Source organism: Gymnogyps californianus, chromosome 12 (assembly GCF_018139145.2).
Source record: "Gymnogyps californianus isolate 813 chromosome 12, ASM1813914v2, whole genome shotgun sequence".
Taxonomy (NCBI): Eukaryota; Metazoa; Chordata; class Aves; order Accipitriformes; family Cathartidae; genus Gymnogyps; species Gymnogyps californianus.
The window spans coordinates 11,738,989-11,983,723 of NC_059482.1; the positions used below are offsets into that span (position 1 = coordinate 11,738,989).

Genomic DNA, 244,735 nt, shown 5'->3' on the forward strand with positions numbered 1-244,735 from the left:
GAGCAATCAAAAATATTGCTGAGACGAGACTGGCCACAAGAAGAGACAATGTGGTTTTACGGACTTAATAAAGACTGGGAGTCCTGGATCAGGACTTTCTCAATCTCCCCAAACCGGCACATAGCCTCGAGAAAGCCAACCCACCTCTCAGTGCTTCAGTCTGCCTCGCTGTAGCAGCAATGAGGCACTGGCTGCCTCCCCGGTAGCCTGGGAGAACCAAAGGATGTTGCTCTGGTTACCTGAACTCACAGCACTTCTTAGCCCGTATTTACCCTTGAAAATTGCTGCTTCTGTTGAAGATTACTTTAGAATGGAAACAGACCTTTGTGCAGACCCAAAGCATGTTTGTTTGTTTGTCTATCTATCAGTTTGTTTGTTTATCAGTTGATCTAATAAAAATATTACTGCTCCCCACCAATTTGGTCTATAAGGCATTTTAAGATCCTTGAATGGAGGAAGCAAACAAAACCATACAGTGTATTACCAGGCAGGTAGAGAAATAGCTAAGCACAAGACTTCATAAATATTATTGTGCATACAGCAGTTCCTGCATCTCCCTCTCTCCCTCCCTGATACACAGAGGTTTTATATTATTACTACAGGAAAAAAACCCTAGATAGTAGCCACACTCATATGAAAAGCACTCCCCTGTTTACAGTCCCCGAGAAACAATGCCATGAACTATGGGCCCAATGAGAATGCCACAAATACTTCCCTCTGAGCTGGCTGACAGAAAACAGTCAAAAGAACAGGGCTATAAATTGCTGCTTCATTATAAATCACTGCATTTGGCACACCTGTTCCAGCACACCTTGGGGCTGTTGCTGGACATAATATGCCTTTAATGTTTTTATTTTTTTAATATTGCAACCCGGATGGCAGCTGGCTTTGCACACGTGAGCATGGTCATATTGTCACATGTACCACAAGACCACAGAGCAGTCATGCTCTTCACTGTCAGACCCAAGGAGGTTTCTGAAAAACGTTCTTCAGTTGCCTGGTCTTACTGAGAGCACATGGCAAGGCTCCGGCACTGTGCTGTGTAACACGGCTGTAGAGCCGGCACACATCCAAACATCGCAGAGCGCGAGCAAAGCAAGTTCAGGACTGTCTGCCCCTGTCTGGAGAGATGTATTTTTTCAGCACAGCACAAGCACTTAGAATCAGGTCCTTTTCCAGTGTGAACACTGCCTATTTTGGTGCAAGATCAGTATGGGAAAATATATTTCAAATTTGGAGAGAGGAATTTTTCCCAGTTTACAAACTGTTCAATGTTTACAAAGTTTTAAATTGCAGCCAGTAACAGAGTGCAGATTCAGCAGCAGAGATTTGAGTAAGCCTTACAGTTGCTGGACTTCTTGAGTTATATCAGTGAAGCTAGCCTAGTATTTTGCAGAATGATTAATAGCCTGTGCTTGTGGGAATTTTACTAATTTTTGGTGAAGTTACTCAAGTAATTTAGAATAGGAATATCGTTTACTAGCCCTGGGAAGATTACATCTCTGGGTCATGTTCACGTGTGCTTTGGAAGGCTTAGAAGGGGACAGGGAGAAGGAATGGAAAGAACCACCTCCTCCTCTGGATCACAAATCACACCTGCTTGTACCTGAAAGACCATAAACTTGTCTGTTTGCAGAGTACTGGCATGTCGCCTGGGAACTTCCATTAAAAGATGTAGTTCTACTGCACTGCACCTCTCAGTGTCAAAGGTGGCATCTTTAGCATGCAAAGGAAAGCTTTAAGGTCCTGTCTGTGGTAAAAAGAAAAATCCCTGATTAATCTGACAGAAGATTCAGCGTTGCCTTCCTGTGGGGCTGTTGGGGTATTTTCTCCAGTGATGTTGCAGCGTGCTCTGGCTCCCAGCTTTTATGTTATTCCATTTTGTCTTATTGCACAAGCCTTGCTCTAGAATGAATGTATGAGTTCGTATTTTGGTGATGTGAAGCAATCTAGCCCTGACCTTGCCACGGTTCCTTACACACACATAAAGCATCCTCTGAAGCCAGGGAGAGTTTGCCTCTAAAAGCTAATGGCAGGACAGGTCACGTCCTTTACGTCCCAGGCAGGCAAGATCTGCCTGCGTGCCCATGACTCCCAGACCTTCCTAGCATCTTTCTGTCTGATGGGAGAATCATAACCTGGGCTCCCATGTACAGCTTTGTGGTGTGACTGGGCTCTGTAAATTCACGAAAATGAGTCCCCCCAGCACAACTAATGGGCACAGCTGTGAAACACAACCCTTCCTGAAGAACCCATTCCTGGCCCTGCCTCCTGCCGCCCCATGCCAAAGTAATGAACTAACCCCATTTACAATTGTTTTGCTTGACATATGGGTCCCAGATAGGGAGAAATAGCCAAAAGAAGGCAAATTTAACCCAATGTGGGAAAGTCCCTGCTGCACTGGGCGTGGGTATATACTGGTGAGCTTGGGTCTACAACAGGGAAAGGACAAAAAGCCAGAGAGGAGAAAAGCTGAGCTGAGAGGGAGGGGCAGAGGAAGATTTTGTGTGCGCCTGGGAAGGAAACAATGGGACAAGGGGAAGGAATTAAAAGAACCACATCCTTCTCTGCATCATAGCCCTGCAGTTTAAGTTACTCCCTCACACTGGACCAACCCATAGTGCCCTACTTCTAACATTGCTCCCCTGTGACTGCTGTGGTGAAGCTCCATCCCATTAGATGTGTCTCGACCAGGGACCATTAGGATAGCAATGCTCTTAGCACGTTAGATCAAGCCTCTGTCCTTCTTTCTGATGACATTTTGATGTGTGTCCCTCACTTGCTGGCCTATCCCAAGCCCCTACAATTAAGTTCCAGCCCCACAACCTCTGCTGAACATAAGCCAAAAGATGTTTCTCCCTTCCCTCCATCTCTGATCCCACAGCCAAGCCAACCCTGCCCCAGGCAGACTAGCTCTCTCCAAAGCTCCCCGCAAACCTTCAGTGAGGAGGTCCTTCCCACCCATCCCGCTTCCCTGCAATGCCTCTTGGGGAGGAGCTACACAAGGAAAGGACAAAAGCAAGATGTTTTTTCCTTGCACCGTCTTGCACCTATGTCCTCTCCTCTCATCTCTGGTTCCACTAAGTTTCTCAAGCTCATCGTCTCATTTGTGAATTGCTGCATGTCTCATTAATGACAATATTGGTGTTGTTCCATTATTGCTATATTCCATAATATTTGTAGTATTCATAGTATTCACCCTTGTGCACTCGTTATATGTTCAAAGCATTTACAACTATTTACTGCTTATTTCTCCCAAAAGCAGTGCAAGGGAAGTAGGGATGTCAGCACTAGCAGCCCCACTTAGCAGATGGACCAGTCAATACAGAGAGGATAAGAGTTATCAGCAGCAGCCTCAGCATGTGAGTGTCCAGCAGGAGGTCTTTTGGTCGGAACAACCCCGAAAGAGGTCTCCTCAATTTACTGTTCCCTTCAGATAAAAAACATGTCTGCAAGTGCCCTTTCAGTGGGTCACCTTAAGAGCTCTCAGCCATGTACAATAAGCAAAAATGGTTTAAAAAAAATGCATGTGTGTTTATAAACACACGCATATATGTATATACATATGCATGTATATATATATGTATATGCACATGTATATATGGATATACATGCCTATATATGGGTATACATACATATATACCCATGCAATGTATAATGTATATCTAAGGTAGAACTGCAAAGATATAATAACATAATGTATATTATATTGTAGATAGTCTATATATCATATACATTATATATTATAATATATATACATCCCTATGAGATACAATCAGGTTTCATTTTGCTTCAATAAGCCTTTGACTATGGTGAAGGTATCCATCTGAACATTTGAGGTTCCCTGTTTGGAGGGTGAACTACAAATGTCCAACTTCCCTGTCTCCAGAGAGCAGAGGAGATTCATCCCTTCCTCGTAGCACCTGTGAGAGCATTGGGTTGACATTCAGCAGGAGAAGCCTAAAACAACCTGAACACCACCATCCTCTCAGCTCTCTAAGTCCTACGGCTCTGAGGTCACACCGTAATAAATAGCACTACTACCTGGAGAGCTTCTGTTGCTGAGAACAAGGCAAGTACAAGGGGACAGGTTACACACTTGGAAGTGTACAGAGTCCTTCAGGATTTATTTGTTCACTCCAAAGAGAAAGTGAGTCATGAGAAACCTTAAGGTGGAGCACTCAAAACAAGGAGTGTATAAATGATTAGCAAGGGAAGGTCAGCACTAGTCCTTCAAGTCTGAGCATGTCCCATTGTCGATGGTACATAAATAATACTAGTTGGATGCCTGTGGTTGCAGGAGAACAGCTATCACACTTCTAGTCTCTGACACGTCTCTGACTCACGTAATATCATCAGTGAGGCTGATCTCAGTTTTCTTAAAAAAAGGTAGTTAAGGTTACAGGAGTAAAGTGGTAAAAAATGGAACTCAATCAACAGACCCAGTTTCAAGTCAAAGCTGCAAGCTTGACAAAAGCCAAGCTTCTTTTTTTAAAAGCAAACCAAAACCCCTTTACTACATGGAGAGCCACATGTGGGGATGGGAGATGGACCTGAATTCCGCTTGCACTCATGGAGGAATGAAATTAATCATTTTGTCAGATAAAATCCGATTGCAGAATCTTTATTAGCACACTGATGCAAACAAAAGAAAGTATGCTGCCTGTTTTCTTCAGATCACAGGTTGAGTTTAGAGCATTTGCAGATAGGAAAAAAAATCAGTTGACTTCTTCAGTAAACAGGAATGGCTAGTGATTCACTTGGAGGTATCTGACAAGAACATTGAGATTTTTTTTTTTTTCTAAGGTAAACTCTTCTACACTATTGATTTTAAAGAAAATATTCTGTGGATAACACACCTAAGTACACGAAATATGTTATCCTTAAATCCACTGATACTTGTGGCATTGCATGATGTAGCATCTAACTACTGAGTACAGCTGTCCAAAGGCCGTAGGTTCTGGTATTTTCAGCAATATCAACTGTATCAGCTACGGGGGAATCCAGGCCATTGTTGTAGTTTATTATGCAGCTGTGACTGCTCTTAGGCATCTCTGACACCACATCTCTTGTAGAGCTACTGAGTACCTTTGGCACTGGTACTAAGCTTTTCTTCAGACACTCTCCAGTATATTTCTTATCATGGATTGAAGTTGGACAGGTGAGCTGCATTATAGACATGGAGCAACTCCTGAATGGTGCAGAGCAACAGAAGCTTCTGTGGAGTGGGAAAGCATACAATCATATACCTTTATCTGGTCTTACGCTAAAACATACATAGGTCATTTCACAGACATCTGCATCAGAAAGGACAGGCTGCACAGCATTGGGTGAAAAAGCAATTTTTTCAGCATATTTCTATTTAGAAATTCAAGAGCACAGTCCTACCACAACCCAGCAGTTAGAAGGAATGCCAGGAAAAGCTATATATATACATACAACAGACAACATAGTCATCGGTCTGCCTTTTCTCAGGGAGCTTATCTTGTGCATTTGTCTTTCACCTACAGTCAGTCTAAGACACTTTGATCCCTACATCCAAGCAGACATCTGGCTGAAAAAAAAAGGAGCCAAGAGACCACAGAGATGTGAAGCCAAGGCCAAGTGTTCTCAGGGAACTGTGGGGGATGAGGTAGATGGGGCACCCTGGACTGCTGGATGGAGGGGACCAGCTAGAACAAGGGTATGCTGAGCATGAAAGTGCTTGTGATTCAATGGCTCCTGTCCCAGCTGGAATAGGGCAGGTGACAACTGGGTGATGCCACTACAAAACCTGAATGTTGACTGGTGCCATCCCTGCCCCTCCTTGCTCTCAGGCAGTAGGTGGCAGGAATGGTGATGCTCCTGCCCTCTGACTCTTGAGGCAGGAGGCAAGAAGGATGTAGTTCCCATGTGTTTGGGTAAGGATCCTATTTGGGCCCATTTTCATGTGTGCACGCTTTCCAGTCTCAGTGCCATCTGACTTACTAGCACTTCCTTTGCAGCCACCACTTTCTGTCTGGGATAATTCTCAGCTCCTCTGGTGACACTACAGTGCGAGCAGAGTGTGCCTTGCTGGTGATTTACTGAACTGTAGAATTAAAATGCAATTTTTAATTTTAATGAAGTTTAACACTGTGCAGAACTGTACAAAGTTCAATGAAATAATTTTGCCTTTTTTTCCTGTCTACATACATCTATAGCTATGTGTCTTGTCTCAAAGTAATATATTTGTGGATGTGGTCCGTACATCCCTTTGATTTGAGAATCTTAAAACATTTTACAAACAAACATTATCCGTGGAGTAGAGAATCCTTACTCTGAACCATTCTTACCCCTCAGGATAGCTGAGATGCAGGGGAGACATATCTTCTTCTGCACAGCAGTTATATTTTTCAGGACCCCAAAAAATCTGACACTGAACTGGCCAAGAAAAGAGATGAGCCTCTTGCTTTGGTAACTGGATGTCAACTTCCCGCCTGTCAGACAGCTTTAATTAACACTTGACCTTGTCTGGTTTGCAGATTTATTTATCTTTTTGTTTTCTGATCAACAAAAATAATAGAAAAGATCTTTGAAAAACAATAGAGAAGATATCTGAAAAATGCCAATCATTGCACAAACGGGTGAAATCGGGAGAGAGAATTTGCTTTGTTTGCGTATGTGGGGAGTGGCAGAAGGAAGCAGCACCACTGAATGACTGCGATATCATCTTCAAGTTATAAGATCCTTTTCTAAGCCATTTCAACAAATGTTATATGCTGAGTTTGCCTCATCCTTCTCTAGCTTCTGCAATCACGTGGGTACTCACTTGTGCAGCAATAGTTAGGGGAAGGAGCCAAAATATCATTGCCTTGTTTAGATAGCTGAACTTCTGAAAAGCATAAAACCTAACCTGATTTGTAAGCGCTGGCTGTGGACTAGGCCCACATATGTACATTTTGCCTAGAACAGTATTTTTCTTGTGCATTTCTACAGGCACAGTGAGTGCTGAGATCGTGGGCATGCAGTTTACTCATGTAGAAATAAAGTAATGAAATGCAGCCTCTTGCCTGTTTTCTTCTTTGGGAGGTGCTACAGAGGGCTGCTGTTTTCAAAGCAATTGTCAGTGAAATTGTGTCTGCATTCTTTTGTGTGAAACAAAAGAATGAGACAAGACACAATAAGAGTTAAAAACTAATCAGAGGTTTGGCAGACGCTTTAGATCACAGAAAAATGTCTTGATCCACATACATTTAAATGAATAAATAACCAACTTAACCACTTAAGCAGTGTTATCATTCTTTGTCAGTGTGATCCTCATGCTTATGCAAAGTGTATGAATGCTTTTATGCAGAGCAGACCTCTATGTCAGAGAGAAGATTAGTGACTCACAGTTTCTTGCAATGAACTATACTGAAAAAGGATGTTTAAACCTGTAAGCTCAGAATTGCTCTGCCTTCATCACACAGGCACATTGCTATGACACGGCTGACTGGGAGCACAAACAACTGCTCAGAGAAATTCATAACAAAAACCATATATTTATTCCTTTTAAAAGACAGGAGGAATAACCCCCAAAGCTGACCAAGCTATTTCCTTCTGTCCCCTTTGTTATTTTCTAGTATCTCTGGGCCTGAGTCAAAACCACAGCTGTCCACCCAAGCCTTCCCACTGGCTTCTGTGGGGCTTGGATGGGGCTTACTTGTTATCAAGCTTTGGTGCTGACCTTAGTCTGCCATCTCATCTCCCAGGCTCCCAGGAATAGAGAAGAGCAGACCCCAAACAACGTGAGGAAAGAATTCAGGTTAAAGCTGCCTGGGACAGGTTTCAATATGTGTTTTGAGATAACCAGTAGTGAGACACGGCTTCAAAATCCAAATAAAGGAGTGATGTCTCGGCATGATATCACAGCATGTATTTGAAAAGCACCAAACACCATAAAACTGGAGGCTTTAGGCAGTGCTGCTGATTTAATAATAAAAAAATTAAAAATAGAACTGTGATTGAATTTGAAATTTGACCATATTTCTTGTTCTCTCAACTTTGCTGATATACATTACTGCTCCATATTTTTCTGGGAAAATAGGAAATAAGGACAAACCTTGAAGGTGTAGCTTTCTGCCTGGACTTGCAGCGCTTTAGGCAGCTGTCTTCAAGTGGCCCAGGCATAAATCTTCTGTCATCCAGAATGGCACAGAGGGCATCACAGTCATTCCCGGCTTGCTAGCAGAGCCTCAGCAAACTATTGCCATGCATTTGGGTCCTGGCCCAGGACACATCCTCTAAACATTGCTCCTTGCAAACCAGCAGCCTTCTATTCTCCTGTCATCTGTGTTCCCTCCTATTCTGTACAAAAAATGTGAAGTGCAAGGAAGAAAAAGTCAACAAGTCTTCCATTTATCCAATAAGACCTTGCATATGAGATGGAATAGCAGATGGCACCCAGGACAACATCAAAACACAGCTCTGCTTAAATACAGTGGGTTTTGACTAAAGAAGTAAAACCAGGAACTAGTAAAAATTAGAGGAATAAGGTACAGTTTAATAACCCACAATAAACAGCTACTAACCATGTGGTAGTGCAGAGGTTTCCATAAACCCATGAACTTTGCGAGGCTGCTGGGAACATCCAGTGCTATCTTCTCAGGTGAGAGAGCAGGAGGAAAGAAGGGATACTCCTCAATTCACCCCTTTATTCACACCTAGGGAGGAAATGTCTTCTGCTGACAATAAACGACAGCAAACACAAGAAGCCATCCCTCTGTCACAACGCACAAACCTGCATTCATGAAGTAGGGTGCACCCAGCATAGAGCATCCCCAAACTTCTGCATTTTAGGAGGATCAACCATCCGCGTTGTGGACATGCTCTGCCTTTGGGATTTCTCTGCTGTTCCTGAAGGGCTGTGGCTGCTTCGGGGAAAGAGAAGAATTTTAAAAAATCACACTTTTAGGCTAGTGCATTATTATGGGTGACAATTTTCATCATCCTTTTTAAAGGGGCGGTTCAGTCGCCCTTTGAGGATTTGAGTGTATTTTATTTTTGCTGTTTGGACAAGACAGACTACAACCATAGATTTAAAAAATAAAGTTTGTCAATATCCCACTAGCTTTAAAAGAGAAGCTTTGGCATACAATTCTTCCCTTTGGGATTTTGATTTCTCAGATCTGAACCCCATGCAGCAGGGGAGCCATCATTTGGCAGTAATGCAAAGTGTGGCACGGTGACATTTTTGTTCACACAAATCCTTGCACACACAGAATTTTGCTGAAATGCAGGTAAAAGTTTAATGAAACTGTAGCTGGATAAACTAAGACTCTGAGAAATAAAGTCACTTGAAAGCGTAGCTCCATGAATGAAAAACTGGTATCAACGTCCAATTGCCATAAGGGGACCCAAGTATCACTGCAGGCCGGGAGTATGAACCCTGAGGGCTCAGCTCCTTGTTGTAACAGCGGTATGAATGTACTGGATGAGTTTTCAGTTTAAAGAGCAATAAACCTTTTGCCAATCAACCCCAAAATATACCTAACCACTGATTCCTCACGCCTGCATATTGATGACTAACCTGCTGTGTTTCTTATCCTCATCACATTCCTCTTTTGGCTGTTTTCTGTTTTGTTTAGTAAACTCAGATGCACTAAACAATGCTATAGGACTTTTCCTCTCCAATCTCAGTATCATTTAGTACTAAAACACTTCAGTGACACTTAATACTGTGACGAGAAATAATGCATTGACTGCAATGTATATTGCTTGTCGTCTTCTTCACTGCAACAATGAGTCATTATTCAGAGTATGTTTATGTAATATCATAAATACCAATCTCTGGTATTTATGCAGCACAGTATTTACTTGGGCAAGTTGCCACATGCACTAAAGAAGTAAACAAAGAGCCATTCTTTGGAGGGTTAAAAAAAGTCTTAAAATGAATCCAATTTTCCTTCATAAGGCACTCCTTGTTATTTTACCTAAAGTGGCTCTTTAAGATATACAGTATGATAAAACACAATTCCTAGGAGACGTAATTATGGTTCCTAAGAGACTGGTGAATAAACAATCAGGAATAGAGTGTTTGTTTTCCCTAGGTTTTTCTTAACTATTAATGGAAGGCATTTAAAAAAATAGGGAGGAATGTGTTGGGTTGATAAATGGTAAGAAAAGTTGAGGAGCGCACTTCACTGAACACACAGGGTCTCTACCTAAAAGCAGCAGTATTTTATTGGATTGCAAATAATCCTATTTTGCAAATGCATTTACGGTGAGTGTAAATACCACAGTGGACTCTTTGTTTGTTATATTTACTGTACTGTGTACATCGATGGCACAACGTGTGTTCTAAAGTAAAGAGCTTGCCTTGTCTCACATTACCTTTAAGCATTAACACAAACAACTTCCTTAGAATCAAGGTGACAAAATCTTCTGCATTGTACAAAATGTTCTGTCTGACACAAATTCTTAGGGAACTGCAAGGGGCCCTGTCCGGTACAGTGCTGAGCCATTGCAAATACTTTTCTAGCAAATCAGGGACACTGCAGTCAACCCTACACATGTGTGGGCACTGAAAACCTAGAAGACGGCTAAAGCTAAGCTGAATGAACAGCTGAAGGAAACCTTTTTGCAACCTGTGTATATCAGAATGCAATTGAATTGGGGGCAGTGTTCAGTAATATTGGTCCCCATAAAGCCATTCAAGTGATCCATCACCTAAAACCAGAGGCTCCCAAAGCCACTGGTCACCTCTCTACATCAGTTACCTCTTCTGTAAATCAGATTGATGAAACCAAGCTATTCATTCTATTTGATGGTGTGAATCTTCAACGTGCTGTCATCAGTAATATTTAAGCAAATGATGGACTTTGTAGGACCCTCACAGAAGCCCAGCTTCAGACCACAGGGCCCGGACATGCACCAGCACCTGTCACTGCAGGTTTTTAACCTCATGAATATAATGATCAGGTCTTATTAGTTTAGCAGAAACAAACGTAGACTTCACATTCCTCCTGTGGCAAGTAGGTGTCAGAGCAATAGACCACACTGCTGTAGTTAATATGCATTTATGATCTACTCATTTCCTTTAAAAAAAAAAGACAAGACAGCAAAAGTCATGATAAAGTCTATTTTGTACCAGATCTGAAGTAAATGCTGATGTCATTACAGGCAGAAAAGCACACAGCTCATGAGTTACTGCCTCAGTGATGGGAGATATTTTGTCTCTTTCTATCCTGCCCATACAGATTTGCAAAAATGGCTACAAGAAAAATATATGCACAGGATGAATCTGGTCAAGCTAGTACTTGTTCCTGTCTTAAGGATTTATTAGAGAAGTGAATAAACATGCTTGTTGTGGTAATTAACCCCATGTAAATCACAAATCCTGCCTTTATAGGGTTTTGTTTGTGCTGCTGTCATTAAGGGCCATTCAGCGTTTCCAAACTGCAGGCAGGCCCGAGGTAAAACCTCAGCAAATGAGGGGGGGAAGACGCACAAAACGGGGAACAAGTGCGCCCTGGCAGGGGAACCCCATCAGCAAGCCAGCCCCCTTGTCACTGGGTCACTTTCTTGAGAGTCCAGAGAAAGGAAAGACAGCAGCAATAAAAAACATTGAATCCTACAATCTTTGGGCAGTCTCAGCTTGGTAACTACGTTTCTGTAATCTAAACAGAAAGATTTACTTCCAACCTCTCCACTCCCAGGCTCTGTTTGTGTGAGGCCCGTTTCCCTTGCCCAGGCGAACAAGGGTTTGGCCAGCCCTGCGCTGCCCTGGTGTGTGTTGCATGCGTGTGGCGTGTGCGGGGCGCAGGGCCATCATCCCACACTGCAGGATGACGAGGAGCTAACCGTTCATGCAATGCTGGGTTGCCTGCTCCTCAGCCTCTGGATGGTCCCTTCCACAGTCTACTAAAATCTGCAGGAATCTTTTCACTGATTTCAATGGGCACTGGATCAGATTTAATATTTCCAAACCAGATGCCGGAACAGATGTATGGTGGCAGTGCTAGTTCAGCCCTTAGGAACAGTCCCTTATCTTCTCCTTTGGTTTGTAGGGCCCATCCTGCCCTGTTTTTTCTAGCAGTTAACACCATTAGTAATGGAAGTCTATGTCTAATAGGAAATGCCTTCTCTCCTGTAACAAAGCCCTCAAATTAATTAGCAGTCTGATGCCTTCGAAGAAAATCGGAATTGACACTATAATGCTGGCTGAGTGGATACATCAGTAACTTGCTAGACCTCTTGCTGACATCTGCTATATACAGCATGCAGATGATTAAGGCTAAATAATAGCAACAATGAAAGAGAGTTTCTACATACACACTTCTGATCACTTTGGTAAGGAGTGGTCCATCAAAGATGCCTTTCAGTTCAGGACACTTCTTACTAGAGGAAGTTTAATCAGTGAATACTCTGCAGCCACCCAGTTAGGAGCATGCTGGAGAATGAAAAATACAAGCTCTTCATAGGTCGATACTGCTTATGAGACAACTACACTTTTCCTCTCGTGCAATGAACCCATCTTGTCTTCTATCTGCACTGAAGAGAAAACGATCACCCAACAAAGACAGCACAACACAGCAAAACTGAAAACACATTTAGCAATTTGCATACCTTGCATGCCATAGAACACCCCCAAATCCTGGTGGAAATGTGCATAATGTGCCAGACATCTTGAACCCAGGAACTCCCCTCCCCATAATCCCTCGGGACCAAAAAGTTTCTGATTGTACTCCAGCTTCCCCATAAAAGCTTCATTGTTACTGCAGCCCAGCCTTTACCAGGAGTCATGGCATTGGGCCACAGCCTCCAGGGACACTCTCAAGCTGCACAAAACAAGTTTTTCCAAACAGTTTAAGTATTTCCCAGCCCAAACTCTCACATTCTAGTTGTTTGTGCAGGGACAGTAACCCACCAAGCCCTGCCTAAAATACTGGTTGTTTAAACTCCACAGAGACATTTTTTACTAACATTCCTTACTGCTGTAACCTCTTGACCACTTAAAACTACTATTAACGGGCAGGCTCCATATGCCTAATGTCAAGGAGTCATCCCTGCTGCAAAAAAGCAGCAATCAGACAATAGATACATAATTGCTGCTTCCTCTGGACCTCTACTTCAGCTAGCAATTTCTTAGTCTAACTGGCCTTTGTAGCAGTCCACGAGATACATGCAGCATCAACTGAGCAGCTCTTAGTTGCGATAATATTTTATGATCAAAACAGGAAAATTTGCTCAAGGGGAGTTGACTTGGTTCAGTGGCACTGGAGGAACTGTATCTCTTGGAGGGACCTAGGCCACCCTACGGGCAGGAGTACCAGGGTGCCAGCTCAGTGCTCAGCTCCCTCGCTTGGTGGCCAGAGCACCCCAGCCACAGGGGCAGGTTTCCATGGCCAAATTTTGGAGGGGATGTGTCCAAGTACCCGTGCAGAGATTTCGCCCTCTTTTCTAATCAAGCAGCACCACAGTGGGAAGAGGCCATTGCAAAATTGCTTATTGTACTTAAATTTCTACCCTGGGAGTTGGTGGGATCCTGGTGTTTGCGTCAAGGGCACAGACAGGCTGGGTGCAGGGATTTGACGGCGGCAGGTAGAAGCTGGGGACGAGGAACGTCACTGGGACACTCTGCAGCTGCCATGACAGTCTCTGAAGGTGTCTGTCTTGCACACTGTTTGTTTGCAAGGGGACACCACAGTCAAAAGCTCTATGATAGTGTCTCAGGCTCCCCTAGCCCCACCATAAAAAGCAAGAGTCTCCTCCTCTCCAGCAGGTTTCTGCCAGTCTCTTCAACATGCTTTATACGAACACCAATCCATCATAACCTCCCTGCTCGCAGCAAAGGGCTAGCAGCCTGAAATACACTGCCTTTGGGGATTTGATGAGAGTGGCTACTTTCTGCAGAGACAGCAGCAGCCTGCCCACCCGTCCCAGCCAGCCCCATGGGAGCCACTGAGCTGCATCTTCCTTCCCTGCAGGACAGCAGCTCCCCAGCTCCACTTAAACCGGAGCAGATCCCTCAATATCCCACACCATCTCCTCCATTCTAGTCTAATCAAGCTAATCATGGCACTCATTTGCTAAATTAGTACTAATTAATGAAAAGCTAATTAAAAAAAGGGCTGACTAATTCATGGCTTCTGTTCATAATGGACTTCTCTCTCAGCACTTCGGAGGCACTGGCATCTCTGTCCTGTGCTGAGAAGGTCAAAGCCATTCAAAGTCACAAGCACAGGTCACAGGGACACTCCAGCCACACTGCCTCAGCTTCCCCAAGCATCTCATGGGGGAAAAATAACACCAGTTTGAGTCACCACTTAGCGCCGTGGAGTGTTTGGTGTTTTTTAATACAGGGCCCTTCAGAAGGCGGCTTTTAGATGGCTTGCTCTGCAAAGATGATAAAACAAACAGAAATAGAGCTAGAGAGGAATTTCTGGAGTGCTCAGCACCAGCCCTGGCCTCTGCTGGGAGTCCAGGCAGGCCCTTAATGAGCTGCAGCAGGCTGGCGAGTGCCAAGTGGGCATAGCCCTTTTCCAGGTGTCTAAATACACACTGTTATTTGAGGAAATAAAAGGCTTTAAAATGTGCTCATTAATTCAGTCAGGGGTGCTTGTGTTTAAATGACCTTAGTCCATCCAACCTTTATCTCCCTGGACCTCGAGGGGCTTTGGGCAGGGATGTAGACACTGTGACCAGCCAGCTGCCCTCCCTGCATGCTACCAAGCTTTTCACTTTGTGGCAGTGCCCTCTCTGACCAGGCAGCTGCAGAAAGCAAGCATGCAGTGCAGTGTCATCTAATACCTTGGTAAGGCCCTTTGGCTCAGTTTGGTCTAATTTGCTAACACACACCATAATTACAGGGCTTGTGTTTAGGCATATCTCAAGAGTTCCTTGTACATGTAATAGGAGAGGATAATTCATCCAGAGCCCATCAGGGAAGACCAGCCCTAAACTGTCCAGGACCAAGCACAGAGCCCTTTGTACAGATGGGAAGAGCCCCAAAAGCCTTTGGAAATCTGGTGCAGATCAAACCTGACATCTGTCAAGATTCTGCTTTTGCACCTTGCCCTTGCCGCTTTGCAGCCTCACTGGTGACTGCTGATGAGGTGGGAGTAGAGATGCAGGCAAGCTCCCTCACAAGGGTGCCCAGTGCCACTCCAGTTTTCAGTGCAGCCCCTCTTCCTTGCCTTTCTCTGGCTAGGGACACCTTGGCAAGCTTGAAGGTGCCAACCTGGAAAGGACAGGCTCAGCCAGCCATGCTGGAGAGGGCTCCTGTGCGACTGTCCCCCGTCTGCCAGTGGGATGCACAACACAAAGAAGGAGACGCAGCTATTTACACAAGGCTTCTTGCCAGCATAGCTACGTGGCTTAGAGGTGCGCTACCCTTTTCTTTCCTGACCATTGTAGCTATGGCCGCAAAAATTTAAATGGAGACCAAGGCCAAGTGTGGGAGTTGATCCTTTGCCTTGTGCGTGCCTAATGGCAACATCTTGTGTTGTCTAATAAGCTCTATCTTGCATCTCTCATCGCACAGATTGAGCCTCGTAAAAGCTTATTGGATCTTGTATAAGCCCTTGGCCAGGTAATGTGCAGCCCTGCAGAGAGGGCAGCTTCTCCCAGCTATGACCCTGGCAGGGGCCAAGGTTTTGCTCTTCCTTCGGGACGTTTGCTGAAGTTCTGCACTGAAACACTGAAACCATCCTTGTTCCAGACTCAGTGATGGTCACTGCTTTTGAACACCAAGCAGAGCTTTTACATGCTTTGAGATGGCAGCAAACCAACAAAGAACAGTTGATACAATTAGCTGATGGAAAAATAAGTTCATGGCATTTTTTTGGCCTCTCTCACATTAATGCAAATATTCTATCAGGATTCCACTGAGTCCATTCCGCCAATGGATCTACGTCTGACAGAGCAGTGCTGTGGAGCTGCACCATGCAGTTACATGCTAGCAGGCTCCGAAGGTAAGGGAGGTCCTGTGCAAGGCTCTGAGGGCTCTGCACCCTGGGGGCTTGTTTTTGAACTGTAATAGTTTCTCTATGCAATACAATGAATTCCTGGACTTCAAGTGGGGCTGTTGTGTGGGGGCACAACGTGATGGTACAGCTCTGCAGTGGTTACAGTCTTTGGGGAAATGGGAGGGTAGCAGTGTTACCAGGAAGGTTGGTGCCTCTTTCCTGACACTTTTATGGAGTTTCTGACAATTGTTTAAGACATTTAATTTATAAATTTCTCAAGAGAGATTTTTACTTCCCAGAGGACTGAAACATTTTGAGCTCTCTACACTGAATTATTGGCTCCGGCTGAAGATGAAACCATGCAGCTGCCTGGACCATATTGTTTCCACGAGAGGATGGACATGGCTGTCAAGTGTGGGCCCTGTGGAGGCCTATCTGCACACAACCGACAAAAGATCATAGCCACAGCTCAGAGCCGGCAGGAGCCCTTCCACTGAAGTGCTGCAGTTACAATTGCTCTCACTAAAGCTACATTTGGCCTTTTATCTGACCTTCTTCAATCTTTTCCACAACCTCTGGCAGGTCTTCAGTGCATTCAGTTCTTTATATTAAAGCAATCAATCCCACATGCAACCAATTAGGTTTAGACATAGTTTGGTGACCATAATATTGTACAGACATTCTACCAAGTTTTCAACAAGAGAGGGTGGCTCTTACTTGTCACTTTCTAGTGGGGAGCATGCTGACTGCAGTTCAGAAATATCCTAAGGAGAAAAACATATTCCAGAATTACACTCTGAGCCCAAACGTCCCACTTGCAGACAACATGCTGGCTTTGTGTACATACAATAGGGACCCAAATGCTGCTCCTCCTCGTTGGGCACAGCATGTAGGGCAAGAATCTCACTAGACCTGTGCGACCAGGTTTGTCATCCAATAACCTCATCACCTGCCACTGTCATTGCCCGTGACACACACCAAATACATTTCGCTTATCAGAAGCAAAGAGGCAGCAGCACCCATGAAGTCTTTTAGTTCCATCCATTTTGTCCAGGCCCCTAAGGAGGGGTGGGAGGGCAGCCAGTACAGGTGGGTGTTTGGCTTCACTGCCTTTGCACTGAATACAGTGCAATCCTTATTGCTTCTCTCTCCCTTGCTGCTGTACTGATGCAATGCAGTATGGCCAATGTTTATTGTATTAGCTAAAGCTCCTCTTTGGGTAGCCTTCAGTTAGAGATACGTCCTCCATCTGTTTGTGGTGTCAAATAGCTCATACTTGGACATGGATGAAAAAAGAAAGTCCCTTCTGTTCAGATAACCCTGGAACAGCACAAGTCTTCCAAAATTCAGCAGAGGCATTGAAAGCATGTCACCACTGTCTCTTTTGAGCTCTGGGATGCAGGCTGTTGACACTGCTATTTGTTAGAGCGTCCTAGAGTCTGTTCACCATGGACTTTGTCCTGTTAGTGATGGAAACGGAGCACATTTCCTTGCGTGGGTCATTTCTTTTCAATGGAAGGAGCCAGTGTTGATGCTGATTGCTGGTTTGTTTGCTTGCTCCCCTGCCAGGGAGAGAATTTCTTGTGTCGGTGGGCTTGGTGGCAGCAAGAGCGACTTCAAGCCAACTCTCTCACACCTTGAGAGCTCTCTTCAGAAAGAGTGCTCTTTTCTTCCTGCTCACACCTTGCCAAGGAGAAAGAGGCATCTGTGCAGATCTTCTAGGTCTTGCCATAGCACAAACATGCAATAAGAAGCCCACAAGCAGCAGCATTATAGACCATGGTTCTGGCACTAGACTATTTGTAGAGTTTTTGCATTACAGCAAAAGGTCTGGATAACGTGGCAATAGGAACTCTAATGAACTTCAGATGGAAAATTATTCAATGGAGTAGCTTTCCTTCAAAAATGTCACTCTGTCACAATCAAAATGCTTTGTGAAACTATTATTTTTACCAACTTTTTTTTTTTAGGAAAAAAATGCCAACAATTTTTGGAAGAAAACATTCAGATTTTTTATTTTATATAATATATGCATTTTTAAAAGTTATAATGATCTAAATAAGCCAAAACTATTTATTTTTGTGGAATTTTCCTTTGTGGAGAATTTCAACATTTTGAGGTTTTGTTCTGAATTGGAATGAAAACAAATTTCAAAATCTCAAAATCGTCTGTGAAACACAATTTCCATTCTTTGGCCAGCTCAAGTTTCAGGCTAGAATGTGTATAATAGCTCCCCTGCAGGGAATCCCTTTAGGAAAAAATGTCTCTGAATGAATTTACTGGTGCAAACATATAGTTTTAAAGATTTGCCTATTTGTCCAAGCAGACATCTCGCCACTGAAAGCTCCTCCAAGTCACAAGAAGCCTCCACAAGTTCCTGAAAGACTTATTTCTGAAAGGCATTGCTAACTTTGTACGGTTGATGGTGGTCATTTCCTGGTATTGATATTAGTCATTCATTTACAGCTGCCACTTATTTGCCATAGACCACAGAATTGATACCATAACTACTTCATTGTCCAACTTTAGTTGGACTGCTTTTAATAGTTTAAACTAGAGATTATAAGCTTTATATTACATATTCAAGATAGGTGCTGTCTGTTCAGATTAAAATATTCAATAGAACAGAATTTATATTCTAGAATATTTAGATGGATTTAAATATTTACAGCCTTAGCAAATAATTCTGCCTCAAAAAAAAATCATATATTACAAACAAGATGACTTGCACTTTCGTGTGCAAAGAACAAAAACCTACCATAGGACAAATTAATTATTAGGGACACTGATTGAGACCTACTGTAAGTGCTGTTTTCAAGTGAGTTACTTTGGATTTACAGTGACATAAACAACATCATAGGCCAATCTTTTCACAGCATCTTTATATATCACAAAGGTATGAAGAAGTCTAATACTGAAATGAATTAACATAAATAGATTGTAAGTTAAACACACACTCTATTAAAGAAAACCCTGCATGCCATGGGGTTTTTGCTGCCTCTTTCTAGTTGTGTTTTACTGGAGGGGAGTTGGTGTGCACTGTGCTGATGTACTGTGGAGAGTGTCTCTGCTCCTCCAGAAAGCAAAGGCTTTGTGTCAAGGTGAAAGCTGAACTAAACACACACTCTGCAGTCAAAGTTTGTTTATAAATCCTGACTCTGCTGGGTCAGTTATGTGGCAGTTTCACTAAACAAACAAGTAAAAAGCAGGTCAATGTCCAAATACTGGAGTGCAGCTTATTTAAACTGCTTCAATAGTTGTTGGAGGAATAAAGCTGTAAGTGAAACAAACTGCCCCTGCAGTAAATAAAAGTGCATGAAACACAGTGGATCAGACTCATGCCCAGGTATGACTCTGAGCTGTCCTTGTCTTTCACTAAGATGCCTTCGCCCAACTATCTCAGCATAAAGCAGGAAGTTATTGAAAGCACATTTGGCACTTGACGCATTTGTTGCAGAATCAGCAACATAAATCTTTCAATTCACTGTTTTGAGTTGCTATATTGTAAGATGTGTGTTAAATCATCACAACAGGAATCACTTTCTGCAGGACTGGAGAGGGGAAAACAAACCAAAATTGCACGGTAAATCTATCAAGGAATGACACAGAGGAGCGCAGCCGGTTGAATCAGTACCGTATGTGTCCCTTTCCCATGCCTCAGCTTAGCAAGATATTTTCGGGAATCATTACCCTATTGAGTTAGCTGTTTACCTTGTATATACAAACCATCTCCTTTACTAGACTGCCCATGCATCTCATACCCCTTAATGCAGTTCTCTTTAGAAACCCTGTGAGGTGCAGAAGTGCCATTATGCCCCATTTTATACAGGCAACTGAAGCCTAAAGTTAGGAAGCTGCCAAAATATAGGCAGCTAAACACCAGCCCTGTCTCCAGCTGAGCCTTCCCCTTTGTATTTCCTTCTTGAAAGACTGAATGCTTGTCTGGGTCTGGAGAAGAACATTTCCACCCACTGGTCTTTCAATCTGCGTACCCCTTACTGAACATACGCATATAAAAATGAGCAATCCATCATCTGAGGCATATCAACATGTATCTATCAGTGCATAAATTTGTTATCAGCCCATATGATGTAATCACAGCCTTTTGACTTACTATCTCATCTTTCCTTCTATGCTAGAATGCATGTAAAAAAAATGCCCATCTGATTAGATACCTAATTTTAATGTTAAACAATCCCTATATAAATTTACTACCGCCTTGCCTTGTATTGTCCAAGAAACGTGTTAACCTGCTTCCTGCTTGGAGGCTGACTTTGCAAAGGCACTGCCAAGGCACCCCGTCACACTGCCACCAGGTAGCCGCACCAACGCCACAGCTCAGCTCAACAGCAACTCTTTCCCTCTTGGAAGGGGAGCTGTTAATGTTACTGCTGGAAGCAGAGAGGAAAGGGTCTAGCAGGGAGTCAGCTCCCTGCTGGGAAGGATCCGTTGGTAGTTCTCATATGCTTGATAGTAATTCACTTGTTTGATATCAGCAAATTCATCAACTGGAGTCTTGGTCACTTTCCTCAGTGTAAAATTTCAGTACAGCCATTTTAGAATCGTTCATTAATTTTTACTCACATATTAAGGCTCTTCTCTTTCCAGTATGCCTCTGCTCCTGTGTTTGGAAAAGTTCCCTTTAGACACTGTGATTGCTCTTTTACGTTTTTGCTCTCTGTTAGTATTTCTGAAGGGGACTGTCAGAAGCACTCTGTGTTGGTCTCGCTCTGCTCTGCCCATAGCATGGACGCCTTTGACAAGAGCAAACGTAAACCAGGGTTGTCTGCCTTTGAACACTCCAAACTGAAACAAAAATAAATATTTGCAAAATTAAAGCAACCTTACTCATGCAGATTTATTCTAAGGGAAGTGGGCAGAGGATTGGTCCCAGGAAGATCGCAATACAGGAATCCCTAGATTCCTAGACAAAACCTGTCTAAATGAGTTTGTGGTCAACACTTGAAACAAGCAATTGGCCCTCCCATCAGCTCTTACAACAGACCGATTATGGCAGAGGTCCATGCGGCTGGCACGGAGAGCTACTCCGTGGCTTCTGCTGGCAGTCTGACATGTGAAGGTGCGGTAATATATGAACTGTGCACCGCAAGATGGAAACCACTGCTTCTTTTGATTCTACCTGGAATACTTTTTTTTCTACTCAGCATGTAAACATGTGAGCAAACAGGGAGAATGGTTTAAAAAGCAGCAAGCATGATTAAAATGTTTAAAGGAGAAGAAGATATTGTTCGGCTGAGCAGAAGTGAGAGGGAGGCAACTATCCAACTTGGAGGGACAAGGGATTTGTTCAGGGAGCCACAGAAATATTTGTCTGGAAGCCATGGGAGAAAATGAAGAAAAGTATGCTTTATAATAAATATCAAGACAATCTTGTATCACTAAGATCTAGCAGGCTGGGAAATATTTCCTTCAGGGAAGCTCTGGACTTTAAAGTCTAACAGAAATTTTCTAATAGCTAAAGAATAAATACATGCACAGAGTAATTAAAATAGTACTAGATTCCCATGCAGAATGTATAAATGAAATAGCAATAGCACTTTTAGTGCAGCAAGTATTATACAGGACTAAAAACCTAGTGAGACAAACGTAAACTGCTGTCCCATAGTCAGCCAGCTAGTCTCTGATCTGCAGCCATGTCAGCAGGAAATAATGGGAGAAATTAAACGGGTCAGTATAAAACCAATAAGGAAGTAGAAGAAACACAAAATCTGTGACACAAAATCAATATGTTGATCACTTTTTGTTGTCCAGCTCCTTTTACAATGTGGAAATAGCCGGTTTGCAGTGCCACAGTGCAAGAAAAGCCTATTGCACGCTTTCTTGCACCTTTCTAAGCAGATGATCACAATTACAAATTCTACTTAACAATTAACAATTCTACTTTATTAGTAGTAGTAGCATCAGCATCAGTAATGGTTGTTGTGTTACAGTAGCCTTGAGAGTCACAAACTGTATGCCCTGGCCTGCTGCACATTGCACTCTACAAGCACATAGTAACAGATGGAAGAGTTTAAAACCTTGATCTTATTTGTTTGTAAAATTTTGATTTGAGTTAAAATTTGCTCTGTTCCAGAAAACATTTATTTGTGTGCTTTTCTTTACCACTGTGAGGAACGTGACTACTCACAATGTGGAAAGCAAAGCACATGCAGGACGAGAATCAGAAACAAGCAAGAAAGAGAGGGGAGATGGAGAATATTAGCATCCCTGAAGACTTTATTTGCCTTTGCCTCTTTGTAATGCGAAGCTTTATTTACTGCCAAGCCCCTCCACACTCAGAAAACATGGGTGAAGACCCAGAGCATGCTTAGATTGCCTTAAAGCTTCAGAGATTTAAAAATGGCAACACAGTTTGGCTTCTTGTTTTTTGGCATCTGGTTTCTGAGCCTTGCAGTGCAGTTGGATCGCATTTTCAGGCTTTTCCCTGCAACTGGAAGAATTAGAAATTTATTGTTTAAAAAAAATGAAAAGTGAGAGAGTCATGTGATCGTGTGCTTCCAGGAGCTGAAACTTGAAGAAAAAGCCCACCCCAGACTCACAATAAAATCATGAGAATTGAAAACACCAGACTTAAGAAGCTCATCCAAGCTTTCTGCTGTGCATATGGAAAACCAGGGTGTTGTCAGGACTAGTTAGCTAATGTCATAAAGCACTCAGAAGAACAACGTTAGTTATTATTTAGGAGGAAACCAAAGTGTAAAGTGTTTTACATATAAATGTGCCCTTTAGAAGAGCAACATTAAAAATACAAGATTGAGCTCTGGATTACTGAAGGGTAATAAAGAGCTTTTAAACATAGCCATAACTCATTCTGCATGAAAATGACTCAGCAGTGCCTTGACCAAGCTGGAAACAGGACCTCTGGAAGCGATTAGGAGTGGACTGTCTCCCATCATGCCTTCCCCAATAATCTGCTTGGGACGGTAGATGTGCAGAGCAGCCCAGTGAAAGGAGCTAACCCCAGAGCCAAGCAGGGAGACGGTGGCTCTGCACCTCTGCAATCAGCCTGCCTTTCACTCAGGAGCAGAGCAAAGGATGGTGGCAGTGGCTCTGCTGGCACTGACAGGTAATGCCTTGCAAAGAAGCAGGCTGTGCTGTGAAATACATGGTGTGGCCATCCTTGTGTCTGTATCACAGCGATTTCAGGGGTTTCAGACTAGCTGTAGCCTGGCTATGTGGACTGAACACCTCCACTAGCAGTCAGAGCCCATTTGGTGCACTCCTGGAGTGCCTCTGCCCGTTTGCTTTCAGGCAGAGCAATCCAGTTTGCACAGCTGAGACCACGCTGCAGTGCAAGCAGAACCAGGTGAGTGGGGACAACGGGGAGATTTCCTTCAAAAGTGACTCCTGAGCTGAATGCACCCACTGCCACAGGCTTGCCTGCAGCTCTGTGTGGTGGACGTAAGGAACATCAGCTCTGAGGGCAGAATTGAGCCCTCTGCAAAAAATATTTTGGGCCAAGTGTTTTTCAACTTTGTCCACTTGTGGGTTCATAAAAATATCACCAATGGGGGTGAGGATTCAGTGATAGCAAATGCAAGCCTGCTGACAAAAGGTTTGCTTTTCCTTTGCACCTTTTGCAGACTCTTCAGAAGTCCCTCCCTTCCCCAGAAATCCCCAGCTAAGAATCACTGGTTTCAGTCTTTTGGACTAGATCTGTGAGCAGCAGAGCTCTATTCAGTTTGGTGGCAGTAGAATAATTCACACATGTTGAAACATTCATTTCCTGGCTTTAGCTGCTTTAGAGCTGGACCTGTCTTACACACTACATAACTGCTTGGAACCCACTGGTCCATTCCCCCTTCAGATGCAATGTGAAGGGAGTGCTGTTACTTTGTTAGGAGAGAACTTAAAACAAACAAGCCGCCACCAACTGCAGTTCATGTATATGGTTATAATTTTAAATTGCAAACAGGAGGCTACTTGGCTTTGCATGGTAAGCATTGTCTGGCAGCGGATGGGCTCCTCTGATCTCCCTGAGCCTTGGATTGCTGCTGTGAGATTGTGTCACAACTAGTCATTAATTATTTCATCAAAAGCTTATTTTTCTCATTTCCTCATCATTATTTCCACCTAGTTTCTTATAAATTGAATCCAGTTATTGGCAAGGCTTGTTTCTCCCCTAAGTGGGGTCTGGGCTTTGCAGAGAAAAACATTGACCTCAGAAAAAATATACTGTTGATATACATAGTTCACGTGCATTTGTGTGCATACACTGAGCGAGAAATTACTGTGTATGTGTATAAACATTGCTCTGACCCTCCTTGTCCTCCCATTTACTCTGGAAGCAGATTCCCCTTCTTCCTACCTGTTAATAGACAGAAATATTGTCATTCTCACCATGGGAATGAATAAACAAGGAAAAGCAGAAAGGAAAAAGAAGGTGAGTGCAGCTATCAGGAGATTCTAACAGTACCTTCACCTCCTTGGGAGATACTTACTTTTAAAAAGTGCCACAGTATTCTTGGAAAAATGGAGACCCCTCCTGGTAACGCCAGCCCTGATAGACAAAACAGGATAGCACTACTTATGGGAGATAATTACAACCTCAAGAGAGTCGGGAATACCAAGCCATAGAAGTGGGCAAGGAGTGAGGCAGCCAAAAGGTCCAGAGAGGAGGCTCAGAAAGCTCTCCTGTCACCAGCTGCCAAGATGCTAGCAAAGAGAGAGGAACAAGGGGATCCACCAATCCCTCCATCCCCTCAGGGAACAAAAGCAGCCTCACAAGCACATTGTGGGTGACAGCCCGAAGCATGGAGGCTACCAGGCTGCAGTGGGCTGGAAGTGAGGGGAATGCCCCAGGAGAGGCTCCCCAGGCAGCCCCAGCAATCCAACAGCCCAGTACTAAACCAAAACAGCAACAAAATCTGTTAGACAGAAAGCTGCTGCTGCCACCCTTCCGTAGCCTCGAGCTGGAGCAGGCCGGCTTCAGGAGACAGGAACACTAGCAGCAATTTGCTGTACCTATGTAAGAGTCATCTTGGTGAAGAGGGCAGTTGTTTTTGGGAAACAGAGAGTCTTCTCCTCGCAATATGCTCAGCATGTCGTGTGCAAAGCAATGAGGAATATCAGCAAGATTCCTTCTATGCCTGACTCTGCAATGGCGCTGTGATAAGCACGGTTTGTCCTGCAGCTTGTGCTAAAGAACGCAAGACTTACCACAAGGACTCCAACTCTTTCACAACACAAGAGCACAAGAACATAACAGCAGCCACACTGGGCCAGGCCAAAGGTCCATCTAGCTCCTGTCTCCAACAGTGGGCAAAAGCAAAATGCCTGGGGAAAAGTATGAGCACAGGGTAAGCACATACAATATTTCCCCTGAGTGCTCTCCCAGCTGCCAACCATCCCCAGATTAGAAATTTCTGGAGCCAAGTATGTTTTTATGTACTTAGAGCCCTGTAAGCTGCCCTGGGTTGCATCCTTCAACAGTCCTTGTGCTTCCCCTAATCCTTGTGCTCTCTCAAGACTTATTCTTTCTGATTTCTTATTTATTTGCCCTCCAGATGCTCTTCACCCTCTTCATGCTGGATGTATGCCCCTCCATACCATTCATCTGAATTTTCTACCCTTAGTCTTACATGCTCCTCCTTTCTTCCCCATCCTTCAAACTTCACCACAACTGATGAAGAAGATGCCTAAAGCTCAAAGTCACATACTGGGACTGTCCATCACTTGAAAATTGACTCTTCCATGCTCAAAACTTTTTGGTCCCAGGATACACATATTGTCCCATGCTTCCTCACCCTCACCGGTCCATTCTGACCCTTCATTTTTGCGGTTCTCTGTCCAAGGCTGGTGCCCCTCTCTGAGGTTTACCTGTGCTCCCTCCAAAATCTCTGTGGATTATTGGAATTTCCCCAAAATTTTTTGGCTTATTTGTAGCAGAACTGTTGATGAGAAGTGATGGACCAATTTTCTGGTGCTGTCACCTTGTGTAACCAAGGTTAGGCCACGAAGTGTGTGACACTCCTGAATTAGGTGGATTAAATGTACATGAGATTTCTGCAAAGTGTGAAAAAGACAAAAGCCTTAGGTCTTTCTGGAAATCCCCACGCAATCTTTTTGGCTCCTGAGAAAGACCTATTAAACTGTCTGCAAGCCGTTATTGGCAAAGACCCCATTCCGAGGGGACGCTACATGTAGCAGCCCAGTCTTAGTAATTCAGAACTGACAGTGAGGAGACAAGTCCCTGAGATCTGCACCACGTGACTCATTCCCAGAAGCAGCAAGTAATTTTCAGTGCTACGACACTCAGGAGAGAAGTCCGTGTAAGAGATCACAGCTGTCCCTTTTGGGAAGGCGGTGTCCATACTTCATCCTGGACTTCCCCAGTGATGAATCACCTCTCCAAGAAAGCTGTTCCCATGAGCACAGTGGGTTCAAAGAACAGCTTTTGCACCCATGGTGATGAGTCAAGCCTCTGCTCTCTATGCTTTCTGTTGGATTGTCATCAACATTGACATGCAGAGCCCACTGCTGCTCTGCCTGGGGAAAAAAACTACTGGAGCTTCCTTACTAGGGCTACAAGCTTCGAAATGGCACTTTCCTTCTTCTGGGGAAGACGAACTAATCTGGTGAATCAAAGGAAGGCTGTTATTCCTCTCACCCCTCATTCCCGGTGGAAAGGGAGGAGGTCAGGGAAGGTCATATGATTTTTCTCACTCTCTCCTCACCAGTAATCAGTGAAGGATTGAACCTCATGGGCTCTGGGCAACTTTTTTCCCTATCCACATGCTCCACAGACCCTCATTATAAAGAGTTAATTTCTTGTCTGGCCTCTAATTCTGAAAGTTAAAGTCTGTTGCTCATAGAAATGGTACACTCTGGGCAGGGTTCTTGTAAGCACCTCCACATTCCCCTGTGCTGATACTAAGGTGTAGATACAATGTCTACATAGCTACAGGGAGCATGTTTTAATGCCCATCAGCCTCTCTCTGGCTTCTCACAACCAGTAAATATTTATCATTTCAAGTGGTGTTCTTGTGAGCTCCTGAGTGGTGCCCTGCCAGAAGATACCTTAATTTAGAAAAGCAAATAGTGAGGCAAGCTTTGTCTTGCTGCACATGCAAAGAAAAGAGAGGACGTAGAAAAGTGTGTAGCTTAACCCTTGGATGTTCATCACAACGCCTTGGCAGAGGAGCCATCACAGCACTTCCGGAGTGTCAAACCCCTGCCAAGCCAGCTATTGCTCGCCTCTGCAAACGGCACTGCGAGAATCTGTACATATTCTAACCCTGTGGCACACCATGACTTCAAAAGCCATCCCAAGCAGATGATCAGCTGCAAACTGGTCCAAAGCTGGAATTAGCTCCTCCACTAGAAGGAGCACACAAAGCACAGAGGAAAGCTATTATCAACATAAACAGTCTTATTTTGGCTTTGCCAGTTGTTGCCCATTTGTGTCTGGTGTGAAGTCATTGTCCTGCAACTAACAGCAGGCGCATGCATGCATGACATTATCAAAGCAGAAGGAGATGTTGTCATGCTCCACTGGAATTAGAAATCTTGCCAGGAAGAGGAAAGAATATTTTTAAATATGGTGTTGCTACATCCCCATGTCTCTACAGAGCAGGAAAATGTTTTAAGAATTCTTACTTAACATCTTTATCAGTGTATAAGCAAAATGAGATTATTTTATAGCTAAGGTTTATCTGTGTAAAAAGTTGGAATAAAAAAGGATACTTAAAACCCAGCTAATGTAAATACGTAAATCAGCCATTGGTTGGAAATGTTTCACTCAGTTCAGGGGAAAAATGTTATTACAGCATTACCCTCTGCCCACACTTTTCTTCTACCTATTCCTTTAAATCATTCATGTGTTTAAAATGATATTCAATATTTTTAATAGTTGCTATATAGAGACTGTGAGCTCTTAGGGGCAGGGACCACTTTTTTTTTTCCCCCAACATCTATCACAACAAGGTTGTATCCTAGCTAATAGCCAAGACATCTGTTCCCAAATAAATACTAATGCTACACCTCAGCATGTACTCTCTGATAGTTGTCAGGGCTGTAATTCACAACACACATCTCACTAAGAGATTTTCCTGCACAGCACTCCAAAGCCCTAACAAGCTTTGAGCAGACGACAAAACAGTGTGGCAAGCTGGCAGTGACAGCAAAAATGGACATTTTTGCAGCAAACCCAGAGATTTATACAATGTCTTCTAGAACAGCAATACATTATGGAAACACTACACATCTGCATAATTGCACTCTACATGATGCCATCTACTCTGTACAGCCCACTGTGCTGGAATATGTGCACTGATCACCTAAGGTACACTGGGTTCCATTTAAAACACATTAGTACTAATCATAGCATCTTCTCACACTTCCTATGCAAGAATAAACACCAGGAGGAATGCATTGCTCTGCCCTCCCCCCATGCACATGCGGAGACTATACAGCAGCATCGTGTACCACTCAGAGCAGACCAGAGACTCAGCATGACATGGGTTATCTCCTTATGGAGGTAACATCACTATACACAGCGCATGGATTTAATTTTCAACAATCTGGCTCGTTTAATGGTAATTAGACCAGCCTAGCTCAGATGAGCTGTCGTTACAGTGTCAATGCCACCAGCCTGTCTCAGAAGTCCCTTTGGTCACAGACCCTTTTCTCCAATTGCTCACCCTCCTGCTGTTTCCATCAAATGTACTTTGGACACTTCTGAGCTCCAGCTCGGAGCTCTCAGCTGCCACCCAAGAACAAACGTGACAGCAGTGGCAGAGCCTCTGCCGCATTTCAATCCCAAACCTCAACCACAGCAGGGGTATCAGCTGCAGGAGCCCATGGGTGCCCCGCACCCACAGCACACACCAACCTGTGAGGCTGAGCCATAGGCATCTCTGCAGCTTCTCTCAGTGTTGACACCACTCACTGAACTGAGCTCTGAGTTTTTCACATCAAAGAGCAACTGGGTCTCTCCTTCCCTCTTGCATGTGTGTCTTGTGGACTCTAACAGCAGCTGCATGTGTGATGGTGGGGAGTATAAGTGAGATATAAATTAATAAAAAGTTAGAGCTTTGCTAGGAAAGGCACACAGAAACCAGAAAGCTAAAGGGACCTCACAGTGCCAGTGCCATTTCTGAGATAGCTCATCTGAAAGCAAAAGGGGAATAATATATTTAAACTGAGGCAGAATTACACAATTAGGAGGGGCTGGGATACTACCTAGTTGACAGAGTCAGCAATAGAAAAGAGCCTTAGCCATGCATCAAGAGAGGAACCAGACACATTTTTGGAAATGGAGCAAACTGAGGCATAAAGCCACTGGCCAAGGTTAAATGAGCTGGAAAAGAAAGTGATTTATATGTCCTGGGCTGATAAGGGCAGGTCGTGCTGGACTTTCAGGGCAGACTTTCCCCATTTGTTAGTGTTCCTACTTTGCTTGCGTGTTCAGTTCATATTGATGAGATTAAATGTAATAGCTTTAGAAGTGTGAAGCCATGATTGCTTTGAAACTCTCAATCAATGGGATAAATCCAGATTGCCTTCCCTGAAGCCAGTAGAGAAAGGCTGGACTTAAATCAGTTTGGCAAAAAATCAGTATTCAGCCTTTGATAACATAACATAACATAACATAACATAACATAACATAGTACTGTTTAGCTTAAGCAAAGGTAGCAGATTTGAGCTCTTGAGAATACATTACTCATATCAGAGAAGGGGTATTCTTTCTTTCCCTACCAATAAATATTTTTCTGATGCAATATTCAGTGGCAACCAAAGTACCATATGGGCTGAAATGCAAGCTGAGGTTTTACAGCTCCCATTGGTTCAGCATCTCCGAAAAGTCAGTGCTCCGCATATGCACAATTTCAACAGGGAAATAAGGATGAGGCATTCTGGAGAGGAGACCAGCTCTTCCCTGGCTCACGTCTAAATGTGTCCATTTAAGCACATATATCATGTCCACCACCACCTACTACGTGGAAATTGAAATCCTTGAACCAAGGGGAGGGAGGAGGCGTGTGGGGGTTGTCTTCCCTCTAGACTTCGTAATGAGAATGAAAAGTTACGCCAGGCTTTCTCAGAAGCTAATCTGTGGCTTTCAGGCCAACATGGGTTGTTGCCAATGACAATTTGATTTCTGCATCAGCAGGTCACAGAGATCAGGTGGGGGCAGAGGGAGTGTGTGTATCAGCCCAATGAGACAATGCTGAGCTCTCTGACAAGGCTGAGCTCTCTGTCCACTGTCTCCTTCCCCTTTGGTTAGCATCTCCCTGTCCTGATTTTGGGGGTGTGGGGTGGAAGTAACCCTTTGAAAAACAAAACCCAGATGTACTCAAAGGCAGCTGCTGGCCACTCCTGGCTGGCAGCTGTGGTGCTTCCTGGACAGTCGGGGGATTCTGTAAAGCCAGGAGATGAAATGACTGTGTAACATGCAAGGTGTTTACTAAAGGCTAGATAGATGAGAGAGTGGCTGTGATACCTGTGCTAACAATACCGCGTCGATCTCCTCGCTGCTACTACAGGGCACAGCAGCTCAGGCACTGGCCTCTCACCTCCTGGATTACTGTCCTGATGTGCAGACTCTACAAAAGGTCTAAGGACGGAGGCCACAGCAGTAAAGGCCACTCAGCAGCCTGCCAGGGAGGTGGGTGCCATTGTGGTGCACTGCACTGGAGTGGCCGACCTTGCTTCAGGTGAGTGGCATGGGCTCACCACAAACACTGGCCTGGCTGAGAGTCCTCCCTGCTGGGTGGGCTGCTCTGCAAAACCAGATAAAATGGATGCGGGAGCTATTTTGTTAGAAGGCAGTGTCAGACAAGAGGCGCCGACTGATGCAAAATGTGGTGTAGGATGTTAAATCTGCATCCTGACTCTTGGAGTCAAAAAAGAGGAGAGAGGTGAGAGTTGCACAGGATGAATCTCGTATCCTCAGCCTGGGAGCCTGGCTATGCTGCAAGCATGCTGGGGCAGGAGGTCCAGCTATAGCTGCTGGTTAGCTCTGGGGCCACCCGAGGACATTTTGGCCATCAGACTTGCACAGCACCTTTCCCAGCCTCTCCCCAAAGCCTGAGAGAGTTTGGCATGATTTGTCCTGATTGGATTTTGGATCAAGCCCAGAAGGTATGAGGGTTTCAACAGAAGATGGTTGGGACCAAAGCTGCTCGAACAACCCTAAAGCCAAGCTGATAAAGAAACTTTTATGACACAGTCCCTATTTTATAAATGAAGCAAGAGATAAGAGGAGACAACAGATTAGAGAAGATAAACTCTCTACTGTCCTCCACGAGTCCCTGATACTGATCGTACCAATCTCCAACTAGCTTTAGCCCAAGGCACTCAGATCCTGCAGGGTTGTGGCCTAAGGTAAAGCGTCTGGGGAAACATCATGAATGGAATATAGAACTCCTGGTTGTGGCCACGATTCCCAAAGGATAAACACAACTTCCCTCCCAATGAAACACTGAGCAGATAATAACAGCCTTAAATAAAACTACTACAATAAAACACTGAAGTAAAACAGCTTGCAATCTGGGATTGTGACTGGAGTGAGGAAAGCGAGAACTTGCAGTGTCTTGAAGGCACACTGATAGGTAATGGTTGAAGAAATCTCAGAAGCAAAAATTGCTACCACCACCCCAGGTTTAGACTCTGATGCTAACGATGTAGTATTATAACTGCATTAGCCGAATCACATGACTGTAACATAAAGATCAGTTCAAGAAACAGCTTGTAATTAAGAGTGCATACTAACAGCAAACTGATCGATTCCTCTTATCTTCATGATCTTGACACATGCAGATGCTCCAGCTATGCAAGTTGTACACCGGCTGTACTCCCAGCTCGGGAGGTCTGTAGCACCTGACTGAAGAAATTCTGCATTTCCTGACTTGTTCTTAATTTTCATACAACTTGGAAGAAACACCTACGTATAATAAGGTACATTTCCCTCTCCATCTTAAAACAAAACCAACCAGAAACAGACACAAAGTGGCTTCTGGCCAGGACTTTCTTCAAAACATCTGCTCTGCAGCTCAGTCAGGCTCTGTGCCCTGTGAAACCAGATTTTAATGAAGAAGGAAAGGAAGAGGAAGCAAAATCACCTGTGGCTTTGCTTCTGAAGAACTGGATGGTTACATCAGGCTTGGTTTAGCCTGGCTTTGAGCACAGGTGTTAACTAAAGAAAATGTGTTGCTTTTCTAATCTGCAGCCTACAGATTTAGGGCAAGGAACGCATGGTCTGATAGGAAGGAGTCTATTGCAAGCAAGTCAAGTAAGCTCATGCAGTATAAAACTCTCTTTAAGTTGCTACATTTTGAATTTAAACACTATGCAGCATAAATGTGTTACTGGCTTTCATTGTTCCTACAGGTACAGCTGAGTCACATCGTAACCGATGTGAATTTGAAAATGTCAACAATTAGCTCATTTAAGATATTAACTGCCAAACAGTTCAGAAATTACTCTGAGTTTCACTAAATCTTAGCACTAAATCCTCTTATATAACCTAAAGAACAGATCTCTTTTTGTTTTTAAAATATACTCAGTGTTGTCTGCTTGGCTACCAGCTGCTACTATCTGCCTGCTGTGGTTGGTAACTGTAAATGTGGGGGGCCATTTTGAAACCAAAAGAGATTAAAGACAAGAAGAGGAAGTCCAACAACTTGAAGATGCTATCATCAATCCACAGCTGGCCAGGAACAGGAAGCAAGTGGAGATGGCATACATAACATACAGCCTCTATGGCAGAAAGACAAACAAAAATTAAAGGCTGTAGAAATGGTAGAGATTATTTCTCTATGGGCATCGTTATTGCTTCAGGCTGGTCATCTGTGAGTGAGGAGCACGCACTTAGAGCATGAGCTCTATCCCGGTGCAGACAAGGCACAGTTTGTCTTACAGCACAAATACTTTTATAGCTGGTTTAGAAAGGGAGCAGGGCAAAGCGCAGAATAAAGAATAATGATCTGCAAGGGAACTTGAGGATCAGACTTCATTCCCATGAATGTCAGAGCTTTGAACTGACCACAGTGGAAGGGTATTCAGGTCCTGAATGGTTGCATCGCTAGTTTAATTACAGCAGATGAAATGCAAAACAAGACATGGCTTCTCATATACAGCTTGCAGGGAAACATAACGTTATCATCACCTCAGGAGCCTGCGTGCAATGGAAAAGCTGCCATTAGGAGAAAGGCCATTGCAGGTCAAACATGAAAGAGCCAGATGTGGGAAGGCACAGCAGTCCCTGAGAACAGGCCTGGAAAGGCAGGCATGCTGGATACACTGAACCACAAGAGCAGCGGTTTCAGCAGAGCTGCTTCAGTCCCTCCCAGCACTCGGTCTGAGGTGAGGCCTCTGCTCAGGATTCACAGGAGCACGTTTGCTGGTGTATTGTGTCCACTCAGGGCGGCAGATGCGTGTGCTTTGGCTGTGGCCTCCCCTGCACCCGGACCACGGCGCCGTGGCAGTCAGCAGCATGGCACACCATCCCTGCTGCAGCTGCATGGAGAAAAGGAACCCACAAAGAGTCTACAATATTTTTCAACTCCTTGTGACCCCTGAAGGCCAGCATAAATGAGAACTCTCAAGCCTGGGAGGAGCAGAGCATTCAGGCTAGTGCTAGGCACAGGACAGGGAAAGGAAAGCATTACGCCCTGACTTGCAGCTGGTGGAGTTTGGCCAGCTCCAAGGATCTGACCCACAGCTCATTAAACACTTCACAGTGCAGTCTGAATCTCTTTTTATGTTTTGTTAATGCCATGAAGTAAATTGTACCTGTAATACATTTGCATGTGTAGCTTGCATCAGGTTGGATTAAGGTATAGAAAGCTTCTTAAGCACAAAAGTGCCCATTGTAAGAGTGCTGTCATTAATGACATTGTACTCATTTAGAGCAGAGTTCAGCCACAGCCTACCTAGCGTCACTGTAGAGAAATCAAAGTGGGCACATTCAGCCTAAGCGCTAATACTCAATATCTGCACCAGTGAGGTAATTATGATAATCCCTTAATTACTGGCACTGGGAGAGTTTGAGGAAAACCTGCCTGGCAAACAAGCTCACCCTATAAAAATAAAAGTTCACAGGCCTGAGAAAAGCTGAAAATATTGAAGTGAATGGTTATATCAGCACGAGTAAAAGATAATCAAAAGGGGAGACAAGTGAGAAGAAAAACTAAAATCCACATTTTACAGATTACTTTCTTGTCTTTGCTGCTTGCTTCCCATAGATAGCCCTTTCCAGCAGAAACACGGGATCCATCTCATGGACTTCATTGAGGTCTCTCAGTGCCCCAGCTCTTCTTCATCCCCGGCACCGCACCTCCTGGGAGAGCAAGAACATAGAAAAGCACAGGGAGGATACACCAAAACTCATGCTAGCTGAATCACAGCCCCTTGCTGTAACCACTAGATCCTACTGGTTTCTGCACAGCAAACTCACAGCAGGCAGCAGGCACTGTGCTGTCCCGACTGGCGTTAGGTGCTAACAGGAAGCCCAGAAAGACTAGATAAAAACCGAAAGGAAATGAACAGCACCAGATGCAATGAATTTCACCAAGGACTAGCCTGTGCCTGAGCAGCCTGCCTCAAGTGAGGGGCTGTGCGTGGCTCTGCTGCCTCAAAAGCAATGTGGGGTGAGTGCGGACTGTGAGTCACCGCTTGTTTCCTGTTCTCTCCCCCCTCTGTGGTGGAGCAACTTGCGCTGGCTGTGCCAGCTACCCTCGCTGGGGCACTCAGTCTCTCAGCCTGGCACCCCTGCTCTGGGCTGCAAAGGGGAAGGGAGCCATGTAGCGCTGGGGTACCGCCCTGTCACGGTGCGGGGGAGCTGCTCTGTGAGACTCACGTCACCCCTGCTTGGCTTGAGGAAGTCAGGGGTGCCCTGGGTGTCACATACAGCAAGTGGTGACGCTGGCCTGGAAGCACATGAGTCACAGTCCAGGCAAACTGCCAGGAACTGGCTTGGTCAGAGGAGAGGAAGGGTCTCAGATCCATCCCCAAGACATGAATCTGCTTGGAAAGATTTAAAAAATGGGGATTCTCCAACAATTTGGTGTCTCAGGACTCTGGAGTCCTTTGCTTGCATTAAAGTTTCCCTCTTTGATTCATAAAACAGATGGCCGCAGACTTTAACCCCAAGAGGACTTGGGTCTGTGTTCTCTTCATCAGAGCTCCAAATGTGACAATGGGGAACATACCATGCTGAACTGCATGGAAAACGAATGCTCGGCTCGGGCTCCGTGAATAGTGTATTCAGGACTGTTTGCTAATAACAAATCACAAATATAGCATAGCACACACTGTACTCAAACTACAAACCACTGCAAAATTACTAATGCAGATTTGTTAAAATAGAATAAAATAGGTCAAGCAAAGCACTGAACAAACTCTGCCATACCAATCTTCCCTTGACAGGACAGCGCTCATTCTTCACTTTCACAGTCTTTGGCTCTTTTCCGTTGCATGCACAACTTTCATCCTGGTTAATATCAACTCATCCAAAAATTCATAGGCAGTTCTGCCTTTGGTTTAATTACTAGAGGCATAGGCAAGACTGCATTGGGGTCCAAGCACATGTTTAATTGATGAGCTGAGAATTACACTACACTAGTTGGGAGACCTGTGCAATAATACCAGGGGATATGGTAAAGCTTTAGAGGAATATGAGTTTTACGAAGCAAAACCTAAGTATATACCACCACTACCATGGTACATACCATCAGTACAGATTTTCTGCTTCAAATGACCAGACCAGTTATAGTATACAGGGAGTCCGTTTCTCAGAGAGGAGGTACTGGGAGAGACAGAAATGAGCACAAACCTCGTAGAAACTTCTAGTATTAATTAAACCAAAAACTGAGTCTGGCATCCTTTGTGACTTATGCTCTGAGAGCAGAGTTGTATGCAATGTTTTGCTGCAAATTGCCTTGTTCTGTGATTGTAAAAATGAAAATAAACACTTGAAGAATTGTTCTCATATTCGCTCTTCCAACAGCAAATGTCAGGCCAAGTTTATCAGCTCTACTGACTTCAGTAAAGATACCCTTAGACTAAATTTGGCTTGCTGACCTTTGCGCCTCTTCAAATTTGGAGTAAATGTTATTAGTTGTGAAGACGACGGACTGAGCCAGACAGGGCAGGCACGTGCTGTGCAAGCTTCCCCACAAAAGTTCTGCTGATACAACACAATCTTGACCTGCAAAACCTCTGCTGGTCTTACAGTCTGCCTTTCTTAAAGAGAAACTGTTACTAATGTGACACTAGATCCAATTGTTCTGTGACAATGAGCACATGTCTCCTAGGAATTAGACCAAACATACTTCATGCGCGATCTAAAGCAGCCTTGAATTCTGCTGTGGGTCTAAAAGAAAATAAAACCTAATTAAATCTGAGGGGTAAAAAGCCCCCCCATCATTCCCACCAGAAGCTTGATTTTCAGGCTTCACCAAAGATGTCTCCAAATCTAGGCAAACCTACCAAAAATTGAGCAAGCCACACCTGGCTAACAGTTTTCTGTAATGCTCCAGTAAGCTGGCTAACAGTTTTCTGTAATGCTCCAGTAAGCTGGGGTAAAGGAGATAAGTGAAATGTTTTCATGAAGGCTCATTAAAAGTGTGCCTATCATGAAGGATGCGTGTTATCTTGCAGTGCAGAAAGACACCGACAAAATTGTTGGAATAGATTCTGCCACTTTTTGTGCCCTTGCTGTATTCTTGGTCTCTGACTCGCCCTCAAGCTTAATAATGGAGTGATTCTATATAATGAGTGGACTAGAGAATTGCATATATGTGTTTCGCTTAATTGCCCGTTGCATGCTGTGGTCGATCATGCAATAACAATGAATCCATTATAATTAAATCTGGGAATTATTAATTGATTCCATTTACACATACTGTTGTCTTCCATAGGAGCTGCAGGAATCTGTTGTCTTTAATGAAATTGCACTAGAAATCTTGGGGACTGTTTGAAGTCATGTAAGACAGAGATTTACCTGTGGTAGGTATTCCTAGTGAAGATTAGGTAATTAATTTTATGTATAAATAAAGGCTCAAATGCACATTGTATTCATTAGGCTTGTTTGGCTTTTTAATGTCAAAAATTAAGGACTTAACTTGTTTACTGCCTAACTATAGATCAGTTTGTGTGGAGATGTTTATAATGAAATTCAGCAGCAAGGGAGCAATATAAAAACCAAGGAACTGGAACCGATCTCAGGAATAGAAGTTCAGTATTGTCCTAATAATTATGCTGGCAGCTGTATTTGCATGAAACCATGCTTTTTCTGTAGTACTCAATTAAGGTTATTCAGCTGCCTTGATGTGTTTAGAAACAAAACCACTGGCATCCAAATAAGGCTAATAACAAAAATGCAATATGATGTTTCCCATTTCCAGCAAAGGGTAAGAGAACAGATGTTCCTTATGTTGCCATGTTTCACCAGCACAGGAGGGAGCTGAGAAAGTTTGCAATTCATAGTGACAGTGCCATTAAACTAATGTAGTGCAGAATGTGTGCGATGGAAGCATGCAGCTCTGAACAATCTGTTTGGGCACAGAGGAAAGGATGGGGAGAACTAGAATTGACCCTTCAGGTTAAAAAAGAAAAACAAACCAACAAAAAATTCCTCTGACCTCTCTTCCTATATTGCACAGAGCAATCAGCTATTAGATGTGACTGCTGATGGCATTCCAGGCTCCTTTTGTTGTCTGGACATCCAGCCTGTGTTATGGACATTCAGGATCCAAAGGGAAATGGTTGCTTTGCCCCGTTGCCCTTGGCTCACGCGTGGGAGTGTTGTGCACAGTGCTGCACAGGCAGGCTCTGCTCCTGCAGCTATGAGAGCAACGCCACTAAAGAGGGCAGTCAGCAGTGTCAAACAGCTACCTCGGGCCATGAAACGATCTCTTGATCTCTTGTAGACAACACATCTGCCGGTCTATGCCAGGACACGGCATTACCACAGTGCCAGATGGACCGACACAAGGTGGCAGTGCTCTCAAAATTGGCACAGCTTCTCCTCCGGGATCTTCCAGAGCCAGGGTGGCTGCTGGTGCTTGCCACCTTGGCATGGCACAGCCATGCCATGGCCACGGCATGGCTGGGTCCCTATGCCCACGTGTCCCCGTTGGTGCACAGGTGCACCACGAGGCCAGCTGGCAAGGCTGGTGGCTGGCACAAGGAAATGACAAATCTTCACTGGGATGCGACTGTTCCCTGGGCCTAAGGCTGCAGGGACGCCCGCAGGGACCCGACCAGTGGGGCAGGGGCTGGGGAACTGCGCAGGATGGGGAAGCAGCCTTTACTTTTCAAAAGTGTTTATTCCTCTCCAGAGACCTCCTAGTGGCAGATATTTGCAATGTCTGTCACACGCAGGGACACAAACAAAAGCCACAGAGCAAAGCACCCCTGATTTGGACCTTGCACGCAAGGCCCCCAGCCCCAGCACGGCGAAGCACAGCCTGCACGGGGAGGCTCTCGGTGGGCTCCACTGGTGGGACAGCTGTTTGGCTCCCTGTGGTGCTGGGGCCTCAGCACCACTGTGGACAAGAGGGGATGAAGCACAGTGGGACAACCAATCCTGAGCCCCAGGACTGCCTGCACTCCCCAGGGAACACCTAAGTCCTTTTGGAGCCATCCTCCAGCCCTCCCTGGGCAGCCTCCTGGTGACAGCTGAGCAGGGGGAGCCTCTCCCGCTGGAAATCCCCAGAATGAGCTGAGCAAACCATTGAACAAACATATTCCCCCAGGGAGACCTCCCCTCCTGAACTCGAGTCATCCTAATATCCCAGGGACCTAAACCCAAGAGCAAAATATTCTATGACACATGTTAGCACATTTTGGGGAGGGAGGAACAAGGAACCACAGACTGCATCCACTCCCTTCAAAGTCTCTGCCAGTGCTCGGTTAATAGTTCAGGCGTCGCCACTGGGGCAGGCTGGGCACTGGGGTGGGAAGGCTGCTGGAAGACACACAATATCAAGCAAAGGGTAGATCTCCAGTGAAGCAGATGAGATCAGGGCCACCAGCAGAGAAGGAGACGCACAGAAACCAGTGGCCGCCAAAGTAAAGCATCAAATGGATCCAATATTGGTTTTACTTTCTGTGCAAATTCCTCGGGAAGGCTGCGAGCACCCACGCTGCCTGAGAAAGCAGGTCGCACTCCAGCCTGCTACTGAGTGAGCTCCACCACCTCTGAGGGGTGCTGAGCACCTTCCCAACGACAGCAGATCCTCAGCACTTTGCAGGATCAGACCCTTTGACAGATGTGGAGTATTTTCACTGACCTTCCTCCAAAAGTGTTTTGCCTTGGCTCACAATGCCAAAGTAAATAAATAAATAGACTAACAAGCAGAAATGCCTTTACCGGACATTATTCTGGGCTGATTGGTTGTGAAACTTTACTCAAAACCCCAAAACCACAAAAACTGCCAGTTTTCCAAGCCCTGTGTTTTTCATAGCTCTCATAGCATTCTGAATAGTTTGCATTATTTCAAACATAGAATAAATATACATTTAAACTGGTTGGATTATTGACACAGCAAAAAAAAAAAAAAAGGGCACTTAACTCCTTGTTCTGTTCTGTTTCTTTTTCCCATGAAGTGAAATAAGAATTAACACCACTAAATTATGCCTTGGACTTTCACATCTACAGATGTAAATGCTGACAACAGCCAGAGTGCCTGCAAATGCATTCGTACAAAATTCATTGAATAGGTGTACTTTAAATTAAAAACAAATCAAAATTCACCGCTTGTGTCTCTGTGTCATTTACTCAGAGAATGTCTATCATAATGACCCCAGGCACTTGCACAGTTTTTTTCATTGTGTTATACACCACTTTCTCTAATGTTAGCACATCACCATACTTCAGCCAAGCTCAGTAAAACACTTTGGGCTGCAGTTACTCCTGTTTTATAAATGGAGCTGTATAAAGACAGGTAACTTGGCCAGAACTGTGCCTAAGTCAGTGGCAGTGGTAAGGAGTCTCGACCTTCAACTCTCTGCTCTTGTATTGTTCATGAATGGTATTTGGTGGCCATGGACTTGACTTCTAAGGCCAGAGGTCTGCGGTAACATCCGGACGGGGCATAGCTTTGTGTGAAGCACAAAGTGCTGATGCCCATGCCATGCCGCGGCACAATTGCTTGTCTGAGCCCATCCAGGCTGTGCATTCAACCCCTGTGCAGGGTCACTCACAGGTACAATGCCTTAGGGAAAAAAAGGCATGTTTGAGCTGCTGGTCCCCTATTGGAAAATCAGGCACAGAAAGCAGTTTCTCCATTATTCGTTCAGAAATGCTGTTGTACTTCATGTGGTCATAATTCCATAAACTCAACACACTGCCAAACAATCACAAAAGGCTACTCGAGGACAGGAGGACAGACATCTGGGAAGGCAAACCAGTCTGTTATATTTGGAGATCCTGCTCTAATGAGTAGTTATTCAAATGCAAATGTCTGGGTAGCTAAAGTGTCATATGTGATTAAATCTCTGCAACAAATTATGTTAATATTGTTACTTCAAGAACACAAATTAATTAAAAAGTTACAAAATGTAGGCATGGAAATCTTGTTGTCTAGAACCTGTATAGACAGTTTCCCTTTTCATACAATAGCTGGATTAATTACTGAAGTTGCAAGAAAACGAGAACCCTTGTCAAGTAAGGTATTAGAGACTTCAAGAGTCTTCACTGAATAACTCACTCTCAGTACTCTTTATGCACACAAGTGTGATATGAGGAGATATTCATAAAGGAACATGAACAGTATTGTGTCCATATTTCTTATACTAATTGTAACTTTGAGATTATTTAAATTAAAGGGTTTTGCTGGGGAAAAAAGGTCAGTTTAACTTTCAGCATTTGCTGTCTTTCTTAGTTAGCATTTGTGCTCTGGTTATAGGCAACATAAATTGATTGATTTTTTTTCAGTTTCATATTTGTTTCTGACCTGTTTCGTCCACTTGCCTAAACAATTCTCTTAAGAGATGGAAAGTCAACAGCATTTGGGCGGTTGCTTAAAATCAGGAATTTACTTTAGTGCTACCTGGATAGGGAAGTGCTTTCCTGAAATGGAGTCTTGGTCCAAGTTTCACTTCTAGTGAAAAAATGCTTTCTTTAAAGCAGTAATAATTGAACTGTGGAAAGAAAGTAAATGCAAACAACTTCAGTTAAGCTTCAGTTGCTGCTTTTTAAACAGCAACAAAAGAAAATCCCTTTCAGCTTCAGTTATACTCTGGGCCTAGAACTGTCCAAGTTTTCACACAAATGCCCATCCTTTCTCTGGGACAAGAAGAGGGGCTGCAAAGGGTCAGACACAACCCTGGCACATGGGCACTTCCATTGGGAACAGGCCCCAGAGATCCCAAGCAGTCTCACTGAAGCTAACAGCATTCTGCACAGGTGCCTCTTTCTAACTGTGTGGGACACGGACCTTAAATAGTCTTCTAAATCAAGTGAAACTGCAACAGACGGAGGAGCCAGGGCTGCTTTCCACTGAAGAGCCAAATGCCTTCAGGACTGCCTGGGTTTAATACAGAGCATGCAACCAAAAGTCTTTTATTTATTTCTTTGTTCTTCTGAGCTGAGGGAGGGATGCCATTTTTCTTTTTATGCTGCTGCAACATAGTCACCTACTAAAGTTATGGTTGTGCTCATTCCTGGAATTTGTAATGGACGGTAATTGTGCCTGTAATAGTAAAATTGCTCTCAGCTAGGCTTTAGCTTTGCTGTGATGCATTCCCTACTGTCACCCAAATCCTGGGATAATAATGAGGCTGAGCTGCTTTTATCACAGACAATAAAAACTGAATACACAGTATTGCCGAGAAACAAAGTAGAATACTTCCCGTTGGACTATCAAATGTAATAAATACGGGTTAATGAAAAAACAAAGCACTTGGTGATTAATTTGAACATTAATTAAACCCTGTATTAAGATACATCTACATAGTGCTGGAAATTAATGTTAGGTCCCTGCATCTCTCTGATTTCATTGAGAAATTACAGCAGTTCAACAGCTCTGGAAAACATCGCATGCTTTAAAAGAGATCTGCATTGCATTAGTAAGTGTCATGATGCTTTAAGTAAATCAGTTGCTCCAGAACCATCCCTGATTAAGTCTGGTGGCCCAGTGTTCACCAAATATGTAGAAGGCATACAGAGGCATTGTTCCTAAATATGTTTCAGTCCTTATTTCTAGAGATGAGATTATTCATTTCTGCATCTTTACAGCAAATTTACTGACACTAATCTCCATTTTAGCTGCAAAGCTTTTGGACCCAGTATTTGGGATGACCACAAAATGGAAGTCCGGCTAAGTCTAGGCTGCAAAATTGAGCTCTAATATCTTTCCTGATATGAGCTAATGGTATTTAATTGGGCTTTTGCATGAAGTGCAATACGAGTGTGGGCAAGCTAGAAGTTAACAGTATTTTTTAAAACATTTTGACATCTTCATCAAAGGCTGGGTGCAACCATCAGCACATGGTACTACAGCCTACAAATAGTAGGAAGTAATAATTCCCGAATGCTAATACATGCAAGCAGAATGGGCTGCTCAAAAGGTGGAATGCTGCCTACCTCAGTGGGATACTAACTTTAGCAATCATCCTCCCAGAAAAAATAACTAAAAATAAGATTTGACACTGCTTCTACCTGTGTTGGGCTTAGCAATTGCAAGGGGAACCCATACTGCCCTCCACCTCACCTGGAGTTAGTAGCACTCCTTATACTCTCACTGTAATATGTCAATGCTCTTCTTTCCCTAGGTCATTTTAAGAATGAATATGCCATCCATAATTCTCATCTAAGCCTATTACAATGGGCTATAATAGAAACAATGGTGAAATGGTTTTGAAATAATGATGAATTGGACAAGAGGCACACGAATGTGTGCTTCATCAGTGAGTGCCTTGTGGATGCTCTGTGTGTCTCTGAGGCGAATCTTACTCGTAGTCCATTATTATTCTTTTCAGCAGGAAGACCTTTTCTGCTAAGCCATGGTCCCTCTCACCCTGAGCCCCTATTCTTCTGTATTTTGTGGCAATTCCATTTCCCAGTCCTGTTCCCAGCCATTTTTACCCCACATTCAAAAATAGGAAGGATCCTGATATGGGTCTGCTGCTGTTACTTGGTGGCTATGTCAGAGCTTCCTATCATGGCGTGTCTCAACAGCAGAAAATATACATTGCAACAGCACAGAGCTGTGGCTTATGGCCAATCAACTGTTACGATTACACTACTGCACTGAGCTGCTTTTGCATTTCTTTGTGAGGAAACCTTTCAGAGGCCCTAAACTATGTTTCATAACCTTTTCTGGTTTTACATGTCAGACTCATCTTACTTGTATCTTCCCCTGCACAAGTTCCCCTTGGGAGTCTCTGGGAGATGCTGATGTGGGCAGCAGAAAAATGGGCCCTTCATTAATATGGACCATTCATCGAGTGCACGTTAAGGGAACAGTGTTCAGGACACTGATGGGACCTGGGTGCTCAATTTCTTTTCAACAGGGAATCGGTTCAAAGCCCTGTGAGAATGCCTGCCCAGTCTCACAGATTTCTTTACAGGGATTGTACAGCCAGAACATACAATCCAGCTTGGTTTGTGTCAACAGCAGGCTCCTTTTGGAAGCTAGTGGTTGAGTGCTAAGGTCCTGCCTTTGGCTTCTCAGGAACCCTAAAATAAGATAATCTATGTACAGTACTAAATAACTTATTTTAAAAGTGTGTGTGAAACTGTTCATAAGCAATTGAATCCTAATAGAATTACCTTCAAATACATCGATACTCTATCAGCAAAAATCCAGTAGTAACAGACTTCTAAAATGGAAAAAGCTGAGAAAAAGAATCAGCCTTGGTAAAGTAGGAAGAAATTGAAAAGTCATCTTTCACATAGGCCATATCTATTTACCATCTGGATATATTAAAAATCCCTTGTCATCTTCATTCACTCTTGCTATTACCAATGAGAAATTTGGTAACAGGATCTAAAATATGATGTCACGTAATGGATAGCACGTTACTATGGTACATACTGACGTAATGTCAACATGTCTATATTTTATAGCTGAAAAAAATGGGAGACAAATGTGGCCCTCACTTCTCCCCAAGCTCAGCACAGTGCTTGTCCTCACCAGCCCCACATCAACCAGGCATTGAGTAGCTATTCAAAAGTCCTCATTTGCAGTGCACGCTGTAGCCTATAATCATAGTAATCCTGTAAGGCAGTGCTCCATGGCTGCCAAAGACCAATTAAAAAACTGGAAATATTACTTTTTTTTCCCCTCCCCAAATCAAGCCCAAGGCAAAATGTGTTTCTTTGCCAGATACTTTCAGCTCTCTGTGGATTAGCTTCCCAGACGAGGGTAACCAGATGCTTTATACATGTGTCTAAACTGGCATTAAAGGTGTGGCCTCTGGTTTTCAGTTTTTCAACCTGTCAAATATCTTCCAAATTTTGGAGGCTACACACTGTTGACCACTGCTGAGCAGCAAGGGAAAAGCCTGTCAAGTACCCTTCAGGTCTTGTTTTCATTTGGGTCCCTTGTAGCTCTGGCTAGCACAGCTTGACAGGCTAACACAGCACCAGGGCAAAGAACTGGACCATGCTTGGGTGCTCCCTGCCACAGTGCTGGTGAAAATAGCCTTTGAGCTGAATTGATCTTCAGTCACAGTCACACAAAAGCAAGACAAATCCAACACCTCAATGCAAAGACTGTTGTCACAGTCATCCTCAAACACAGTGCCACACTGTGCTCTGAAATGCATTTCACTACAAAATAGCAGGGAAATTCAGTGCCCTGAAATGAAATATAGGCTGAGCTGTAAATGCTTCCTCTCTGCATTACACCACAACAGTAAAATGTCAGAAATATTTAGGAGCCACTGAGGCATATACATTATTTACACAAAGGGATACCCTCAGCAATACTGGGAGTTCCCTGCAAGCCAGGGACAAGGTAGAAGACGAAAGAGGTTGGAGTCTTATGAAAGAAAGCTCAAGGAGATAAGATGTCGTGAAATGTGTGGGCCAAAGCTGTGGGTAGGAAGTGGGGGCATACGATGTGATAGGGCAGCTGGCTTTGAGCAATGGTCTGATCCTGCTTTGAGCCACTGTTGCTGAGCGCGAGCCACACAGCAGTATGGTGTGCTTCGGTGCGTCCCGTGACAGAGTCCTGCAGACACCTCTGGCCTTTTGGACTAGCAACCAGGGCTCTCCTCGTCCACCGGGACTTTACTGCTCACTCCATTAGGACCTGGAAGGAGTTCATCCTACGGCTTTAGACTCCAGTTTCTTATTTGTTATTTATTATTGTTTTTATTATGGTAGCCTCAAACGTCCCAAACATACAAGGGTACCACAAGGTTCAACCTTGATGAAAAGCAGATGAGGAGCCAGACCCTGCCTCCAGTAATAAAATGCAGAAAGCTGATGCAGCAATGTAACAAGGCTTTTGTGTGGTTTCCTTCTCACTACCCCTGTCTCTTGCTTCCTAGGGGATGTAGGAGACAGAGTCCTGGTACTACTTTGCAATATTACTATTAAGGGGACCCATTTTCAAGGCAGCAGAAACCGAAGGCAGCTCCTGCCTTCTTTGGCCAGAGCCAGGTCCTAATAGCCCTGTCACATTCAGCGGTACCCTGTATTACCAACGGGTCCTGTGATGTCCACGGGGTTGCTGCTCACATGCATATAAAATAACAGGTATAAAGATCTGGCTTTAATCATCATTTAGCTGCAATTGTCTTGTTTGTGCCAGGTTTTAAACTTCACACTTCAGCCATTTTGGGGGGGAGGGAGATTTTTACCAGAGCTCTGTTCACAACAAGGTAGTTCAATTTACTCTGGGGAACGTGTAAAAAGTTCCTCTCCCACACACAGAAGTGGCTGAAGAGATCTTGCTCAACCATAGCACAGAAAGTGCTGTACCCCACTGCACAACAGAAGCCGAACTCAAGAAGTTTCAGCAAACAGAAGTACACAGTTCAGGAAATTAGGAGCCTGCTAAAAGCAAGGATTGTAATGGAAAATATTTTGCAACCCTAACTCTTGCTGTTTCTAGAGAGATAAGCAGAGGATAGCCAAATTGAAATCCAGCTAAAACATCTGGACTAATTCTTCTGCAAGACGTCCCATAGAATTTTTATTAAAAACACAGTCAGTGCCCTCAACAGCCCAATACAATATAAAAGTAATGCGGGGCTATTGATTCAAACCACCTACAGAACTAGTAGTACCACTTCCCCCAATGTTTACATTACACCAAGAGATTTCCCATTCAAATTCAGATCAGAGCCAGCCCTATTTAGCTGGTTAATTCTGGTGAGATCATATTGGAGGAGATCTGACTTAATGCTGATATTAATAACATATCAAACCCTCTTTTTTTTTTTTTTTTGGAACAGAGGCAGAGACTGTCCTAAGTAATAAATCTTTTTTAAACTACCAGTGTTAATAACATAAATACAGAAGTGACAAATACATTTGTAATTGCACAGCTAGTTTGTGGTATTGGCATAGCAGAAAATGTTTCAAGCCTATAATACTGTCAGTAAAAATTACTTTAGGTAACTACTTGGGATCAGTTACTTCCTCTAAAATTGGAAATTGCTGAAATTACTCCAATTACCAGAGCTCTCTGGGAACAGTATATACACATACCACTTGTCCTCTGGGCTGTTTGGGAATATTTTAACTAATAGCAAATTACGGACTATCCATAACTGGCTATCATTATTTCAGAGAGAGCTTTTCATCTAAATCTGATTAAAAGACCATTTTTGTTTCCCACGTTTAGAGAATACAGCAGATGTGGATCTGAATGCTGTTACGTTTGCTAATAGATGCAGGACACATGGTAGTGTGGTATTAATAAAGGTTTCGGCCAAGATTTTCAAAAATAGGAGCCTAATTTTAAGATTCCACCATCCATATTTAGTGTTGGAAATGAACAACCTTTTTTCACAGAGCTCCAGCAGCTTCTATTGAAATCAGTGGGTGTCAGAGCTTTTGGAAGTTGAACCACTAATTCAAGAATCCCAAGGGAGAACTAAGAGCCAAATTTTCATCTCCTCATATTTGAAAATCTGGGGATAAGATTCTGTGTGTAGCAAAATTCCCATTCACTTCAATGGAGCCAGGATTTTTCTCTGATCTGGAGCTGGTTTTGAGAAAACCAGGTTACCCTGAGAGACACAACCAGAAGCAAGTGACGCAGGTCATTCCAGCACAACAAAAGCATGAGGTAATCCCAGAGATGCCAGGAATTTTATAGAATAACTACTGCTATTTTAGATTTTTTTTTTTTTTACGGTTCTAACAGGCTTGTTAGTATATTTATTGCTTTTCATTTTCCTATGTTCTGAGCGTTCTTATAAACATGGAAGTAAAAGACAATTTTTACCTGTGGCAGGACATGCTTAGAATCAATACTGTGCATGTGATATAATGGGAAAATGCAGTATACTGCAGAGACTTCTCATAGCTCATCAGTTTCAAAGACTCTGTCATATCATGGGCCCTTTCAGGGACTGGGAATGCAGTTCATGTGGTCTCGGAGCGTAATCCATTTTTCTCTAATTACTATTACTGAATATCCCCCCAAATACCTTTCTAGAAAGCATTTCTGCAGCTACCACAGGCATGAAGAGGGGCTTCTCGACAGCAGAAGAGTAGGGGGAGGGAGATGCAAGACCCAAAGTTGGTCTCTGCCCTTTGCTCAGCCCCTCCTCTTTGTGCCCACGGGACACCTCTAAGATTCAGGTCTGCTTCCAGAGCTGCTGCTGGCAGCCGAGACTGCACTGCGATCAGGATATATTTTATACACATTATGTCCTTATGGATGTGAAACTCTGGTAGACTGGGGAAGATTCACTCCCTGCCTATGTCATCAAAAACAGAGTTACACCCAGTCAGGCCAGCAGCAAGCCCTTTGGCTCCAGCTGGGGTGAATCATGCCAGCGTGGAACCTGATTCTTCAAGGGAGATAACATTGTAGCTCGAATTTTTAATAAACAAGGCTGGGCTTGAGCTTCCTCTGGGTAAAACCACACAGGGCCTCTTTCAGTTTCAGGAGGTGAGAACCAAAACGATCCTCTGCCTCCAAACAAAAGCTCGCTTTTATCAATTTCCAGGATTTTCCTAATGCCAATGTTGTGGTTCTCATTTTTCCACAAAAACATTGCTAATAATGGAGGCATCTCTTGAAAAGTTCCAGGATTTATAGCAACTGGCAGCATGTTCAATACGTAATTGTTTTTTGGAACAATCATAATCTTATTAGTTGCCAGTCTCCCCCACCAAGATAAATTTAAAGGAAATCAATCTGCTGACACTTCCCTGATAATTCTGGCGATTCTAACCTTTAAATTTAGCAGTTGCACTGCGTGTATACCTTGAGGGTGTGAAACTCTAAGGCTTCCAGTTAAGAATTAAATAGTTAATTACTAGCAGTGAACAAAGACCATTCACTAGCATAAGCCTTGACTTTGTCCAATTAGTATTACAGGAAGATATTGAAGCAACTTTGTCAACAAGTTCAAGCAAAGATTTCATGGAATTATCTGGATGGGTAACAAACATCAGAACGTCATCAGTGGAGAGAGTCATTTTATACTGCTTCTAACAAGAAATATGTTGTATCCCTTGAACTTCTTCCCTGGGTCCTGTGGTGATAGCATGAGGTTTCAAATCATAAATTATCTGCACTTTGGGACTGGTCAAGGTTTTGAGTTATCTGGCTAAGTTTACAAAGCATCCCTGCTTAGTGTTAGCTGGATTTATTTCTTTTAGTGAAAATTCAACCGGTCTGGCTGGATATCAAATGCTGAATAACTATTTCTATTCTTGAAATTCTAATCTTTGGGAGAATAAAAACCTTGTAATCAAAAATCCTGTTTACCCAATAATGTCAGATTACTAATGATACTGTCAGCAATTGCTAATGGTGACAAACTATTATTTTGGCAGCGCCGTCATACACATCCAAACACAGATCTGCTATAAGCGGTGCAACCATTTGTCTGTGTACAAAATTTGGCCCACTGAATACACACGAGTGCATGAATTAAAAACACACGAGTGCATGGATTGAAAACACAAATATAAAGGTTAGATGTGACCAGAACAGTTGGAGGGGTTTGTTCTGCAGAACTAGTCATGCCCAAAGCTCATACCTTTATCTGCCATGCAACGCGTGCTCAGCGCACCATGGATTCTCATGTGCCGCACAGGCGCTATGCCAGACGTGGTCAGTTGAGTAAATAGGTGTGGGGCCTATGCAGCTAACCTGGAGAGTCAAGTCACATCTTGTAGGGGCATACTCTACAGATCACTTAAGAGATTTACAGGTGAGTCAAAATGAGGGTTAACCTCTCCCAAATGTCTAAATTCACAGCACTGAATGGCTACGTCCAACCCGGTCCGCAGAGATTTCACAGAATACTTTCCCGTGGTTACTGCTTAGTGCTATCTGGCCACTTTGTAACCTCTTTTCAGCTGTGCAATTATACAATGAATACACAACATCTGGTTTCTGTTATGTTTGAAACACGCCTCATCAGTGTTTGAATGAGAGGATATGCTGGTGAACAGCTCTGGAAGGACAGCTGATGCAGCAGCAGAGAGCATTGCCTTTCCACTGATAGCTCTGGCAGCATGTGAAGCATTCTAGCTGGAGCGATTGCGGTCATAATGGTATGCAGTTGGCATTTTCTGGTTGGAATTTATTGATATAACTCGCTAAACAGGAGACTATGTGAGAGTGCCCCCTCCTTACACTGGAATATTTCACAAGCAGGAAATATCACCTCCTCAGCCAACCTGGATCCACACTACTGCTGGAGAGCAGGAGATTGTGCAGCTAGCAGAGCTGATGGCACTTTGCAAAATGACCGAGGCTTGGTGGTGAGGAGAAAATGGCCTGATTTTGAATTATATTATCTTTTCTGAGCAGAGTTTGGCTCTTTTTTTTTTTTCCCCTAGCTAAATTAAAGCTACTGCTCCCTGTAAGACTCTGGGGTGAGATACTACAACAGCTGTTGAAACTACAAGACAACTGAAGAAAAACAGGTATAAAATATCCAGTAATACATTTGGGCTAGAAACAGAAGGAAAGCTTCTGGTCATGACAGGATGAGACCCAGAACAGGATTCTAGTAACAAAAGGGGGAAGAAAAAGCTCATCTCAGATGTGAGAAGGATTAGAAGATACAGTTGCCTGCAGAAGCTGGAAACTAGATTTGAAGAGTTTTCCCACCAATATATCCTACAGGAGATGGGAAACAGAGGCATTACCCAGACACAGCTCAGAAGGATGGTTCTAGCTCTCTGGCTGCCTGATTACAACTGCAGCTCTGAATCCCAGATCTGTGACTTTAGGGTGATGATCTGGAGTCTGAACTGGGCATTTATACACGTTCTTCACAGCCTAGGGATCAGAAGCCTTTAATAAGGTACCTGACTGGAAATACGGGCCCCTACATTGGTATGATACAACTCCATGTATCATCCACTGCTCATGGTGGTGCTACTAAACTGTGCCCTTCCCAGAGCTGCTCAGTCTTCAACCCATATCCATCAGCATGTCCATAGCTCATAAGCAGTAATATTGAAAATTATTTTTATCATCCTTTAGACAAAATAATTACTTTGCATTTATAGATTTTCTCTTTTCTTCCCCCAATAAAAAAAAATGCATTTTCTACAAAGACAGAAATTTTCCCACAACAGTTTAACTGAACAGCAGTTTTCCACTCGAAAACCATAGGCAGGCAATTTCTGAAGAAATGTTCTTAAATGACAGAAGAAATCCAACGTGGTTTTCGTACCTTGCTAAAAGAATCACAAACCCATCTTTTCTTTTTTCACCTTTTATTTACACAATTCAGCATTAGAACCTGGATTTTGAACACTTGAAAACTTAATTGAGTTTCCTCAGCAGAGATGAAATCACTGAAACACTCTGTTCATTGTATAAATAACGCTGGAGCAAATCAATCCTGAACTAAGCACCAGTAACTATTGTTAAGATTTAGGTAGATCTTTTACAAAGTGTCACACTTCAGGAATTAGTAGTTAAAAACACTGTTTATATTTCAAGACAAAATGCAGAGCAGGAATTAATCTCTATCCATATTCTTATCCATTTAAGTGAGTGATGACAGGTACTATATAAACATCAACATGTGTGATAAACTGAGTTGGTTTTAATTCAGTGATCTGACTGAAGCAGTAATTGTGCTGAAAGGTATTTTGAGAATCAGACAAATGCAGTCAGTTGCCTGACTGGAATAAGTCTTGCTTACCATTTGGTGACTACAGTTTGCTCCTGACCGACCACGTGTGCTATTTAGCGATGAGCACAAGCAGCTGTTTGAGCCATGCCACTCAGCCAAGGTCCAGGTGTCTGCTGCCCTAAGATACTGTAAACTATGACTCGTTACTCAAAGGAGCTTTGTTTCAGCAGATTGCACTGGCGTGGCAGCTAAATCCCACTTGTGAATGAAAACACTCACTAAGTTCCTCTTGTATCAGGTATTTTTCCCTCCGTTACTTGTCCCCTGCTAATTATAGAATTATCTGAAGGGCTTTCTAAGTGATAATAACTGTAAAACACAGTTCAGTGTTGCAATTACATTTCCTCTTTCTATCCTATGAGGCTAAAGATTAACTGATTTTATCCTAACATGCCAGTTTTTTTGATAACTTCATAATGTTTTCTAATCTCTGACTAACTTCCAACTGATGAGTTAACTACTGTAAAACAGGTAACACAAAATCATCTTGACAAACTACTTTTCAGCAAAAGCAGTGAGTGAGAAAGACAGGGAAACAGTATACAGAAACAACTCAGTTTTACTGCGTTTCATATGGATACCAGACTAAGTTCTGGACTAGTTTTGATTATAGGAATACTTCATGTAATTTTTCATGACTCCTAACATATTTCAATGTTTTAATATTTCAAAACTTCCATGCTAACATTTTTGGAATTAAATGTTTCATTTTCATTTGAAAACATTTTACCAAGGGGGAAAAAAGTTATATAAGAAATATTTTAAAATCTAAAGGGTCAATATCTAAATGAAACCCAAATGCTTTTTTCTTTGATAATTTGCAAAACATCCACATTTAGGTTGTCTCAGATTTGGGACACTTGCTTTCAGAATTTTGATATTTTCAGAATGAGAATATTGATTTCTGGGCAGGAAGTTAGCACCTGGATTTTAGGAGCCAATGACACACACAAGCCAACTGTGGGATGCTCTGCACACTCATTTCATCACTAAATTCTGTCTTTCAGACTCTTCCCAGTACCACTGAGCAGGCAGTACCCAATAAAGAGTATTTTCTTCTATTTTTCTTCCTTGGAACTGTTGAGGATCCAAGGAGGAAAACAGTTCTGCTACTGGCTGCTGCAGGGCCATTGATGGAGGAGCTCTGAGGCAGCTCCCTGTGCTGGGCTGTTCTGCAAGTCTACTGCTCTCCCAAAGAATCAGACCGACTGCATGTTGTACACACTTGCTCTGGGAACGTGCATTTTGGCCCAATTCTTCCCATGGATTTTGTCCCAATTCCAGGCAAATTAGACAGCCCCACTGTGCCTGCATTGATTACCCCATTGTTCTGCACAGCGGCAGTCAGTCTGATGCCTCAGGGAAACGTTAAAAATGTGGTACGAGTCCTGTAAGCTGTTCAGAGCATGAAAAGTAAATCTGACCTATTCCAAAAGAATTGGACTTAGTGCAAAGTAGCTGGTGCATGTGCATGTATTTCTGTCCTTAGATTATTTGGGTCCATCCTTTGCTGTGTGAGAGGTGGAGCAGGAATGCAGACCCAATGCACAAAGAGGGGAACTCTGGAGGATGCAGCTGAAATGGTATGTGGGTTCAATGAATTAATTCAGGCAACTATGGATGGTGGTGGCCAATTAAGTGAAAGGGAGGGCAGAAAACACTATCACAAGCCCTGTACTGAGAAGGAATATATATTCTCAGCAGACTAACAATAGCATTGCCTTGCACTGCAGCATCCTCGTTAATTCTGTCAGCCTGTCCCTGATAAAATGGGACCCAACATCCAAGAGTTACTTGTGCCTGTGTTTTGCAGTATTGACTAAACTAGCTTTGACAAACATTCATTAATCCCATAACTGCCTTCCGTGACAGATGAGAGCATGCCCTGATTTGACTTACATTTGCTGTTGAAGATCACACACTGACTCAGACACAAGTGGAATTCAGGAATCCTGCCTCTGTCTCCTGTGTTACCCACCCAGGACTCTAGCTGGCAACTGATTTCATCAATCATTTCAGTATTTAGGGGGTGCCAGTCATCAGACTGCAGGATCCAGGAGGCATAGTTACCTCGGTGCTTAAGAAAACGGGAAGAACTGCATTCCCTGCGCATGGCTGTGGGTAACTGTGCACACACATAGACTTTTTAAAGAAACTCCTCCTCAGACTACAACTTCAGTCCTAAACAAAGGAGAAAGCCAGCTCTCTACTGCACTGGGCATGGCTTGTTTCCTTGGTAAAATCTGTAGAGGTATTCCAGTAAGTTCATTTAGAGAGCATTCTGCATTTTCCAGACTTGCCGAATACTACTTAGCCCAGGCAGGAGCCATCACAGATAAAATGCACAGGGTGCAATTAAAGACTGTAATTTTATTCAGATACACTGGGGACTTGAAACAAAGTTACACAGGTAATCTTAATTATGGCATTTGCTATCTGCTCTGTGTTTGACCTTGTAACCTAAATAATTTTCTCTTAATATAATTTTGTGTGTGTGTGGTAGCACTACATGCACTCCTGAAAGTCTGTATAGCCTTCTTCATCTGCCACAGACTTTCTGTAAGTAACTGGCAAGTACTTGTATACAGCTAAATGAAGTCTCTCCAGTAGTCTGGATGAGGAATGTGTGTACTCTCAGGCCTGCGAATGTTCTCGGTGTTAGTCAATGCACTAAACTTTGGCCTCGAATGACACAACTTCTGCTAGTGGCTTGCTGGCATTTGTGTCTGTCTGCGTTTGACAGAAAGCCTGAAGTCCGGCTGTCTGTCTTTCTGTCCGTGCTCTGTTTTTATAAAGCTACCTACCACAGAGTCTCTAAGCACCTTCCAGGATAATTGAAATACACAGAAATTAAGATAATAGAGTACCTGAACATGCAAAATTCCCAAGTTCAATAGTGATTATGCCTGTGTCAGGATTGCAAGATGTGGTCATACATGTTGGTTATTAACAAGGGTCTTAATTTCTAGATTGCTCCAAATAGTCATGTTGATTTTCTAAACCCCAAGATTTAGCTATTTTGCACAATCAACACTTGATGACCTCCTGCAAGCAAAGATTTTATTTTCTGTCTACCCTCTGTGTTTGCAAAGTCTTAAGGATAAATTCCATCTTCCAGAATATGTAAAACAACTTTCTGTCACCTTAAAATAGACAGTGGTTCTGCCAGACAGATGTGAAAAACAGATTATCAGTTAGACATTGTGGGGCTATTACCAATGCATCATTGTTTTTAATTGATTAATCAGATAAGGAAGGTTAGGGATAGTTTTATAACAAATGGTAATTTTCTTCCTCTCTCATATGGGTATGCTATAGGAAGCAATAGACCACAGAAAATGGCTACCCCCTTTGATTTTACTGCAGATCTGGCCACAGGAAATGTTGCACATTTGGATCAAGCAGGATAAACAGCAAGGGCTTCCTCTTTTGTGAAATCATCTTTAAGCAGCACCCCTCCCCAGGAAAATAGGTTTTCCACTTTACATAATGTTGCAGCAGCAGTGGTTTGTTCCTAAGTTTTTTCTGGGTAGGTTATGAACTTTACGGCTCTGACCACAGATCAGTTATTTATCATAACAGGAAAGATGAGACCAAAGATATTTCCTAACCTTCTTCTTTGCAGATCAGAGAGAAGCAAGCCAACAAACATTAACGCTTCATATTCAACTGACAAAGATTATACAGAAATATTCGCTCCTCTCTTCTAATTATATTTGGTTGAATTCATCTGTAATTTTAAACAGCAAGGAGCAAATCGATATACATAGTTTCACTCACATCTCTTCTCCAGTGCAGTATGATCAGTCTCTCAAAAGTATGCAGGTACAAAAAGAACAATTTTGTTTAGAGACAAACTAAAGAAAGTGGTAGAGAAAAATCTCATTTCTAGAGAAGACTCCTCCATTTGATATCTATTACAGATGTTCCTATGTATCCTGGCAGCATGTTAAATACATGAAAAATGTCTTTGAAATATTGCTGGAGACAAAAAGCTTTTCCTCATCTGATGTATTTGCCCCTCAAGAATTGCCCCTCAGCATCAGGGAGCCTGAAAACACTGAACTCTAGTGGCAGATCTAGTATATTTTTTATGTTGCAGGAGAAAATTAATAACTGTATGAAAGTGTGTTCCTACTTTATAGTGCCATATGACAAGGCGCACATAGCTGGGATTGCTCAAGTTACTGTACCACAAACCTAAAGAGTAGAGTATTTCATACAGGACCAGATTGCAGCACTTAACCACAAGCCTGCAGCGTGCCGGTGCAGAGCTGCGCTGTTGGTGGGGGCGGGTGGGACAGATACTAACTTCTCCCAAACTAACCTACCGGGACCAAATTCAGAGCAGTCACCAACAAGCATGCTTACAAGTAAAATCTTTAAGAAGTGAGGGATTAGTCACAAGTACCTAAACCTTTACTCCTGCTACCCTGGAGCAGCGTTAAGTCCCTCTTCAAACACTCCTCCATATTGTCACGCACATCAACTACCCCAGTTCACCTTCACTCTGCGCTTGTCAGTGAAAGAGTCAGTTCCTGTTATGTTTGCCCTGTGTCTAGGTAGCATTTTGCTACCAGTCCTGGAGAATTTGGGGTCTTGCTCTCAACCCGCTCTTCCAGCCGGCACTGTGTTCAGGTGCCCTCAGCCTGTGTTTTAACAGATTGTTTCTGGCATGTTTCTCTAGGATGCTGGTCATCACAAAATTAATATAAAAGGGAAACTCTACTGCAGGCCTTCACAACTCAGGAGATTGCCTTGGGAAGATCTTTCCTACTCATCTTAGGTAAAGGAAATGTATTCAGGCAGGCACAGAGGGGAGGTGAATATCATTGGTTACATTACAGAAGACATGTCTGACCGAAAGCCTGTTTGAAGTCATGAGGCTCTAGCACCGGCTTCAGTAAACTTTGGATCAGATTCCAAATGAATTATTTTTGTTTCCTTTTGACATCAGTTGGACACTTCCTAGTTCACATGAGCCTGAACACCCAAACGGGACTCAGCAGGTTGGAACTGCAAACCATACAAAGAAATCCTGCAAGCCTGAATTTGTTGAGGCTTGCCTCAAACAGAATCGTGGGTGATCTACAGCTTATGGGGCGTAAACCACAGACTGCTGGCTGTAAAGCACATACTGCCATTTCTTCATCCCTGTGCATTAGCCAACACACATAAGAACAGAGATATTGAAACGCTACCTTGACTTTAACTCAATTCAACACAATGCCCAACTCAACAAAAGATTCCCAACTGTTGCCTTGCTGGAAACAACATCAAGAGAATATATGCAATTAGCACTTTAAAAAAAACTTTGAGTAGCTCCCAGCAGACTCACCAGTGTCTCTCAAGTAAGATTAACACTTCCAGACTGAGAAGTATGGTCTTTATGAGCCCACCACTAAACTTTGTGCCTTGTTCCTGCAGCCAAAGTTAGTCATAAAGGCTGTGGCCATCCTGCTGTGTTTAGAAAATCCTTTGTAATTAAAATAAATAGATAGACAGATAGGTGAGCAGCAATTAAATTTAAACTCATTTGTTCCTGAAATTACTGAATTTCCTATGAACGCAAGTCTGGCTGTTAGGCAAATATCTCAAATCTACTCAGTTTAATTCTTTAAAAGGAATTCTACTTTGTCTGGTAAAGAAAACTTGACTGCTGCCCTTTTTGAATCAAGACCCTTCTGTTTAAGCAGAAATGTCATTTATAATAAATACAGTATTGGTAGAAGAAAGACAAATCTATTGTCCGAGAAGAACAAGCTATTTAAATTCCACAATGATGGAGAAATTGAAGGGAAAGAGGTGGCTGAGGGGCTTTGTGAGTTGCACAATGCCTCAAGCACTGCAATGAGTCTAGAAAATAATAGTGATCTGCTTAGGGGTTGTGTCTGTTTCAAACAATGATGACAACTCTTCCAGTCTGATTTTAGTACTGTTGCTGTTATGGAAACTTTCCCTGTCCTCATCAGCTCGATTATGTGTCTCTACGACACTAATGAATCACAGCTGATACTTCCGGGGCTCAGCCTCTTTTGAAGGCATTTGCTTCCTTTGTAAGCTCTTTGGTCCAGTTTAAAATCTTATTTTTCAGAGGCTGAATGAATAGTATGAAGGGAGTTTTGAGGATTAATCGAGAAACACATGAAAACAGCAACAACTGTTACAGTACTGGTACTTCTACTACTGATATCTTTCCAAATAATGCCCTTAAATTTTTGAGGGGCACTCAGATGTAGATTAAAAAAAAAAAAAAAAAAAAAAAAATCAGATTCGTCTCTCTGATCTCTTGAGTACCTGTTGTCTGCTTTGCTGGGACTAAGCTCTACAGCATAGGGAATACTCTTACCTCTCCTGATGAAAATTTGCTACAGGTACTCATAAGGGCTCAGGGAAAGAAGTATTTCTTCTGGTGGTTTGGAGCACTCTTAGGCACTTGATCATTTAAATCACTTTTGCAAACAAGACTCACACTCCCAAGAATTAGATCCACAAAAGACCATTGTAATGCTGACTTTTAAGAGCTCAACCATGCAGCAGAACCTGCAACTCTGAGTACAGCTCCAAGTACAATGCCTCTAGAGACACAGACACCGAGGAAGGACAAGTGCTCAGGGAAACCAACCATCTAAATTAGCCTATAGCAAATGCCAAGAAGAAAGACATATCTTTGACCCTAATCATGTTGCATGCTTTCCTCCGGACTGCAAAGACACAGTGCCCACTACCCACATCCTTGCCCACGGGTTGGTACTGTAACACCAGCCCTTTCTCCCAAACCTGGCAGGGGCAGCATCTGTTTTTCCCTTCACTAGCTCAGTGGTTACAGCACTTGTCCGAGATGTGGGAGGCTGGAGTCACTTCCTTCCTCTGCCTGAAGGGAGTTGTCCCTGTGGGTGCACCCACCAGCCACTTCCCAGGTGACTGAGGGAGCCCGGGAGAGCCTGCTGTGAGCTCAGGAGCAAAGCTGGCGGTCTTGAGTGCGAGGTGTTGCACATGCTCCAGAAGAGATGCTGCCAGAGCCAGCACAGCCAGCTCGCTCTCCCCCTTTCCTCTGAGGTGTCCTTACAGCTGAGAGCTTCATAAGAAATGGCAGCATGCCTGTGCCAGGTAACACAGCAATACTGGGGGACTCGTTGCAGCTCTCACCTCTGCTAGCTAAAATAAGGATACTTATAGCTCCCAATACACCCTCCTGGCTGAAACAGCAGTGAGATGGTGGTGCGAAGGGTGGATCATGCACTACAGAGGGATGGGAAGGGATGGCAAAGCAAGGCAAGCAGTATGTACAGCAGAGGGGCAGCTCTGTGCAGTTCAAGCATGTGTAGTTTGACTGTAGCCCACTAATATACAACCGATTTCTGACTCTTAACGAGGGTGAAAATTCTCTTTCAGCATTTTTACAATTATTAGGTCTCCAGGAGTTTTTACTGGAAATCACTGACAAGCTCCTGTCACAAGTATAGATAACTCAGTGTTCAATGGCAGAGCTTGGCTGACAGTTCTATTACACTCCTGAGCCAAACAATCAACTGCATTTAAGGCCAGATGACTCTCCTGTTGTACATCCATATATGCTTTACAGTACAGCTGTAAACAATAGTGAAAGCCTCTACAGGAAATTAGATTTGCAGATTTCAGCTTTTAGAGGTTGGGCAAATTAATTTGACTATTTAGTGCTGATCTGTCACTGATGCATTTTGCATTACACATCCCAGGGACCTATCCAAAGCGAGACACACAATGTGAGATTCAAAGTCCCATTGTCACCCTAATTCTAATTTTACTCACTTTGAAACCTACTTCTAGCAAATCACCAAACATTCAGTTATGGTTTCCACGAGCTCTAATGCCAAGAAAATACACTTATCCACTAGCCTAATCATTCAATGCAATGACAGAAAGGGCACAAACAAGAACAAGAATTTCTTCCCAGTAGAACTATATGCTGTGAGCATTTTTATTGGTAGCACTCACCCACCAGATGAAGCTGTTCCCATAACTCAGTCTAAATAACTCCTTCCTTCTCAGCATTTTGGAATGTATTTTCCATTTCAATTAATTTCTTCTTATTTGAATTATAATGAGCTATGGGGTGCAACCCAGTGGCCTCTCCAAGGCATGCTGGCTGTCCAGCTTTGTTACTCCACGCAAAGGCCTTCCATTTTTTCTCTTAAGATTAGCTTGGATGGGCATGTAAAGGGAAAAAGCAACATATATGAGGATTGAAAGTAAAAATCAGACATGCTTTTTAAAATCTATTCTCATGCAATCTAAACGACCAGTGATGGCATGCATATAGCAGTAGTAGACATCCTGTCTTGTACTTTTATTTCGTATTCATCTACACACAAACTTGTACCAGGTCAGTTAATCCAGTGAAAGTTTCAATTTAAAAGCAGAATTTGTGCCTTAGCTAAGACCCATTCTGATTAGGCCCATTAGCTGATTTAGGCTAGCCCCAGAAGACTCTACTTCAAAAGATGCTGCAGGCAGCATTTTATACAAAATTAACAATAAAGTTACATTTCATTTCCAAATCAGTTTCAACTGAGAATTCTTTATTTTCTACTTATTTTCACAAAATTCCAGTATTTCCTAGATAAAGTAAGCTCCACATAACAGGAGTCTGTCTCCTTGCCTCTCTAAAAGCTAAATTGTAGATTGGCCATATGGCCTTTGCCACTCTAGAAAAATGACAGTGAAGATTTGAAGATTGTCTTGGGGCCAAAGTAGTCTTCTGCTAGACTCGGATTTACACTGACCACCTGCATCCCCAGGACATTACATAAGAAAGGCAAAAGAGTAAGACCCAATGGGGTTTTAGTTAGTGAACAGCAATTGAAGACCACTAAGCAGCAGGGACAGACCACTGGGTGAATATTGATCTCAGCGTAGTTAAATTGTATATTATTCGATATAGATTTTAATAAAGTACAATGTTTACAGCATGAGTGAGGTACTAATTGCTTCACAACAAAGAAATAAGCCAAACAAATAAGACACAGAATTTAATTCCATATTCTAAAACTGCGATTCAGATTTATCCTAAAGTGAAAGCCAGTCCACAGATCAGACTAAGAAACAGTAAAGAGAACAAAAGCCATCCAACAAAGGCACTAATAACAACCCACAGCACATAGGAAGAGATGTCATTTAGTGTTTAGGCACTTACAAAATAGTTTTCTAGCTTTAATAGTGAATTAGAGCAGTTTAACAAGCAAGTTCAGACCACAAAAAAAACCCAAATAGTGCAAAACTCTACTGGTGAACTGCTTCCCTAACCAAAGTGACTAAAAGTTACCTACTTTCTCATATAACCACTGACTTAAGTCTTTGAGAAGCAGCTCCAGGAGAATAAATATTTCCATTTAAAAAAAAAAATCAGTTTGTCTGAAAATGGATTGTCCATGGATCCTGAAAGACCTGTGGCATTTTGGATGCAGCGTTAAGAGATTAACGTTGAATTACCTCCTATCTAGGGAGAAAGGAAAACAAGGGCACTAGGAAAGATGCTGCAAAGAGAGAGGAAAAGAAAACTTGATAAACTTTGAAACTCTCTACAAGTGTAACTACTTCTTGCTAGAAAGGCTACTCTGCAGGACAGATGTTAACTGCACACTTGTTTAGAGACAAAGTAAAGTTTTTAAAATAAAAGAGCTAGAAGTTTGCATCACTTCTGAGGTAGCAATGTAACAGTGCTACTCTGGTGCTCCCCATACTACCGATTCAGCCAGTCCTGTAAGCTGGTCCCCATCAACTGTTGCTGGCATGATCACAGCATTATTTTTAGTGCAGCAGGCGGAAGGAAGACAGGCATGTAGCCAGCAGAAGAGGTCTGATGGAATGATTTAAGTTTTAAAATAAAGCAGTACATGCTGTTTTAAAAGCTGAAAGGGAGAACAGGGAAGATTTAAGAATGGTGGGAAAAGAAGAGAAAGAAAATTACTGCCCTTCTGTTGGTGTTCTTGGGAATACTTCACTTGTTCTATGTAACTAATGTGCAACCCAAGGTGTGGACTGAAGGAAAAGCTATTCTCACTCCATCAGTGAGATTGCATCATTGCCTTGAAAACAGACCAGAATTCCTTCCCAGGAAACATGCACTGGGATTTATTAATTCTCTCCCAAACTTAGATTATGATGAAGTTTACATGGGTTAAACTGGCAAGAACATAATTTCTCATCTTCGAGAGCACAGGAGAGCTGTAAAGTGGGGATTTGTATGGAAAATTCAGCTGTGGTGGAACATGTGAAATTGTGCATATCCACTATCCCTGCGAGGACTGAAAACAGTCAAAGATTGGCAGGCAGAGAAGACAAAGTAGAGCAAATTCACACCTTGTGTTGTCCCAAGAACTCCAGCATCGCACAGAGCAGCCTGTGGAAACGGCCGTATGGGAAGTTTGACTTCAACAAAGTGATGCCCGTATGAAAGAAGTGACACTCACATCCTCGGAGCTGTGTCAGGCTGCAGGTGCACTCCCAGAGTCATCCTGCCTCTTCCCCTCCTGTGCCAGAGACAGTCATAGTGCCTGTCCTCCTGGCCTTGGACCTACCCATGCACATGCTTTGCCGCAGCCTTTCACAGGCTGTGCAGGCTGCAAGGATCTGCAGAACCAGGGAGGCACTTGGTGCAACACCCTGTTACTGATGGGAAGAAAAATCCTCCACGTTTTTGCAGTGTTGCAGGTACGCAGATCATTTCAGACAGGAGCTGAGACACTTGTCTACTCCTTCACAGTGCCATATACAGGGTTTTTATTTTCTTCTCTTTAGCTTGCTTGGGCCAGGGTCAGCCAAAGTACAGCCTGCAGCTGCTCCCTTCTTTGATTATTGATGAGGATTAAGATTTATTTTTTATATACAGCTCTGTAGGTGTGTAAGACATTTCACACAAATATACAAGGACAGGGCTCTGAAGAGTTTATACAGCCCAAACAAGTCGCAGCACAGCTAGTGAAGACACACATACGATTAAAGGCTTATTGATGTAAGCTCCATATGTATCTTATTAGGTGGACAAAATGTAGGTTGCTTTGTGTGGCCTTTTTCTGAAGGCAAAGGGTCATTTTTATGCGTGATGCTTTAACCTTTTGTTATACCAATCTGCTGTTTCAAAGCCTAGCTCACAGGACTCCCATATCCAAGCTTGGTGAGGTGATTTGCTTCAAAAATAGCTTGTGAAAAGGTTTAATTCAGATTAGCACTCGGGAAATAAACACTGGGTAAAGGGCAGAAGATGGCCCATTGCTCTTGCTCCAGAACAAAGCCTGTGTTTCTCCAGCTTTGCCTACAGGACTTAGTAACTAGCTGCAAGGATGTGGGACTACTTTCCCAAGCTTTCTAAGCCCTTTATTCTCACAGGAGTAGTCCCAGGGGTTGGGCAAAGGGAACGATAGAATTTGCCCCAAACCACAGAGAAATAGTGCCCTTGTACTTAAAAAAGAAAAGAAAAAAAAAAAGCTGTAGTGTGCTTTCTTCTGTTGTGTTACCTCTCTGCTGCTAGCACCTCATTTAGGGTTACAGCTACATCCCAGCGCCTTTCTGTGGCTCACAGTGGGTATCCACAGTCACCCCATTTCTCACTATGTTTCTTCCCTTCTATTCCCAGTGACTAGGGTCTAGAGCCAGAGGCAGCCTCACACTATGCATCCTCACCATCCTCCATGCACCTGAACATGGGAAAACCTTCTGTAAACTTTTAAATAAGTTTTTGCTGAGCTGGTTTCCTAACATCCACTTGTCTATTTTACTGCCTGTGCCTCACCGTGACACAGCATCTGAACCAAAACGTGAATAAAGGGATCGTTCTCTTCATGCTTTAACAATGTGAACAAGTTTTAAATGGCAATGTTTTGTCCAGTTCTTATGTAAGCCAATTGTAATATTCTTTGAGTAGCTGTGTGTTGAAATGCGGTAAGATCAGCATGTTATACAGCTATTCAAACACATACACTGACAGACGTCCTGAAGAGGGATGTCAGAGCACCACAGCTCTGATTTCAGCAGCACCACATAGGTGCTGCATGGCAGATAACTGAGGCTCATATTTATGATTCTCCCCTAGCTTAGGGGGCTCAGGCTAAGAGATACAAAGCCCTGTTTTCAGAGTTGGTAGGCAATACTAGCTGGGAACAAAGCTCTGGAAAACAAGCTTAACATGTTCTATGTGTCCTCACAGACACTAAGAAGGAGTTGTCGCTTTCTAAAACTCTACCCTGAACTGTCCCCAGTATGTACCAGTACATACCCCAGTATGTAAAAGGAGGACAACAAGTTTAAGCCTCTAATATGCATTTCAAAGGGGACTTTAAGGGGCTTTGGGGATGAGCATGCTGTCAAAGCAAAATTTATGCTGAAGATGAAAAAAACATGTAAGGTTCAATAATGACCACTTCTGCTGATCACTGGAGCATGATTGCAGCTGACTGCAAGAAGACTTGAATGATGGAGACTAATACAAACCCTCATCGAGATAATCCTCAGGACTCCGAGTGAGATGTGCCAAGGCCAGAGGCTAACAATAAGCAGAAGAATCAACACAGGAATATTGAGAACTAACTTGGCGTACTTGAGACCCATTGAACAAGCAATGCTTACCATCAAAGACCTCTAACATTACTGAAGAAATTTATTTGGAACTGGTTATCCAAGGGGTCCCAGATTTGACAATACAGCATAGCAATATTTTAAGCCAACATGAAGCAATATGTATCCAAGGGGATAGCTGTATCTAAAGAGTACAACTGGCAAGACTGGACTTACGGCCTTCCACAGAGCTATCGCTGCAAGATATGCAGTGGTGTCCATGATGTTTCAGCAAAACACTTCCTGACTCCTGGAGCCTTCAAGTCAGCAATATTTACTGGAAAGGATGCAAAAACGGATGCCTTGAGTAGAAGCAAATCTACAAACCAGCCTTTCGGCTAGTGAAAAAGGGCACTGATTAATGAGCTGGCATACACACGCAAACTTTTTATTCCATCAACTTTACAGGTTGGCTAAAAGCCCCTAAAATTTTGCAAATCGTGATTGCTCCCAGGGGACTATCTCTGTCTGGTTAGTTTATTTGTTTGTATGTACATTCGGTAACTAAGGTCAAAAGTTTTATAGCAGCAACTGTCTCTGAACTTACTTGGCTTTGATTTTTCAGCTACGGCACTGAGACTTTTATGCAATATTGTTAATAATAGAAATGCACTTTGTTTTAGTTTTAACTAACTATAAATTTGCCTGATGCAGTATTTCATGTGCATGGGTAAAAGGTAATTGTTATAGCCTTATAAAATCTAAAGATTAATTAATCTAAATCTAAGATTACCTTTAATTACATAGATTTCACTGGTGCTGCAGAGGATTCAATGATGTCAGAAATCATCTGCAATAATGGTTTAGCCATGAGATTAGGCTAAATACCTATTACTTGATGTCAAGTCACAGTGGTGCAAACATACTCTACAACCTTTAGAAATGACTGCCTAGACCTGAGCTGAATAAGTATTACAGTACCACAGCGGAGTTTGCACAAAGACTGATTCCAAGCTGCAAAATTCACATCACTAAATTTGATCAGTGCAAGTACTGTCCAACCCAGCATCCATCCCTGTATTTACAAATTCAAAGCCATTCTTATTCCACCCAATTTCAAGCCCCCTACATGGCATTTGAGACAACTTGCACAGGAGTTCTGTTCATGTAAGTTTTAAAGAAACATCCAATCACGACATTTCAGCCTCCTTTGATTTTCTAAAGCAAGTGCTTTTAAGCCAATAAAATGATTTGAAATTATCATTCACTTTAGACTTAGTACACATACACAGGGCAAATATTGCCTATGAAATCCAGGAACAGAGATGATGCCATCTGTTTAGGTGACCCTTCCTTTACAAATACTCAATAGAAGCAGCAAAAGTCTGACAAGTGTCCACTTGGTCTTTTGTGGCAAATGTTCACAAATAACCCTAAGAAATAACATCTGCAGAAAGTGGAAGTTTCATGAACAGAAAAATAGCTAAACTCACTGTGCAAGTGATTTGCAGTTAACAATATTGCAGACTTACTGATGTGTAGCTTTATTTAAAATTTCCATTGATAAGCTGAGAGGGAGGAAAGCAGTCTTAAACACTGAAGAAAACAGACGTTTTCACCTTTTATATAAACTGCAAAAAGAAGCAACACCACAAGCATCTACAACAAAGGGCCCCTCTGGGCACGATGCCATCATCATCACTGCTTTCCATTATCAGCATACATTTACAAGAATTATGATGTTCAGGTTCCATTTTGAACTCCCGTTCATCAGAGTATATAAACTTGTCCTTTTTCATTTTCTTCAAACTGAAATTTGGCAGAGGAGTGCTGGTGGGTGGGGAGGTTTTTGGAAAGATTATTATTATTTTTAAAATTTGGTCTTTTCAAACTGTTCTAAATACAGCAGTGGGGAATATGCCCTGAGGAGCAATGCTGTTGCATGTCTCTCAAGGGAGGTGTATTGACAATTAGATATTGTCAGTCTCTTATTCAGTGCAAGAGGAAGACAAGCATTTGTGTTTCAGGCTAACTCATGGAAGGCCTCTGGCCCAGCAGAAATGATGAGTTCAGGGTGATGCTGTGGGGCCAGGAGGCCGGGAAGCTGTCCATCAAGGGTTCCCAAGGGTGGTCTGTAGTGCTCTTGCAACACACAGAGCTTTTGTATGTGGCCTGAACAGGATCTAGGGGTTGTAGCTGTCCTCCACAGAACCAGCTGATTGTCAAGGCTGTAGCAGCAACCGTAAGGTCTCCTCCAGCAGCTCTGGGATGGGGTGAATGTCTGGGCACTTGGGATCTGTCAGCCATTGAAAGCCTGGACTAGCCTGCCTCTCTGGAGCAGTCAGGCATTTTGGCAAGTCTCACAGCTGTGTATTTCAGACCCCTGGCTATTTCTCCAACCCTTCCCATTACTCCACAGGACAGCAAGAATCCTCTGCAAGAGCTGGCCCAGGAGTGCAATATTTCCAGAATCAAGATGAATTTCTGCTTTCAAGAGCAGCAGAAGCAGTGCATAGCCCGACTCACGGTGTTAGAGTTGAGCACAGATGGGGATAGCAAATTCCGACTCCAACCAGGGGACAAAGTGATTGACAGACTCTGTCTCTAGAAGATGCGCTCCAGAGGGAATATCAGAAGTTAAATCTGAGAGATGAAGAAGGGGATAAGGAGTGATAACCAGCAATAGAGTTGAGGCAGCCTAAACATCAATTTACAACATTAATCCCCTGCTAGAATTTTTCTGAGCGCACTATAATGACCACAGCTACCTGTCCTCACATACCAGCACATCACCTGCCTCATTCACCACAGAATCCCAGAAACCCCAAACACAGCCTGCTTAGAAGCAGCTCAGGAATGTGGTCTAGAAACAATGACCTTCCGTTCACTTGCATGGATCCCAACTCATTTGCAAATCATGTTTCTTCGCTTTTTCTTGTTTTATGCCTGCCTGCATCATAGTCCCCAGAAGGATGCTATAGATAATGACAAAAGCAGTGAAAGTGTTTGCCAGGGGGCTAACACAGGGCAAAATATGCTGTTGTGAAGAGCTGAACGCACTTAGTTACATGCTGCACGATTTCAGCGTTGCCTGGACATTGCAGGGCGGAACAATGGCCTTAATTACTTTGGCCTAATAGAAATGTTCCAGACCAACTGGAAAAGATGGCCTTTGGATCAGGCCCTTATCCCTTAGTTTCCACACTTGGCTGCTTGCAAAACTCCAAAGTGTTCATTCAGCTCCAACCTGGAAAGATGCCAGAGACCTAGAGCTAACCACAAAAGAGAGGGGCTTGAAATTCAGGACAGAAAATTTGAAAAACTTCCTCATTTCCAATTATTTTAAAGAATAGCGTATAAATGGATCTTTCTGTACATTTGTGCTGATTTGGGTTGGATTATGGGGGAATTCCTAATGCACGCTAATTGCCATACACCGTAAGGTACCTTCCATCCATCCTGTTCTAAAAAAAGATTCAAATCATGCACAAATTGAAATGTTGGCAGCTGATACTTTCAGCCCTAAGAAAAAGTGACCGTCTTCACACCTGCTAGTATCTCACTGGATTCAGCAGGCTTGCTCATTCGCATTTGCAGGACTGATTTATTTGTGTACCATTTCATAGTACATTTAATTTATCAGCTACACGGCAAATACGATACAATTACCTAACAAGAATATGTAAAAAAGTAGGATATGACATGCAGCTGTATCTATATTTCCTCCTGTGCTTCTTAGAAACTAATGCAATTACAAAGCCATTTTGATGAAGACACTTTTGCTGACTCCTTCACATAAGAGAAGTTACTGGCAGGCTCTTATCTCCTCCATCAGAAGAGTGTTCCTGGAAACAGGACAGTCCGTGGCTAGAGATAACACATCGTGGAATCTTCTGCACCTGCTGGGCTGCAGCATCCGCCCTCTTGATCACATGTAAGTTACCGTGATAAGAGATAGTCATTTCTGTCCTGCGCAGATCGACACACTCTGTCCCACAGAGCAGAAGTGGTAGCAGTGGCAGTTTCCATCTGCTCAAACAGTGTGAAACCCTTTAAGAGCTCACTTTGGAGCTAGATGCTTTTCGGTCACTTGCCTTGGAAACGTGTTCATATAAACCCTGTGAGGAGCAGGTAACCTGCCCGTTTCTGGAAGCGTACTTCCAGTATGCAAAACAAACAGTACCTACAGCGTACAGCTGTTATCCTGAGGAGACAGGTCCTGTGCTGGGGCCAGGAGCTAATTAGTGACAATCATTCCTATTTCAAATTACTGACAACCATTCACTGTATTATGTTCTTATTGGGAACCAGCACTAGACATGATTTATTTTACAATATCCAAAGAGGCGCTGTTTTAATCCTGGGAAAAATGTACCTTTTACATCCCTTCCCGCTGTCCATCTCTCCTTCCCTATTTCCAGCACACAGATGGCAGAAGCCTTTCACAGTGGCTGCTTGGATCACCAAACTTTAGCTGAAGAAATCAGTGCTTTTAATGTATAATTGTCCAGGATGGTAACTGTCACTTAAAGCGTGCCATAATACAGATGAAGACATGGCTCATCATCAGTTGCCCTTAACCACCCTACTTCACTTGAATTACAATGAACTCAGTACTCCTACCCTGAAGAACTTGCAGATCAAGCCCAATGATACAGCACCCACTGTAAGCTCAGCTTTCAACCTGACCAAAAGTTAGGTGGTAAACAGGAGACATGAGCTAAGCAGATATAGTTTTGCATAGCTGTTTCCTAGTCACATGTCAGCATCCAACATGACACTCAGAACAGGGCTGATTTAAAAACTGATTTTAAGAAGGTAGGGAAATTGTGTGATGATTTCTTTAAATCTGGGCAAAAAGAAATCACTCCCTGAATTATACTTTTGTTCGGCTCCAAGGGCTGCCACCCTGCTGTTTTAGCTATGTGGAAAGTCAGGGCACTCCTTCTGTTCTAACATTTATTTTCTGCATCCTTGTTTTATTTTTAACAGCTTACAACAGAAAGAAATGCGTTATCGCATGACTGTCTAAAGCAAATAGTACATTGTGGTTTTGGGCTTGGACACTTGAACGTGTAACTTCCCAGCAACAAGTACTGTTCTCTCTGTAGGGCACTTCTGGTAACTCATCTCTCCTAGTGAGAAGTAAGGAAAACGGTCACCTAGCAAGCGAAACAGCTATTTCTTGCAGCCCTCCCAGTTGAGAAAGAGCAGAAAAATGACAACAGACTGCAATTATTATACAAGACATAATGCTGCACAGAAAGCAGCAGGCCCTACTGATTAACACCAGCACTGGGCCTTGGACAACTGGGATATGGTCCTGACCTGCTAGAGGCTACTGTGCTTCCCCAGCCAAGTTATTTCACTTTTCTGTGCTTCGATTTCCCAGTCTATGAAAACGAGTGTGCTGTGGTTTATTTTTAAGCATTTCAGCAACTGACATACTGTACCTCAAACTCCTTAAATGGTTACATCATTTTCACTGCTATGAAAAGTTCACTAAAACAGCATTTCAAAATCCCTCTCTATGTATTGTACTTTCTGTTCTCAAGTCTGACTGTGGTTTGACTTCTGGCATCTGAAGTTCGGGCTACTGTGGTTGTTTGACTTCAGACAGCAATTGCTAATGAGCACAGATCTTCTATAGATTTGAATAGGCTGCATAATCAACGGAAACATAACAAGTGCAGCTTTAAACACTGGTCTATACTTCATCTGTGTAGGTCCAGCTTATCAGTGGCTATTCCTTTGAGAATATTATTAAGGCTCTGTAAAAGTTAACAAGTGCCTTTTTCAGGTGCAGCATTCATTTGGACCTCTTAAGAGAGAATTCTGGATGCAGACTGATGAAGAAAATGCATGTAAAATCTTAAAAACAAAATAAAAACATTTTAAAGAAAAACTGTACTTTCTATCCTTGTGAAAGACACCATATAGCCACATTCAAGCCCTTGTGTTATTTGTTGATTATTGCCAGTTTAGTCAGAGGCTGATAGATCCATTTTTGTTACCAAAACCGACAAGAACCTGGCAAATCATTTGGGTGACGAGTATCTTCTGTATGGATTGTCCCGCCAATAGCTTGGATTTTCTTAACTATGTTTGATCTTAAATATATTAAAGTTAGAAACTCATCAAATAAACCTGGTTTCTCTCTTCTGAGTTTTGCCGTATTTTCTCAGTCTGCCGCTGCACCCAGCCTGTCAGTGAGCTGCAAAACTGGGATAAACAGGCTCTAGAGCAGCTGAGGTCAGCGGTCGCAGACTGCAAGGAGACACGACAGGCAAAGAGAGGAGGAAGAGATTATTACAACACATACAGAGAGAAATATGGCCAGGATTCAATTTAGCTCAACTCTAGTGAAGTTAGCCCAGAATTATCAGAAGCTGAGAAACATCACAACTACTGTGCACATATTTTAACAAGCCAAAGTCAATGGGGTGTTCAATAGGCACAACACTGAGACAGCCCCTGTAGGCAGGTACTCTCACCATGCGTGGGAAGAATGATTCATAACATTCTGAGAGCTGATAAAGGCATTATAACCCACTTTGCCATGCTAATAAGGGATCTTTATACTGCCGGCGCAAAAAATCTAATCCTTCAGCATCTGTTCACATGATTAACATCATTGATTATTCATCCGGTCTCCTGAGGGAAGACCAGATGGCTTATTTACTGGGTTTGAGTCCCTGATTTTTAGCTTAAAAAATCTGTCCGTCTAGTAAATGAACTGACAGAGTCATGCTATTAGCAATACAGTAATGCTACTAGGAGGTAAGCAGTAGATCTCATCTTGTGCAACTGGATGCCGCTGGAAAGTCCAACACATTGCAAAGACGTTACATACTTTCCGCCAAAGGAAGCATTATGCTAATGCAGGTGAATTCACCTGAATTCAAGTCAAGCATTGGTCTTTTTTCGTGACCTCACTTCCCCTTCTCCTGCCTGGGACCTTTGACTTGAAATGAAGGGTCATTGGCCTGTATCCAAAAGGCAGGTTGCTCTTTGGTATCAGCAGCATAGGATAAACACCTGTTATGTGGATCTTACTAAAACGGGCACAACCTATCCTGTGCAAAAGCATTCCACTTGGGGGTCTATTACTTTAGCTCTAAAATCACACAAGCAGTGAGGGGGATTCAATCACTGAACACATCTTTCCTAACCATTATTTTCAACTGTTCTGTAACTGAGTAGTTGTCTTGCTGCACCAGCTGTGGTGCAGCTTATCTTTCAGCACTATTTCCTACTCCATCCTTCATCACTGCGTCTAGAGTCATGATTTTCTCTACTATAATTGATGTAATCCTACCGTTGTCTAACATGCTGATTTCAAATGTAATCATATCAGAGCTATTGCAACAAATTTGCAGTGAAATGTGAAAATTAAGGAACTGCAAAGAATTACTTGAAAGTACTGTGTGAAAGTAACAGCAAAAAATGGTTCCTGCTGTTAATCAAATTAAAAAGCGAACATTTCAAATCTGTATTATTTCCATTATTTGCATACTTCTGTTACTGAAATCAGAACAGTGTCTTCCAGTAAAATCTGGTCAACTAAATGACTCATATGACTTCTGAAGTGACCATGGATTGCTTCTGAGCTGCATATACTCACAGGAGTTCTCGTGTCCAAGGGCGGATCGGAAAAAAAGGGGAACGGAAAATGGCTGACTGTAAAGATGGCTAGGCACTGCACTTCCTTATTTATACCAAAATAAAATAGAAAACATTATTAACCATTTTAAAATTTAAATGACGCGACCCCTGGGACTAGGAGCACCAGTAGTGCATGCATTTCATTCATGCCCATCCTGCACGCTAATCAGACATTGCACACACACGCAAAAGGACTTTTGCGTTCAAGTCTTCAACCTTCAACACATTCCTCCCACAGCAGGCACAGACAAGCTGGGTGCCCTTTACACAGACAGTCTGAGGCTCCCCACCATCCTGTTTACATTTAATTATTATCTCTGCCATATTTCCAGTTCCAAGCCTAGGAAAAATGGAAGCTAATAGAAAAACATACCTAGGCATTGAAAAATCCAGGCCAACATTTTCGGGTGATATGGTATGGCTCCAGTGCTGGTGCTCAGCCTTTAACACCTGACCTAAGCCTGCTTTTGGGGCATGAGTGACCTCGCTCATTCCAAGGTCTGGCAGGCAGAGCAAACAGAAGAGGAGTCACCCCAGTTGCTCTCCATTTCCGAGGATCTTGGAGCTCACTGGTTCTTAGCAATGGCCACTACTCAGAGCTATCTTACAGGTCCAAAATTCCAGCTCCAAAAATAGAAGAATATAAGAATAGCATTGATTGAGCAACGCTTAAGTGAAACTATTTTTAAATACAGACAGTGAGTGACTGAGAGAAATGGTGAGCTTAGAAATTATGAAGCTTTCGCAGAGGAAAACCTACAGAAATTGCAGCAGAGGAGGAAAGCTTACAACCACTGGTAACCACTGGCCTCCAAGAGGAAGAACAACATTTGTTTTAGGACAGTAGGTATTTGAAGGGTGATGTGCACTGCTCCTGGCTTTGACATGGAGACAGATCACTGTGGTCCCTAAAGCAAAAAATACAGAGGACTGAATTCTGTGCAAATCCTGAATCTCTGTGCATTTTTCCTGTAGGATAAAATCTACTGACTTCATTGGAACTGCTAGGTTATGAATGAGAGTAAATCTAAACCCACAGAAGAAAAATGTTGTGTTCAGAATTTTAGTCTCCGCATTTTCAATACAGATTTACATCCTCACTCTTTTGAATGCCAATGAATATAATAAGGAGGAGCTTTAAAGAGCATGAGTTCGCTTGTTCGTGGTACATAGCTGAAGTTTGCTTCCTGCAGAGTCTGAGCAATTAATACGATCAGCCCAATCCTTTGTGGGAGGTGAGGATCAGCATGAAACATCTAGATTTCCTGAAAAACAATGTTCTCTGTTTATAAAATTATGGAAGAAAAATTCTGAAAAAAATCTAGGCCATGCCATGAATCCTGCACAGGAAGAATAGCCCAAAGACTACTTTGCCTTTCTCCCAAGAGATACCCTGGAGTCTCAAGGCTTTCTTACACATGCACCCCAGGGAACTGAACTGTCAGAAGACAGTACCACCATGAACAGAGCTAGCAATGCAGGTGTTACTTCTACTGCATCTCTCAGTCTTGTCCTACAGCTGAAGATTTTTTCATGCCATTGTATGCTTAGAAGAGAGAGCAACCAGCAGCTAAAAATAATGCACACACTGAGGCACAGAATAGAAGAAAATATAAAACAATAATAATGGAAATAATGGGAGGTTTTAAGCCATGGGAAAAGCAGAACTGAATTCTTTGTGTCTTCCAGAGAAGGAAAAAGGTACTTAAAATTCACCTGTTAAGCACACTTAAGGCCACATGGGCTTTCTCTTCCTGACCTTACTTAACCTCAAAGTTTTCATCACCTTGCTCAACCCTGCAATCGTCTATTGTAATAAGGGGCAAAACAAACTCCTCTTCAGAGCTAAAGTCATGCAGACGAAAATTATAGCTTCATTCCTTTGGAAAAACACTAGCAGATTGTTATCTTGACACTGATTATGAACAACACTGTGAGCATGAAGGATAGGACTGAACCGTTTCCTCTATGACCTTACCATAAGCCATGCTGCACTACACAGAGTGCTACATCTAGAGGAGCCTTTAAGAAGGGATAAACAAGCACGGCTAGAGCAAGGTCAGGGCTGAAGCACAGAACCACAGCACAACTGGGACCAAAATACATCAACTGCTCACAAAGACACACTGGTCTAATTAAAAGGAGTTTAAAGCTGATTCAGTGAATGCTTTTAAGGCTACTTAAAATTCACCTAACAATTTACTGTGGCACCCAACTAGATTAAGATTCACTGATACGGACTGTTTTAAATTGAGTGAAGAGTATCTAGGCTAGGAAAGAGAAAAGAGAAGGGTGTTACATCCGTTCAACAAATTGGACTTTTGAGTTTGACTAGGAACAAGCTATATTGAATGAGGGTCTCACGCACTTGAAGAGCTTTTGTTTCCCTTCTCAGCCAGCTTCCTCTGCCTCACCTACTACAACATCTCCATGCACAACTCAGGGTGGCCAAAGGGGGACTGGGATTTGAGAGCACAATATCTTCTCCCATACAGCCAGGTGCAGATACCAATATACTCCTTTGGAGGGGGTGGGGAAATGAAATGTATACAGTACTCTGAGTTAGCCTCAGATTATAAACTTCCATTCAACTTTCTTAAGCTGTCTGGAAGGAGCATCTGGGGCTGCACTGCATTTGGACAGTGCCAAAAGTGGCAGATGGGGAGTGGCAGAGTATGTGGGGATGACGGGGGCTGCTGGCAGGGGGCCTGGAAATGCTGACACAGGTTGTAGGACATGGGAAGGGGCACCCTACATGTGCATGCCTATGTCCTGACAGTGCAGGATGAGGGAGATGGGCTCTGCATGGGGGATACTGTGTGTCCTGAGCACTCAAGAGGTACTGGGATGTTTGGAGGGCATAAGGGCATGAGCCACTACTCAGCTGCCGAGTGGTCTGGGCAGCACCGCTAGTCAAAGACCAGAGGGCAAGAAAACATCACAGCTGAGAGATGTGAAATGTTGGACCTGTATCCAAGAGGGTGGTGTACTCTTGGGCACTGGAAGGAAAGCAGCCCAAGTTTAGCTTGCCACCAGTCTCTGGGCTCTGTGGTATAATCTGGTGCTTACAGACAGAGCAGTGGCAGCCCTGACACAGTTGAACACCCCAGGCTCAAGCTGAACAGTGCTGCACAATGCAGAGCAGCCATGTGCTTAAGGCAGCTGTGTGCGGGAGGAAAACTGTGAGATCCCAACATTTTCTCTTTGTCCTCTCTTTCCCCCCTGCCCCCAGAAATTGTGCCACTTTTGGCATGCTAGATGTTGCAAGACAGCTGGCAGTGCTGTCCCCAGACTTGTCCACTGCCACAGCAAATCTGCTTCTGAAAGCAGTCAGGACTGGAGCCTTTTGGGGGTGCTTAGAGCATGCAGAGCCTCTGTGGCATCATCAGACCATGTGCTACAGAGCAGCAGAGTCAAGCTCCTACCCTGCACCCCTAACACCACTGTCAGACCCAGCTATCCCCATTAGCAAAGCAGCAACGCTGTGCAGAACTAAACTTGCTTGTCAAAATAGATTAAGCCTATCATTCCCCACAATACAGAATGAAAGCAGCAGTAAGCCCTGCTTTGTCAAGAAATCAGCTGAAGTCAATGTAAACAGCATAAAAGCATCTGTAGCTGGCTTGTACTCCCTTCTCTAGGAGCTCTGGCCTCCTTTAAAAGGTTTCTGTAGAAGGCTACTAGCAGAGCTGAGTGAATCACCTCTCTCCTGGCTGTCACTGTAAGGGCATCAAGAACCTATCCCTTTTATTCCGCACCTCCCTACAAATCTCCTCTTCAGGATTAAGCTCTTTCCCAACCATTGGAAAACCCAGCTCCAGATGCCTGACCTACACACACAGGCCCAGTTGATAGGGAGTGGAGGGGGATATCACATTTGTTTCTCAATTGATTGAAAGACCAAATGAAGCTGAGTCAGACAAATCCCTTGGTTTCCTCACACTCCACTCCCTTTGCTTTGGGGAGCTCCAACATGCTGGGAGGGGAGATAAGATCTGGAAACAAGAGAGAGAAGCATGCAGGAGAAGAAACAGGGAAGTCTACCTCCCAAAAATTACTGTAAAATCTGACTCTCAAAGATAGGCTGGTGAGACTGGGAGGAAGTGGAAAATCATCACGCCAGGAAGGCTCCATTTGCTAGTCAGAGAGCAGAAAAGCTGGTCACTACCAGTGGATGTCTCCTGTTTTGTTATCTCTTCCTGCTGAGCTGCCCAATGGGAGGATGAAGATTTAGTCAGCCCATGGCCTCCCCACTTCTGTATGCTGCCTCCTTTGAAAGAACTCACTCATTTTCAGCCCGGATATTTTATCCTGCCAGAGAGTTGGTGCAACCGGTTCCCGCAGTCCCCTGCAAGGCCACAGCAATGGCACAGAAGGGTGTAGTCCAACACAAGCCATGCTCTGGCAGGCCCCAATGGCCACTGGCAGCTGGTCCTGATTAGAGCAGCCCCCAGGATGCTGTAATCTCTGCTCTAATATTGCTCTAATCAGTGGTGGGGCCAGCTTGTAACCTGTCCTCAGATCAGAGAGGTATAATTAATTGGCTATGGCTCCCCATAGGATCTGGGCACAGCTCAGATCCCAGCCTTTGCAGTTTAACTTGAGGCTAACGCTTATCTAACATTGCTGTAATTAGTTTTTCCCCAGCGGAAACCAGGACTGTTAGTGCTGCATGTTAAATAGAAAAGATATGAGGGCAAAAGTATGTGAATTACTGTAAGTTTTGACTACCGTTCAGGCAAGTTTCAGCTGCCTGTTTACTTTGCTACAGTAGGAAGGCCCTGCCTCAGTGAGGAACCTATAGAACTGAGGCCATACATAAATCAAACCTGAGCAATGCAGGAAAAGTACAGTATGTATTTCTTCCATAAAGGTAACAGTAAATAATCTACTAAGTTAATGGTTCACTGATGCAACTCAGTTTAAGAGGTGGAAAAAAAAACAGAGATTTTTTATCTATGACCCTTGGCTTAGGTCTGAGATACAGCTTTAACTGAAGAGCAAAGGTTAACTGTAATAGAAAATGTCGGCATTACTATAGCTTACAAGCCACATTCTGAATTTTTTTTTCAAAATGAAGACAACTTCTTTAATTATGGCAACACAGCCATAAAAAGTCAATTGCAGAGAACTATTTGTCAATGTTTCTTCAGAGTGCCATGGAAGAAGAAGACAGGAGTAGGTGGAAAGAGAAGACTTGGGGAAGGTGGGAGAGTTCATATGCGCTTGAAAACTATGAAGAGAAGCAATAGTCAGGAGAGCTCTCATTGACAGGAGAAACATCCTTTCAGACAGAGCTAAACAGAGTAAAATTCACATCTCAAAAGTTGTGCCCAGGCACAGCTTTCACTATGGGCTCAGTATTATCCTACCAGACAGAGCATAAGCAAAGAAGGAAGATGCAAAAAAATTAGGCAAATAGTAGGAAATCTTCAGACAACTGTTGCCCTCGGGTAACACATAAATACAATGGAGAGCAGAACACAGTGCCTCAGCCCAGGGGCCAGCCTTCCAAAATGCAGCTGGGGGGAAATACATACATTTCGCAGCCGAAAATCTAACAAACACAGCATAAGACTAGAGGGTACTGCCATCGCTTTGTTTGACTGACAACTGCTAATACCTTGGGGCATGGTGAGGGAAGGGAAATTCACTCCTGGCAACTACGAACAGCAAGTCCCTGCTCTTGACTGGTATTACAATGCACCAATACTGAACTGGTCAGCTTGCACAGAAATAGCGTGAAATAAAATGACAGTGAGGGCAGCATGAGACACTGACAAGCACCAAAGAATAAAAAATAAATTGAAAGCAGTCAGTTTCCACTGAGAGGAATTTTCATGTGGTTTTTCTGGCATTGTCTTTTGGAAAACACTGGGGTTTTGCTACCCTTTCAACTTCTGGAGTTCTCACAAAACCTTTAAACCAGGTCTTTATTTATAATAGGAATTTTGAAACTATTTTTTGCATTCTTTTAGGCTCGTTCAATTCTTGACCCCAATTACATTGAATAATGTGGTTACGACTAACATAAATATAGTTCCGTTATAAATCAGGACATGTTTGCCTGGAGACAGTCCTTTTTCTTCCCCTTGTTCATGTTCTGCAGCTGTCCAAATACATCCCCACACTCCCTGGAACCTGCAGCACAGTCTCACTGCCACAGCTGGTGGGGGCAGAGGTAATGGGCTGCAGGCTTCCCTCCCTTCGTGCCCAGCCAGCAAGCCAATGCATGCTCCAGTTTACACTGTGATGCTGAAAGGCTGAAAGAATATCATGTTCTGTGAGGGGTATTCGATCTCCCTACCAGGGATGAGGGCCATCTGTGTCAGTTTGATAAAGATTCAGTAGCTAGCTGGTTGACTCCCTGGGGCACAGTTCAGTCTTGGCTTAACTGGAGCACACATCTTACTGCATCTCTATGCAGAGAATAAATGATTCCAGGAACACAACTATAACTGAGTATTCAAGGCTTTCCACAGTAAGGATTATTAAAAGGACAGCAATTGTCATCAGATATCAGTGATACCACATTTGATTAGGATAGGAAATAAAATCTTTCCTGGTATTATCTGCTGGTGAATGCTGATCTTAACTGTCATGCTGCTCTGGTACATCAGGTGTCATATCAACACCAGGACAGCTAGGGGAATTAGGAGCCCAGCAAAACACTTCCATGATCCTGTCTTCCCCACCAAACAGAAGACTTGTCAGGAAGATTTTGCATTAAATGATACAAATAGCAGGGGCAGCAAACTGATGGAGAAAAAAGGGCTCACCCACCTTTACAGAACTAATTTCTCACCATGTCCCTTGTAATTCTTTTTTCATCTTCTCTTCCTACTGCCAGCTTACCAAAACAAACCCCTGAGTTGTCCCAAGACAAGAGGATCAGTTCTGCTTCTAACATTTTCAGACTCCACTGGAATGCAAAACGGACAGAAGTGCTCCTGGGAAAACCCGTTCTTGGGAGTTTCCCACCCCAGTTCCCAGTTCACTGGAGGTCATACCGTGTAAGCATTGACAAGCTTAATGAAACAGTGGGGTTCAACATGACCTGCAAATACATGCCAGCTCAGTATCTGGTCCTTCAAAAGTGTATTCATGTATAAACTCCTGCTCAAGTCAGTGACATGGTAGAACGTCCCTAGAAGAGAGTCTTTGACGTATCATATAAGAGTTTTAAAAATACAAATGAATTTTCAAATGATACTGAAACACCACCAAGCCTCTAAACTGTCATTAGAAAACATCAATCAGGTCAAAAAGAAGAGAGTTTAGCCTTCTGCCTACAAGGGGATTTAGAACTCAAATTCCACCATTTGTACCCATTCCTCAGATGTTCACACAGTTTTGCCACTATCTGAGATAGACATTTGCACAGTAAGTTGGTGGTAAAACTCTTCAATTAGGATTTGAATCAGGACTGAATGTAATATGTTTTTATTCTTTTCATTTTATTAAGGTCAGGAAATTCTCTGCTTGATCCAGCAGATCTTATTCTAACGATATGTTTGATGGAACTCATTGCCTGGAGACACAAAAGGCCATAAGCACCAAAGTCGCAGCTGCTTTTGGTCTGAATGCCCCATGCTAACGTGCCTAGTGTGGGCACAGGCAAGACCCAGCTCTGTGCAGCAGACTCGCAGGAACTGCCTGCATCTTCCTGCACTACTCAAGCAAGTAAGCAAACTGAGTGCTTCCTGCAAACAGAGCGGTCTCCCCAGAGAACATGGTCACCTTCCTCTTACAAGACTATTGCCTTCGTCCTCCACCTTCAACAGCTCAGTGGCTAGACCATTCACCCAAAATGGCAGTGTGGAAGGGAAACAGGTTTAATTCTCTTCTGTAATTGAGGGACATACATGTTACGCCACAGGCACTGGAGGAAAGGCTTTCTCAGCTCTGTTGGGAGTCACTGTTCAACTTTGCATTGAATCATTGAACAGTGACGGAGCCAGAAAGAGGGGATGGGACAGCGAAAGAGACTATTTCTTAGCCTAAAGCTAAAAAATGAGGTGGCCTACAGAACATATGAACTCCTGCCTCGGCTGCACCCACAAGCTTAGGACTTTAGCTACAGTTCAATAATTATGAAGGGCACCACCACAAAATGTCCACTTGCCTTGACCTATGACTGTGTAGTATTTATGGCTCTTTTCTGTATATTCCCTGTTCACAGACGTTGAACTTAGAGATTATTTACTCAGGGGCAGATTCGGATTCATTAACACAGAAGAAGAGCTATTCCATGAATAGTCCCACTGAGACTAGCTGGACTTTCAGCTTTACTGCCCAACTCTATACCCTCTGTCATCAAAAGGTTAACTGGGAGTAAAATACTAGAGGATTATTTTTATCCACTGGGGTTTTATTTCAAAATACCTCCATGCTTTCAGAACATTGAGTTTAGAAAGTTCACCCATTAGAGTGCAGTACATTGGCATGAAGTGAAAGTTTGCAGCTACACGTGATCCCGGAAACTCTGCAATACATGCTGAAGTGCAGTATCATAGTTTTGCAATTAGATTCACATTCTAAAAAAGAACTGAGATAAACTAAGAAATAGTTCTCCTACAATATGGCAAAGAACTACGAGAATTTATATGAGGTTTGCAGACAGCTGCTTCCCAGCCTCTTGGTCATTACCCTGGGCTTAACAATGGGGAAAAGTTAGGGTGGAGCAAGAAAGCTATCATGTCCTCTTTGGACACTTTGTAGTAAGTTACACTGATGAAGTTCTTACTATTAGAGTGGAAACCACCTCTTAGTACCTTGGGAAGCCTGCATGCGCTCATGGTACTAAAATCTAGTTCCACGCATTGTATTGAAGTGTTACCTGCACTGACATTGAGCCAACATAATGGTAGCTTCAAGCTGCACTAAGTGAGGGCTGCTGCTGCAAGGGGTAGGTCTGACCATGTTACCTTGCGCAAGCACTAATCCTTGTGTGACTGCACAGGGAGCCAGATCTGGGAACTGATCCACATGAAAATCAACCCAATGTATCAGCTAGCCTGTGTTCTCCACATCGCTCCATAAGCACTGGTGCTGAACACAGCTGGGGCAGTACAGCCAGTGAGACACCTTTCTCAGAAGGAACCCACACCTGGATTAGCACAAGGCAGTCATGATGCTGCAGGCTAAGAGGCTCTGCTGTCACACTAACCTCATGAAGCAGCCGCCAGTGGGAATGAGATGACAGGACAGGTGCTGACTGGACATCCACACTGCATATATCTGATGTGCAAGGGTTCAAATGGAAAATTAGGTTGCTTTTATATGCTGTTGTGAAATCCTCCTGAGTGTTTCATAAACAAACTTTTGCATCTTGGACACCTTTTAACATTTCTTCAGACACCCATGTTGAGCAAACTGGACACATATGTTTTCTTTGTAAATTTTCCAGACAGTTGCCTCGACTCTTATTTCAATGTCAGTGGGAATCTAAGCTAGGTAAAAGAGCTCAAGACAGGGCCCTTTGCCTGAAAGAATATTGCAAATAATTTATTCAAAAGATCTAGTATAATGCAATTTAATGTTTTGCAATGCCAGGCATTTCACGTGTCAATACTTCTATATTGATCATGCAAGCCCATCACAGCGCACAACAGGGAAGAGAATAGCCTATGCAACCTGCTGCCGCCGAACTCAGGAAGGAGCTGCTGTGCCCTGATACTGGCCCTGTAACGTGTGCACACCACACTGTGGGTGACGTGAGGCAGTAGCACCTGCTAGCTGCCCCCCTAAGCACCCCAGAGCGTCACTCATGCACAAACTCATCCGAACAGGAGCTTGCAAAGGGCCTCACTTCTCACCGATACCTGTCATGCAAGCATCACTGGAACCACCAGACTTTTTGGTTAGCAGAGGTGACTTCAGCTCAGTGCAGGACTGCGTTCAAGACAGAGAGTTTCTGTGGTGCCCTTTACTAGAAATGGGTGGGATCCCCACCGTTCATACTGTAAGGGCCACAGAATTGTCTCATTCCTGACTCTTACATTTAGTTCCTCATCTTTTAATCCAAGGAGCCTTTGAGGAGGGGCCAGAGCAGCAGTTGCATGGTCCTAGGTCATTGCTATCCATATCTGTGTCATGATTCAGGTTATCCAGAGCAATATGCATCTGATAACATTAGCTCAAGTAATGGCAAACTGGTGCATAAACCCATGCTGGAAAATAATGAGGAGGTTGCTCAGGGCTTGGCGGTTGGAACACAAGCCTTGGATCAGCTACAGATGTGTAAATCTTGCTTCAGTGTGCTTAAAGAGAGTCACATATGAAGATTTATCCCCAAGATTGTCTCTTGAAGGACATACCTTGCAAGAGCAGATTAAATCTGCAAGCAGAAACAGTATGTTGCTTTTTTTTCCCACCTCCCTGGAATAATTTTACTGATACAGTGCCAAATCTTCTTTTGTGTATATAGCAGTATGATTCTGTAACTACTCATTTAAAATCAGCAGTTAGCTATGGCCTTACACCCACCTAACAGAGCAGTATTTGCTCTGTTGTCTTTTTGTTGAAATGTGACTACCCTTCCTTCATACCCTTCCTTCTCTCGTGCAGATGCTGACCACAAGGAAAACCACAATGATAAAGCTTTTTTCTCTTATTAGTCCATTTTTGTAAACAGTTCTGAATGCATGAGCATAGTTCCTTGGTGTGTGTTAAGGAATGGAAATCTCCACTCTGAGTTGAGATCCTAATGAATAAACTCATGTTTCTTTAGCTGGAAAGGAGAATGTTACCTAGGTGAAGCTGTATCTAGAAAAATCTTTGCAAAATAAAGGGGAATTTAGGTGCAAAAATAATGCAGAATCAGCTCCTAATTGTTTCCGTACTTACACTATTCTGATTTTTTTCTGCTCCGCTGGAGCATTTTTTGTTTTCATCCCCCTTTTCTTCACTTGATTGAGTTATTGACAGTCAGATAAAATATTACAATATACCCAATGTATCTAAAAAATAGGCCTGACTCATTAGGCTGAGTCAATCTAACACATTTTCCAAATTATACTCATATAGTCTAATTTTAAACCATTTTAACGTAATTTAAAAATGTTTCTGATTTTGGCAGAAAAAAAGGCAGCTAGCAATGCTAGAATAAAGATCCAGCTGGCAAGGAGATAGAAAGGAGAAAACAATTTTGAGAAATACATTGTAAATGGCAAGGAACTAAATATCTACTATAGTGAAAGCAAATAGATTTTAAATAATCCAGCTAAATTGTTTATGTATTTTTAAAATAAAAATAATTAACCATCCTACAAAAACAAAACGTTCTTAAATACAATGTACTTACAGAGGCTTTTGAGTGGAAAAGCTTTCTACTGCTCTGGCTTATAGAAGAAGCACACACAAAAGAAATTCTTCCCTCTAAAACCACATACTAACAAATGTTGTGTTTTGTTCTCATATTGCTCTGCAAAAATTATTAGCTAGTAGCTTTCTTAGACACAAATAATTAATTATTAGCTGTCTTAAATACAGATATGCAAAAAAAGAAAACCAAGAATACAGCTATCCTTCACCTGCCATTGTCACAGGCGGTATTTTGGACTGATTATCAGATGAGTTGTCCTTACTGAAAGGAAAAGTATGGGTGCTTCCAGAGATACCTCTAACAGAAGAAATAAGAAGTAATCCTTAGAAAATGGCATTTTTTTGTCCTGAAAAGTGTATATTAAGAATAAGTATGATCCCTCTACTTGGTCTTTCCATAGAAACGTACAGTAACCAAGATAGAAAGAAGAAAGGTTGAAAAGCAAGATATTTTCAACTGAAAATGAGAAACTTGATCTGGAAACTGCTTAAAACATGTCTCAAATGTAGGCAAATGTCCCGGATAGGCTACATCTCCCATCATGTATCTCTGTCTGTCCTCCCAGCATGGATGAAAATTTTGTTACAGGAAACCCTTGCTGCAGTGTATCAGATGTGAAATAGCCCAGTTGGGGACATTGTCCTCTTGAGGCAAACAGGCTCACAAGAGCCTGTTTCTCAATTCCGGCTGTTAAAACACTCAGGCTTGATCTGGGGCTTTAGCATTTTTGGGGGTTTAGGAGGCAAAAAACCCACTTGCTTTTCAGATGGGTATAGAACAGAGTAGCTTGGGGGGGGGGGGGGGGGGGGAGAAGCCTTTCTGGGTATTAAAATGTCAATCTAGCTACAGCCAGAGGAAATCCCTGTGAAAGAAAACTGACACATACAAGGCAACTAAACCTTAAGCACTTAAACATCTTCTGTCCTGCAGCAGCAGGACTTGTGTGCTATGTTATGTCAATGTGGAGACTGATGTAGGATAAGACAGAACCTTGCAGGTGCCCACCCTCCACGGGCCCCATCACCAGCTGCAGTACAGTGCAGTAGCTGTGCTCACTGCTGTCGCCTTGTAGCTCAGGTGCAGCTCGTCGCTGGCTTGCAGAGCAGTCCACATGCTGCATCCTGCACACGGGCCAATGGATTGAGATCACTGCAACAAGTGGGAGACAGGCCTAGTGCTGGATGGACACTCACTGCACCTTGTTCGCCATGTGAGAGACCTCTCTGGTCTGAATTAAGAAATAACCAGTAACAGGCAGTCAATGTAGAAAACTGAGCTGGCACGTACTTCAGTTAAAATCAGCAGCAAAACTGGCAGCAACTTAAAAGAGTGTGATCCCTAGCAATGCTGTGCTAGAACACCATTCTTCTAAACCCATAGAGTCAGTAACAACAGTTATTTTGGGTAGCTGTGCTCACCAGGATCAGCTAGGATGCCAGTTCTACAAGGAGATCTGCAATGATTTGACTACTATTGAAGTCAGTAAAAGAAACAGTCTCTTTGCAAGATCAGGGCTAGAGAGTTTCAATGCATAGAGCAGCCAGCTCTCCGTGTCTCCTTTTGACTGGGCAAATAGGTGTGATGAAGAAAATGACCTCGCTGCATCGCCTTGCAAAACCTCACTATTGGAGGTTTTGGGAGTTGGTCTGCTGGCCATTTGAGGTGAAGCCATAGCCTCATGCTCGCTGTCAGTTTTCCCTCTCTATTCATGTCTTAGCATCTCATCAGACAGGTACACTTGTAGCCACCCTGCTACTGATGGAGGGGCTGAACAGCCACAGATGTGCTCAGAGGCCTCGTGATCATACGATGCTAATGAGGTAGTGTGGAACCGGTCTGGGAGGTGCCTCTCACCAGAGACTCCTTAGGTTAGTTGCTGCGGACAAGTGTCTGTCTCTCCTTTTCTTTCCTCAAGGCTGTTTGCTCCAGCCATCACAAGACTTGGTGCCAGTGCTCCCAGCAGGGAAGGACAGCACAGCTGTCCAGCCAGACTCACATCCTGCCACAAACTTTTTGCTCAACCTCTGCCCAGCCCCCGGCACAATGGGGTTTCAGGTGCTGCCTCCAATAGTGCAAATGATAAACAGCTTCCGGCACGACCATAGACTCAACTTCAGCAGCACAAAAACGAAATAGTACGAGGAGATGGGTTTAGTTATTCAAATTTGCTCTAATTTCAACACGTCACTCAGAAAATGACTGGGGTGTGCACAATAAAAAATTAGGAAAAAAACCAAATCAAAGGGTTAAAGAGATACAGCATTATAATTCACAAGATATTTATATTGTTTGGTGGTTTTTTTCCTTCATGATTCTGCCAAAACCAACCTATAACCACAGCATTCAATTTTTCAAGTGTATTTGCCCGAGGAAAGGCAAATTTTTGCACCTACACATGTGGGCTTTTTCCAGGCATGTATGTGGCTGTTGTGAGTGCTATTATCCTTCATTAAAAGTGATAGATCTTCAAGATAAATAGGCACGGATTACCATTCCCCAGTTGAGTCTGGATCTATTACGTAAGTAGTCACTCTGTTTCTATAGTTCAGCTTTACAAACATAAAGCTATATGTGCTTTCTCAATGTCTCTCATCACATTATAATTTCTTTTCTCTTTACCTGGAATCTCTTACAATTTTTCAGAAACCAAGACAGTTTCTCTTACTAAATACTAACCAAGTACTGAAAATACATACATTAAACTGTGGAGTGTTACCTCAGCAAAATCTAACTTAGTTCCAAAACAGAAAGTTTTTCCTTCGAAAATACTCCAGGTGTAATTACAGGCTCATGCAAGTTTGTTTTTCAGTAAAGGTAATGTAGAGTTTTCCTTCACTGTGCAAAAAAAATCAGTAGTCACATGTTGTGAGAAAGCTTGTCTGAAGTGATGACAGGTTGCCTAGATATACCAAAATGCCTGGATACACCAGGATGAAACCGGGGTTTTTTTGTTTTGTTTTCTTTTTTGTTTGTTTGGTTTGGTTTTTCTTAAAGAGCGAATCACATTGTTGGACATTAAAAAGACTTAGTCAAAGATCAAATTTTCACAGAAGTGGTAGTATCTATATTTGTTCAACGAGCTCGCTTTTAGCTTCCATACACAGCTAACCTCTCAATCAGCTCCTTACGTTATTTGTTGGCTAGCCTGAAAGCTTCAAGCAAAGCTACTTAAATGGTCATTTAAGTATGCTTGTGTCTCAAAGTGCTGCAGATAGTTTCCATCTCTATGAATAAATCAATGCAGAGAAAGAGGACAGGGGCAGGAAGCCACAAGAAATAGTATCTTAATATTATCTGCAGTGTAGAAAAACTGCCCTATTTCTTCTATTTATCCACATGCTAAGTGCCCTGGGGGCAACCTCTGGTCCATGAACATATGGCATTGGGTTGGAGTGATGTCCATGTGCAGTAGGCAAGCAGCTGACTGCTTTTGCTTGCACACCCATCCACACGGTCCAAAGTACATTATTCTAATATACAATAGCTCAGTTATGGCTCTGCCTCCAGATGTTCTTTTCCAAAGCCATGGCAAAAGTCTGCTTCTCAGACCCCTGGCCCGAGTTTGCCATGTAGGGAATTAGGGCTGGCTAGAAAAGGCTATTCCATTTAATGCAAAATAATTTCAGTGTTTGAAATTTGTCTTCAACACAATACAAAATAAAAACAAAACCTCTCAAATATCTGGGGAGATCAAGCCCTGCATCCCCAACAAGTCAGCAGTAAGAGCATTCATTGATCTGTGGGAGACTCAGGTTCAAGTCCCCACTCTGAACCAGGAAAACACTGACTTGAATCTGGATCTCCCACATCTCAGATGAGTGTCCTAACCACTAAGCTTGGGTGGAGCTCTTCCTCTTGCTTTACCCCACCCTGGATCTGATGACATTTTTACTGGAACAGATATATTTGTGTGAAGGAAAAAAAAAAAAGCCCAAAATTCAGGAACAACTCTGATACGAAAAATCACTTCCAGATACTTAGAATCTGCCAAAATCTGGATTTTTTCATCCATTTTGAAAATGGGTAAAAACATGATGTTTACCCTTTTTGAAGGACCCCATTAGCAAATACAAGACAGGCCTGTTCTGCAGTAGGGGAATGGGATTTGTCAAGTGAAACAGAGGGAAATACATCCATTGCACATTTCAGAGTGCTCTGCAGGACTTACTGAGCAGCAGCCAGAGCAAGAGGACAAAGGAAGAGATGGTGCCAAAGGTTTCAACAGAATATAGACTATCCCAACACTCTTCCAGTCATGGAAAAGACACTGTAGGAGCAAGGAGGATACATATGGAGGCTCCCTTGAGCATCCCTGAGGCATGGAGAGCAGAGTAAAGGGTAAATGGTATCTCCTCCCTTTTCTGCCAACTCCTCGAAGGGCAGTACCAACTGGGCACTGGGAGGTAGGTTGGGGGCTTTTCAGACGAGGATGCCAAGCACTTCAGCTGGTGAATTAACCCAGAGCCCCCATGCCCCAGACAACAGCTAGATCCTATTACTTTCAGGGCAGAGCTTGAGCCTGCTGAGTATGGTCCCACTCCTATTTTTGTACCATGAAAACTCACTGAGAAGGCTGCTGTGAAAAAGAGCATCAGTTCCAACGAAGCTGCCTGCTTTTCTGTTCAGCAAGTGTGAAACATAACTGAGTTATACCAGTTTTGTGGGGCAGGGAATTACAAGACTGCCTGACAAACTGCCATGGATTTCACTAGGGGCCAGCCCAGCCTTCCCTTGGTGAAGTCCCCACTGAACTGCCTTGCTTAGGGCTCAGCCACACAGCATACTCTATTGCATTATTCTGTTCATTATTTCCTTTTCCTGATGGGTCTCTTAACTGTTCCATGGATTTTATTCATATGGAATCAAAAGCTCATTGTTTTATGTACTCACAGGTCAAAGAAAAAGATGCTCTAATTTTCCCAGAAGTTATTTCTACTTTTTTCTTTTTTTTTTTTTTTTTAATATAGAAGCCTTTTGCTGTGAAATATGGGATTCTCTTCACTTATTAACTGCTATCTGGTAACTTATTATACAAGATAAAATTAAATGTCTGTTTAACCTTGGGCCATACACCAGCAGTAGTCATTTTGTGTGACACCATTTCACACTGAATTCCCTTGTACCAGGGGAAATCTTTGGGGTTTAAATTTTTTATTTTTTTACAATTTTATTGTATTTATGCTCAGGAAAAAGATGGTCAAATGCAAAATACAGTTCTCTGGCTCTACAGGAGCTTGAATTTGATCCTAATAGTACTAAAGTTCTCAAGCACTATACCAGTTCTGTGAGTGTCAAGAAACACAGCAGGGGTGCATTAATAATTGTGTAAGGGGGAACTATTTTCGTTTTTTATCCACTCAAAGCAATAGATGTAATGGGAGATAAAAGAATTAAGATCTCTATCTTTAGATGTCATGGGAGACAATAGAATTAAGATCTCTGTCTTTCCAGACACCTGATTTCTTTTAACATCATGGAAATGAATAGTCTTATTGAAGAGGCCAAACAACATAGACAAAGTTATGTAGAAAGAAAAAAAGCTATCTTCTAACACAAAGATATTTGGAGAAATTCATACAACTGATTACCCCACAAATACTGAAGAATACAGACAAGCCTATCAGTCAGTGCTCCCAGGCAGCCTATCAACTTGTGCTGACCAAGTCACCTTCCTGTTTGGCTACAATGATTTTTTTCCCTTTTTTTTTTTTTTTAAATATATCAAATTAGCACCTGACATTTGCTCTTGAAAAATGCATCTCCAGTCAGCTCATCTCCACAATCAGCAGACAAATATTATTTGTTTATAATATCTCAGGAAAGACTGTAGTCTAGCAGATGACAGCAAGGGTGTTTACTTTCTATAGGATTTTTTTTAAGCAGTAACTGCTTCTACCCAGCTTAGATATCGATACAGTCTCGTCAATGCTCCCTATTTGTACAGTATCATTGGCTGGTTCAGGATCAACAAATCGGAGGCAGATCTAGAACTGGTCATTTCATTAGAGACACAAGAAAAACATTACTGGATCAAACCAAGGTGCTGTATCCAGGCTCCAGCAGTGGTAACACACAGTGATATTTCCCCAGTTCAGCCTCCCAGCCTACAGTAACTGCTCCAGCTTCCTAACCATAAGCAGTATCCTTCTGCTTAATAGTCTTTGATGGATTTTTCCCTCCATAAATTTCTCTCATACTTTTTAAACCTGTCAGCTTTTGACATCCACCACAATTCATATCAGTGGGTTTCATATTGTGCTAAACCCCTTTCTATTTGCTTTGATGCCCCTTGATAATTAATTTGATGTCACATTCTGCAACACTGACCAGTATCCCCTAATCACCTTTACAGACCACTTGGGACCTCGATTGCCTCTTAACTCAACCAGCCTGCTAATTCCTGGCCACTTTGGTTCTCCTGCATATGAAAACCGTTCTCCGCCTTTGGTTGCCTGCAGCTGTTCTGTCCTTCCTGAGATGAGAGTGAACACTGCACAGTGTTCAAAATGTGGATGTATCAAGGATTTACACAGTGACATAACAGTATATTCTGATGTGTTCTCTATTCATCTCCACTAAATTTTAATATTTCATTTACATTTTTAACTGCTCTGGAACTCTGAAGCTGGCATTGTTACGGAATTAGTTAATAAAACCTCCAAATCTCTACCCAAGTGCTAGTAACTAGTTCAGAATGTGTTTTTCCTATGCGTATCACTACACACTGGGGTCAAAAAGGCTCTGCTAGTATACTGTAGTACAGTATGCATCACATGAAGATCTGGCATCAGATACTGTAAGTATTTCAAAGTCTCTGTGTGATCCAGTTTGGTTTGTTAATCTGAAATGTCAATTCAAGTCTTCTGTCAGCTTCTAGTGTTCCTCCCAGAGGGCTGTTCAATCCTTACACTAGACTGTCCTATGCACTTTATAAAAGGCTGGGGAGTCTAGATTAATATTCAAGCTGTTGGAACAGGCAACAGGTCCCTTCTTAGCTCTAAGTGAAGCATCCATCCATCTCCCAAAAGATGTTTGACTGCTAACACATCTGCATTTCACAGTGGTCTTGAGAGAACCCAGCACATAACAAATTTGGTACTAGTTTGTATATATAATATTGAGGTAAGACCATTTCCAAATAGCTGCTTTTTCTTACTGTAATACTAACCCTTTTCCATACTTTCCCACTCAGTCACTTCACAGAAGACAGGTATGCTTCATTTTTAAAAATTTGTTGCAGACGATAACACCAGAAAAAAAATATTTAACAGGAATAAACATGACAGAGATCTTACAGTGTGTAACCCTCAATTTTACCTACCTCTGACCAAAACATTTAATTGTGAGGGTATAATTAGATTCTCTGTGTCAAAACCTTCTCTCTCAGCTATATTCCCAATATAGAGCATTGTCCTTTACCCTACATTAAACACAGGTGATGGAGAAGGATTCTAGTCAGTTCTATTCCCTAAACCACAGAAGCTGTCCTTCCACAATAATCTCTTTATCAAACCACCAGATTGTTTTCTTGCTTAATATGACAGACGTAATAAAACACTGGGGGCTTTGAGTTTCTTTCCAAAGTTCACAAGGTATGTTGGCTTGTATGTACATGCTTTAATGACAAGAGCTAAAACACACTGAAAAAATGCGCAGCAGCATTGAAAGTGATCCAGGATGAGCAATACGATATTCAGCTTTACTAATTAGTGCAGAACATAGTTACTAAATTACCAATATCATTAACACATTGCATGCAACTTTGCATAATAGATTGTAAATTAACCACATTGTAATTCCTGAGAACAGATAAGCTCATTTGGTAGATGAGGCTCCCAAAGAAAATTTCCTTAGTCATTAACAGGATCCAACTCTTCTATTTTCTCTCCCCATCACACAATTTTTTTAATCAGATGAACTATTGGACATAGATTTTTAATCAGGTTTTTTTTTTTCCAAACAATTAGAGAATCTGATATGAATCTGTGCAAAGCCAAGTGAATTTTCTGGATAAAGCATTAAAATCCAGGTCACACTCAGTCACTAATCATCTTTGTATATGCAAAACTCCACATCACATAGATAAAAGAAGATAAAAGCCTTACAGACTCCCAGTTATTTACCTTTTGTATCACATTACTTATTTCAACCAAATTTGACAAAAGGGTATATAACCAAAAGAAAGAGAATGCTGTAAATAAGAGAAAGCCTTATATATTTTAAAAATTAAGGAATATCAAGAGTTCTTTGGCTGACGGCAAAACAAAGCCTGTGCCTGGGTTAGCCTCCTCTGTGGTGGCTGCACCATCAAAGCTGACACAATAACTCTTAACCTATAAGTGGCCAAGAATCTCCCACAAGCTTCCATGCACCATCACTTCCATGGCTGACCTGCCCAGGTATTTATGTGAACAACACTACTTAGCCTAGATGCGAGGTCCTCCTCTCCAAAACCGTACACACTTTACCCTTTCTGTTTCACTGTTACCTGTGTCTGAGATCATATCTTATAGCACCTTGGGCTGAGATGCTTTATGACTCCTTTCCAGACAGCTGGCCCAGCTGTGGGAGAACTTGCCTGTCTTCCAAGAACACCATGGCAAAGGCATTGCAGGACTAACAGCCTTTGAATGATTTAGTCTCATTATAAGGTGCACAAGTTCCAGTCCACGTTACAGGCAAATCTGGGCTAAGACAGGCACACACTTCAGCAAAATTTGTGCTTAAACCACCTTGATACCTAAATCAAGAAACTCTTACAGGGATACCAAAGGGACTAAGTCACAAATCCAGCTAAGATCCAGCCTGGCAGTGCAGTATTGATGTACTCTGACTAAAATGCACCGTGTGGGAAGTGCCCCCTCCTCCTTGAGTTTGGCAAACATAGTGCATCTAGAAGACCTTTCACATCAGCGTATACAACCTGAGGCAAAAGGTGGGAGTTGCCCACTTTCTCAGTTCTAATCAGATGCCAGAAAGCACTGACTGAAAGCATTTTTTCTCTCTTCCTGCCTCCTTTCTCTCTCTGTCTCATGCACTTTGCTTAGGACGGTACTTTGTGATTTGCCTGCAGCGAGGTCTATTCCTGAGCAGTCTTAGACATGGAGACTCTTTAGTGTGGTGCCCTTTTCCAAATCCTCTTGCACATAATTAGTTGATATTTAAATACAGTCAGTTGGAGTTGAGTATGTTGTCTGTAAACAATGTGAAGGGAGTGAGAGAGAGAGATAGTCAAGCCAAACAACTTGACATCCTGCCAGCCCAGCAGGCATCTGAAAGGAGTTTTCAATTTCACATCAACATTTTTGTTCCAAGAAAAAAAGAGAACTTGCACTCTATTTAAAAGCTGTTACAATTCTATACGCTGCCTGAAAAGGAGTGTACTTCACCTAAACTCCTCACATTTTATAAAAGAAGCAACCTATTGACACAAATTAGGAGCTATGATGCTCTTCCATCTCTACCCATCAACTCTTTCTGTCAAAAGGCTTTATATATTTAAGCATACTGGAAGAGATTCAAACCTGCCCTTTAACCTGGTGTGAAATGTGCTTCTAAGTTAGTGTATAAGTTTCAGCACTTAATATCATGCCACACTCTCCTCACTTTTTATCCTGGACCACATGCTTTCATCTCTGTAAACGATGCCTGCAGAAGTTAGATTCATTTGCCAAATTTAATAACTATCCAAGGGTGATTTTTGTCCATACTAATAAATTGAAAACATACTTGTTGTTAAAAAGTAATCATATCCCCATTTAATTTCCACCACTGAAAGTTTTCAAGTCTGTGCCAAGCTAGGTAAAACTACTGGGTTCCTGAAGATATTTATGCAAGACAATTATATAGGTCTTTTCAAAATTTAGAATTTATAAACATCTGGCAAACCTTTTGTTATTATGTCTTCCCCCTCTGCATGTTTTTCCTTTTCATCAGTTCTTGCAGTCAAGTTGATCAAATACCCTAAAACATATTCCGTATTTTAACTAAAATAATCAGTGTTTAAATGAAAAAGACTCCCAAATATTGTCTCAATAACACTACTCCAGCCTCCTAATGTATTTTATCCACAGGAGATGTCTTCATAGATTAACAGGCATGAGAATTTTCTGCTGGTTCTCCTTGCTGGCCGAGCATTATCTGAACTTCAGAAGCCACACAGACTTCAGCACAGTCCTGAATCTGAATTGATAAGCCTTGCTAATGAGGCAGGTATATTAGCTTGGGCTTAGTATTGTGCTAATGTGTTTGTACTCGCATCCAGTCAGCTCAGTATACAAGTAGAAGAGCGTGTGAGCCTTTCTTCTCTGGTAGACATATCCATTGCATTCTACAAAAGCAGTACCTGTAACCTGCAGGCAACTATGCAGTGAGATAGAAGTAATACCTGTCAAAACACAGACTGAACATTCAGCATCCACAAATACTCCTATTGAAATAAGAAGGGCTAAGAGCATGTAAGATTGGCTCATCCTCAAGAGTACAGTTAATCCAGGTACACGCACCATGTGCAATGCTATTCCACAGTCCCTATAGAGTTCACTTAAAGCATTTTCTTAGATGGCTTTTACAGACTTTGAAAGTGCTCCAGGTACTCCACTTAACTTAGCAGCTTAGAAATTTTATGATCTCAGTGTGGCATACACCATATAGAAAGCAGCTGGGTTTTCAAACAGTTTCTCCTAATCTTTCACACTCTCCCTTTTTAAGTCTTCTTTCCCAGGAACTCACAAACACTTCTTCACAACTGAGTCTCCCCCATCTCAGGCAGCCACATCTCCCACCTTTAAAAGAAATACACTTCACATTATACACATAATATAGATTATAGTCTTTGCATAGTATATCCCAAGTCGTCTCCTAAACCGAAAATGCAGTTTCTCAGGAACCGTGAATTACGGTAAGTTGCTTGGCATTCACATGTGTAACATGCTAAATTAAGATGCCAGAGAATCTAGAACCTGTGTGCTTCATCCTTTAAGGTTTTGGCTACAGAGTAAGTCACCAAAGCAGGCCTACAGTCACACAGAGATAATCTACAAGTATTTGATGATCTCAAGAATGAGTCTACAAATGCCATCCTAGCATAGGTCAGATATTTTCCTTAAAAACAAAAAAGTAATTGGGAAAAACACACCTGCTTTAAAAAACTACTCACATGGGGAAAGCTGAGCAGCAGCAATGTAATGCTGCCATTGGTTAATGTTGATATGAAGAGTGCCATCCTTCTAGCCACCAGGTCACAGCAATTAGATGAACTGGGGCTGCTGGTGTAACAACATATTGTGCGCTAAGCTGCTGTTAGAGGACAGGGTATGCTCAGATGTTTTTCATAAAAGGTAATAGGCTGCCCAGGGAGGCTGGGGAATCTCCATCCTTGGAGATATTCAAAAGATGTCTGGACATGGTCCTGGGAAGCCGGCTCTAGATGACCCTGCTTGAGCAGAGCATTCGTATAAGGTGACCTCCACAGGTCCCTTCCTACTGCAACCATTCTGTGATTCTGGAATGACATGGCTCCTTTCCAGAGACATGAAGATAATATCCACTGCTCCACACTGACACTACTTCAGAGCATAAAGTGACAAATAAGGATGAACACGCAGCGCAGATTTTATCACATTTTAGAAGTGGCACTTAGGAAATCAGTATGCCACTCCCTCATCAGTGCTTTATCAGTTCCCTTTAGCCATCAGTCAGTGCTGATCCTTGATGACTCAAGTTGCCTATCTGGTGCTTTCCTGTCGTGCCGCTAACATAGATGACCCTCTGCCAAACAAGACTCACTGCAGAACTGAGTCCCTTACAGCACGCCACCTCCTCTTCCTCCTCCCCTGGCAGGACAGCAGGAGCAGCAGAACAGATACATAGGTTGATCTGTCCAAACAAAGATCTACCTTGCACCAAGAGACCCTAGGCTGGTAGTTCCCAGCCAGATTAGTCTAAACTGCAATACTTGAACCTCACAAGGGAGCCACAGCCAAACTAAGACTCAATTTGTTTGTTTGTTTGTTTGGCAAATGCAGGCAAAACTGACAGGTTTGAGGAAAGGATTTGGAGAGAAACAGAATGGAGAGCCAGACCTTCCTAGATGTAGCCCAAGGTGTAACCGGAGCTTGCTCTCTGGGCAGACTTTCTGCACTGTTTTTCCCCTCTGTTCTTCTGTTTGCCAAAGAGCTAAAGGCCTGAAGAACACCCGCTGCATCATTCCCCAAATCATGGGCTACAACAGCATCAGTACAGCAACACATCCTCAGCCCTGGTTCATCCCCCTCAGATGTCCCCACATTTTGCAAGACATCAGTCATGTTAATGCCTGAATACAGCTCATGCAAACATGAAGCCCTTTCCTTTTATTGACTCAAGTTATTTACTAAAAACGAAGAATCATTAGTCTGAGATTACAGATAGTTATTTCTATGGATGAGGTCTACAGCGTTGTAAGATTTTGTCTCTCTCTGACTGGAGCTTGTCTCCACAGGAACGCTTTCCCGGTTACATGGTACAATTACACGGGTATAGTTAAACCTCTGTAGTTATATTAGAATTACTTCTTCCTCTCTGTGGTCACGCTTATTCCAGAATAAGGATGGGGTTTTATGTTTTAACTACTTCCAACTATTACATGGGATAAATAAACAAACAGACAAACAAACAAAAAGGCATTCTTGTATCAGAATAACAGTGCCCAGACACGAGGCAAGATCCACATCACTCCCTTAGTTTCTTTGCACACTAGATTCGACCTGAACACGGTTCCCTTGCAGACGAGCCCCTTGCTGCTGTTGCACAGCTTTTCCCCAGCTGCTGGAGAAAAATCCCCATGGGAGTTAAGGCCCTGCTGTGCACATGCAGCGGGGCCCTGTGCTCGCTTTGGAGGGCCTTTTTATCCTCTCAGCAGCCCTCCCCACATCACAAAATGTCTTACTCCAGAAGCTGCCCTGTCAGAGTTACAATAAAGAGAGCATTTTCTACAAAGAGCAAACATATGCCAGTTCTCAAGATGGAGCTACTGTGGGACTCTTTACCTGTCCAGACCTAGACTGGAGCTGATCTGCATTTGCCAAAGCTATGATGAAGTTTCAGTATGTCCTAATGTGAGACACTCCAAGCAGCTTACCCACTGCCTGCCAGACAGGGAGCCACAGAGAAGCACTGCCTGCGCTGGAGCAACAGCAGTAGCAATGTACAACTCTGAAGAGGTGTTCATCTTCAGGCCACTGAGTTAGGGTGCCTGATAACAGGATAGTGCAGATGATAACAGGACAGTAATGCAGAGGCAATTACATGGATACAACAGCTTGTGGACCAAATCCACAAGTGTATTTCCACATCATTGTGACTGTCCACATCAAGGGAGGCTGTAGTCCGCTATTGGTTGAGTACTATGTGGACAGCTCTGAGTCAGCTTTGCCCAGCTGTCTCCAAACTCATTTTATAAATTGCTTTCCAAAGTCACTGTCATCCTCCTCCTGCTACCACCACGAAAGGCATTGGGGTCACAGCCGCTATAGGAAAACAGAGGCAGCTGCAATCAAACCTGAGCTGAAATGATTGAGCCACAACTTCCCCTCACAATACCATGGGGAAGATGAAGGTCCAAAAGGTGGCTCAGATGCCTTGCCATAACCTGGGAGGGGCTGGGATAGTTGCAGAGGTGGTGTGCTCAGCTCCCTGGAGGGAAGGTGCACCTGGAATCACTCATCAAGAGGTTCCAAACCAATTAAGAAGAGACACTCACAGGCTACATTGTACTTTCCTTTTATTTTTTTTCTTGAAGGAAATTGCTGGGCCACAGTATCAATGAACTTGTACCTCTTTTCCCGAATCACATGCAGGAGATTATATTGGGGTGGGGGGAAATCCCCCACAGATTTTCTGTGAACTTTTATCACTGGCAAGAGCCCATCCCACAGTTCTTGTTCACAGATGACTCCAAAATTATCAGAGCTGAGTAAAACTTCTCAAGCAAAACCATTTTCCCAGTACAAAATGTTATTTCACTGAAAACAATCCTTTTCTCTAGCGGCATACTCTATTTGTTAACATCAGCGATGGGAACTCTCAAAGCAAATTTTTCTGCATTAATTTTAAAATTTCACTCCAAACAAAATTTCTTATACAGAAATTTCCTGGCTTTTTTTTTTTATTATTTTTTTAAACAGGAAGGACAACCAAAAAACCTCAACTTTCTAATAGTTGTTAAAAGCATCGGTTACTTGTTTGAACTTGTTATAGGAAAAAAAACTAGGAAAAAGACAACACTGTGACTGCGTTTGGTTTATGTTACAAGTTAATATGCTATTAAAATGTTTAGGTCTTATTATGCACTTTAAAAATGTTAGCCCTTAATGTGCTCTGATTGGGGCTTAACAAGCCCTTTAAAATGTTACAACGTTAAACCACCAAATCACATTGTCTCTAAAGAGTAAGAGGCTTAAAAAAATCTTCTGTTCTTCACAACCTAACTCTTACATTAATAAAAACAAAATCCAGTCATAATGAGTTTATATCATATATCAGAATGTTTTGACATCCTTAATGACTGGGAGTTAAAAAGTTGGCTTAACTCTGTGTGCTAGTGTGTGCTTGTTTGAGTGTAGGAGTTAAGGTTAGTGGTTTTCTGAAACCCTTAAATAACAGAGATAATGGAGATGAACATCGTGCGTTTTTGCCATAACTGGTGTCTGGAATCCTATTGCCTAATTTAAAGGGCCAGTTATGTGACTGTGAATAATTGAGAAAATATCCATTTAGCCTCATAGCTGTGATGCAGTGGGCAGAATACCGAGGTAGTGACACTGCCAGTGAAATCTGGTAAATTCTGGTTAGTACCCGCTGCTAAGCACTAAGGCACAGATTTTCAAAACAGGTATGAAAGTGTACCCACAGTGCTGCATGGGGGATGACAGCACACACTAACAAACCTGTGCCAGACTCCGCTACCTTGCTCAAACCAATCAGTATTACATGCCAGCAGCAGTCTTGCAACGCACTGGTGGTCATGGATTTCCAGTATTAGACAGTTCTTACAGTCACACTGTCATAATAAATAGTTTTCGTTACCATTCCTCACCTTGAAAAAAGCTCCACAGCAAAGGACATCTATCACAAACTCCAACAAAACTTGACAAACAATTAACAGAGTAACAATGTTGGCTTCACGAAACAGATGCATGTGATAAAATAATTGCAAAGTACAACATTCTAATTGGGGGAGGAATTGTTCTGTCTGTACAACAAAGGATCCTCACAACGGCAGTCAGCGGATGTCCCCTATCTATAGCTGTGCACAAAACATTATGACAGTAAACATGATAGGCTTGTTTCTTTGTTCTGCTTTTCTAATTTAAATGTGTGTTACTCTCTGGAATTTGAACGATCAGGCAAAATGTATTCACTTCAGCATATGCCCAACTTTCTTGAAAACTATAAATTTGGGAGACATCCAATCGCAGCAAAACAAACCCACATGACTTATCTAGCTAATTACAGAGTGTGAACAGTGAATTCTAAAGTAATAGCCATGGCATAGTTCTCGAGGTTGAAATACGCTTGTACGCCCTATTCATCAAATAATCCCAAATAAATAATTCAGCAAAATGCTCAATCTTCATGGATAATTAACAGAAAAAGTGGCCTAATTAGCTCAATAAACTGTTTGCTGCAATTAACTCCACTAAGCTTTAAAGGGCCATGCTTCATGGATACAGTTTTCAAGAGGACTATTAAAGTATTACTCAGTATTTCCCAGTGACATGGGATGTGTTTTCGAGCTGACTACCGTCACAAGTCAGACCATTTCAAGACGTCGAGAGCACTGATGGCTCCCCACATTATTTTCTCACCGCAGATAGCTCAATGTTATCAACTTAACTTGTGCACACCTCTGCGGTAATATACTACTACCCTGCTATATTCAAGCCCACAGTGTTTACTTACTCCTTGTTAAACTGGATCAAAATTTCTTGCTAGATAACATGACACGGAGAATTTCTCTTGCCTTTGGTTTTACTTGTTTACTAACATCAGCCTATTGTGAAACAAACACGAAAAATGTTCAAAGGCTTAAAAAGTTCTTTCCCTTTCTCTTGAACTTTCATGTTCTGTTCATTTTAAATGTGGTAAATTGATTTTTTATTTTCCATATTAATTTTCCCATGTTCCTTTGTATTAAAATAACTAACACAGAAAAATGATTCCATCTGCTCTGCACTCAGTTGTTTATGCCGTCAGAGACGCTGGGCTCTGTGCAGAGAGCAAATAGAGTACTTCAGAGCTACTCTTCCCAGTCCAAATTTTCTCCAACCTCAAGCACTCAAAATCACAAGGTTAGATTAAAACTAATTATTGCTAATCAAACTCATCAAGTAATCCAGACACAAAAACACCCAGTGCTTTAGTTTTCTTTCCATTTTCTTTCTAGGGTCTGAACTTTTCTATTATACACATGGCAGGTTTTCAAAGTCTTCTGCTTAACAATTACAGCTTATAACTTGTGTGTGAGAGAGAGAAGACACACGGGGGGGGGGTGGGTGGAGAGAGCAATAGGGGAGAAAGACAGAGAGAGGGAGAGAGAAAGAGAGAAAGACAGCCATGGATTGCTGACTCAGCAGGTACTCCTTGCCCCGGAGGGGACTGGGGTACCAAGGCCAGAGATGGCTGGCTGGGCCAGCACCTGGCAGAGTGCCACAACGTGCCCAGGCAACGAGGTCAGCCTCACGCTTTCCCATTTTCTGGGGACATGTGGCTGTGGGAGGTGCACGAGCACAAGGCGCACGCCTGGGGCCAACGACTCCCCAGGACAGCCCATGGGCAGATGTTCTGCACAATTGCTTGCACATTTCCCCTCTGTGGGCCCATAAAACACCCCAACCCGTCTCCCTTCTTTCTTTTGTGCTCCTCTCTAATTCATTAACTTATTTCAACAAATAGGGATTTTTTTGTCCTGTGTCAGCCCAGTTGGGGTGCTGCAGTGATAGCCGACCAAGGCAGAACCTTTGCAGGGAGGAGTTTGCGAAGATGTGCAGGGCAGGGCAGCCTAGCAGCCTGGACACGCTCTTTTAACTGGACTCCACAAGCTGCTTTCCAGCTTCCTTCACTGGAAGGGGGCTGGTGCGAGCGCTCTTTGCTTCACACACATTTCACCCTGTGCCTGGGACACTAACCAAGGCTGGCAGCAAGCTACAAGCATAGGAGCTTGCAAACACACCCACTGCCATGCTGCAGAGCGTTACTGCCCTGCTTTCCCGCAGTGCACGAGGGAGCAGCATTTACTGCAGTGGAGAAACTATTAAATTCAGATCCTGTTAATATTCCTTAATAGGCGAAAGGCAGAAGAGTGGGAGAAGAGAGCAAACAATACGTAACAGTGTTTAAATTATAGTAAAGTACATTAACAATAAATACTCCCCTGTCAAGAATATGTCATGTAATTATATTTACTGCACTGAACAGAGGTAACCAATGTTTTGAGAGGGTGGTTTTGCACTCCCAAGATGATTCTCCTTCGGGGACAGCATATGTGACTAATCAGTCAGACATGGGATATCAGCTGTGAAAAAACCTCCTCCAGCGCAGTGTGCCAGTTGTGATGGCTAGAAAGTTAGCTCCCTCTCCTGGATGAGACCAGAAAGTTCATGTACATTGCACTGATCTAAACCAGGGCTCAGGCATTCTCTGGCATTTTTATTCTTTTTCTACCTAGTCCTAGAACCTCAGTCAAGAGAAGTCTATGCTTCCTGAAGAACTGGGGTGTGCAGAGAGATACAGCATATCACCTAAGCAATGACAACAATCTCACTGCCAAACTTACTGTGACCTTTGTTAAATTGCTGTACAACTGTAGGATGCAGAATACACATCTGCAGAGCCCAAGCAGTGTGACCTGCTGTCACAAAGTGCCAGGATCCATAAAAATGTCATTGCAAACCAGACCTCTCTCATGGCTTTGACACTTTGGCCCTCAGCCCTTCTGCAAGCAAAAGGACCATTGCTCTATGTAGGAATTTGGCCTGGACAGAGTGCACATAAGGACAGCAGGACTTACTGCCTGAGCTGAGAATTTGAGAACTAAGGCTGAGGTGGAGACAGAGAGCAGATCATAAGAAGAAATTTTACTAGGATTCTGAGTGCTAAATAAAATCCTTTAAGATTATACAGGATCTTTCATCTGAGAAACTGAAATTTCTTCACACTTTGAAAGGTACCCTTTGGAGATAAACATACACTACTTATAAATGAGAAGACAAGGCAGAAAACCAAAAAGCAAAATGAAATGCACACAGGACAAGTGATTTGTCCAAACAGGAAATCATTAGGATTAAAGCTCAGACTTTTCAACTCCTCTATCTCTGCTTTCACTACAAAAAGAGCCATTCTAAAATGGAGACATTTTAAAAAACAGTGACAAGAAAGAGACATATCTACAGACAATTCAACCTCCTCTAAGTTGGAATCACCTCCTGCAAGAGGCTCTTTCTATCTACTGAGGAGTCAACTGCCTTCCAGCTCAGGCACTCCAGTTAGGTAGTCAGAGCCTTTTAAGAGCAGTATTGCAAAAGAGTTTTAGAGCAAGCAGGGGAATCCATGCCATAATAGGAGAGATTATCCACTACTGTATCTCACTAGCTGGATAAGAAAAACAATCTCCTTATTCAAACTCAAAAGCTTTGGACTTTATATTACTATTATAAGTAGATATTCATAGATACACAGAGTTGTCTCCAGGGATGTTGGTGCTGTATAAACACTGAGTGAGCTAAGGTTACTCTAGTTCAATTGCTCAGATAGGACAAGCTCCTTAAAAAAAATTGTGAACCTTGCTGTTGCTGAGCTTGGATCCTCCTGAGCATCTCTCTCACAAAGCCACTATTCAGTCGCAGACTTTGGGGCCAGTTCGAATAAACTCCATTACTCTGAGGTTTCAATGGGTGTGGCCTTACTGACTGGCAGCCTTTCCCAACATGGATGAGGCGCAAATGGGATGGGTAGTGTCATGGACAATGCCTGCATTGCCCTGCTCTCCAGATCTGTCAGTCTGGAAGACCTTTGTAAGAGCCAAGACATATCCAAGCAGTTTTAATAAAAGTAAATAAAAATCCGCTTTTAAACCAGGGTATCTACCCAAAGAATCTCACTGGCAAAATTATATCTTCCTATTTAGTTAAAAAAAAAAAAAAAAAAAAAAAAAAAAGGTTCTTCTACAATAAGCACACAACGTGAAATTTCACTAACAATAAAATTTACAATACATTTCAGATATTATTTTCGGGATACCATATTGAAAGACTCTCATAAAATATTCTACCCTAATGCCACACAAATTAGTAGTTAGGTTAGGGCTAGTTGGCTAATACTAGCATTAGATGAGATAGGTTATAAAAACATGCTCTCTCTGAAATAGCAAAACATCACACACGGAACAGCCATCTCATCCAGGAAAAGGTGCAGAATCTTCTGCCTCCTGAAAAGATCAACAACTGTTGATTTTCACTCCTGAGATCTGGACGAAGTTTGGCTGTAGCAGAAGACCAACTGAGTTACCAGAACGCTTCCCATCTTTCAACTCCAATTGCACAGGACTCATTAGCTTTGATAAACACTGGGGAGGAAAAGGGACAGTAAGGGCTAGCAGCAGCCCTGATCATTATGTAGGAATTCAGTCAAGAAAGGAGGAACAATGCCTGGATAATGAAGCACAGAGATACAGAAAAGATATACGCATACTGGAAACCTTCAAAGGGTCCTGCAAATAGCCTTTTGCATTAAAAATCACGATTAACATGTGACATGTATGTATATCCCCAGACACACACATATTTTGAGGCAAAAGGAGGACTCAAGTTGTTCTAAACTGTGTTTTCCTGGCTCTCTGCACAACTGGTATCTGTAAAGGAATCTCAGGAATAGTAGAGCATGGAGCACAGAACCTCTCCCAGGACTCAAGCTAATGACATCATTTCTATGTCAGGATGAATCTAAGTTGCCAGAAATTATTTTGGCTCCTTCAACTTCTACATAACTCCTGGAGAATTAAATATTCCCAAATCCTAGTTTTGTAAAAGCTGTACCTTAAATTTGGCTCTATTTAGGTCACAATACTGTACAATCTGGCAGCATTTAAACACAGATAGTTTGTGCTGAGTGCACAGTAGTAACTAACAATACAACTGGTCTTTTATTCTGAGCATTGGGTATAAGAATTTACAAGCTTGTATAATGTTCCAGGGTTGTAATATTACACATCTTGGAGATTTACTGTGATTCCTATTGATATGAACAAAAAAAATTCTTTCTGAATGAAATATTGCAAGTTAGTGAAGACTTTCATTCTCTGCTGCATAATCTGATTCATGTTTATCCTCAACATTAATATTAGCTGACAGCTATATTAAGAAACGCCTACAAAAAGTAGCAGCTTTACAAACTCTCAAGTTCCTGCAGTGACTGTTGAACTCTTTTTAGTCAAATAACGTAACTTAAAATAAATGCAAACTGTTTATTTTATTTTTCACTCATGAAATGTGTACTTTTATGCTTGGCTTTTGCAATTTAAAAAAAAAAAAAAAAGAAAGAAAAAGAAAGGAAGTAATGTCCATTATATCAAGTGTTTCCCATAAACTCCCCCGATAGGTTCATTGCCAATATTTTTGTTGCTAGTCCCCATGGAAACCAATACAATGGTTTTCAAATCTGTTTCTTAGAAAGGACTATTCCAGTCCCATCTTTCAGTCTCTGTAGATTTTCAGTAACTGCTGAGATGTTCTGACATTCAATGATGCTATCCAAATAGGTGTCAAATTTTATAATAGTGCTATGTTAAAATAATCCTTTTAAAATACTATATGCACACTAGTAAGAACTTGTCAAAAAAAGACAAAAAATTATCAGTTAATTTAAATAATTTAAATATAGTATTGTACTTAAAGTTACAATAGAATTATTTACAATTTAAATATTTAAAACCAGCCAGTCACTTTGGTATTCTCAGCTTTTCCGTTGCTTAATTTCTGAGCCCTCCTACTCCCTTTTGATTCCACATCTCTGCAGCCATGGTATAATGGGAAAAGAAAACAGAAAGTAGGAGATGAAAAAATTCATATATTAAAAGACTGGTTTTCACATGAAGTTTTAATTTTTAACCTATTTCAATTAATTCGCAACTATCTTTTAAAAAAACAGCAGAGGCGTATACACACATGCAAACAAAAATCTTAATGGATAGGTCACAGTCTGTATTTCTTCTAATTAGCATCCATGCAGATAGCTAGCATGTGCAATGAGGTGCAAGTCAAGTACGCTGCATGTGGGGCTACTTAAAAGCTAACAGCTATAGAAATAGTAGAGTGGCAAGCTATAAAATCTGATTTTTTCAGAAAAATGAAGAGCTAGATGAACAAATAGTTAAGACTTTCTAATTTACTTAATAATTTGAATAAAACCAGAAAAATTCTCAAAAATTGTGTCTTTTAAGAACTTGAGTTCCCAGCAAGGAATGAGAAGTCTAAGTAACAGGTTTTTAACAAATTATTACTGCCATGATCCATGTGTGAAAATAGCCCTGACTTTCAGTGAAAAATAGTGAATCGTTAAGCTAAAGCTAGAATATTAATGACAGCCAGTAATCACTTTGAAGCTTTATGCATTTGGCCTGTTTGGATGTAAGCCTAGTTTTTCTGGTCTTTTCTATCGGAAGCAGATTCCCCTAATGTCATCCTGAGCACTACAGTGAGAGTCCGCCCTGACACTCTTCTTCCCATGTTCCCACTGTGCTGAAAGCCAAATGCACCTGTCCTACTGCGGAAGCACATAAGAGACAGAGAGGACATATCTAGGGACAGGATCAAGGTCTGTGGCCATTCTCATCTCACAAAATGGTTGTGGAAAAGTCAAAGGACTATCCAGTGACTCAGGAAACTGCACTATGCCATTAATCCTAGACTCTTTATGAGACCTGTGCAAAATAACAGCCATTATTATGAGCTTATGATCTGTCAGCTATGGAAGAGTGGCTTAACTCCTACTTAAATGAATGTGCAAAACATGGGAGACGATAAAGAGAGTACCTATACAAGAAGAGAGTCTCTTCTTACTCAGAGGAAATCCAAGAGATACTTTGTCCTGGTTGGAGACAACCACCATTGCTGAAGTAACTCAGCTGCTCCTCAGGACTCCTTGTCAGACTCTCGCCATTCCTGGCAAACAGCACATACAGTATGTGTTTCTGTTCTGTGTTGTTTCTCAGTACTGCACCAGTCATAGCACAAGCTGAGCAAGCCCTTCATTCAAACTAAACAACAGTGCCCTGTAGAGTGAACAGGATTTCTACTTTTGATTTCAACAAAGGCAAAGCACAATGTATGTGATTGCATTTCCTTCCAAACTATACACGTTGAATCCTAAGTGGTCAATTGATGTTACTTAAAAGCTTATATATCATCTCAGTTCTTTATATAGGTCAGATGTATTTGAAATTTTTTTCTCATCTTCTTCAGTATTATGAAACTGGACAGCGAAAATGTCTGCAGTTCCTCTTTTATGTAGGGTATATCTTGTACAGAAAGTGCTGCTTTCGCTACATCTTGAACCGCCTTTTTGTGACCTGTCTCCTTAGGTTAAAAGGGCAAGGGTTGGCCAGCAGTTGCTTTTATGAAGGACTCAAGAACTAACTTATAAAGGCCATAATGTCCCTCTGTTTGTTGACAGTGGCAGTGTTCAATGTACCTAGCTAATAGGTTATTTCAGTTAAACATTCACATCCCGCAGAGGGTGATTTTCTGAACTATGAATGGTATCCATGCTATTGTTGATACACCCTTTCAGAATCTGTGGTGCATCAGTAAATGTGGTTTTTCTGCCCAAGCATTCTTGAATAACACCATGATATTTGTATAAAGAATATGGCAGGAAGGGAAGCTAAAAACTGAAACCTAAGATGAAATTTGAAGAGATAATTATAGTTAAAGAATTTGTGTTTGATTACTGGGCTTTACATTTGGGAGTGTCCTATTGCACTCTCATATTAATATAATCTTGGCAATCTGAGAACGACTGGGCAAAAGAAAAAAACCTATCATTCTGCACAGATGTGAATCAGCAGAATTGTGTTTTCTCAACTGGGAAGTGGTTTAAACTTCCTCTTTCATCTCCTATTGTTTTTAGAAAATTGTCTTGTGATTGTTCTTCAGCTACACAAACTAAGCCACTCCCTGGATAGGCCCAGGATATGCTTTGATTTCATTAACAATTTGAAACAAAACCCAAGGGACCTAGCAGTAGGATTAGATACGTACCAGGAGATATGACACCATCTCCCTGGCACGAAGGAGTTTTTTCCATTTCAAGCAATGCTGAACTTTGATTAAATGCAGATAGCCAGGGCATAATCTCTTGGCTTAAAAAGAGAGATGCTTGTCCTCCATTCTTCCCTTGGCAGCATATACTTAGTACAAGATGGGACTAAGCCACCCTCTGCTACTTCCCCTGCAAATCCCATGGCAGTGAACAGAAGATCACATCTGCAAGTTACAAGTCTCTATGCAGATTCTAGGCCTCAGTGTGCCTCAGATCTATATACGCTGACAGCTGCAGGAGCTCAAAATCTAGGTGTAACAAAGACAGTCTTACAAAGAGCTCCGCTCACCCTGGTGCACCTGTCGCCCAGACTGCAACTCCCGCTCTGAAGTAACACACCCATCAGCTGACTGCCTTCCTACTGCAGCAAGGCCTATGATTCATCTATTGAAATGCCCACCACTGCCACCTCCATCCCCATTTTCGTTCACTGACAAATGGAACTAACATAGAGAAGGAGGAAAAAAAGACAGAGAAGGAAGACTTTCATATGGTCTGCTGCCAGCACTGGCTTACAGAAACACCCTCCCTGAAATTTGTTTGCGTTTGTCACAACCAAACGCATTCGCCTTCATTTGCTTGCAGGGAATTGTTACATTTTCACTTTCCTTCAGTGGTAGAATTGAGATGGTGAAAAAGTTTAAACAAAAGAGACATGAGCACCTAGCTAGTATCTGTGTCTTTACCATGCCTGGTAAGTCTGTCCATGCATCAAACTCTCCTCTTAATGGTCGTCAGATTATACCAGGATACTAGAAACATCCCAGGAGTAATTCCATGAGTGCTAACCAGATCAAGCTCATCAAAACTACACTTGCCTCAATGGGGGTCACTAATATGTGAAAATTGCCCAATTATGGCTTTCAATTTATATATATCAGAATTCATAGGTGACTGAGTTTTGAAGGAAAGGGAGAGAGACTGTGGAGTGCAGCATTAATTCTGCAGGAGAGCTCCCAAGGGGAGAATGGTGGAAGCTGCTGAGCTGCAAACAGCTGGAGGTGGGAGGGGATCTGTGGGGTAACACCTGTGTTTGCCTGCATTTTCTCCCTTCCCTCAGCATCTGCTTCTGGCCGCTGACAGAGACAGGGCACAGGGAAGAGGGAGCTGAGACAGAATCTTCAGCGACAGCAGTAGTCACTAAAAATCGTACAAGTTACTTCTGCATTTTTTGTTCCTGTTGAATTAAAAACTATTAACTGGTCAAATTTGATCAGAGAGATTTATGATTTTTAAACTGGGAAAAAAAGCTGAAATTTTAAACTAGAAAAATTTCCCTTATTAAATGACTTGAACAGACTAAGGGAGAAGTGATTTCATGACTATTAACATCAGACTGGTCAGCTGCATAGCATTCACATTTCATTGTAGAAACAAGCAGATAAACAATCGCCTTCCATTGTTTGTAGTAATCACAGACTGCTAAATAATTTCATGTCATTATTTTAGTTGTGCAACAAATAAGGGAAATAGCAAATGAAGTCTAAAGCTACTTCTGTGTGCTTTGTTCTTGCATTTAAAAATCTGTCTTTTTTTACCTGTTTAAGACAAATCTACGATTTATGCATGGTGTACATGAAAAGAGGACAGGCATACTTTTGCCAGAACAAAACTGCATCCCAAATCTGCTTTCCTCAGAAATTGTGCTCATTTATATATTAGTTTTAAGATTCCAGTCCTCTCAATGCCATATAGAAGTGAGGCTGTGTAAAATGTGTTAAATCTAATGGTATTCTGCTAGCCAGTAAAACTTAAACTTTCAAATCTATAAGACTGAGAAAGCCTGGACACTTAATACCAAGGGAAAAAAGGAAGTCTGTATTATTCAGTAAAATTCTCACCTCAAGCTTGGTAATCTCCTTTAAAATAGATTGGTGGTTAGGGTACCTAGAAAGCTAAGAAAGTCAAACAAATTCTTAATTCTATTAATTCATGTTTGTATTCTGATAGCACACGTTATGAAATAGACCCTATTGTTTTGGGCTCTGTTCAAATATAAAAGAAAAATAATCCCAGCCTACTGAAGTTAATTAATGAAACAGAATAATTCTAGCAGACTTGAGGTCTGCTTGTTCACCTTTAACATCCACAACATGCGCTGTAGATGGGAGAGTATCACTGCAAGATCAGCTTATACATCAATAGCAAGACATTTGTTCTTCTTGCTTGGTACAAATTGGTATTGATCCCTTACTGCTGGCACAGATTAAAGTAGAACATTTTCAAACAGATCCTTTGCTTTTGTTTTGTTTTCCAAAACCACATAGTAACTGTGAGCTTAAAATAGATATGTTTTACCCTTGATCTCCAAAGCCCAAATCTAGAACCAATTTTAGAACAACATTTTAAAGACAATTCAGAAAAGAATGGGAAAGTCTCAGATCATTTTAATGCCAACTTTGTATTGCCAACTGGTGTTAAGTATCTCATTGTTCATGAATGCAGCACCTGAACACACTGAAATGCAGAGTGACTGCTGAGTTGCACGTTTCTCAATGCATGTAGGGAATGAGCAGGGAGAAGAGGGAATGTATCTTTTAAAAGTACTTTAGGCCCGATATCTGCATCCTTCATTCACTGCAATGTCACAAAATGCTCTGTGTATACCAGCATGACCTTAGATAACCCAGGGGCTGCAACAGCTCAGCACCAGAGTAAGCTCAGACTGCAGTGTTAGCTGTTTCCTTGCTCAAGCTGAATCTAAGAATTAGTTACTTTGGGGGAGTGTATTCATATCTGTTGCTTTGACAGCACGAGGATCACTTTTCACTATAACACACTTGAAGCACAGATAGGTCTGGGCAACCCGAATATCCAGTGTTGAAAGGGAAGACGACCTTGTGGTACCATTGTTTGTTCTTATTAATATACTGAAATTGTTTGACAGCATTCCCCATAAACCACTTCGGAGAAGACAATGGAAGGAATTAGATGTCAAGCTGCATCTTCCCCACAGAATCCATGTCTAAGTACAACACCATAGAGCCACTGAGGGTACTATTACTACACTATCATCACAGAGCCAAGCAGATGTGATATTAGCTGAATGCAAAACAGCAGAGTCATGATAGGAAAATGCTCTTCCCAGGTGAATTTAACTGCTAAGTGGCCTACACAATGTTTTCTATCACTCAAGTCATTCATTCAGAGATCTCTCAGGTATTATGGCCCAACCCTGAAGAGCTGTGTGTCCTAGTGACTTGGGCCATGGAAGTGGGAACTTCAAAGAAAAGAGCAGAGTCACGTTGGAAAGAAGAGGTGGACAAGCAACTCAAAAGAGCACACAAGTGGGGAAATGTGTAGCCAGGAAAAGGGAATATAAAGAGGAGGAAGAAAGAATGGAGAGACATGCTAAAGAAACAAGAATGCCACAAAGGAGCAAGGTCAGCAGTAGAGTGGAGGCGGGTGAATTTACTGGGAAATGCTGCTTTAGTCATCCCGAAACTGCTAAGTGGTCAACTGGTTTCATCTGGAGAGAATTAGCAGGGGCAGAGGGGGAGCAGATTCACAAAACTGCCTGAGGAAGTGGTAGTGTCAACCCCCTATCACCAAAAGCTTGGCTGTCAGCACACTCACTCAGGTTCTGTGGGATCAGTTGCCTTTTCTGGCTGATGGCATGTGAACCAACATTTCTGGAAGTGCCTTGCCCTAGGGCATTCAGAGGGGTGTACTGAGCAGGGAGGGAGGGATGGAGCAGTCTCTCATGTTAATGCTATTTCACTCTGTATGAAATACTTTTATTCAGCATGTGTGAAGGATGAGGGAGCAAGGAGAAAATTATTCCATTACCTGGTTGTTGACAAGATGGATGAAAAGGTTGAAGTTGCTGAATAGTGGGTATTTAAGAATTTCTGCAAAGTGGAACAGTGACCAAAGGATAGATTGAGAACAATCAAGGGAGCCCAGACTACATCCCAGTGAGGGCAGCTGCGTGCTCTCTTAGAAGATGTTGCTTCCAATTATCTCAGGCAGAATAGGAATGAAAAATCTGTAATCCAGAGCAACTTCTTTAACTGCTGGGCAACTGGATAAAAAAAGCTTACAAAAAAACTGTTTGAAATGTTTGGAACAAAAGGAGAATTTCACCTGACAAACAGCAACAATTCATGTGGTTTTCAATTTGGTAAAGAAAAACTGTAATTTAACGGTTTGCAGGAATTTGTTATTACCATCATTATTGTTTAGCTTGGTGACCAAGCCAAAAATTGATTTCTTGTACAGATCCAAAAAAGAGACAGGAAGAGAAACAGCGGTATTTTGGCTGTGAGACACAGGAAGTTTCAGGAGAATTTGGGCATCAGCAGTGGGGAAGCTGCAAAGAGCAGCCAAAATCAAAGGCAAGAAAGCTCAAAAAGGAAAAATAAGATACAAAGAGGAAGAGCTAACCCCACCCTATTCTTTCTGGCACCACAGGCATCCAGAGTACATGACACATTATTTCTTCCACTGTATTACAGGAGTAGGAGGACTCATTTGATTTCTACCACGCCTTCTTCTTATCTACCATCTTCCACCTACATTTAAGATTCAGAATTGCCAGAATTCAGATTTTCTCTCTTGGCAACATTCTCTTGTCCCTCCCTCATTTCAGTCTGAATGTGCTGGGGTTACCAGAGTTTGCTTTGATCCTGAACCAGATCTGAAGATATCTGCATAAGCCCTGTTCAAGCTGTGAGCACACCCTTAGGTTAAGCAGGTTCTTCAGCACTGCTCAGTTATTCCCTCACAACTGTGCATAAAAATATGTAGTTCTCTTTTACAAAATAAAACAAAACTAGTTAAGCAGACGCAAGCATGACTTCATTCATTCATCTCATTCTTCCTCCATACTAAGTTCAAAATCATTCAGTCTAAGTAACTGTAATAGTAAAACCATTCAGAGACTTTGCAGTGAAATATCACTCAGAAAATACTTTAGTTGGTTAACTTCAGGATCTTCTTTACATTTTTGGCCCACTTTTTCAGTTCCTAATGTGGATAAAAACAACACACCTGATATTTCTAACATAGTTCAATACTGAGCCACTCCGACTTACAGGAGTTCTTTTGATTTTTTTTTTTTTTAAATACACTTTAGTTTACCTGAAAAGTACTCAAAGGTTACCTTGAGCCAGTCATGACTCTCAGTGTGAAAGTACAGTTCTCTATCTAATAATCAAGAACACTTCAACTAAGGGACAGAGGAACATGCTGAGGACCCAATCCCATTCAGCATTATGCACATGAGCAGCCAGGTAGCTCAAGAGGACCAGTTGTGTGAGAGTGTGGATCTTTATGTGTTTAACACAGTGGAGCTTCTGTGTGCAAAGTAAACATAATGATGCCTTCAGGACTTCAAGTCAGCTGCGTTATAGAATATAGCAAATATAAAATATATAGCTCGTGTATCGCTTTAAACCATCTCTTGCTTTTTTTACACCACCAGTAGAAAATTGGGATTTTTCTAGTTATTTATCCTCAATGCATTTTAACGTCCTCTCTTGAAACATATCACAGAGTGGTCTAACAGCACATTATTAGCACGATCAGTAACAACCACACAGCTGAGAAGTGGTTTGAGCCCTCTGCAATACACTATATTCGTGTTACTTCTGTGGTGATCCATGGGAAGTACAAACTTAAGAAACACGAGATTTGTGTTAAGTTTTCATGATAGGTTAAATAAGCCAAAAGTCATTGTGATTCATTAAATCAGTTTTATGCATGTCAATAGGATTGCCTATCCTGTGATAATTGCACAGTTATAGTTATGAATCTCATAATTAACTTGTATCTTTAAAAAAAAAAGATAGACCAGTCAGCCCAAAAGAGGGATTCCTGTGGTGCACAGCATTATGCACAATTACTACACATTAACACAATCTTAATTATTAATCTTTTGTATTTGCATAGTACTCTTCATCCAAAAGCACTTTGAAAGCTGTATACAAAGAATACCAAAGAAATGCTGAAAGCTCTAGAATCCTGGGGCAAGAACTCCCTGTCCCAGGAAGCACTCAGCAGATGCGGATAAAAGCTCTTGGCCACTCACACCAAGGCAAACCCTGCCACAGAGGGAAAGTACACAGGACTTTTGAAATTCTTATAAATGCAGAGATGAGCTCCACTTTAACACTGAGCAAGCTGAAACTTTTGCATTTGTCTTACTTGGAAGAATGTAATCTTGAGATATCTTACAAGTATTTTAATACAGAATGCCAGACGTCACATTTCATGCTTCAATTCTGTTTAAGAACACACAAATTTCTGAATCAACTGAGTTGCACACCTTTCCCAGTCTTTGCCTTGTCACTTCCATGCTGCCCCCTTATGCTAAGAACAGCTTTATTTTCCCTCTTCTTGCTTATCTGTGCTGTTCTGCCATCTTCTGCTCATTCAAATCCTTCCTCAACAAAGGCTTGAGCAACACAACTCAAAGAGGAAGTTAATTTTAAAAACAATAGCTCAAATACATACGGCTCACTATCTAATTATGAATAAGATCTCCCTCACTTATCCAGATAATAAACTCTGTAGAACAAGTGTTGTTCCTTTTTTTTGTTTTGTACTGTTATGGGCCAAGTAGTTTGTCATCTTCTAATATATGTATTGTTAGCCTTACTTAACAGCTAAAATATACTTATCTATTTGGTATTCAGAAAACACCAGCTATTAGTCAATTAAATCAAAGTAACCTTAAAGTGTTCAACTTGACAGGAACTCTCCCAGTCATTTACAATACACATCGTTCAGCCTCTCCGTTGTCATAACTTCTTTAAAATACCACAACAGATACCACAAGAATAGAACAGTTCTAATTTTAATACAGATATATATCATAATCAGAAAACAGGTTCTGCTCAAGCAGATGCTGTGATGTGTTACATCATATCTGTACACCGATGTATCACTGAATCAGAGATGTTACACACTGTTGGCATTCACCTCCTTTCAGGGGGTCAGCAGAAAAGCTTCTGCCCGAAACAACTCCCACTTTCATGCCATAGCCATGACGTTGTACAACCAGACAACAGCAAAAATAAACAAACATATAAATAAATATTGTTAGTGCTGTCTCCTCACTCCTGTTTACATTTTAATGAACTCTTCTAGTAATAACTTCCAGTTTCCTCCATTTCTAAAAAGCCAGCACTCCATAAATATTGAGTTGTACTATTATCTGCTGATGTACCAGTTTTCTATAAACACAGAAAATCCAAACTTATCACTGGACCTAGCTGTTGAAAAAGGTTAGTATAACTAAATAACAAAACAGGAATGTTGTTTACTTGTTAATGTTCTACTAATGAAAAAAAGCTGTTACAGCTTTGATTAATCTAGACCATACTGGACAATTCTGGCACAACTTTCGTTGAGGAGTGACTATTGATTTCCTTTTCAGTCTACACTTTGATACAACATATCTGGAATCTAGCCCAGGTTTCATAACTGCTACTATCTCCACATTAACAGCCTGTGTAAGATTAGAAATAGCTTTTGAAGATATATGCAAGGGTGAGGCAATCCAAGAATTTTCTCCATTTCCACAGGTTGAGCTTTTACATCTGTCTGTGTAACAGCTTTTAAGGAATTAAAGGTGTTTGTAGGCATGATCAAATTCATCAATTGCAACTAATTAATTATGCCATTGTTTAATCTTTTAGCACTGCATTGTTTTTTCTCTTCTCTGTCTGTATTTATAATACCTGGTGTAGACACAGTAATTACCAGATACTATGGGATGGTGACTGCTTTATCAGCACGAGCTTGGGAGAGCCACACAGTCTCATTAACAGTGAAGAGTGAGTAATACCAATGGTCTCAAGTAGATGCCAGATGTACTACTCCCCTCCATCTCATATTGTCTCTAATGATACTCTGTATATAGATCTGTATTCCATATGGATCTCTCCTATTGATTTATACACACACAAGGCACAGGCATAGCTTGTCCAGAACTTGTAGGTTAGGTAAGTAGCTTTCACCTATGAAGAGCAATGTATTCAAAAAAGGCCACGGTAATTTGCAAACAACAAAAAAAAATTACTTGTAAAGAAAATATTTTAAAATATTCAGTGTAGTGTATTAATTGCCTGGCACAGGTGAGACAACATCATCATAATGTATTCTGGTCATTTCTAGGAACATGGAGCATAATAAGTGACATGGTATTCATGCCTCAGATAAGTCTTCTTTGAGAGTTGCTAAATTCTGTTTTTCCATTTTACTTCCTCAAGTCACAGAATAGCTACTCTAAAAATCTTGTGTCTGGAAGTCATAAAAGGCCCAGCCATGTGGTACTGGGTTAATAACCAAAGAACTGCAATAAATTAGGAGTTCATCAGTTCCCAACAACAAAGATTAGGACCTGGTCCATGGAATGATTATGAAGCAATGACACAATGCCAAAATTAAAAAGGCAACTGTACTTCCAGAATGGATCAGAAAAGGCTCTTCCAGCAGTTAGGAAAACATCAGTGCCATGTAAAAAACTCTGAAGTTTCCAGTCCCTCTTGTTCAATATGTCATTTGAAACTGAGATGTGTCCGCAGAGAAGGTCACAAGGATGAAAGGGGCAAAGAGAAAGCCTCATAGAAAGGAAACCAAAATAGCTGGCTTGGTTGGCAAAAGCGAAGAAGGGACAAAATCATTGTTTATGAGTACAGCCACAGGAGTAAGCACTAAAGTAGGAAAACCCATTTAAACACATAAACAGTGTTTGCTCATTGATAAATGAACATAAACTGGCCTGGAATAATGTCAGCTGATATTTGAAAGACCATTTCTAATTATCAGAGCAATCAGACTTTGGAAAAGCCTTCAAATCAGAGCAGGCAAAAAAAAGTAACTGATTTGATGACCTTCAGTATCTCTATAAAGAGGAGCGTACACTGAGGGGTCTGTGTAGAAGGGTCTCAGTGGTCCTAAAAGTTCATCACTCTTGAGTATGCACACATGACACATAATGAAGGACACGGTTAACAAAGGAAGTAAGTATTGACAGAGGCCTATTAGACACTAATCATAAATCATTTCTTAATTAAATTAAGCTCTCTTAAGGTCTCTTTGTTGGGCCAAAGAGTGGATAAAAATGGGTAAGGAACGACTGGGCAATTGAAGCCCGCCCTCAGTGCGGTAGAGATTTAGGAGAACCCAGACAAGGCAAGTCTGCTACAGCCCCTGTACTTCATATCTGGCGCTGATATAGTGGCCATAGTAGGCACACGGACTCCTTTGACTGTCAGCTGCAATCTATTTAGACAATTTGAAAGTGGCATTTCTGTAGTACTGAATCAGTGTTGTTTTCTTCCAACGGAATTTTACCCTTAATCGAGCTTAAAAAATAGGAAACAACTTCATTCCATCTCTTCTTTCAAGAAACAAGTTTTTGTGACAACGTTATAAAAATCTTTATAAAAGTGTAAGGTTTTTTAATACCATTGACACTAGTGGATTTTTGGATGCTATGTTTTCATTTTAATTCAATTAAAATATGTTTATTTCAAATAATACAAATTAATAATACTTCATTAAGCTTTCCTTTTTTCAGCTCAAACTACACAAGGTAGCATTACAATTATTTAGCATAAGTGTTATTTTTACGATAAATTCATAGTGTAAACTATAAAAAAAAAAAATCAACTGATACTGAACAAATAATTCAGCCACTATTAATTTTAGTGTGTATCTATAATGCAATATGTCCATGATGGAACTCAGGGGCAGTCCTTTACTCCTCTGTTTCCTGGGAATGTATATTTACTGTGAACTCTCAAACAAACTGGTAATACTAATTTATCAACAGAAGAAAAATAAAACCATACCTTTTCTGTCAATTGTCAGTAACTGGCACAGTCAAAGGCAATGAGATGGCCATTCTTACAGAAAATCTAGTTTATGGATCCCCTTTTTATAAAAGTATCACTGTTAAAATTGCTCTTTTTAACTCTAAATAAATGTAGAAGTCAAATGACTCAGTACAGTAATAATAGATTGCTTAAGACAAAAAAATGCTGTGTAAATTTAAGACTTTTACATCTGTTGCTGCCATGGTCTGCCAAGGACTCACTACCGCAAGAAAATTTTTTCTATCTAGGTTTGTGTTGGACAAAAACATTAGAAAATGAAGCTGTTATTCAAAAGAGAGGCTTACTGTTACACAGCATCTTCAATTAATATTTTGCCATTGTCATGAACTCCAGAAGGACAAGATGGGTGACACATGACAATGACTGTGAAACACAGAAGAGAAAGCCTGGTGAACGGCAGGCTGAAGGGGAGTCTGAACAGTGCTCTGCTGTTGCAAAGTGAGCAATCATCAGGTTGACAAGTGAGAAGGATCATTATGCATAGAAGACAAAGTTAATTCCTTCCCCTGGGCTACTGGTAGCCTTAGCTAGAGCTCTCTGCTCAGATGTGGAGCAAGGGGGGAATTCAGCAACCATAACGCTCAGGGAACTAGAAAGCATGATTCGTGCAGACAAAACAAAAGAACTAAAGCTGTCTCCAAACAAGAGAAAAATCAAGTATTAGGTAAGGAGTTTTCAGGTATGTAAAAGGTTTCTGCTTGGACAAGTATCAAGCAATGTTGCAGCTCGCTATTAGATAATGCTCTCTAACACAGAGTAGCAGGGGAATAGAATGACCTGGGGGCACCGGAGCTCCTTTGAGACGATTTACACAAGTCTCTGTCTGAAAGTTTTAGGCAGATCTGATTCTATCTTGGAGGAGGAATAGCAACAAAAGGACTTTTCCAGCCCTTTTTTTTTTTTTTTTTAATTAATGATCTTAGACAGTGCATACAGGTTTTCTATTTTTGTTGTTCAAACCACAGAAATAAGCAAGAGAGAAAGGGAAGCAAGTGCCCACTCTCAGCTTCCAGTGACACCGGACAAAACAAGTAGCAGTATTTGCTTCATAACCCTGAAAACACCAAGCCACACTCTGGATTTGGTTTCTGCCAAAGCTCGTTTCAGAAAACCTATAGGCCTAATGGCAATGTAGACTGGGCTTTTCTATCCGTAATCTAGTTTCCTGAAAAGCCAAGAAAACATGCTGAACTGAGCTACTGAAAGGTTTTCTAGTGTGGAGATCAAGGGTCATGGGAATGGGCCATATTTCAATGAACATGCGGCCTGTTCTTAGCAATGAGATCCAATCTCATACGCACAAAGTAGATTATTACCCCCTTGATGACCAGTTGCATTCACATGGGGACCCACTCGGAAAATTGGAAGATTTGCTTCTTATATTTTAACTGGATATTACAGTAGAACTACAGACAAACGTGTAACAGGACACAAAGGAAGCAGAATTTTTAGGCAGGCAAAATATATGCCATGCATTTTTAATAGTGCAGGTGATTAACCAAGTTGTTAGGGATGTGGTACTGAAGTCTTTACATCAAGGTCAAATGTCTTGGTACCTAACTAGAAGATACTGGTTTCCTGCAGGTATCGCTTGATGAAAGTCTATGGCCTTTGCCATACAGGTCAGAGCATTCGCTTCCAGCCCAAAAAATGTGATTAATAAGGGCAGTAACACAGTAGGTAAAGGATGGAACAAAGAAGGCCACAGGCAAAAGCAACAATTAATAAATAATAGTCTGCAACACTCTAATATAGCACTTCACATGTCCAATGTGATAACTAATTAATCATAGCAACAACTTTGTACTCTATGCTGCCTTTCATCAAGCACCTCAAAGTGCTTTACAAATGTTAATTAATATGTAGGCTGTACTTTGAGGAAAGATATTATGGCATTGGCCCCAGTCAATGTTAATTTGTTCTTCAACAGCACGGCTTGTGAAATCTGGTCGACTTTCCCAATGAAACATAAAATGTGCAAATCTTCCTGGCAACAAATCTGAAAATGTGTTTCTCCATTCAAATATAAGCTATTCCATTGTATTGCTGACAATATGGCATGCTCCATCCCTTTACGTTGTACTCCAGTATAAGCTCACATAACACAGCATGGTTTAAATGTAAGAGGAGATTAACTTTTCACAAGAAAATTGGATAACTGGTATTTTAGTCTGAACATCTGGCACATTTTTAGCTAAACTGTTTCTTTAAAAAGCTATTTTTTTGCTGTGCATTCACATACTACAAGTGTTTGACTAACTTTAGCTCAACAGCTGAGACAGAAAGCTAATTTCTTTGCTGCAGTGACCAGACTGGGGCTACCCAACATGACTGGATGTCTGCATATTTTACAATGATCCTAATTCCTCTATTTAGCACTGTAAATTTACATGACATTTTGTATACATCAACCAATTTCTGCTCATAAAAATCAATCTCCTGTCTTCAAAGGAGTGTGTGCATGAATGAGACACACAGAATTTATCTAACATCCCCATTAAAAAAATCATAATAGATTGCTCTTTAAATTCTTTGAGTGCGTTCACATTGTGTACACATCCCCAACTACACAGTTGCTGAAGCAAAACTTTTGGGGCCTCTATGATCAGAGCTTGAAAAAGTCAGCTAGTTCCTCTCTGTTACACAGGTTAAGTAGAAAATGGTTAATAGTTGGAAAGCTATTACCAACTGTTGCAACTTCTCTTTCCTTGTCTTCTTAAAATCTCATAATTGCGCATCCAGACAACCTTAAATTTACACTGTTAGAAAGCTCTATTTATCCTCCAGAATAATAAAATAAGGATGCCTTCTTATATCATTCAAGTTTTGTATCAAAAACATCTTTGCAAACTTATATTTTAAATACACATGCACACACACATTTAAGCTGTTGGAAGGAAATGCTAAGGAGAAGCAATACCAAACTAATCTAATCACTAAAGCACTGACATCATAGAAAGGGCTGCCTAATATTCTGCAATAAATATTTACCATTTATTTTGGGAACCACTTCCCATCTTGATGCCCTAGAAAAATACCAGCTTGCAGGATAGAAACAGAACTAGTAATTCCTAACTTTTGAAATGAAGAGTTCACAGCAGAGCCAATTTTCACTTTAAGGGTTGGAGAAGGGAAGGAAGGGGGTGGGGGGGAAGGGAGAGAGAAGAGCACAAGAACTATCATTGAACAGGTGTCTGCGTAATAACAACATGAGTAGAACTAATAAGCTTAATTTCAGTTAGCTTTGAAGTCAGGTGCAGGCTATTAAGAGAAACAGTGGGTTAGCATTCCTGGGAGGAGGTTTACTAATAGTATTACTCAAATAAGAAGTCATTTCTTTACGACTTGAATGGTCATAACTAGCTAGGGCTTACAGCTTTCTTTTATCAACAAAGTGATTAAGACAATCCAAATTGCAATGTAAACTGACACACTTTGTGTGTGGCTCTGTGTATGTGTGTGTACATGTGTAGCAACTGCTTGTAAATTATGCAAAGCATCTACCTGTGTTACATTTACCCTAATTGGTTTAGAACTTAAAAATGCAGATGATGTAAACTGGAAAAAGATTAAAAACCCTCTGTCTAGTGACCAGTATCATGTTTCAATAAATCTGAAGTATTCAAGGGGTATACTTAGTAGTAAGAAACAGGAGAGAGTCGAAAAGTCAAACTGTTGCTTGGATCATGAAGCAAGCAGCCTTTTGCTGCTCTTTAATCAAGATGTATTTCAACTTCTCATCCTTTCTCTCATCCAGGGAACTGACAAGCAACTCCCTAGCTACCACTTGTCTTAAAAGAGAAAGACAGCATGTCCCAGTGGTGCAGAGAACCTTTTGACACTGTTCTCTTTTGCAGGTTTACATGTGCTTTTTAATAAAGGGAAGAACAATCCTTTTCTCTTTGAGGTAATAAGGAATTTAAGAATGAATGCAACTTCCATCTAAACACATTTTAAGTGTGTTGATACAATATTTCTTTGAATTCTTAAGGGTACACAAACAGCAGCCTCCTGACTTCAGCAAAACGCTGCCTTCACTTCATTGAATCCAATATCTTCTTCCATGATTACGTCATTTAAATCCTTTTAGACTAAACATAAAGACTGTACTCTCCAAAACTTAGCATATATGGCATAGCTGGAGATAGTAGATGTCTCTATTAAAACAACCTATTCTTCCACATATCTTCCATTTCACTAGAAATGCTGAAACTTAAAGAAGAACCATGATTACATCAGTTTGTGACCCACTGTATTTCTGGTTACAGTTTTTTATTTTAAACCCATACTAGATACCCATTGTCAAGGTCAGGGATATTAGAAGTGATTTGTTAGATGTAAAATACTGTTTATTATAGTCTAAAGAGCAAGCCAGCTTGAAATAATAAATTAGTGCCAGATGAAAAACTGCCAGAATTCTCTATTATACATGCCTTTCCCTGGAAAGCATCCCAGATTTTTTTTTCTTGATAGGCTCTTTTACTAAAGACTCCCTGACTTATGGAGTGTGAGCAAAAGTTATAGCTTATAAAAGGGTCAGTGAGGAGCATTAAGGGGCTCTGAAAACAACAACAACAAACAAAACTCATGTATAAACTGAGCTGTGCCTACAGCCTAAATGGTACAAACTGATGAACCTAAACGGTACAAACTGATGAACTGCAACAAATGCTAAGAAAAACTTATGGAGTTCACCCACATAATTGCGCGGGGTCAGATACTTGTAGCATCATCAGAAATCTGAAAACTGCATGAAGGAACAAACCAGAATTATTCTCCTCTTCCCCACGGCTCTGCATTGCTCTGTGTTGTTTTACAGACAACATGCATCTGAAGGAAACTAGTAACTTGTCTGAATTATGCATTTCATTCTCAACATGAACTTCAGTGATTTGGGAAGAACTTGATACCATGAAAGAGAAAAGCACTACTGATGCCAGCAGGAAGGCTGGACTGTAATGAAAGACTGTTTCCTGTCCCAAGGTAAGTGTCGCCAGGTATACTGCAAATTGTCATCTGTTGCTATTCTTCAATGGAAAATAACATACTTAGAATTTATATCCTTTTTTGTAACCGTGAGACTAAGGAGAAATGGAAAAGTCAGCCTCTTTCTTTCTCTCTCATGTATGATTATTGATTTCACCGCTATATGCTGAGAAAGCAGGGTGGGACCATCGGTCACTGCAAGTCAGCGTTAACAGCAGGGGCATAAGGAAGTGCTTAAACCCAAGCAGCTGGCTGTGGCTGGGAACCTGGAGAGAGAAAGGGATGACTGGAAGTTTTCATTGTACATGTTGCAAATATCATGTAGTTCTAGGTCTGTTGGCTTGCTGCATCCTCACAAATAAGCCAAAAAGTGCCATCAAAAGCAGTCTGCCAGCAATAAAGCAACAGAGAGGCCCCCACCGGAATGGTCAATGCTGAAAATAAAAGTCATGTTATAAATGTTTACATGATGTAAGTTTGGAGTGTAGAATCCAATAATTCTCACTGGCTCTTCTCTCTCACTTCCGTTCTTGGCAGCTAGATAACAAGTTCAGCCAAGCAACTTACTTAAAAATGTACTGACATGAATCCCCATAGTGTAAATAACATATCTTACCTACGAAGGGTGATTATGTTCCCTTTATTCTTGAAAATAACGTCTTCCTAGCCTTTTCATGAAAATCAACTGTTTGCATTCTTCATACAGTTTATAGTATAGTCTATAAAGACAATACTGAGTATTGCTGTTAATAACTAGAAGTTTGACATGGGCCCAAATCTAAACCATGGAGCTGACACCCCAGAGCATAGAGGAAGTTTGAATCTGAACATTGCATCTCCAGTCTGTCTCTGTGGGAAATGAATTCACAAAGCAATAATAATATCATAAACAGCACTTAACGTGTTAGGGCTGATCCTGCCAACCCATACTCCTCCAGCGCAAAAACTCTTGGCAGGTCTTACACACTGCTGAAGTCTCACTGAAACTCTCTAAATGGACCTTATGTGGGATTAAGAATCATACCATTGCCAAAGGGTGACATTAACCCTTCTTGCCTGTACCACTGAAATCAGTCATCATGCTGGCGTAAGCAATACATGATATATGCAAGTAGATCAGGCCATACATCACCCCTGCAAGAACACCAGTCATCTGATTTTTGTCATTCTCCCTTTTGGGATTTTATCAGTAGTGATTTTTAAATAAGGGCAGATAAATCTCATGAGCACAGAAGTCATGAGACACATCTGGGTCACCTTCTGCAACATCACAACTGCTGTTGTGTGCTCTGCAGAATCAGATCCTTTCTGTTGACGCTTTCTGCAGCTGACAGTCCAGTTCAGTCTGGCTGTACGTCTGTCAGGGACTGGCCTGGAGGGTATCGTACAAACTGAGAAGGAAGCCAGCAAAGGCAAGTGCTGTGTTACTGGAGGAGGTGCAGACACACTGAACATGTTGGAACAGTACAGCTCTGCTAGCTGAGATCTGTCCCCTGTCCTCACACTACTGGCACTGGCTACAGTTTCATTCTCCAGCTGGCTAGATGTGTATCTTCCGTAGCAAACCAGCATTATCCTCCTGAATACACATTCTTCTTGCCTTCAGACTTTCACAGTTGAGATTTTCTTTTCTCCTAACACATCCATAAAATTCAAGTTTTGTCTATATCTTAATGCATTTTCTGAATATGAATTCCTGGAGCAATTCTTTACCTCTCACTCTTCTACAATCTTCAATGAAAGCATTAAAAGTGAGAGTACAATTTGGGCAAAATTTCCAGACAGTGAAGAATGCTTTCTGTGCAAAGAACAAATTGGCATATGCAAATACTGCATATGGATAAGATTACTTGCAGGGACAGGTACCATAATGGTACTTGCATAGACAGGTACACAAAGATATATACAGTACCCAATTCGTATACTGCCACACAATGTTTGCATAAGAAATTCAGAGGTATATATGCCTTAATTTATTTACTGCATGTACTATTAAACTACTGAATTTTTAAAGTGTTTCTTCACTCTAATGCCAAACCGAACTTCCAGGGATTTATCATGAAAGAGGAAAATGAGTATTTAAAACAATGGAAATTGCCTTAGCAACACACAGTTATCACCTTCAGTCTAGGCAAGTCTCAAAAGCTTTTAAAAAAAAAAAAAAAAATCTAAACACTGAGACATACTCTTTTCAAGTTGGAGGTAAAGGATGCCAAGAAGTAATACTAAATTGCAGCTGCCCTAGGAAACCTAGTTCAAGACAAACCAAACTGACTTGGTGTGGATTCTTTTCACTGCGGCAAAGGAAAATCAGCAGTACAGGTTGAGATCTAGTAGTGTGTTTCTCAGAGGATGTTTTTCTCACATTGGCCCTCAACTGGAACTTCAACAGGTTCGTGCCCTGTCAGAAGTGATGGAAAATCTTCACACAGATGGAAAGATAAAACAGTGCTCAGATGGTATGGGACATGATAGCATCAGAGCTCAAGAACCTCCTCCTTGACACCAGCAGTCCCAGGACTGATGTGACACAGCAGCTCCAAGCTGCTGAGAAGGAATTGCCTGCTCTCCTTGTCATATTTAGCTCTTTATCTGCTCCAGGATACCAACCAGAAAACCTTTAACTGCAAGACCACAAAGTTGACAGGAGAGAGACATGACTTCATATGTTTGAATGCTCATATACAAACACTCATGGCTGATCTCTTTCCTCCTGACACATTCCCATCTGGGATTTGGAGGACGCATCACAGAATTCATAGCATTTGGGATTTATTTACTTGCTGTCTTAAGGCTTTCCTTAAGGTAACTTGAGCATAAAAGATTTTAAAGCTAAACAAACTAAACAATTAAAAAAACCAAACATCTCAAATGGGATAACCCATGTCAGCAAAGATAGCTAACAGCTGACTGTTAAGCAAAAGAAAATCTTATCTTTGTGGTTAAATAAACAGAAGATGAGCTTACTAAAATATGTCTTCATTTATATATATATATATATATAAATATATATATATAAAATTTGAGCAGAGTTGGAACCCTTTCCTAGCAGAACTAAGGCAGATATCCATTAAAACTGCTGCTGGAACACAGCAATACAGCAGATCAGCTTGGAACTCATCCTCTCACACTTTGGGTGTTATATGTGGCTTTTGCTTCCACTATCAGACAAACCTCTCAGAAAAGCACATTTCTAACTAGCTGCTGAGCCATTACACATTCCCTTACCACCCCTCAGCAAACAAGACACAACTTAGGATAAATACATAAGTACTAGTTGTACAATCATATTGCCCATTACTTTTAATAATGTTACCTCCATTAATTGTAATAATGTTTTCATTTGTTTCTGCTGTCTGGCAACCCCTGGCAATTTTCAAAATTAAGTCCTCTCTTCATACAATGATTGAGGAACTGAAACACTACAGCACTATAATATTGTTATAGCTTCACTGCATCTGAAATTCTGCTACTCATTCTCAAGTAATTTCACCTGAACAGTGAAGATTTTTTTTTTAATGGACTTTCAGAGCTTATATCTGAAGTGAGATGGTCCCACAATATAAACAGCAATTTATAAGATTTGCTTAGCAGTTACGTAGACCTTTTCATCCACAAACATCAAATGCTCCAAAGCAGAGGCAAAACTTTTGGCTTTATTTCACAGACAAGCAAAAAGACAGCAAACAGATACCAACTCTGCAGAAGAGCTGGTACTGGAACCCAGGTCTTCTCACATTTCCTGTTCCATGACTTATTCACCGGGACTACATTCCTTCCATTCTCTGGGCATCTTTCCACCTTTTAATTAACCTCCAGTAGCAACCATTAACTTGCCTGGAATTACTAAAGAAAGGGGAACTGAAGGTCATCTGTGTTTTTGAGGAGATGGGATAGAAGCCCACCAGCAATCTAATATCAGGCTCACTCCTGGCAGGGAACATTGCCACATGGTTCTTTCAAACCTTCTCTGGCAGCAGAAAGATACTGCAATGTAAAATACAGCCAGGAGTCATGAAGTCTAATGAAGAGCCAGAATGAATTCCTAGACTTTTTCCACCTCAGTTCCACTGATACAATGAAGTGATTCCCAACAAACAGCACAATCGCTCCGAGTGCCAGAGCATGAATCAGCACATTGGTCCTCTCTGACCAAGGATTCTCCAGCGGTTATCACACTATTCTGTAAGGCCTTTGCTCTGCTCAGATCTCCCATTGCCAGCAAAATGAAACCTTGCATGTTTTATTTGTAGGATCTGTCATAGCACCTCATTCAGGGTAAAGTCGTCTCACACTAACTTATTCTGCATATTTCAGTTCTGTAGAGTCTCAAATCAGTTCAGATACTACAAGAAATCCTATAAAATTTATCCTTAAGCACCAGTGTAACAATGTTAACGTGCTGTCATGTACAGTAATTGAACATATGGTGTTCTCAGGATTCTGACAGCCATGTTCAGGGACTGCACTGTCATCATCTTCTATTTTTTCACACTTTCTTTTTGACATGGGACAACTCTACCAATAGCCTGTCACTCAAGGCTTTGCAATAACTAAGTTGAAAGTAGAAGGTATTTTGTGTCCTGTGCATATTCTAATACAATTGAAGTAAATCAAAGCAGTAGATACAAGCATTCTGAATAACAGGCCACTTCAATTTACAGAAATGTATAGGGATCCAAGGATTAACTCTTGTCAAAGATGCAGGCATTTTACAGTATCGTTTAGGAGGAAGGTAGGTACCTCAGTACAAAACTGTGATACAAAAACCTGATACCTCATCTGGATATGCCCTAATTCCAGAGGAACCCTTAATTTTACCACATCATCTTGTTCCTTGAGTTCTGCTCAGCGCCTATACAACCACTAACCTGGATCAGGATGCAAGAATTCAGTGCCTGCCCATCAAAGCCTCTTGACTTGCCAGATGGTCTCAGCCATGCCTGACAGCAATCAGAAGATCCCACTCTTTCAAAAGGCAGTCAGAGAGCAATGCACACTCTGTTGAAATGCTCATATGCAGAAAGGAATTCAGAATTCACTGAACCAGAAAAGAAAGAGAGAGAAGCCAACATGAACCTGCCTCCCTAGCCAGGTGCTCAGAGAGCTCACCTGGGAACTGTTTGGAACTGGGACTGGACCCTGATTTCTGGTGAATTCTTTAGTCACTAACTGACAGATTCATTCCCTCCCTTGCACTCACACTCTCTCATACAGTCTTGTATTACTTCTTACAAGGCAGCTGACACAGCTCTCCTCAGAGGAGGAAGATGCAGGCTGGAGACTCTTCTACCTGAGGAGGCTCTGAACATTGGCTTCCTCATTAAACTGCTGGACTACTATATACAAAAAGTGAGTAAAATCACCTTTTAAAAACAAATTATTTCTACTTAATTTTTTGAAAGAACATGAGCCAGCACCTATCCTCAGGAAGGTGGTCTGAGCTATGAATCCACAGCTCCTGCTCTATATGGGCCCACTGAACCACCTGCCTACGTATCCCCGCTGGAGACCCAGTGCCCTCCACATGGAGCCTATATAGGGCTCTGCTCTCTCCACAGGCCACATACTGGAGCATAGCCCTACAAGACAGGGTGTAAAGCCACTTCGAGAGACAGAGACAAGCTCTCAGTGACTGAGCTCAGGTACCAGACACGAGACAAACGTGTTAACCTCATGCTTTGCCTAGGCTGGTTTATCCTCATCAGAAGAATGGCAGGCTGCCCCACAGGAACAATGCACTAACACAATTACACTGTTTCCCATATCCAAACTACCTTGTTCAGCAGTTGCCTTGGTACCACTGTACAGCCCTGCACTTCTCCACATAGGGCATTAAGCCATCACTGCTTAAGAACTACATTCCTACCTGAATCTACCTTCCAAGTCTGAAAGCTCTCATCAAAGGACTCAAATCAACAGTTTCCCCCATCTCACTAAGTACCCACATGAACACGAAGTCTTGCATTTCCCTCTGAAATTAATCCAGCTATGATCCCTTGCAAACTGATCAATTCATTAATCCTGTCCTCTATGCTGAAAAAGGTGGCATGGCAGAAGTTCAATCAGAAGATGAGAGAACTGAAAGGATAAGGGGGGAGCCCAAGCCTAGAATATGAAAGTGTCTACCTGGAGCGTATCAAGAGTTGGCTGAGAGGAGATGGCGACAGACAAACTCATCTGTCTTTATGGTAAAAGACAGCTACGTCACCCATCCATATAAAGAGGGAACTTCTTTACTTCCTCAGAGTCGCAGCACAACATCTTGTAGAAGTAAACTGAGCCTTTCAGGGATGCAACATCAACTCAACTAAACTGAAAAATATGAAAAACTTTCTCTGTGTACAACGTGTAGCAGTCATTGTCAGCCATTAGGAAACTAGTGTCCTTTTGCAATCACAAATGTCTCAACTCTGTACAAAATCTAGTGTAAAGCTATCTGAATCCAACTGTGACTTACCAATATGAAAATCCTGAAAGTGCTAATCTTCCATTTTTCATATGCTGTGCTTTTGTAATGAAAAGATTAAGTGTATTTCTTTAAAATAAGTATAAAAATTACACTAACATTGTGTGAATAAGGAGAATAAACTTTGACAGACAAAAACAGAATTCTGCAAGAATATCCGACAGACATTTTACTGCTTTACAGTGGTTATAGCCAGCACTTCTGCAACAAAGGGGAGTTTCAATTATTCTGGGGCACCAGGCACAAACTGAAACTTGTATTTCCTTATCTATTTAAAGTTGCTCAAACAAGCATAAAGTAGTGGTGTAATCAGAGAAGCTATTTCCATTAATCTTTATTTAGATTTATTTTTTTTAAATCAGGCCATAAAGTTAGTTTATAGGGATGATCTTCCTTTGCATGCAATCTCACAATGCACACAATACCTATGGGTTTACCCAGGCAGAATTCCCACTGAATCTATGGGGAATTTTTTCCTGATTATAGAGCACAGAGTCATTTCCAGTATTTTACATTAGTTATCTCTGAGATGAATATTGCCAGTACTGGAACAACTTTAAACAGAGAAGCAGGACTAACTCCGTAGTAGCTTTCGCCTGAATACTGCTAGCTATGACATTTTGTAAGTCCAGGACCAGCTGTTATTCAGGTCCCTGGGTGCATGCTAGGGCAGCCCAACATGTGACATTCTGCATTTAATTAGAACTTTAACTGAAGTATATTGAGACAAAAGTCAGGATAAATGGTGCCCCTCCCCTTTATTCAAAAGAAATTATACTCTCCAACACACATGTGAGAAAATTATGTTGTTTCAAATTCTAATTAGGAAAAAAAAATAGAAAAACAATTCAATTACCTCACATGTATTCCTGTAAGTTATTCATATAGAGCACGTGAATGCTGTATCTTCATTGCAAATAATACAGACATGCATTTATACCTAGTACGCTAGCAGTTGCAGTAGATGATGTAATGTATATACAGCAGAATGCTGAAGAGGACAGATGCATTTGGTAGATTTACCTGGAAATAGGAAAAAATGCACAAACCCAAGATACTCCCATTAACTTCAGCAGGCTTTGGATCACGCTTTACTTGCCTGCCTAATTAGGGCTCTTCTGGCTTCCTGGCAGCAAGTTTCCAAGAGGCCACCCTGCCAAGAGCTCTCCTACTTGCTGCTGACTCTACTACTCCCCCTCCCCAAGGAGGTGGGGGTTCTACAGCACAGAAACCAAATACATCCTTTCCAAAACTGCCAAGACATGTATGAATCCAAATATGCAATCCAAAATTCAGTTCAGCTTTAACAATATTTCCTTTGTCATATGGAAATTATTGCATGCTCTACTCCAAGGAAAATACAGATATCCCAAAGTCTTACTCAAAAGCCCAGCTTTTAACACTTTGAGGTAAGCTACAAGAGCGGAAAGCTTTGGCGAGCTTTACCAGCCGGATTTATCCGATGTGTTTTAATTGCCATCTAGCGGGAATAACGTGCAACTCTGTCTCTCGATGTTTCTCACGTTACAGCCCTTCATAAAATAATCCTGTCCTCTCAAAACCACACGAATTGTAAATTTGCAGGACATAATTGCCCAGAAGGTGTTTGTTCTGGCTCGACTCACCTGGATACAGTGACCCGTTTTGTCTGGGCCAGGGGATGTCTATCAACACCAAGTGGTGGTGATGCCTTTTCGTCCTCAAAAACAAAGCTATGCCGAATGAGAATAAGCCCCATACTTTTCTAAGGTCTGAGAAACAAACGATTTCTGTATGCCATTCCCAATGCGAGGTTTTCAAAACTCTGGAAAGACTTAGACTAAAATGCCAACAGCCTAGACTACATTTACAGTAATTCTTAGGCATCAGTAATGAGAAGATACTGCAATGCTTAGGAATCATCATTCAAATCCCAAATATTTATAGGGAAAGAAAAAACATAATTCTTCACTTGTAGGTTATTAAATCTTTAGGGCTAACTCGACAAGTAGGCTAGCCCTAATTTACAAACATATAATCAAAAATCTTTTCTTATTTTCCAAGTGTAAAGCACTGAGCCTACCAGCAAACTCATTAAGCAAAAGCAATTTCCATTTATAAGAGCTTAGATTCAGCTTTCCAAATACCTCATTTCTATCCCTCCAATTAGCATGCCACATATGGAAGATATTATACCAGATACCCTTCACCTTTTGTCCTCAAAGCTATGAGGGACCAAGTGTTCCTTATTTCCTGATGAATCCTTAATTACCTGCAATGTGACATATTCCTCCTTCTTTCTTTTTGATCCCAAAATCTAAAAGGCAAAGCCAGCAAGGCACACTGTCTTTCTCTGACCCTTTCATTCTATACATTTCCCAGTCACAGACTTTAAATAATAAACACTTGCAAATGTGTAGTACCCATCTGCATTCCCTTTCAGTCTGTCAGTCTCTTCATAGCCTGGTAGTGTCTTTGTTAATGGCTCAGCTAGATTCATATCCACGATCAGTTATTTCTCAAAGGGCCACAGAGATGTGCCCAACAGCAAACTGCTGTCTGCCCAGTATGGTGCCAGAACCATCACACTCCAGGCATCCGAGTGGTCATCAGACATTACAGCACAAGCAACGTTCAGTTTGTGACATGACTTCAGATCTCAAATCCTATGTGTTAACATAGGCATCACAGGCTGACACAGGTAGCAAGGGAGAAAAAAGGAACTGCTGGGGTCATCCAATCTATCTGTGCCTATTCCCTGCTCTGAGAACATTCCAGTACCACACCACTCCTTCTGATAATAGCAAAGTATGTCAAATAACATTTTTTAGCCAACAAGCCTTACAAAATGCGTGCACCCTTTTATTTGGCATCCTGTCCTACAAATATACAGGTAAGCCAAAGACAAGATGCCTACTTGCAAAAGAACAGCCAACTAGCACGTGGCACTTTGCTATCAGCCTGGAGTTCCCATACTAATGAACCTTAATCAGGGCCAGATTAGCATTTAAGAAACACTTCTTGTGTAAGTTTGGAACCTTGAAGTTAATATCTGGTCTATGCTAGCAAAGAAGCCTATTGCATAAAGTTGACAAAACTCACACTGGCCAACCCTATCCTACATCTGTCAAGATCATCAAATGGTACTTAATACTTAGGACAGACAGCAGAGACAACTATACCAGTAAGACTGCCACTCTTAAGGACTTTGCTCAAGAGTGGTTTTACTAGAGCAGGACAAAAATGCAGCTTCAGTGGATGAGCTGGGTCTGCATTTTGCTTAGGTAGCGTTGTGGTACACCTACAATCATCTGCATGCTGTACCTATAAAGTGTAAGAATAGCATAAACCCATTCACCTCCTTTTTATTTTTATGCTTTAATCTACTTTAGAACAGGAGGGCACCAAAGCAGCTCAAGCAGTTTTCCAGACAGTATGTCTAACAGCAAGGTAGGTCGGCTTCATTACATCTGTGGCCTTGTCTGGAAAAGACTGTCTTCTCTGGACACGTTTATCTCATTGCAACTAACACAGGAGTCCTGTCTGTCAGAATAATTGTAGGGTCGCACTTTATAGTACATGGCAAGCGAGGACAAAAAGAGTGTGACCTGCCTATAAAACAATAACCTTATTGAAAGAAGTTCATTATCCCAAAATGATCTGATCTTATTTGTTAATACTGCCTTTCTATTTAAGGCTCCTGAAAGCTCAGCTACAAGAAAAGCCCGATCACATGCTCAAATCCATGTTAAAGTACAAGCACAGTTTATAACTCAACACTTTCTGAATTATTATGTCCTTGGGACACAGAGTTTCTGCTACAATCAGTTATTTTTATTTCTTGTGTAGCAGCGATTCCATCTGGAAACAACACAGTTATCTCCTATCCAACAAGACAGCATGGTTCCATGTGCTACGTGTCATCCCCTGGTATCTCGGCTTTCCCCGGACTTGTGTTTCAGTTGAAAAAAATGGAGAAACAGGCGGTGGCCTGTTGCATAAGGTATGCTCAGCTCCTGACAAGACTAGCAAACAGTTAAGGAGGCACCAGGCACTGATTGCTAGGACAATTTTCTGAATGATTGCTCCATAATGCCGTCTGGGTCAAGCCTGACCAGCTACAAGGAACCTATCAACAGCGACTTTGCAGGCTGTTATTGCTTGGCTACTTCACTACATTTAAAAGCAATATGACCCATCTTACACTTAAGTGCATGATTCAAGGTGCTCAAAGTATCAAAACAGCCATACATTTTGTGACAATCTAGTAATAGCCATTAACATTCTCAAATGAAAAAACCCACATCTCAATGCCAATATTAGTTTAATTACTTACTGTGCTCATAGGGACTAACTTTAAACCATACAAACAAAACTGAAAACCAGTAAGTACCGTGGGGGTTTTTTCAAAACATGGTTAATAAAAGAATAGTAATAATGTATCAGAAAAACACAGACGCAACATAATAATTATCCTTCACACTTGCACAGCACGTTTCATCTGAGAAACACAAAGTACTTGAAAGACTAAAATTAATTCTAATTAAACCTCTCAGCATCCTATGTAGTTATATGACATTTACAGAGAGGTAAGCGAGACTCAGAGGTTTGGTAAGTTGCACAGGATGATACAGCTTGTCATTGGTGGAGTCACACTAAAAATCAAGATCCTGGCTTCTAGTTCTGTTTTAACTGCTAGGCTACCCTGCCTATTTTGCTCAGCACCAGGTTTTCTGTTATAATAAAATGACAGATGAGGCAAAGAGAAGAGCAACCTATTTATATTAAAAAATTGTGAGATTTAATGGCAAGCTAAATTGTTTTAATAACTGACTATTTTCTTCAGGCTCTACATATGCTTCTCCATTCCCCAGTTTTCCATCTCATACGTAGTCTAAGCATGTTGAATCAAGCACTGTCAGGGTAGAAATTACCTCTGGAAGGGAAAGGTTTTTTCTGTCCACACAAGATGCATTTTCCAAATCTAGAATGATTTCAAAATACATATAATAGCAGCGGCCATCACAAGTAGAGTTTTCCATTAGAAATAATTGTTAAAACTTACATATTTAACTAACTGTATTTTAATGAGACTTTTTCTTTTTAATTATTATTCAGTTCTGAGGAAAGAAGGAGGGAAACTGAAGAAGCCAGACAAGAGAAAAGATAGTGGGGGATGAAAAAGAAAGAAGGTGCCGATCAGATAATTGCTTAGACCAAATATAAACACTTTCTAAAGCATTAGAATAACATTTCACATTACAAGAGATGTAACATCTGCAAAAAAGCAGATTTTTTTCAGTCTGGTTTTTTTAGCTTATTAAAATAATTATAATGTAGGAAAAAGCCTTTTTCAACCAGTGAAACTTGTTAAATGTCCCTCAGATCTATTATTTGAAAATTATTAGCAAACATAATAATCACAGCAATTATTTGCAGGTCATAAAGGAAAAGACATCATCTACAAGAACCAACCATTCTGAATGCTGATACCTCAGTTTCAAACAATGTCATTCAAAATGTAATTGATTTTCATAAAGTATTTGGTACATAGACACGGACATTTGGGAAATGGGGTGAAAACTGTTACTAATTCACAATGAAAATTCAAATTTCATAGTCCTATACCATACATAATTCCCACTGGCCAAATGACTGAAATTGACAGTGTTTAAATACAGTTTAGCACTGTTGGTCCTTGCTATATGAAGCAAAACAGGACAGAAAATTATAGATCTGATTGTAACCATCCATAAAAGGACAAGATCAAGAGAATGACAATAGACAGGACAAATTATTGTGCTTAAAATAATTGAAATACATAACACACACAGGATTGAGTCTATTTAAAAGTACATATGCTGAATTCACCCATTTTTTCACAGAGAAATTACTTCTCCTAGTGAGTAGAAAACACATATCCTACTTTTGTGTTGCAGTATTGAAAAAACTGGCCTATAATAAGTCATTTATGGAACTAAGATAAATAGAACCACATACAGATCCCAGAATAGCTGAAGTTGGAATGGACCTTTGGAGGCCCCTAGTCAAACTCCTATGCTCAGCACAGGGCCAACTAGAGCAGGTTGGTCAAGGCTTAGCTTTTGAACATCCCCAAGAGCAGAGACTACAATCCCTTTGGGCAACCTGTTCCAGTGTTGGACCACCCTCGTGGTGAAAAAAATTTTCCTCATATCTGGTTGAAATGTCTCTTGTTACAAGGTGTGACCATTGACCTTGTCCTTTTGTTGCATGCCTCTGAGAAGAAAGAATGGAAAAGTATTAAATAATTCCTTGCTGAGCCTCCTTTTCCACAAGGAAAAGTCTTTTAGCATTTGCTATCTGAACTCCTGGATCTTGCCAATATAACCCACAAGCGTAAGGATGTTTGGTTTTTTCCTTCTTCCTAAGTTTTTTTGGGTTGGAGACCAGCTATTTCATGTGGCTTTTGAGCAAACTGTAATTAATTAAACAGAGTAGCTGGAATCATCAACAGAAAAACCTTAGCATGCATTCTGGAATGAACAAGTAAACTAATGCACAAAAAAACAGATGACAAACTAGTGCAACAATAAGCTGTTAAGCTTTCTGATAAATATGTAAGTCCTGATTTGGGGAAACATGCTTTAATAACTCTAAGTCACATTGTGAAATTATAAAGAAGCAGAATGGGAAATTATATGATTTTATACCATTGCTGTTTACCCCTAAAATGTTCCAGAAAAACTTTTTGAATTGACATCGATATATTCATAATGAATTATTAACTGCATAGAACACATCTTGATTGCAAAATCTGATACAGATTCCTGTATATTGTTCCTGGTCCCCTGAGAAGGGAAAGGGGAGACCAAAAAAACCATAGAGCTAAAAAGAGCTAATAATCCTTAGCTGTCACAAACGCCAAATACATTGCTGCTACAGAATCCTCACTTACTACTCAGACCATCATGTAGAACCTCATTCTTTACTATTATTGTTTGGGTACCAGGTACATGATGTACACAGATAAAATGTGATACTGGAAGAACTGTGAGAGAGAGAGAGAGAGAGAGAGAGAGCAAGAGAGAGAGAGAGCGCTGCTATATTGCAATAGCAGATCACCTTGCCTCACATTTACCAATCTTTTCCTGAGGAAAACGACTTTCATATGAACTTCCACTTCCTAATTTAGCAATAAAACCTTCCTCTTTTTTTTCACTTTAGCAGCAGCTTTTCCTGTTTAAAATATTTTGCAATTCTGTTCAGTCTCTACGGGGGGGGGGGGGGGGGGGCAGGGTGTGAGGGGTTTATTTTTATATTTTTAAGTGGAGAGCTTTTAACTGAAACTGTAATGTTATGCTGGTACAGGGCACCATAACAAATAGGACAGGATACCATTCTCTAAAGGTGAGAAAATTGCTTGTTTTCTGCTTGTGCTTGCTAAACCTGAATGCTTGTATGACAGAGCTAATCCTATTTAATAAGCAGACACTCATTTTATGAGAGTCCTGCTTTTACAATCCTGGTTTTCTCAGAGTCTGTAATCCAACTTTTATTCACTTCCATCTACAAAATAATTCAACTTCCACGCACTGATTCTCTTTTAAAAATGAAGAGACAAGGAAAAAGGAAAAGGAACAAAAAAATTGGATTCACTCCCCTGGAAAAATCCTAGATTCACTGACTAATGTCACTGAGAGAAATCAAGATACAAAAAGTTTCCTTCCCTCCCCCCCCGCCCCCCAGTTGTCAAAACTGAGGTGATCAGAAAGGAAATAGTGTGATAGTGTTTCTGCTTTGCCACAAGGGCCTGCTATATTACTTTTCATGTAGCCATTAACCTCTGAAGTAATGGATTGACATGTCAACCATTTCATTAGAGCGACACAAGAAGAAGAATGACTCTGTGGTTAACACAGAGCACTGAAAGGCAACGAGAAAAGGTCCTGTTCCTGCCTGATACATCAACAGTCTGTAAGAATCAGGGCTAAATTTGATCAATGTGAGGCTAAGATCCACAGACGTGTTAGTTCACAGTATCCTGCCTGAGATACCTAACCTCTGAATCTTTCAGAGATGCAGAGCACCAATAGTTCCTGTGAAGAAGACTGCATTTGTGATTGTCCACCATGGTCATCAGCATCCAAAGCTAAGCATCCAAATTTTGAAGATTTACTTTGTAAATGTAAAGGCCTCGGTCTCTAGGACTCAAAAGTTGTGTCTGAATTGTTTACGTGCCTCTCAAAGTGATTTAGTGTTTCTGTGATGCTAGGATGCAAAATTTGTGATGGGACCAGAGGCCATTGGCTAAGTAATCCACTAATACAGGTAAACATGCTTCACTTAAAGAGCTGCTCGGCTGTCAGATGTTCTCAGATTAATACTATTGGGAAAAAAACACGTTAGTGTTATGAAATAAAAATAACCAAAGGCTCAATAAAATAGGCACTTACAGAATCTATTTATGAAATGATAGAGTGTGAGGTCCAAGGAATACGCATAAGAGAGCAATGTATATATTTACATATATCTCACACATGCATACAGCTTACAGTATTGTGCAATAAAAGGGTGTAAGTGTTTTTGACCTTCTATTTTTCCTCATAGCATTTTGCGTACAGCTTAGCTACTATGTTTGGTCTAATGCAAGCAACTACACTACCACAGATTATCTGTTACTAATTACTTTTGTATCAGTTTTCATTTTCCTATTGTGTAAAGCACTCTTTATTTAGTGTATTTCTTACAGAGATCCCAACATTATTTCAATAAGGTCTCAAATACTCTTGTAATACCAAACACTGCATTGTCGCCCAGCCCTCCACACAGCTACGTGTCACGCTGCATGGTCGAGTGTGCTCCATTTCTGCTGGAGGGCCCAGTGGAACAGGTGGGCAGAGCGGGCTAGTTACTGGAAAAGCCTAATAAGATTTTTTTCCAAGCTTCCAGGGTGTTTAAAAATAACAGTGCTGCTTTGAGGACAAAGAGCAAGAGGAGGTACAGAAGCAGGCTAAGATAGGGCTTCACTAATGAAATGCTCAGGATTTGAAAAAAGAGTCACTCTGTCCAGGCTGCTTGGATAGGAGCTCTCCCTTTCCTTACAGGCTTAGACTATTACCATTAATTTTTTAATTCAGTGACAATGCAAAGGGACTTTTTGTTGGGGTTTGGGTTGGGTGTGGATTTGTTTTGGGGTTTTTTTTAACATGAAGACCATTTGTTGCCCATAAAGATTTCCAACAGCTTACATATCACTCTTTTTCAGCTTTTTCTTAAAACCAGATTTTACAACATAATAGGATATCTCAGAATAATATAAAGGGCCCCTAGTGCAGGGCTAGAGCACCCAGACACTACAGCAACAAGTAGCTCACTGTTGAAAAGCCTCCATTAGACTCCAAGAATTAGCTCTCTAATAACCATTTTGTTTTCAAATGGTTGGTCTCACAGATCTGCACTCCGTACTTCCCAAGATAGCGACAATTTTCTTCCAAAAGTTCAAGTTTCTGACAATTTATTTCTTTCCTTACCACGAGTCTGTCCGTCTCTCCAGTCTCCTCAGCATTTTAGCTGCTATGGAAATTGCACCAGCCTGTTACCACACTAGAACTATTTCAACTCTCGAGTTCAGAACACACCAGAATCGTGGTCCACATGGGTCTTTTTAGACTACAGTCTTTGCTCACATCCTCTCCACTAGAGCAGAAAAATGTGATAGGTGATTTGCACACAAGATCTTACGTGCTTGCCTAACGCATCAGGTGACTGGCCCAAAATTTATTAGCACTTACTTGTTATTAGTACTTTGCTCCTCACCACTGCTACTGAGTCGTGAATATAATCAGGTGGTGAAAAAACATCTCATTTGCAAGAGCACTAAGCATTAGGCTTAGTCTCACATCTAAGATATACCTTGGATCACAAACTCAGCATCCTCTTGTTGATCTCATTCGGAAAGCTCACTCTCAGATCCTAGAGCACACCTACCAGATTGGACCCTGAAGAAGGCACATCTGAAGACAGACAAGCATGGTACTGTTGGTGACCCTTCTATCCCAACAGTCCTGTGCACAGAGAATTTATCTGCAATGTAAGACATCTGGCATATGTATCATATTCTGTGTGAGTGCCTGAATTACGTATGCCTTTCTAGGCATAAGCTCTATTATGTTCCGCTGGGTGTTCATAATATGGTGCTCATAGTGCAAGAAACAGAGAATGTACCCTTAGCCAACGGTTGCAGCATTCAGCTGGATGAAGGACAGTAAAACCAAACAACTTCAGTAAAAGAAACTGGCAGTGGCAGCCTGTCCTTGACAAGCTAGCTGGGAGAGCACTGCTGAGCATGTTGCCCTTGCCGAATCGTCCACCCCTTTCACTAGGTGAAGGCCCTGGTGTCTAATGCAGGGTTATGGAGTTTGCAGCTCAGGAAGTGTAGAATGAGGCTACGTTAGTCTGTGGTTATGCACAGGACCACAAGGGTGCAGAGGACCTTTCACCTGCTGCGCGTACAGGTCGCAGTGCTGTACAGTACATATCACATGCCAGGCTCCCTGCACCATGCACGGTAGCAGCCCTTCACAAATGCAGTAAATCAGAGCTGCTACGCAGAACGTGTGGAGCATAACTGCAGCGTATCATGTGCAACAGTCCCCAGTTACAGGTAAAAGGACAAAGTAATTTTTGTGGACTTTATTCCAAGATTCTGAATATAGTGAATTAGTTCAATCCACGTGAGATAAACTGATTCCTGGATCTGAACTTTTATCCAGAAGCAGTCAAACTCTGCCTATTCTGCCTATATAACACAAGTTCACTGGTCATGCCACACCACCCAAAAGCGCCTGATGGTTAAATATCTAGGATATAGATTACCAGACTGGGTCCTGTCCTACCAAAATATTGCCACTTGTCCTCTTTGTCTCTCTTCTGCTAGCTGCTTTTTGTCCCAGATAGAAGTGAACGGAAATTGAAAAAACAGATAATTCAAGAATTTTCAGGGAGAAACCAGTCCTGTGTGCAGTATACATGTGTTAATAGGCACCAGAGTGACCTTCATTATCCTTGAAGGCATAGGAGAAACTGAGTTTTTATTCTCTTCAAGTGCCTGCCTCCCTGATTCATGTTACCTTTTCACCCCAGTTCACGTTCTTGCAAGGAGCATGCAAAAAGCAAAGAAACAACCATGTACAACCAGGGGCAGTGCCCTATTTTACAACACAAAGCAGAGGGCTGTAGGCATTCTTCAGAAATTGAAAAGCTAGCAAAAAAAGGGTGTGTTGGGGTATATGAATTTTACCTTCATAATTACCCTGTTATTTAAAGCTAATGAATAATTACTACAGCAACCTTGCTGTCATACGGTATACACCTACTCACCCACAGCTCAAGATGAAACCAGAGAATCACATTTGGGGCCCAATCCTCCAAATATATCTTATTGAGTTTAATGCTTGGTTTCCCAGCATCTCATGGCATTAAGCACCACTTACTGAATCAGATCCTTCACTGGCATTCATTGGTCTCAAAACAGTTTCAAGTTAATTACATCTAGGATTTTTTTAATACTTCAAAATTCTTGGCAATAACTCTTCCATTCATGTTTACATTCACCTACTGATTCTTTATTGGAATTTCTTCTAGCGTTTAAAACTTTTTACACATTGAACTTTCCTTCAGAGGTGCTGCTGACAAGGAAAAAACAAAACCAAAAACCTTCATTAGTACATGCGATCCACAATAACAGAGAAATCCCAAAAGTGAAAGTAAATGCAAGCAAACTGGGCTGAAAATTTTTGCAGCTTTTACAATATTAAAGCTTTGAAAAATTAAGACATTGAAGGTCTATATTCTCCTCCACAGATCTTGCAATAGGGCCAGTACTACAAGAGTTAAAATGGCTTTTCTATAAGCAAACTTTGTCTGCATTTCCCTTTTAAGCAAAGCAGATTTTCTGACTACTGTGTGCTCCTGTACGAGAATCAGATTAAGAACAATGTTTGAACAAAAAAAAGATAGAAAATACTAATGTTGAATGTGCTTTCCCCATATTATCCCCTCTCCAAGGAAAATACAGGAGAGAGGCTGATTCTGGTGAAGAGTGGTGCAAAAGCTGATGAAATCCCACTAGGATTCTGGGTTACCAGGAAGGAATAAATACTTTATTACCCTAATGGAAAGCAGGTAGACTTTATTCCGCTGCATTATCAACAACGAAACCACTCTTTCACACACAAAGAAAACAGAAATAGGCCTGCTTTAGGCAAATGTGGGGTTTTTTGGAGGCGGGGAGGGTTGGTTTTTTGTTTGGGGTTGGTTTGTTTGTTTGTTTTAAAGACATCCTTGGAAGAGTGCAGGAAAAGAATGCAAGCTGTCTCACAGAGCAAAGCACTAACCCTAGCTCACTTCTGAGTAGAGGGAAAAGAATGTGTGCAATGTCTTTTTTGCCTCTCCTACTAATTTTCTCCCCAGTCTGTGGTACAGGCAGCCAGAAGAGAGGAATAGGCCAGCCCTTCTCTTGCCATCCCAGGAGGAGATGCACAGAAGCATCGTAAGGAGCAGAACCCAGCACATAGACTCAAATTCACTTCATCTACAAAGAGACTTTTATGGTTCCTGTCATCACAGTTCCAGAGTTCTAGCAAAATATGCCTATTTGTGCATTATCACTCAAGATAATCAAGGTGATCTATTTGTTATTACCACTAAAATGGAAACACAGTTATTAATTAGGACTACCTATACTGTAAAAGAATTTAAGACTAATTTCTAATGCTGAATTTCTGTTCAGAACTCATCCCTCTCCTCCACATCAACACTGTTTTGATGATACTTCTCAGCCAGGGTTGCAGTCTGCTGGTACAGTGTAAAAGCAAAATCACCAGCTATATATACACTGTACCAACATGAAGCAGACACAGTTAAAAGATATGAGATTATATTGTCTTCTCTGTCTATCTCAGAAGTATTTTGTTTGATATTTTCTAATGTAACAAGCTCTTACAGTGCAGATGCACAAAATAGCCATTACTGACATCGCATCAGCCTGCATCACCTGCAGGTGGTAATTTCCAAGGTGGTTTGCTCATTTTCAGCTATCTTTCCAGAATCGCCTTGGCACAGATGTCATATTCCCCACAAGAAAAGAACGGCATAATATGATCCCCATTTTAATGCCGAGAAAGAGAGCTGAGCAGATTTCCAGTGACCAGAAAGAGAATGAACAGAAATCGGGCAAAGTTCCTGGACTCCATTACTACCATTAGAGCCATTCCCTTTAACAGCCAGCTACACGTAGATCCAAACCTCCTCAGTTTTATTTCTCTAACAAGGTAAAGTACAGGCTAAATGCATGTAAACATTTGCCATCTTTGGAACTACAACACTGAGCATGATTTGCTTTGGACATTGCATTTATTTGGTTCTCGTACAACCCCAGTCATATGAAAACTGTACCTCAGAAGGCATTTCCCACCTGAAAGGTAAACTTTATATTATTTTAAGCACCAGAAATATGTTTGACAACAGAATACATGAAGACAGGAAATATATGCATAATATTAAGCCAACTGTCTGTTGGAACCTATATTTTCTTAACCTCTATGTTAGAGAGTCTGAGTTCTCCATGATAACCTGAATGTTCATTGCTTTGCAGGTCTGAGCGCCAGGACAGGATCAGCCAGTATCAGCTGGATAGACACAAGCCTAAACCACTAAGGAAAGATATGTATATGGTATTTCCAGAATGGATAGCAAGAATTCCATCTGGAAACTTTCTTTACAGTTGTCCTCCCTGGACTTCTACTCCTTCATAAAGAGCTTGAGCTGTATCTGGTCATCAGTTCTCAGTCATACAGAATAAAATAAACCAAAACCCTTCTTTGCTGATGTGAACCAAGCAACCGAAAAGTCAGGGAAGGATTGAGGCCCCACCCTGGAAATCCCACTCCTTCAAGTGATACCACTTGTGATATGCTGAGGATGGCAGACAAATGCTAGCATGCAGATAGGCAAGAAGTCAGCCTAAGCTGAGCAACTTCACATGAAATTAGCACAAAATGAAGAAAGCTGCCAGGTAGTCACTGGATGCTGGTCTATTTAGGCTTTCTGGGTCACAGAACAGAGCTTCATTCGTCTGACCACAGCAGAACACACATGCCACCAAAAAACACACAGGAGAAGAGATGAGGATGCTTCTCAGGGGAATACCATGGGGTAAGTTTATCACTCAAAGCTGTTTCACCTTTTAGACAGCAAACACAGTAGAATAAGTCATTATTAGGGTGGGCGCTGTTCTGCTCTTGGCCCCCTTTTTGGGCTGCTTTTCCCTCTAGTCTAGGCATCGTGCAGATGGGCAACAGGTTCAAGTAAAAGCCTGTCACACCACAGGGCTTCTCTGCTGGGTTCTGACCTACCTCTTCCCTGGGAACTGTTGCAAAAAAATGCTTGTTGCTTTACAAGAGGATAGCAGAGTAACACAGGAAAGGCCCCAACAGTTGTCCTACTGTGGCCATTAGGAGGGGAAAAGCTGTGCATCTCTTCACACTGAACCTGAGTTTATCACTACTTCAGTCCCCTCAGCATTTTTCCACCTCCTCATCAGGAAGAGGATGGAAAGCATGAAGAAACAAATAATGAAAGTAAGTCACAAAGTCAACAAGAGAGTCCCTTCCATTGAAAGGGATGGAGGAGGAGGAAGGAAAAGACAGCCTGGGGGTAGAAGGAGCAGTCCAAGAGCTTGTTTGCAGAGGAACAAAGGCAAACTAAACAGGGAGAGTCAGAGCACAAACATCACTGACTCTCAAATGCCTCTTGGGGTGCTGTCTCAGGAGTAAAGCAGCACTGGTGTTTGTCACCTTACAACACACACCTGCCCACCTTGCTCCCGTTTGCTTTGGGGATTGACACACTTTTGCATGTGTGCTTCTCAGTGTTAGCTGACTTATACTAGCTCTCCTGAGAGACCCCGTGGAGACATGGGGAAAGAGAGGCAAAGAAAGGCCAAGCAACTGAAGCTAGTGATTGTGCATCTCAAGCTCTGCTTCTCAATTCACTTACAAGGAAAAAAAAAAAAATAGACAGTGGGATAGGACAAACATTGCTGAATCTGCTTTTAAATGAAACCAACTCCCATTATTTCTGCACCTGCCTTGTAATTGTGACAAGCAAGGTAAATGCAAATGCACTCTAGTTAATTTTAGTTTTCTGAAACCACATAAAAATGAAGCAAAATTTGGATTTGGAATATTGTCCACGTTGAAACAAAGGTTTATAACACCTTCTGAGACAGCCATAAAACTGTTGCTGCATATCAAAACAATGAAAAGACAGCCCAGTGCGTGTTAATGTGGCAGCTTTACAGTACATTACACCTCTTAGCTATTTTTATAGATTTATAAGAACTGAATTTCCCAGTTGTTCTACCTACCTGCAGGCACCACTGCCATGGATATAAGTCATTCACCCCCTCGCTGTATGCGAAACGTTAGATACTGAGTGCCCAGGACCAGACCGATTACTCACAAAACCAAAAGGACCATGAACAGCTACCCTGTGGGGAAACATCCAGATTCAAAGCTATCGTTTTCTTCCCTTAAAAATACACTTCTTTTCAGAAATGCAGAAGCTCTGACAAACCACAGAAACAGAAAGAGTGAAGCAGCCAGTATTTCAGTTTGATAATATATCCTAGTACAATAACTCAATACCAAAACGGGTGGACATTAGAGCCTGGATGAACCATTTCAGAACGCCACAGTTAGTGAAAGGTGCCTGTAATGAGCTTTATATTTGTAGAGTGAGCAAATCCATTATTCAATATCCTCAACAGTATATGCTAGATCTCATGGATTAGGAGCTTTTGTGAAGCCTTTGTAACATGCTTCTCTCAGCTCTATTTCTACCTATCATTAGTTCTCGTTTCCATGGGAGCTCTCCAGGCATTAGCCTTACAAAAGTCACCTGAATTACTGAGGACCGGGGAATAAAATACCTGCAGGGATTTCACAGCTGTGCCCAGAGGTTTCAACCATTGTATACATTATTTTCAGACGATGCCCAGTTTCCAGGCATCTGGTCCACACAGGGCTATCCTGTTGATCTATTGTGTCTTTCAAGAGCCAGTTTCTTGGTCTGTTGGGTTTTTGATTACCTGACAGGAACTTCTATTTATTTCCTAGCAGTGAAGCAGAAAATGTCGTATGATTTAATGAGTCTACAGGTAAAAATAATTTTAAAATACATGTCATCCTCAGAGATCAGGTGGACTTGCCACAATTTTAGATCCTGTATGGTTTATTAAGCAGAGAATAATACACATCACAAAAGATATTCAATAAACCAGAAGAATGCTATTTAAATGATTTGTGGATGGTCAGTCAAGGAACATTTAATGCATTTCTGATGATGGAGAATTATTTAATACACGTCCAGAAACAGACAGAAGTAGATACATAAAAAGACTAAGAAGTCATTCACCACCGCAAGTCCTCAACACCAGACAGTTGTTGGGTGCCCTATGAACTGTAAGTTTGGTGGCAGCAGAATTTTAGATGATCAGAAGCCCACATCATAAAAAACCATCTTTTTGAGTAGTGCCTCTATGAGAAGCTTCAGGAAAAAGCTACAGCAAATCTGTAATGAAGACTTTAGCACCCTCTCCCCATAGAGTAACTAGAAAGCCAACTTCTGACTCACTTGCTCCATCAGAGCTTCAGGCTGTAGTCTCAGAAGCACCTGCTCTTCTAAAAGCCAAAAGAAATTCAGGTGACCTAGATAAGTGTGTGACAGGGATGGCAGAAAGTAGCATGCCCTGCAGTAGAGGAAGACCTTGAATATCAGACTATTCCTAGAGCACAGGCTAAGGCTAGTGCTACTATCTGAGAAAGCAGATACATGAAAAGCAAAAAAAAAAAAAGGGGGGGGGGGGGGGGGGTTTGAAACTGTAGCCAGAGGTGCGCAGCAGAATTATTTTGGTATGACGCCAGGCTCCAGTGGAGTATTGGTCCAGGACTCAGTTTCTGTACATTCAGCTGCTTTTTAGGGTGAGAGAAAATGGCATGGATGATGTGCTGGTTTTTGAGCAAGGGAGTCCTGGTACTGCTGTGGTCAACAAGTATGATCTAAAACTGAAGATGAAAAGGAATTTCCCAAGCTTCAGTCAAGATACGAACACTTTAATTTACAAAGCCCTGGAAGAAAAGCACTCCACCCATTCCCCAATCTACAGAGCCTAAATACTTAACAAAAACACGGTTTTGCAGATTATTCCTTTTTAAATGGGAACAATCTACTTTTCTAATTAGCAAATGTAAACAAACCTTCCGCCTCCTACTTTCTCTGCCCACCCCCACCCCCCCATCTCATCTTCTACCTCTTTGTGGCTAAGAAAGACTTCTCACTCTGCTGGGGATGAAGCAGACATGACATCAGCGAAGCTGAAAACTATTTAATATTTGCTTGACAAAGGACAGTAGCTCATATCAGGAGTACCTGGAACAATAGAGGCCATGAGCTAGAGTGCTAGGTATGAGATTTAAAGAGAACTCGATGTGACCCCCTGTTCTGCGAGTCGTCTTCTGCAAACTTGCCTGGTCAACCTCCCCTGTAACACCACCTACCCCAGAGGGCTCTTGTAGAGCAGCTGTGGTAAAGACTGTGAAGCACGCTGAGGACAAGGGAATGGATGCCAGTAAGGAACTGCTCTTCTCCCTGTGCACTGTGTTCCTTTCCCTTCAAGTTAACAGGGATTGGAGCAAAGCCTTTTGTAATGAACATAACAAAAGATGATGAGTTGGCCTCAAAGCAGTAATAAAAAAAAAATTTAAGAACTCTTATAATAAAAAACACATTCATATAACTGGGTTTTATTATTTCCCACAGTTTTATTTTAATATATGACTCAGGGTGTGGAGACAAAGGTGTGATTCAGAGCAATAATGGGACTTTAAAAGCTTGTGCCACGGGGGTGGGCTAGGCCCTCTGGTTGCCATTTACAGGAAGCCCCTAGTCAAATGAAACTACTACCCAGGTCCACATATGCTTTGTCCACATAACATAAAATGTGCATGAGGCATGGTGGGTACACTGGGAGGAACAGACAGGAGATGTGCATATGAAGACAGAAAATACTGTGACTAGAGACCAGCAGAAGTGAAAGCGCTAGCCTTTAGATGCTGTTAAATATTGGTAGTACTTAACATCAGGTACCAGAAAGAACACCTAGATACATGTTGGTTCTTAGTCCTTGCAGAGTATTTAACCATGCCCTTTAGACTTTAGGAGGCTGAGCACCCTGAAATCCATGCACCACATGGTGCCATCAGCAGTCAGTGCTGGGTAAGCAAAGAGAAATAGGTAAAGTAGATGTATTCAGCCATGGCAGCATGCAGGTGTTCATCCAGCACACTTGGCTTTGGCCTTCTGCACACACCTGCAATTGCTCCATTGAGAATCACCAGCATTTCAGAAAATTAAGCTTGCTCCCTTTTCCTTCAAGAGGTCATCTTAGGAATCGTCAGTGAAAAGAAGCAGATGTTGTTTGTGAATCAGAGGAGTATACCAAGCCTCACAAGGAAGTGCAGCATTCAGCCATAGCCAAGTTAAACAAGATTCTTTGATTTGTCACTGGCTTCCCCAAAGCCCCAAAGATTTGCTTTGAGCCCAGCTTGAACGGCCAACAACTCAGGTAGAAAAACACCAATTTGTTTGAGCTGTCAGCAGCTCCCTGAGCTATTCCTGAAACACAACAGGACTTGACTCAACAATTTGAGACTTTCCAGCTGAAAATATTCCATGTGCCACAGGCTGACTGCGGTTCCAGTTCAACAAAGCACTTAAGCACGTTTCATTAAGAGCACCTGCCAAACAGTCTGCTGTCCTATAGTTCCACAGGTGATACAAGGTCTAGATTATCACTATTTTCAACACTATGAGCTATGTAGTGCTGGACTGCTGCACCTCAGTGCTTTAGAACTGGCTGCAGTTGGACACCTTGCTCTTTTGAGCAAGATCTCCCAAGAAAATGAGGGTTTGCAGTCATGCTATAGGTATGTCTGTCTGTCCACGTCTTCCAAGTTTGAAAGGAGGATGAAGATGGTCGGGAGGCATGTAAGCACATACGCAGAGGGTCAAGAAAGGACATTGAGCAGAGTACTGAAGGGAGGCAGAAAGAAGCCACTGAAGTTCGGGTGAGCTGTGGGACATGAAGGCATCCTGCAGCAACACTCGTTGTGTGAACATACAGAATACTACTGGAAGAGAGATCAGTGAGATTACAAGCAAAGAATGAGCTCTAGATTCTGGCTTTCCTCTCTGTTAGAGACATAGCCTTTCACTAGCTTACAAATTCCCCTTGCGTTTCCTTATTGTGATGTGCAGACAGCAAGTGAATACCAACATCTGGCTTAAACTGCATCTTTCCAAGAGGTTGATGTGTTCACATGAAGGATGATTGGCCAAATGCACACACACAGAGAACAGCCCAGCTGCTTTCCAACATAATCTCCTTCTCTATTGGCAAGTTGCTCCAGAAAGAAGAAACATGCTGCCTTGGAGAATCTTCTGCTTCTACTTGCATTTGTGCAGGCTGCTCCCTGTTTGGATTGAGGGCCCTCTGCACTCTCGGTAACCCTACAGAGAGGTGCAGCCAGAAAATCTCACCACACCCACCCACCTCCTGAATTTTGTCAGGTAACACCCGAAGAGCCTAACCCCTTTCTAGGGAAAAGGGCAAGTAGGAGAAAAATCTGATGCTATCATCAAAAATGTTTGGGATGATGCACTGCGCAGCAAATCCCCTACCCCTGTGATGATACTGTCAAAGCCAAACAAAGAAAAGGCATCCTGTCCCTCCTCAACTTGAAATGGAGGTTCACTGATGATAATACCAAAGGATAATACAATACATAAGACTACAAGTCTCCAGGCAGATTGCAACGGGAAGGAAATATCTGTTTCAGAGATAGGCAACCAAGTCCAGAGAGGTATGAAATTTGTCCAAGATCACATTAAGCGCCAGTGTCTGAGCATCATTCACTGTTTCCTGGGCTGGGGCACATAGCAGATGTGAGTGAATGGGCTCACTGGCAATCCTACCTACCCATAGCATCCCTGCTCCCATGCAGCTTTTCTTTAAACACAAACTGTTTTGACTGGGAACCATCCAAGGCTGGCAGGTTATAAATGACCACCCAGTACTGAAAGAAAACCACCAATAGTGCTGCAGTACTCTTACAGTCCATATTCTTCAAGCAGCGCGAGGACAGAAAGGTTTGGTGGTGCTGGCCTAGTGCATTTGAGTGGGACAGGTGTATAGCGCTATCCACACCTCCCTCTTGCTCTGCCTTTTGTGTAAGCAAAGCTCAAAAACAACCCAGTCCTTTCTGTCTGAGTGCACCTGTACCCTGCAGCAACCAGAAAGGAGGGGTGGGTGGATGACCCAATGTACTTGCAAGAGCCTGTCATCTCTGTCTCAGCAAATTTTGGGGCCTGAATTTGTCATTAGTGGGGAAGCCAAGCCCAGATTTTAACCTCCTTGCAGCTCTGTTTTCCCTGTTTACCAGAGAAAATTATTTAATAAAAATTACTCTAGCGGGTTTACAGTGTAGTTTCTGTGAACTCTTAATAGGTAAGTCCTGGAGGGGATGTGTATGAACTCTAAGCACAATGCACTTAAACCAAATATACATTTCTGTCTGTAAGACACCTCTTCATCTTGCATATAGACGAGCTCCTGGATAACAGGATAATCTATTTTATTTGTGGGTCTCTGTGCAAATATTCACCAATGCATTCAGTGAAGAGCACGATGCATGTTCCAACTTTTTTATTCTTCTCAAAAACGATAATATTGTATGGATAAGACGTGTTAAGTGTAAGTGTTCCTTACTATTCCATGATACAATAGATATGCCAGCTTACTAACAGGAAAGGGAAAAAAAACCTTTTTTGTATTTCAAAGACTGTTGGACAACCTGGTATGCCAAACTGGCTTCCCCGTTCTCTGAAGTACACAGCAAAATAAGGTTCTACAATGGAGTCTCCACCCTGATCTACTCGCAGCACACCTGTGAAGCACATTGTGTGGCTCCATGGGATACCTTCAGGCACAGCAAGCCCATCTGTGCTGCACAGGCAGGGGACACACCTTTGCAGGAAAATACACTAGCTAGCAGCTGGGACATGACAGCTTCTTATAGCACCCCTCCACTGGAACAGGCCATAGGAGCACAGCTTGTCTCTTCCAGAGAAAGTCAACAGGCTAATGTAAAGCCTCTCACCCAGGGCATACAGTTCACAGGCCATTTAGAAAGCTGTTCCTTTCTGTTTCTCAGTTGTTAGTTAACACCTTCCAGCTGAGACCCAGTAACTGGCTGTGTAAGCACTTCTAGTCAGTTCTAGGGCAAAGTCAAACAAGTCGGTTCAAACCACTGCCAGGTGGCTCAGCTAACTTGTTTTATTTTGTCCTGGAAGACTCAGGAGTGCCCACAGGTCAGGAAGAGTTGAGAGGGAGCTCCAAAATCCTGGATGAATGGAGCTAACTGGCATCCTAAGCATTAGTCCCTTTGAAGGCAAAGCCAAAACAGGTTAGGTTAAACACCACTGACTTTGCCTTGACACAATCAGTTATCAGGAAGACAGTTTTCAAAAAGGCAGGAGGCAGCAGTCTGCTCCATCGTGTCTCAGTGGTAGATCTTTGGACTAGGAGCCTGGAGATTTCCTCTGGCAGCTGACTTACCCCCTGCAAGCAGAGAGCTGCTCTGCCCCAGCATCTTGAATGCAGGCCCACAACATACTCACACAGCCATGCCTTGGGCCCCCAGAGAAAGCAGGGTCCAGGCTCCATTCCCTAAACCACTGCAGGAGCCTACAGAGCACTCAGCAAGAGCATAGCCAGCCTATCCCAACTGTGGCCACATGATGCTACCAAAATGAAGCGGTAGGTATGGTTTCAGGCAACTTAAACACAATAAGAAACAGAATTCCAGACATAATGCCATTAGCAGAACTAATGTTACTTGAAGTCTTTAAAACAAACTATACCTTTTCTAGGACCTATGGATCATGGTGATAATGGTTGGCCTGATCTGAGAACAGCCTCCATCTCTTCATCTAAATTACATTTGGGCCATACTCTGAGAACACACGGCAGAACGATCCTCAGTCCTCTGTTCTTCCTATTTTGCTTCTTCATGCATCAGGCACAGATACACAAGTGTATCACACGGCCAACACTGGAACGTGTTCCAGCCACCCTCACAGAGATGGCTCACTCCCTCGATGGCATACTATATAAAATTGAGCTTTGCAAATATACACTGAAGGATTATTAGATTTTTTTTTTTTAATGACAACGTGAACCCAAACCCACTTCAACAAGACTTTTACTACTGCAGCAATTTTAATCTTAAGCTTAGATGCCAAACTTTGAGAAACGAGTACTTACTCAGGACAGGAAGCAATTGTGATCACGTTTACTTTAAAATACTGAGTTACAGTTCCAGAGTGCCATCTACTGGTCTTCCCTGAGGATGACAAGAGTTCACAGAAAGGACGGATGATTCGAGTCGTGGTTTTCGTGTCCGACAGGGAACTTGTTTCAGTAGATAAAGGGGAAGTGGTAGATATGAACTAATTTCCTTTAAACTAGAGCTTTTAACTCTGCCCAACGTGTCATGTTCATAAGCAAGATAATACGAAATAAGAGCCAAGTGACAATTGTCACGTTACCTGTGTAACTGGTTTAAAAAAAAAAAAAAACCAAAACCAACAAAAACAAACCCCTGTCCCTCTCAAGGTAATTATTCACAATGCACTGACAAACCAGAAAGAAATTTCAAGGTGGATCCCCTGGAATCTATCCAGGGACCATTAATATTCATTTTGAGTGACCAAACTGAGACTAAGAATTCACAGGTGCACCAAGCTGAGAGCAATTGCAAATGCAGAAGTGAGGAATAAAATTCACGATGATCTCAGCTGACTGGTGAAATGGTGTAAAGTCAGGATGCTGATATTCAGCTGAACAAGTGGTGCAAGAAGAAAGAAGGGATCTAGCACGCGGATGCAGAATAGGGAAGGACAGGCTAGGTAGCAACACAGAGGGAAAAGGACCTGCTGGTATTTTTCCTTCTGAAAAGGATGTGAAACAGGTTATGGTGAACCTCAAGCTAAAAGCCTAAGTCAACAGCAGAACCATGTCACACACAAAAAAGAAGTCCCAAGCTGGGAGAAATGTCACTTGTAAGAAATGGAGGTGACTATTCCAACCCAGTTAGCAGTTGTGATGCATTAGCTTCAATATTGATGTACAACTTAAGACACCATCTTCAGAAATTTAAGCCAGTCCTGATGACAGCAATAAGAACAGTGTTTAGAAAGCATGTCCTTTGAGGAAAAAAATGAAGAAATCAGGGGTGTTTGCAATCTATAGAAGAAGAGACTAAAAGAAGTGTTCTAGCAAACTGATAAACCAAAGCATAGTACACAAAAAATAAGAGACAGTTTCCCAGTGACCACTGAGGAATAAAAGATAGAATTATGTTAATCACAACAAAGAAAATTTACATTGGTGATTTAAGAAAAGCTTTTTAGTTGTTATAGTGGTGAAATGTTGAAATACTACAGTGTTGTCAGAGATCTTTAAAAAAAAATGCATAAAACAAATGCTTGTTCTGAAATTGATCATCCTTTCAGCTCCCTTTCACCACTGCATTTCAGTGTATTCTGATAACACACCAATTGTACCAGTGCTTAACTGAAACTAGGTTCTTTCAATAACCCTGGCTCTAGAAACCTCATTCATCAACAGCCTACAAATAGCTCTTTACATAATCTACTTACACTCATCTACTTATGAGCTGTCATGAAATATCTTTGAAGGGGTGATACAATTTGAACATACAATGGCCCACTTCATACAGGTGGAAATTTAGAAATAGAGTTTTTACACAGATATCTAAGTGTCCAACAGTTCACACCTGATGAATATTTTACCTAAAATACAGCAAACATTCTGGTCACCAGAATCTATGGATAAAAGCCTGCTGCTCAAAGGGAGCTGTAAGTGCAGTGAAGTATCTGGCCCTGACTTTTCTGTACATTGCCAAAATACTGCCCTTTATAGAGGCTGTGGAGGGAGTTATTAATACTAGGCGAGCCTCTGCTGTGTACAGGACCCACATTCCTCCTAGAGGAGCTTGAAACACAGTGATACTGCCTGAAGAATCTCCTGAGCTTCCTAAATTATGGGATTAAAGTTCCCAGATCTTGCAGAGGACCATGAAAGAGTGGCATCAGTCAGCCCAAAGTCAGCCTTACCTACTAAGGCTCTTCCCAATGCCCAACGAATGCAATACATTACAGAATTCAGAAGATATACATCATTGTCAGAAATAACTCAGATCAGAGAGCTTTGCAGAAGACCTGATTCTCAGCCTGCTTTTCCAATTATCTCATCCAGGTCCCCATTCAGCAAGCCTGGAAAATACTCTTAAAGCTCAGCCCACTTAGAAGCCACTGTTGTAAGCCTGAAGATCATGTATTTGCTAACTCCAGCTCTTGGTTATATTCCTGCCCCTTACTGACATGAAAGGGAGTCTTCCCAAAAAGTTGCAACAAGAGGAAGAGACAATCAAATGTTTTATTATAAACACAGACTTCCCACTGCCTTACTGCATGCCACAGGACATTTTTGGTTAAAGGTTGTTGTTGGATTTCCATGTATAGCCCTGCATTCCCAGCACCCACACTAACCCTTATGGATCAGTGAAGGAGAACTCCACTTACCCCTTGGCACATCGTTTTTAAATTGTCCTGGAGAGCAGTGCTTTGCTAGGGCAAGGCAGTGGAGGGGGTGAAGGATCTTCATACCTGTTGCTAGAGAATGGCTCATACATTCTGGTTACTCAGCTCTCACGTTAACATTTGGCAAGGTAGAAACATAAAAGGACATTGTTTATAAGTAACACTTGTTGTGAATGAAATTTATAATAATCAAGGAGGATGATAGAAACATAAGCAACAAATTATTAGGATTATATTTAATCACAGGAATCACTTTTACCTGGTTCAGATGCTTAGCTAGTTTGCACAAGCTAATTAGCCTCTTTGACCTATTCCAGAACTGTTCCACACTTGGAGGAACCTCTTTCCTGTTGCCATTATTGCAGAAAAGAGTAGCTACCCAAAAAATGCCACTCTGGAAAATTTCCTCCTTTATTGGACTAGAGGAAAAGATTCTGCCTTCCCTTTTCAAATGTACATCCCCCATTTTCTTGTTTAGGTGCTGGGGAGTCACAAAGGAGTCACATACTAATGCGGCTTCCTCTACTACAGCTTTCTGAAACACAGAGGTACAACATCATGTTGCTAGAAACACAAAGAACACCACTTTTTCCACCTTTATCATATAGAGACTGAACATGATAGAGCAAGATGATGGAGAATGGGATGCTTTCAACAAGTAACTGATACACCTGCACCTGGCTACATTTAGGGTTGCCTGTTGGGACTCATTCATATTAAAGCAGAAAGGCTTCATATGGTTCCCTCCCACTGATGTCCCTCCCACTGATGTCACTTCCGAGTAAACGGGCCTTCTTCCTGCTTGTATTCTTGCTCTTAATCCTAATGCCCAAGTTTCTGTCCTACTACAGAAAGGTGATGAAGCACAGAGTAACAGCAATCCTGTTGCAGTGGGACCCTCACAGTCCCAAGTCAGCCACCAGCTGTGGGGCTGGCCAGATCCCTCTAACACAGGCATGGTGCAGGGCACATCCTTAAGGGCAGTTCAGACCAGAGTCTCCCATATTTTGTATGGGCATAACAGGCTTTCCACAGACACTATTCCATGTGGCAAACCTTACTCGCAAGTTTATTAGCAATTAAGAATCACTTTACAATCCCATTATTCCCCAAATTTCCTTTTGCTAAACCAGTCAGCCCACTGCTTTATTTAAAGATACACTACAAGATAGTTTAACCTTCCAAGTAACTATTTCCCCGATGTTGTTTATGGTGACCCCATTAAACTCAAAGTTGAATTATGTTTTAACAACTATGGTATGTTTCAGTTTTGTAGGGTTGGTTATCTTTTAAGACAATAGAAATTTATTTAGATGGATACAAAAATGGAGTGAGACTGGAAAGAACATCTACTATGATGGAGAGTCTTTATATTTCTTTACTCTTGCTCTCTTCCCATACACTTCACATACATTAAAGACCATATTAATTTGAAAACTCAGTCGCAGCATCCCTTCATAAATGGCATATTAGATTCCCTTTATTATTTCTTCCCAAAATACAAAAACCAAACTGCATTGTTTGCTTCCTTTTTTTTTTTTAGAGCATAAATAGCAATGAATGAAATAACTGGTTCCAACAACTTTAATAATTTCTGTACATTTCAGAACATGGAGAAAATGAGGACGAAAATAGCAACAAAAGAGAACACATGCAAGCTTCATTGCATCCTCTCTGTGCAGTTGCTACGCAGCAATTGCCTTCCTACAAAGAACTTTGGCTTTTTTGCTTACTAACGTTTCATCATTCAAGTAGATACAGTATGTTCAGATCCAAAACAATTTAAAAGAAGTCTTTGCGCTGAGAGCTGTCTCAGATAACTACTAATTAGAATGTACATGTCCTCTGACTTGCTCATTTTAGAACTATATTAACAATAGGACAGAATACACAACCTAAATAAGCAGCCAACACTACCACAAAAAGAGAAAAGTCCTCTCTTCACCGGCATGCAAAAAACACAGTGAAGCAGGCAGGCACTCAGCCTAAAGAAAAAAAAAAAAAAAAAGGAGCATTTTTTGGCAGTTAATGTGGGCAACCTTTGTCACTGCTGTCTTTTCCAACAGGTTTCTGGCCCACTGCTCTTTTACACTTCTGTGTTTTGCTATGGATGTGGGCATATCAAAAGCTCATGTTGTAAACAGCCACCTGCTTACTCCTTCAGCAATAGTAAAACACTTAAAACTTTGAAAAGGGAAGTCATTTATTATGCACACACTGGAAAAAGAATCAGTAAATCAATGTTCTTTATATGAATTTAGGTAAAGAATTTATCCTCTTTGCAAGGACAAATGAGAAAAATTAAGTACTCTACAGAGGTTCAGGACTACAATCCTAAATTAAGTTACCAGCACAGATTTCCTGGCTGTATCCCCTCGCCCATAACCGTTATCCCATATGCCATGTACTCAGTTTCATGTGTCAGGGAGAGACCGCACTGCTGCTGCACAGCCACCATCCTCCTCCATCACCAACACAGCTGCATCCAACCCTGTTTGCCCACCCTGTTTATTACCCACTCTACCTGGTAACTAGGCTAAACTGCTTACAAGCTTATTGCTTGCACTAGGAAGTGCATTCTGGCAGAGATACCACAAATAAGCACCTACCAAAATAATGCTATGCATCTCGAGAAAAAGGCAATCATACACCTTTATCTTCACCTCCCAGGGCAAGGGTACAGGTCCCTTCAAATGGACATTTGTAAAATCCCTACTTGGGTGGGCAGCTGAGGGGTTGGGTCTTTCCTATCAGAGGCCTCTATCATGGCCCAGGGAAGCACAGCTGCCCAGCCGCAAAGGCTGCCTATTTCTTCTGGGAATGGCCCCACACAAAGGCAAGGGCACGGATGCTGCCCTCGAGGATGAAACTCACAAAACAGGATCTGGTGCTGAAACCGTAAGGTGTAATGGACAATATCCTAGCCTTGTTGAGCCACAATCAGATAAGCCAGTTCATTAATGTTTCTGCTGCAAAAGGTTTTCTTGGGACAAAACTTAGATTTCACCGCATGGTTCTGCGCCAGCTCTGTTCTCTTAGCCTTGTTCAAAAGGCTATCCAATGTGAAACTGGATAGGAAGACAGAATGCTCTTAAGGTTCCTCTGCTTTTCTCAGTTTTAATAGTTTGTTGGCTACCTTTCCTAAGGAGAGTTTTCTGGTGCTTTTCTGTTAGGTTTTTCCTTTCTCATTACCAGTAAAATACTTGAAAACATATCAGTAAAGTCACCCAGTTGTGCCTCGTGGCTTTCAGCAAGGAAGAACAATTACAGAACAAAGTATTTCTATCAGCAGGCAGAGTGCACACATATATGAATACTTAGCATTTTCCCTGGCAAAGCCCCCTAAACTGGCCAGAACATTTTAAAAAAAAAAAAAATCCTACAGCTATTGCACAGTTGAGTTGAAGAAGATTATTAGAGTTAATTGAATTCTAGTATTCATTTTCATCATCCCACAGCCAGCATGCACTGTTCCTTGCTAATCAGCGTAAGAGGGCTGACTGAGATTTTTATCTTCCACACAATACCACAAAGATTATACACATATTTCAGAGCAAACCAACACTCCTACCACAGCAAAAGAAACCAAGTGCAGTGTTATCCTTCTAAGTGGACACTCATTTAGCAGATTCTGTGGTTGTTCTGTAAAGGTTAATTGATCCTGAACTTCATTAGGCTGTTAGAACTCAGCAATACAGTTAGTTACACAGTTAGCAACACCATTCATTCTCATATGTCTTGATTTTTGTATTTTTTGATGAAGGTCAATCTATTTCTTTAGCTTTTACAAAAGAAATAGACTGTCATAGACAACTTTCACGGAGTAAATCATAATGTCCATATGAGACTAGCACGTAGACTTTCAGAGGTACTAGAAATTACTTGAATTGCTACCAGTGGAAAACATAGCTCTGAAACAATCATTTAAACCACCTAGAAGAAATACCTAAAACATCAGGCTACTTTTGAACATCTGAAACTTCATTTCTAGTCTTCGCATTTCCCTGTCTTTAAAAGGAGAGCAGTAGTACTGTTTACATAGTTCAGAAAGCAATTCTTTTTGTAAAATGCTTCCTTATAAAAAGTACGTAGTAATTCAATAAAAGGACATTTTAGAAGTAGTTAGTGAGGCAGTTCATTTAGAAACAACAATTCCACAGAGCGATAGATCAATTTAGGAAACAAGTCTCAGCCTCTGAAAATCAATAAGCCTTTCTATAACAGCAGCAGTATAAAGCAGCTTTATAAAGTAAAATCACTTACAATCATCCGCTTTGTAAGAGTAGTCCACTGATTTCCTCAAACAACTCGCCAGTTTTCAGGTCATACTTTTCATTCTAAAGTCAAACAAAATCAGACTGATGTCACCACAGAAATTTCCCACCTTCCTTCACTGAGGTGAAGAGACCTTCCTTCTCCCATTGATACCACCCCACCACGTCCAATTTCTATTACCACGTTGGTTGCCCCACTGATGCACACTATCTCCTTCCCACACCTCCCAGATACCACATAATCTTCTTATGAAAATTTTCTAACCTATGCACTTTCAGAATAGGTCACCCACATAGAGATCCTCTCTGAACACAGAACTACTCTCAGGAAGATGTTCATCTTGACTTACAAACAAGGAATGAACCAGGGATTTCCATCAATAAACCCTTGGCTGTTACAGCTTGAGGGAAGAGCCCAGGTTCCCAAGCGACAATTTAACTTTCTGATTTCACCTGAGAGCAGAGGAGACATCATCCATTGACACTCTTATGAAGGCAGTTTGTTCACAGAGCAAAAGATTTGTGAATTACTACATGACATTATTTCCTTACATTTACCTTGGTATTCCTACATTCTTGCTGCAATGAAGTATCCCAACATTTACACTCCATCCCCTGTGTGAGGAAAGGAAATATTTATTATTTCCTTAAGCTTGCCAACAGATGACTCCAGCTGCAGCTTATCAACAGCCTGCTGCCTGCCCAGCAAGGCACCTGGGGCAGCTGGGAGGGCTGGTGGGGGGACACCCTCAGCTGCAGGTTCCTCAGCACCAACAGGTGCAAAGGGAGCTGGCGCACACACGGGCTGGGGGGGTTTAACTCCTTTCAGAGAGATTTGAAACAAAGCGGGAAGGAGGAGGGAAGAAACTAACAAGAAAAGTAAAGGCAGAAACCAAGCGGTCAGCATCTGGGCATTGCCTTGTTGATTTTAACTATGCTTGCTTGGCCACACGCTGTCAGTACTGATTACAAGCAATAAAATGTTTTTTCCTTTAAATTATTGCACTACCACAACTCATAAAGCACAGCAGTAGGTGGACCACCACTGAGAAGATTCATGTGGAGACAGCGCTGTGAAAGTGAGCCCTACAGGGAGTTAGGTTGGTTGGTCACAAAAGTCATCCAAAATGAGCTGTGGGCACACAGGCTACCTGGGCGTTGGGGCAGACCCTGCTGCCTGACAAACCAAATGACCAAACTGGTCGCTTGGCACTTACCAAACTGTGCTAACTTTGGTGTTACTGCGGTTGTTTCCCCCCGCTCCTCGGGGGACACGTTTGCAGGCTTCTCAGAGGTGGCTGTCACGCCCGGCACACGCACCTCGTACGACAGGCAGCCCTCTCGGGCACCGTCACCCTGCGAGGGACCGGGGGGGATGCCGGGGGACCCTCCGCCCGCTCCCCGCAGGTGCCTCGCCTCAGAGAGGCGGCGACGACCCCCAGCACCTTCCCGCCACCGCCGCGCGCCCCCCAGGTCGGACACCCCCCCCCCCCCACCTCCCCGGCGGGGAGCGGCGCATGCGCGCGGCGGCGGCAGCGGGGCAGAGCGGCGCGGGCAGCGATGGCCGGCGGGGAGCAGCGCGGGGCGCCCGGCGGCCCCGAGCGGGTGGCGCTGAAGAAGGAGATCGGGCTGGTCAGCGCCTGTGCCATCATCATCGGTAAGGGCCTGCGCCGCCGCCGCCCGGTGCCCCCGCAGGGCAGCGCTGGCAGCCCGTCCCGCTCGGCTGAGCCCCGCGCTGGGGCGGGGGCTCGGGGCCGACCGGCGCGGCGAGTAGCGGCGGTGCGGCGAGGCATGGCACCCGCGGGCAGGTGTACCGGGGCGCCAGCTCCCCGCTCGTTACCGGTACCAAGAAGGTTACCAGGTGATGTTGCATGGGACAGCGCGTCTCGGCCAGCGGTGAGCTGGGTGGAGGGAGAGAGCGGCGGTCGGGACAGCGTTTCGTTGTCACCTATAACGCATGGTCCTTCTGGAGGTACCAACAAAATACGAGTAAAAGCCCCCTCTACCCTAGTCGTTCAGCTGACTACAAAATCGTGAGATTTTCTAAAGTGTTTTCCCAATGGCCTTTTGAGCTGTTAAGGCTTGTGCGGCTCTTATTTCTAAGGCTAAAACAAAAGTTGCTCTTTTTATTTGAGATTGGTGTTCTTCAGAAATGAAGGTGGCAGCTTGGGCTTTCAGAAAGCCGCCAAATATCCCAGCACCTGCGATAGCTGTGCAGGAGTTGGCAGCACGGCCATCGGCAGCGATGCGCTCTCTCACTTCCCGCGCCTGCTGATTGCTGGCAGGGCCGCTGCCGGTCAGTGCCTTTTCCAGCAAACCTTCTGCTTTGCGTTTCAGAGCTGCCAGCCAGCGGGGCTGAGCCTGCTTCTCCCATAATAGAGTCAAAACGGAGAAATCGGGGCAGGCTGTGCTCAGCACCTTCCCTCAGTGTGCTCTGTCACTGTGGCGTTTGGGCTAGAGAAGTGGGGGTAAGCCTGGGGAAGGAGCAGTTTCCCAGCCAAATACAAGCAGCCTGTACAAACCCAGTGAGCCTCAAAACCCCGTGGGAAGACCCAGCCATTACCTTCTCCACCATGAGCTGTTGGAAAGACTCACAATGACGGTTGGGGCAAGGTCTGCGGCAGCATGGGGAAATGGCAGTGGGCACGACAGGAGCTGCCGCGTTCACGGGAATATGCTGTGCAGTAGCAGAATTGGCTGGGACACCCCATTGTGTCTGCAGGAATGATGTCCCCAAGCTTGAGGAAGAGGACTTTACTGCATGCTTCCTATAGGTTATCGTACTATCCTACTGCAATTTTATGCTGTTAGCCCTGTATCCCTTTATGCCCCGTTTAGGTGGATAGGGTCTTGCAAAAAAAAAAAAAAAAAAAGGGATGGGGGGGAGAGAAATTTTAATGCCATTGGACAGGATCTCTTGCATCATGGGTGAGGCTGTAATATAAAAGGAAAATATTTCATTCCGTTCCCATAGTGAAATACTAAAATCTAATGGGCAGCTATAACTGCAGTTTGTGGGAAGATCTGTTGTAGGTATACAGACATAACTTTGCATTGAATCCCTTGGCATATTTAAGGGGGACAGTCTAGTTTCTGGATCTCAGTGGAGCACAGATGACCTTGCGTAAGAGTGGGGTACTTGTGGGTATTCAGCGAGGCACAGTGCTATAAGTAAGGCACTTCCAGGGTTGGGTATCGCCTGAGTTGCTGCTGGCCGTAGGGAAAATTTATGGCATCTATGTAATTTGTTAGTCCTGGTATTAGATAATTCTATCTCGAGACTGCTACCCTGCTCTCCCAGATCCCTTCCCAATCAACCTTTCATCAACCTGACTCATTTGCAACATGTTGCATGCAGAATACGTATATATAGCTTTTGTACAAAATAAATCTTGTTAAACAGCCTCTCATCTAATCAAAGACATTTGAGTAGGGAAAAATATTGATATTTATGATAAAGTCTAGTACTGTCAAGTGGTTTAAGTATTAGAGAAGGTTATCTGCGTTGCCAAATAAAGCCTAAAAATTCTGCTGCAAATCCCCCATATTTTGATAAAAGAAGTTTGAAAAACAACCCTAGGATCCTATTTTTGGGTTTGATTTGTTTGTGTGCAGGTGTGTGAAATTACATCATGTATCAGTCTTCAGTAACAAAGTGATATATAGTAAGAGTATAGTATAGCTTTGTAGATGTCACTACATAAAACATGACAGCCTATAATCAGAGGACACTGTAAATTACATCAGATCGGCTTGCAAGCCATTACTGAAGTTAAATAAGAGAAATCTTATTTAAGACTATCAGCAAAAAACTAAACTACTTGATCTGAATTGGTATTGGGCAACCAGTTAGCTCACAAATTTTCTGTATGATAAAATTTAACACTTCTTTCCAAATGATTGAACGTGGGGAAAAAATGGGTGCAGTCAGTGTCATAGCCTTTTCAGCTGATGACAGACCAGGACTCTTATGTCAGCCATCATAATGGCTTTCCCGTTTCTGAGGGGGGGGGGAACCCTTTTCTCTTCAAGGGTTTAGACATCGAACTCTGATGTGTCCCATGGCAAATTCATATTGGTTGAGAACACCAAGAAAAAAGAAATCACCTTTGAAAAAAACCTCCTCTTGCTCTGCATGGAGCTAAAAGAAGATTATGCTCTCTATTTTTCTTTAAATGTTCTTGTAGGTTATGTTTATTCAAATAGTGTATAAAATTGCTGCAGATAGATACAGAAAATGTAAGAGGATATTTTTGCATTATCAAATAGAAGTTTGATGCTGTGATCTGCCAGCATTGCACTAAATGTTCTGTTTTAGCTGACTGCTCTACAATTCTGGTCAGCTGCAGGATGGATATAGAGAATTATAATCTGCTAGTAATTAGTAACAGGAAGAGGAAACACAAGGGAGTGTTTGGAAAATACTGTAAATATGGGCCTATAAATATGTGGTTGATAAGCTTGTGGTTGCCTTCTGTACACTAATTCTGCTTGTTTAAAATAAAGCATTATATGATTTGCAATTGGAGGGGGAAGAAAAATCAGATTGTTTTCTGAGTGCTCCCTAGCACAATGAAATGAGGTGAAAGAGAAAGCTTGGAGGTGGGAGCACCGTTATCTGGTGTATTTGAGAGTATTCCAATAATGTCAGGGTCTCTCAATATTTCATAGTCCATTAGGACACCATGAAATTTCACAGTTGCATCTGAGGAAATAAAAACTGCCTCTGGATGCAGGTACATCACTTCATCCAGCTTAAACATTACAGGCTTCTGGCTGTTAGAGCTGAGGTGCTCAGCCTGCCCTATGAACATGGGACACGTACTGGTTGGGGGACCAGTGAATCTGTTACGGGAGGGCAGAGGCAGCCCTCATCCTGCCAGGTGACCTGCAGCTCCCATAGCCTGTGCTAATTCCCTGCAAAACAGGTGTTCCTTTTCAATCTTCTTTCCATGTTTTGAATTACAGGACAATTTTCTTACTACTTTTACAACTGAGATATTTGTCAACATAATAAATTGCTATGCCATGTTAATACACTCACAAAACTCATCCTTTCAGATTTTTATCCTCTCTTTAAAGAGGTTTGAAAGGCTTTGCTATAAGAAATACCAGTTCATCTAACAGAAAATATTCAGAAAAAATAGCAGAACAAAGTATATCAAATTAGGAATATAATATGCTTGTCCTACATCCACCCCATAGGACGATCTCCTGATTTCCCCCAGCAGCCTAACTTTCTCACAACACATAAGATTATCCTTCATTACTTCATTATTTATATTTTTTTAATTTGCATACAAACAAGCCTAATTAGAGAAGAAGGCTGTTTCCAAAGGTTGTTTCATGTTGAGGCAGAAGACACCTCTTTGAAGTATCCTAATGTAAATGCAGGTACTAAATACAAAAACTTTTTGTTTTAATTCTAAAAAGAGACTGATACTTAATGACTGTAAAACTGAACACAGTGTTTAGTAGTAGTAACAAATCTTTCTGGCTATTAATCTCTGCCACAGAGTTTTGGAAAGTGCCTGAGACTTGCTGTAGGAGTACCCAAACCTGTCTGTCTCAAACATGGTTACGTACAGTGAAAACGGATCTCTCTCAGGCTCCAGCTATTAATAATCTTCTACGGTACTCAATTACACTGCAAATTAAGCTTGCCAATACTCAGATGAAGTGATACAGCTTAAAAAGTAGTAACGTATGTGCTTTATTATCTACTAGATAATAACTTACATATACTATATAATTGCTTGAAACCCGAATTAGTATTTATTTAGCAGACACAGAAATCTGCCGTATTTAATTCAACAGTTATTTTATGCACTTTCTACATAGCTGGTTTTATATCTCATTTGTAGAGCTATACGTGTATTTAAGATTATTGCACATGTATCTTTTCTATGAGCACAGGCATATAAGCTATACAGAGAAACTCTTATTCAGTGCCTTCAATGAGAGTTTTGCTTGTGTAGATGAAAAACTAAGTAAGAAGCTCCATGACTTGGCTCTGTGTAGTTTCTACCACATTCCACTGTTCTTTAGAAAAGTACAAGAATTAGAGACAGCAGCCTGATTAACGTCTGATACCAGCCCGGTTCTTGTGGTCTGAACAACAACATTTACCATTCTTATATTAGAAATGTACATTTAACTGTATATACAAATTGCATGTATAAGACATTTAACAAGAGATGTTTGACTGTAATACAGATCAAGTAGCTTTATATAAAACAAACAGTTAAACATCTCTTAAAGCATTTGTTTATGCAGCTTGTAAAACGGCATGAAAGTAGCCATAGGGTCGTACTCACATTATGGTGAAGTCTGTTGTATACACGTGAATGATTTTATGTCAGGCCATATAAGACTCATTAGAAGACCTACAAATTGAGCCACAACAAAATATGTCAGCTAAAACTAAATACATCTCCTTATTTTGCTGAGCACAGACGGTCAAGTTATCTGCATCAGCTGACTTGGCATTGCTTAAAAAATGCTTGCAGTGCTTATTCTACTCACACACAAGCCTGGTATAAGATCCCTTATAAACTGGTTCCCAATTCAAGTCCAATGATAATATCAAAACTGTGTTCAGCTGGCCAGTGAGCAATATGTTCAGTTATTGCTACTTCTGGAAGTAGCTTTCTGGAATTTATCTGTCCACATTGCCCAGAAAACAGCACACACCCGCTTTCTTCCATAGCTGATGTCAGTCAGCCACCTTATGGATGGTCTCAGCAGAATGCATACAAGCTGAAAAGCCCCTTTACACGGGGCATGCTTCCTTATGTCAGGGTTGTCCTGGTATGTAGTGCAAATTACTGTCCACATGTCCTGGTTTCGGCTGGGATAGAGTTAATTCTCTTCTTAGTAGCTGGTACAGTGCTGTGCTTTGGATTTAGTGTGAGAATAATGTTGACAACACACCGATGTTTTACTTGTTGCTAAGTAGCACTTCTCTTAAGCATTTTTTCAGTTTCCCATGCTCTGCCAGCAAGCAGGTGTGCAAGAAGCTGGGAGGGAGCACAGCCAGGACAGCTGACCCCAACTAGCCAAAGGGGTATTCCATACCATGGAACATCATGCCCAGTATATAAACTGGGGGGAGTTGGCCAGGAGGGGCAGATCAGGCATCGGTCAGCGGGTGGTGAGCAATTGCATTGTGCATCACTGGGGGTTTTTTCTTTTTTTTTTTCCCCTCTTCTTTTTTCTTTGTTATATTCCTTTTCATTACTACTATTATTATTATATTTCATTATTATTATTGTTAGTATTATATTTTACTTTAGTTATTAAACTGTTCTTATCTCAACCCACGAGTTTTACCTTCTTTCCCGATTCTCGTCACCATCCCACTGGGAGCAAGGGGGGAGTGAGGGAGCAGCTGCGTGGTGCTTAGCTGCTGGCTGGGGTTAAACCACGATACCACATCATGATAATCCATCAAGGGAACGACCAAATAAGTTTCCTTGGTTGTCATTGTATCTACCTGGCATTGTACTTATTTACTAACAATTGCATATGCATCTACAGGGAAGTGTTCCTTTGCATAAATATCACTTCCAAGGGCAGCGCTCCGAGATAACACCAAGTTCAGAAGTATAATTGCACTGGATGTGATTTTTCCTCCTTGCCATTAACAGAAAACTATTTACCAGCCTTCCGGCGTGTCCATTTGCACTCTCCTTGCCGATATGTCTCTTGCCATTCTAACATGCCCTAAATCCCACAGACAGTCTTTATAGACAGAAACCTAGTACAGGATTCGGCAAGCTACTAGCTTAACACTGGGGAAGGAGAACACATGGAACTGGGAACAGCCTTCGTACCCATCTTTTTCATAACATACAAGAACTTAAGTGGAAATTGATAGGTATTAACACCAGCTGCTTGATGAATCTTCTCCGATCATGTTTCATACACCACTGTTGCTTGAGGAAACTGGTTATTGGTTATTGAATCAACTGGCACCCATCAGATCCATCTCTATCAAGCAACATATCAAATCATTAGGAGATCATTCCTAGTCAGGCCCAATGGACTTCACTGGAGTAGTTCCCAAGTTACAGGACTGCAGCAGAAAGATAGATGTATGAGAAAGAAGAAAAACACCCACATCTCTAGGTGATTTCTTCTGATTTCTGTGATCCTACAGAAAACGGAAGACAGTGGTGGTCACAGAAAACAGTGGTGTTGCAGCAAGAATCTTCTCCCTCTCTGAATCTGTGTGAGAGCATTTCACTTTTATAGCTAGCTGAAGTTTCAGGACACACTTTTTTTCACTGACTTGTGAGAGTAATACAGATTACTTCAGTGGTTCTGTCTCAAAAAAAAGTGTTTCTAAAAAGAAAGAGTCTTCCTTATCTCTGTTACACACCTTGCTAACTAATATTTTAAGCATTCAGTTCCACATGGCACTTGCTGACATAACTCACAAAGTATTTACACATACATGACTGATTTTTTTTCAGGGCAATAGTTCAGGATCTAGCTCTGGACTGTAGAGAAATGTAATTCAACATCTTGTCCTCTTATAAATGCAAATTATGGTTAAATAAAGGCAGCAGTCAATTTTTGTTCAAGATAAATGGTACATCTTCCTTACTAGTGAGAAACCACAAAGTCACTTTTGAGTCACTTGTGAAGATTTTTTTCTATACAGTCCAGAGGCTTGGGCTCAGATTCAAAACTACTGAAAATTACATGTCCAGGTTCCATATGTACATTAAAGCTGAGAGGTATCCATAATTTGGTATGATACCTGGTATGAAAAAGAGGCACATACTACTGAGAAAGATCAGACCCTACATTTTGAAAGAAAGAAACCTAGGGATGCTCATCCAAAATGCATTGTGCAAGTTACATTTTTGGTGTGATATGATTTAGGAGTGATACTGTGTTCTTGTGTTCTTCAAGGCTGTTCCAACATACAGTTATCAATCAGAATCGTTTGGGGTAGCCTTTCACCTGAGTTTAGGGAGCTGAAAACAAGCTGCAGTTTCACTTGCAAGTAAAAACCATGGCAAAGTTCAAATTAAGCTTGGTAAAAATCCAGGGAGATCCTGAAGCTTCTCTGGGCTAGCGGCTTACCTCTGAGACTGAATTTACAGAGGGAGGCAAAAAGGAGCTGTAATTAGAAATTCCTGGCAGAAAAAGAGAAAAAGAAAAAAGCCTTAACTTTATATTTTTCTTAACTGAGTCTTTCTGGATGTAGAAAATGGTTTTGTTTGACCACAGATGTGCCTTTCTGCTGCAGTCTGTATCCAGGAGAATTCAGCATGTGAAGTCCCTCATGTGCAATACGAAGAGCAAGAGCCAAAACAGCAGCAAAAAAACAAAGTAAAAAATGTCAACATGAACAAATCCTTCCCATATGATCTTCAGGAATAGCAGTAGGGCATAATGAAGATCTTTTGCAAAAAAACTCAATTTGTACTTTATAAACTCAGTGATACTTGAGCAAAACTTGCAACATTTGTAACAGTTCTGTTTCCAGGTTATTAACTGTCAGGTATTCATTGACTGGTGGTTTTGGTTTGGGTGGTTTTAGTTTGGGTGGGTTTTGCTAGTTGTTTTTTTTTTCCTTCTTACCTTCTAAAAAAGTAGAAAATTCTGATTGGGACGCAATGACTCTGATCAGAAGGCTGAAGGGAAGGGCTTTCTGCAATGGATGTCAGTAGTTTAGGTACCCTGCAACAGAAACTCTCCTTCTTCCTTGACAGATGAAAAAAACAAAGGTAGCATCCCTTGGTAGTGTCTTACTCCTGATCTGGCAGTACAGTACTTGCTTTCAGTGGTGCCATAAATCTCCACTCGTGTTCCCTTTTCCTGTGCCTTGCAGCTCATTTCCTTCTAGCATAATGTAGCCTTTTCTGTTGAGAAAGTCTGTTCTGCTTTGGCAGGCTCACAACAAGCAGAAATGGTTTGGTAGAGGTTTAGCTTTTTTGTGTTTGGAGCTTTTTGTGTGCCAAACTTTTCCTTTCAAGACCCCGTTTTTTGTTGGGCTGCAGGGGGGAGTTTCTACTAGCTGCCACACTTTTTTGTCATCTTGGTTGCAGCATGATAAAATGAGAAGGCATTTGTCAGTACTGAAGTGTCCCAAATATAAAACATCCTAACACTGTTGTTTTTTCTGCTGGTCCTGAAAAACCCAGAAGTCTCCCAAAGAGTTCTTTAGCAGATGTTCCACAACGAAGAGCAGGGAGCCAGCAATCCAGCATGGACTAAGCATCTCAGCATCCTAATTCCTTTTTAAATGCCTGTATCCCTCTCTGTATAATGAGAAAGCATAGAGAATATACAAGCCCTGTTCTCCTGCAGAGGAAAGCCATATATAATGGTAAATACATTTCTTCACATGCCAGCCTCCACAAAATCTCTTTATGCAGTATTAGTTTATTCTCCTGATGTGTTCTTCTGGCACTGGCCTTTGCAAGTCAGGGCTGAAAAGCAAGATTAGAGGAGTGGTTGTCTATAAATTGTTCCCATCTTCAGGAACTTGTAGATTCTGCTTTTCTGATTTCAGGGTAATGAATCTAGTGTTAGGGTCAGCCGATTAAATTCTTGCTCCTGGACATGGTTCATCTTCTCTTTCAGACAACAGAGACAAATTCCACTGGATCTCAGAGAAGGAAAGGTGGAGAGGAATATACTGGTAATGTTTAAGCCTGAGGAATTTCTGTATCCTTGAGTAATGGAGTAACCCCCACACCTGAATTGCTCCGATTCATTTAACACTTTCTTTAGAATAGTACCAAAACTTATGGAAAAATAAAATCTTTCTACATCTGAAAATTAAGTTGAAATTTTTTATCTGATCCTTAAATACCATTGCAATCACACTTCAAATATGGGGCTTCAAGGTCAATAGCATAAAACATAGCGTTAAAAATCAGTAAGACTTCAGAAAGGTTACTTCTGACTCCAAGAAATAGGTCAGTGATCTGGATGAGTGGCAGTTTTTCTGTTGTGAAAAACAATAGCTCTTTCATCAGTTACATGAAGCCGCATAATCTAGATCAGGCCAAACATCTTAATATAATATACCACAAAAATTATGTTTGAACAATATAAGGACCTTATTTAGAGTCACAAAAGCCAGAGAAAATCAAGCTAAGGAAGAATCTCGTTCTATTGAATACACTGGGTCAGAGAACTAAAAGCCACAATATTACATGATCTATGACAATGAATGTCACAAGGCTGCCCATCACAAAACCTCTAGTTCACCTGTGACACTGGACAACTCACAGATGTGTTAATTATGCTACATTAACTCTGGGTCAGATAATCACACAGGGATGAGCAGTCAGGCTAGAAAAAGTTGCTCTCTAACTGTAGAGATGCATTCAGACAGTGGAGGACAGAAGTTGAGCTCTGAATACTGAAACGCCTTCTCTATAACTTAAGCAGTTTTGCAAAAAGGTCATTGCACTTGAATACATGTGCATGACATAATAAGCTACAGGTCTGACAAGAAAAAGCATAATTAGTTGGCTAGTCTCTTGTAGTTCCTAAGTGTCTTCCATCTTTTTGCTGTTACATTGTGCAACCACCATGAAACAAGGAGAAATAACTATTAGCACGTGTCATATATGATGGGTTTTTAATAGTCCCATATTGTGCTGTGAGATCGCTCCTGCTCAGGCCCCATGAGGAAGGCTGATGAATGCAGAAGAGTGTTCCTTGCCTCCCTGCCAACCCACGCCTTGGAAAGAATCAATATGTGCTTCTCCATAAACCTGAAGATAATGACTGCCAAGGAATATGAGGACATACAGCTTTAAGCTGTGTGCTTTTATATCATAAAAATTCATCCTTTTGTACAAAACACCCAAGGGATCAGTCTTTCTTAGGGAGTTGCAAGGAATGGACCAAGAAGAAAGAAAGTGAGGGGCTGAGTTCCTTCTCTGGATTATTTCAAAATTCTTCAGCAGCTCTCCTGAGAGCTTAATAGAACAGGGTTTGCTTGCTTGTTTATAGGGAGGTCATCTCAGACTATATTTCATTTCCATTTCCCCATGACTTTTTTTTTCTATGCCCAGATTTTGTCCTGTTTTGATAGCAGACTTACTTCTTTGGTAGTTGGGGTTTCAAGCCTTGTTTTATCACTAATTTAAAACAATGCAGACAGTTCTGATGTCCATGAAAGGGAGATGAAACCGTCTCAGAAACAGCATTCTAGGACTCCATAAACACAAAGGTTTCATTGTTTCTGATACTCTTAAATGCAGCCTGAAAACTTGAAAAGCCATACACTTTGGAAAAATAAGTAATCAGCTCTTTTTATAAGTGTCTTGAAAATAGTAATAGCATTAGTTAGTACAAGAGAGCAGAAAGTATCCAAGCTTGTTAAGTTTCCAAACGCTGTACTTAGACTCAAGTAAATTAAAAAATAGCTGAATCAATATTTTAAAGAATAAGGGAAAGAAGTATTTGATTCTGGGTGGTGTCCTCACATGCCTAGCCTTCAGCTTGGAAGCGATTTCTATTTGTATGATAGAATTAAAATATTTGTAATTAAAAAAAAGCGACAAACTACTTTTTTGTACTACTGCTAGTAGATCTTGTTGCAATAAAGCCATTTCTTATGGTAAACTTTGCCAGAGACCAGTAGGACACAATGTCTACATGTTTGTTGGTTGTGGACACGGCCAGTTCCCTAGCAACGCATTAAGATTTAAGCGGACTATTACAAAAGGTAACCAAATCCTGTACATATTACGAGCGTGTACCGAAGGAATAGCTCCCCTTCGTGCACTCAGGCTCCCAACGGAAGATTAAAGACCCTTTTCTTAACAGGTCCCAAGTCCCTCAAATCCTACTGAAGTCAACGAGAGCAGAGGACTTCACTGCCTCATAGGATCAGGCCCTAAATTAAATTAAAGCAGCTAGGTATGAAGCACATTAATTCTTTATTACCCACATACCTGAGCGAGGCTGGCAGTTGTACTGCAGTGAAGTTGGGTGAGAACGGACCGTACTGTGTTCAGGTTGCACAGCACAGCGGAGAGCGATGGCGACAAGTGTAATCTGTTCTCGTTAATTAAAGTTACAGGGGGCCAGTCTTGTACACTCCTTTTACCACAAATCTAATAATGAAAACACTTGTCATTGACCAAATGCGGTCAGGGCACACGAGCTGCTCCGGCATCCCAGCTGCCCTTTGCAGCAGGTAGGGATCGTCCTCTCAATTTGAGAGACAGGGAATGTGGTGCACAAAGGTCAAGAGGAGCAAATTCACTTCAGCCACCAACTCGCAGGGCCTCTCTGAAGATGGGTCTCTGAATACACCATCTACTGAAATCCCTACATTTCTCTTTGTGGCCTTCTGAGATAGTCTGAGGACTTCTCGTCTGAGATTTAGCTGCTCAAAAGCACCAGAACTGAAAAACCCCCAAACCAATGACAAAACTTCTGTAAAGTGACATTTATAAAGAACCTATTTCAAGCAGAGGTCTATTGCTTTAGGAAACTAGGAAAGAAGAAAAACAAGACAAATCAAACATCTCTGATCTGTGGCGGAACTAGAACAGAAAGTGTATTGTAATCAGGGTCCTATACATTGTGATGGCAGGGGTGTTCAGGTCTGTGTTAATCTGTATTTTGCAGGATTAGCTAATTTAATTCCATGTTTCTGTGTAGTCAAAACATTCTGTAAACAAGTTTTTCCATCCAGGGGGAAGGAGTGACATTTTTTTCATGAAATTTTTATACAGCTGATCAACTGCTTAGACAAACCTGATATATAAAGACATCAGTGAGCAACATGAAGTCTGCTAATTCTGAAGATACTTTATTTCAAGAGATAGTTGTGGTATTTGCTAATACAGGAGTCACATGCACAAAAGAAAATTATATAGTAATAGTGCTAACTCTTGAGATCATATTACAACAGGTCTGGCATTTTCCTTAAATTCCCAGATCACAGATATTTAAGAGCTTCAAGAAAAGCTGCCATTTCTTTTGGAAATCAAGAAGTTTCTAGTTCTTGTTGATAAAATTATCTAAATGTATTCTTTAGAAATAAATAAAAGATTTAAAAATAAAGTCAAGATACAAGTCAGCACCAATTTCTGAATATGTGAGGACAGCAACACAGCATTGTAAGTGATGCCTGTAGAAGTGTATACTAAGCTGATATGTATTTGTAATTCTCATCTAAACTCAGGTTGAGCTAGTTACCAAAGTGCACTTAAAAGTAAGTGCAAGCTCTAAATCAAATATCATTGTGCAATAGTTGTGCACACCCCAGGAAGCATAAATACCGGGTTTTTGCTTTTAAATTCCACCTCAGTTCATTGACATAGTGCAACATAAGCCTATCTTTGTATTCTTTGCTAAAACGGAGACAAAGCCATTTAGAGATGTAATGATACCATGCTGATAGAGGTAAAACTAACTACACCAGAATTTGCTAACACAGATTTACAACCAGAAGAATGTAAACTTGAGAGCCAGAATGATTTCCGATCAAGGAGCTGTGAAACCTGCAAGAACAGCAAACTTTGCTAAAGAGCTCATGTCTTGTTTACATCTGCATCCAAAATAAGGTTTGTGTAAAATCCCAGGCAATGGCAGTAGAGCTTATAGGAGATTCTCAATCAATCTTTCCTCCCAATAATGTAACCTGAGCTATAACACAACAGTTGGTGTATTTGGATGGCTTGTTACTGCTGGTTTCATATTGCTTTGTTTTCAATACGTATTGCCTGGAATTTCAATGCAAGAAGGCACTTTCAACATTTAACCCCTTTACTGTTCAGGACAATATGGAAGACTAAGCTTTATCTTAAAAGTTTAACATACTTAAATTCCCATTATACCCTTTTAGAGATTAATGATCAAGTGATGCCTACTTTAGAGATGCTTTTCTTAATGGATCCCAGGTTATAGTGTCACAGGTTTGCAGAAGCTACATAAGCATGGTCCAAAAATCCACCAACTGGCCTGAATCTGAGCACACTTTTGCAGGGCTCATCTTTGTGGGGTCAGAGCAGAAGGCATAAAACCCAATAATTTGAGAGAAAATCAGAGGCAACAGTGGGAATTAAGTTTTGCCTTATTTATAGTTGAGCAAATCAGTTCAAGCTGTGTCTTTTCTCCAGACCTGCTCATTCCTGTAATGCTGCCCCGTGAGTCCCCCCCGTGTCCCTTTGCTGCTGTAGAGCCCTGGGGCAAACACACGGCTCACATGTGGGTTCTTGGTAGCCACAGCTGAGGGCTGAAAGGGCACCAATACATGCAAAGAAAGTTTTTAATTCACAAGGAGGAACGTTTTTCTCAGCAAAAAGCTGCAGAGTGATGCTGTGCGAGGTAAGCAGGGAGGTGCCACAGTGGCTGTGGAGCAGGGTGGGGGTCAGAGAGATGGTGCCAGCTTCTAGGCTGGTTTCTTCCACTAGAGCCTAGACTCATCTAACAAAAAAGATCCTTCTGTGCACTTGTATTAGTGTACTGTGTAACTCTTGAAATTGCGTACTGCCATTTTATTTCATCTTTCTAGTTAGGCAAATGATGATACTTCCACAAGGACTGACAGCTTTCAGGAACGGACAGGAAGAGGCTTTCCCACTGGGCAGCAGTTGCTGATAAATTTTCCAGACTGTTTGAGTAATCTGTTTACTATGCTCAGTCACAATGAGCAAGAAGAATAGAGCTAGGGGGAGAAAAAAAGAAAAAAAAAAAAAAACCCACAGCATTTTCCGTGAAACAAATTATGCTTCAAAGATGATGCGAGGGTCCCTGCCATTGGCATGAGTAGGGCTGAGGAGTCTGGGCTGGCAAAAAGCTGTATCTGTTGTACTGTCCTTGTCTGACCCACAGCATTCCCCAACACAGCTGAACTCTTTGGCTGTTATTAAAGTTGGTGAGCTTTACAGCAGCATTTTGTAATTGCTTTTCTTCTTGATAAATACTGAAAATCATTGCAGGTGCAGAGGGCACCATGAGAGCCGTTCCAGAGGCGCAGCTGTCACTTGCGGGTGTTCTCAGCCAAGGGACAAACATTAAATCAGCTGCATGGGCTGGCATATGCCTCTTAAGCCACTATGGGGGGACCTTGCTCCACTATCAGTTGCTTTCCTTAAAATCAGGATTTATCTGGTAGTAATCAGTCACACAGTGTCACAGAGAAGACCCCCACCTCCTCCAGCGTGCAGGCAGGGCAGGGCATTAGGAACTGCCCATTTCTGCACCAGGGGATTTAATGACACATTTCTGCCATTTGCAGGTAAAATTCCAAGTCAGGATATTGAGGTCCAGAGAGCACAGAAGACAGATGTCGAACAGATAACAAGGACTAACACAGCATAAAGCTGCACTATTTATAGAGAGCAGTGTGCAGTGCTGCACTTTCTTACCAGGGCAACCCAGGCATTTTAGGAACACTAGAGGGGTTTCCTCCGCATCCCTCTCACAGCACCAAGGTAGGTTTGGCATTCAGTTTCTCTTTGGAAACTAGTGGAAGGGTTGAAGCCTTCTCTAATGCCACAGGAGTGCTTTGCTTCAAGGGTCACAGTAGCTCCTTTATGCACTGATGTCCCACAGTCAAGGAGGTAGTTCGAGATCCTGTTCCCTGCAGCCCCCTGCACCACTGCCAGTGGCAATGCAGTGGAAACCACCAAAAAAGGACTGCTCCGCACCTCTCTGTTGGGACCCCATCATCTTCACCTGGCAGTGCTGCCCTGCCATAAACGCTACTCAAGGTCCCTGATGTCAGGGAGGAAGTCAGGAAAGGAAGGTGCAGTATGAAGCTCAGCAAAGGTGGCTGGTAGTAATCCCCGCCTGGACACACAGCCCTACTACTGCATAGGCTGCTTTCAGTGTGGCAGCATGCTGGAGCTCGCTCAGTGTTACTCCTTTGAGAATATCCCAAGTAAAATGCTACCTAGTCCCTAGGAGAATGCTTTTCCCAATATTTCTGCCTTATCATTGCAGCGTATAGAGAAGGGCGCGGGAGGTTGAGGTTTGCTCTCCATGGTAATGAAATGCAGCCCACATATCCCAACTCTGGCAAGAGAAGAGGAGAACAAGTCAGAAGTTAAGGAAGCAGAGAAATCAGACCAAGTACAAGAGTCAGAACAGAGGAGCAGGAAATAAAGCAGTGGACTGTGTGCCTGAAAAGAGCAGACAGAGCCTGCAGCCGCTGAAAGGATTAGCAGAATAAAAGGAGTTCTCAATTTAGAACAACAAAAATCCTATCATACAGGCTTTAACTTCTGCTTTGATATAAACACATTGCAGCAGCATTACTCAAATAAAACTGAATAAAACCATGCACTAGCAGATATCCGTCCTCTTTATTATTTCACATGCTCCTAAGAGGCCTGATCCCCGGCATCTCCTGACCATTTATCTACCTTAGTGCAGGTCTGTCCTCTGCACACGTCATCTAAATGTTTGGTCTCCAGTGCAGGGAGGCATTATGCAAGTGGGGACCAGCACTGACTGATGGGGACAACCACGTCAGGTTCCTTCCAGGTTCTCAACTGGGCCCTGCAATTTTGAACACGCAGATTTGTAAATTAATATCTGTCATACGCAGTGTATGCCCACGTGCATACTCAGGAGAGCATGATGCTTGCAAGCCAGAGAATGGGATCAGAGTTTCCAGTGCTGTTTTTAGTTACGGGAGCATTTGCATTTGACTCTAAGTACTATAGTGATAATATCCCACATCATATCTTTTGCAGTGAGGTCCTTACAGTACAGATGTGCCCTTCCTACTAGTACAGTGAGCACCTGCCAATGTAACCTCCTTTGAATGCTATTCAAGCAGCAGATTATTTTGTGATGATCATGTTACCAAAACAGACGCTTAAAAGCTTTCTTGATGAAGTTTCTCTTGGTTAGCCTTCTTCTGTAGAAGAAAAGCAATTGACAAATTATCACTAATTTTACAAAAAGAAGATAAAAGAGCATCCCCTTTCAGAAAGGTGGAAATTTTAAACTGTGACATTTTCTGGTTTTAAGCTATTGGGTACTTTGGCAGAGGTTGAGCTACTAATGGTCTGAGCATGGTCCGCCTCGTACGGTGAGCAGCAGGCTTCAGCTGAACAGCAAAGTACTGCAGTCCCATAAATGCACCTTGCAGGTTTTGCAAGTACTGCTTTCCTCTAAGGCTGCTTTCCACTGCTGGTGGAAAGTGATTCCAAACTAACAGTCATTATTAAGCAGTTTATACACCTTAAGCCAGAGCCAACTGTGCAGCTTACTACTTTTAAAGAACTATTCAAATGGCCCGAGAAATATTAAAGGTCCTGGGAAGACCGAGGTTAGCAGTTCTCACAAATTTGCTTTGATTGCTTTACTCTAGATTGTGAATTTTTCGTCTAATTGCAACACAGCTGCCTAACACACCCCCAAAATCGCCACAATGCAGCTGTCATGTACAAGTAGTGTCCACTTGCTACTTCTGCTCGTCAGTGCTCTTTGCAATTTAATCAGTCTTATGTTTTCTTAAAATATCGAAGACAAGAAAACAGAGGTTCTTCTCTCTCAAGGGAAAGATACATGCCATCGTCTTGTAAACAGGTTGATTACAGTAACACTGGGGAAAACAGCAAACCAAAAACGTGACAGCCACAACAATACTCCCTAAAATTCAGGTTAAGAATGCTATTCCATCCCTGCTGCAGCTCCCCGACCTAGCCAAGTAAAAGACGCTTTCAGTCCCTGATGTTTCCCAGCTGACGGCACTGCCCGAGTTCGCCTTTTCCCCGCCACTTGTGAGCTCCGTCCAGCGGCGGGGCCCGGCCCGGGCTGTGCCTGTGCGGAGGCCAGGGCCATGCCCGGCACGGCCTGAAGAGGGCAGGTGTGGCTGGCAGACGGGCAGCTGCCCGCCGCGGGCAGGGCAGGGCGGGGCAGGGCGGGGGCTGCCGGCCCTTCCTGCCCCCCGCACCGCTGCACCCCGGTTTCCGGAGGAAAGGGAAGGGGCGGAAAAACCGGCCTGTTTCTTTGGGGTTTTACATTCATTACAGGGTTTTCGGTTGTTTTTCTTAAGTTAAACAGTTTTGCAGGAAACTGAGCCTGGCTTATTAAATATTCTAAGTTGGTAAAAGGCAATACGATAAATTGCAAGTATCCTTTTGAGGATGCTGCGCTCATTTTAATATATAGCTATTAAATCTTAATATGTAAGTATTAAAATGATTGACAAATCTCCATAGTCCCTTATGTAATAGCAAAATCTAGCCCTAGTACTAAAACAGACTATCACAGCCTCGGTAAGACCGCATCAGTTATTATTAGTGAAGTTATGCCTGAAATATTTACTTTCCTTTACTCAGTTTTCTGTTCTACCCACGCCCTCGTTGTTAGAAAAACTTGGTTCTTCAGGTCCTCATGGACTACACCTGTATTTTAGTGCTCAAAAGGCAAATATCTTCTTTATAAATATGTGACAAGTTAAAGAAAATACTTTTGTCAGTATTTTAAGTAGCCTAATTTTTAAAATCTTTAAAGTTGGGTGTAGCATAATCAGATTATAAATTCTTAACCCAGTAAAATCCACTTGGAATGCTGGAATTGCAGTTTATAATGACTGGTCATGTTCTTACTTGCTAGGAATTTTAACATAAATACTTGAACTGAAGTCAAATTTTAAGATCATTTAATTTTGTTAAATACCAATCCCTGTAGACATTAAGTCGTCGCTGTTATTTTTATAGCCTTTTTCAGTTTTTCTTTTGCAAGCGTATTAGCAGAGGAGCCATAATTCATTTTCCACTAGTACAGTAGTTACATTTTTTACTCACATATGAAGTTAAATGACTATTATTTTAATGCCAAGCTCTATAGATTCTTTTATTCTTCATCCATTCTTCATTAAGAGTTTTCTGAATGCTATTTAAAAGCAAAGAAATTCAAGGCCATTACATGAAATATCTAAAACACTGCCACATAGCCTGAATTAATCCTTGACTAGAGGTTAAGAAAACGCACTTGGAGTGTTGGCTGGTTTTAATTCAGGAGAGTCCCTACAGCCTAGTAATTTTTTAGGCCTGACTGCTTTGTTGATTCAGAAATTCATTTACCCTTTGTATTTTAATTGGGGGGCTGCACTTATAATCTCCTGTATTAAATGCTACACTTCTGTTAATATGCTGGAAAGGAGCAGGGCAAAGGCTGAGCAGCACCTTGTGCCCGTCCATCCCGTTAAGTGCTGCGGCACAGCTTCGGTGCACAGCAGCTGTCACGCTCCCGGCACTGCCGGCGCATGGGTCAGGGCAGAGCCCGAGGTCAGCCGGGGCAGAGAGTGGCAAGTTTATTTACTGTGAATAAATAGAGCCAGTGGGACTGCCTGTGCTGCCACAAGATTTCCGGTTAGCACCAAAATTATGAGCTACGCATCTTACTTCTTGGCTGGTTTTGTAGGTATGTCATGCCCTGAGTTCACAAACAGGCAGTGACAAAACCAGTCACTAATGTCCTCAATTAGGAGTGCTTAACTCCTGAGAGCCAATTAGTAACTGACAATTAGCTGGACTGGAGGCTGCTTAGTTTATTTATACAGTTATTTAGCAGAAAACTGCTAAATATCCACAATGAGTTACATCATCGCCATTATTCACGTAATCCACCTCATATTTTATTTGGATTTAAACAATTTGTAAAGCACGATTCCTTTTGACTAAGCTTTTTTTGTTGTTAAACAGTAATCTCAAATCTTTACAATATTTCATACTCAAATAAAATATACTTATTTATTAACTCCCAGGCAGGATGCAAAGCTTCAGCATTTGCTTACGAGAGCGCTATTTTATGCAATGACACAGACTGTCATCCTGTTGGCCTGACCAATGTCTACTTAGATGTGGGAGTCCTGAGAGGATGGGTAGACTTTTGATTGTTCTTCTATTCACAGCTATCAGTGAAAACTGTCTGTATCTGCTGTTGAGGATACAATATACCAATATTTCAAAAGAAAGTGGTAACTGAAACCAGGTTGGTCTCAAATATTTCATTTAGAAAAAAAAAAAATCTCTTTTTCTACAGCTTCATAAAAAAGTGACAAGTGGCACTAAGAAAGGATGCTGGACTTGCCCTTCATAGCCGAGATACCCAGACACATACTCAGACCATCTGTTACAACTGTAGCAATGAAACACCCAACATACAGTTGGGGATATAATCCTTGATGATGCTGACGACTGTGTTTGACTACTGTCTTGCTAATTCCTACTCTGATTCAATAAACACAGGACACACCTCCGCAAGGTGCTGAAGGAACCAGGACACCCAGGTAATGCAGGCTTTCCCTCTGCCAGCGCTACCTGCCAGAGGCTGCCTTTGAACATCGCATCTCCCTGCGGCATTACCTGCAACGTGCCACCGAGTGCTGCGTGACCCGCCTTGAGCTTTGGAGTACCACCTCCTGAGGACAATAAACAGCACTCGATGAAAGCAAGAGTCTGGCAGGATTTATGCTCATGAACCACACACAGTTTTTCAGGAACGTTGCCTGCTGTAATCCTTCACTGAACAACTAGTCAAAGTGATTTACCTGACTGCAGCCAAAAAAAAAGGCGCAGAATTTCTTTGTTGTTAATATTTCACTTTGTAGGGGAAAGAGCTGCTTAGACAAATTTCTAGTCCATATTACAGACCTATTCAGAATTTCAGATGTACAACAGATCTTTAGAGAAATGCACAAGCAGTAAAAAGGCATGAGTGATATTTTTCTTTGCTAACCACACAGGAAATTGCTTAGTTTTATCAGAAATACGGTCTCTAAATACAATCAGTAAGGCCATTCCTAAAGAACTGCTGAATACTTTCAACAGGCTGCAAGATCCATTATTTTTACAGCCTGTGTGGATTGTGTGCTGCAGATAAATAAAAGATGCCTTAAGGACTTGCTAAGTGAATACGCAAAGTATTACCAGGTCCCTTTATTTTCTCACAAGCACAGTGATATTTAGTGTTTTCCTTCAAAGTGCAGTTCTTGAAGTGTTTTAATGAGAATTCAGCTTTTGTTTAAAAGATGAGTTTCAGCTCTCATAGTTACATTGAAAAACATCAAAACCTGACCCCAAATGCCCTCTCATAGTTCAAAAGCCAGAGGCGGACTGAAAACACTGGATTTTTCAGTAAAGCCCCATGCCCTAATTCTCAGGTCGGTACCACGATTCCTGAATGGTTTAGCTCTACACAAGACGCTGACCTATGAGGAAAACCACACACTGCATGCGTGAGCAACTGGTCTGGGAAACCCATCCCAGGGCCAGGTCTTAGTGTCAAAGTTACAAACACAAAAGATCCCAAACATAATTAGATAAAGGACTGGAAATTTGAAAGGACGGGGGGTTTGGCATTCTGTTCGGCAAAAACATGGTGTGGGAACCGCTTCCACCGAGTCGGTGGAGATGGAGCATGGCTGATAGGAGAGACTGAACTCACTTCACACCCAGTTCACTGCCATGTTACAATAGCTGTTTTGGGTTTGTCCAACCTCCAGCGGGCTCGGTGGCACCAGCAAGCGCACTGGGTCACAGCCGCCCCAGCCATTTGGGCTGTGAGTGTGGCTCACAGGGGACAGGCTGAGCTCCAGTCTCAAATAAAACTCCCTAGCAGCAGCAGCTTACAGTGCCGCATACAAAGTGCAGCTGGGAAAAGATTTGTTCAGCATTAAAAAAATTTAAAAAGCATAAATTTCTATATCATAGGATTTTTTTCTTTTATTATCTGCATCCTATCGTCTCACCATAGTCAGTTGCCACAATATGCACTCTTTCCCATATACAGCACGATATTTTGTCATCTCTTATATCTAGGTGTTTGTTGCCTTTTTTTTTCCCCTTTCACAATAACTCTTGAAGTGGTATTATTCCATGAGAACCTCAGCTTTTGTTTAAAAATTATGTTCCTAGCCCTCATGAGTTGTTTTAGAAAATTGTCAAAATCTGAACCGCGAAGCCTTAAAAAAGTTACAAACCACAGAAGGCAAGTAAAATAGCCTGAAATATATCGCTTTTAAGATCTTATCCAGAGATCTTATCCAGTGTCATCTTTTTTTTTTTTTTTTTTTTTTTGGACAATGTTGAGAGTGATTTCCACATCCTAGAAAAATAGGAAAGGGTCAAAAAAAAGAAAAAGAAAAAGGAAAAAAAAAAAGGGAAGAAATGGCTGTGTCTTTTCACCTCTCCAGTCAAGTAACACATCCGGCAGCGCTGCGCGGCTGAGCAAGAGCACCCCAGGGTCTTAGTGAATGTGTGCAACTAGCAGTGTGGGAGCAGATCAGCCAAGCTCTCGCTGGCTCTGGTAGTCCTCCTGGGGTCATCTTTTCACAGCAATGAGCAGCTCCTGAGCAATTTTATGGACCAATTTCTCTAAGTTAAGAACAAAAATGCTTTTCTTGAACATCAAGCAGGCATAGCTGTGATGTCTACCCTTCTCCTTGCACCCATGACAGACCATTGTTATTGTGAATAAGCAAAAAAATAAATAAATTCACAGAATTTGTCGAGGTCAAGGCTCTCAAATATCTCTTTTACAAACTCTCGACTGACTAGAGCAGAAAGAGGATTTCATTCCAGAGGTCAGTATTTTTGCAGGATGTCTTTTCAAGGCTCATCGGTGCTACACAATACAGTGCTGGGTTGAGGATAGCTTCTGTCCTGCAGAAAACTGATATTTGTTTAAGGTTAGGAATAGGAGAGGGCTGAGCAAGTGAGTATGTTTTTGTTTTCATTTTTTTTTTTTTTGTAATTAGCAAAAACAGTTTTGCATGCCAAGCGAGCAGGCTTGGGCCAGCAAACAGAGACAAACTCAGGCTCATCATCCTACTGTCTCCCTCCTTGGCACACTTCACCTGCCCCATTTCACATGGCTCCATCTCTCTCCATCCTCCGCTTTTGTGGCTGGCGTAATGCATTGAGCATCTGCAGTGGGCTTGGGGCACACAGCACCACAACAGGAGTATGGATGTACCTTGCACAAGCAAGTGTGCTGTGTGAATGCATCAGTACCTCCTTAGGCTTGATCTGGAGGTGGCGAGAACATCACCCACATGGGAAGCTCGTAATTTAGCATTTTTAGATGAGGTGCTGTTTACTGTGATTACTTAGTACTGATTTGTTGGGATTGGTCACACAACTTCCAGTAACTGCCTCATACCTCCCAGGCAGGGTTAAGGCTGTATTATTACCAACAAGGAAAAAAAAAATCTAGACAGCCTATTCTGTATTATATTTGTAAGATATGTCCATGGCATGAAAATAGAAAATTCAAGCATTAGTTTCCTTTTGGTTCAAAGAGGTAGTTTTGTAGCAAGAAACTCTAGTGGAGGCCATGCAGGAGCAGAGAAAGTGGCTGTTTTACAAGAAGTAATTCATTTTTTCCATCTCTTCACATCTTAGAAGAAAAAATAAATGCAGTGAGCATCAGGAGTACCAGCACTAGTAAAGCTGAAACAAATTATCCCCAACATGGTGAGCACAGTAATGACAGTCTCCCTGAACTGCACAGCCAATTTCTTTCTTGCCCCAGAGCTGCTCACCAAATTCCCTCCAGTTCCTGCTGACTGAGGCTTGCTTTGAAATACTTATTTGTAGGTAAAACATCTGCCTTACTGCTAAGTCTTCTGGCCTAAGAACTTCTGCTAAGGAACACGAGACCTCCTGAAAACTCTGCTTCTCATCAGGCAGTTTCTGACGTCATTTTCTTGGAGCATTTCAGGATCTCCACCATATCTATTTTTAAACATGTCCTACATCGAGTGAAGCTAAGGTACTTCCCAGGCACCACATTCATGGCAGGTTTCCATAAGAACATTTTGTTGTCGGAAGGGGCGTAGCACTTCCACTCCTGCTGATACGGCTTTTGCACATGTTGCAAGAGCAAAATAATAGGAAATCCATAATGAGTTTGGAAGAGAATTTTGCCTTACCATGTATTCATTCATGAAGGACATTAGATTTTTTAAAATATTATTAACTACTTAATTTAACAAAAAAAATCCTATGAACGCCTGTATGAAAGGACCATCCAGAAGGCTGCCTGTTCCTTCTTGTCCTGCTCCTTCAGGTAGCTGCACCCAGAAAGCATTATCCTGAAATAAAAAAAGTACTGGCTATATCCAGCTCAATACGGACTTGCACACGAGGAGGACTGCGTTGGCAGTCTTGCCATAACAGGAGGGCGTCACTCTGAGCCACGCTGTGCCACAGACACCACCTCCCTGCAGCAATTTGGGTTTGAGTAACAGTCCCGCTGCCAATGCCCCTTGCTGCCAAGGATGAGCAATGCCCTTTCGTAGAGGCAGAAACCCAAGGCACAGAGACATTCAGGGCTTCGACAATGCCAAGTGCAAGCATTTAAAAAATACACCATAGACTATCTGTCTATGCATTTAGACTGCACTTTATCACTGCTGTGCCAGACGACTGCCACTACCTTATCTCTGCGGTTACACCTCACCAGGACTCGTCTCTCTCCTCCCCGGGTCAGTCACAGCATGGTCTGATTACACTACTTCCCACAGCGCTGCCACCACTTATCTCCCCGTTTCCCCACACTTCCCAGCCTGCCAGCGGGTCTGCCCATCACACCGAATCAGCTGAGCAGGTACAGAAAGCCAGGCGCGCAGTCAGCTCTCACCCCCTCGCCAGCGTGAAAGCCACAGCGGCACTCGGGGGTCACCCCATCAGCCCCACGCAGCTCAGGTCTGCAGAGGCACCACGCTGTGATGTTGCACATCAGCTTGGAGGTTTTCTGGATTTCTTGTCTGTAATCAGTTTGGGGGATGCTATGCTGCGTTTGGATTTTATCCTTTCTCCATGTACTGACGCAATGAAAAGGTGACACAAAGCATGGGAGTGGAAGCTCTCACCAAGAGCTTGCTGAAGGATGGGTATTTGCATCTGCTGTTTGCTGCCAAAAATAGCAGCAGACCTGAGTTAAGGTGAAAGAGAGCACTGAGCAGTAGGAGACGGCATGAGAGGAGCCAGGGGACTCATTTATGAGTTAGTCTGTCTTTGGGTGATTCCTGTTTGTTCAGTACTGGGGTTGCCAGAAAGGAATATTGTCCGATCCCAAAGAGGCAATTAGAATCTACAGATCTATTGTGGTAAAAAGCGGTATGTCCGAAGTTCAGGATGCTCCCCAAAATACCACTGGCTCCTCCCAAAATTGCAGTATTTTCAGGTACATTGATCTGTGAAAAACAGATACACAGGTATCTATGCTGGCAGGTAGCGGATCATTTTTAAGGGTCCTTTATAACTTAAGGCCTTCCTCTATATGCATAAGTGTAACTGTTACAACTGCAGCACACAGCAGTACCAAAGACTGTCAAGACAGTTTTTAAACTCCTAAGGCAGGTATTTCTTTTTCAGCTTACATTCAAGATTTGTTATGGTTCTTGAACAGGGCACAAGCAGTCTTCCAGAAAAGCTTGTTTGTTTTAAATACATTGCAATGCTTCAGCCAGCAGGAGAAACTATGACCAAAAAGCCCCATAAATTTTATCAAGTATTATGTATGCTTTAGCAATACATTAACTCCTCATCTATCTTCTTGAAAGATTTCACCACTCCACTCCAGCCGTGTAGCTTCCCAGTAGGGAAGACCCAGAACAAATCTATTAGCGCTATGAATAATACTGTGCCACTCATCCACATCAAAACCCATGCCTTCAGCGCAAGCTGCCGTGATTAATGCTGTAGCAGTGCTTAGGGCTCCCTGTGCTAGTTCAGCTAAGGGATAGCTATATTTAATTTTACTGTTACTCTAGTATGATCTAGTTTTGATAACATCTACATCCCTCATCTGATTTTTTTTTTCAAATGCATAGAAAGAGCTTCTGGTCCTGGTGGCTGTCCATCCCAGCTGCATTTGAAATAGCCTTCGAGTCGACCTGTAATTGGTTTCCTTGCACACGCAGCTCCTTCCCGAATACAAACCCACCCCTGCCTGGCATTTTACCACTTTGTAAGTGAGACCCCTCGAGGTGGCCCCAGCCTTCACACAGCGCTGCATCCATCTCCGGAGGATAGTGGTGTCAGATGTAGCGGGAGGGTCCCTCGTGTCACTGGTACAGAGGCACCCCGTGGCTCGTGCTCCAAAACGTGTCCCCTGTGGGACAGCACTGAAGAGCAGGTTGAGCACTGGTCACAGAGCCAGACCAGCCAGCTACAGAAGTTGCTTGCTGAGCCCTTTAACAATACACTAGCAAATCTTTTTTCTTTTTACGTGGCTTTCAGGGATGATATAAGATTTAATAACGTTGCTTTAAAGGCATTATCAAAATTTTGGTGCTATTCAGTGTATTTTCTGAAATGGCAGCTGTGGCTCTCAACTTTCATCTCAAAAGAAAATGACTCTGGCCTGCCTGTGCCCGTGGAAGGACTCTTACACAGGGGAACATGGCCAGCCACAAAGCTTACAAATTAAAATGAAAAGTTGAAAAAGTGTTTTTCAATGTCTTGCCTTTTAAAACTGATTTTGCAACTTTGGGGGGGCCTGCACCAGTTTCTTTAATCTGTACAAATATTTCCTTACTGCTGTGCGTGGATAGCCTTACTTGAAGCTGCCACACTGCAGATTAAGCTGCCTGGGGGCACTGCGTAACGTAGTTCAGTTGTAATATTGAAAAGCCAGCTTTTACACCTGACACAGCCCTCACACGCAGCAGTGCCCTTTCACAAGCTGACATGCCAGCAAACAGGAAAGGCACAGCACATGTCCCACCACCCCATCCCAAGAACGTATCTTTATTGCATTACATATTATTGTATTTAGTCAGATTCTCTGGTTTGCCATTACAGTGCTATACTAACACTTTAATACTCAAGGAATGGCTTCACCTGTGGTAAGACCCTCATGCCACAAGCAGCCCATTGCTCCAATAAGCCTGAAACCATCTGGGCAATCCAGCAGGGATTTGGCAGCGGCAGGGCTGTCCCCGCAGCCTCTGACCCTCCCGCTCTTGCCGGGAAGCAGCTACCTGCTTATCAATTGCCGGAGTTGTCTATTTTCTACTTTAATTTCATTTCAAACCACAGATAGAGTATCTGCTTCAACACGCATGCTGCAAACACACAGCTACGTACGAGCACAACCAGGGCAGACTGGCTGGATGAGCCGCACTTCCAGCAGCTGCTTTAAGAAACGCGAGGGCAGAATTGAAGCCAAGAGCCGCAAAATTTGGCATAACTGGATGTGTTTAGGGAGCTTGCTATACATTGTGAGCTGAAAAGCATTTATAAAGCAGAGGGGAGGAAAAGAGCTTAGATTTGATGACATGCAGGTTCAAAGGCTGCAGGGAAGCTGGTTTAGATGACAATATCTCATTAACAACTGGTATCCCATATTTTATTTTCATGTCTATGCTGATAAGAAATGCTGTTCAACAGCATAGGCTGAAACTCAGCTCTGTCAGTAAGGATTTTAATACTAACTCATAAAAGAAGAAAGTCCTCAGCAGAGCCCTATGACAGCAGGGTCTTCACATCCTTTTGGGAAAAAAGTGCTATTTAGGTATTGCTCAAAAAGTCCTAAGCCTGACAAAAACCTCTCCTTCGAGACCCTGAGCAGCTACGAGGCACCTCTTGCAGAGCAGTTCCCACTGGCCTGGGAGGACAACCATGCCCTGGCCCCATGCGAACAAAGAGCATCTGTGGTATCCAGCACTCCCTTTCTACACCCAGCACCACCTCAGCTCACGTGCTAATCAAACAAAATTAGTAGGACAAAGTCCACATTGTCCGATATTTCAGTTACCCCACAATATCCCTTTAAAAATCTATGGGTGATGACTAAGCAGCACAGGTATTGCAAATATAAAACCATTAATTAATTTCTAATATTCAAGACTTTGAGATGACTTTACAAGCACAATCTTAAACCTGCCCTGGTGGCAAGAGCACCCCTTGCCCCTACATTATAGATAATGCTACAGGGTAGGTTTTTTTGACCTCCCAGCCCCCCTGAAGATGGGCCTTATCTTGCTTAGATTCCTCTCAGGAGGAGATTAAAATCTTCATTATAAAGACGCTTCTAACTCCTTTTGATAAAATACCTGGGCATGGCGGATGACAGCGGACAGTTGTGCAAGCTGTCTGAGTTCGTGCCACAAAACTGCTAGCTGCAAACGTGGATGCTCACCTGAGTCTTACCAGGCTTCAGCAGAGCTGAGCACACGCTTACTGTCCTTGATTGCTGATAAACAGCAATGCTCTCCCCAGGGTGTAATCAGAGAAAATACAAACACACAAAACCTGGAAGAGAGGGTTTGGTGGGGAGTTCTTGTTCAGTTGGGTGGGGGCTGTGGGTGTGTTTGCCTTTTTTTTTTTTTTTTTAAATAAAAAAAGAAAAGTGCATTTCTGGCTTTCTTTCAGCTCACTGCAAACCTTTTGTCCTTTCCAGGTAATATCATTGGTTCTGGGATCTTTATTTCGCCAAAAGGAGTTTTGGAGCACACCGGCTCAGTGGGACTCGCTCTTATTATTTGGGTGCTTGGCGGCGGCGTGGCTGCCCTTGGCTCACTATGTTATGCTGAACTGGGTGTCACTATCCCCAAATCAGGAGGGGATTATTCCTACGTCACAGAGATTTTTGGTGGATTAGCTGGGTAAGTACCCTATCTCTATAAAGTAATTTGAAAACACGTTTATATTAAGTATTTTGTGTGGAAAAGACATCTGACTTGGAAGAGACAGGGAACATTTGTCCATAAAATGCTTTTGCAAAATCATTCTTTCTGTTCTCATTAGAAATACCAAGTCGCCCCTATGCAGTGCTCCCGGTGCTGCCTTCCAAGGGAAGGCGACGGACGCTTTCACTTCCGTCTCTGACTCAGTGAAGTCCGTGACAGGAAAGAATGATGCTGTAAATGATGCTGTGTCCAAGTGACATTCCTGTGTGCCAGCCATGAATGATCAGTACCTTGTATTGAGGAGCTTCACGGATCAGGGAAGCGAGGCTGGAGCTACTTACCATAAACCAAAGCTGCTTGCAGTGCTGCTTCACTTACTGCAACTGTACAAAATAACAAGTGTTGTAAATACAAAGAGGGGGGAAATGCTAACTCAGTGGTATTTTCAGAGACGTCATTCCCTAATGGAGTAGTGTGGCTAAGGGAGGAAGGGACAAGTCAGAAGATGTCATAATTTATATTTGACTGTTATTTTTTTGTGTATTCAACAAGAAAAACTAAACCGTCAGCCTGTACTCACAGCTCACTAGAGAAGCACCGAAACTTCCTGGCCAGCTCACTCATTTGCAAGTAAAGAGGCCCTGCCACACGTTGGTGTTTTATTCGTGAAAAATAAGCGTCATAGCTGCAAACTAGAGAAAGAAGAAGGAAAAAAGAAAAGAATATTCTCATTTGAGATGGAAAACAAGCTCGTAACAGTTAAGCTAGCTGCTGAGCTAGAGTAAGTCGGCACAGGCGTAACGCAGGCAGGCTGTCACTCCACCCCGTGGCCTGTCCCCTTGCTCGTGCCTGCCTCGGCTCAGTGCCGCCTGGGCACCGGGCACAGACAGCATCTGAAAACACGCTAGGTGACAAGGTAGTTTTCTGATGCTTGTCAGACTTAAGCTGTTGCCTTATACTAGCTCTCATGAAAGTCTGTGTTTCTTCAGTCAGAGGAATAGCTCCTCTGAACGCTGTCCCACTTTGCACAGAAAGTTACACTGGCGTCGCAGCACGGATTGAGGTAACAACAACATTGGCTTGGTTAACCAAGATCTCAACTTGTCTTCGCTGAGGTTGTTCTCTCACAGGGGGCAGGAGCTGCGTGGCAAAGCCCCCGCTCCCCTGGGACTCTGCGGCAGGCAGGCGGCAGCTTCCTCCATCGCCTGCTCCCGGGAACGGGATCTGCAAGCAAGAACCATGAAAATGAAAGAGCATAAAACTGCACAAGTGATCACAAGTGCTATCCCGGGAATATCGCTGTGAGGGAGGCCAGAAACCATGAGAGTTTCACAAAACCAAAAGAATTACGCTTTCTAGGGGAGAAAAAGAAAGTAATTACAAATAAAGTACAACTAAACCTGGCTTTAGTTGTTCCTCAGCTCACCCTGTGCCACGTTCAGAGAATTTGCACGGTACCAGAAAGCACCAGGCTATGCAATTGCTGTAACAAACCACATGCCCATTGACTGATCGCTACCCAGCATTTACCTGGGGACAGAGCAATGCTCACACCTCCCTAAGCAGGGAGCTCTCTGCTGTGGCAGCAGCTTGCTTGGTGTCCAGGCTTGCAATGCACAAGCAATATCAAAAAAGCACAACCTTGTCACCTGAAGGGAAGCAGTGCTCCCATTCTTGCTTTGCAAAGAGACTTTACCTTTTCTCCCAAGAAAATAAACCGTGTTATAAGTATGACAAAGGGTTGCCTTAGGCAAGAAGCCTCCAGGTAGGTTTTGGTGTAAAAAGTGGGGTCTCAGTCATATTTTCCAGTAAAGCTGAGCTGCAAGATTACGCCTTGCTGCACTTTGCTTAGCCACCACCTAAAGCCTGCAGCTTTGGGGAACTCCCACAAGCACCTTCAGTTTTCCACTTCGGAAGCACCCATTCCCCTGCTGGCACTCACACACGGTGCTCCGAGCTGAAAGGGGCCTGCACTGTGCCTCCCCTGAGGAAAAAAACACTGCTTCTCCAAAAGTTCAATTTTCTTTTCTGATTTAATCCTTTTACAGCAAAAAACAGCAAATTCAGCACAAAAAGCTTTAGTGCATGTGCCAAAGGATTTTCCCAATGGCAAATCTGGATGGTTTGGTCTATTCACACAGAGATGTTTATTAGAGGAGCATGTGCCATACCCACTCAGACCACGACATTTCCTCCTCACTTCTGTTGTCTTGTCCCTGCCCCCCCAAATCCTCCCCATATGTTATGTTCTCCTGCATGGGCACAAGGAACAAAGAAGTACTATTTGATCGTAACAGCCATTGGAATACTGCATGCCCCAGCTTCTGTGCCTGGCAGTATTGATCGTTGGTAGTAACACTGCTAGGTGTGATGTAAGAAGGTGAATGGAATAAAAGAGAGGCAGGACAGGGCCATCTCCTGAGATGGCAGAAGCTCTGGCTGCACAGCAGCAGCCCTGCTCCAAGTCTGAGTACAGCGAAAGGAGAGTGCATGAAATGCGGCTGCAAGCAGTGGTGATGGCGAAACTCAGCTGGAGATTACCCTGCAGAAGGGATGCTCCCTGGCAGCTCTGGCCAGGGGAGAAGGAAGAGGTGAGGGAGGGCTCCTGTTGCACTGGGTTCTGATCTGGTACCAGAGAGCAGACTTCCCGCTTTCATCATCATTTAGAAATCAGCTTGGTTTTAAATAGCATTTGTGTATGAGCACACTAACTGCAGGGAACGTCTCGCATCCCGTGCTGCTGGAGCTGTCTGAGCACAGCTCATCTTACATGCGTATGGGCTTGCATGTCTGTACAGGTCATAAAAAGAACATTACCCAAAATAGTAAATAATAGGCTTAATATGTATTCTTGCAGAAAACAATGAATAAATTCAGCTTCATGAAAAACCCACTAGTGCATTTCTGATAAATACAACTTCTTCTGAATGCTCAGCGATAACATTACAACTAACATAGCTGCTTCACCAGCAGTGACCGATGACTGGACATACATCCTTACTAAAAATCAATAGTATTGAAATCAGCAGAGAGCTCTAAGCCAAAGCTTTGATAAGTGTCACTCCAAACTGCAAGTAAAACATGCTTCAAGTATACTTCTATGTTTCCTTTTTGTTGTTGTTGCAAAAATCTGAAGTTTCCAAAGGCAATAATTCTTTCAGCAATGTAGGATAATATTAATAATATTCAAATTAGCTCCAACTTTCTTAAACCAGTTCGGCTTTTCCCATGATAAGCTGATCTGTACTACAGCATCTATTTCAAACTGTTTTCTTTTGTTAATGATGCACAGGTAGGGTACACTCTAATTTTCTGTTTTCACAGGCTGCTTTGACTCCATGGTATTTTACATCTAATGTGAGATACTCTTCGGAGTACAGGCACATCCCAAATCCATGTTTGAGAACCAATTTCACCAAGTCCACTAGACTATTAGAGACCCCGATCAAACCATGCTGTTCATTTCTTTCCACAGATTAGTATGCAGAGATATCTGCAAAAAAATCAGTTTTGGTGCAGGGATGACTGGCACTTCCACATGGATGCCACACCTTCCCAAAAGCAGCATGTCCCACCACAGATTGTCACTTATTCCAGTGTGTTTTTAAAAAGAGGGGAAAAAATCTAATTAGAGACATTATCTAATGCACATTGATGGGAGGATAGCCATTAACTTCAATGGACTTTGGATCAGACTCAACAACAGAAACACAGCGGAGGCCATCCAGCTAGCAGCTATTGACACTCGTTAGGCACAACCACTGTTTGCTCAGAATACAGGCAGGGAGGTTATTTTACCAGTCCTTTCACCAGCAGCACATGCAGGAGCTAAGATTTCCCACGCAAACGCCAGTGCTGGGGGGGGGGGGGGGGGGGGAACCAGAAGAGCAGCTACATCTTCCTTTTTCTCTACATTCAGCTGTCTCAAGCCTGTTTCTAAAGGTCTGATTGCTTCTTAGTCAGCAACAAGAGAAGATTTAACTTCTCAGGTTCTTGTAGTGCTGTAAATTACTGAGTAACTGTGAAAGCCTATCAGATAGCATTCAGCTCCTGACACCCTCAGTGCCACAACTCAGCCCTCGGGGCAGTAATGCCCCCACTTTCCATTTGAAGAGCCAAGCAAAGTAACTCCAGGCATGCCCGGTGACATCTCCCTGCTTCAAGCTGGGCTTTGGGCTCCCAGCGCTCCCTCTGCACAACTGCCCAGGGCAGAAAGCGCACCTCTAGCACTTCGGCTTGCACCTTGATTTGTCAAATTGTGTGCACCACGATAGCAAGGACACCTGAAACTCAGTTACACCTGCAGGAAACTTCAGCCCTGTGTCACATTAATTATAGCTGATCTGGAGCAGTTGTTCTTTGCTAAGGAAATTGTACTCTTCCTACACAGCTGAAGATAAAAGGTGGTGCTTTAAAAGCAAAGACTTCCTAGAAGACTCAGAGTGTTGGGTAATCATATTGGGGTTAATTCCTGCCTGCCAGCCACAGCAAACACCACCTCCCCATGAGCAATTTAACTCAAGAGCAGCCATCCCAGCCAGCTGGGCCTCCAGGTCCTGATCCTGCCCCTGGCAGCCGCCGACAGCACTGCTGAGAGCAAGGCAAGTGCTCAGCAGTGCAGCCCCAGCCCCAACAGCTGGATGTTCAGGGACGTGAACATGATCTGAGTGACCAGCGTGGATATCTTTTTCTCAGAACCAGGCTTTGGTTAAAACTTACCTGGAAAAACAAGATAAAATTGGGCCTACATCTTAGGCAAGCTTCCTTCTTATTTTAATGCCATCTCTTGTTTGAGCTTCCCATTTGACAGTGCAACTTTGTCACCCTCTGCTAAAATTCTGCATTTACTTTAATTGGTGTTATCAGTCCTGCATGTATTTCAGTTCAGCATGAAACAAATTGCCTGTCAGAAATCTATTGAATTATTCACATTCCCATTAAACCGTATTCTACCCAATACCAACTGTAATGCACACCATATTACAACATAGAAGCAAGGACCAATTTTGCCTGAAATACTGTTTTCAGGGTCATTCTCCCCACTGAATGTTTTTAGCTGAACACAGTTCTTGGCCTACATAAATTGTATGGGCTAAGATAAACATGACAGGGAAGAGCTGGTGGCCTCTGCCCACCAAAGCCCACAGCCCTGTGGGTGCAGCTCTGCCTGAGCCCTGCCCACTGGCAGCACCACTGCTGGGCACACATAGCTGGGGCTTGTACAGGGGCAACGAGGGCTGAACTTGACCTTGCTCAGCACCACCAGCATCCTCACCCTAGCAGCAAATTATTATTGCAGTCTTTAAGTCATATTTAGTCTTCAGTGGGGACCAGCTGGATTAACTCACCCAGCAAGCAGGGTCTGCAGAGCTACCCCAAACTGGGTACACCACCCACAGCACCGAGTAGCACAAAGCAATTACTGAAGGAAACTGCTCTGAACCATGAGGAAAAACATTAGAAATTGAAAAAAAAGGAGTCACACAACAAAATAAAGAGAAAGACAAAAAAACCCTGAGTTTTAAAAACAATAGTGCCATTTGGGAAGGTAACCAGCTCTTGCGTCATGCCAGTTTACCAAATTAACTCTCTGGTAGTTAATAAGAAACAGGAAGCATCAGATTGCCCCATACTTCTCAGAAACAACAAGGCAAAGTAAAGGATGGGACTGAGAGACACTCACCACCTCGGCCCAAGGAGCACCCAGCAAGCAGCACTCCCTCCCTCCACGTTAACAGCACCAGGAGGGACTCTCCAAGCTGTGCCAGATTTAAGGGGCTGGCAGCAGGCAGCATGCTGGGAGGGAGCAGCCTTTAAAAGGGCAACCCATGTAATCTAGAAATTATACTGTCTTATTTGGAAATATAATTTCCAATCCTCATTTTTGCTGGGCATCCCTGCACATTACATTTGTGCATGTATATGTATGAATTAATGTGTATGTATCTCTGTGTGTGTGTGTGTGTGTGTGTATGTACACGGCAAGAAGGATTTCACTTTCTTGCAATGACTATTTCTCACTACAGAAATAATAATACTTCAAATATTTTAAAACACTAACCAGATCCACTGCTGCTTTTATAAGATAAGTATTTTTTTTCCTTTTCCCAGCGTGAGAAACCAAAATATCTCACACTTTATATTTGCAAGGGTCCTCTTTCAGTGCAATCACCTTCAGCCACAGCTGGAGGCAGACAACCAGCCCCGCTGGACGCCAGCTGAACAATCGCAGAATACTGCAGCACTAAGCTGCCCTGGCCCAGGTCACAGAGCCAACCCAAACGGTGACAAGAAACCCCCCAATGACCAGCAGGGAGCCGGTATCAGCACCAAGAGTGCAGCTGGCCTGCAGCTGGGGGCCCTGCCGAAACCCTTCAGAGATGCCTTCAACATAGGGACTGCCATGTGCTGCGGTAACACATCAGCCCAGGAGCAACAGAGATGCTTTCATTTTGACGTACAGAACTAAATCAAAGTGTGCCCACTGGGCATAATCCTCATTCTTCCATATGTCCCTAAACTGTGCTTTGCTTAAAAATGTTTAGTTTTGTCCTGGTTTCAGCTGGCATAGAGTTAATTTTCTTCTTAGTAGCTGGTACAGTGCTGTGTTTTGGATTTAGTGTGAGAATAATGTTATAACACAGTGATGTTTTAGTTGTTGCTAAGTAAGTAGTGCTTATCTTAAGCCAAGGACTGTTCAGTTTCCCATGCTCTGCCAGCAAGCAGGTGTGCAAGAAGCCGGGAGGGAGCAGAGCCGGGGCAGCTGACCCCAACTAGCCAAAGGGGTATTCCATACCATGGAACGTCATGCCCAGTATATAAACGGGAGGGGCAGATCACGGCTCAGGCATTGGTCAGCAGGTGGTGAGCAATTGCACTGTGCATCACTGTTTTGGGGTTTTTTTCCCCCCCTTTTTTTCCCCTCTTCTTTTTTTGTTATATTCCTTTTCATTACAAGTATTATTATTATTATATTTCATTATTATTATTGTTAGTATTATATTTTACTTTAGTTATTAAACTGTTCTTAACCCCCCAGTTTTATCTTTTTTTCCTGATTCTCTTCCCCATCCCACTGGGAGCAGGAGGGGAGTGAGGGAGCGGCTGCGTGGTGCTTAGCTGCTGGCTGGGGTTAAATCACAACAAATTTAAAATCCAGATTGCGCTGGGAACATGGGAAAAGGGATGAGGAGAGGCACAAGTAGGTGACTGTTAGGTGTGACCAGGACGAAGATGCTCGGTCCTGATGCCTCAGGAGCCATCCCAAAGCACTGCACAGCCAAGCGTGCATTGCCTTCTCCAGCACACCCCCAACGCTGCTTTCTTGTGCTTTTTCTTGTCTTTTCAGGTTTCTGCTGCTGTGGAGCGCGGTGCTTATCATGTACCCGACCAGTCTGGCCGTCATTGCACTGACCTTCTCAAACTATGTCCTGCAGCCCGTCTTCCCTAACTGTATCCCCCCCTATAATGCCTCCAGGATCCTCTCCATGGTGTGTTTACGTGAGTATTTGCTTCTTGCGCACACACAAAGCTTGCCTCGGTTTTACATGGGACCACTCAAGGGGCCGCTCCAGCCAGGCTGGGGTAACGGCCACAACCCAAAAGGCAAGCATAGAGGTCCCAGGACAGGCACCGCGACCAGTGTGGGATATTCAGTCCCTTCCCAGTTGCCCACAGCAAGCACAGTGGGCTGGAGCGGGGCACAATGGCACCCGAATCCCTGCGGGTCCCAGGGAAAGTGGTGGCAGGTGAGCTTGTGGGATGGGACAGTGCTGTGCTCCCTGCAGAGCCATGGGCGCCCAGCACAGGTGACCCATGGGGACGGGTTACCCACCAGCACGGGTTACCCACTGGCACGGGTTACCCATCACCATTTAAGCCCTTGCTAGTCTTCTTTTACATTCACAAATGTGAGCGTGTAGGAAGTGCAGCACGCCACCGGCTCTGCATTAATTACTTACGGAGCTGGCAAAAGCAAACCAGAGCTACGGGGACTGAAGACGTTCACCATTTCCATGAGGAGGCGGCGATCCCTGCACGTTGAGCACTACTCAGGCACAGTTACTAGAGCCGGGGGGAGCCCTGACCAGCAGCGCCTGAGGAGGGAAGGCTGCTGGCTGCCAGGGGTGCCCCTGCAGCTGGGAGTCTCCTAGGGAAAGGCAACGCTCCTCCTCACCCTCGCTCCCGGCCACACTAGAGCTCCCCGCAGGAACATGCGTGTCAGTCTGTGTTTTTCAATGCTTTAACTGTGTGTTCTTAAATAAACATGATTTCATTTCACTGAATTCAGTCTTTTGCTCTCCAGTCCTCCTGACCTGGGTGAACAGCTCCAGCGTTCGATGGGCCACGCGCATTCAGGATATATTTACAGCAGGAAAACTCTTAGCCCTGGCCCTTATCATTATTGTGGGCTTCGTACAGATCTTTAAAGGTACTCTGTGAGACAGCTCTAACACGGGTATGGGACTGTTGATAGACTTGATTTTTCCCACTTACTGCACTGTTTCCTCCTTACAAACCAACCCGAAGGAGCGCTGGGTTTAGCCGAGCTGCAGGGCTGTATGCTCACACAGCCATGGAAAGGATGGCACAACACAGAAATCAGCTGTATCCCCTTAAACAAGTCCCTTTCCGGCCCGCCTTGTCGGTTTTGATAGAATAAAGGAGGGCAGCTGAGGATGTTTTGGAATAGTTACTGAAATTTTTTAATCTGTTGTATGTTCTTTAAACTTGAAGTGCTCTGGGTGTAAAATGAATAAGCGATACCTTGCCCAGGGCAGGAAAACACCTGCTTCATTTTGGGCACTAGTCCAATTTCCTACAAAAAGTCACTTATAAGATTAAAAATAGGCAAAAAAAAGTCTCGCTGATTCACCAACTTAATGGAAAGCAGAAAACACAAAAGGCTTACAGTGTTTTTATCATGTATATGATGAGTCATATATAGGAAGATGAAATATGACATTTGCAGAGAGCAGAAAACTTGTTTTCTCAGTGGTAATAGTCCCACAATCTTGACAAATCTTCCAGCCCCATAGACATTTTATTTTTCAGTATTTCTACTGAACAACACCAAACTCATGTAAAAGAAAACCGCACTAAGAACAGGTAGGAATTTACCCCACCAAGGAGCCATCCTCAGACAGTGCAGGCTGGCAAAGGGTCCCATGAGTCGCGGCAGTGACATGGGTGCCACGGCACAGATGGCAGTGAGGGATGCCCGTGCGTACAGCCCGAGCTGCCTCCCCCGGACACGGTCCCACAGAAAGCACTGCAAGTGCAATGCCAGCCCATGGTGACATGAAGAGCATGAAGTCCCAAATACAATAAGGAATAAAGAATGAAAATAAAGAATAAAAAGCAAAAGTTTACCTATTTTTCGGTGTCTCTGGTAGGTAGGGGTGGCTTAACCTCTTGCTTGCACTCTCTGTGCAGGAAACTACGAAGAGCTGACACCAAGCAACGCATTCAATTTTTGGATGACTCCATCCGTGGGGCATTTAGCGTTAGCTTTTCTTCAAGGGTCGTTTGCATTCAGTGGCTGGAACTTCTTGAACTATGTAACAGAAGAACTGGTTGATCCCCGCAGGCAAGTATCCATTTCCATGCCATCCACATTTTCTTGAAGTGCTGAAACATTGGAGCCATCTGGTAATATTATTCATTTAATAAGCTGCAGCCATGTCCTTCCATGTCTATGGGACCGGTCTTTCTAAAGGAGACAGAGATTTTTTGTTTAGAACAGATAGCAGGCAAGTTAAAGAAACACTGAAATTAAAAATATATTGCACAAGGCATTAACTGAATCAAACCAGCCTATAGACAAAGCAGTATCTTTATGGCACTATTCAATCATACAGTGCTTCTATAGCAGAAAATTAACCATTGATGAGATGCCACACAAGTATCTATAGGGAGAATCACTTCTATTAGAAAAATGTTGAATTATGCTGGAAGTCGCTTTGCTTTTTCACCCAAAGGGGATCTTCCACAGACTCCTGAAAGAGAAGATTAGAAAGTCATTGCACACTGAAGGCAGCGCTCCCTGCCCCAGTGCAGCTGTGGGCACCTGCCCGCCGGGGCGACCGACATCAGGTCGCTGCTGGTCCTGGGTATGGGAAAGGGCTTGGAAACGATTTATCATGAGCAGGCTGGGAAAGCTGGAGGGAAAGTGAATTCTAGTTTAGCAAAGCAAAGCTCAAATGTGTCAACATTTCTGAGCTGATGAAGTGGAATGACAAAGGCCAAGAGCAGCTCTTGGAGCGTTAGTTATTTCTGGGCATCCAATGCCCACAGTTATTTCTGGGCATCCAATACCCACAGCAATTAAACAAGGAGAAATTTAAGCTATTACACAGCCTGGATGGGAACGAATTAAAGCTGCAGCCTTACGAGCAGCTCTGCACATGCCTTCACACTACTGAGTGGCAAAGTGCACGTCCAGAGATCTTGGCAGGAATAAAGAAAGTGTGTTAATGTGTTCCCTCAATAAAACACCAACATTTTAATGGACCAGCACAATTTCAAAGCTGAATAATGAAAAGTTATGACTTAAATAAGGCAAATAGGGCCTTAGTTGAGAAAAAAAGAGAAAAAAGAGTGAATGGCAGGTATTTTAATTATTTTTGCAGCCTCTGAGGGGAAACTAAAACATAAAAAAGTAATTGGATAACCAAAAACACTTCCCATTTTTACTAAATCTGTTCAAAATTACAAAGGTTACATACATTTTTTTAAAACTTTTTTCCAAATCTGACACACAGAGAAAAATGTCTTATTGCGTTAGAAACAGAACGGTTCAGCTGTCCACCTCTAAGGAGGTCTCTGGATTGGATGTCAAGTACATCTGTACTACTGTAAGTTGCCATGGTGTTGTATGACCAGACCAGGCTTACGGCATGGGACGGGCCAAGGCAGCCACCTGAACAACAGGACCCCGTCCCTTTTCAGAGCAGGTGAAGGTAAAGCAAAACAAGGCATTTTATTCCGCCACTGGTGCCTGTACATAGGGCTTTTGAGAAACGGCTATTTCGTTTTTCAGCAACACGCTGCCTCAATCCCAATCAACAGCCCAAAGGGAGCATGTGGTATTTTTGTCCCAGGGAGCTCCCCTGCAGACATGGCATTTCGTAGCACTTTTAGCCTTTTCCAACCCGCAGCGGGTCAAAGAGCCGATGGAAGCACTGCTCCCCTCCAGAGAAACAGCCGATGAACCCACCCAGCTGGATGACCTCCCCCGGGCTGTACACAGTTGTTGTGATCTCACTGTGCATGACTCTAATTTCTTATCTACCCTCCTAATTCTTTTATTAGGAACCTACCTCGTGCCATATTCATATCCATCCCATTGGTGACATTTGTGTATACGTTCACCAACATTGCATATTTCACTGCCATGTCACCCCAAGAGCTCTTGTCCTCCAACGCTGTGGCGGTAGTAAGTAAACCATTCCCTGGATGTCTAAAATACATTTTGATTTCAGTTCTGTGCTTTGCAGTGTATTTCAGTTTCTCTGCCTTCTGTTGCTTTAGACATTTGGTGAAAAGTTACTGGGCTATTTTTCCTGGGTTATGCCAGTCTCAGTGGCCCTATCTACATTTGGAGGAATAAATGGATACCTTTTTACCTCATCAAGGTTAGATGGAGTACAATTTTATGAACGTTATCTAATTTGGGGAGGGGCTGTTTTAATTTCATTTGCTAAAGAAATGCTACCTGGACATTTTGGATGTTGTGGAGCATGAAGTCATTGTTGGGCATGTTGGATACATTCAGTTATGAATTGCTCTGTTTCGAATCAGCAAATGTAATATTGAATCGTGGAATCTCTTGCAAAATAATCCTTACAAGCTACTGAAAGTGTCTGCAGATGTGGAATAACTCACAGTAAGAGCCAAACACGGCTTTAGCGCGGAACCAAAGTCATTTTACATCAGTAAAGTTCAGTAGCTACAAGCTAAACTGTGCTTCGCTCAAAGAGGAGTTTTAGGGCCTGGTGCTGTTCCCAGTTACAGACATTTTCATTCCCGTGCTGGAAAAACTCCTTTCAGGCAAGATGCTTTGCATGCACACTGCTGATAGTGGGGCCAGAATCTGTAAAGTCTATTATATTGTAGTCTATAAAGTCTATTTATATTAATTGATGTCTCTGAACTTAATTAAAAAGTTATAAAAATTTTTTTGAGGAAATGACTCAAGTCTTAAGTACCTTGGGAAAGTTATTTATCTCAGGACTTTCATGAGTATAATGAGATGCAACAAATCTGAGTGCATATGTAACAGGTTATGCACTTAAAAGTGAAACCTTAAGGCATGTTGAACCTTATCCAAAACCCTTTTGACACTGGAAATATTATCAATGAGGGTTTTTATGCCTTGGCTATGTATGGCTGATCACCACACAACCTTCACAGTATTCATCCCACCCTGGGTAAGGAGGCAACACTGGCCAGCAGGCAGGGACTGGACAGATTTCAGTCCTCCTCCTCAGAGGTAATTCAGCATCTCAGAGCAGGTCATTTCACAGATGACATTAGCCGTTAAAGGCCTCGTATACTGAAGGGTCTAGTTTAAATAACTTACGCTGGGTTACGTAGGCAGTCTCTAGTCATCTCCCCAGTCGCAGCCCAGCACCCACAGGCCGCAGCTCCCTTCCATGGCAAGACTGATGCGGGCGGTTGAGATTAGAGACGTTATATGGCTAGATATTGAAGAGGCTGTTGTACACCCAGTGGATTCAACATCACTATTCTTATTTCCAGGTTATGTTTCTCCGGTGCCCGAGAAGGCCATTTGCCAAGTTTGCTTGCCATGATCCACGTCAAGCACTGCACGCCCATCCCCGCCCTGCTCGTCTGCGTAAGTTTTACCATCCCTGCTCTGTCGCCTTGTAACCTGCTTGTAGAAATACTGAATCACAGAGAGGAGAGCTGAAAAAATCCTTGAGAGGCCATTTTACCCCAGAGGAGGAGAAGTGAGTTGGCCTGGAGTGCTGCTGGTGGGTGCTGGCTGAGCAGCTCAGACGGCCCCAGAGAGGAGCAGCCTTCAGCCTCAGAAATAATCCCTCCTACTCCCAACCACCCTCGACGCCTGGAGGGTCTCCCTCATACCTAACTTGAGCTGCAATTTAAGCCCATTACCACCTGTCCTACCCACAGCAAAGATAGAGACTGGCTTTTGAAACAGAGGTACTTCCTTTAAGAAAAGACAAGAAAAGACAAAAAACAAAATTTGATCAATTTTGCCTGCTTTCCACAAACATTTGGAAATCCCTATGGTCACTGCTAATCCCACTCAGGCAGGGCTGGTTTAGATCCCACCACCAAAGCCAGAGACATGGTGGGTCCCAGGGAGAGGACAAAGTGCTCCTAAAGTTAGTTATCTCAACGAGCAAGACATCTTGTGAGGGATGATCAGGCAGTGCTCTGAGGACCAGGGGTATTTCTTTTCTGTGGGCCGAAAAATTAAGTAGGGACAATGATTACAGTGGCCCTGAATAACACATCTGCTGAATCGTACATCAGGCAGAGAAGAGGTCACCTGCAAAGATCAGAAACCAACGGGCCAAGTGTTGGGTGGGTTTGGCGCTGGTCAGGTTGCTGGTGTGCTTCCTCAGGAAGAAGATTTCTCTCACTTTTTATACAGCATAAATTTCCGTGATGCTAATGACTTACAGAAGTTGTTATTTGAAACAAAGGGCTTCATACACTTTTACGAATAGTGAAGCTAGAATATGTGATGTGTTTTACTGTAGCATAGAAGAAGTTAAACAGCAAAATGACTCCCGGTGCTGCCGTCCCAGGCTGCATGGCCTGAGCAAGGGAATTCCCCGAAGGGCATTTGCTTGAAATCTCAGCTGCATCAACAGCTGCCAACTGCAGATTTGCCACTGATATCAAAACTGCGAGGGTTTGACCCCAGATGCACTAGGAAGGTGCACATTCATGTGTCTCCCGGCTCTAACAGCAATTCTGGCACAATACACCCAGACCAAATTTCACCAAATAAGCCTCCTGCACATTCCGCTTTTATGACAAAATACGCATCTAGCTGAGGCTTTATGGCATTCCTGGGGCTTAGTGCCCCATCCCAAACATCTCACATGTTGCCCATGCAGGGTTTCGGGGTAAACTGCCCACAGCCTGCCCTGCCCCAGGCAGCCAGAGAGCGCTGGCCCCATCATGGGCTCCCGCCGGGCAGCTGCGCTCTGCTGGGGCCGACAAAGCAGAACTCTTTTGTCCTTAAAAATACACCAGCTGAAATAACACGCTGAGTTTCAGAGGCTGTTTTGCTGTGAAACAGCCCCGACACGAGTGGGTTGCCTGAGCCGAGCTGGCCAATCCATCAGGCGTACGCCAGCCCCTCGCTCTGCTCAAACCATTCCCCTTGAATTACAGTGCAAATCACAGAACCAACGCTGCGTATCAATTCCTCATTTGAAGGCATTTTAAGGCAGCTCAGGGTGTATCAAATGCTGCTAGGAAATATTTCTTAACAAATAGAAATATAAAAATAATATAGTGTAGGCAGCTCCAATAGCAAACTGGGTCAGACTTTAGGCAAACCTAATTAATACATCAGGTTCCTTTTTCTCTTCCAATGAATCACACCTAGCTCTTTGCATGCAGAAACGTTTCTTTGTACATGGAGAAAGGCCTTTTTAACATCACCAGTGAGACCTGTATTTTTACTAACCCTTTCAAAAATCAAGGGGCCAAGCTAAATGTAAAATAAACAGACAGGGGTTTTTTTGCAAGACCGTGGGGAGCGGCCAGCTCTCCCGCCTGCTGTGCAACTGTGGCCAGGCAATTGGAGGGAGCAGCACGCCCCTCTGCAGCCTCGTACCACTCAGGGATCACACCCACGCCATGAGCAGATCTGACAAATCAGTGTCACCTACGCATGAAATCTCACCGCTCCGAGCGGCGTGGCTGCAAAACCATCAGTGGCAGGAGAGGGTTGTCTGCGCGCATGACACCGTGCGCCTGTCAGAGGAAAGCAGGGAACACGTTATATGACATCAATATAAAACACTGCCCTATTTTAAATCCATTTTGTGGTGAGACTGCTCAAGGTGTTGAAATGCCCCTGCCAAGCCTGCAAGGCTTTGAATAGGGGAATGGAGAGACCAGAGGGTCGTTTGATTGCGGTGGTGCTTAATTCCTGGTGCTGGTGGTGCAGAAGCCCACGCTCCGGGGAGGACTTTGCTATTGAAACAGCTAATTAAGAAAAAGGGACATAAGCAAAAAGAGAGCCTGGAGTAACACAGACCAAAAGCCTGAGTGCTCTCTAGAGGGAGTTGGATATTTAGTTTCCCTCAGGCTCTGACCACCAGCAGACAATGTTCACAGGACCGGTACGTGGTGCAGGCAGGGGCTCAGCTCAGCTCCTGGGGTAACAACAGGCAGGGTTGCGGGACCCGAGGAGCAACCCCCTGGCCCCTGAGCCAGCTCTCCTGGCTTCACAGAGTTATGCAGACATACGGTACAAACAAGCAAGCGTAGGCATGGAAATTTCCACCATCCATCTGCCAGTTTCCAAACACAAGTACTGCTCAAAAGCTTAATGATGCCGGTCATCTGCAGCATGAGCTGTGTGCCAGCGGGGGGAAAGGGCAAAGCTTATTCTTTATAATATACAGGGCACCTGCAACAACGTAGTGCACTGACCACAACGTGTTAGTCTGCAAGAAATCCTTCTTTCATCAGAAGTCCTCACCGTAGGGCTCAACAGCTTTTAAAACATGCAACAGAAATGCGTGGAGTGAGGCAATGGAGAGCTCTGCCAGTCCTCCCAGCCCTGCCTGCCTGGCCGCAGGCAGCAGAGCCACCTCTGCCAGCACCCCAGGGTATTTATAAACAGACCCACTGGCCTCTGGCTTCAGCATGCCCCAGATAACCCTAAATCCCCATTCAGCCCCAGCCCCACTGGCACAGTTCAGGGATAACGCACTGAACCACAGGAGGCAGCAGATGCCCAGCAGGGGCCATAAACAAAGGAGTTTAATTGCTTTAATGGGTTTTTTGCTTGGTTTTGTTGGTTTTAAGCTACCTTTTTTAGTAATGACTCAAGTAAGGCTCTATTTCTCCCTTTGCAGTGTTTGGCCACTCTTATCATCATGCTTGTTGGAGACACATACACGCTAATCAACTATGTGTCATTTATTAACTACCTCTGCTACGGAGTGACAATTATAGGCCTGATCGTGTTACGCTGGAAGAAACCCAAAATCTTCAGACCTATCAAGGTGACAATGTGCTAAATCTCTTGGTTGCAATAGTGATGCAAAGGGTGGGACGGGCCCATCAAGCCCTCCATCCTCCCGTTTTGAAGAACGGTTTATTTTTTGATGTAGTGGTAATGGTTTAAAGTCCCAAACCATACCCCAAAGTGCCATTAGCGTAAAAAGGGGATACACAGGCAGACCCCTTGTGAACTTGCTGGGATGGGCAGAGAGGACAACAGTGGTGGAGGGAAGGGGGGCAGGACCTACAGGGGGTCCTGAAGCCACAGTGCTACCTGCAGGCCCCCGCCACTGGTCAGCCACTGCTGTTGCTCTGCACAGTCGTGCTCTGCTCTGCTCTCTTCTGGTAGGTGAACCTCCTCATCCCCATCACTTACCTGGCGTTTTGGGCATTTCTGCTGATCTTCAGCTTATACTCTGAGCCGGTCGTCTGTGGAGTTGGACTCATTATCATTTTAACTGGAGTGCCAGTGTTTTTCCTTGGAGTCTACTGGAGAAATAAACCAAAGTGTGTAAATAGGCTAATAGGTAAGCCAGCGCCGTGGTGCCTCGCTGCGCTCCTGGGGCCACTGGTTGTGCTCAGGTCTGCAGGGATCTGCTTAACCTCTGACACATCGGCACTAAAACAGCCGGGGAACCGTCCGCACGAGCCCAACCACCGCTCACGGTCACAGGCAGGCCCTGGGCACAAAGTGGCCAGACAGCGCTTGCCTTTGGGCAACTGCTTTGCCCAGTCCTGGGCACGTTTGCCTCCTTTTGTGCCCTTGTGCAACTCCCCATCCACTCAGCTTGCTCACAGCAGCCTGTCCCGGAGCAGATACACAGGAGTGTAACTAAGCACATGAAGGCTAAATGAGCTATCACAAAAGGACTAATAAATGGCTGAGAGTTTTGCCTCCCCCTTGCCCTGCTTTGCTCCTGCTGTGCCACCAGCACGTCCCGCTGCCCAAGCCCCACACAACATGATGAATTATTTCATACTCAAAACACAAGAAAACCTTACATTATCACTCACGTAAAATTAAAACTGCACTTAAGTCTTTCATGTTTTGGTTGTGTTTGGCTTTTAATTGTTTTGCTCCGAGGCAAAGACTTTCAAACAAGCACACTGCAGCCCTTTGCTCTGACCAGAGAGTTTCCACCGGCTGCAGCGGGGCTCCACTGCTGGCAGCTCCCCAAGACCAGCAGTCCCCACCGCCGACGCAGGGCCGACGCAGTGCCAGGAGGGCTGGCAGCCAGCCCAGCCCAGCCCTGCCAGCCTGCCATGTGCAGCGCCGGGCAGCTCTGCGAGGGGCCAGGGAAGGGCTGCAGATGGGCGTCCCTAAAGCTGCCCCATCTTAACCTGCCCCTGCTTCGCAAACACTATTGTATCGCTGAGCTGGAGATGAAAAGCGTTGGAGGGGGCGGTCAGCTGTGCAGCAGGGTCAGGCGGCCCTGCCTGGGGAGATGCACGTTCATTCACATGTTGCATCACCCCGGCATCGTGCTTTTGTTTAGAAGAGCTCGAGCATCCCCATTAACCACCCACACGTTTGCTCTTTGCAGAGTCCATGACGTGCTGGGGACAGAAGCTGTGTTTTGTGGTCTACCCTCAGGGGGCAGTTGCTGAGGAGGAGGAGGCACCCTCGGCCCGCTCTCGGTGGCCGGCGAGTGAGACAGCCGCGAGGAAATAACGACACGGCCTCCGAGGCTGAAGTGGCTTCTTGTTTACATGCTGATTTTTGCAAAAAGTTTTTCTGGAAAAAAAAAAAAATGTTTTTAGAGCTCCACTAGTGAAGTCCATAAAATGAGCTACACCCTTTATGGCATCTGTAGCTTTTAGTTTTTCCCTAAAAAAAAAGAAAAAAAGAGGAAAAAAAAAGAAAAGAAATAAAATATAAAATAAGGCGCTGGTTGTTTTTTTCTGGCAGCATACTTGCTCAGCAGGGGAAAGCAGCACAGATACAGCTCTGGAATACTGATTTTAGCAGCCATGAGGGTCCATCAGAGACATACAAATTTAGGTATTTCAAAAGTAGGGCAGCTCCCGACACAAAATCAAAGTGGAGAAATCAAGAGAAAGAGAGGAGACCTTGGGACACCCATGCCAGCAGGGAAATTCCTGTTGCTGTTCCTGGGTGGTGTGAATCCCCCCATAACACATGAGGCGTCAAAGTTACAGTCCAAAGGATCATCCCTCCACACACCTGGAAGAGCAGAGTGCGTCCATCGGCGCACTCGAGCACCGGCGCGGCTGGCCCCACCAGGGGTAGGGGCCTTGCACTGAACGCTAACCAGCCTGGGTGGACCTTAGAGTAACAGGTACAAAATCAACAGTCTGCTTGACTGTTCAGACATCGTTTGGTGACATAGAAAAAAAACATACAGCAGTAGTGATAAAAATCTGAAGTATCTCAATTTTGAAGCATTTTCGCAAAGGCAGAGCTGGGTTCCTGTATGCTGGGTGGGGACGGAGCTCGTTGCACCGCCCAGGAACTCTTGCGTGAAGCTCAGCACGATCCAGGTGCCGACAGGGGAGGACAGAGATGTGGAGGGGTTTGCAGCGGGCTCAGCAGTGGGAACTCAAGCGGAACACAGGAACGAAGCCCGACATTTCTCCTTTTTACTGAAGTGTCAGGTGATGTCACATTGCTTCAGAGACAAATTCCTCATTTCAACTACGCTCAGCCAAGTAACAAGCCTAGATCATTCTCACATCAGATGCTCTTTAGAAGGTGTTTTGCATATTTTATTTGTGGCAAACACTAGGAAAAAAAATCTAGTTCATGTATTTAATTAATATAGAGAGGTTTGCTGCTGTAGCAATATGGCTACTTTCACACCAAAGAATCTTTTGAAAATGCAAAAGGCAAGAACATTTTGAATCACTACTATTCTTTTGCAACTTTAGAAAACAAAAACTATCATGTTCAGTAGTCTTGGTAACAGCCATGTGAATTTAATTTTAAAAGTATCTTTCTATGCGTTACAGGCCCTGGTATAAAAATTCAGGATTCATTAATCTCTTGGTGTGTCAAGTACCACATGCTCTACAAAGATTTAAGAATAGACTCAAAATAAGGAGCAAGCTCAAGGAACGTGTCTTTCCAACACAATGCATTATTCAGAAGTATTTTTATTTTTAAATATCTATCCATCTCCCTCCAAACTTTCAGATGGTAGACACTAAAAAGAAACACAACTTACACTATTCTCTTTGTATAAAGCTGTTAATCATAAGAGATTAAAACAAATATTTAGCTAAAGGTGTGGTTTTGTGTGTACATTTGCACACATGTAAAGAGAGATTCCACATTTTAAATAATGTTATGAATATATAAAGTTTGCTAATGAAAATCATATATATTCAGCTTGCCTTTTTTTTTTTAAATTCACATCACACCTCCCCTATTTATATTGGCTAAGCAGCACCCGAACACTTAACCTGTGTCAGAGGCTCTCGTGGCTAAGTCTTATTTTCCATATATATTTCCATATATTTCCAAAACAATAATTTTTTCAATAACTTTACTATCTAGTGGGCAAATTAAATGTATTACAGCACCAGCAATAATGATTGCTTTCAAAACTGCTAAGTTTTGGTATGGTTTTGTTTGTTTAAATAATTAAGGTATGGAAATCAGCCAGCACAGAAACTTTGCAGCTCTTGAGAAAACAAGTCTGTATGGTAATGAGAAAGGTAGTAGTAGCAATAATAATAATAATAATAACAACAACAACAACAACAAAATAATTTTGTGCTGTAATTGCTACCAAGGCTTTCCTTGGCTATTGTTTAAGGAAATCAAAAGCAAAATTAAAGGACCAATTGCCTCGTAGGTGTTAACTGGGTTTGGCTCAAATTTTCCCTGATTATACTGCCATGCTTTAAAACAATCAACATTTGGCCTTAAATCAGAAGGCTGAATTTAGAACAGGATGGTTTAGTAGAGCTCATCTTCGAATTACATACCAATCCCCAAAAGGTGTTCTACAATGCCTTATTTCGTTTTTAGGAACAGCTTCATCTGTGCTCCCAACATCACATATATTACTTTTAAAAGGCTTTGCAAAAGTTAGATCCTAATGTGTACAATTTCTAACCACAGAAATCAATGCACAGATGAAATTTAGCAGCATGCTCAAGCCCGTCTAAGTGTGTTTTTTCCAAAAGATGAAGCAACAGGCCCAAAGGAGACATAATCGCTAGTATTTTAAGCCCACTGAACAAAAGAAAATCCCTGAGACAGCTGACACTACAACCATGTCAAAAATATTGTGATACTTGATACAGAAAAGCAAGTTGCTTCCAAAAGAAAGAGGTTTAAACAAAGCTTTAAAAGCAATGCAATACTATATAAGACTATGTATTATATGCTATGACATTTATGTAGCATAAAATATCAGATGCTGTAATACAGAAAAATACTCTGTGCTGTTTATTCTTTTAGTGCTGGCAATAATACAGCATTCAGAGAGTTTCAGATGGAAAAGGAGATAATGCAAGTATTAACAAGAGTATCACCTGTAAGTCAGCTTAATGCAAAGTCAGTAAAACATATTGGATTATTCTTATCTGCACTATCACAGTATCGAGAAAAGCAGCAACAGATCACGACATCACTGTGCTATGCGCTGTGCAAAACGGAGACTGGGAAGATAGTCCCTCTCCTAAATAAGATGACGTTCAATGGGAAATAGGAGCTGGGTGGGCACCGATGGGGGGCACAGGGAGAATGAGGCAGAGTTGCTGCTGCTGCTGGCCCGGCCACTCTCAAGTGTTTTCATCAACTTGATAAAGGAATTGGTTGTTTTCAGTTCATGTTAGCACATAAATCAGAAGAGTTTGATCTCAGCAGGGTCAAGGTAAGAGATTCATATTAGGTCAGAGTTTTCATCCAACTCAGAAAGGATTGATGAGTCACTATGTATTTAATATTACATTTGGAAGCATCTTTACAAAAAATATATCTAAAAATATGCAGACAAGATTTCATTAGCCACACTCGATCACTTCTGAAAGCGCAACCCTGACTCAGCCTTCGACCACGGGACGAGAGCTGGTGGCTCCAGAAGAGCACCACCATCGCCTGGTGAGGAGCGGCGGTGGGTTGGGAAGCCTGGGACAAAGCCTGCTGCCGTTTCCTTTCTGTGAACAAGCTAATGCTGTGAAAGCAAACGCACCTCTCCATGCCAAAGAGCTGAAGCTAAATAAAATGACTCATCTTGGAGGGGAAAACAAATAGACAAACCAACCAACAAACAACCAACCCCCAGCAAACGTGCTGTCTCACGCTTAATTTTCAGAGGCCTTTGTCAAGGTATTTCTCATTTTTCACTCTCTTATTTGTGAATTCTTGAAACCTCGAAAACAAAACCCATTTGCTTTCCAGCCCCTTTGTACCAAGCACCGAAGGACAAGAAGTTAGCAATTATTCAGCTGCTGAGGAGTTTTAAGAGAGATATTGAAATACATGTCATAAATGAAAATGTAAAAAACAAAATCAAGGGTAAACCTTGCTGGAATTTGTCATTTTCTAAAGCTTTAGAGTTCAGATGGGTGTGCCCTGTCTCGGGAGGATGCACCTGCCTCAGTCACCACCTCCGTCCCCAGCTGTGAATACAAGCAAAGCCTGTTTTTTTGTTTAAACCTCCCCTTCTTGTTCCTTGACACTTCTCACCGGTGCTCTAACTTCAGCGAGAAACTTCTGCACTTGGACACATGAAAAAGGAAAATCCAAGGAAAAGGATTAGAAAGTGGCCAAGAGATGCTGAGAGGCCAAAAATAAATTTGTCTTAAAGTCCTAAGGTAAGAGATAGCGATAGAAGGGAGGAAGACCTAGACAGCATCACAAGGCAGGAAACATAAAGAATGAAGAGGGAATAAAACATAAACCTCTACCACTCACATCAGCCTTGGTCACCATTTCGCCCCTGTAGCAAAGAACACAAGAGCCAGAACCTGAAAAGGGGAGGATGGCGTATTGAACAGAGTTTGCTAGGGCAACAGACTGACAAGAGACAGGAGATGAGGTTTGCTACCTGCAAGTTCAGGTCATGGGCAGATAGCCAGTTGTACTGATTTTAAATCCTAACGCCCGCCTGGGAGATTAAGACTTAGTTTCCTGAAAAAAATCCTAAATAAGTAAAAGCAGTTCTTCTCCCTCTCAGAGAAAGGTCTGATTAAAAAATACATAATCCCCTCAAGGCTTTTCAAGTTAGCTCCGTGGTTTCTCATAAGACATATCTATTGCACTGGAGAGGCTGTATACAAACTCTGCTGCCAGCACACAGGTAGCACTTATTACCCCATTTCCATTTTATGGGCTATATTCATTTCGGCCTCACATCAGGATATGGTTTCTACTATTACTGCTTGTGCCACTATCATTGCAGCTGAATCGGCACTTCACGACGAAGCGAAGCAAACACTCTTTCTAGTAGGTTAGGAGGTATTATCCCTCTGCATCAAGCTGTGTCCTCCCATCCTTCATGGCTATGGATAAATCTGGAAGACCATAAAGTCTGTCCAGTTCTCTTCAACACAGATAAAGATTTCCAAGTCTGTAGAGTAAATCTCTGTCAACACAAAATAACTCAGCCTCCACCTCCTACGGAAAAACAGCAGGATAGAGCCAGCGGTACCCTCCGAAGCACAGAATGGGAAGGGGAAGCATCAGCAAAATAAGCATTACCCTCAGTGATGGGAATGAGAGGCTGTACTTCAGAAATTTTTTTTTTTTTTAACCACCTCAAGACCCATACACTTCAGGGCTTCTTTTTGTTATTTGGGGTATATGCATACATGCATTTTAAAGGCAGCTGTATAAAACACTGAATTGCTAGTAGCAAGATTTCACATGTACTATCTAAAAAAGTGATGCACCTCCACAGCTTCAGCTCCCAGAAAAAACAGATAATAAAAAAAAACCCAAAACCACCGAAACCAAAAACCAAACCAAACCAACCCCACCGTTCATATTCATGTCAACACATTGAGCCATGGGTTGGCATATGCAGAGTCAGAGCCGAACAAAGGCTGTGGGAGTACAATTTAGGCACCCTCGATCTTTGGTGTTAGAGTGAGAGTCAGACACTCAGTCTCTGGGCACGTGAAATTTTATTAAAAATTAAGAGATCCAAAGCAAGAGCAAAGTACAACGATGCCCAGCATCTTACTTGCTTAGTATCATTGTCCAGGAACCAGCAGACACTGGCAACCATGATGCCATACCTGAACCATATACCTGTACATACGTTACGGTAAAATGTTGTGTCTAAATGAATATATACAACATGTAAATTAAAAAAAAAAAAACAAAACAACAAAGCAGAGAACAGAAAAAGAAAACAAGTACATTTAAGGGATGTTACAGAGTCATACACAAGCTGGAAGGTGCCAGAATTTCAAACAGAAATATTCCCCATGTTTTAATAGCAGTAAGAGAAAACGTAAGGTGGTCACTTTTCCCTTAATGCTGCTTATGAGCTTCCATTCTTCTTAAACCAATGGAGGTATTCTTCTCTATTCAGAGATTTTTTTTTAGGGAGGTTTTTTTTTGGCTGCTTGGACAGGGGAATTTTGTATCTTTAAAAAAAAAAAAAAAGGCTATCAAATACTTTGTTTCCCTTCTGTCTACAAAAGTCTTTAAGGAGTGCAGAAAAGCATTATTAAAATAACAAAAATTTTAACAAGTTTATTAGCTGATTAACTTTAGGTTGTATAGTCATTAAAGTGTGGTATTTTCCACTGAGCAAAGAAATCCAACAATGAGATGTTCCTGTTCACATGTCTGGCATAGTAGCAGTTTTTAGCTTTTTTGTTTGTTTTAAGAAGTTCTGAATACAAGGAGGCAGCTTACATGAAACAGAACAGTGTCTTCAAGGATGGTTGATTCGCTGCTTAATGCTTACAAGAGCTGGAGGAAGGGCAGATATACACTAAGGCAGACCGTGGTTTCCTCAGGTATCGACACTCCAGGACACTGCAACGCACTTGTTTGTGCTCACGGTGCAGACATAGAGATTTCTTCTGCAAAACTAACAGTAAATTTGTGACTCTTCCCTCCAAGGAATGAGCTAGGGGAGCCGGGAGAGAATACTCTCTTGCAGAATACAAAAGTTAGGTGCTTACAAAGAGCACCAGGCTTGTCTCTCTCATTGATGCAAGGCTATAAATTCCAGTAGTGAAGGCTGTGAACATTTCTGTACGCTTCAAGCATCAAATTTTCATTAACCTGGATTTTTTTTTAAGTTTCTAAAAATAAAACCTTCTCAATGAAATTTCCACTGAGTTACCAAATGGATCAGTAGACAAAATATGTATGATATATGTAAGAAATTATGTGAAGTGACACATCTTAAAATAAAATAGTGTCAGCTGTTTGGGGTTGTTCCCAAAATATAGTATTCTGAAGTACATATTTAAACTTTAAGAGCCTTACAGTGGTGATAGTTTAAGGCATAGTACGATCAACATTATTTTATTGTAGAAAGACATTTCTGTAACAGAATTAAATATACACTTATTTCTAAGGTCCTTCATATCTGCACAATATTAACCTTGACATACAATCTTCCTCCCAATTATAATTAACTACTTTACACATACAAGTCTATGTATTTAAAATTATCTTTAGACAAAAAAAAAACAAAACAAAAGCACACTAAAACCTGTAGCCTTAGATGCAAACAACCCTGGCAATGCAATGACTACAGGACATGGCCTAGCAAAGGTGGAATGTACCTAAGAAGTTTACAAATGCTAGGAAAGCAAGTTCTCTTTCAACACTACATTTCCTTTGATGAAGTGAATTCTGATCACAAAAGCACTTGGAAAAAAATGAGTGAGCAGTATTTATTTTATGAACTATCACTCTTACTTGTTACTCATTTTGCCACAAGCCCTTCCTGCTATTAATGCCCTTAAGGAGTTTGAATCTTCTGCCTCTGGAATGCGCAGTATGAAACCAATTTGCAACCAAAGGGGGGGGGGGGAATCACTTCAATTTAATTCTTCCATGTTACATTTCTGCAAAGCCAAAGTCCTATTTCTTGTTCCTTTTAAGGCACTCCCAAAGGGAGTCCTAGTAAAAGATCCAGGGCAAAATATAGCCCATTTAAAGGAAAAACATCTTTGACACTTTGGTGTAAACTTAACTGTTCACTGCAAAAGCCTGTTCGCCTTTACAGCCAGAAGGGTCCTGTGGACAGCAGAGCCCAGGTCCACAGATGCCAAAGTCCACCTCAGTTTTACAAGTCCAGTTAGTAACTCTGGGCAACCTGAATTCCTACAGCAATAAAGAGGCTTCAGAGTACTCGGGTATTTACAGAGCAGCAGCATCAACTTCCTTCTTCATTCCTACGTAAAGCATTCTAGTTTGTCACTGCGTCACGGGGGAATTGAAGCAGAGCTCTTGTCAGAGCGTGGGGGAGCCTGGCCAACGCCCCAACCATCGCAAAAGGGCCAAGCCATCACACAGTAATGTTCTGTCATTCTACACCGAGTCACTCCTGGTTAAGCAATGTCACCCTTCCAGGTAAATAACATGCTTGCTTTTAATTACACTCTAAAACCAAAAAAGGCACCAGTTTACATTTAAGTGTTGTACAATCCACACAGTGTCAGCTTTGAAAATGGCACTGATCTATTTCAGTTCTTAAAAGAAAAAAGCAAGCAAAATAGCATCCTCTAAAAATAAAAAATAAACTGATTTATACATCTGCACCTAGGCAGCAGATTTACAAGCGAACTTGTGAAGCAGATTTTATTTCAAAATAAAATAGAAGTCTGATCCTGACAGTTACCAAGTGCTCAGTGCTTCCTACTGCAGCCACCGGGAGCTGTGAAGCCTCAGTATCCTTCAGGGCACACCCGAAGTGATAATAAAAATCCCTGAAAACAGAAGGGAGGAGGGGAAAAAGAGGGTAGGGAGAAAGCAAACAATTCTTCAACCTTCGCAACATCACTATGAAGAGAATGTAACATATGACAACACAAAAAAAGAAATATTGCTGCAACTGGGGTTCAATGCACTCTGCTTATACTGAACACTGCTAATCTCTTATTAGAAAGCTGTAGCAGATAAGACACCTGGTATCATTCTGGGTATTCTACACAGAAACTTTGGTTTTAGTGGATGCTTCACGGTACGTATGGCCATCAAAACATTTCTGAAGGGAGCAAAGGAAATGAGCAATTTCTATAAAGAGGAAGGTACAAAGGATTTTATTTCCTTCTAAGTATTTGTAATTCAAAGTATTAAATTTTAATTAAATTATGATGTCTAAAAAGACAACGTTATTTCTAGTTTAGTACTCATAGTTACAATGACTGGTGCCTGCCCCAGGTTCCAACAGAGTTCTCTCTAGTTTCAGTAAGACCACTTGAAAAGCAAAGAAACGCTAATTCCCTGAATGCAGAGTGAATAAATGCACAGAAGAAATACCAGAGGATGGAGATGCCTCCAAACTGCAGGGGCACATTCTTGCTCACCTAGCCCCTGATATCGCATACTGGCCTACTTCTGCCCCACTGGAGTTTCAGGAATAGCAACGAAGACAAAAACTTGTCCCATTTAGTCTTGTACTGTACTCCCTGGGGGATTAAAGCACACTGGTTTTAAGAGACAAAGTTGAGAGCACAGACATACCACCTATCAAAGTGCACTGTCATATAAACAATGAAGTTACAAAATTTACAAGGCCAAACCAAAAAAGTTTTATTAGCAAACAAGTAGAGATTCATCATCACTGGTATTGATTTCAGAGAGGGGAGTAGAGGACTCTAACATTGGCACTTCCACAGAATGGCAACAAGCCGCGTGAATACCCAAAGGCTCCTCCCGGTACGAGTTAGGGCAACATCGGTTTTGTCCATCCACTTGGATATGAACATGCATAGGGCTGTCTGGATAAGCAGACTCCCACTTTTTTAAGGGTAACCTACATGGCTCTTCACTCAGTGGATGACTTCTACTTAAACTACTGTCCTCTGGGACAGTCCTCCTGGATGTTGACCCTCCATGGATCCTTTCTGTAACACTTTCAGATAAAGGATCTCTGAAAGCCTTTCCTGAATCCACTTTACTGGACTGCTTAAGCTCACTGCCAGAGGTCTCAGCACCTAAAGGTTTATCAGCACGTCCAGCCTCAGGCTCTGCATGTGCTGCTGTGCAAGTATTCGGTAAGACATTTGAAGGCGATGGCTCTGTGATTTCAGTCTCTGGCTGCAGGCTGCTACATCCACCTTCTTGTAGGCCCCTGGCTTGGCCATGGGCATTTGCCTCTAAACTGGGTCCTTCGGGGGAAGGTGGAGGACTCTGAGTAGTCCCATCAGCACGGTTGATGATTCCATCACCGAGTGTAGTCTGTGAAGTGCGGGCAGGCGTCAGGAGCGGGATCTGTCCTCTCACCCGAGGTCTGTGGAAGAGTCTGTTCCAGAGCCTGCCCAAGCGCCGCCGAGATGAGCTCCGCCTTGACGAGTGTCGTCTCATCTGCCTCCTCATGGCCGTTCGAATGTTCTGCAGCACAGAAGCCTGTAACACAGACGTAACAAACTATGATTTCACACATACTCAAAAAACTTCTCCTAAACCCTGTTCTTTCCACTAATATCTCCACCTTACCAGAATTCTCAGACTTGATCCCTACACTTCCTTGTTAAATGCGTATTTTCTAGTGAACTATTTAAGAATACCAAAGACAGCTCTGCCTGTACCAAAAGACTCTCCCTTAGAGCATTTCCTTTATGAGTTTAAGCTCTACTTGTCTGTCCAGGAAGATGCTCCACTCACGCGATCACATCACCACTGAAGAACCAGACTGCAGACCACTGAGTCCTCTATCATCAGCAATAGCAGAGGATCCTCAAAAGCTGATGACAACAGCAGAGAAGAAAGGCCAAGGCAAACTACTTCTCCACTCGAGTAACATACAAGTGCTTTTTCACACTAGGAACTGTATCAGAGTTGGATACTTCCAACAGGGCACAGAAGATTTCTGAGAACTCAGCAATGAAATAGAAGAATGACTTAACGGCTTCCCAGTGTAATATATCTGAAAATGAAAAATAATCCCAGAATTTCCCAAAAATACTGCTAGAGACCTTACTTTCTTACCGCTTCAGGCACATTTACAGTTTCAGATTGAAAAGCCTTTTTTCTGTTTACTTTCTGACCTTTCTCTCTGTCTCTGTTCATTCTATCTTGATGTACAGCAAACCAGCATGTGCTTATCTCACTGCTGTTCCCTAGCAAATACATTTAACATGTTCAAAACTACTCACAGCACCAAGATGCGTAACTGTGGTTTTTCAGCTCCAAGGAAAACATACACATTTTTATATGACTTCCATATAATTAGCACAGCTATGGAAAGAATACAGTTCCAGATTGATTCTATCTAATTTATAGTAGTTTGGCTGCTGATAGGTTCACTGGCACTCGTGTCTCCCTACCTGTGATGCATTGTACACAGGGAAGTCTTCAACTGGGGGGATAAGTCCTTGTGCAATCAGCTGCCCATAGGAAGGTGGAGCTTCCCGCCGTACAAACTCTGCCTCGAGTCGCGTCATCTGGGTCTCAAATGCTCTGGAAACAGAACCAGAGGGAAAACGTGGAAGAGAAGTAACAGTCAGTTTGTCCTGCTTCCCTCACATTAATGTATAAAAGCACTGCAGAGGGCTTCAGGCCAGCATCTAAACCACAAACCTTCAGCTAGGCTCAGGATGCTAAAATAAACAAAAGGAATAAGAATACAGGGTACAAGCATCAGTGAATCAAATCAGCAAACTCTTTAGCGTGGTCCTACGTTGGACTCTGTGGCAACTGAAGTTTTTTCAATAGGCCAGCTTACGCCAGTAACAGTGGTAACTTGTTCAGCAAGGGCCCAAAGGTTATTTTTGGAAAATACAACATTAAGAACTGGAAACAATCACACAACAGGGGCAGCTTGCAGCTGCAGAGAGCTTTGGCTGTCCTGCCAGAACCGAGGCATCGAGGTTCCCAACATAGCACAGCGGCTGGTTTCCAGCTCCTTAATCATGCAGATTTGATCAGGAGAGAATGTAAAGCACACTGTGCTGAAAACACGAACGGTGTCAGCAGCACAGCACAGAGCTGGTGTATATGACAAGAGACGGGCTTCAGAAAGTCCTTTATGACTCTCTCCCAAAGGGCAGAACCACACTTGCACAAACACAGACACAGAAACACACACAATCCATACAGCAAGGCATATATGACAGGGGTAAAGGGGCAGAGCTCACACCGATGGGAACAGTGGAGGCACAAAACTCCTGCTCAGAACAGGCCCCACCACTGCAGGACATCGCTTTTAGTAGAACTGAGAACTACACTATTTGGGGAGGGCAGGGGGAGAGTTATTCAGTTCAGATTCAGCAAAGACTTCACTGTAAGAGTTCAGCACTCAGTTTTTGGCAGTGCAAGGGGTTTGTTGCAGGAGGAGGAGATGGGAGAGGAAACTGCTCAAAACAGTTTTAAGTTAGATACAGGTTCTGCCAGGCTGCTCAATAAATGTATATTTCTCATAGATCACAGAAGAGCTGACATTCCTCTCACTACTTCCGAAAATCTTAAATACTCTTCTCTAAGCCTAATGCAGTGACAGCTATTTAATTGTCATCAATTCCTTGGATTGATTTCACAGTATTTTGCAAATTCTCTGGTTAACAATCAACTTTTTTTCCTTTAAACAAAAAGGGAAAAAAACACCACAGCTATTAAAGCATCATAAAAGCAAGATGCTTACCTGTATTCCCTGGTCCTCAGAGAATATAATTTAAATGCACAACCCAGTGCTATCACCAGCAGCAAGCCACACACGAGACTCCCGATGAGAGCAGCTGTGATGACCTTCCTGGGAACGATCACCAGGCAGTTATGTTCATCGCTTCCATCCTGGCAGTCTTCTTGGCCGTCACAGCGCCAAGTCTCAAAGATGCACAGATTTGTACCACAATGGAAGTTTCCTGGCTGGCAAGTAAAGCAGTTTTTTTCATCCGAGCCATCTGGGCAGTTCTTTTGGTTATTACAGCGGTCAAGTATTGAGTAACAAAGCCCACTGTTTCCTTCACATGGGTATTCGTTCTTCTGGCAAGCGGGACAGTTCTCCTCGTCCTTGCCATTTGGACAGTGCCACCAGCCATCACAATGCTGCTTATCTGTGAAACACTCCTCATCGCTTCCACAAGGGTGCTCCCAAGGAAGGCAATAGCCTTTCACCTGATAGGTTGCATTGAACCCGTGGCCAGTGCTCTTGGAGCGGGCATGATATGAGACAGTGAGCTGGCCCTTTGATGACTCCACGCTCACCGAATGTCTATTGTTGTGGTATGAAAACGTTTGCATTAATTTATCACCTCTCTCCCCAATGCCATCGTACACCTTTACATAATCATTGTAGCCTAACTGCAAATCAAGCTGCAACAGAACATGTCGATTATCTTGTGTGTCCACGTACCATGTGCAACGAAGGTCTGATCTGCTGTGATCAGCACGGAATAAGTCTGGGGAAGCAAAAGATCCATAAAAATTACCCAGCCTTTTGCCACAGGAAAGATCAGGACAATTATCTTCATCCGAACCATCACTGCAGTCCTTAACTGAATTACATCTCAGCTCGTTCATCAAGCACTTGGTGGAGTGGGCTCCACTGCACTGGAACATTCCTGAGGGACAAATGCTGGACAGAGGCTCTGTTGGAGGGATAGTGCAGTTTCTCTCGTCCGAGTTATCACCACACTCATCCATGGAATTACACTTCCAAGTACTGGGAATACACTTTCCATTTGCACAACGGAATTCATCTGACTGGCATACAGCCTGACCTATCTTTCCTGTGAAAGAGGACAAGGAGAAAATAGTATCAAAACTTTTGGAACCATCTGATGTCACTTTTTAATGTCTGCTACCCTGCATGTCACAAGTCAATCGGTCAGGCCAGTACACTTCGGGAATACTGTTAAAAAGCCAAGTGGAAATAGCATCAGTGTTACCATGCTAACACTTTACAGTCATCAAGACCGGCCCAAGACTCCTGTCAAAAAAAACTACTACCGTCTTCAAGTTTTGCCAGAGAGACTATAAGTGAAGCCAACAAAACTGTAAGGTTTTACCTCTAATATAAGAGAGGCGAAATCCCTGAGCCTGTCCTGAGCTTGACGCATCTGAGTGAAAAAATATCCAAACATGGTCCCTTGCAGAGATGAAAGACGGAGGTATGGAAGAGCCACACACTTTGTACTCCTCCCTCTTGGAAGATGGGCCAATCATCAACCAGTCCACCGCACACTTCTGAGAGTCTTCCAAATCGAAGTTCTTAAAACTGTTAGTAACAAAAGAAAACATAAGTTACAAAGAGGACATAAATCTGGAACAAAGCCAAACAGAGAAAAAACAGATTGTAACAGTTGACATTCTGCACCAAGCAGTGCTGACATAAAGAGATCACATTCAAAGATAATGAAACACCTACAGTATCTTGAGTACATATAAACAGAGCATTCAAATTCCCCCAATTTGGAAAAGCACCCATCTCACAGGCATAAACAGCATGCCAAGTAGCTCCAAAAGCTGAAAGGATGATTCCTCTTTTACTCAGAGTCCTTAAACAAAACTGCTTCCTAAAATACAGATATGAATAAAGCAAAATTCCAGAATACATTATACAGAAGGTAGATTAATTTCAGCAGTCTTTTCCAACGTTAAAAGCTATGTAACTATGGGATGAGAGGGGAGACTACTGTCTTGAAAAAAGAACAATAGGGAGCAGTAAAAAGAACCCTAAAGGGATAAATACAAGAGACAAAAATCAACTCTTCAAGATATGGATAGGCAGGGAGAGGGCAAGAAGAGGACTCCAAGGGTTGGAAACGGAACCTGAAGTCTAATACGATTATTTTTTTACTTCAAAGACTAAAATATTCCCTTTCTGGGAATGCAAATGCACAGCAAACAAGCCTGTAACCTTTTACAGTCAAACCTCCAGCCCTTCCGCTGACCCAAGCCCAGTGATTATTCAATAGTAACTTACCTAGTGCAAAGAGGTGCCCCAATTGTTTGCAGAACACTGAACACAACCAGATAATACTCCCTAACCTGTAGCTCAGGAACCATACAGGCTATTTGTTCAGTCTGATGAAACAGATTACATTTGCATTCAGTAATCTGCAATGACAATGGCATTGCACAGAGAAGCATGCTCATTAGGAAAGGGCACATTGTTCAAGACACTTAGAAATGGATTTTGGTCCTCTTTCATATCACTCAGCTGCACAAAATTAACATGGCAGAAGTTTGTGCGTACTCCATGCAAACACCTAGACAGAAGTTTCAGAAAGGCTGAAAAGCTGCTACGAAATGCAGACGTCCTTCCACAAAGGACTTTTCACAAACATAAAAGACGAATTCTTTGAAAAAGATAAATGGAAAGGTAATTTTCTGATATCACTGTGTATTTACAAAAGGCTGTCAATGCCTGCCAGACCTTGCCATTTGAAGGTGAAAGGGAAAGAGCAGCAACTACATAAACTAGCCAATTCATTTAAGCAGGAGACCCACCCTACACACCCCTGTAGGTTCTGCCAAACATATCGGCTTAATAACTCTCCAGAAAAAAATTATCAGCAAGAGAATGAGAAGAGAGCACTGAAAGCATTAAGTTAAAATGGAAATTAAGACATGTCCAACAATATATGTGCAGGCAAGGACAATGCACCCAGAAATATGTCCTTCCTCTTTTCTAACTCTTTTTCTCCCACCGTGCTCTATGTGTCTTCCCAGCTGGGAAGAAATATTCCCACCGCACCTAATTCTTTGCTATAAGTGGTCTCATCAAGCTTCTGAAACAAGCATATTTTGCAAGGAAGTTTTAGATGACTGTGCAGTCAGAATGAAAAGATTTAAGTGTTCAGCCATGCAAAGGTAAACTAAAGAGTATCTCTGTCCCAGGTGTTCTGCGAAAAACTTTTTAATGACCAAGAAAGTGTACAAAGAGGCACGACAGCATGAAAAGGAATTATACAAAGCATCAGTGAAACTATGGGCACCCACGTCAAGTCTGTTGCAAGAGATGTGAGAGAGCACTACTGAGCTACCACATTGGTTTTGCTCTCTGAAACTCATTTTGCACCAGACATCAACAAGGGTTTCTATCATCTACTTGGAGGATTTTTTGCAGGGTTTTCTTCTCATAAAGATTTTTTGGGTAAGTATTAGAAATATCTATCTGCCCAACAACAAAAATTTTTAAGAAAAGGGAACAGTCACTGAATCAAGAAATGGAAACTCAGAACTGGGGAGGGGGGCAGGGAATGACTAGAAAAACTTCTGCTTGTGCAATACAAACAAGATCATTTACTAAATCTTTTGATCTCTTACTTCTAGAGTTATTTTAGATGTACCAGGACAATTTGTTCTCCTACCCAGTTCGCAGCACTCCAGCAGAGTCCCACAGCCACTCATTTTCCCCACTCTGCTGAAAAGAGCTGCTTTTGTCTATCGGGTAAATAATTTACCCATCAGTGTTACACAACGCAGACTGCACACACACAGGGGAGAATTTGCCTATATAATAAGCTGTCTGCACCTTATGTTAAAATGCATTTCTTTCTAGGAGGAAAAAAAAAAGGTTTAACGCTTTTAAGAGTCACAAAAAGGAAGAGTACAGAGAAGTCAGCTACATGCACATGCCTTGTTTACAAACTCCTCTGCAGATGATAGTGATACCTCTGGAGAGGCTGCATTTGTTTATAATTAACAATATCTTCTACTTGCACCTTGAGAATATAGTATTGTATATTGCTAATAAACAGCTTTTTTTGGTTTATTATAAAGGGTGTGGAAGAGGAAGAAACTTTAGTCCCACCTTCCAAAGAGGAAGCACAGGCATATAGAGGATAACTGATTTTCCTGAGTGTCAGCTGTGGATCTGAAATAGATTCAGAGCGGAATCCTGCACTTCTCCACTAAGAAATCCAAGCTTAAGCCACAAACCCAACTGAGTACAAGGGTGATGAGGCAGAACAGACTTGCAAGGAAGTATCATCTTTAACAGCCTCCCTGAAAATACCATGCCTCTCAGGGATGCACGAGCTACCGAAACAAATGCCTTGTTATTCGAAAAAGGGCAATACAGAATATTCAGAAGAATTAACTCTTTTTCAAAAACAATAAGCATCTTCATCACAGGTGCCTAGGAGTTTCAAACACCACTGAATAAACACAATTTCTCTGAAATACAGATGTTCTAGTTCTGATGTAAAGTTTTATATATAATAGATACCATAGCAGTTATAAAATTTCTTCTTCTAAGGGCAAAAGCAAAGTCAAAGCAATTATGTTCTACATCATGCAAACTGTCAACAGACATATTTTGAACAAATTTTGCTTTGGTTAAGGCATTGTCACTCCACTCCAGCATCCTTTTAAGTTATATGGTCTCCAATGGAAGCAAATTTTGCCCCATTTAAATTGATGGCGATTTTTACTCAAGACCAAAAGCGTGATATATTTGAATGAGCCATCGACCAACCTCACCACAAAAAACACTCCTTTGTAAAGAAATACGAAACAACATGCATACATACACGTGCACGTATAAATATGTAAAATCGGTTTTCACTTTACAATGCATTTGGAACAACAAGGTTTTGTGTAATAAGTTTCTGCCATACTAATCTGACATTAAATAGCCCACTGATTTATTTTACCTAAGAGTCCTGAATAGTGCATTCAACCTCTGCTACTTCACTTCTTTCATCATCTGTAATTAGATCTAGCGTTGCTGCTGTTACAGTCGTCTGAAGAATAATTTAATCCTGCTACCCACAAAACAGAGTGCAGGGACATTTACTTATTCCACTGAACTTTCTCAAACTGGAATGCAAATTTTTCTGTCAAAAGGATTAGCCCAGTGGTTGAGTGATTGACGGTATGCAGTGGAAATAAGGGCCAAAGTCTTGTACTCCTACTGCTTGTAGGACTGTACAAACATCTTACAGTCTTTGGAAAAGTACTGAATGAAGTCTGTAGTTACGGTTCTTGAGGGAGGTCTCAGGCCCTTTGTATCCAAAACCCACATCATTTTCTGTGATTAAAACAAGAAACAGAATCAAGTCGTACTGAAACAGAGAGTACTAATAGATAATGTCACCCATATCTCATGCAGCACCAGTCAGTACTGCGGTATTTTTAAACATCTTGGGCAGGGAAGCACAGGGTTTGGGAGAAAAAGCAAAAGACGGGTCAGTTCAGTCACTAACCCCCTCCAGCAAAGCACATGTCTGAAGGAGTGGGATGTGGGCCCAGAGGTCCATCCTACCATGCAAACTTCAGTGCACAGTAGCACGGAACTCCAGCCCTTGCACCCCTCAACTACAGCCTTCCTCACCCCACTGCAGCTGCTCCTTGGGATGCAAACATCCCCCCTCACCCACAAGCGTCACTTACAGGCAACGCTCCTCTGCTCTGCCATCTCAGTGCTCGATGACAAAGGGAAGGAGAACCCGGCTTTCTGCCAGGCTTTTTTTCCTCTCCACAACCAGAGCACACAGCCCTAGTTCAGAGGGCAGAGAGAGAAGGAGCACGCAGACACAATACTGCAGGAGTCAAACGTTGGTATTTCGAGCACTTAGAACTGCGATATTAACAAAGTACAGAACTCATCACTAACACACAGAACATCCTTTAAAATGCTTTGTCCCTTAGGCTGTTCTTACTGTTACCTGTGATCTCCAACACAATATAGGAATAGAGGAGAGACTGGTGAAAAAGATCAAAATTATTGGACCAAATTTTGCAGGTTTTGTTTCTTCTGAAAGATGCTATTCAAAAGCACTAACTCCAGTTATCTTGCTTTTGGAATGCCTCTTCCACAGCTAATTCCTTTAAAAAATCCCCTAATTTTATACAAAAGTACAAGAATAGTCTATTAAACACTGGACGCATTCAAACTCTGAGGATCAGAACAACTCAATGCAAACTGACAAATGCAGCACTAAATCTGTTTTTACAGAATTCTGCAGAAATAGGTAGAATCATCTGGTTTTTCTTTCAGTGGTATGATACTGAAACAAGGTTACCTCCACCACTGAGCAGGACTCCAGGAGCTTACAGAAAATTACAGGATCGGCCATGTACCAGATCTTGCCTGTAAAATTACTCAAGTGAAGCAACAGTAGCCTACAATGATATTTTCCTATTAACTGTCAAGTATTTTTATGTTGCTGGAAAGAACTTCATTAAACCAGCTTATCATAAATACTCATTTACATTCTGAAAATATGAAAAAAACATGCTACCTGCAAAACTAATGCTTAGCAGAGCTAAGCTTTTTGCCATCTGCACTGAAAGGTGCAGTAGTAGCTAGGAAAAAAAGTACTTCTATAAATAACGTAGGGAATTCCCTACAACCCTCTTAGTAATTTAAGCAAGAGCAACTACAGATTAAAGGGGGGGAAAAAAAAGCATTCTTAATAACTGGAAAAGGACAAACATGGGATGATCAGGAAAACGAACAAAAAAAGGGTAAACTGTTAGAGGCCCAGCAGATGTAAAATCTGAATGAAAGTAATTAGTAAATAAATAAAAAAAATAAATGTCCAATTTGGCCCTCTAAACTCATTAAAAAATTGGAGAATAAATATTATGGGTAGATCAGTAGAGCACAGTCCCAGAATAAAACAGACCAGCCAATTAAGCAAGAAAAGTTACTTCTATTTGCCAACCTCTCACAGCAAGTGCAGACTGTGAACAACTGACGACTTAATTGGCTCATTAAAAACTTCTGCTTAACCACTGAAGCACAAGGACCTGGAAGCCAGGAAAGCTCTATTCTACTCCCAGCTCCCAAGCATCAGCTAACTGTGTAACCTTAGGCAAGAGACACAGGGGCTGTGTTTTCAAAAGTGAGCACATGCAACTGAATGAAATAAATGGCTATTATGAGTTTTTACCAATTAATGTCAAGCTCTGAAACACTGTGAATTTGGTAAATAGACTATGAAGCAGTCCCTTTAATTCTTCAAACAATTACAGACCAGCAAGCCTTTACATGAACAGGCCTCAGTTTACTCAGAAATTGAAACTCAGGTGATATCTGAAAATTTCTTTTTTCAAAGCCAGTGACATGAAGTGAAAGCCAGTGAAGGTGATCCCCCCCTCCACCTCAATTAATGAGACACAGCTTGAGTGGATCACTAAGTAGATCACTTTTCAATACTCTTATCTTGAATTCTGAACATGGACAACATTTTACTCTCAGTCCCATAAATTCCTATAATAAAACGCAATTCATTTATACTCTGCCCACATCAGGTTAATTACAACCATCAGGTAACAGCAACTGCTAAACAAAAACAATTTTCATCTTTTTCTCAGATATCAGGAAACATACACACATAAAGCCTGTAAAGGATGGTACCAAGGCAGTTACTGCATATGACATCTTTATCTGATCTTACAGGATTTTTATGTAGTCCTCTGAAAACAGGCATAAAAATAAAGAAAATGGGAGGAAAAATCAAGTAGTTTCCAAAACAGTAACTAACAGACTGATTACCTGAATCTAAAGGACACAACATAGTCCTGGAAAGCAGTAGCTACACATTTGTTCCCAGGTCTCAACAGCACCATTCCATCAGACACACAAACTTGGAATAAAGCATTGAAACGTGCATAATTAACAGAGAGGTATAAGCACAAAGAACATACATTTCCTGTTCTTGTGAAGTCTCCCCCAAGTATTTCTAAAAAGTAAACTATAAAGCAAAACAATAAACATGGAAATGTGAGGAAATGAAGAAAATCAATACACACACACACACGAGGCAGATATTAAGACAAAGCTTCTAAAGGACGTGCCCACAGGAGCCAGCATCTTACATCCACATGTAGATCTGGGCATGGTTCTATTGAAAGCTGCTGAATAATAGGTTTACAAGAAGTGACCACCGACTGCAAATGTTTTAGAAATCAAAACTGCTTTCAATTGCAATTTTGTCCCTTAATGACTCCTGCTGTATCTCAAATATGGTACTTATATAACATTGCTATCTTACTGTCAATGAGAAGTCACGATCAAAGGAAATGCAGTCAGCATAACATAACGCAAAGGACGTGGGGTTTTTGTAAACCTTTCAAAATCCAGATGTTATCACAAGAACTGTGTTTGATTTTCCTAGGAAAATTTAAAAAGCTACTCTTTTACTCCCTTATGAGCACACTGTTAGGACAAGAAGCATACCCAACTGTTAAGAGGAAAAAATGTTTGTATTTGAACCCTCTTTCCCAGTTTGCCTATATCATGCTAGCCTAGGCAAATCAGCTGCTTCTTTTATGTCCTTGGCATTACAAGGGCTACAACCTTCTGAAGAAATCCTCCGATGCTGTAACGTTTTGCATTTCATACACTGGAGTGAGTCATTCCAAGTACATTTATAGTCAGAAACGTAACACCACAACGCTACTCCCTAGGATGTAAACACATAGCTCCCATTGTTTGCATGTGCATAGGAGGGCAGGATATGGCAGTGATAGAAAACAAACCCATTGAGAAGAAATCTTTCAAATCATATTGCTATGTACACATCTAAACTGTATATATACATTATTGCCAGTTTCCTCATCTTACTTTCCTTTATTTCTTTAGCCTCTCTTACACTTGTACTTGCAGAAGAGAATCCTAATTCTAACTGGGAGCTCCGAGACGTTTTCACAGCATAAACTACAGTACTATTCTCCAGAGCCAAGTCCTGTGTCTTATTTGTATGCTTCCTCAAAGTTTCCAACAATCTCTGCTTTGAAACAAATTCCCCAAGTCCAATACAATTTAATGGGGTTTAAAAGCGTGTTTCTATTTATGGACCTCAAATGCTGGCAGGTAGCTACTTCCTTACTTTTGATGAGTAGTTCCTATTTTGAAGTGTGGATGGTAGAGCCCTCCTATTATTCCATCTGTGGCAGATTTGTTTTTAATTGCTAAGCATCTGCAGTTGAAAAGGTTTGCAGTCCTTTTAAGCAGCTGAGCAAAGAATGGGCAGATGGTGTCAAATACAACAGTACTAAAAACCAAACAAAACCCCCTTTCCTAGGTTTGCTTTTTTTTCTTTTTCTAAATAAGAAATTATTGGTTTGAGAAGGATACTACTATTAGCCCAGAGAAATTAGGCACAATCACAGTATGCTGATATTATAGCCTAAACATTCTTAACAAACTATTTGTAATATATTCTAGTCTTTTCTGAATAGTATTTTTATAGAATAAGCGGAAATTGTGCCACAAATGCTAACTATTAGTTAATTCTGTTGGAAATAAATATTAAGCAGAAAAGCATCTGTCTTTTGGTTAACAAGTAACAATAAGCAATGATTATCTTCAACTGTCAATTAAACATAGCACCATTTCAAGACATTACAGAAAAAGCCATTTTTGCTCTAAGAATTTTACGTACCCCACTGAGGCTGTTCCAGGTTTTATAGCCTTCACCTATTTGTATTTATAAGCAATGAAGAGAAGGGGGACTATTTAATGTGAGTAAATATATCACTGTTTCCCACCTCCTCATCTACCAGAGGTGGATGAAATCTCACACAGGTATTGTGAAGATAAATATATTAAAAGACTACAAGTGACTTGCATATGTAATAATGGATGTCAGAAGTAGCCTACAGAAGCAAGACACAGGGGAACATTTCTAAAATGAGAGGTGCCCAACCTGCAATCACACTCCAGTGTAATCAACTTCAGCTTCCTTTGACCATTCAGTAACTCTGACAGACAGCCTCTAACTGGTATATCAGATAAGAACTCGCATTTTGTTTCATTTCAGCAAAGCAATCCTTTATCTCCACAGAATATCAAACCATACCTAATTGTTATCATGTCTCCATGATCTCCTTGAATGTACCAGCTGCAGTTTACAGCTGGAGGATAGTTCAATGGCCAAGAAGGACTACAGATGACTCCCCGTCTCTCTGTGTGCTGTTCCAGTTTTCCACTGCAAGCAGCTGTTAATAAGGGGGAAAAAAATATTATTGTTAATACTTTCCCTAATCAACAATTCACATTAGCTACAAGAGCTTTCATCAATTTCTGGCGATTGCAGACAAATGAGTCAACAGTTTTATCCTCTTACTGCTTTCTTCCCTGCCTCGGTTTTTAATTAAAACACCTACTCCAAGTGTAGGTAAGCATAACCTGCATTTCAATGCAGGATCAGTCAATAACCTTGTATGAATCTACCAAAGGCTACAATCAATATTACTGCATGGATCTGCCAAGAGGATGTAATACAGAAGTCCTTCTTACCAGTTTCGCAAAGCCTGGGTACGTCACCCAGCAACTGAAGAAGATCCATATTCAGTGTGAAGTATCTAGGAGCTCCATTTGTTGTAACATGTTCCTGGACATGTTGTTTATTCTCCTAACCATACAACAGACCTGAAGAGTTTGTAATGGTTAAAAAAAATCCCCAACAAAAAAGAAAAAAGTAAACTGGACTCCAATGTCAAATGTTTTCATTGAACATTAGTAAGTACTCTAAATTCCTTCTGAACTCCCACAGATAGGAGAAATTTTCCAGACAGGGAAAGGAGCAAACAGGGCTAAATAAAGCACAGTATTTTGAAAGCACTTTCAGATCTTCCTATGGCAAACAGCAGGCCAATTAAGGCTACATCAAATACTTATAATTTGTAATTAAGCAATTCAAAAATGAAAGTGAAATGTTCCAAGGACAAGTGGGAAAGCTGTTCTGATGGGAAAATGTACTCTCAGCAGACTACAAGAGGGGAAATTCTGTGTAATGCAATAGCTATTCTGAACATTCTCCAAAAATATTTTTTAAACTATTTTTAAAACAAGTGACTATCTAGAGCATGACTTGTGGATTGCAGCGGAATATTCCAATTTTTGACAGAAGCTTACTTTCTCATAGCTTAAAAAGGTGGCAAGGAAAAAAAAGGTCACCTATACCTCAAGCTTCCTCATACGCATATACGTCCAAATACACTGCGTTATAAGTCACAGATTTACAGTATTGCTTGAAATTCAGCCACATAAATGCATCATTTTCAGTTCACAGTCGGGATCAGATTTAGCTGCACGGGAGGGACGGGGTGAAGACGTGCTGGCAAAGCTGCCCGGCTGCAATCAAGTCAGGTGGCAGGGCTGCCTGCAGAGCTCCTGGCTGGGGCTGGGGCCAGGCTGCAGTATCCCCCCACCAGTAAATCTGTGCCTGGCACTATTTCGTTTGTTCACAGTAAGCACTTTTGAAGTGAGAACCACAGGAATATAAAAAGCATGAGGTGAGTAACTTACCTGAGGCAAAACATATAAAAAGCCATTATTTTTACTCTCCAAGCAGGGCATTCCACTGAAACATATGCATATACTTCCTACTAGTTTCAAAGGCCACAAAAGCATACAGAATACATAAATACATGAAAATATCTATTTTCCATACAAATATTTTGCAGTAAAGCAGTTACGAAAAACAAGAACATTTTTGTTACCACGTTTCTAAAAACCAGGGAGGCTCCACACTAGATGCTGGCAAAATACTGAGATGCAGATGCAATTACAGAATTATAAAAGCAAATGTAAGATCCACAGGACTTTTCAACTCTAGTTCTCAGCTTGTTTAAGTCTTTAAATGTGCTCCTCCACACACTTGTCACTGCATCAATGTATCGTAACAGCATAAGAGTACCTAGAGCTAGCAACCACATAAAAGGAGCTGGAAAGACTGCATTTCGTAACTGCCAGATTACTAAAACTTCTCAATAGGAAGGAAACAGAATGCACAAAGCAGAAAGAGCAAATACACCAGACAGCACTATCCAGAGGCTTCCAGCAACAGCTCTGCAATTATTTCTGTTCCCCTTGTACCAAATACTGTTCTGGATTAATATCCCTTATTCATAGTATATGCATTAGAACAGAGAACAGAATCATAATTACACAAAGCTTATTTTAGTTTCCATTCTGAGGAACTCCCATTGACACACTGGTGACTCCACATGAGGACTTCCACTCGTGCATTCATCAGTGCAGTTAAGCAGAACTTTTATTCTCCCAAATATTTGTTTCTCAGTTTTAGGAAGTATTTACAAAGATCCTGACCAACAGTTATTTGAAGTATGCCAGCTTTTTTGAAGTAACATCACTAGCATTTTTTCTTTTGCAATAATGTATAGTTTCCTAATTTGTAAGCAGTGGATCTGATGTAACATAATAGTTCAGGTCCTCAGTGAGAAACGTTCTTCCTTATTAACACTGCACATCTGCTACGAACGTGGGACATGGGAAGAAGAACAGACAAAAGAAAAAGATTTTCCATTTTAACAGAACTGTAGCTGTGAAAATCTAAGGACATAAGCAAGGTAAGGGCTGCACTGACCCTATATGCCATTTTGGGCAGTTCATCTGGCAGTGGTCATTGTTGCTCAATACCTTCCCATGGCATTACCCCCCTGACACACAGCAAGCATTTCAGACTTGCCCTACTCAAAATTAAAAAGACAACTGCTTTGCTCTTACAAAGGCTCCCGATTTGAATGGGCCACTAATCTGAATTCATACTGCCAAAACATAATTATACTATTTTAAGGATATGTCCACAGTCCGCTAAACCTATTGGAGCAAACTGGGGACGCACACCCATCCACCCCCCAAAACTACTATGGTATTTACCCAAACCTCACTTAATCGCCTTATGCTTCTGATGCCTTCAGTTCCCGTCAATGCTTGTTACTATGGTATTGGCAATATATCAATAGATCTCCTTCCTAACCAGTCGTCTGCCTCTTTACTCCTTGTGCAGATCGCTGTGGGGCAGACAAGGTGAAGTATCTGAGCGCCGTTTTCAGCAGCTGTTCTTTCACCTACATAAATTTTGAAAGAAAAATCTGTACTAAACAAAGCCTTCAGTGCTGGCAACAAAACAGAAAAACCACACAAGGGCACGATTTCATACTGTTGGGGTTTCAGTGTCAATAAAGGGGCCCCACTTCCCTCCTCAGCTCCTGGCCATGAAGTTCGCAGAATCACATACATGCATAACTATTGTGTCATTAAGTTGGGCTTCGGCATGACAGTGTGATTCCTTAAGGAAAATAAACAAAAGCCTTTTCAAATTGCCAAAACATCTGAAGGAAAGGGAAGTCTCTAAATAGAAAGGTACAGTCCTGGATTCTGAAGGCCTTATCATCAGCAACAACACACAAGAAAAAATGTTGTCACTGCTCTTGAACAATTGTTCTATAACTCTTTTTCTGCAGCCTTTCTGCACAAACCCAGAAGAAAAGCAAAAACCCAATTTACTAAAAGCCCCAAATGGCTTACATTTTCCACATTTAGGATTATTGAAGAAATATAAGAGAATACCAATCCCTGGACTGGCAAACCAACGCACCAAAAATCTTACTGAGATGGTGCTTTTAAAAAAAGATAAATTCTGAAGACAGGCAATAATGAAGCTTTCATAGGTTAAAAAAAAAAAAAACACCCAAACTTTAAACAAATGCCAGAAGAGGTGCGAGTTCAGAGAGTTTCTATCAAGCAGGCATAAATCTTAATGAGGCTCTTTCTGTAATAATCAAATGGATTTCTTCTACTGTAAACAGCAGTAGATTCCCCCTACCAGTTAAATATGCCACAAATACTTGCAAGAAAGTTTCCAAAACTTTACATGAATAATATTACTCATATTTTTGCAAAAGTGACTATAACAGAACAGACGTTGAGCTCCACCAGAGGACAGCACTGGGGGCACTAAGCTGTGCAGGAATAAATTTTCAGACGATCCCAGCAGAAAATAAATCCTGCAGTTTTACACTCTTCAGCAATGCCCCAGAGTCTGCCCCAGTCCCAAGGGACACACCCCAACCATCTGCTCCGGGATAAAGGATGGTTTGCACCCGCCACGAGGAACCTTCTCTCAAAAACGAACGCTTGGCAATATATACTTCCTCAGTAGCTATCTCAGGGTCAGCAGGAAACTCTCCCCGAGTTCTGCAAATGCTCCCTCAAGGAGGGCTTGCATACATTGCTTAATGCAGATCCTTTATGCCTGTGGAGAGAAAAGGACTTAAGACTCTCCTTCATTTTATCCAGTCTCCTGCAGGCTGCTTCTGCTCCCGATATCGGAACCAGCAAACGCACAGCCCAAGGATTCAACTCGCTGATCTGAGAAAATCTGAGCTTGCGCTCCACTGGATCAACAGGCTGAACTGGCTCACTGCGAGCCTGGGGAAAGGGGGCTCAGGGGGAGGACCGTTCCCTGTCAGCAGCAGCAGCTTTTCTGGCTTAAAGTCGTTGTACAAATACAGCCGAGACGGTGGCTCGACCTGTGTTCTCCAGAACTCATTATTTCTGCTATTACTAGCTTTCTGAAAAGAAACCACACCGTATCTTATTGTAGAGATCCACGCTGTAATAAGCTGCTTTGTCAGGACGTGTTTAGGACAGCAAGCATTCCTCCCAACTTTTACCAGGGCTCCTAAGGAACATCTCCTGCGAGACAATTCCTGGCAGGGTCATCTGCCTTACGACTGCACTATCCTAACTTGTTATCCTCCAACGCACAGGTAAGAGAAGCTACACATGGATCACTCTATTGCAATGACCTGTTATGATCATTTTTCTCCCCCGCTCCAGTTACACTGTCAGGAGACAAAGTAACTCAAAACTATATCAAGACAAGAAAACATGAAGGCTACAGTACTCTGAGGTTTTCAGCATACTTGAAAGAATAAAAGCCAAATGTTACAACTCTCTGCTTCTAGCAAAAGAACAGCATACCATACATACTTCAGGCCGAGGCAGTGTCTCCAGTCTAGGTCAGCCACTGTATAATTACTCAAGTTACACTTTGTAAACTCATATACCATACAGGCAACAGATGGCAATCTCCATCAAAAGCCAAAGAACCATCCAGGCAGAACAGACTAGGACTTAGATGACATTCTGGATTTTTTTTTCCAATTAAAGAATGGAAATACTGTGTTGCAAAACAACACATCCTATACGGTTCATCCACACTTCCCCTAAGCTAAAATTAAGGAAGTTACCTAATCATAAAATTACTACCTTTTCCTGATTTAAACCTTCTCTCAAACCCCCATGTTGACTTGAATGCTCAACTCCCACACTAATCAACCCACTGCCTTACAATTATTTTCGTGTTTTCCCATTTCCTTTCCTCTGTTTCCCTTATTTGGTTTTTCTGTTTTAATTTAAGTTGCAACCTCTTTGGGCATAAAGTATGCGTACCAACGTGACTGTGGATTGACGGGCACAAGAGGGCCCTTATCACTCAGAGGACCCTGACTGCAATGTTCCCGTAACGTCAGTAAGTCACAGTATTGCTACAGAGAAGAAAATTACACTAAGTGCTGCGATTCTGGTTGAATTTCCACTTTGACATTCATGAGACATTTTTAACATTCTTGTTTTAGCTCCCCTGGGAATGGGTCACTGTCCCTGGCTTGATATTCCCAGGCACATTTCCTAAACATAGAGTTTTCCCCTGAACATATCAGCACGTACTATGACCTTAGCCTCAAGCTTATGATTTTTTCCTAGCGCAGTGACATTGATGGAGTCTGTAACCCCAGAAACACTTAGAAGTCCTAAATTTCCTAAAACGTCATTGTTACTCTCTCTCAAACAAAGGTCATACTGTTTTGTTAAAAGATCTCTTCATGGCGAAGAAACAGTAACAACTCAAAAGAACAGGAAATACAAATAAGAAAAGTACGTCTTACCTAATGAGGTAACAGCACTTTCTATTTTCCCAGTCAGGAAGAGATTCACTGTGTAAAGACAGAAAAACAATGTTGATACAGGTTCCAGTGGCACAGGGTGGCAGTCAGGAGTTAACCATTTCTAGGTGGTTGCTGGGGTGTTAATATAAACACATTACAGTCTTCCAACAAGAACTTTGCTTATCTACACAGGCAAGTCATGTAAGCAACTATTACCCTTCACTGTAGCTATAAAAAAAGTCAACACACAATGTTAGTTTAGTATCTGTCAAATATACTACCAAAAGAAACAACTGCCAATCTATTCTAAGTTGTTTTCTGCAGGATTTTTTTTAATTGGGGAAGACAGAAGAACAATTACACTAAAACATTCATCATCACAGCTAGGCACTTTACCTGCTTAAATGCTGGAAAACAACTAATGAGATTATTATCTTTAAATATGCCTCCTCTGAATAAAGCAAAGTTTGTTCCTCTCAGGTAAATGTCACCTTGACAATAAACTGCTAAAGCTAATGTGATTACCTTGACTAATCAAAGGCAATGAAGTTTTCAAAAAGGTCCACTGGTAAAATCAAAACAGGATGAGGCGGTGCTTGCAACACGCATCTGACTTACAAATTAGTCTCCAAATACTCTCCACTTTCTCAGAAGTCTCCTCTCACAGTATATACCATTAAAGCGATCTGGTAAGAGTAGTTATTGCCAAAAAAATTTCTCCTGTGTCATTGCTGCTCCAGAGGTCAGCATTAACATGTAGTTCCATATTAGTTTCCCCATACATTCTTCAAGGCACTTCTCTAACAGTTACAGCGTATTTCACTAACTGCTCTCATTTTAGCAGTATTCTATAATCTACAAAGACAGCCTACTAATACAATGACAAATGTTTAAAAGAATTAGAAAGGTTTAGAAGGTTACCAAAACTTAATTTACAACATCCCAGCCCAAGCACTCACTTTGGCTTTATTTTCCACGTGTTAAGTCCTAAATCTTTTTCTAGTCGATCTCTTGGCAAGCATTTAGTAAAAAACATCATTAAAAAATGAACAATAGGAGAAGAGAGGAAGAGAAACTGTCTCTGTTCCCAACAGTCACTTGGGAAGCTGCTGACAATTAACACTATTTATGTCTCAGAGTAGCATGTATGAGCGCGGGCCCCCCATTGTCTTAGACGCTGTCCAAACACATCACAAAACAATGACCCTTGCCCTGGCCACCTTCTGGTATAACTTAAACCAGCATAAGCGGAAAAAAGTACCTAGCACTAAAGGGGTGGAAACAGAAAAGCTACAAACGTTCCCTTAGCGTGCCAGTTTGAGCCCAGTCACAGTTTTCAGTCAGTGGTGGATCTGAACTATAACCAAACTGCAGCAGCCCAGGTGCCTACAGCAGTCCTTTCCTGACTTACGTCTGGATATCCACAATTTGGACTTCTCCTTCCTGAAGCCAGAGCTCCAAGAGCTAAATGCAGACAGCGATTTCGGCAGGCACACAGACTGCCATGGACCTCAGGCTGAGGCCAGGCCCTGCAAACCAGAGAGAACGACCGCTCCTGGCGTCACCCGTTGCAGAGGACTTCAGGGTACGACCACAAGGGCAAGGGCAGCGACTTCTAGTTCCTTCTAAGTGGTTACAGGATTGAGCTTTTAGTAACGCACAAGGGAAGGAGGGCAACTAAATGGCAGTGTACGTATGCTGTGGCTTGAGAAGAAACAGGCCTGAGCTACAGATTTGTGTTAATAAGCATTAACTTGATGTTCAAAGGACCTTAACAGCACTGATTTTATTACATAATTAATGTACAGTAACATTTGTTACATGATAATAACAACGTGCCATGTAATTACTTCCTTTGTTTCATGGCACTAGCTTGCTCCAATAGGTCAGTAAGCACACCCAGGAGCAACACTACCATCCTGCACCAGGAAACAGCTCGGCTCCGTTAACTCTTGCTCTGTGACAGAGCAGCACGTCCATTTGTGACAAACCTTGGATCACAGCAATAACGGCGACACAACATTTTCTCACATGGTATTAAAGCACCGCTATTCCTGTAACCATAGTAATATAGTCATAAAGACTGAGAAGAAATCAACCAGTGATTAAGTCACAAATTTAATTTCATGAAAATTAAAATATTTTGTTCTGCGCCAAAGAAAGTACATGACTATACTCTGCATAACTATTATCACCACAACTGAATGGAGTGTTTGAAGATGCATCGTATGGAAATGTCTGGGTCTGTACTACCATTGTACAATCTTTCTTCACATTTCCTACCCGAATCTTCCCGATGGCCATAAGAGAAGACGAGCTCCCAAGCAGAGGTTCCCTCACATGGCTGATGAGGGCCCCCTATGCCCTTTAAATGGAAATAAGTAGCATGAAGACAAGGGGCACGATAGAGTGGAATTAGCCGAGTCAGAGCCACTTTACTTTCTTCTGAGGACTGTTAAGCAGACAGCCCTAGTTTGCTACCAGAAGGACAGAGTTATAGGCAGCTTTGCATGCCAGACCTTAAGAAAGACAACCCCCAAAAATGCTCTTTTACCTCTGCAAATGCAAAACATCTATTGGCTGCTGTTGCAAGCTCTTTGCTCTCATTTTCAAATTCTTTCACACTAAGAAGTCAGCAGTCAAGAACAGTTCTTTAAAATAAAGTCCAAGTTTCACATCAGGTACTTTCCCAGCGACTGAATAAGCTTACAGTTTCCAGTATCTGTTTTCCTCACTCTCGGTCTCACTCAAGACCATCAAATCAAACCACAAGAGCGCTGTAAACCAGCATTTTCTGAAGCACTCAGCTCTCAAAAGTGTCAGAGGCCCAAAAGAAAGAACAGCCATTCCCTGCTGGTTTTCTTGTCTCTTATCAAAACAAAATCTTGTCAAAATAAAAATAGGTGAGAGACTAGGGGTATATCAGAAAGTTTTCCAGACAATCCTTTTCTTAACTGTTGGGCAGAGTTATGGGAAAGCCAGAAAAAACAGAAGCGGTTCAGTTGGCTTGAACTCCATATAGGAAACTTACTATGCCATTCATTTGGATTGCTAAGTAATTCTCAGGGTGAAGTTTTCAGCTGGGAAAGCAGCTATTTGGATCAAAAGGGAAATTTACATCTTGGCACCTCCGAACCAAATGACAGCTACCAGGCTTTTCCCACAGCCAGAAGGACAGACATCAGCCTCGCTGTTTTGAGTACTTCCTATTTGATAACTTTCTATGTCCTCCAGAATTTCTCAAGAATGAGAAACAAAATGGCCTCATGAAAGAACAGTTGCAACAAACCCAGTTCCAGTCTTTGGAGCAGCAGTTTACAGACGAGGTCACATACAGCAATGGTCAGTGGCAGTGCATTGATACAGACACCAAACACCACATACAGCCTACAGGAAAACAAAAAGTAAAAGAAAAGAATAGCAAGAAGCAAGAACCAAAAATAATGATGAAAGGAAAGGACAGACAAGCAGGAAGTAAAACACAAAAATAGTTAAAGCAGCAGCATTATATTCTTATGAGTTCACTGAAGCAGAATACCTTACAAGCTTCCCACCTCTCATGTTTCTCAACTTCCACTACTGTCAGTTGTGCAAGGAATAGGAATAATACATTCCAGCTGAAAAGAAGAGCCAGACAGTGAAATTCTAGAAGTCATAGAAAGCAGAAATCTACTAAACTTTCAACCTGGCATTACCCACAGCTAAATACAAGAAGTGTTCTCACTTAAACTCTGGAGTTTACATAATCTTTTGTTATCTTATTAGTAATTTTAATAATAACCGTACTATTTCTGTTAAATAACAAAAGCTTTAACAAAGGTCTGACCCAGCCACAAAAAATCCCCCAAGAAATTCAAAGATATGGCAGAAACTTGTATCTTTCTCTAACTTTAAATGAACAACGCAGCAGACATTATCCTCATGCTGTGCACATCTCTGACATCCCTGTAAGTCTCTGCAAAAAAAAAAGCTGTACTAGCTAGAACGGATGTTCAAACTGTTTTGTAGTTTAGATAGCTTTTTACATCGCACTTCCGTTAATTAAAATAGATACATTTGAAGTAACCAGAGCAGCTTGTAAACTTCAACTTCCTACATTTTTCTAGGCAAGCACTGATGTTAAAAAAATGCTTTTACAAAAATAGAATGAACAGTCTGGCCACAGATACCCGTTTCTGATCATTTATGTAACGAATAGTAACTGTCATTTGGGATTATTAAAAATGAACTCTAATCCACTTTATTAGCAAATAGCCGTGGTTTTAGCACGTTATAGTTCAAGGAGCTGTAACAGTTTACCAAATAACCATCAGGACAGTTCAGAGCAGCCCCAGCCCCAGCAAGCTGCACACAGTGCTTCTGACAATGCTGCTCCACCAGAATCTTTTAGCAGCACACAGGAATCGAGCAGTCAGCTTTAATAACTCCCAATTTCTACGTGCCCCTGTTAAGTACGTGGGGCCTTTTGCTCGCTCGTTTTACTCGCAGGCATCAACGCTTCTCCCTGACAAAAAACACCTTCCCTGACAGAAAGGGCTGACAGACTGGAAACCAGTAATACGCTTCATCACGTTGCCATAACTTAACACCTGCTGCGAAGCAGAGCGGAAAGCAATTGCTTCAAGCAGAAGGGAGGGAGGAGAGCAGAATATGGCAGAAAACAGGGGGGAAAAAACGTTTTTCCACCCTGCCACTCAGAGAAGTGACAGGCAGGCGAGAAACGGGACCGAGCGCCGGGCAGGCAAGGCGGCACCGCGGGCAGTTTCGTAACCGCCCCGGGAGCCGCTGCCCTCACAAGAGTTAAAAGTCTGGAGAAGGCACCGATGATGTCTAAACTTTTTTTTTTTTTCCCCCTAAGTGCTATACGAGGTTACCGTAGCGGTTTCAAAGCCAAGGGCAAAACGCTGGTGTCCGCAGGGACCGGGCAGAACTCCGCTCGGCCTCCCCGCCGCCGGGGAGCGGCCGGGCACGGCGACCCGGGCGGGCGCCCTGAGGGACCCGCGGCCGCGCCGCCCCCCGCCCCGTTAGAACGCCGGGGGCGGCGGCGGCGGCGGGGGGGGATCCGCCGACCCGGTTTGGCGTGTCGTCGTCCCGTCCCTCTCCCCTCCCCCCCCGGTAACTTCCCGTAGCGGACGAGGGGGCCCGGCAGCCCCGCCGCAGGTGCCCGCACGCCACCCCCCCCGCCATGCCCGGACATGCCCCGCCGCGCGGGGAGCGGTCGGGCCGGCACTCACCCAGGCAGATGGCGGTGAGCGGCACCAGCGCGCCCTGCCGGAGCTCCGCGGCCGCTGCCTTCTCCATGGCGGGTCGCCGCCGCCTGCCCTTCAGCGCGGGGGGAACCACGGCAGCTCCGCGCCCGCCTCGCCTCTACGCCGAGCCGCGGGAGCCGGCGGCGCGGCCAGCCCGCGGTACCCCCGCAGGCCGGGGGGCCGGGAGTGGCGCGGCCGCCTGCCGCGACCGCCGCAGCAGCCCCATGGCCGGCCCCGCGCTCCCCGCTCCGGGGCAGGTGGAAGAGGACAGACCGCAGCGCCGCCGCTGCCGCCGCTCCGCCGCCGCCCCACGTGACAGGCCCGCCGTGCAGCTGCGGCGGCCGAGCCGGAGGGCGAGGGGAGCGCCGCCCCGCTCCGCTCCGCGCCCCGCCGCGCACACCTGAGGGGCCGCGGCGAGCCGGCGGGCGGCGCAGGCGGAGCGCGGCCCGGGGCGGAAGGGAAGGCGAGGGCCGAGCCCGCCCGCGCAGCGCCAGGGCGCCGGGCCGCCGGGCTTCCTGTCAGGCACGAGGCGCCCCGCTCCCGCCTCGCCCCGGCGCCCGCGGCCATGGCGCGCCCCGGCAGCCGCGCCGGAGCGGGGGGCGGCAGCGCAGCGCCGCGCAGGGGCTGCCCCTCCGCCGGGCGGGCTGCGGGGAGCCCGCGGCCCCATGGCGGGAGGCCGCGCCCAGCGCCGCCGCGTCCCGCCGGCCCCCCCTGCCGGGGAAAGCGGCTCCGCGGTGCGGGGGCGGGCGGAGCTGCTCCCCGGCCGCCGCAGCCGGGCTGGGGGAGCCGCCTCGGCCCAGCCGAGCCGGTGCGTCCTTTCCTGACAAGAGTTCTCTCTGAAGCTGTGCTGCGGGCCCGTGGGCGGCAGCGGGGGCTCGGGGAAGCGGCCGCTGGAGCTGCCTCCTCCGCGGCTCGCGAAAGGGAACGCGTTGAAGGTTTTAAATCAGATGTCATCGGTAACGTGCACCGGGAGAAGAGCCTCCCCAGAAACTCGGCTGTCCCCGGAGCTCTCCACTCCCTTCAGAGCACGCTGAGGGTCACTCGTCCGAAGGGATGGGACCCAGATCCTTCCAGGCCCTGCGGAGTGTGAAACTGAAGTAATCTGGTCGCACCAACAGGGTTATGTATCCACAACAAGTCAACACAATTTGGATCAATATAAGCGATGTAAAACCATCCTGTTCCACTGAAAACAGACGAAGTCCCACGTGTTTACAATAAGCAGCATGACGACAAAGTTAACTGGGAACTTCACAAGCAGAATAGCAAAACAGCGGAAGATGAAAGATACCCTTGTTCAGGTGACGAACTGCTAAAATGAACCAGCTCTACTTCACGTATTTCCTGAAGTTTTCATTGTTTTCCCTTTTGCAGGTGCTCACATCCTCCCCCAGAAAACCAGTACCAGCTCCTCTGTTGGTGGCACAGCTTCTCTCTTCAAGGAGCAAAGCCCCGATGGCGCTGCCGCACTGCTCTGACATGAGTGCTGCAGCCCGCTGAGCAGCAGTTTAATTCAGCTACAGATACCAACAACAATAGAAAACTCCGTGACGGCATCTTTTCTTAAACTACACAAATGAGGGCTGTGCTACAGGGCACAGTTTAATCCTCCAGGGCAAAGATGAGGTCTTGCTGCATTTCACGATAAACAGAAAATTCTCCCTACACGCTTTAAAAAAACTGCATCTTTGCATGCTGTGGCTGTATCACAAGAGAGATACCAGACGTGCAGTGTGTGGGTATTTGCAACAGAAAGTCTCCAATCACTAAATTAAATATTGATTGGTAAAATCAGCATCACGAAACAATAACATACATACAGTATCGTACCCAGTTTCCCATGAAAGGGATGCAATTCCCAAGTAAAATTCATACGTAAGGGGCTTCCATCCAACATTAAGGTCTAACTGTGCTCATGACACACACACACACGATCTCACAAGCACTGGCTGGCGTGCCCTCCAGGGCAAGTTGCGGTAGGTGCAATTCAGTTATAAAAACAGGGACTCAGTTATTCTGTCATCGATGGGCCCAGGTTCAGCTCTTCACTCTGACTAGACCTGGTGGAGCGATCGTATCGAAAGGGCGATGTTCCTGGGGAAGAATGAGAAAAGCAAGAGACAGCAGTAAGAGGAACTGGGATGCTGAGGTGAAGCTGAGGCGTTTGCTAACAGTGAACATCGCCTTTTAGCGGCACACACACCATGAGCAAGATTCTCACTAAAGAGATGCAACAACATAAATTACAGTTGCTATGCTATATTGAAAGCTTTGTGCTGTTTCAAACTTCTGATTGGCATCTAAGAGTCAGGTTTAGATCAGGTACTGCCCAAAACCAGGTTAAAAATAAGCATGTGCAAGAACGCTAATAAGCTTGTGTCATAACAAAAGTGGATGTGGGGAGGGAAGCGAGTGGCTGTAGGGGGAGCTGGGTTTCGCGAGCCCATGAGAGGTAACTCGCCCAGCTGTGTACATCATCAGGTCACTCATCCCAAAGGGCCATTTGATGCACACCCAGGTACGCACTTGGAGAAGGTATTTCAGATATTTGTTAACTATGTGTGCCCCATCAAGGAAAACAGCTGCACAATTCTAAACATCTGTTTGTATGGTTAAAATATGAGAGAAAAGCATAGTTAATTTGCCTGGGGTGCCGTGCAGTTTAAAAATATTAATTAGAACTATGATCCTCATTTGCCCGTAAGCTCACGAGTATAACTTTAAACACACAGCTTAGTTAAACAAATACTTTCAAACATGTCTACAATAAAACCATTCCACAGAGCTACGCTCATGGCACCATATCTTGTTTAAAATTAATCCACTCAGCAGAAAGTTTCAGAGCCAGATTTGGCCAGGGAAATAGAGAAAAAGACCAAATTATAACATGGGAAAGGAAACACCAGATAAGAAAGAAAAGGCAGAAATAGATGAGAAAATACCAGGCCAGGCTGAAACTATTTTAGGGCAACAGTGATGACAGCTGCTTTCTGGAGCGTCTACGGGAAGCAGTTCACGTTGGATGTAGAAAGCACATTAAAGTCGAAACACAGACTCAGGTTCCCTTTTGCTGATTCTTATTTGATAGTGAAAAACTCTGGCAGAGCGGTGAAACAGAGGGCTAAGGGCTTTAATGCCTGGAAACACCACAGTTCACCAAAGGACATCTCTCAGCACACAGATATTGCTTTAGGCCTTTTTATTTCAACAATATAAAGTATGGCTACAGTAATATCTCAGAGGTTCAGGTGATCCTTATCCTCGCTGAGCTACAGACTTGTGCCTTATCTTAGCAGCCCTTTGATGGAATTATAATAATTGTAATTCACATTTGTCTGTCACTCTGGATCTTAATGGATGCCTAATGGATGACTGGCCTGAGGATCAATAGTATCACGTCTTGCCTACTTGGGATGAGAGAACTGGATGTTAAAATAAATACTTCTACTATGCTAAAGATGCAGAAATAATAAGTGGATCGATACAAACAAAGTTTACCTGTAGGTGAGAAGGCCCTGCACGCAGCACGGAGGGGACCTGGCTGTTCTGCAGATGCAGCCTGCTTTACAAGTACATGTGTCTGTGCGCTTTTTAAGTATCATAATAAATCACACAACATTTTCCACAACTAAATTCTTCCTAATCTAACCAGACAATTCTTAAACCTTTAATGGGCCCATGATTGTAAAATCATTTTGTCTGGGTTTTTGAGCAGTAATCTTCAAATTACAGGTCTGTAACAGCAATAACGGAATGTGTCATAAAAGAGGTTTTCCTCAGTGAGTCTATTATTGTAATAAAATAATGTATCTAGGCACCTCTACGTTCCGCATTAACCCTTTTTATGATGATTATGAGTAAAGTGCATCTCTCATTTCCATTAAATAATATCCTTGCATCTCACTGAAACAGTAGACTATATAGGACAAAGCAAAGTGACAGATGCACATTCTTTTTTAGCAGATTCTATCCATGCCACTAACTTACTGTTAAGATAAAACCCACTCAGTTTAGAATTATTCTTACACTTCGGTGTTCATGTAAGACTAACTTAAAATTCTAAGTCCTGATTTTCAGTCACACACTTTTGTGTGCACAGAAATATATATACAAATTAGAAAATTATGTATGAAATTGCATATATGTGTGCTCCAGCATCTACTGGCATAGGGGGATTCATGATCATATTACAACATCCACAGAAACACGTTGAAAACATAACCAGCAGAACCCATTCCAGGTGCTCTACTTCAGGATGATTTGCAGATAATTTTAAAATCACTTTAAAGGAGTTGCACCAAGCTAAACCATTGTTGCAAGCCAAGTGTCAAGCCTTCATATCCCATTTCAGAACATGTGATATGGAGATGGCTCTAGGAACTTTCATTAGTAGAAGTTATACGTTATATACGCTGGAGCTATAGGCACATTCATTCATTTTAATGCTTTTGACAGATTTGGATCACAAAAAAGTCATGTAACACTACCAAAATAAAGTTCTGATAAAGTTTTACTGAGTGTAATCAAAGGATATTACAAGTTATTTTTTAAAATATACAGTAAAAAGATGAAGACATCATAAAATGGTACAGCAATGTTGACAAAGAGATTATGGATTTCATCAATATTAGTACTAAAAATGTTAAAATAACTTGGAACCTTATCCTGGTCCATGTGAGTAATCTCTGCCTTAGTCTGACTACATATAGTTTTATTACATTTTCCACATCAGTCCCCTCTGTATCTAATTTTTGTAACTCATAAAAGCTTATGCTTCTTTTATAAGCATCTCTTTCTTTGGATTAATTTTGTTGGGATTTCTTTAAACTAAGACTATAATTTTACCTGTTCCACAAGTTCTTTCTACGCATTTATCTCTTTTTCACCATAAATCAGTTTCAATGCCAAAGTAGCACGTACAGAGTTGAGTAGATAAGCAAGCCTGCAATCCCATATATTTTAATCACCACTGTTCTCTTTTGAAACCTGGCATTGAAGAAAAGTTGGTTAGAAAACATTAGGTGAGGTAACATGCATTATTTGTCTCAACTCACATAGTTAACCATTAGCTTTATTTTCACAAGGGTTCATATTGCACCACTGTACAACACTATCTGCCTGGATTTAATAAGGTTTACATTTAGTGACAACTACACTCTCCCCGAAAGGGACAAAAATTCTCAAGGGTACTTTGCTGCACCAACTTTAATGCTATTCCTGTCTTGATCCATTATAGATCATTACTAAACTTCATAGTGAACTATTTACCTTACTTTTCTTTAAGAATTTGTTATTCATGTATTCTATGAAGAGCTGAAAAAAACCCATTGTAATTCACATTCATTTTATGAAATGTGATGGGAATAAATATAAGCAACTTGGTATTACAGGAAAGCAAATCCAAATTGTTTGATGGAGAAATACTATAATAAGATCACCAATGTATAGGCATTTTTCCAAAGAGAGTCCAAAGCTGTGATACTCCTCTGTGACACTCTGAATGTTCAATGAAATCCTGAATTTGTATCAAGCAGACCAGATTATGAGTAGCAATTACATTAGGGTAATTGCTTGAAAAATATAATAAAATCATTCTCTCTTGAAAGGCTTCAGTTGTCTTTGTAACTACTATCAAGGCAGCATTAATTGCATCTTAATTTTTTTTTATACTTGTAACTTAGCTCTCTTAACAAAACTGAAGGTCTACATAACCTGCTCCATTAAGTAAATTAGGTCTCATTTTTATTTAACAGTGTTATTGAGATCAGAGTTTTGAAACATGCAGCATAATTACAGAAGAGGATTAGAATTGTCTTAATTTCTATTCCTTACAGAAATCATTTGAGGAAGTTTATCAGGGTTCCTTATCAAAATCATTAAGCTGCACTTTATCAATAAGCTCCACTGGACAGCAAGTCATTCTGGACACCTGAAAGAGAAAAAGCCAGGCCAAGACCAGCACCGTTTTATTTCTCTCTTCTTTTTGCCTTTAAATATTTTCAGCGTGATTCAGTTTTAAAAGTATAATCTCATGGCACTGTTTTATGCCAGCAATTATGTCAATTGTTTCACGAGGCTCTCGTCTATCACCTGCCAATATGCACACCTCGTTGCCTGCAGCACACTCCCCAGCTCTGGTTCCTGGGATCCTTTGAGCACCTTCCCAGGCGCTACGTTGCACAGAGGTTCTGCAGCTTACACAAGTACAATGAGTTCCTACAAATCTATTTCACTTGTGGCTCCACAGTAAAAGGCTATTTCAACACCACACCACACCTCTTACCTCCCCAGTGACTTTATCATTTAATAATTGTATTTGGATTGATTTAAACTTTGGTGATGCTAGTTTTTATTATCTACGTACTAGAAAAGTACTGCAAGACAATAGTGAGTCCCCTGATCTACTAAGATGCTAAATTGATTTCTCTCTTCTGCCTGTTCCTTCAGATCTATTGATGAGCTGAGTTTCGATGTTTTAATTTAATTTATGATAAATCCTTTTATGCTTTGGTTATGTTAGGGGCCTACTCTCTCTGGTAGCTGGAGTCATTAAGGGATTTACTCTTCTCCTTGACATACAAAATCTCGGTAAATGAGGGCTAAAGTAATTCAGAAGTGAGTCTCTTCTGCTTGTAAATGATAGAAGAGCAATGCCAAAATAAGGCTGAATCATGTTTCAGGTGTATGAATATGTTTTCAGATTCCCTTTCACATACAGAAATTCAGGGAAATAATGGCTCAGTAAGGCCTGAGGTTGTCTTTATTACTTTACTTCTCTTCTACAGAAGAAAATGAAACAAACTATCAATACATTCTTAGCCATACATACACTAGCTGCATGAATTACTACAGACTTATTTTAGAATTTAAGTAGGAAATCAAACAGATTGGAATTAGAAACATGAAAGCTCCTCTAAGTCACAGGATGAACACAGTGAATGTGCATTGAAACTATCTCCTAGGGAAAGAACAAATATTTTCTTTGCTCAGTATGCATATTGTTATCAGAGCAGATGAAAATAGCCACATGAGGTTGCTCAGCAATGTGCTTCCAGCCTCCAATTCTGTTTAAAAAAAAAAAAAAAAGAATAGAAATTAAATAAGGTGTTGCATGCAACCAGGCATATCTAAAATTGAGCGTGCACAGAAAAGCAAAACATATAATTAGGACTGAACAGACACCTTCAAATGAGTTCAGTGACTGGCTTCTGTACTGTGTGGAGAACAGCTGGACACAACTGCAGCGCAGATGGAGAGGCTGCAGAGCAGCTCCCCTGTCACGCTACACTGTAGTGTTCCCACTGCCAGCCTAGAAAATGCTCTCGGGTGTAACATTACCCATTGGTTGGGAACACTAATAATTTTTAGAGCTGTCTTCCATCCATTCTTATGACTGGGAAACTTGTGCAAAGACTTAAGACTGATATAAATTAGCCAGAGCATGACGTTGAGCAAGCTGACATTTGAGGAATGGTGCAGC

The 244,735-nt window shown here is 42.3% G+C and overlaps 2 protein-coding genes and 2 long non-coding RNA genes across 6 annotated transcripts in view; 1 reads left to right on the forward strand and 3 right to left on the reverse strand.

Moving 5' to 3' along the window:
• Window positions 1–8,659, reverse strand: part of LOC127021025 (uncharacterized) — a 9,256-nt gene extending 597 nt beyond the window's left edge. The window contains exons 1-2 of the long non-coding RNA XR_007767151.1: window positions 8,532–8,659; window positions 8,063–8,307 (exon numbers count right to left, since the gene is read on the reverse strand). This is a non-coding gene — a long non-coding RNA (uncharacterized LOC127021025). The remainder of the gene's footprint in view (window positions 1–8,062; window positions 8,308–8,531) is intronic.
• A 13,145-nt stretch (window positions 8,660–21,804) lies between these two features.
• Window positions 21,805–156,455, reverse strand: LOC127021024 (uncharacterized). 2 transcript variants are annotated; one of them, XR_007767150.1, is made up of 4 exons: window positions 156,388–156,455; window positions 24,371–24,429; window positions 24,189–24,237; window positions 21,805–22,359 (listed from the first exon to the last, which is right to left on the reverse strand). It is a non-coding gene; the product is annotated as an uncharacterized LOC127021024 (long non-coding RNA). The 2 variants fall into 2 exon arrangements; XR_007767149.1 differs by lacking the exon at window positions 21,805–22,359 and having other exon boundaries at window positions 23,776–24,237.
• A 1,460-nt stretch (window positions 156,456–157,915) lies between these two features.
• Window positions 157,916–203,914, forward strand: SLC7A10 (solute carrier family 7 member 10). Its single transcript, XM_050903931.1, is given in 12 exon segments — window positions 157,916–157,957; window positions 157,959–158,055; window positions 185,769–185,973; window positions 193,346–193,497; window positions 194,303–194,428; window positions 195,433–195,586; window positions 197,311–197,434; window positions 197,530–197,633; window positions 198,760–198,856; window positions 202,095–202,244; window positions 202,592–202,769; window positions 203,787–203,914. Coding segments are annotated over 12 exon segments (1,557 nt in total).
• A 5,407-nt stretch (window positions 203,915–209,321) lies between these two features.
• On the reverse strand, window positions 209,322–237,430 carry LRP3 (LDL receptor related protein 3). Of its 2 annotated transcripts, XM_050903923.1 has the most exons (7): window positions 237,241–237,430; window positions 232,007–232,054; window positions 226,108–226,246; window positions 217,357–217,565; window positions 215,991–217,077; window positions 214,678–214,810; window positions 209,322–213,757 (listed from the first exon to the last, which is right to left on the reverse strand). In XM_050903923.1, the coding sequence occupies exons 1-7, from the start codon at window positions 237,305–237,307 to the stop codon at window positions 212,945–212,947; spliced, it is 2,496 nt and encodes an 831-aa protein (XP_050759880.1). In that variant the 5' UTR covers window positions 237,308–237,430; the 3' UTR covers window positions 209,322–212,944. The 2 variants fall into 2 exon arrangements, with proteins under 2 accessions (XP_050759880.1, XP_050759881.1); XM_050903924.1 differs by lacking the exons at window positions 232,007–232,054; window positions 237,241–237,430 and adding an exon at window positions 226,548–226,648.
• Window positions 237,431–244,735: the final 7,305 nt, after the last annotated feature.

Coding starts and splice junctions, on each gene's coding strand:
- LRP3 (XM_050903923.1), bottom strand. CDS start 237,307: ATGGAGAAGGCAGCGGCCGCGGAGCTCCGGCAGGGCGCGCTGGTGCCG. Junction 217,078..217,356: donor TCGCCTCTCTTATATTAGAG/GTAAAACCTTAC, acceptor CCTCTTTCACAG/GAAAGATAGGTCAGGCTGTA. Junction 214,811..215,990: donor CTGAGGACCAGGGAATACAG/GTAAGCATCTTG, acceptor TTCTGTTTCCAG/AGCATTTGAGACCCAGATGA.